Source organism: Cervus elaphus, chromosome 4 (assembly GCF_910594005.1).
Source record: "Cervus elaphus chromosome 4, mCerEla1.1, whole genome shotgun sequence".
NCBI classification, from domain to species: Eukaryota; Metazoa; Chordata; class Mammalia; order Artiodactyla; family Cervidae; genus Cervus; species Cervus elaphus.
This window is the reverse complement of record NC_057818.1, coordinates 10,043,304-10,285,466: the sequence shown is the minus strand read 5'-3', so window position 1 is coordinate 10,285,466 and position 242,163 is coordinate 10,043,304. Positions and strand designations below refer to the sequence as shown.

At 47.9% G+C, this 242,163-nt stretch overlaps 2 protein-coding genes, 1 long non-coding RNA gene, 1 other non-coding gene and 1 pseudogene across 13 annotated transcripts; 3 read left to right on the top strand and 2 right to left on the bottom strand.

Moving 5' to 3' along the window:
* Nucleotides 1-18,471: 18,471 nt before the first annotated feature.
* On the top strand, nt 18,472-41,951 carry SDR42E1 (short chain dehydrogenase/reductase family 42E, member 1). 7 transcript variants are annotated; one of them, XM_043898144.1, is made up of 4 exons: nt 22,779-22,828; nt 36,413-37,723; nt 38,832-38,924; nt 39,766-41,951. In XM_043898144.1, exons 3-4 carry the CDS (start codon nt 38,857-38,859, stop codon nt 40,877-40,879), a joined length of 1,182 nt encoding a protein of 393 aa, XP_043754079.1. In that variant the 5' UTR covers nt 22,779-22,828; nt 36,413-37,723; nt 38,832-38,856; the 3' UTR covers nt 40,880-41,951. The 7 variants fall into 7 exon arrangements, with proteins under 7 accessions (XP_043754083.1, XP_043754082.1, XP_043754078.1 ...); XM_043898148.1 differs by lacking the exons at nt 22,779-22,828; nt 36,413-37,723 and adding an exon at nt 18,472-18,654; XM_043898147.1 differs by lacking the exons at nt 22,779-22,828; nt 36,413-37,723 and adding an exon at nt 22,621-22,639.
* Nucleotides 41,952-71,278: 29,327 nt separating this feature from the next.
* Nucleotides 71,279-238,034, bottom strand: PLCG2 (phospholipase C gamma 2). 3 transcript variants are annotated; one of them, XM_043898141.1, is made up of 34 exons: nt 237,869-237,998; nt 230,576-230,820; nt 173,855-173,998; nt 171,816-171,909; nt 171,019-171,066; nt 163,220-163,304; nt 161,426-161,509; nt 154,465-154,508; nt 152,792-152,864; nt 142,693-142,794; nt 141,758-141,876; nt 139,695-139,780; nt 138,530-138,650; nt 137,364-137,532; nt 134,183-134,287; nt 132,827-132,916; nt 132,062-132,237; nt 130,581-130,781; nt 129,582-129,701; nt 128,263-128,443; nt 126,609-126,680; nt 122,172-122,281; nt 119,164-119,260; nt 117,811-117,877; nt 115,826-115,983; nt 111,416-111,518; nt 109,733-109,942; nt 107,687-107,832; nt 106,493-106,607; nt 105,407-105,574; nt 100,493-100,581; nt 89,035-89,219; nt 88,380-88,438; nt 84,140-86,557 (listed from the first exon to the last, which is right to left on the bottom strand). In XM_043898141.1, exons 2-33 carry the CDS (start codon nt 230,757-230,759, stop codon nt 88,396-88,398), a joined length of 3,789 nt encoding a protein of 1,262 aa, XP_043754076.1. In that variant the 5' UTR covers nt 230,760-230,820; nt 237,869-237,998; the 3' UTR covers nt 84,140-86,557; nt 88,380-88,395. The 3 variants fall into 3 exon arrangements, 2 of the variants coding, with proteins under 2 accessions (XP_043754077.1, XP_043754076.1); XM_043898142.1 differs by lacking the exons at nt 84,140-86,557; nt 88,380-88,438; nt 89,035-89,219 and adding exons at nt 71,279-71,550; nt 72,448-72,632 and having other exon boundaries at nt 237,869-238,034; XR_006340442.1 differs by lacking the exons at nt 88,380-88,438; nt 89,035-89,219; nt 100,493-100,581; nt 105,407-105,574 and adding exons at nt 73,526-73,605; nt 74,214-74,255 and having other exon boundaries at nt 84,479-84,488; nt 106,538-106,607.
* On the top strand, nt 73,471-114,979 carry LOC122691565. Of its 2 annotated transcripts, XR_006340444.1 has the most exons (5): nt 73,477-73,603; nt 105,717-105,860; nt 106,540-106,784; nt 107,480-107,621; nt 114,847-114,979. It is a non-coding gene; the product is annotated as an uncharacterized LOC122691565 (long non-coding RNA). The 2 variants fall into 2 exon arrangements; XR_006340443.1 differs by lacking the exon at nt 105,717-105,860 and having other exon boundaries at nt 73,471-73,603.
* On the bottom strand, nt 81,429-81,563 carry LOC122692958. The gene has a single exon (XR_006340768.1). It is a non-coding gene; the product is annotated as a small nucleolar RNA SNORA70 (small nucleolar RNA).
* On the top strand, nt 146,070-150,007 carry LOC122691394 (annotated as a pseudogene).
* Nucleotides 238,035-242,163: the final 4,129 nt, after the last annotated feature.

Genomic DNA, 242,163 nt, shown 5'->3' with positions numbered 1-242,163 from the left:
TAGTGACTTCCTTCCAAAATACACAACCTGGAAGCTAAGACAGGAACCTGCCATGGAGAAACATGAACAAACTCCGTCTCAGCCAGGTGATTGAGATCAACATGACCAGTGATAAGTCACATAATGAAAATGGCACAATTATCCTTGCAGAACATTCTGCAAAACACCTGGCCAACACTCTTCAAAGCCATCAAAGTCATCAAACACAAGGAACTGCTGAGAAACAGTCACAGCCTAGAGAAGCCTAAGGAAACATGACAAGTAGATGTAACGTGGGATCTTGGATGGGGTCCTGGAACAGAAACAGGACCAGGACATCGGGTAAAAAGTATAGACTTTAGTTAGTAATAATGTATCAGCATTGGCTCATTAGCTGTGACAGACACCCCGCAGTAATGGAAGATATAGGGGAGAATGGGTGGAAGTACAGAACTCCATAATAATCTTTGTCTCTTAATCAAACAGTTTAATTCATTTTGTTAAATGTGAGTGTTGATATATTTAGTTTAAACCCATCATTTTACTGTTTACCTTCTATTATTAGTCCCTTCTATTCTATATTACTTTTCTACTTTTTGACTTCTTTTGCATTAATTATTTTTCAGCCCATCTTCCACCCTCCCCCCTCCTTACATTCACAGTTACATACTTTCAAAAAATAGATTTATTTATTTGGCCACACCAGGTCTTAGTTGCATACCAGGTCTTTGATCATCCAACTCGATGCAGCATGCAAACCCTTAGTTGTGACATGTGGGATCTAGTTCACTGACCAGGGACTGAACTCATGCCTCCTGCATTGGGAGAGTCTTAGCCACCAGACCACCCGGGAAGTCCTTGACAGTTACACACTTTTTATGACTCTTTTAATAGTTATTTACGACACATATCAAAGTCAACATGACCTGGCATTTTGGCTCCCTACCTACACAATAGAGGACCTTTGAGCACCATAACACCATTCCACCCTTCCTGACTTGAATGCAATGTTGTCATTAATTTTTATTACCTAGATATGTCAAATCACATATGATACTTCTATATTTGTCTTATAAGTCAAATGTTTAGCTAATTTTCCCACAAAGTTGTTACCTTTTATGACTTCTCATTCTTTCTCATATCTTCATGCTTAATCCCAAGGTACTTTTTCTCTGGTGTTTCCTTTAGTGTGGGGGCCAGTGAGGAAATCTCTCAATTTTTGTTTTTCTAAAAATGTCTCCATCATTTTTTGAAGAATATTTTCACTGGGTATAGAATTGCTTGTTGGCAGTTGTTTTCTTTCAGCATTTTTATGCCTTTGGGGAGATATGTTTTCTGTTTTATCTAGGTCTACTGGATATGTTATGAAAGTGAAGTTGCTCAGTCATGTCTGACTCTTTGCAACCCCATGGGCTATAGCCTACCAGGTTCCTCTGTCCATGGAATTCTCCAGGCAAGAATCCTGGAGTGGGTTGGATTTCCATCTCCAGGGGATCTTCCCGACCCAGGGATCAAACCCAGGTCTCCTGCATTGCAGGCAGATGCTTTACCCTCTGAGCCACCAGGGAAGGCCAAACATTCAGAAAGCTCAACATTCATTAAAGCTCAACATTCAGAAAACTAATATCATGGCATCTGGTCCCATCACTTCATGGCAAATAGATGGAGAAACAGTGGAAACAGTGTCAGACTTTATTTTTTGGGGATCCAAAATCACCACAGATGGTGATTGCAGCCATGAAATTAAAAGATGCTTATTCCTTGGAAGGAAAGTTATGACCAACCTACATAGCATATTAAAAAGCAGAGACATTACTTTGCCAACAAAGGTCCATCTGGTCAAGGCTATGGTTTTTCCAGTGGCCATGTATGGATGTGAGTGTTGGACTGTGAAGAAAGCTGAGTGCCAAAAAGTTGATGCTTTTGAACTATGGTGTTGGAGAAGACTCTTGAGAGTCCCTTGGACTACAAGGAGATCCAACCAGTCCATCCTAAAGGAGATCAGTCCTGGATGTTCATTGGAAGGACTGATGCTGAAGCTGAAACTCCAATACTTTGACCACCTCATGTGAAGAGCTGACTCATTGGAAAAGACCCTGATGCTGGGAGGGATTGGGGGCAGGAGGAGAAGGAGACGCCAGAGGATGAGATGGCTGGATGGCATCACCGACTTGATGGGCATGAGTCTGAGTAAACTCTGGGAGTTGGTGATGGACAGGGAGGTCTGGCGTGCTGCTATTCATGGGGTCGCAAAGAGTCGGACACGACTGAGCAACTGAACTGAACTGATTGGATAAGTTCTCAGCAAAAGTGCTGATCCTAATTACCTTGTCTGCTGTTACTGAAAGCAAAGTTCCTGATTCTCTTTTTATACCACCTGGTAAGATTCACCTCTCCCTGTCCTTGTATGATATGTCATTTATATAAAAGTAGAAATCCTGTTAAAAACAGGTCCACTGTGCTAGCCTCCCAGCAACATGTCATGGGGAACATGTCTACAGGTATCTTCCATAGCTTTACCTAGGTGTTAAAGTAAGACATTTAATAAAATATTAATTCATTCATCACATATTTATAGAGTTCATACTATGTGCCGATGCTGTTCTAGGTACTGTGAATACAACAGTGGGGGGAAAAAATGACTTGGTTCACGCTCTCATAGAGTTTAAATTCTAGTCAGGGAAACAGACCATTAAATAGCTAATTACAACATAGCTATGAGAGATGTACCACTGGAAATCATTTTCTCAGGTTGATATTAATCATCTGACATGTCTTTATCTTGCCAACAGTGATATCAAAAGTGACCTTGTCAAATCCTTTGCTGAAATCCAAAGTCAACATGTTTATTCATTCCACCAACCAGCAGAGTACCTTTAATCTGACATATTTATTTACTGGTCATCCATGTTAATTCCTGGGAACTGTGGATTCTTCTTCTAAGATTACCCAAACCGTTTTTTAATAAAACCCATGATGAGAATCTAATTCCCTGCTCTGGTCTGTGGTTTTCAGAAGGCATTTTCTTTCCCTTTTTAGAAAAAAACAAAAACTGGGAGTGTAGGGCTTTCAGAACCCTGAAGCATTTCTCAGAATAATTAATTAATACACAAAACAAAAAGATGTGATATACTATGTCAGAAACAGTAAACATGTGGGGGAAGTGGTAAAAAGGCAAGATTGTTAAAATGTATTTAAACTTAGGAGATCAGCAACTTTAAATATATATATACATATACATATATATATATATATATATATATACACACACACAAATATGTGTGTTTGCATACATATATACACATACATACCTCACAGTAACCACAAACCAAAAATTTATGACACATACACACACAGAAAAAAGAAAGGACTCCAAACATAATACTAAAAATAGTCATCAAGTAACAAGGGAAGAGAAGAGAAGAAGAAAGGAACAAAAAAGAACTACAAAAACAACCCCAAAACAACAAAATGGCAATAAGTACATACCTATCAACAATTATTTTAAATGTAAATGAACTAAATACTTCAATCAAAAGACATAGAATGGCTGAATGGATACAAAAACAAGAGCCATATATATGCTGCCTGTAAGAGACTCACTTCAAATCCAAAGACACTGACAAACTGAAGATGAGGGAATGGAAAAAGATATTTCATGTAAGTGGAAATGAAAAGAAAGCTGGAATAGCAATACTTATATCAGACAAAATAACTCTAAAACAAAACTGCAACAAGAGACAATAAAAAAACATTGCTTAATAATTAAGGAATTGATCCAAGAAGAAGATTTAACAGTTATAAATACATATACATAGCTTCCCCAGTGGCTCAGTGGTAGAGAATCTGCCTGCAATGCAGGAGACCCAGGAGATGCAGGTTTGATCCTTGGGTCAGGAAGATCCTCCAGAGAAGGAAATGGCAACCCACTCTAGTATTCTTTCCAGCAAAATCCCGTAAACAGAGGAGTCTGGCAGGCTGCAGCCCATAGGATCACAAAGAGTTGGACAAGACTGAGTGACTGAGCATACACATAGACAGCAATGTTCATTGCAGAATTATTTACTATTGCCAAGATATGAAATCAATGCAAGTGCCCATAAATTAATGGATAAAGAAGATGATATACATAAACACACATATATATACACACCCACACATACATGCATACACACATAAACACAATGGAATATTACTCAGCTATAAAAAAAAGAACAAAATCTTCCTATTTGCAACAACATGGATGGATCTAGATAGTATTATGCTCACTGAAATGTCAGAGAAAGACAAGTACTGTATGATTTCACTTATATGTGGAAAGTAAAATAAATAAATAAATAAAAACCCAAACAAATGAATACACCTAACAAAGCAGAAACAGAGTCACAGATACACAGAAAAAATAGGCATTTGCCAGAGGGGAGGGCTGGGAGGGGAGGAAAGAAATAGGTGGGGGAGATTAAGTACAAACTTTTAGTTGCAAAATAAGTCACAGGTGTGAAATGTACAGTTTGAGTCAATAACTGTGATTCTTTGTGTGGTGACATATTGTAACTAGACTTATTGTGGTGATCCTTTTGAAATGTATAGAAATTCCAAATCAAGAAGTTTTGTAACAGGAACTAACACAATGTTATGGGTCAATTCTACTTCAAAGACAAACAAAGAAACTTACAGAAAAAGAGATCAGATTTGTGGTTACAAGAAATGGGTGGGGGTGGGGAGGACAAATTGAAGGAAGGCAGTCAAAAGGTAAAAACTCCCAGTTATAAGATAAATTAGTACTAGTACAACATGATAAATATATCAAAAATTAACACTGCTGTTATATGTGAAGATTGTTAAGGCAGTAAGTCCTAAGAGTTTTCATCATACATGAAAAAAAATTTTTTTTTATTTCTTTAATTTTGATCTGTACAAGATGATGGATATTCACTAAACTTACTGTGATGATTATTTCATGATGTATGTAAGTCAGATCATTACTTTTTAATTGAAGTACAGTTGATTGACAGTGTTGTATTAATTTCTGCTATACTGCACAGTGATTCAGTTATATGTATATATTCTCCTTACATTCTTTTCTACTATGATTTATCATGGAATATTGAATATAGTTCTCTGTGCTATCCAGCAGGACCCTGTTGTTTATCCAGTCTATATAGAACAGCTTCCATCTGCTGACCTTAGCTTCCCACTCCATTCTTCCTTCGCCCCACCCCCTTGCAACCACAAGTCTGTTCGCTATCGCTATGTCAATGAGTCTGTTTCTGTTTCATAGATAGGTTCATTTGTGTCATATTTTATATTCACACGTAAGTGATCTGGTGGCTCAGATGGTAAAGAATCCGCTTGCAGTGCAGGAGACCTGGGTTCAATCCTTCGGTCGGGAATATCCCCTGGAGAAAGGAATGGCTACCCACTCCAGTATTCTTGCCTGGAGAATCCCATGGACAGTCCATGGGGTTGCAAAGAGTCAAACACGACTGAGTGACTAACACTTTCATAAGTGATCTCATATGAATAGTTGTCTTTCTCTTTCTGTAAGTCAAATAAATCATTATGCTGTGCAGTAAAACCAGAAGAAAAAATTTAATCCATGACTATGCCCACTGCCTTTGCATACTGTTCTGGAGATAGTGAATGACAGAGGAGCTTGGCATGCTGCAGTCCATGGGGTCGCAAAGAGTCAGACACGACTTAGCAACCGAACAAAACAACAAAACAACAAAAATGCCCATTGCATCAAGGTTGCTTGTAGGTAAAATCCAAATCTGGGTCTCAGCTTCATAGAGGAAGGTATCATATCTTTAGGTTCAGTAACACTTTAAATTTTTAGTTTCTAGGCTGCACAACTCTTCCTGTATAATTTTCTTAGAAAATCTTCACTGTGGTTCATTCACTGGTTTTCCTGGAACTTTAACTAAATAATTAGACTGCAACTTAACAATAAAATTGCCTAAATCAGTAGTTTCCAAATTTTTTGCTTCATAGACCAGTAAATTATTTTTAAGATGCAAGAGATACACATGGAGTCACCAATAGTTAGTTTTGCCAAGTGGAAACGCATTAAGAAATCAACTACCAACAGTCTACACAAGAAAAGATATTGTAAGACTGAAAAGATGGGCATAGTCTCAGAATAAAATGTGATCTCATACTGATTGATTTTAACCTTTTAAGAAACTTTCTATGTTGTCCTCCTTTTTCAGGTGTCACCCAAAAAAAAAAGTTGTCACCAACTGGCAGTGATGAATTTCCACTTGGGAACCAAAATGTGAAGTCTAAGAATGGAAAAGGTCTTGCTCTTAAGACGATAGGATTTCATGCTTAAGAGACGTAGGGAATAAGTTATGGGTTCTGTGGATAGGAAACAGCATCCCAGTTGTTAAAAATGTTGGCTGCACTGAGTCTTCACTGCAGTTCCCAGGCTCAGTAGCTGTGGTACTTGGGATTTCCTAGTTGAGGCGAGTGGATTTACTTGCTCCACAGTATATGGGAACTTAGTTCCCCAACCAGGGACTGATCCGCGTCCGCTGCATTGGAAGGTGGATCCTTAACCTCTGGCCCACCAGGGAAGTCACAACCCCAGCGTATTTATCTCTGTTCTTGTTTGGGGGCCCATCCCCTTCTTGACTCTTAGTACTGACCACAGCAAGGGGTAATAAAGAACAAGCACCAAAAAATGGAAAGGCCAGATACACACACACACACACACACACACACACACACACACACATACACACACGCGCACACACACACCCACCCTCTAAGTTCCATAAGTATGTTTGAGCAGATCACGAGGCAGTTCTCCTCCTGCCAAGTGGGTTTGTAATCTCAACTAGAAAAAGATTTCAATATTCCTCTGCCACCTGATGGTAATTTTGGCTTTATGTTCACACAGATGTATAACTCGGATATTTCCAAGTCTGGCTTTCTGAGACCTTCTTTCTCTCTCGTAAGGCTGGAGTCCTAATGCCTCATCAGAACTCAATATTATCCCTGAGGATTTGGGAGGAGTTCCATTCCTCATAAAGCCTTTCGTGCCACCAGTTTTCAGGGAGGTCTGGCTCCTACAGGAAATCGGGTTCCCTTGGACCCCAGAGATTCCCTTCAGGCTACTGCATGTGACTCCGAGCTCGGAGCCTTCCCTTTACCCGACAGGAAGACGGCCCCGATTTTGGTCGCAGGAAGGTGAGTCGGGACAGGCTGCACGGTTCAACACCCTGGCCCACGGTCTCCTGCAGGAAGGCAAGGCTCCCGCCTAGGACGGACCTTCGCTGTGAGCTGCAGGGTGGGAGGCGGCCACAAGGGGGCGGCACAAGGACCACAGAGCCGCAGGGCTTCCACCCCTACTCTGAAATCCCTTGGCCCTGCTGGTCTGGAGCATTTTCTCAGGCTGGTCCTCTCCCCAGGACTCGATTCTGCTTGCTTCCGGTACTTTTGTGCTAATAAAATAATTGAGTGGAACAGCAACCAGTGACAAACACAAGTTTAGCCGTCCTGGTTGCAGCCCAGGTGAGGCGCGGACAACCTTCCTGCTGGGCTTTTCCATCACCCCTGGAGCAGCCCCAAGGCGGGACCCGAGGGCTCCTGGACCCGGGGCCAGATGACCATTGATTTAATCTAAACTTGCTGTGAGGAACCTGAGGAGCAGAGGGGAGATAACATGTTTTGCTAGAATCATACAGATAAGGGGGGCTTCCCAGGTGGTGCAGTTGGTAAAGAATCTGCCTGCTACTGCAGGAGATGCAAAAGACCTGGGTTTGATCCCTGGATAGGGAAGATCCCCTAGGGAAGATCCCCTGGAGGAGGAGATGGCAACCCACTCCAGTATTCTTGCCTGGAAAATTCCATTAACAGAGGAGCCTGGCGGGCTACAGTCCATGGGGTCTCAAAGAGTCAGACATGACTGGGCAATTGAGCACACACACACACACACACACACACACACACACACATATACACAGTGAGCATCAGAATTTGGTATATGACCAGGCCTCTTGCTGTGTGTATGTGTGTGTGTGTGTGTGTGTATGGGTGTATATATGTGTGTGTGCATATATGTATATGTATGTAGGTGTGAATATATATGACTCTGTGTATGTGTATGTGTGTGTGGGTATCTGTGGGAGTGTATATGTGTACGTGTGGGGGTGGGTGTGTCTCTGTATGTGTGTGAGTGTATGTATGTTTGCCTGCTTTGTGTGTGTGGAAGTCTGGTGTGAGTTCCATCCTTGTTCCATTACAACTCTCAAGCCCAGCTGCTAAGCATCTCCTTGAGCTCTGCAGACTGTAAACTGGAGATAATATTAATAACATCTCCTTCATTGTGTTCTTAGGGGGATTGTATGAGCTCAGTGCTTTAAGAAGTCTTTCTTATCTCTCTTTGCTATTCTCTGGAACTCTGCATTCAGTTGGGTATATCTTTCCCTTTCTTCTTTGCCTTTTGCTTCTCTTCTTTTCTCTTCTCTTCTCTATGTGTAAAACCTTCTTAGACAACCATTTACCTTCCTGCATTTCCTTTTCTCTGAGATGGTTTTGGTCATCACCTCCTGTATGATGTCATGTACAGGTTAAGTGTTTTGTACAATGTCAGGTCCAAAGCGCTCATTCAACAATGGTTAACTTTAATGGTTGACTTCAGGAATCTCAACCTTATTTGTGAGTCAGAAGATCATCCTGACCTTCATTTTCTTTACATTTTCAATGACATTTCTACCCATGGAGACCACAGCCAACTTTACCTTTAGGAACCACGTATGACTGTAAATCGAAGAGTGAAGCAATGAGGGTGTATGGGGTGGAGTGAGGTACTAAAGTCAAATGATAACAGGCTGATGTAATAATTGGTGTTTGTCTATTTCATGGTTCATCGATTATTTACTAAGTGTCCATTCAGCACCAATAATTGGAAATATGACCTTCCTTGTCCTTGAGGGACTCTGTGAGTAAAGGAGTAAGGTGTACTCATGAATCCATTGTCCTTTCCTCCCATACATTGTGTATCAGAGCAATAATATTAGTAAAGGGACATCTTGAAAGATCCATAAATCCATTTGGCTTTATCTACTTGGAGACTGACAAGGGTTCTCCATCTACATAGCTCCACTTCTGATGAATACATTAAGGAATCAACTCCAAAACTTTCTGTTTCCAAATATTCCTCTCTCTTCTCAATCTACCTCTTAAATGTCTTGATGTTAGTCTCCATCTCCTGCCTCCACTTCCCTTCCTCACTCTTAGAAAGGACTGGAGTGTGAGAATTCTACCCTGAATAGAGGGGGTAATGGCATGAATGCCCCACTCTCACCAGTCTGAATGTTTTCCCAGCTCCTTCCCACAAGCAGACTTCCCTGGTGGCTCAGACGGTAAAGCGTCTGCCTACAATGTGGTAGACCTGGGTTCAATCCCTGAGTCAGGAAGATCCTCTGGAGAAGGAAATGGCAACCCACTCCAGTACTCTTGCTTGGAAGATCTCATGGATGGAGGAGTGTGGTAGGCTACAGTCCATGGGGTCGGAAAGAGTCGGACACAACTGAGCGACTTTACTTTCACTCTCACTCTCCCACAGCAGAAGGGAGGCCATGCATCCCCTTCGGTGCTGATCAGCCAGGCCAGAGAAACATCCCTATCAAGCAGCGATGCAACAGGGCCTCTGGAAGCAATTCTTGAGTGTGGTCTAGAGATAGCAACTGCTTTTCACTGATCCACGATGAGATGATGATCATCAGCAAGGACAACGTACTGAACTTTCTTAAGACTGAATTCATTTCATTTAAAGTATTATCAGTGGAGAGTATACCCTTCCTCTCTTTTTGTCATTAAAATATCTATTTGTGTATGAAACAGTGGTGATAGGATATCACAGTTTTGTTGTTGTTTTTTTTTTTTTTAGTTTGGTTGTTTTCTTTAAAAATATATTTAATTTCCTTTCTTTTAAAAAAGTATTTGTATTTTTGGCTGTGCTGGGTCTTAGTTGCAGCATACGAACTCTTAGTTGCTGTGTGCGGGTTCTAGTTCTCTGATTGAACCTGGGTTCCCTGCCCTGGGAGCATGGAATCTTAGCCACTGGACCACCAGAGAAGCCCCTTGGTCGTTGTTTCTGTTTTGATTTCCTTGGCAAAATTAAAAGTTGGCAAACCAACACGTCTCCCCAGATTTTGATCTGAAATTTTAGCAGGGTTCAAAATTCAAAAATGTGACAGTCCCGCTAACACACCACATGGTGGATCTGAGTAAGACAAACCTTGGGTATAAATCCAACTCTGTTACTTCCTTGATTGCATGAACTGCCCTGTCTTGTCTGAGCCACAGACTGCTCACCAATTGTTCAGTTGCTCAGTCATGTCCAAATCTTTGCGACCCCATCGACTGCAGCAGGCCAGGCCTTCCTGTCCATCACCAACTCCCAGAGTTTACTCAAACTCATGTCCATTGAGTCAGTGATGCCATCCGACCATCTCTTCCTCTGTCATCCCCTTCTCCTCCCGCCTTCAGTCTTTCCCAGCATCAGGGTCTTTTCCAATGAGTTGGCTCTTCGTATCAGGTGGCCAAAGCATTGGAGTTTCAGCTTTAGCATCAGTCCTTCCAGTGAATATTCAGGGTTGATTTCCTTTAGGATTGACTGGTTGGATCTCCTTGCAGTTCAAGGGACTCTGAAGAATCTGATGCCTTCGAACTGTGGTGCTCACCAATAGTGGGATAATAATTTGTACCTCATATTGGTTATAATCTGTGTGTAAGTGACCTGACATATTAGAGTCTTTTATGGCAGCCATTAGACAAATATCTTTTTAGCCTCAGCAAAAACTCTTGCAATAGAATTTTTTCACTTCCTGTCCCTTCTTGGAATTTACAAATTGAAAAATAGGAGCCACAGGCAACCAATGCACTGCTTGGTGTGGGCTCTTTCCTACAGTCATGGCTCCCAGGCTGAAGATTCACAGAAGGAGACATGCTGACGTCTGTATCTCCAGAAGGGAGATTAAATCTCAGATGAATCTGTAAGAAAGAAGACATTTCAAAATTTGAGAGCACAGCTGAATGCCAAAAGTAAATTATACCATAAGCCAGATGTTCCAGGAACTTCTTTTCCTTTTTTTTTTTTTTTTTGCCTAAAGGAAAAGTTTTAGTTCATAAAGAAAACAATGAGCAGAAATAGTTATCACAGAAGTGTTCATGGTTATTTGAAATGAGAACATTTGAAAATAATCAAAGAGGTACACAATGATTTACAGAAAAGTTGTTCATTTAAGTGTTATTTATCATGTGTTAAATGCAGAAACATCCTAAATGGCTTACCATATAACCAGATATGTTATATAAATTACAACACTTTCATTTGATGGACTGCTATACAGCCATTAAAATTGTGTTGTTGGAGAATAATGTCTTGAGGAAAGGTTTGCAATATTTTTGAGCACAGAGAGCAGGTTACAAAGTAAAATGTATAATGTGATCATATTTTACGCCCTTATCATACAGATATCAGTTGGAACTTCTTAAACTTTGGGATCCAGATAAGACTGGCTCAAATTCCCAGTCCCACAGCCTGGGGAAGTAAAAGCCTCACCAAGATTTCTCCAAGGTCCTAAGGACCTACCTTCTCACTGTTCCTTCTGCTTCTTTAAGTCATTGCTTCTCTCTACCGTTTTGAATTCAATGTGAAACCCAACCTCTCTTTTCTATTTGCAAAACAAAACTGAAAGCAGTAAAGTCAACTGTATTGAACTTCCTTCTACCTTCAGTGGCTTTGGAGTTCAGGTAGGAGAGATGGACAGGATGGAGGAAAAATTCTACCACTGTAGTGGACTGAATCATTAGCATATGTTCAGGTCCTAAATCCATGAACCTGTGAAGGTGACACAGGGGCCTAGGTGTCCTCCCACCATCACCGCAGAGAGTGTCACCGACCTCGTGGATGCTCCTTTAAGCTTCTCTCACTCTCTTTAGCCCTCTCCTCTTCCTCCTTCCCTTCCTGTCCCATAGACTCACACTTCTCCTCCTTCCATCCTGTAGAACTCTCTGCTCACAGCTCACTCTAATGCCCCAATTCACATGTCCCAAACTTGCTTAACCACATCCTTCCCATCTCACTGAGAGCAAGGCCACCCTTCCAGTGGCACAGCGCTGGATTCCCCTTCACTCTGAGCTCTGACTCAGTCAGTTCAGTCGCTCCATCGTGTCTGATTCTCCGACCCTGTGGACTGCAGCACGCCAGGCTTCCCTGTCCATCACCAACTCCCAGAGCCTGCTCAAACTCGTGTCCGTTGAGTCGGTGATGCTATTCAACCATCTCATCCTCTGTTGTCCCCTTCTCCTCCTGCCTTCAATCTTTCCCAGCATCAGGGTCCTTTCCAAGGAATCAGTTCTTTGTATCAGATGGCCAAAGTATTGGAGCTTCAGCATCAGTCCTTCCAATGAATATTCAGGACTGATTTCCTTCAGGATTGACTGCTTGGATCTTCCTGTAGTCCAAGGGCTCTCAAGAGTCTTCTCCAACACCACAGTTCAAAAGCATCAACTCTTCGGTGCTCAGCTTTCCTTATAGTTCAACTCTCACATACATACATGACTACTGGAAAAACCATAGCTTTGACTAGATGGACCTTTGTCAGCAAAGTAATGTCTCTGCTTTTCAATATGCTGTCTAGGTTGGCCATACCTTTTCTTCCAAAGAGCAAGCGTCTTTTAATTTCATGGCTGCAGTCACCATCTGCAGTGATTTTGGAGCCCAAAAAAAACAAGTCTCTCACTGTTTCCACTGTTTTCCCATCTATTTGCCATGAAGTGATGGGACCAGGTGCCATGATCTTTGTTTTCTAAATGTTGAGTTTTAAGCCAACTTTTTCACTCTCCTGTTTCCCTTTCATCAAGAAGCTCTTTAGTTCTTCTTCACTTTCTGCCATAGGGGTGGTGTCACTGCGTATCTGAGGTTATGGATATTTCTCCTGGCAATCTTGATTGCAGCTTGAGCTTCATCCAGCCTGGCATTTCTCATGATGTACTCTGCATATAAGTTAAATAAGCAAAGTGACAATATTTACCCTCGACATACTCCTTTCCTGATTTGGAACCTGTCTGTTGTTCCATGTCCGGTTCTAACTGTTGCTTCTTGACCTGCATACAGGTTACTCAGGAGGCAGGTAATGTAGTCTGGTATTCCCAACTCTTTAAGAATTTTCCACAGTCTGTTGTGATCCACACAGTCAAAGGCTTTGGTATAGTCAATAAAGCAGAAATAGATGTTTTTCTGGAACTCTCTTGGTTTTTCAATGATCCAGCCAAAGTTGGAAATTTGATCTCTGGTTCCTCTGCCTTTCCTAAATCCAGCTTGAACATCTGGAAATTCACAGTTCACATACTATTGAAGCCTGGCTTGAGAATTTTGAGCATTACTTCACTAGCGTGTGAGATGAGTACAATTGTGTGGTAGTTTGAACATTCTTTGGCATTGCCTTTCTTTGGGATTGAAATGAAAATTGACCATTTCCAGTCCTGTGGCCACTGCTGACTTTTCCAAATTTGCTGGCATATTGAGTGCAGGCACTTTCACAGCATCATCTTTTAGGATTTTAAATAGCTCAACTGGAATTCCATCACCTCCATTAGCTTTGTTTGTAGTGATGCATCCTGACTCAACCCACAACCCATCCATCAACAATCTTGTGGGCGATGCCTGCAGAATTTACCCACTACCTGACAACTATGCTGCTACTCACCTGGTCCAATTGACCATCACCTCCTGCCTGTATAACAGCAACAGCTCCCTCATGGGTCCCTCTGATCCACCTTGTCTCCCTATAGTCTGTTCTCAACCCAGCCCTGCAGAAATCCTTTCATAACCTTAGTGCTATCATGTCACTCATCTGCTGAAAACCTGGGTCAGAGCCAAAATCTCTAAATGGCTCCAGGCTAGATGACCCAGCTCTTGGTGTTTCTGATCTCTGACTTCTGTCCCCTTATTCATTCCATTCAAGTCACAAGGGCCCCCTTGCCAACTCCTCAAACACACAGGCTGGATCTTGCCTTGGAGCCTCACTTCGGCTCTTCCCTCTACCAGGAATACTCTTGCCCATTTGCTTATTTCCCTCTCCTTCTATGATTCCTTCTTCAAAGTCCTGCTCAGTGGACCCTGCCCCCAGCTCTCTCCCCCTCAACAAGCTGTAAATTTTCTCATGAAAGCCTAAGTAACAAACTTGTAGCAACAACAAGGGCTACAATCTGTCTACTCTTTCTTTCTACCAAAAATGAAACAGTTGTCATGAGAATGTTGTTATGTTTATTCAAACCGAAATACAAACTCATTTTTTTTCTAACAGATGATCATTAAATGTAATTTGGGGCATATAACTCAGAAAGAATTCAAATACTTTGATCTGTCTGATTGATTTCATAATGTGGAATGGCTTTGCTTATGATACATTGAATATTTTCCATAAGTTAAATGAGGTAAATCTTCACATACAGAGTTGTTTTAAAAGATAGTTAAGACACATGGTAAGGGGGGGGAGAAAAAAAAAAAAAAAGACACATGGTAAGACTGTGTTCACAAGATTGCATTTGTGTTGAAATGAACACTCTTTTGATTTACCCAATTCTGAGAACACTTAGTTAAATACGATGCTTCTGAATGAACCAGTGACAGGTCATTCCACGGGGCAATCTCATGGATAGGCAGGAAGCCTTTCTCCTGGTATATTCTCTGAATCTTCCAGCTTCCCAACACCCTGTGGTCCATGTTGTGCCTTTTGTCCCCAACATCCTCCCCTGTATTGCTCCATTTCATGTCCTTCTCTCTTATCAAAGGCTCTCTCTCAGCTTCATCTAGTTTCACAGGACTTGGGGGAGTGATGCAGGGGCCAGGTGTCTTTGGATCCTGGGAATGAAGGAAGGGAGAAAGCAGGCAACTTCAGAATGGAGATGATCAGATCTTGCAGACCACCAAGGTTAGCTTGCTGACCCCCTGGAGTGTTCCTCTGATTAGGAAGCCATCAGGAAAACAGTGAACATAGAAGAAATGGAAAGAGAGAATAAGGCCAAGAGACTTGGCAAGGCAAAATAAAACTCAAATGAAAATGAAGGGAAGAAGTGAAGTATGAAAATGGTACGGCCAATGTCAGGTGTTGCTGGAGATGAGGGATTCACTTCTGGATATCGGGTTAAGATAAATGGACCATTCCCATAAATATATCCCAGTGCCTGTTCATATATATTTGGGAAATGTCAGCTCAGGGTTCAGAATTGAAACCAAGAGAAATGAAGTGTTCTTTTAAGTGAAGGATGTAGGCATGAAAGAAAAAAAAGACTCAAGATTCAGTCTTAGGTTTTAACCCAGTTAGGAGGTGGGAAGAAAATACAAAATTTCTGAAGAAAGAAAATGGAGAGGAAAGGATGAAGCGGGACAAGAAGACAGAGAAGAACATAAATACCGCATGTTAAGGAGAAAGGATTCTGTATGAAAAATTTAGGGTAAGCAATACTGTCTGTGACAGAGTAATTCAAATGAATGACAAGAATGCGAAGCTTCTTTACAAAAAGAAAAATCTAAACAAATGGTAAATTTTGATTTGTCTTATATAACTGAATCCCTAATGAAACATCTGTGTGAGAATTGCATTTAGTATCATGTAATGAACTCACAGCATTCACACTTGCCTTTGGTTTTATAGATGGATCTGAATAGCTTATATGTTGCTTTTCAAGAAACGCCACCTGAATGTTCCTTACAAACAAAGATGGAGAAATAAAGGAACTTCATCTCGGTCCTGTGTACCACCTATTCATATTACATCGTGCTGCCACGGTCTCTGAGGGAAGAGAACATTTGGGTATGCTGTGGGTTAGGTAAACACCCACTAAATATTGATGCAAGCATAATTAGAATGACTGAAATAATCCTGGCATAAAATTACCCTCGCAGTTAGAAGAGAGACAAAATGAAGTAATTTGATCATGAAAATTAATACAAGTCAACTCTCACTTTTCAATGCAGCTAATTGAAAACCATCTATTATTCAAACCTCTTTCCCTCCGGGTTTGTACTGAGAAAGAGGGCAGGGAGAGAAGTGCCCCGGGGAAAAACTCTCCTATTGAGATGGTGGAGCAAGAGAATCATTTTTATTTTTCTAAGGCAGTAGCTCCTAAACCTTTCCCTGTATTGATTTTGCCACCCATGGCACATTTTTGTGGGCATGTCCAGGGTGAAAGGACAGCTGGTCCTCTTTCACTCTATGTTGAAATGATGAAACTGGCATTTATTGTAGTTGAAATCCTTTTTGAGTAACAGTTTTATTGAGATATAATTCGCAGATCATACAATTCACCCATTTAAAGTACACAAATCAGTCGGTTTTAGTATTCACAGCAGTATGCAACTGCTACCATATTTTATCACCCCCCCCCCTCAAATGCCTACAGGTAGTTCCTGAGATCACTTTCCAAATGAACTACTTGCACTTGAATCCTTGCCTCAAAATCTGCTTCTGCGGAAACTCAAGCTAGAACATGGTGGTTCTCCCACAGTCCAATCACCGGAATTCCTAGCAAAGTCTATTTTGAGGCATGTCACCCGCTCCTAAGAGGACTCCCCACATAGAATAAGGAAATATTGATGGGGTTTGTGCTTTATTTCCTAAAGGGAATTCAAAAGAAGCAGGTCTAAGACTTCCCTGGTGGTGCAGTGGATAAGAATCTGCCTCCCAATGTAGGGGACACAGGTTCCATTCCTGGTCCAGGAAGATTCCACATGCCAGGAACAACTAAGCCTAAGCTCCATAGCTACTGAAGCCTGCACACTCTAGGACCCATGAGCTGCAACTACTGAAGCCTGTAAGCCTAGAGCCTGTCCTTCTGGAGGGGTGGGGAGATGCATCTGTCTTTCCTAGTTGGTATTGCCATAATAATCCTTTCTCTGTGGCCCTAAGAAGGAAGTCGACAAAGCTGGTTTGCACAGGTTGAGCATCTTATTCATAGTTCTTGTTGTTCAGTCGTTAAGTCACGACTGACTCTTTGCGACCCCATGGACTGCAGCACACTAGGCTTCCCTGTCCATTACCAATTCCCAGCGCTTGCTCAAACTCATGTCCATCAAGTCAGTGATACCATCCAACCATCTCATCTTCTGTCGTCCTCTTCTCCTTCCTTCAATCTTTCCCAGCATCAGGGTCTTTTCCAATGACTCAGTTCTTTGCATCAGGTGGCCAAAATATTGGAGCTTCAGCTTCAGCATCAGTCCTTCCAATGAATATTCAGGACTGATTTCCTTTAGGGTTGACTGGTTTCCTTTAGGGTTGACTGGTTTGATCTCCTTGCAGTCCAAGGGGTTCTCGAGAGTCTTCTCCAAAACCACAATTCAAAAGCATCAATTCTGTGGTGCTCAGCCTTCTTTATGGTCCAACTCTCACATCCATTCATGACTACTGGAAAAACTATAGCTTTGACTATATAGACCTTGTCAGCAAAGTAATGTCTCTGCTTTTTAACATGCTATCTAGGTTTGTCATAGCTTTCCTTCCAAGGAGCAAGTGTCTTTTAATTTCATGGCTGCTACCACTGTCCACAGTGATTTTGGAGCCCAAGAAAAGAAAATCTGTCACCACTTCCACTTTTTCCCCTTCTATTTGACATGAAGTGATGGAACCAGTTTCCATGATCTTAACTTTTAAACATTGAATTTTAAGCCAGCTTTCTCACTCTCCTCTTTCACCTTCATCAAGAGGCTCTTTAGTTCCTCTTCAATTTCTGCCATTAGGGTAGTATCATCTGCCTATATGAGATTGCTGATATTTCTCCTGGCAATCTTGATTCTAACCTGTGACTCATCTAGCCTGGCATTTCACATGATGTACTCTGCATGTAAGTTAAATAAGCCACAGGAAGAGAACTGGTCAAATGGGAGAAAGGGGAGCTGAGAGACAGGGAGATGGCACTCTGATGATGTTTAAGACTCTGAAGCTAGATCCAACTTTTGAGCTTCCAGCTACAGCAGCCAATCATTTATACCTTTGATCTACCCGTGTTGGGGTAGATTTCTATGATTTGCAACCTGATTAACATGGTTGGTATCTACATTCTTCAGTCTCTGAAAACAGTAAAGAACAAAAGTGGCAAAGGCAAGCGTCACTATCTCTGGGGGGTCTTTTGTGTTCTAATAAGAAAGCTTCAAATGCTTGAGCCCTGAGCAGAGAACCCTTGGCCAAGATACTCAAAATAACATGTAGTTTTAATCAGTGCTATGTAAACAGCTTAATCCAAGAAGGAAAAAGAAAAACCATTGACCCAAATAGGATATTGGTAATTCTGAATAAGTGCTACAAATGCTTATAAAAGAACGCGTAATTGCTGAATAAATGAAATACAAACATCCATTTTGTTACTTGGAGAGTTCTTTAATACATAATGGGGAAAACGGTGTATTGAATGCACTGTAAGCAATAAATGCCTGTTTCCTTTTCTAAAACAAATCAATTATTGAAACCATTAACCACCATGTAAATGTAACTCTATTTTTTTCCCATTTATTTCTCCCTTTTGAATCTTTCTCATTAGTGGAAGGAAATAGGTTTATCCAGGAGATGGAGCAGCATGGTGGAATGAGCATGGAGTGGAGTGGGATTTGGAAGCCTTGCCTGTTAACCCCAGCTCTGCCAATTACTAGTTCTGTGACCTTGGGTAAGTCACTAAATCTTACCTGGGTTCCAGGTGTAGCAAGAGACCACTGTCTGGAATCTCTTACCCACATCTGAGAGTCGTAGTGATAAAAACTTTTAGGGCATCGTCTCCCAGTCTTTATTGTTCATAGGAATTCCCTGGGGACTTCCAAATTTCACAAGACCTTTGCAGATTCTTGTTATGTTTGAAGTGGGATCCAAGATCTGCATTTTGAATAAGCTCCCAAGTGATGTTGATGTGGCTGCCTTCACACTTTGGGGTAACAAGGTAGAGGGTACCTTCCAGGCTCACAATGATTTTCCTTCTTCTAGAAAATGCCCTGGATTTTAGTGGTGGGCTATTAATAGTTGCTCTTATACCCGCTTGCCATAGCTGTATCCCCATAGCTTGTTCCCCCTTGCCACCTCTGCTACATTAGAGGTGATTTCTGACCCAACCAGGGTCAAAAGAAGGTCTCATCTGCAAATCTGGTTTTGAACAGACAACCAGAGTTGGGACATTCACTCACTTGCTCATTCATTCAGCAGTTCTTTTCAAATTCTCTCTATGCCAGATACTCTAACGAGCAGAGGAGATATACTAGTTCAATAAAGCAGGTCTCTGGCCTCACAGAGCATTCATGATAGTACTGTACAAGATAATTTCAGATAAGCTAAGTGCTTTGAAGCAATTGGAGGATTTCAAAGGTTGCAGGGGACCTACTTTAAGCAGAGGTGCTGGGGAAAGCCAAGGTCTCGCTTCCCTTTCTACAATGACCTTGGTGGACAAAAGTTGAATACAAATGAAAAAACATAACAATTGAAAGAAGGCTGGGTCCCTGGTGATTGTGTGCAGGGGAGCCACTCTCCCCTGCAGACTAATTGACCTATGATGAGAATGAAAAAGAAACTTTTATTGCATTAAACCACTGAGATTTCAGGATTTATCTATTACAGAAGCTAGCACTGCTTACCATACATACAGAAATTATTGAACTCTTTCTGAGATTCTAAAAGTTGCCATTTTTTTCACTTATATTTGCTGGAGCTATCCTCTACTGGGCTTCCCTGGTGGCTCAGTGGTAAAGACCCGCCTGCCAATGCAGGAGATGCAGGAGACGCAGATTTGATCCCTGGGGCAGGAAGATCCCCTGTAGAAGGAAATGGCAACCTGCTCCAGTATTCTTACCTGCAGAATACCAAGGACAGAGGAACCTGGCGGGCTACAGTCCATGGGGTCACAAAGGAGTCAGACATGACTTAGTTACTAAACAAGGACACCAAAATTCTCTACTACTTGAAAGAATCTTAACAGATACAATTTCTGTGGGAATCTGATGAGCTAATAGTACAAACTATTGGACATCTGTGAGGAATCATAACTGTAAACTGGTTTTTCTGAAATGTATCCACTTTCTGGATATATTATTAGGGGAAAATTTTTTTTTTTTAAGGTTTGACATGTAAATTAATACTGATGTCAACTTTTTTCCTGGTCATTTCTATCTTCAAATTCTTATTCAGATCTTTATAAAATCAACTCATTAAATTGCAGTGGGTAGAAATTAAGGAAGCAATTGTAAAGTTTATAATTTTCCCTTAAAACATAAGTGCTTAGATTTTAAAAGAGTCCTTGGTGGCACAATGATATTAACATTTAAATTTGCCACATTTCTTCTTATGGGCCATCAACAGGCAGTAAATCTGGGCATCTCTTAGAGATGAATTTCCCCAAAGGATGTCCGTCTTACATACTGCATCCTCAGAGGGATATTTTCTTCCTTGGCTGCTGGTCCCAAGAGCATATTGCCAGTCACCTCACTAGCCTTCCTCTTCCCCTCTTCTAATCTTTATGAATGCTGGGAAGGTGGAGAAAAGCTGTTCCTTAGGACTACTTGCTACAACCATATCTCAGTCTCCTAAGACTTATGGCTAGATCACACTTGAGGACAACACAGATAGGATCAGAGAGGAATGACTCAAGAGGTCAACGCTGGAGACTCGGCTTTCCTCCTGTGGCCTTCATCGATGTTTATATCCCCAGGCTTGAGGTTTTCTTTGTGATTTTGTGTTCTCACTGAAAATTTAGCAGTAAACGACTTATGTCATATGAGCTTACTGGAGTCTGCATGTGGCAACAGCAGTGTATGAAGTCAAAACTCCTATCCTTTGAGCCATCAAAATGAAGTCTTCCCCAGCCAGGGGTCAAGTCGTGTATGTGTGTGTGTGTGTGTGTGTGTGTGTGTACAGAGTCTGCAGGTTTCCATGGAACCAGACTTGTGATGAGGAGAAAAAGATGGGCCTCTCCAGGACACCTTTGAATAAGGATGTCAACATTCCCTTCTATGTGGTTACTGCAGCAACAAAGGTTCAGTTCAGTTCAGTCACTCAGTCGTGTCTGACTCTTTGCAACCCCATGGACTGCAGCACGACAGGCCTCCCTGTCCATCACCAACTCCCAGAGCTTGTTCAAACTCATGTCCACTGAGTCAGTGATGCCATTCAACCATCTCATCCTCTGTCATCCCCTTCTCTTCCCACCTTCAATCTTTTCCAGCATCAGGGTCTTTTCCAAGGAATCAGTTCTTTGCATCAGGTGGCCAAAGTATTGGAATTTCAGCTTTAGCATCAGTCCTTCCAATGAACATTCAGGACTGATTTCCTTTAGGATTGACTGGTTTGATCTCCTTGCAGTCTAAGGGATTCTCAAGAGTCTTCTCCAACACCACAGTTCAAAAGCATTAACTCTTCGACACTCAACTTTCTTCATAGTTCAACTCTCACATCCATACATGACTACTGGAAAAACCATAGCTTTAACTAGACAAACATAGCTTAACTAGACTTTGCAGGCAAAGTAATGTCTCTGCTTTTTAATGTGCTGTCTAGGTTGGTCATAGCTTTTCTTCCAAGGAGAAATTCTTTTAATTTCATGGCTGCAGTCACCACTGCAGTGATTTTGGAGCCCAAGAAAATAAAGTCTGTCACTGTTTCCATTGTTTCCCCATCTATTTGCCATGAAGTGATAGGTCTGGATGCCATGATCTTAGTTTTCTGAATGCTGAGCTTTAAGCCAACTTTTTCAATCTCCTCTTTCACTTTCATTAAGAGGCTCTTCAGTTCCTCTTCACTTTCTGCCATAAGGGTGGCGTCATCTGCATATCTGAGGTTTTTGACACTTCTTCCAGCAAACTTGATTCCAGCTTGTGCTTCAAGTGCGAAGTCAAGTGGGCCTTAGGAAGCACCACTAGGAACAAAGCTAGTGGAGGTTATGGAATTCCAGTTGAGCTGTTTCAAATCCTAAAAGATGATACTGTTAAAGTGCTGCACTGAATATGCCAGCAACAAAGGTTAGTCTTCACATCATTGCTCACTCATTGATCAGAAGTGGAACTGTAAAAATAGGGAAAATTGGGGACACAGGAAAATATACATAAATATGGAAACTCAGAGACAGAGATTTTAAAAGATACATGGGAAGTGAATACTCAGGAGCCTAGAGAGCCTCATCCATCCATCACCCACCCATCTACCCGTCCACCCGTCCATCTATCCATCCACATATCCATACACCCATTCATCCATCCACGCAATAACTGAGCTGAGCTCCTCCTATTTATCAAGCACTGCCTATGGTCAACACTGTGTGTGCGTTAGTCACTCAGTCGTGTCCGACTCTTTGCAATCTCACGGACTGTAGCCCGCCAGGCTTCTCTGTCCATGGAATTCTCCAGGCAAGAGTACTGGAGTGGATTGCCATTCCCTGCTCCATAGGAACTTCCCAACCCAGGGATCGAATCCTGATCTCCTGCATTGCAGACAGATTCTTTACCATTTACGCTACAGGGAAGTCCTGCTCAACGTTGGAGGTACACAAAGACGAAAACGGAAGTCTAAATTGGAGGTGGTTATAGCCGATGTGCTCTGAAAGGGCTCCCGCGAAGCTGGAACACACGGTTTGGTCACGTCGGGGAGATGCATGACGTGAACTCCACACCACCGCACAGGTATAAGGTGGGAGAAACCTGTACACCATAGAGATGCCGAGACCTCCGAGCATCCTAGAGAGGCCGGAAGTGGCTCCAGGAGGCTGGTCCCACGGCTCAGGCGCCGATTGGGGATGCCGGTGGCGAGAGGAAGGGGCCTGAGTCGCCCCACCTCCAGGAATCCCGGCGTCGCTATCGCCTTCTACCTCTGTGAGTGGGCCGGGTTAGGGAGGGTCGCCCCTCCGCCGGGACCCAGGCGCGGCTGGCGGGGGCGCCTGGGCTCGCAAGCGCGTCAGAGTCCCGCGGAGGGTGACCTCGCCGGCTGCTACCTGCGCGTCGTGGCCGCCCAGGTGGGACGAGCCCGGTGGCCGCTGGTACGGGGCGCGGTCGTGAGTGATGGCCGACCTGAGTATCCCCCACCCCAACCCCAACTTCCCCTCGGGTTCCAAGCAGCGGGCCTCACCGTCGCTTTCTAGGATCGTTGCACCGGCTAGCTTCTGGTTTTCGTCTTCTTTTTGAAAAAGATGGCAGACCCCAAGCTCAGAACTTTCAACAAGTGTCTGTGTCAAGCTAGACTTCATTCACATTTTTTTTTTTTTTAATTATAATCGCACTTTGTGGGGGAAAGATTACTTTCGTTTGATCACAGATGATTCTGGTTTTCCATTTAAGTAGCCGTATAAGGTTCCCATTTAAAATGAAGGTATTTATAGCTAAAAGATAAGGAGTTTTAAATAAAACACAGTAAGTAAGTACTAGTATCAGAGATAGGGCTTCTCTGGTGGCTCAGTGGTAAAGAATCTGCCTGCTATGCAGAAGACACGAGTTCGATCCCTGGGTCAGGAAGAGCCCCCAGAGTAGGAAATGGTAACCCGCACCAGTAATCTTGTCTGGAAAATCCCATGGACAGAGGAGCCTGGCCGGCTACAGTCCACAGGGTCGCAAAGAGCCATACACCATTTAGTGAGTAAGCAGCAACAAGGTATCAGAGATACCAGGTGTGACAGAAATTATGAAGGTGGTAAGTGAATGACACTGCGTTGTTCCCCACCTAGCTGGGTCCTCCTACTCTGACCTGTCTTCAGGTCCTTGCTCCAACTCAGCCTCTGTCACCTGCATAATTTGTGGGCCAGTTTTTTGCTTTGTTTTAGATTTTTTTCCTCTCAGCTTGACTAGGGTAAAAATAACGTGTGGCGTTGTGTGATTTTAGGGTGCACTACTTGATGACCTGATGCGCATATACATTGTGAAATGATAAGCGCAGTGAGGTCAGTTAACATCTCCATCACCTCACAGAATTACGATAGTTTTCTTTGTGTGTGGTGAACACTCGAAAGATCTACTCTCACCTGGCGCGCCGGAAGATGGCAGCGTCCAGGCGGAGGTCTTGAGATCAGATCTGCATGGAGTTGGCGTCTGGGTCAGCAAGGTGGACCCTGGTTCACCCTGGGTGGTTCGTCCTTGGGAGCTGCGGGGTCCCAAAGGGCGGGGTGGGGGGATGGAGATCTACTCTCCTAGCAGCTTCAAGCCTGTAATACGGTAATATTACATATGGCCCCCATGCAGTGTATTTGATCCCCAGAACTCAATTATGTCTTGTAACTAGAAGCTTATACCCTTTGACCAGAATCTCCTCATTTCCCCCATCCCCCACCCCCTGGCAACCACTGTCCTACTCTCTGTTTCTATGAGATCAGCTCCTTTAGAATCTCTGTGTAATCGGGATCACCCCAGTATTTGTCTATGACTTATTTCACTTAGCATAATGCCTTCAAGGTCAATTGGTACTGTTACTAATGGTAGGATTTCTTTCCCTTTTTGAGTGGCTGAATAGTATTCCATGTGTGTGTGTCTGTGTGTGTGTACATCACATTTTCCTTATCCATCCTTTAATGGGCACTTAGGTTGTTTCCATGATTCAGCAATTTTGAATAATGCTGCAGTGAATATGGGGGCGCAGATACCTTTTTGAGATAGTGATTTCCTTTACTTTGGATATATATATATAAACGGGTAGGCAAGGTTCTTGACCTCTGAGTCTTTTTCTCATATCTGAAAAGCTGAGGATAATAATTACCTCAGAAGATTGTTCTGAGGCTTCAGTGGTAAACCTTAAGCCCCTTGCCCATAATAAATAGTAAATGCCACCATATTGTTATTTTCATTTTAGCAAGGAGGAAGCAGGATCCGAGAGTTTCAGTGGCTTTCCCAAGGTCACACAGGGAACTGATGGGAGAACCAAGTCTAGGACTCAGATTTTCTGATTTATAACTTAAAAAGCTTAACCCTGCCTCCCCACTACCTCTGCCTCTTGGGAGGGGATGGGGCACCTCCTGCCTGCCCTTCTGGAAAATGGAAGGGCCCCTTTCACATTGCAGAATGTGTTAGCTGTGAAAGACCCCACGGGACTCAGGTCACCATAGACTTGGCTGCTTCAGGTCAGGACTCTGCACAGCCCTGAGTGCTTGATGTGGGTGAGGTGTAGCCTGTAGAGTCAGATGCATCTGGGTTCTAGTAGGTACAGCCACCTGCTGTCCCAACTACTGACCTGGCCGTAGTAAATGGGGTTTACCAATTAGTACTTACCTAGAGGGTTGTTAGTAGCATCAAGGGAAATGATTTGTGGAAAAGGTCTAGCAAGGTGCTCAGCACACAGTAGGTGATTAATGAATGACAGGTGACAGTACTTTGATATGTTTTAAGTGGCAGGCATGCTGACCTAGAAGGGAGGAAGTACAAGTGTAGTGCTTGCAGGTACAAAAGCAAGGGGCATGTGAAAGGTTGCAGAGTACATACTGTGTTTGGATTTACCAGGTCTAGGATCTGTCAGATACTCCTCGTTCCTGCTGACTTTCTTAGAGAAATGGCTTAGGTTTGCATGGAGTTAATATGATAGTTTGGGAAGCAGGTGGAAAATACTGATTATAAAACTATGTGATTAACTTCTATCATAAGCATCAGGAATAACTGCAAGACTGCAAGGATCTTTTGTGCAACAAATGTCAGGCAAGTGTATGCTCCTCAGTTCTGTCTCGTCACAACAAAGATTTGGAGTGACGGACATTAAAGCCCTCAGCGCGTCACAGCTGTCGGGTCTTGGATAGACCATGTTATAGCTCTTAGACAAATCAGTGTTACAGCTCTATTTTATTTAGAAAATTGCAGGAAAATCCATCCTCGAGGCGTGAGGGCATGCTGACCCAAAGATGCGAAGAGAAGAGAGTGGGGGAGTGTGACAGCATGTGGGGGAGAGAGAGCGAACGCGCTTTGGCTCCTTTTATGTTTTTTCCTCCCCCTGGGGCTGCCCTATGTAAATTGGGCTAGCCTAGGAGTGCTGTTTGTTCTACCTGAGGTCCTCACTCTGGTCCTTGGACCTTCCCTTGACCTTCTTTTGTTCTATTTTCGTGGGCTTTTCCCTTCCTTATCATTTAGCCACTGCCATTCTGGACTCCTGTTTCCTATTCTAACTAGCTAACATTCCCCCCTCAAGAGATGGGAGGCCCAATTCTTTGGGAATAGGGGCATCGAGGACTTTCTGGCTACTTCCTGCTGAACTGGGATGGCGAGGAGTATTGGGCCTCCCCCTCTTGCTAGTCTCAAGCCTCAGAGTCCTTATAGCAGTGTCCATCTAAGGGTGAGTGATATTTTCCATGGTCAGCTGTAGTTTTATATCTTTGTTGAACTGGCACTGCATGTTGTAGCTTGTTGACCTGGGCAGAGACAAAACAGGTTAGACAATTGATAATACATGGAGCAATCATAAGCAGCATCAATATGGCATAACAAGGACTAGTAGCGGCATTAGCCAATTCCAAATTCACATTGCCAGGATGGCTCAAGTCCCTCCCTGTTCAGGGATCAGAAGATCTATCTCCTGTCTGTTTTGGAGTACAATCCCTGCCAAGCTGTGTTGGCTCTTTAGAGCTATCCTGAGAAATCTTATCCCCAGAAACCAGATTTTGGGGGTGTTCATTAGAATGGCACCCATCTCTCAATTAGGAATATCCACTAGAAGAAGGTGTATGTTCCGTGCAGTTTCAGAGCAATAAGCACAGCCGGCACATGTGTAAAAGTTAAGACTTGGGTGCTGAACCTTTTGATAGCATCAGTGAATTTTTTTTTTTAATGATACATAGAAGAAAAAGGACTAAATTCTACTTAAAACACACACACACACAAACACAAAACACTAATTTCTCGTTTAAATCGATGACCTTCCCATATATTCAAAATGGAGCAAAAACCCCAAACTCATCATTTCTATTAACATTGCTTTTTTTAAAAAATTAGATCTTTCAAATGTTAGAAACAATGGTATGAAGTGCCCTTATCTGCTCAAACCTAAGGAAGAACATTTTTATAAAGTAGTGTTACACGGGAAATGATTAGGTTTCAGTTTTGTAGTAGTTTAAAAGTGCTACATACTACTTGAAATTATTGTTTACAGATTAGTGACACGGACTGGAGGGAGGATCCGGTCGGCATCTGATTTCCGGATGCCCTCATACATACAGTACTTCCAAACTCAAGTCCAGCCATAAGCTATTTTGCTAACACGTCAGAGTAATCTGTATTTTTGTATGTGATTTCTACTTTTATAGACTTGTTTTAAAATAAAACACATTTTTATAAAAATGGAAAAAAAAAAAAAAAAGAATGGCACCCATTTGTAGTTCTGAATAGGCATCTGAGATCTCCCAGGGGCTCACAGGTATACTGAGTGTTTTCTTCTGTTTTCTTCCACAGCTTGACTCATAAGTAGTGAATCCAGGAGTCATGTCCTGGTACCTTAACTGCTGTGGGGGTAGAAAGTATTACAGGGTAGGGGCCCTTCCATGTGGGCTAGAGTTGAGCCTTTGGGGGCCCATCTTTCCAGACTTTAATTAGGACTTGAGTCCCTGGAGCATATAGTGGTGACTCCTTAGAATCTTTTGGGTCCTGGTTCATACCCTACAAGCATATATCATGTTGAAATTGCCCAATGGCCATGGTATAAGACTGGAGGGCCTATACCTCTGGATTTAGGAAGAGGTCATTGACATAAACAAAAGGTCTTCCATATAAGACCAACCTGTTCCTTAGGGGCAGTAGGGGTGTGGAGGAGAGCTATTGGTAAAGCCTCCTTCCATCCCAGGGAGCTTTCCTGGGTTCTTTTTTATCGCTGATTTTAGGAATTGATTGGCTCTTTCTACTTTTTCTGAAGACTGAGGCCTCCAGGCACAATAGAGATAATAAGTAATGCCCAATGCTTTAGAGACCCATTGGGTGACCTTAGAAGTAAATGATGTCCCAGTGTCACTTTGTAATGACCTGGGCAGACCAAATCTTGGAATGATTTCATGGAGCAATTTTTTTTACCACCTTCTCAGCCTTCTCAGTCCAGGTGGGAAAAGCCTTCAGTCCATCCTGTGAATGTATCTATCATGACTAATAGGTATTTATACCCTTGAGAAGCTGGCATCTGGGTGAAGTCCATCTGCCAGTCCTCTCCTGGATAGGCCCCACGTCATTGGATAGGCTGGGCCAGCTGGGGTCTTCAAGCTCCTTAGGGGTTGTTTAACTGGCAAGTGGGACAAGAGAAGACCACTTGCCTTATAGTTGTTTGGAGGCCTGTTCCTCTGAAGGACCTTTCTAGTAATCTTTGGAGGGCCTTTTCTCCTAAATGAGTGGTGGCATGTAAAGAGTTAACCAACTTCCATCGGAGGTTTGCAGGCAGAAAAAGGAGTCCCTCCTTTTGCAACCACCCCATATGATCTTCTTGAAAGCCCTCAGTCTTAGCTTTAAGAGTCTCACCTTCAGTATATGAAGGAGTTTCTGGCAAATTAGTCTGTGAAACTAAGGTGGCAACCCCTACTAGGCCATTGTTCTGTAATGCTGCTCTCTTAGCTGTCTGATCAGCTGCTTGGTTCCCTCTTGCCACTTCTGTGCTCCCTTTTTGATGTCCTTTACAGTGCGAGACTGAAACCTCAGTGGGCAGATGGACTGCCTCCGAGAGTCTAAGAATTTGATCACCATATTTGATTGGGGACCCTCTGGTGGTCAAGTGGCCCCTTTCTTTCCAAATAGCAGCATGTGTATGTAGCACCAGAAAGGCATACTTGGAGTCGGTGTCAATAGCTATTTTTCTTCCTTTTCCCAGCTCTAAAGCTCGAGTCAGGGCTATGAGCTCAGCTAATTGGGCTGAAGTACTTGGTGGCAGAGGCTTAGCCTCTATGATCTCAAAATTGGAGACTACTGCATATCCGGCTCTTCTTTTTCCATCTAAAACAAAGCTGCTTCCATCAGTGTACCAGATATCCTCAGGATTGGTCAGAGGATCTTCCAACAATCCCTCTTGGGGTTTTGTCCAGTGGTCCAAGGTTTCTAGGCAAGAGTGAAAGGGGAGAGAGCCCTCGGGGGTAGGTAGGAGGGTGGCTGGATTAAGAACCTCACAAGGGGATATAGTGAGGCCTGAATTTTCCATCAGCATTACTTGATATCTGAGGATTCTTTGATCAGACATCCATAAATGGCCTTTACCATTTAGGGGTTGTTTTACTTGGTGGCTGGTAAAAATAGTTAGTTTGCCCCCAAAGGAGAGTTTTAAAGCATCTTCTATCATGATTGCAATAGCTGCAAGATTTCGAAGGCGGGGGTGGCCAGCCTCGGGTGGTTGGATCGAGCCTCTTGGATAAGTAAGCTACAGGCTGGGGCTCAGATTCCAACCTTTGAGTTAACACTCCCAAGGCTATTCCCTTTCTTTCATCGACATAAAGTTGGAATGCTTTTTCTGGGTCTGGCAACCTCAAGGCAGATGCCTGAGTTAAGGCCTGTCTTAGAAGGCCTGCCTTCTTTTGAGGAGTTCCCCACATCAATGGGATTGAATCATCCCATCCCTTTAAGCTTTCATATAAGGGCTGGGCAATTAGACCATAGTTGGGTATCCAGATTCTACAATACCTAGTTAGCCCCAGGAAAGCTCGCAATTGTTTTCAAGTCATGGGGGAGGGCATCTGGAGGATTCCTTGTACCCGATCAGAGGACAGCCTCCTGAACCCGTGTGTAATCTGAACTCCCAGGTAAGTGACCTTTGTCTTGACCATCTGTGCCTTAGCATGGGAGACTTTATATCCCATTTCTGTCAAAAAGTTTAGAACCTGAATTGCATGTTGTTGGACAATTTTCTCATCTGGAGAGCAGATTAGTAGGTCATCTACATATTGTAATATTTTCCTGTTAGGTCCAGATCTAGGAGATCCCGGCTAAGGGCCTGTCCAAACAGCTGGGGGCTATCTCTGAACCCCTGAGGTAATACTGTCCAAGTCATCTGTTGGTGTTTTTCTCCTGGGGCCTCCCACTCAAAGGCAAAAAGATATTGGGATTCTTTAGCCAGTGGTATGCAAAAAAAAAAAAAATGCATCTTTGAGATCCAAGACTGTAAACCACTTGGCACTGGGTGGGATTTCTCCCAAGATTACATAGGGATTGGGTACTGTGGGATGGAGGGGGACTACAGCTTCATTTATGATCCAGAGATCTTGAACCATTCACCAGATTCCATCCTTTTTCTTTACTGACAGGATTGGGGTGTTACACGGCAAACTCGTGGGGACCAATAGCCCACAAACAAGGAATTTATTTATTAAAGGCTGTAGTCCCTCCCAAGCCTTTCTTTTGAGGGGATATTGTTTCCAGTTAGGAAACCGAGTGGGATCTTGGAGGACAACGATGACCGGTTCAGCTTGGTGGGCTCATCCATGAATCCCCTGGTCCCACACCTGGGGGTTAATTTTGTCTTCCCATAGTTTTTGGTCCCTCCCTATTGAAGAAGGTGTAAAGGGTTCTTCAGTAGTAACCAGGAGCTGTAGGGCTCTAGGGGCTGAAAAGCTTCCCATCACAAGGGTGGTCCCCAGTTTAGTGACTATGTCTCTTCCCATTAAGGGAGTAGGACACTCAGGGACCACCAGAAACTGGTGGGAAAATATTTGTGCATCCCAGCAACAAAGAGATGCTCGGGTGAATCTTTTAGTAGTTGTTTTTCCTGTAGCACCCCAAATGGTACAGGTTTGGGAGGAGAAGGCTCCCGAGTAGGAGATCAAGACAGAGTAGGTAGCCCCTGTGTCAACCAAGAAATTCTCGGACCTACCTGCCACATCAGTTGCACCCTTGGCTCCAGCCCCGTGATGGTTATCTGTGACAGGTGGGCTGGCTGGAGCGGGCCACTTCAGTCCTGTTGAACCATCATGAGGGAAGGCTTGGCGCTTGACCTTGAGGCTCTTGGGTCCCATGGGCCCAATATCCCAGTTGATGGCATTTGTAGCAAGCCATTTTAGGACACTTGTCATGGTTTGGACACTCTTTGGCCCAATGTCCTGCCTGTCTACAGATTAGGCATTTGCCTCGTGCCTTGTCCTTCAAGGACTCGGGTGTGCCATAGGGCTTCCCTGGAAGGCGGCCAGCATCTGGGCATGCCTTGTCTCTTTCCTTCTCTCCCTCTCCTGGGCCTTGGCCTCTTTCTCCTGTTCTCTGTTATAAAAGGTATTGGTGGCTGTCTGGACCATCTCCTCTAAAGAGGAAGCAGGGTCCTGCTGCTGTAGCTATTGTAAGTTAATTTCTGATATCTGATGTACATTGGGACAGGAATTTGTCCTTTAAAATCACCTGTCCCTTGTAAGAGTCTAAGTCCAAATTGGTAAACTTTTGGAGGGCCTCTTTTAGCCTTTCCAGAAAGGCAGTGGGGTTCTCAATGGGCTCCTGAGTTATTGCTGAGACTGGACACAGTCCCACAAGTAATAGGCTTCCTTCTATTTCCATGGGTGGACTTCCTTAGGGGTGAGTCTTTCTGAAGCTTATCCTACCCAGAACTGTTGCAACCTGATAGCCAGGTGTCCCCGGGTCAGGGTGCAGATCCCCAGGCAGGCTGAGGCATAACAGCCTCCTAGAGATTGAATCCCTGGGCAGGTCGAGGCATGATGGCCTCCCAAGAATTGGGTCCCTGGGCAGGTCGAGGCATGATGGCCTCCCTAAAATTGGGTCTCTGGGCAGGTCGAGGCGTGACGACCTCCTGGGACCCCTGGACTGGCAGACCTCCAAGCAGGTTGAGGCGTGACAACCTTTCAAGGACCAGATCCCTAGGCAGGTCAAGGCAGGTTGACCTCTGGGACCCCCAGACTAGAGCTGGGCATCCCCAAGGTCTCCAGCATGACCAGTGCTGGGTAAGATTGCTGCTAAGTCACTTCAGTCGTGTCCGACTCTGTGTGATCTCGTAGGATTAGGGGTTGTAATTTTAACTCATTGCTGGTTCGTCCACTGTGGATGGGAGTAGATATGATGTAAAGCAATCCAAGCCTGTGCCCTGAGATTGGGAAACAGTGTAACAGTCATAAGCCTTATCTTCTTACTGCTCGAAGGGATTGTAAATCACTGATTTCTTTCCCTAGTCCTCCATAAGAGCAGGTTAGGGTGTCTCCAGTGGTAAACATTTTGTTGTCATAGACCCACTTTAGGTAATAACAGAAGTAGTGACAAAGGAGTGGGTTATCTGGCCCTGTTAGGGGCATTACGGTATTTTAATAGTAGGCTGGGTGGAGCAATGTTGCCTACAAGGGGGCAGGGTCCTGATTGTAGGAGTTAGTAATTGGCTTAAGAACAAATTTGTTTAGAGCAACAGACCAAATGTTCCATAAAAGTGGAGTGGAAATTTGATCCGGGGGTATGTTTGTAACTTTAGAAGAAGGGTGGTAAGGGTTTGGGCCCAAACGACTGTGGGGCTAACTCCCAAAGTGGCAAACATTATCCCTGGAAGCCCAGTTGCCTTTGAAGGGATGCCAGCTGATGGACTTCTAGCAGGTGTTGTGTGCCCGTCGCCTGCCCTAGCGGGTTCACTGGGAGATGCTGCTGTTGCACATGTTGTAGGAAACATGGAAGATGAAGGGCTGAATATCTAGAGGGGTTGGATATTATACAGTATTTCCCTCCCAAGGGCCAACTATTTTCTGGTTGTCCCTCCATAAGATTGTAGAGGCAACATTGTGGGCCCAGCAGTGGGGCTGAGGAAAAGAGCATGAAACAGGAAGGAAGGGGGCAGAGCACAACCTTTGAAAGAATGACATAGCACAAGGGCATAACGTGAACCAATTAAAATCAATTGGGTCCAAGGTGACAAGTCAAATTCAAGTAAACCTTAATCCCCAATCTGTAAGCCAAATGACCCACCCAGAGGTGGCAGGGCAGATCTAAAGCACTGTCAAAAGACAAAGGAGTGGGTGGTTCCCCAATGGTTGGGATGATCCTCCCACTCGTTAGCATATGAATTCACCCCGCTTTCAAAACCTAGCCAGGCCTCATTCCATGGCCCCTACCCTGTAGAGTGTGGCACTTCTCTCTGAATCTTAACAAATCCACCTCTCACCTATCGCTTTGTCTCTCACTGAATTTTTGCAATAAGACATCAGAGCCGGAGCTTCATGGGTTTTGGCTGGGCTTGAGTCCCGGGAGAGAGCTGAAGGACAGGAGGGAAAAATAGTGGGAAAAACGTGCCAAGGGATCCCCTTCATAGCCTGCCGGAAAATCTGCTAAATACCTGACCTGTGCTCAGTTTTCATTGGCCTGATCCTTGGCATAGAGAAGCTTAAGGACAGAGGAACCCCCACCGGCTTGGCTAACAGCTACTGGGGCTCAGCAGATAGTGCCTTTAGGACATACCAAAGAGTAGCCTCTCCGGAGTCCCTCAATTGAGCCCACTGCTGCCTGTCTTTTCACAGGGGGGTTCGAGGAAACAAGAAACAAGAGATTGTAAAGGAATTAAGATTTCTTTAGGCATATGTCCCTCCAGCCATAGGAGTGAGGACCTCCTACCTTAACCGGAGGTCTTCTGGAATCTGAGACTGAGCTGGGTGAGCTTTCTACAGAGTTCGATTTTCGGTGTCCTGGGTTCTAGCACGATGGGCCTCTTGTCACTTCCCTTGCTTTCGCTGAGTTGGGCTCCTGCTGTGCTTGCGCCTAGGTTGTTTCAGCCAGGTTAAACCCAAGTCACGGCACCATAGATGTCAGGCGAGTGTATGCTGCTCGGTTCTGTCTCGTCACAACAAAGGTTTGGAGTGACGGACGTTAAAGCCCTCGGCGTGTCACAGCTGTCGGGTCTTGGGCAGACCGTGTTATAGCTCTTAGACAAATCAGTGTTACAGCTCTATTTTATTTAGAAAATCACAGAAAAATTCATCCCCGAGGCATGAGGGCATGCTGACCCAAAGACGCGAAGAGAAGAGAGTTGGGGAGCGCGCTGGCACAAAAAAGAGAGAGCGCACGCTTTGGCTCCTCCTCCTATATGTTTTTCCTCCCCCGGGCCTCCCCTATGTAAATGGGGCTAGCCAGGAGTGCTGTTTGTTCTACCTGAGGTCTCACTCTGGCCCTGGGGCCTTCCTTTGACCTTCCTTTGTTCTATTTTCGCGGGCTTTTCCCTTCCTTGTCTTTTAGCCACGGCCATTCTGGACTCCTGTTTCCTGTTCTAACTACCTAACACAAATATCTAGGTAAACGGAGTTTGACCGGGTAGCTGGACAAGATCAGGTGATAGAATTAACTTCCCTGCCACTGCCAGTAAAACTCAAAACTGCAAATACCCCTGTTTGTTATGATTGTGTCAACTTTCCACTTAATGCTGTGCCGTTAATTTTCTTCACAGATGTGTTTGGCCTTTTAGGTTTTACACCTCACATCCTTTTTACCTCTATCAGGGTGACTCTCCTTATTGTCTCTAACTACTTGTTCATCCTTATGGCTCTGGCTGCTTTGTATTAAACGCAGTTAACTTTCAGATCATGTGTGGAATTTGAGCAGCACCATTTCTAAACCCTCTAGCTTCAATACACTTTCCTGATCTCAGTACGAACACAGTTAACTTTTGCCTCCATTCAGTACCTGGGCAGTAATTTAAAACATGCCATCATAGGATTAAGCTACTTGGATATATTTTTATCTTCCTTTAAAGTAAATACAGTAAATTTTTATCTTTATGAAAGCCATCTTCAGTTCTGCTCACCGTACACAGTAGTGCCTAGACTCGTATGTTGCATTTTAATACCAGAGGGTCAGTAGCATCGTCTTCTTGAACCCTGGGGATGAAGGAACTGTGTGCATAAGCTGAGGTTCTTATTACTGATCCTTCACATTTAATTAGGTCTTTGTAAATCTGAAGTACTCCTAGTCATTTTTATGAGTTTCTTCTCATGACTTCCCTGTGAGATGTCAACTTTATTACCCTCGTTCTATCTTAGTATTATCAAGGGGTCAGGCGGACTTTAAATTTCATTTTTTCTTGTTTATAATTAGGATTCCTTTTTTTTTGGATCGTGTACTTAACCATAACCTGTATCTGATAAAATTATTCCTCAGATTAAATGTGATCCTCCCCCCCCCCCAACCCAGAGGGAAGCAATTACTGAACAAAGCCACATTTTGGAAGAGCCTTAAAGCAATTGAGATTGTAAACAGTGGTCTGAGTGCCCAGCCCTGGAAGGAATCAGACACGGAAGCTAGTAAAGCAGCCACCATGAAATATAAAAAATCAGGCAGCCGTTTAAAGGAAAACCATGCAGACCCTCTTTTCTCCCTTCTGACTTAGTGTTCATGGGAATTTCTTTTGGTTTCCTGTGAAATGTGTTTGCTGGATTTTTCTGTGCTCGCTGATACAGACAGCTGGAAAAGGAGGAGGTGGCTTCTGGGTGGTAGCACTAATGGCTGGTCATCTATGAAGGTTTCACCAGCCAGGTGGGTAGGCCTCTTTCCTTGCCGTTTGTCTTGCTAAATTATTAATCTTTCCTTACTTCTTACCATTCCTCTGACCCTCCAGTACAGTCACATAGGTTCTTGCCCCAGATAATTCTGGAATTAGTTGGATGGTAATGAGGAGCAGCATGAATAGGCCTGACAGGTACTCAGAAGCGTTAATAATTTGAATTTGTTCATTCCTGGTGTGATTAATGAGCACATGAACCAGGACTGGCCTGTGGTCTTATGACTGGACGGGAATGTGCAGTTTTAAAAACAAAGGACATTGATACACACTGCTGTATTTGAAATGGATAACCAACAAGGACCTACCATATAGCACAGAGAACTCTGCTCAATGTTATGTGGCCGCCTGGATGGGAGCGGAGTTTGGAGGAGAACGTGTACATGTCTATAGATGGCTGACTGACTTTGCTGTGAGCATGAAACTATCACAGTGTTGTTAACTGGCTATACTCCAATATAAAATAAAAACTTTTTAAAAAAAGGACAATGAGAGATTTGGAAGAATTTCTTTTTTTCTTTTTCCTTTCCTAAAAAATACTTATTTATTCATTTACTTTCACTGCAGGATCTTGAGTTGCAGCATGCGAACTCTTAGTTGCAGCGTGTGGGATCTAGTTCCCTGACCAGGGGTAGAACCTGGGTCACCTGCAGTGGGAGCACGGAGTCTGAACTACTGAACCACCAGGGAAGTCCCTGTGAAGAATTTTCTGTTGGAAAATTCTTAGCTGGACTCTTTGAAGCCTTGTCCATTTTCTGATTTCCTTATCAGCAAATTCGTGTGAAGATAGAAAAATATCTTAACCTTCCCCCCACCACCCCCGGCATCCTCTTAATGAAAACCATGTAACCAAAGAGAACAGTTCTAAAACCTGTAAGTGCTGTTTTGCTTAATGGTGTCACCATCCATAGACTTCACCTGCTGCCCCTGCCTCATCGTGATCTCAGCTGAGCACACTGGCCCTGCCCCTTCATTACCCCTCACCTAGACTCCTGCAAACCTCCAATCTCTCCCTCTTCCAGGTAAAGCTTAATCTTTGACAAGGACTGAAGTGAGCCCGCCATCCTGGACACCTGCAGAGACTCTCTTGTCTGCAGAATAGAGTGCAGGCTCCCCCGAAGGAATCTTGGTTTCTCCGTTTTGCCTTCTACTTTAATTTGCAGAAGCCTGTCTCCTCTAGCATACGCTCCAGAATGCAGGAATTGTCACATTTTGCTTTATGTCATTTTCATGCCAGAACTTTTCTTTTTAGGAGCTAAGTTAAATGAAAATGGCAGCACTGATTGGCATACACAATGACGACTCTTGGACACAACCAGGCCCTGCATAATTTGTGCCCATTATCATTTTACTAAATTGGATGTATTTCACCATGTTCCAAATCATCCATGAATTCTGCAAATACTTGATGGCCATCCACTGCGTCCGAGGTTCTGGTGGGGACATGCCAGTGAGATAGGGTGAAGGTTTCAGTTCTCATGTCACCCACGTTCTGCTGGAAGGAGATCAGTCGTCAGAAAGGAAACAAATACATTTAGGTCATGAAATGTGCCACGAAGAAAACAAAGCAGCGTTCAGATAAGGGAGAGCTCTTCAGAAACTACCCCCTGCATCGAGCACCTGAGCAGACCTAAATATTGAGAAAGACGCAGCCTGGCAGGGATCTGGCTCGTCGGCGGTTCACACAGAGGTGAAGCAAGGAGTGTGCGTAGGCCTCAGGGCACAGATGAGCTTGGCATCATCAAGAAAAGGGAAAAGTTCAGGGGGGCGGAGCGTAGAGTCCCAACAGAAGAGTGAGAGGAAGTCAGAGAAGGAGGTTGCCACCGGGTCACGGTGGTGACAGTAAGAAGTCTGGGTTAAAGTGTCAGTGACAGACACCCTTCTGTGTCGGGAAGCAGCATCAGTGACAACAAAGTCATGTGATCACGCTGAGCGATTAATGGACTACAGCAAGTTTTATGGCTGGCTATTCCAAATCCAAATGGGAGCGTCCTGCACTCAGAAAATAATAGAAACATAAGGTCACATATTAAAAGGATGCTGGGGCATTCATTCTTGATGGATTTTCTTGTAAGCACAACAATGGCAACTGTTTAGTCAGACCTTGGAACTCCAGCTATCCTTCACATCATTTTGCTCAGTTTTCCTAATTTTCTCACCCTCAAACCATGGAGACAGTCACTGGCTGAATCTTGTCTTCAGCTGTCACACCAACTGATTTCCACACGAATGATCTGGTTAGCTTTACTGGCGATCAAAGCTTCTTAGTAGAGTTATCCAGAAGAATCTGACAAGCTTTGTGTAACCCTGTACTTCTGAGAGACCTAATCATGGTATGTGGGAATGTAAGAGAAAAATTGAATCCCTAGACTCTGGAAGTCAAAGAAAAGGAAATTCAAGAAGTGACATCGGTGGAGCACCTATACTACATCAGGCAATTTTTATACACGTTCCCATTCAGTCTCCAGAATCCTGTGAGCTTATTTTTAGCTCCGATTTTTAATGCAGCAACAACTCAGAGGGATGAACCTGTCCAAATGGTAGCACCCTTGGTTGCTTGCAGTCTCCCTAACTATCCACACTTTTCAGTTGTCTCCACTTACTTGACTGAATGAGCAAAAGTGTGTGTGTGTGTTTAAATGCATTTGAGGACCTGCGAGCCTCCTGTTCCATTTCTTCTTAAGTGGAAAGAGTTGAGTGGGCCACTTTTTGCTTGTTTTGTCTTGTTTTTGAAAGAAAGGTGTCTTGGAGCCTTGAAAAAATAATAATTATAATTTTAGCATAGATGCGGAGGGAGGGAGAAGCAAGGCATTGAGCACACACAGTACTTAGAAGATTTCCTGGGTGGGTGAATATGGTTTGCTACATAAAGGACCTTTTTGTCCTTCCCCGCTTTTTTTACTTTTTTTTTTCTTTTTTTTTACATAAAAGCCAGTATTAAACCATGCTGCAGTGTGCTGTCTTAAACAAAAGATGTTGGAAATTTGCTTCAGAGTTCTGTCGTTGATTTTTCTGGTGGGTGGGGGGGTGGTGCGGAAAATGACCCTCCCTACCAAATTCGAACAACTTCTTTTCAAAAAGCCTCTAGTGTTTTACACGGATTAAGAATAATTCTTTCTATTTGGAGAGTGCTTTGTGGTTTTTCAAAACACTTCCAGCTACATTATCTTATTTAACCTTCACACTGACCTTGCCAGGCAGTCAGAGCAGATTATTACTGTTCCCGCTGACACACGGGAAGAAATGTTGTGCAGCCCAAGAAGTGACAGGAGGGGGGTGGGCAGGAGTCAACTAATGTCACAAAGCCATGACGGGAACCCAGGTCTTGGCTTTTCTTTCTGCTGGAGCACACTGCCCTTTTTGTGTCTATTAACCCCAAGTAGGGGACCATGGCATCGGCAGTTGGGTCAGTAACAGTGGTGCATCTTCCTTTCTTCATAGGTCTAGTTATCTTTGACTGCCACATATGGATTTCCACAAATCTCCGAAGGAAACGGTCCTCATTACAGGAGGAGGTGGCTATTTTGGATTCCGGTCAGTGCCTCTGTAAAATATGTCCATGGAAGTATTTTACTGGTAGTTGCTGGGAAAAGTATAGCTTTCAACCCACATTAATGCAGTGTAGACTTTTACTTGTTGGTACAGTGTAGACCAGGAATGAACCATGCTGCCCACTGCCCAGATTAGGAAATTGAGAACTATAGATACATTCTACTTGAAGAAAAATCCTTTATAAAGCCACTGAATCGGGGTAGGGAGATAGTCATAGCACAAAAAAAAAAAAAAAAAATTAAAATAATAGCTATTCTTTCACAGTTACATTACCATTCATAAATATTCTGAAGAACAGATGGTGGGTGCTAGAACAGGGGGAGGAGGGGTTTTCTGGTAGCTCAGTGGTAAAGAATCCGCCTTCAATACAGGGAGCTGCAGGAGATGCAGGTTCGATCACTGGGTCAGGAAGATTCCTTGGAGGAGGACGTGCAACCCACTCCAATATTCTTGCCTGGAGAATCCCATGGACAGAGGAGCCTGGTGGGCTACATTCCATGGGGTCACAGAGTCAGGCATGACTGAAGTGGCCTAGCATGCATGCATGCCTGGAACAGGGGGCTGGGGGAATGTAATATGTGGACACCACCATCTTTGAAGATAAAGCCTCTCTCTCTTTTTTTTTTTTTTAAAGCCTCTCTCTTTGTAATTTAAATAAATGTGAAGATGCTCATTTTTGAATATTTGCATAAGCAAGACTTGTACCAATGAACGTGTAAAGTGAGGAACTCACAGGATAAGCCAAAGAGACTGGGAAAGTTATATACTTTTCCAAGGCATAGCTTAATAGTGATTTGATCTAACTTTTACTCTCGTCTTGCAGCCTTGGCTGTGCTCTGAACCAACAGGGAGTCCATGTGATTCTGTTTGACATCAGCCGCCCTGCTCAGACCATTCCAGAGGGCATCCAGTTTATACTGGGAGACATCCGCCATCTCTCTGACATAGAGAACGCCTTCCAGGGTGTCGACGTGGCTTGTGTGTTCCATATCGCGTCTTACGGTATGTCGGGGCGCGAGCAACTGAATCGAAGCCTGATTGAAGAAGTCAACGTGGGGGGCACAGACAACATCCTCCAGGCGTGCAGGAGGAGAGGGGTGCCGAGATTAGTGTACACGAGCACTTTCAACGTCATCTTTGGAGGGCAGGTCATCAGAAATGGAGACGAATCTCTGCCTTACCTGCCCCTTCACCTCCATCCTGATCACTACTCTCGGACCAAATCTATCGCTGAGAAGAAGGTGCTGTCAGCCAATGGTACAGCCCTGGAGAGGGGTGGTGGGGTCTTGAGCACCTGTGCCCTGAGGCCGGCTGGCATCTACGGGCCCGGAGAACAGAGGCACCTCCCCAGGATAGTGAGCTACATGGAGAAGGGCCTGTTCCGGTTTGTGTACGGAGACCCCAAGAGTCTGGTGGAATTTGTCCACGTAGACAACTTGGTGCAGGCTCACATCCTGGCCTCAGAGGCCCTGAAAGCCAACAAGGGCCACATTGCCGCCGGGCAGCCCTACTTCATCTCAGACGGCAGGCCCGTGAACAACTTTGAGTTCTTCCGGCCTCTGGTTGAGGGCCTGGGCTACAAGTTCCCGTCCATCCGCCTGCCCCTGACCCTCATCTATTGCTTCGCTTTCCTGACAGAGATGACCCACTTCATCTTGGGGCGACTCTACAACTTCCAGCCCTTCCTCACCCGCACCGAAGTTTACAAAACCGGCGTCACGCATTACTTTAGCCTGGAGAAAGCCAAGAAGGAGCTGGGGTATGAGGCTCAGCCATTTGACCTCCAGGAGGCAGTCGAGTGGTTTAAAGCCCACGGTCACGGCAGACTTCCCGGGAGTCGTGACTCCAAGTGTCTTGTTAGGGATGGGCTGGTGATCTTGCTCCTGGTCACAGTGGTTCTCGCATGGCTGCTGCCTTCTGTGATCCTGTCGGTGTGAAGGAGGAGCGGCACTGAGGTGGTTTTCAGGAAACACAAGTTTTAAAAGTAGATAATAGATACCTGATGTAAACATTTGGATCTTCAAGTTGCTACTTAGGAATAAATTCTTGGGGGACTTCACCCTGGCTGTCCAGTGGTTAAGACTGAGTTTTCAGGGCAGGAGGTGTGGGTTTGCTCTCTGGTTGGAGAATTAAGATCCCATGTGCTATGTGGCACAGCCAAAAAAAAGAAATTGATTCCTGGATTAAGTCTTCATTTCCTACCTCCCTGCACAAATCCTGAAGGGAGAAAATAGAAACCAGGATAAGTTTGAGATTCAGTTCCTTGGGTCCTCCTCCTTCAGACATGGACAGTAGACATCATTCTGAAGCCCACAGAGCTAAACTCCCTCAGATGGGAAAAGTCTTACTTGAATTTCTCAGAAGCCAAAAATGTACTTATTTTCATTCCATATGTTCTGCATTGACTTCACAGAGGTTGAAACACACACTGATATGGGAATGGCAAAATGCTAACAGGCTTGTACTTGTGTGAAAAACACCAAGTTGAACTATGTCCCGACAGCCCAAGCCTCTGAGAAGATGGTCGCTTTTGCAGGAGAGGTGGTTGCTAGTCACAGCATACGTTCTAGGAATGAGTTTTTGCCCTTCATGACATGAAGGTGTTATACCTGTGTGACCACATGGTAATGTTTGATGTTGAATAGACATTTATCTTACCTCACAGGATTTTTTGGAGGGTTAAATTAGACCAGGTTATAAAGTGCCACTCACCACACTTACAAGCCATTATTTTTATTAATATTGATTATTATACATTCCTTATGAGGGTTTTCTTCCTCCAGGTATTCTGTTTAGAGGGTGCTATTGCTAGTGACTTTTCTGGAATACCTTTGTGACGTGCCTTCAGAGTCTATAACAAGTGTTCCTAAATATATTCAGTGTTGATAAAGTTGTGGTCTCCAAGGAGAGATTGAAATCTGGGAACAGCTAAAAATCTGATGATTGATGAGAATATTCAAGCTAATGATACCATTTGCAATTAAAAAATAAAGCATAACTCTCAACTAATAGACTGGTTTTCTTACTGGGGAGAATTTCTGTTCTCTGAAGGCCTCATCCAATGAAGAATGTTCTGAACAATAGTGGCATTGTCCAAGTGCCCACGGGCACCGCTGTGGCAGACATTCAAGTTGTACTGTCACACGGGAACTGAAGTGTAAATAAGACAGTGTCTTCACCCATGTTGTGATTCCAACTACAGAAAGGACAGCATTCCTATGCTGTAAGGACAGATAGCTATGGAAAGTCATGTTAGATTTGGTTGGAGAGTATTTATAGGAGGAGGGTGCTGGATGAAGAGGCCCTGGTGCATCCTGCCTGGACATTTTGGAAAAAGTGCTCAACTTGATACCAGAGGATCTGCAACCATGAATATCTTGTGTGGTCTTAACCAAGTAACTGTAGCCTCTGTAGGGCCTCAGTTGCCTCCTTTGGAAAATAGGAATGTATTTACCCTTTCTATTAACCCACCTGTTGGCTTCCCAAGTAGCACAATGGTAAAGAATCTGCCTGCCAATACAGGAGACACGAGACAGAGGTTCGATCCCTGGGTCAGGAAGATCCCCTGGAGAAGGGAATGGCAACCCACTTCAGTATTCTTGCCTGAAGAATTCCATGGAGAGAGGAGCCTGGCAGGCTGCAGTCCATGGGGTCACAAAGAGTTGGACATGACTAAGTGACTAACACTTTCAGTTTTCAGATTGTCTGAGTACTTGCAGCATATCTAACACTCCAGGTGCTAAAGGACAGGTATCTATGCCCTTTACAGAGGTACAGCCCAGCAGTGACAAGGTGTGTCCATACAGGAAGATGACTGAGAGGCCAGGTAAGTGCAGTAAAACATTTTTATTTGTTGTCACTGAGAGGCCTCGCAGACTTTCAAAACATTTTTAATGAAGTCCTTCAAAAGAATGGTAGATAGTTCTACCATTATAGAACCAACTAACCCGAGCACAGTGGATTTTCCTCGTTTATGTTTTCTACAATGAAGGTATCTAAATGAAATTGATAAACGGGCTTCACTGTCATCTAAATATGAGACATTTGACCTTTTCACAACATTTGACACAGTTGTCCACTGTCGCTTTGAAACACAGTCCACTTACTTTTCCTAAACTCACCCTCTTCTGGCCTTTCTCCTTGTATTAATGATTTATTGTTACATAACAAATTACCCCCCAAGACATATCATCCTAAAATAACAAATATTACTTCTTAGTTGCTGTGGGCCAGGTATCTGGGTGTGGCCTACCTGGGTAAGCTCTAGTTTAGGGTCTCCTGACGTTGGCTGGCACTGCAGTCATCAGAAAGCTTGACTGAAGCTAGAGGATCCACTTTCAGGATCATCCACGTTACTGTGGGCAGGAGACCTCAGTTCCTCAGCATGTGAGCATCTCCATAGGACTCACTATGTGGCATCATCCTCATGACATGGCAACTGGCTTCCCCCTAGAGCAGGTGATTGAAGAAAGCAAAGTGGCAGCTGCAGTGTCTTTCATGACTTGTCCTCAGAAGTCACACAGTGCACTCCACACTGTACAGTTTGCACAGGGCAGTCCTTTTCAGTGTGGTATTCAGGACACATAACGAAGGAGGAGTGTGTGGGTCCCATCTTGGAGGCTGACCTTCACCATCTGACTCATCTTTCCTCTTCCATGAAAGGTAGCCTAAATTCACAGCTACATAATTTTCTCAGCCTGCTTCCCCTCAGTAGAATTTGAGGGGGTCCAAGCAAAGAACTGACTCCTTGAAAAAGACCCTGATGCTGGGAAAGATCAAAGGCAGGAGGAGAAGGGGACGACAGAGGATGAGATGAGTGGATGGCATCACCGACTCAATGGACATGAGTTTGAGCAAGCTCCAGGAGTTGGTGATGGAGAGGGAAGCCTGGTGTGCTGCAGTTCATGGGGTCTCAAAGAGTCAGACATGACTGGGCGACTGAACTGAACTGAAAGTCCTCTTTCCTTTTTGTAGTGTATCCCGTTCAATGCTAATTATTGTGAACACTTTATGTGTCTCCTAGGAATCACACTGCAGTTCACTCTATTAGGCAAAAGCCCCACCCACATATTTCTCTGAGATATATTCTATACTATGGGTTTCTGCTGAGACTGTTGAGGGACAAATGCCCTCAAGCTTCTTAGAAACCTTACTGTTTGAACCAGACCTGTTTAGGTTTGAACCAGAGGCAGCAGTTTAGATCTCTCTCGGGTCTTAGAAGATTTTAGCCACCACCTTGGTTGTGCACTGTCATTTCCACAATGTATGGGCTGCCCTGGCTAGCGGCCTCCAAGTGGGAGGAGCCTCTAGGATATGAAAACCAGGAGGTGGGGTCACTGGAGGCCACGCTGGAGCCTGCTCCCACACTTCCACATCTCACCAGTTTTCCTGTCTGCTCCAAACCAGTTTTTCATAATGGATTTCTTCCATGCTCAGCACTAGGCCCTTGTCTAATACCACAGTTTCTCCTGAAGTGCCCTTATCCAAGCTCCTGGCTTTAATTTCCATCTGTATTCCAAATACATTGATAAAATACTGAATTTATAGTTCTAGCCCCACCCATCCAACCACCTCTGCACCTCCGCTGGATATTTCACAAGCACTTTTCAGTCAACATATCCAACATGAAATTCACAATCCCTCCAAATTCTTACAGGGTTCCTCTCCTTAATAGATGTCACCAGTGTTGAATTTCTCATGCCAGAAATCTGGGATAATCTTTGCTCCTGGCTGCCCTTAACCTGACATCTGATCCACCTTTAGCCCTTGAGTTTACTTTCTGCCCATTCCCAGGGTACAGGTGTCACTGCTCTCCCCTCAGCTTCAGTAACACCCGCTTTTCTCTTCTGTCTGCCTCCACTTCTGTGTCCCTTTAACCCATTCTCCACATGCTAAGCAGAGTGGCCATATAAAGGTGGAAATCTGTGTCACTTCCCTGCTCCAAGCTGTCTGGGTTTGGATTGAGAATCCTTAATGCAATCCAAGAAACTTTGCCTGATCTGACTCTGCCTACCACTCCCTGGTCATCTCACACCATACTGCCTTCTCTGCCCACCTACACCAACTTCTTACAGGGTCCTGAGTTCTGAGCTTCTCACACCCCCTCCCCTACTTACTGACCTGTGTGTTTATTTCATATCTCAGCTTGATTTTCTTCCGGAGGCCTTCCATGATCCTAACAATTTAGGGTTGGCCCTCCAGCCACAAGCCCTCATAGCACCTGCTTCTCTTTTGTAGCCTTTCTCACAGCTGTCGTAGTTTGAGTCATCATGTGTCAAATGCCTGTAAGTTCCACGAGGGCAGAACTTTTCCTTGCTTACTCTTGTACCCCTAACACCTAACGCAATATGGGGATTCAATATTAAGTATTTGTTATAAAAATACTTAACTGAATTAATGCTGTTTTTCCTTCCAAGGGTGAATACCCATTTCTATCATGTACATCACTTACTGTTTGTAATCTCTTGAGAACTGGGAAAATATCCAACCTACAAGAATTGTGTGTCAACTCAGTCAAGAGTAGATGAAGTCTAGTAAATCAGTAAGCTCATTTTCCATATAATTTGGTAAGTGCTCCCTCCTCCACATTAGAGCCGAAAAACCAATCACTTAAAAGAACTCAATCTATTATCTGAAAGGCAGCTCCTTTCCTTTCCTAAGGTCAGGAGATACTGCAGTTAAGAAATTCCATTGTTTTAGGGTTCCCAACTTCCCTCTCCCTCCCTCAACCGGGTGGAGCCCCCAGACCTGCACAGGTGCACAGCACCCGCAGAGGGGAATCTTCTAGACCCCTGAGCATAAGCCACCCAGCACTGCCACCCAAACACTGCCTCCGAGGAACAGGTGAGCAGTTATCCGTAAGCCTGTTGGAGGATCACACCATGTGACAAAGAGCTCTGTCATGGAACCCAAAGGACATGCCAAAGCTGCCGGAGTCTACAGGAAGGAAAAGGGACCCAGCAGAACTGTTCACACCGTGGACTTGCTTAGTGCTGCTCCAGTCATAGGTGGCAGGGGATGCCTTGTTAAGAACTGTAGCAGTTACAGAAGGGCCAATTAACTAATTTTGGCACCAAATTACCTAGGTTATCATATTTCTCAAACTATAGAGTCGGCATAGGGATTCTTTTCAAGAGAAGGTTTTATTGTCCTAAATCATGTAATATGCTGATTGTAAGAAATCTGGTATTGCTGTGTCATAGATTTAATTTGTTTACTAACAATCATTGGGGCATCTTCTACCATGTATTCCTTCCAAATCCCTACCAATTCACTGAACCTTACGGACAGGTTAGAAGAAATAGCCTGCAGAATTCTACTCCCGGCCATGCACCCTAAAGTTAAGAACCCCCCCCCACACCCCGTTAGCTGGCATGGGGACCCAACACCAGCAGTACTTACTGAAATTGTCACTGTTGGCTACCATCATCTCTTGCTGTGGAAGGTGACACCCGCCCCTTCCCATTTCGAAACAAGAAATCCAGTCCCAGCCCTTCCTTAGGACTGACCTCCACATGCAAGACCTGGCCAATCAAAAAACTGCCCTCCTTCTGACTGCGGTCATTGGGCCAGAGTGGGCCAATCAGTGTCCTCTTCTCAACTTTTCCCATGAACGTTCAGCAGAAAAACAGCTTTTGTGGAGGTTGCTTCTTTGGGGGAGGTGGGGGCAGCGGTTGGGGGATTGTCGCTGGGCTTTGGGGCTGCCACGAACTGGCGTACTGCGGAGGAGAGACCGAATTCTGATAATGTTTGGGCTCCTGGTTCCAATTGTGAGTTGAGCACAATAGGGCCATGAAATGGAGAGAGAAAGGAGGTCCTCAAACCCGGCACAGCGTCTTTGCCTTCCGCCCAAGGCTCACCTCTTCCTGAACCGTGTTGTCATGTGAGTCTCAGTATATTTTGTTTTCTGCTTAGTCTTTTGAGTTGGGATTTTTTCCTCCGTGAATTGGAAAAGGTCTTGGTTTATAGTCTCCACTGTCCAGTCTTGGACACAGATGAACATCCTCTGTAGTTTCCAAAGGCACTCTCCTTTCTCCTGTGCGCCCTTTTCCCTAAAAAGAGGGCTTTTTTTTTTTTTTTAGCACCCCCATCCCCTCACCCCCAGGGAACTGAACATTTGCTGGAGTTCTTCCAGAACAGACTAATTTCCTTTTCTAGAATAGTGTGTGTTTGGACTGGGCACATATTTAAGAAGTGTTGTCCCAACTCTTTCTCCAGTGGACCACTGGAGAAAGAAATGGCAAACCACTTCAGTATTCTTGCCTTGAGAACACCATGAACAGTATGAAAAGGCAAAAAGTATGACACTGAAATATGAACTTCCCATGTTGGTAGGTGCCAAATATGCTACTAGAGAAGAGTGACGAAATAACTCCAGAAAGATTGAAGAGACAGAGTCAAAGTGAAAACAACACCCAGTTGTGGATGTGACTGGTGATGGAAGTAAAGTCTGATGCTGTAAAGAGCAATATTGCATAGGAACCTGGAATGTTAGGTCCATGAATCAAGGCAAATTAGAAATGGTCAAACAGGAGATGGCAAGAGTGAACACTGACATTTTAGGAAGCAGTGAACTAAAATGGACTGGAATGCTGCTGCAGCTGCTGCTGCTGCTAAGTCACTTCAGTCTAGTCTGACTCTGTGCAACCCCATAGATGGCAGCCCACCAGGCTCCTCTGTCCCCGGGATTCTCCAGGCAAGAATACTGGAGTGGGTTGCCATTTCCTTCTCCAGGACTGGAATGGGCAAATTTAATGCAGATGACTGTTATATCTACTACTGTGGGCAAGAATCCCTTAGAACAAATGGAGTAGCCATCATAGTCAACAAAAGAGTCTGAAATGCAGTACTTGGGTGCAGTCTCAAAAATGACAGAATGGTTTCTGTTCGTTTTCAAGGTAAACCATTCAGTATTATGGTTTCATCCAAGTCTATGCCCCAACCAGTAATGCTGAAGAAGCTAAATTTGAATGGCTCTATGAAGACCTACAAGATCTTCTAGAACTAACACCCCCCAAAAAAGATGCCCTTTTCATCATAGGGGACTGGACTGCAAAAGGAGGAAGTCAAGAGATACCTGGAGTAACAGGCAAATTTGGCCTTGGAGTACAAAACAAAGCAGGTAAAAGGCTAACACAGCTTTGCCAAGAGAATGCACTGGTCATATCAAACACCCTCTTCCAACAACACAAGAGAAGACTCTACACATGGACATCACCAGATGGTCAACACCGAAATCAGATTGACTATATTCTTTGCAGTCAAAGATGGAGAAGCTCTATACAGTCAGCAAAAACAAGACCAAGAGCCGACTGTGGCCCAGATCATGAACTCCTTATTGCAGAATTCAGACTTAAATTGAAGAGTGTAGGGAAAATTACTAGACCATTCAGGTATGACCTAAATCAAATCCCTTACAGTTATACAGTGGAAGTGAGAAATAGATTCAAGGGATTGGATCTGATAGAGTATCTGAAGAACTATGGATGGAGGTTCGTGACATTGTACAGGAAACAGTGATCAAGACTGTTCCCAGGAAAAAGAAATGCAAAAAGGCAAAATGTTGTCTGAGGAGGCCTTACAAATAGCTGAGAAAAGAAGAGAAGCAAAAGGTGAAGGAGAAAAGGAAAGATACACTCATTTGAATGCAGAGTTCCAAAGAATAGCAAGGAGAGATAAGAAAGCCTTCCTCAGTGATCAGTGCAAAGAAATAGAGGAAAACAATAGAATGGGAAAGACTAGAGATCTCTTTAAGAAAATTAGAGATACCAAGGGGACATTTCATGCAAAGATGGGCACAATAAAGGACAGATAAAGATGGGCACAATAAATGGTATGGACCTAACAGAAGCAAAAGATATTAAGAAGAGGTGGCAAGAATACACAGAAGAACTATACAAAAATGATCTTCATGGCCCAGATAACCACAATGGTGTGATCACTCACCTAGAGCCAGACATCCGGGAATGCAAAGTCAATTGGGCCTTAGGAAGCATCACTATGAACAAAGCTAGTGGAGATGATGGAACTCCAGTTGAGCTATTTCAAATCCTAGGAAATGATGCTGTGAAAGTGTTGCACTCAATATGCCAGCAAATTTGGAAAACTCAGCAGTGGCCACAGGACTGGAAAAGGTCAGATTTCATTCAAATCCTGAAGAAAAGCAATGCCAAAGAATGTTCAAACTACTGCTCAATTGCACTCCTCTGCACTCATCCCTAGAAAAGTAATGCTCAAAATTCTCCAAGTCAGACTTCAACAGTACATGAACCATGAACTTCCAGATGTTCAAGCCAGATTTAGAAAAGGCAGAGGAACCAGAGGTCAAATTGCCAACACCCATTGGATCATATAAAAAGCAAGAGAGTTCTAGAAAAATATCTACTTCTGCTTTATTGACTACGCCAAAGCATTTGACTGTGTGGGTCACAACAAACTGTGGAAAATTCTTCAAGACGTGGAAATACCAGACCACCTTACCTGCCTCCTGAGAAATCTGTATGCAGGTCAGGAAGCAACAGTTAGAACTGGACATGGAACAACAGACTGATTCCAAATAGGGAAAGGAGTACATCAAGGCTGTATATTGTCACCCTGCTTATTTAACTTATATGCAGAGTACATCATGAGAAACACTGGGCTGGATGAAGCACAAGCTGCAATCAAGATTGCCAGGAGGAATATCAATAACCTCAGATATGTAGATGACACCACCCTTACGGCAGAAAGTGAAGAGGAACTGAAGAGCCTCTTGATGAAAGTGAAAGAGGAGAGTGAAAAAGTTGGCTTAAAACTCAACATTCAAAAAATTAAGATCATGCCATCTGGTTCCATCATTTCATGGCAAATAGATAGGGACACAATGGCAACAGTGACAGACTTTATTTTCTTGGGCTCCAAAATCATTGCAGACAGTGACTGCAGCCATGAAATTAAAAGAAGCTTGCTCCTTGGAAGAAAAGCTATGACTAACCTAGACAGTGATTAAAAAGCAGAGCCATTACTTTTCTGACAAAAGTCTGTATAGTCAAAGCTATGGTTTTTCCAGTAGTCATGTATAGCTGTGAGAGTTGGACCATAAAGAAAGCTGAACACTGAAGAATTGATGCTTTTGAAGTGTGGTGCTGGAGAAAACTCTTGAGTCCCTTGGACTGCAAGGAGATCCAACCAGTCCATCCTAAAGGAAATTAGTCCTGAATATTTATTGGAAGGTCTGATGTTGAAGCTGAAACTCCAATATTTTGGCCACCTAATGTGAAGAACTGACTCATTGGAAAAGACCCTGATGCTGGGAAAGATTGAAGGCAGGAGGAGAAGGGGACGACAGAGGATGAAATGGTTGGATGTCATTACCAACTTGTTGGGCATGAGTTTGATTGAGTAAGTTCCAGGAGTTGGTGATGGACAGGGAGGCCCGTTGTGCTGCAGTCCATGGGGTCACAAAGAGTCAGACAAGACTGAGCAACTGAACTGTTCAAACTCTATTGTTACACGATAAAATTATTTTACAAAATGGTTTGTTCCTTAAAACAAACCATTGGCATCCTGTGGGAGCAGGGACTATGCCTGTTTTGCTGATTTCTTTATTCAGAAATCCCTTTCCTTCATCAACCCAATAAATGCTTATTGATTGGCTGGATGCACTTACCAGGTGACCTCACCTGAGATTATGATTTTGATATCCCAAGTATTCCTTTAAACCTGAAGTTCCCATCCCTACCTCAAAATAAGAACACTGGAAGCCCAAGGTAAAAACTACTGACAGTATTCCATACAGTATTATTAACCATGGTCATCATGCTGTATATTAAATATACATATCTAGATTTATTTCCGGGGCTATCACCACACACACAAAAAACTAACTATGCAAGGAGAAATGTTAATTAGCTTGATTGTAGTACTCATTTCACTTTGTATATGTATATCAAGTCATCATGATTTACACCTTAAATATATATAATTTTCATTAAAAATATATTTGTGTCTGGATATATATATAGAGAGAGAGAGACTATGTATGTATAGGCTCCAGAGGCATGTCAGGCAGAAGAATAGCAGAGCCAGAAGCTCTAGGGTCAACCCTTTCACCAAAACAACCAGTAAGCTGGGGGGAAATGTGCAGAACCAACAACTGCAGAACAGTTATGTATACTTTACCACAAATATAAATATGCAAAGTCTGAAAACTTTCCCTGGTGGTTGTGGTTCAGAAGCTCTGTGTGGGTTGGGAGTCTGCAATCCAGGTGTTCCTTATCTTCCAACAAGAAGGTGGAAAATGCTGTCAGATAACAAACGCGTGCTCCCTTTGCAAGATGCTAAGCACGCGGCTCCTGCATACTCGTTGCTTTTCCCCTTCCAGTGCTGTGCACTGCTCGCCTTTGCTGAACGACCGGAGGGGGAAATGGGGCTCCCAGAAGAACCTTAAACTGAGGTGACCTCCTGCCTCCTTTTTCACCCAGAGGCCCCGTGGTCTGTTGACTCACAAGCACGCTACTTCTCAGTGCTGACTCCTCCAGGCCACCTGGAACCCGCTTCCTTTAGCCCAAGGACTTCTTTTGCGATGCATCTCTTGGGCCTGGTTACCTGATCTTTTGGGCACAAACTAACTGTTTGCTATTGAGAATCTAACCAGAAATGGAGTCAACCAGACCCCAGCACCCCTAAACTCTGCAGATTCATACAATGTTACCCAACTCCACACACATGGGGAAGATACTTCTGTTACTGAACTCAAGTGTAACCATGACCAAGGCAAAATCTAGCTTACCCCAAGAAATCACATAAAACAGAGTGACCTGGGCAAGTGTCTTGCAGCCAACAAGGGGTAGATCTGCAGTAATTTGCAATGTTTATTTTTAACAGAGCTGGTTGAAGCATGCAAGTAATTAAAACATTCTTCATTACTAATATGTGATATTTTAATCCTGGCAAATATTCTAGATATGTTTTTCTCCAGTCCTCCAGGGGAGCCTTATTACAGATCTAAAAGTAAAATATTTTCTTACCGATACATATTTTTAGTTCGTGTTACGAGAATTGAGTTGCCATGTGCTATTCACCATCTCTAGGATCTAGTGTCCTGAATAGCTATTATGGCTCTGAAATGCTGCCCAGTTTTGAAGAGGAATTACTTGTTGTGTTGCTGGGGCAATTGCAACACCCACAGTTAAATTGTCATCATGCAACTTCTTCAGGGTTTTTTGCTTCCAGGTATGTTTATCACTGGGATAATGATGGATGTAGTCCATCACCCTCATTAACTAAGTTATTCAAAGATGGTCATTCTCACTAGTTAAATTTGTTGAACATTTACTGTGTGTAAATCTCTCTATATTTCCTAAACTCATGTAATTCTCTCTGTGCTTTAAAAAGTGGGGACTTTTATCATCCCCAGTGTACACATGAGGAATTGGTAGTGTTGGGAGGTGAAGCATCTGGCCCAGGTCACCCAAGTCACTCGACCAGGAAGTGGCAAAGCTTGGATTTGAGACACGTTCACTTGAATCCAGATACCAAACTCTTAAAAAAAAAAAAAATCACAGTTGATTTACAATGTGTTATATTCATATTCTTTCCATTATAGTTTATCACAGGCAGTTGAATATAGTGCTGTGTCCTCTAACAGTGAGACCCTGTTTATCCATTCTATAGATAATAGTTTACATTTGCTAATCCCAACCTCACAGTCCATCCCTTCTCCACCCCCCTTCTCCTTGTCAACCACAAGTCTGTCCTCTATGTCTGTGAGTCAGGTTCACAGATAAGTTCATTGTCATATTTTAAATTGCATAAATATTTGATATCATTTGCCTTACTCTTTCTGACTTCACTCAGTATGATAATCTCTAGTTGCATCCATGTTGCTGCAAATGGTGTGATTTTGAGGTTTTTTTTTTTATGATTGAGTGATAGTCCATTGTGTATATATATGTCCTACATCTTCATTATCCATTCTTCTGTTGATGGACAAGTTGTTTCCATGTCTTGGCTATTGTGAATAGTGCAGCTGTGGACATAGGGGTGCATGTATCTTTTTAAATTATAGTTTTGTCTGGATATATGCCCAGGAGTGGGATTGTTGGATCATGTGATAATTCTATTTTTAGTTTTTTGTGGAACCTCCAAACTGTTTTCCATAGTGGCTGCACCAATTTACATTGCCACCAACAGTGCAGGAGGGTTCTGCTTTCTCCATACCCTCTCCAGCATTCGTTATTTGTAAGTTTTTTAGTGATGGCCATTCTGACTGATGTGAGATGGTACCTCACTGTAGTTTTGATTTGTGTTTCTCTAATGATTAGCAATGTTAAGCATTTTTTCATGTGCCTGTTGACTATCTGTATGTCTCCCTTGGAGAGATATCTATTTAGTTGTTCTGCCTATTCTTCGAATGGGTTGCTTGGGGTTTTTTTCTGTTGTTGTTGGTGTAGAGTTATATGAGCTGTTTGTGTATTTTGGAAATTAAGTGCTTGTTGGTCCTATTGTTTGTGGATATTTTCTCCCATTCTCTAAGTTGTATTTTTGTTTATTTCTTTTTGTTGTTGTTTATTTCTTTGCTGTGTCAAAGTTTATAAGTTTAATTAGGTCCCATTTGTTTGGTTTTGCTTTTATTTCTATTGTCTTGGGAGACTGACCTAAGAAAATCTTGGTACAATTTATGTAAGAGAACATTTTGCCTATATTCTCTTCTAGGATGTTTTCTGGTGTCATGTCTTATGTTTAAGCCTTTAAACCATTTAGAGTTTACTTTTGTCAGACATCAAACCTCTTGATGACCATGTCTGAGGTGGCTGTATCATTTTAACATTACACTGCACAAGGCCAAACATCACCTAAACTCCTTTTGCGATTAAAATGAATGGTTGTATTTATTTGTGGCAAAAAAAAAATTACTGTGCATAGTGACTTTTGCTGCACAAACCCTTAATAAGTCATAAGCAAAGCATTATTTTATAGATGAATGTGCTATGTGGTGGGGCTGGTGTGTGTGTGTGTGTAGGCAGGTTAATCTATTGAGTCTCATTTATTTAGTAAAGAGTATGGCATGTTAGAGCCCTAATAACCCACAAGACATCCTCCAAGAATAAATGACTTGCTCTTGCATCTAATTACCAGCATTGGTCACATTATACATAACCTGATCTCCTCTCCACATCGGTATCTGAGAGCAGAGCCCACATATTACTCACTGTTGATTGATATCTGCCTTCCTTGCAATCTCTTACACCATTTTGGACACAGAGCACAGGCCTAATAAGTATCTGTCAGAATAATGAAAAAACAAAGTCCAAGTTTTAGACATGAGACAGGAGGAAAAGGGGCAGGATGCACATTCTAATCAATATTTTTTTACTGAAGTACAATTGATTTACAGTGTTGTTAATTTCTGTTGTACAGTAAATTTGACTCAGTTATACACATATATACATTCCTTTTAATATTCTTTTCCAGTATGGTTTATCCCAGGATATTGAATATACTTCCCTGTGCTGTATAATAGGACCTTGTTGTTTATCCATCCTATATGTAATAATTTGCATCTACTAACCCCAGACTCCCAGTCCATCCTTTTCCCACCCTGTCTTCCCTTTGACAACTGCAAGTCTGTTCTCTATGTCCATGATTGTTCCATAGATATGTTTATTTGTGTCATAATTTAGATTCCACAAATAAATGATATCATATGTTGTCTTTCTGACTTCACTTAGTATGATGATCTCTTGGTCCATCCATGTTGCTGCAAAAGGCATTCTTTGATTCATTTTTATGGCTGAGTAATTTTCCATTGTGGACTCCCCAGCTGGTTCAGTGGTAAAGAATCTGCTTGCCAGTGCAGGAGATGTGGGTTTGATCTTTGGGTTGTTAAGATTCCCTGGAGTAGGAAATGGCAACCTACTCCAGTATTCTTGCCTAGAAAATTCCATGGACAGAGGAGCCTAGTGGGCTGCAGTCCATAGGGTCACAAAAGAGTTGGACATGACTGAGCGACTGTGCACACATGCGCACAATATTCTATTGCATGTATGCACCACATCTTCTTTATCCCTTCATCTGCTGATGGACGTTTAGGCTTCCAAGTCTTGGCTGTTGTGAATAGTGCTGCTATGAACATAAGAGTGTGCGAATCTTTTTGAATTATAGTTTTGTCTGGATATATGCCTGGGAGTGGGATTGCTAGATGGTATGATAACACTACTTGTAGTTTTCTGAGGAACCTCCATACTATTTTCCACAGTGGCTTCACCAACTTATATTTCCACCAACAGTTTAGGAGGGTTCCCTTTTCTCCACACCCTCTACAGCATTTGTTATTTATTTTTTAATGATGGCTGTTTTTTATTTTTATTTTTTCAAGATTTTTAATGATGGCCATTCTGACTGGTGTAAGGTGGTACCTCATTGTGGTTTTCATTTGCATTTCTCTAATAATTATCAGTGTTGAGCATCTTTTCATGTGCCTCTTGGCCATCTGTATGTCTTGTTTGGAGAAATATTTCTTTAGTTCTTCTGCCCATTTTTTGATTGGGTTGTTTTCCTGTTGTTGAGTTGTATGAGCTGTTGGTATATTTTGAAAATTAAGCCTTTGTCTCATTGTTTGGAAATATTTTCTCCCAGTCCATACATTATTTTGTTTATGTTTTCCTTTGCTATGCAAAAGCTTGTAAGGTTAATTAGGTCCATTTGTTTATTTTTGTTGCTGTTGTTGTCTTGGGAGACTGACGACCTAAGCAAACCTAGACACAATTTATGTCAGAATATTTTGCCCATAATCTCTTCTAGGAGATTTATGGACGGACACACATTATAGATGATGAAAAAGACACAGCTGTTGGGGTGCAGTAAAGATTGGCTGGAGGGGACTGCCTGGCAGTTCAGTGGTTAAGAATCTGCTCTTCTACTTTAGGGGCACAGGTTCAATCCCTGATCAGGGAATTAAGATCCTGCATGCCTTGCAGTTCAGTAAAACAAATAAAAAAATAGACAGACTGAAACCAGGGTAGCTTTGAGAATACTCCGGTCATTGATCTTTAGCTAGTGATGTTGTTTTTGTTCAGTCGCTCAGTCGTGTTGAACTCTTTGCGACCCCATGGACTGCAGCATGCCAGGCCTCCCTATCCATCACTATCTCCTAGAGTTTACTCAAACTCATGTCCATTGAGTCAGTGATGCCATCCAACCATCTCATCTTCTGTCGTGCCCTTCTTCTCCTCCCTTCAATCTTTCCCAGCATCAGCGCCTTTTCCAATGAGTTGATTCTTTGCATCAGGTGGCCAAAGTATTGGAGCTTCAGCTTCAGTCCTTCCAATGAATATTGAGGACTGATTTCCTTTAGGATTGACTGGTTTGATCTCCTTGCAGTCCAAGGGACTCTCAAGAGTCTTCTTCAGCACCACAGTTCAAAACCATCAATTCTTTGGTACTCAGTTTTCTGAGTTCAGCTCTGGTTCAGCTTTCACATCCGTACATGACTACTGGAAAAACCATAGCTTTGACTAGATGGACCTTTGTTGGCAAAGTTATGTCTCTGCTTTTTAATATGCTGTCTAGATTGGTCATAGCTTTTCTTCCAAGGAGCAAGCATCTTTTCATTTCATGGCTGCAGCCACCATTTGCAGTGATTTTGGAACCCAAGAAAATAAAGTCTGTCACTGTTGCCATTGTTTCCCCATCTATTTGCCATGAAGTGATGGGACCAGATGCCATGATCTTAGTTTTTTGAATGTTGAGTTTTAAGCCAGCTTTTTCACTCTCCTCTTTTCCCCTTCATCAAGAGGCTCTTTAGTTCCTCTTCACTTTCTGCCATAAGGTTGGTGTCATCTGCATATCTGAGCCGATTATACCTTCCCTGTAATACTAAAATCCACTCCCCCTTACAACCTGACAGTTCCAAGGCCGACCATAAAAGGCCAAAAAGTGGGCAGTGGCCCAATACCTGGGAAATCCTCACCCTTCCCTGAAATAGCACAAATATGCCTCCCACTCCTTAGCCTGTGAAATTACTTAATGCATAAAAACATACAACACCCACGCCCCAGCCTCCTCTCACTCTGAGACGTCTGCCTTCTGCGGATGGAACATGTATCTCTCTAAGGAAACTTGCTTTCCCTTTACTGAGACTCACTCTTGAATTCTTTCCTGCACAAAGTCAAGAACCCTCTCTTGGCAGTCTGTCCTAAGGATTCCTGCAGGTCCCAGGATGTGACATTTTCCTCTGCTGCAACAGAGAACTTGAATATCTCTGCAACAGAGATATTTAAATTCTCCCATAGAAAGGTGAACTTTTTCCAAAGCCCCTCAGGACAGAAGTTTCTCTAAGCACTGGGATGACTTTAGACCTTTGGCCCAAGTGGAAAAGAGTTCTTTGGTGACAGGTGATCTTGGCCCCCTTCAGTGCACAAGGGACTCACACACTTGTTTGCACGTCCTAAGGCAGGATCCATCTCTAGTTTGCAATGTGACTTCCAGCAAATCCATCCCTCATCTGTAAGATGGAGATAAAACATTCCCTGCTCATCTCACAGGGCTTCCTAAGTGGTGCTAGTGGTAAAGAACCTGCTTGTGCAGGAGACATTAAGAGACACACTTTTGATCTCTCAGTTAGAAAGATTGCCTTGGAGGATGGCGTGGCAACTCACTTCAGTTACTCTTTCCTGGAGAATCCCGTGGACAGAGGAGCCTGGCGAACTGTGGTCCATAGGGTCACAAAGGGTCGGACATGACTGAAGCGACTTAGCACGCCCATCTCACAGGGATCCTTCAGTGGATGAAATGTCATGGAGGCCCTTTTGTAACCTGTAAAGCTCTATGCACATAGATCCTTAATTAATAGCGATCCTTCTGGGAGAGGCAGAAGAGTTTGGAGAGGGAGCTGGTGGTATACAGGAGTAGATATGAGACATGACAGTTGAATTTGAGTCAATCGAATAGAATGCTCAGTAAATGATTAGCGATGTCAGACTGGAGCTTCAGTGAGAAGAACTGTCTGATCAGGTGAGGATGGTAGTAGTGAAACTATGTCATTGATTCATTGCTACAAAATCGGTGCTCATCTGGTAACTATGGTTTTAAATACTTCAGTTCACTGATGTTTTACGTTCTAAACTGAAAATGAAGAGGAGATTTTTTTAAAGTTGCAAAGTCGATGGCACCATGCTAGAGGAAAAATGATAACCTATGCCTCTCTGCTTTAAATTTCGACGTGTTTAAATGCTCACAGTGGTGTTGAAGACACACAGCTCAAATTGGGGCTCGAACCCAGAGTATTCTAATGGCGCTCCTCTCGGACGGTACTCGAACACAGCCACTTTCAGTTGGGACTCGAACCCACAATCTCACAACAGAAACTGTTTATCTGGTCACAGAATTTAATGAAGCTCAGGTTCTTTATCGCTCAGCGCAGAAGGAATTCACCAAGAAGGAAGAAGTAGTTTTATTAACAACAACAACAACAAAAAAACTATCCTGTCCAGTCCCTATTAGTGTATCTTGGTTTTAAAGGTGAAAAGGTCATTCTTAATTCTGTGTGCAGAATGCTTCTTTTTAGTTTTAAAGGTAGCTATCTAAATAATCCACACATGGATTTTTCTTAGAAGTTACAACTCTGCAGATCTGGCCAAAGAACCCTTTTACCAGTGTATCCCCAGTTCTGTATATGTAGGTGTTGTATAGAAAATTGGCCTGTAGGGTTCTTTTCTCTCACCATACTATTGCATTCTACTTCACATTTGTTCCGCTAGTTGTTTCTCACTAAATTGTGCATTGTGGTGATCTACTGGTATTAGTATATATTCCTTATTGGCTGACGGAGGAGGCATGCCGGTGTATGAAATGGTGACTATATGGTCCCGTTTGTCCAGGACAGTTCTGAGTTTATGCTTGTCGTCCCATCTTAACTTTTAATTGTTCTCTTTTTTTTCACTCTCATATGTGTCCCATTTTGTATTGTGAATTGTATAGTCACTCTATGCAAGATGCTTAAGTTATAATAGAAAGGATGACATATTTTCCCATAATATCTGTGTTGTAAGTTGTGAAGTGGTTTTGAGGGGGAAATATCATTTTGAATGTGTGTAGTAGAATCTAGCAGGACATCCTAAATTCTGAGTATGCAGCAATATTCTGCCAACCCTGAAATAATTTTATGAGTACATGTTATTGGCCATCATTTTATGTAATGGGCAGCAAAACACATTTGCTAGTGGAAGAGAAGGTAATCCGACATCGGATGGTGTAAAAGCGGACGCTGGCACTCTATTTCACTGAATGCTGGTAACTAAAAAAAGAAAAGTCACAGTGTAAAATATATTTGAAGGAATTCCTCTAGTGTGCATTCAAAATAAAGCAAACAAAAATTGGTGTAGCAAGCCATAATACATTTGAATAAATTCCTATACCAATAGCCATTGTGCATATAGAAAAATACATATCTCAGCCCAATATTGGTACAAATTATGCAGCATGATGATACACTTGAAAGAATTCCAATATCAACCTTGTCATTGCTGTAAAATAAATTTTCGCAGAATACTACAGTATTCAAACAAAAAGAAAAGCATTTCAATTAACTCAAATGGAACTTGGTATTTCAGTAAACATAGCAACCTGAGTCCAGAAGTATTTGTAATGCTCTTTAAGTGTTTTACTCTTCATTTTCACAGAATGTTAAAAGCCATCTGTGCTGCCGGAGCGTAGGTAATTCTCTTTATAATTGACCATCACTGTGTTAGTAAGTTGAGTCAGTAATCGCCTCAGACAGTGCATTGCCATTCTCACCATTATGGTAGTTAAGTCTAGTGATCCCATCGCTGCATCAGATTTGCGAAAGCCTGGGCCAGCCCGATGCTGGGGCCCAGGTTCAGCCCCTCCCTGGGGCTCCCCAGGTGTCTGTGTGCACACCAGAACTTTCCTAACTCTCTGCTGCACTCCGTCTGCTCTCCCACCTCCCTGCTCACCTCCCAAGGCCGTCAGTGCGACTCACCCACCGCTGAGGGTGGAGTCTGTGAGCTGGGAGGTCTGACTCCTGGGGTGCCTTTCTGCTTCCCTCCCTGGGCACACATGCTGAGCAGCAGCGTGGCTTCAGGGGAGAATACTCAGAGTGTGAGCTTGGTAGCCCTCAGCCTCAATCTCGCCATGGTAATATGGGACCACTAGACACGTGACACTTTGTGAGATGACGATGTTATGGAACATGTCTTATTTATGACCCCGGTAAGGTAGTTGCACCTAACTCTCTTTAACAAAGCTGCTTCGTGTTCCGCACTGTAAACCCACCCCTGTTGACTTAGCCATTTCCTTATGGATGCTTGTTCAGATTGCTTCTGATTTGCTACTTTATCAAACAGCGCAGCCATCAGTTCTCTTGTACACATCTCCTTGGATACACTGGCAAGTGGGTCTCTATGGTAGATGCCTAAAAGTGAAATTGGAACTTTAATAGGTACTGTTGTATCAGACATGTATTCAGCTCCTCGTTTGTTAAAAAAGTGAACTCAGAGCAGCTTAAGGTTACAGGGGATTGTTTTTCTCATGTAACAGAGAGTCAGCAGGTCTGGGATGGTGATGTCAGGGACCGGGCCCCCGGTAGAAGTTGTCCATAAAAATTATATGGAGTTGATGACATCTGGAGGGGGTGCAAATCTTTGGCCGCTATTTTTTCTTTGATTATAACTGGAGTGGTCTAACTTCTAGATTCTTGGACATGTAATAATTTTTATTTTAATATAACATTGCCTAGTTTGTCTAGGCTCCCAGATGTTTATATTAATAGACTTGAGTGTAATCTTTTCTTTTTTAATCTCTACTTATGGATGCTCTTTTTTTCTTCTAGTACTGATAAAGTGCTTTCTTTCCTTTTTCCCTTTATATATTTTATTAGTCTTTTTTAAAGAACTGCTTTATCAATTTTATTTAAGTTCTCTGCATTCCGTATTTCTTCTATATTAATTTCATTTTTTACTTTGAAGTGGTTTTCCCTAGCTCTTAAGTTAAAAGTTTAACTCATTTATTTTCAGTTTTTCTTCTTTTGGGGTGAATGCACTTAATGGTTTCATTTTTTTGAGCAGAAATTTTGTCCTTTCCTGTTAACATAAAAATATTTCAGAAATAGATTATAGTTTTCATTTGTAAGGACTTTCGGGGGATATCTTTACTTTGTGACTTTGTGAAACAGTGAATTTGGACTTGTATTGAAGCAATTAAAATAGTTCTTCCTTCCCTGACCCACCACACACTGTGGCTCGGTGTCCAGTCAAACATTTGTGAACATGCTATGCTTGGGCAAAGCAAGTATCCTCTGTGTACAAAGTTTAGTGTGTTTGCAGGAGCATATCTGTGCACTTGATCAAACTTGTGACTTATACTATTTAGAGTCTCTGAGCTTATTTCTCTTCCTTTAATAAAAGATTTCTGAGAGAGGAGTCTGTCCCTCACTGTAATTAGAAACTTGTTTTCTTTCCCAGTCTGCTTTATGTTCTTCAGAGCTATGCCATGAAAAACACAAAAGTGTGTGTCTGTAATATTTTGGGGCAATGTTCTTGTTAGCAATATAAAATGTTGCCTTTAGTGATACCTACCTTGCATTGTAATTTGTCTCATTTAACAATGCTGCGCCAGCTTAATTTTTATTCATATTTTCCAGGTACATCTTTTTATATAGCTTTTATCTTCTTTCCTTTCTTTTATTTTTTAAGTTAAATTTTAAAATAGGAAACATGAAAAAGTAATATAATGGCATCTTCTCACTACCCAGAATTATTAACTGCTAATAATAATGGTTTCTTTTCGTCTCAGTCTCTCTCTGGCTCTCTCGTTCACTCTGATTCCCACCCCCACCCAAACCTTTACTTCTCCTGCCTTTATTTTCCATGGTTATATATTGTTCAGTTTAGGTGGTCTGCTATGGACCAGAAAGATTGAACATGCCTGCGTCTGCTTTTGGTAGAAAAACCCTGCTTTTTTTTTTTTTTTTTTAAAAAAAAAAAAGGCAATTTATTTAGTGTACTGTTTAGGTGCCAATTCTTTATTTTTTTAGTTTAAGTATAGTTGATTTATAATACTGTGTTAATTTCTTCTGTATAGCAAAGTGACTCAGTAATATATACTCATATAAATATACTCTTTTCCATTATGGTTTGTCATAGGATATTGATTGTAGTTCCCTATGCTAAACAGTAAGACATTGTTGTTTATCCATTCTATATGTAATTGTTTGCCTCTGCTAATCCCAAGCTACCATTCCTTCTTTCCTACCCCACATATCCCTTGGCAACCTCATATTTGTTCTTTTTATCTGTGAGTCTGTTTTTGTTTCCTACACATGTTGATTTACATTGTATTTTATATTCCACATATAAGTGATATCATGTGGCATTTGTCTTTGTCTGACTTACTTAGTATGATAATCTCTGGGTCCACCCATGTTACTGCAAATGGCATCATTTCCTTCTTTTTGATGGCTGAGTAGTATTTCATGGTATATATGTATCACATCTTCTTTATCCATTTATCTGTCGATGGGCATTTTGGTCATTTCCAAGTCATAGCTATTGTAAATAGTGCAGCTCTGAACATGGAGGTGCATGTATCTTGTTGAATTATAGCTTTGTCTGGATATATGCACAAGAATGGGACTTCTATATCAGATAGCAACTCTATTTTTAGTTTTTTGAGGAACCTCTGTACTGTTTTCAAAAGTGGCTGCACCAACTTACATTCCCATCAACAGTGTAGGAGAGTTCCCTTTTCTCATGCTCTCTCTAGCATTTATACCGTTTGTACACTTGTTCACAATGGACATCGTGACTGGTATGAGGTGATGCTTCATTATAGTTTTGATTTGCATTACTCTGATAACCAGTGTTGTCGAACATCTTTCCACATGGTTTTTGGCCATCTGTATGTCTTCTTTGGAGAAATGTTCATTTAGGTCTTCTGCCCCTTTTTCAATAGAGTTGTTTTTGTGTTGTTGAGTTGTATGAGCTGTTTATATAATTTGAAAATTAAGCCCTTGTTGATTGCATCATTTGCAAGTATCTTCTCCTGTTCTGTAGGGTTTTTTTTTAATTTTTTAATGGAAGTATAGCTGATTTACAGTGTTGTGCCAGTCTTGGCTATACAGAAAAGTAACTCAGTTATATACATATAAACATTCTTTTTTGCACATTCTTTTCCATTATGGTTTACACAGGATATCAAATATAGTTTCCTGTGCTATGCAGTAAGACCTTGTTTATCCATCCTATATAGAATAATTTGCATCTGCAGATCCCAAACTCCCAGTCCTTCCTTCCCCATCCCTCCTCCCTCTTGGCACACACAAGTCTGTTCTTTCTATCTGTGAGTCTGTTTCTGTTTTGCAGATAGGTTCATCTGTGCTATTAATATATTAGACTGCACATACAAGTGATATCATAGAGTATTTGTCTCTCCCTTTGTGACTTCATCTGGTATGATAATCTTTAGTTGCATCCATGTGCCTGCACATGACAGTATTTTGTTCTTTTTTATGGCTGAGTAATACCCCACTGTAGTATCCCAAAGAGCACTACATATTCTTTACCCCTTCATCTCTCAGGGGATATTTAGCTCGTTTCCCTGTCTTGGCTATTGTGGATAGCGCTGCTATCAACATAAGGGTGCATGTATCTGTGTGAATTATACATTTTTTCTGGGCATGTTCCCAGGAGTGGGATTGAATCATATGGTAATTCTATTTTTAGTGTTTTGAGGAACCTCCACATTGTTTTCAGGAGTAGCTGCAGCAACTTACATTTCCACCAACAATGTAGAAGGGTTTCCTTTCCTCCATACCCTCTCCAGGATTTGTTATTTGTAGTTTTTCATTGGAGTGTAGTTTATAATTTATAATGTAATTTATAATGTTGTTAGTTTCAGATGTACAGTAAAGTGAGCCTGTTGTATGAATAATATCCATTCTTTTTTGGATTATTTTCCCATACAGGCCATTACAGAGTATTAAGTAGGTTCCCTGTAGTATACGGTAGGTATTTAATACTTAACTATAAAATGGTGTCTATTTTATGTATCAGTCAGTTTCTCTCAGTCGTGTCCGACTCTTTGCGACCCCATGAACCACAGCACTCCAGGCCTCCCCGTCCGTCACCGACTCCCGGATCCCACCCAGACCCGAGTCCTAGTAGTGTGTCTACATCAGCCCCAGTCTCTCAGTTTATCCCACTCCCTCCCTTACTCCCTGCACTTTATTTTCTACATCTGTAACTCTATTTCTGTTTTGTAGATGAGTTCACTTGTACCCTTCTTTCCAGATTCCACATGTAAGCAATATCATATGATATTTGTCTTTGTCTGACTTACTTCACTCAGAATGACAATATCAAGTCCATCCATGTTGCTGCAAATGGCATTAATTCATTCTTTGTAACGGCTGAGTGAGGAGGGCATGGCAACCCACTCCAGTATTCTTGCCTGGAGAATTCCCATGGACAGAGGAGCCTGGTGGGCTACAGTCCATGGGGTCACCAAGAGTCGGACGAGACTGAGCGACTAAGCACAATGGCTGAGTAATATTCCAGGTATACATGTACCACATCTTCTTTATCCATTCATCTTTTGATGGACATTAAGGTTGCTTACATATTCTGACTATTGTAAATAGTGCTGTAGTCAACATTCGAGTCTATGTATCTTTTCAAATTATGGTTTTCTCCAGATATATGAGTGGGATTGCTGGATCATATGTTAGCTCTATTTTTAGTTTTATAAGGAACCTCCATACTGTCCTCCATTGTGCCTGTACCAGTTTGTATCCAACAGTGTAGGTGCCTTTTCTCTACACCCTCTCCAGCATATTGTTATCTGTAGGTTTTTAATGATGGCCCTTCTGACCAGTGTGAGGTGATGCCTCATTGTAGTTTTGATTTGCATCCTTCTAATAATTAGTGATGTTGAGCATCTTTTCATGTGCCCACTGGATATCTGTCCATCTTCTTTGGAGAAATATCTACTAAGGTCTTCATTTTTCAGTTGAGTTATTAGTTGTTTGTTTTTGTGTTGTTGAGTGGCATGAACTGTTTGTATATTTTGGAGATTAAGCCCTTGTCTGTCACCTCATTTGCAAATATTTTCTCCCATTATATAGGTTGTCTTTTTGTTTTTTTCATGGTTTCCTTTGCTGTGAAAAAGCCTGTAGTTTGATTAGTTCCCATTATTGATTTTAGTTTTTTTATTTTTATTGCTTTGGGAGACTAAAGAAATGCAACTGGTTTCTGAATGTTAATCTTATATCCTGCTACCTTGCTGAATTTTTTTTATCAGTCCTAGTGGTTTTCTGTATATATACTAATAGTATTGTGTCATCTGCATATAATGACAATTTTACCTCTTCCCTACCAGTTTGAATACTTTCTCTTGTCTGATTGCTTAGGTAGGGCTTACAATAGTGTGTTGAAGAGAAGTGATGAGAGTGGGCATCTTTGCTTGTTCCAGATTTTAGCAGGAAGCTTTCAGCGTTGAGTATTATATTGGCTGTGGGTTTGTCATAAATATCTTTTATTATGTTGAGATGCGTTCCCTCTATACCCACATTGGTAAGAGTTTTTTTTTTTTTTTTTTTTATCATAAACGGATATTGAGTCTTGTCAAATACTCTCTGTATGTGTTGAGATAATTATGCGGGTTTTGTCCTTTGTTCTGTCGTGTGGTGTAATCACATTGGTTGATTTGCATATGTTGAAACATCTCTGTGACCCTGGGATGAATCTAACCTGGTCACAGTGTATGACTTTTTGTGTGTGTTGTTGGATTTGGCTTCTTAATATTTGATTGAGAATTTGGGGGTCTATATTCATCAGAAATATTGGCCTGTAACTTGTTTTTTGATAGTGTCTGTGGTACTCTTGGTATCAGGGTGATGGTGGCTTCATAGAAAGTCTTTGGGAGTAATCCCTCCTCTTCAGTCTTTAGGAGGAGTTTGAGATGGATCAGTGTAAATTCTTCTTTGTAAACAGTCCTGCTTTTATATTTCTACCAAGCTGAGCACCACTGCCAACATTTTAAAAGTATAAAACAGCCACAGAGCTAAACCTACCTTTCCCTGTCTCAGTCGCTACCTTCCCCACTGACTCGATCTTTGAACTTTTAGATGTTCCTTTCAGTCCATTTTTATACTTTACCCATCTCGCTGTGTGTCTGTTAGAAGGAGTATATAGCACTGTTTTGCATGTAGTTTTAAAAATGTGTACAAATGGTATTACTGGGTGTGCATTTTTCTGCATTTCAGCTTTTCTCAATCATTATTGTTTAAATGTATCCATGTTGTATATGTATGCTATTCTCCATGTCATTTTGTCTCCTTACACTGTCCCATCTTACAAACACCCTGCAGTTCCCTGTATACCTTTCTCTTAGTCTGTTGTATTCCATTTTTTTCCCTTGCTATATTTGTGTGTATGTAGCTCCTTTCAGTCATAGTATCGTTGTGAGATTCACCTATGTTATTTCATGCAATAGCTCAGTCATTTGTAGTTGCTGTGTGTGTTCCATTGTATAAAGACACACAGTTTAACAATTGTGCAGTAGACGGACAGTAGAACTCTTTTCTGGTTTTGCCTAGTGTGGATAACAGTGCTGTAGTACTGTCTGTAGACAGTCTTGTACATGTCCTCAGGAGACACGGGTATGCATTTCTAGTAGGTATATAGTTGTCCTTCGGTATCTATGAAGATTACTTCCAGGAACTGCTGTGGATACAAAAATCTGAGGATGTTTAAGTCCCATAGCCAGCCCTCCGTATCCAAGGATTTGACATCTGTGGATTCAACCAGCTGTGGACTGCAAGCATAGTACATGATCTGAGGTTGGTTTAACCCTCGGATGAAGAACCTGCAGATACAGAGGGTCAACTGTATTTAGGGGTGGAATTGCAAATGGTTAACTTTAGAAGAGAGAATGAAACATCTTTACAATGCATTGATAGTTTGGTACCGGTTTACACAAGCACCGTAGTAGTGCCAAGTGCTCTACAGTCTTCTGAAAAACTGTTAGTGTTGTTAAGCTTTTTAATTTTTGCCATTCCGGCAAGTGTGTTAGTGATATATTGTGGTCTTAATTTGTATTTTCTCTTACAAATTATAAGTAAGCATCTTTTCATTTGTTTATCAGTCATTTGGATGTACTCTTGGGAGGTACTTATTCATGGAATACACCTTTTCCACTAATGGATTATCTTAGTGACTTGGAGGGGTGGAATCACATTTTCACTGAGGTTCTTTGTCAGATATGTGAATGTATGTATGTGAAGTCGCTCAGTTGTGTCTGACTCTTTGCAACCCCATGGACTGTAGCCCACCAGGCTCCTCCGTATATGGGATTTTCCAGGCAAGAGTACTGGAGTGGGTTGCCATTTAATATCTTCTTCTACCCTGTCTTGCCCTTTTATTCTCCTTATTATATCTTTTGACGAACAGCAGTTGTGAGCTCTAGCAGAGACTAGTTTTGCTGTCTTCTTGCCAGGTAGTGCTTTTGGTGTTCTGCTGAAACAACTTTTCCCTACTCTAAGGTTGTGAATGCATTCTCGAATTGGTACTGTTTTATTTTTTGTTTTACATTTTACATTTTGATGTGTAATCTAACTGGACACTTGATTTTTGTGTGTGGTGTAAGATAGAGGTCAGATTTCTTGTTCATCTTTGTTGTAAAATAAGTTTGCTGGATAAGTTTAAAATCAACTGGCAAAACATGTCAGTACTCACAGCTAATAATCAACTGAGTCTTCACTGAAGACTGATATGTCCAATGAGACCACATTTTTATTTTTAAAAAACATGATACAGTCATTTAATTTTCACATTAACAAGAGCCAGCATTTGTGTGACACATTCACATGTTTGTGTACACACAAGCACCCACTATTCATATAAAAGACAAATTAAACTTTAATAGTGAAACATGCATTTACAAATGTAGCTTTGTAAAGTCTATGGAAAATAAGAAATACGACACTTCTGAGACAGGGTCACTGTGGAATCTGACTCTTCAGGAAGGAAATATTTTGTGACTGAAGGGCCTGAGACAAATCAATGAGTCGTTTTCAAATGCCAGTTTTGTAATTCTGCACGTTTCCTAGATCTAATAATTTAACTTTCTTTTGGCAAGAATATAGCTTTTAGGGTTGTCTTCAAAAAGCTGGATGTCACCTAAGTTGAAAGTTCAGCTACATTCCTTCTGGGAATTAAAAGAACTAGAGCCCCTTTTCACCATCCCTCTTATTTCCAAACATAACTCGTTCTTAGTGGCCCTCGATCAGCCAGCTTAAAATTTTATGCTCAGAGACCGCATAAGTGAATTCTGAAAACCTGTCTGTCCCCTTACACATTTCTAAATCGACATCTAAAATTTTTCACCCTAAATAGTTGTAGAGGATCTATGTGCTGGCCTGTGGTAGATACAGCATGTTTGGATAAAATGGACATTTCCTTATAAATTAAGCCAAGAGGATCTAAATATAATAGGTGGTAAACTCTATCATCCTTTCAAAAAATGACACCAAAAAAGGCAATTTTTAATGGAAAGGAATGCTGCATTTTTTCTTTTTTACACATTGAATTTGTATTCTATTCCCCCCTCAAAATTTCAGTTGAATTATTTATGTCTTTTATATTATTCAGCTGCATATCTGTGACAAAATTACATAGCATCCTAAACTTATAAGGCTCTGCATATTTTAAATTTTTCTGACTGTGCTTGTTTAATAAACAGAGTTCACAGTTTAGTAAACCACTAAATACAGTTAAAATTTCAGTGGTAGCATGTCGCTTAATGAGTTGAAGAAGGCTTCTACCTTCAATTATTCCATCTCTGTGTAGATTACTATTATCTTTGTTAGAATGGCCATGGTACAGTATCAGTTATATTCTCCCTTTTCAACTTCATGTAGGGAAATGTTGAAGATTCTTGTCACACAGATAGATTGAAACAGAAGTACTTAGGGTAAAGCTATCTCCTTCGGAAGTACATGCTAAAATAAATAGTCAGAAATCTGGAGTGTTCCTTCAATCTTTTTGAAAGCAAAGAATTGGGAACCACCAGCATTGTGGGAGGATTTGTATCCTGTTAAGAGGCTTTCACTGTCCAAATTTGAAACAGTATCTTGAGTTCTGCTGTACTGTAAGACTGAACATGGGAAAAAAGACCTCTTTTTCTCAGGCTGGTGAATCTTTGGAATGAGTGCAAATAGGAAGGTGAGGATCTGAAAATTGATCCACTGAAACTATTTGAGTCTGTGACTCCTTGGAAAGCTCTGGTAGACTGCTTGGGGCTAAGTCTGGCCCAATTTAAAAACCACTGGCCTTGGTAGGATAAGTATAGATTTTACCTGTGTAATATAGCATATAAATTATTAGATTGTGTTGCTTTCTTAATAGAGTAGCAGGTCCTCAAATGTATTCCACAGTAACTAGTCCCATAAGATACTTCTTGGCAAAAGGGTGCTGAGATCAAATTTGGGAAATGTGACAGTCCACCCTCCTCTTCACTGTGCGTATTAGAATAACCAGGTTTTACAGCAGAGGAATTAACTTTCTCTAACCTAAATTTCCCAAACTCAAATTATCTAACCAGCCTCCTCCATTTCGTCTTCCACGTAATAACCAATGTTCACCATTTCCCTATTCAGTAGAATAGACCGCTGTGCACACAGGCAGTCGTGGCCTGAGTCCCTCAGAGCTGCTGCCCTCTTTCACAATGTTCCTGTCCCTCTTCTGCTTCATCTGAATTGGCTGTGCCCTTCACGTGGCTGTGAAAGCAGAGTCTCAGCTAGGTACTTTATACTCAGGTTACGTGGCATCTGGGCAGACTCAGGGAAGAGCAGCGATGTCATCTGTGCCCCTCTTTCTCTCTCTGTGCATCCTGATGGAGAGAATCCCACCACCACCCAGAACCCTAGGTAATTATGGGGAGACTGTGGTGCCAAAACAGATACTCTCTAGTGGCGCGTTGAAGTCACTGCAGCACCTAGGAGTAGCAGCCAGCTTTAGGGCTGAGGGTGTTTCCTAGCACTGTTTGGAGTATGGTCCCCTCATTGCCTGCTTTGTCTTGCAACGGGGTGGCTGAGTATTGATTCTACAACATAGCAGCTGAAAAGATGCTGAACTTCTGCCTTCTGTGCAGCAAATTCTTAAATTTTTTTGATACTGAAAATGCATTTCAAGCAGAAAGGGGATCTTGGTCTGAACCGTAAGACTTTAGAATGGGGTGAGGTAGGAAGGCTTAGGTCTTTGTTCTACCCGTCGCTAAAAACAGGTAATGTCATCAACACCTGAGCTTGCAGAGGTAATGATGGACCCAAAAGGGACTTATGGGTAGGGGTGCAATAATTAGGCTCCACTGGCTTCCTGTTCAACAGGTAATGAGGCACTGACTGTTGTTGTTGTTGTTCAGTTGCCAAGTCCTGTCTTGACTCTATGACCCATGGACTGCAGCTTCCCTGGAGTTTGCCCCAGTTCATGTCCACTGAATCGGTGATGCAATCCAACCATCTCATCGTCTGTCACTCTCTTCTGCTTCTGCCTTCAGTCTTTTCCAGCATCAGAGTCTTTTCCAGTGAGTTGGCTCTTCACATCAGGTGGCCAAAGTGTTGAAGCTTCAGCATCGGTCCTTCCAGTGAATATTCAGGGTTGATTTCCTTTAGGATTGATTGGTTTGATCTCCTTGCTGTCCAAGGGACTCTTAACAGCCTTCTCCAGCAGCATAGTTCAAAAACATGAATTCTTCACCAGTCTCCCTTCCTTATAGTCCAACTCTCAAACATCTGTCCATGACTCCTGGAAAGACCAGAGCTTTGACTATATGGAACTTTGTCAGCTACAGTGTCAGAATTCCCTCCCTACAGTGCTAACCTCAGTGCCTTTTTCACCTAACCTTTCTTGAAAGGTGCTTTGAATGTTTTTACCCTCAGGAATTTTCATCCCTCAGTTGCCCCCAGATTGCCACCCTTGACCCCACTCACCCAGCAGTCCCTGTCCTAATGAACGGCCCACCCCACCCTCATGTGCGGCAGCCGCGGGTCCAGCCGCCGGAGGGAGTTCAAGTGCTCTGAGCTGGGCAGGACCGGGGCTCCTCTCTGGGCCTGGTGAAGTCCGAGGCCTTCAGTGTGAGATCGTTTGCCTTTTAGTTCAGATCCTTTTCAGAATCGAATGAGTTAGTTCCTTACAGACCCAGCTCGTCTTCTGTAGAAGTCAGCTACCTGGGTCTTTAGAGGCCAGAGAAGGAATCCTGCTCACTCTCAGCTCGTGCACAGGTCACTGATCGAGTTTCACTGCATTTGTTTATGGGGTTTGGAACGTGAGAGGCCTCATGTGAGCACATTTTGGGATCCTCTGTAGAGACTGTAAGTTAAGAAAGTGTCCAAGATGAAAATTTAGCAGGAAACCATCCCAACTCATGCCACTTGGGTCTCCACATATGTCGTCTCGATGACAGGCTGGGGGAGTGACGACCTCACACGTGAGCATGTTCCCAGGGTCTGAACAGAGCACACGCTCCTCCATGCAAACACACACACGACACCCTTACACATGGACCCTGGCTTCTATGAGTAAACTTGCTGTTGCCGACTCTCTTTTCTCTTAACCTGAAATAAGACAGATTTCACCGTCATCCATTAGTCTAGGATTCGGGTCACGTGCTGAACGCTCACATTTCTGTCCACGTGTTTGTGGATATTCAGGGCTGGGTGTACAGGGCAGAGTTGGCGAAGTAGGTCCCTGACAGGATGCTTAACTTTTGTGATGCTGTCTCGTCACTGGTCGTTGTGCTGCGGTCATTGTTCCTGTGCAGGTGTTGTCAGGATGACGTGAGAAGAACGTGGGTAAGGAATCTCCATGCTGTGTCCTGGAGAAGTTGCTACTGGCATTTTCTTGGAGAATGTTCTTTGTGGAGCAGCACTCTGGCACACCTGGCTCTCCCTCCTTACATGTCTATTGTCGTGCACAGTCATGCCTGACTCTTTGCAACCTCGTGAACTGTAGCCCACCAAGATCCTTCTGTCTTTGGGGTTTTTTAGGCAAGAATGCTGGAGTGGGTTGCCAATTCCTCCTCCAGAGGATTTTCCCAACCCAGGAATCCAACCTGTATTTCCTATGTCTCCTGTACTGCAGGTGGATTCTTTACCACTGAGCCATCATCGACGCCCCCATACAAGTCTGTAGCACAGTTCAAAGCATCCTCCTCTGGAGAAGGGAGGTGGGGAGAGGGATTCCACTTGAGTTTAGGACCACTGGACGAGCCCAGGCTTGGGAAGGCGAGAAGGGCTCCTTAAACGGTAGTGGTCATTGCTTATTTTTACTCCTACCTGGGCGTGCTCAGGAGGACAGTGCAGCTCAGGGAAGGTGCAGATGCCTGAGCTCTTAGTGTAAGTAATTGACGGAGCCAAGAGAAGAGGGCTCAGGGCTCAGGCTTTCTGAAGGGGGAGCCTTGCCCTCCGCCCTGGCCCGGGCCTGACCTCACAGGGGCTGCAGGGCTGACCCACCTGCGGTTGCACTTCTCCTGGTACAGCTGCAGCTGGTTCTCGTTGACGTTGAATTCTCTGACCAGGGCATCGCGGTTGGCGCTGCGCAGGTTCTGGTGGGTGTCGTACAGAAAGAGCTGGTTGTTCAGTTCTTCTTGCCGCCTCCGCAGCTGGCGGCAGGAGGAATACAGCTCCTCTTCGCTCTCCTGGAGAACAGAGGGGCCAACAGCCATGGGGGGCAGGCTCGTCAAGGCAGATGTGGGACGTGCCACCTGGAGGGAGACTGCAGGGAGCACGGGGCAGACCCGACCGTCTGCTGGGATCTTCCCAGAAGAGCCAGGATCTGTTTTAACCAAAGATGAACTCTCAACCACTTACTCCATGAGAAGCAAGCAGTCTAGAAAGCTGTGGTTGCCAGTTAAGGGGAGCTTTATTGTGAAACACTGAAACAACAGATGCATTGCCCAGTGATCCTATTTCTTAATCCAGTCTGGTTTGTCATGGGCCTGTGTCACCTTCTAGTCTCATACAAATACAAATACGGAGGCTCTGTGCTTGCAGTAGACACAGCCAGTGAGGGAGAGGGTGGCCTGGACGGAAAGTAGATTGCTGGTGGCCTGGGGGTGGAATGAGTGGAGACAGATAAGGAGCAGGAGTGGCTCTTTGGGGTGATGGAAATGTTCCAGAATTGGTAATAGTGATGGTTACTCAACTCCGAGGGGACTAAACAACAGTGAATTGTACAAGTGGGTGAAATGTATGGTGTGAGAATCATCTCAAATAAATCTGTTACCCAGTTCCCCCTGCTCCTGCCAGAAGACCCAGGGAAACACAGGTTACACCCCCAGGGATGGGCGTGTGACTCTAGCTGGTAATGTTGACTTCCTCCCCTGCCACCACCACCTCCAGGCGCAAGACCGGGGTCAGGTTAATGGGAGGTGTCCGTGGGAGTTGGTTTGGTGCTCTTGGTAAAGAGAAAGTTTCTTTTGTGGGTCAGTGGAGAGAGTGATGAGTGTCTTCAGTTGCTAGTGGTCCTTCTGCCGCCGTGTGGAGACAGAGGGGAGCAGAGCCCCTGGGAGAGCAGCTGGGTCCCGCCTTGACTGAGACAAGCCCTGCCCCTACACCTTGCTGCTGTCTGGGCCAAAGCAGTACCCCCGTTGTGCTAAAACTCTTACAGGTGAGGACTGTGGATTTCAGCATGGGAGGATGAGCGTGTGTTAGCTCTCTGATGTTTTTAGAGGATCTCTATTGTGTAAAGGACAGCTCCTCGGGAGGTCAGCTCAGTGGCTGTTACTACGGTGCAGTGGTTCCAGTGAGAGACTCCAGTGCTGCAAAAACATCCATTGGTAATCACAAGTGTGCTTGTTTTGTCCTTTATTTTTACAAAAACTGGGCTCTGACTGTACTTTGGTCTGAAATGTTTTTCCCCAGCTTAACAACCTTAACAAACCATCATCGACGTGCCCTGGGATAATGGGTTGAATGAACTCTGACTTTGGATGTGGGGAGAGCAATGGTAAAGGTTATTCTGACCACTGGCCAAGGTGCAGAGAAGTAAAACAATGATTGTCTTGCACAAGGGGTAGAGGTAAATGGGCAGCCCTTGGTAGCCGATTCAATGCACTGAATGAGTCACAGAAGAGTCAGTGGTTACTTGCCTTAAATGTTTGTTTTTCCGCAAGGAGACCAGCTTCCTCTTCTGTTAAGACTAAAGCAAACAAAACAAAAGTACATAAAAGTCTTAACACTGCTATGAATCATCTCTTTTCATCTTCCCTCCTCCTAAAAGAAAACAACCTCTGTGGCTTTCATATATATAGAATGACTGTTTGTGATCTGGTTGAGGTAAAAAATTCACTGTTTCCACTAATGCTTCCATATAATTGGAGGCCTGTCCTCCTGTCCTTAATCCCAAATCATTTATAGCAGTTATATAATTCAGTCTGTAGTATTGCATATCTGTCTAGAAGAAACATTCAGATAAGTACATAAACATATATATAGTTTAGTGAATAACTATAATGCAAACAGCCATGGAATTGTCAGCAAGTCTAGAAATAAAGCATCGTTCATGCTGCATACCCCTCCCAGTCAAGATTCCCTCTTCCCTTTTAGAATTCTGTGGTATGTATTTCCTGGCTTTCTTTTGAGTCTGAATTGTTACAAAAATTTTTAGTTTTATTTTCTATTCCAAGTCCATGATTATTTCTGTTTTGTTTATATATATTATATATATATATATATATATATATATACACATATATATAACTAATTTTTCTTACCATTGCTTTTGTATTGCATTCTTTCTTGCTTACTATGGTCATTCTTAAAGCAAAGTTTATTAGTACTAAATTATCTGTCTTTGTATGTCTGAAAATACTTCCATTCTTCCCTCTGTCTTGAAAAGCAGCTATTAGGATATAAAATACCTAGACCTACAGCTGTGTGTTCAAGGCATTTTGAAGGCATCCCTTATTCTTTAGGCTGCTCTTGCTATACATAGAAGCACTTCTGTTGAGTGTCAGTCACCTGTAGATAATCTGTCGTCACTTACTTTACAATTTTCTCTTTACCCTGATATTCTTCCACTTCAGTAGAATATGCATGTATGTGGGTCTCTATACTGCTGTGTTTATAGTTGGAGGATGCTTCTCTGTGCATTGCTAGAAAATTCTCAGCCATGATTTCTTGTTGTTCAGTCAGTCGTGTATGACTTTTTGCAACCCCATGGACTGCAGCACACCAGACTCCCCTATCCTTCACCATCTCTCTGAGTTTGCTCAAACTCATGTCCATTGAGTTGATGATGCCATCCAATCATCTCATCCTCTTTCACCCCCTTCTCCCCCTGCCCTCAATCTTTCCCAGCATCAGGGTCTTTTTCAGTGAGTTGGCTCTTTATATAAAGTGGCCAAAGTATTGGAGCTCTAACTTCAGCATCAGTCCTTCCAATGAATATTGAGGGTTGATTTCCTTTAGGATTGAGAGGTTTGATCTCCTTGCAGTCCAAGGGACTTTCAAGAGTCTTCTGCAACACCACAGTTCAAAAGCATCAATTCTTTGGCATTCAGTCTTCTTTATGGTCCAACTTTCACATCCATACATGACTACTGGAAAAACTATAGCTTTGACTAGATGGACCTTTGTCTGCTTTTTAATACTCTGTCTATGTTTTCTTCCATAGCTTTTCTTCCAAAGAGCAAGCATCTTTTAATTTCATGGCTACAGTTACCATCCACAGTGATTTTGGAGCCCAAGAAAATAAAGTCTGTCACTGTTTCCATTTTTTCCCCATCTGTTTGCCATGAAGTGATGGAACCAGATGCCATGATCTTAGTTTTTGGAACGCTGAGTTTCAAGCCAGCTTTTTCACTCTCCTCTTTCACCTTCACCAAGAGGCTATTTAATTCCTCTTTGCTTTCTGCCATTAGAGTGGTGTCATTTGCATATCTGAGGTTGCTGATATTTCTCCCAGCAATCTTGATTCCAGCTTGTGCTTCTTCCAGCCTGGCATTTTGCATGATGTACTCTGCATATAAGTAAATCAGAAGGGTGACAATATACAAACTTGACATACTCTTTTCCCAATTTTCAACCAGTCTGTTGTTTCATGCCTGGTTCTAACTGTTGCTTTTTGACCTGCTTCTCATGAGGCAGGTAAGGTGGTCTGGTATTCCCATCTCTTTAAGAATTTTCCAGTTGTTGTGATCCACACAGTCAAAGGCTTTAGCATAGTCAATGAAGCAGAAGTAGATGTTTTTCTGGAATTCCCTTGCTTTTTCTATGATCCAACAGATGTTGCAATTTGATCTCTGTTCCTCTGCCTTTTCTAAATCCAGCTTGTATATCTGAAAGTTCTTAGTTCACGTACTGTTGAAGCCTAGCTTGAAGGATTTTGAGCATTACCTTGGTGGCATGTGAAATACGCACAATTGTGTGGTAGTTGGAACATTCTCTGGCATTGCCTTTCTTTGGGATTGGAATGAAAACTGACCTTTTTCAGTCCTGTGGCCACCACTTTTTCCAAGTTTGCTGGCATACTGAGTGCATCGCTTTAACAGCATCATCTTTTAGGATTTGAAATAGCTCAACTGGAATTCCATCACCTCCACGAGCTTTGTTCATAGTGATGCTTCCTAAGGCCCACTTAACTTTGCATTCCAGGATGTCTGATTCTAGGTGAGTGATCACACTATTGTGGTTATCTGGGTCATTAAGACCTTTTTTGTGCAATTTTTCCGTGTACTCTTGCCACCTCCTCTTAATATCTTCTGCTTCTGTAGGTCCATACTGTTTCTGTCCTTTATTGTGCCCATCTTTGCATGAAACATTCCCTTGGTATCTCTAATTTTCTTAAAGGGATCTCTAGTCTTTCCCATTCTATTGTTTTCCTCTATTTCTTTGCATTGTTCACTTAAGGCTTTCTTATCTCTCCAGATATTTTACATTGGAACTTCTCATTTTACTCTTTTTTTTTTTTTAACCATTTTAATATTTTATCTTGCTATATTAAAGCAAATTATCCAAACACAATCTTCACGTACATTAATCCTTTCCTTAACTGTACCCATTCAGGAACTTCCCAGTTACTAAGGTCTAAAAAAATTGTTTCAAGACTTTTCAACTCAGAGTTCCAAAGATTTCTTTCCTGGTCCTTTCATTCCTACATGTTCTTGATTAGGTTTAAGGAAGGTTGATCTTTTTAAAATGTGTTTATCCAGTTGGACTCTCTTTTTAAAAACTTTTTTGTAATTTCAATGTTATTTCATATGCACTGGAGTCAGTTCTCTTGCTTTTCTGCTCGCTAGCATTATATTCCTTGAGGGTTAAAATTTCTATGTGCAGCTCATCTGGAATGGAAGTGTCTTTCCACCTCTGTGTGTTCAGTGGCATCTGGTTGTCTGAAAGCTCTCGCCCTTGGAGACTCCCAAGGGCGAGGCCAGCAGTGTTACTGTGATGGACTGGGGCACTAGGTTCTCTGGATGCTACTAATCCTCTCTGTGTCCCAGCCATAGAGCTGTGTCCACTTTATCCCATCCCCTCAAGAAGCAACTGACCGCTGGCCTGAATCCTAGGTATCTGCCAGGTCCCTTTTCTTGATGGGTGTTTCAGAAGAGTGATGTCCACTAGCCCCAGGCCACCTGTCTGTGTACAGGTCCATGTGTGTTAGCACACAAAAATGAAATGCAGAAATCACCTAACCAAACATAAGCAATTATAAAAAAGAACAGGAGGCTAAGGAAAGACTGAGTCACTGGAGATAAATGATAAACACAGGAATGGCCAAATTGGTCAACCCAAATATCAAATAAATGCAAGAGTAGGTTATTTTGTGGGAAAAGCACAAACACAGAATCAGGGAAGTAGATAATCCATTATCTAAACTGAACTAGGACAGTGTGGAAAGTAAACTTGCCAAATAAAACCTAACAGGTATAAACTAAAGAATAGGAGATGTGGAAGGAGTGTATGAACTAGAAAACAATGATGACGGAGAGTAAATACATGCGTGTAATTATTTTAAGGCTCTTATATCTTCAATGTATATTTTAGATATACACATACATGGTAGCTATTATAGAAAAGTAGCCCAGAAGAGAAAATAAATTGTTTTATCTTAGGAGAAAACAAGAAAATCCTTAGGCCCAAAAAGCTTCACAAATGGTGTCTTTGTTGTATGTTGTAGGTAGGTAGCAGTTGCCTCCAGTTCTATTCAGAATGTCCCATCGCCCTGGGAAAGAAGGCTTCCAAGTAATTTTTATGAAACCAGCACAAAACCTGACACCCCCCGCCAAAAAAAAAATCAGTGAATACCAGTGAGAAAGTTCTAAAGAAAACATTAACATGTATGTTATAGAAACACGTCAAACCATACGATGCCACTGTATTTCACTAAGAAATTCTTTTCTCCTTAAGATGATTGTGTCACACCTTCATCCTCCCTGTGTGTGCATGCTAAGTCACTCAGTCGTGTCCGACTCCTTGTGACCCCATGGACTGTAGCCCACCAGGCTCCTCTGTCCTTGGGATTCTCCAGGCAGCAATACTGGACCGGGTTGCCATGTCCTCCTCCAGGGGATCTTCCCCACCCAGGGATCAAACCCACGTCTGTTAGGTCTTCTGCACTGACAGGCACGTTCTTCACCACTAGCGCCACCTGGGAAGCCCTAACCCTCCCCAAGGTCAGCCGATGGCCTTGCTTCGTGTTTTGCGTAGAAGAAATTACACGGGAAATATTCCCATCTCAGCCCCTTACCAGCACCCACGGCTTCCCTCCCGCACTCACCCTTTCTCTGCCCTGCTTCCCTTCTCCACTACGTCATCTCCATCAGCAGCACACGCACATCTTAAGAAGCTCTCCCTTCACCCCCACCCAGCTCCTGACCCACCCTCTCGTCACCTTCACAGCCAGTGTCCTCGAATAAGTCATATGTTCCTCATCAGTGTATCAAGTACTCACGTTCTGCATTTTCAGTTTTTAATAATTACATATACACAGAATTTAAAGAACCACTAAGAGCTACTAGGATTATTACCAAAAAAAAAACCTCTCTCTCCTGGGCACCACCCCCTGCCCCTTGATCCCTGCTCCCCAAGGTCAGCAGTTGTTTCTTTTGATTATTAACTCCACAGTTCTAACACAAAAGAAAAACCTGCATTTATACTACAAGGTCTTGCTTTTTTTGATGTTAGTGATTATCTTCAAAGAGAAAGATTTGACTATTTTCCCCACATACTCTCTTATCTTATTCCATGGAGGTAAATCCACTTAGGTTGTATCAATTCATGTTTACATTTTGATTTTATTATTATTACCAACTTTGAACTCGTGAATCTTCTTTGACAACTGGTTTTAGATCGATGTATGTGTGTGTGTAATCAAATAGAAAACAATGCTGTGTTCCTAGAAAACACCTGTGGTGAAATGTTTTCTCTGGCCTGTGACAAAATCTTCGTGGAGTTCTCCATCTTTGGTTTTTTCTCTTTGTTCTCTACCACCAATGCTTTTCCCTTTTAATTTTTTATGTTGACATTTAAAGCTTACAGAAAAGCTGCAATAAGAGTTCAGCACATTCCATACCCTGGACCACCCAGTGTCCCCAGGGCACAACCACAGTACAGCTCTCAAAACTAAGATGCTGGCACGGAAGCAATGCGAGTAATGTACAGATTTTATTCGGTTTTCACTGGCTTTTCCACCCGTGCCCTCTTTCTCATCCAAGATCCAGTCCAGGATCCCACACAACATGCAGTTGCTATGGCTTCCAGTTTCCTCCAATCTGTGGCTTTGCTTCAGTGCCACCGCCCTGCCCTCCCCCGCCCCACCCCGACCCCGGCCGTTTATGACCTGAACACTTTTGAAGACTCCTGGTCATTTGCTTTGTAGAACATCTTGCATTTCAAGGGTTTGTCTGATGATTAGTTTGAGGTTGGTGGCTCATACAGTAAAGAATCTGCCTGCAATGCAGGAGACCTGGGTTCCATACCCTGGAGAAGGGAGTGGCTATTTACTCCATTATTCTTGCCTGAAGAATTCCATGGACAGAGGAGCCTGGCAGGCTACAGTCCATGGGGTCACAAAGAGTCAGATGTGACTTGAGCGACTAACACTTTCACAGAAACGAGGTACCTCTCAGGTATATGATGTCACACATTAGTGGTGGTGACACTGATCATTTTTGGTATGATGATATCTGCTAAATTCATCCACTGTAAAGCTCTTGATTTTTTTACAATTATATTTCCTAGAAGAAGGTATTTTGAGACTGCAAATAGCCTGCGTCTCCTCAAACTTTCACTAATTTTAGCATTCATTTGTAGATCTTGACAGTGGTGTTCTGATGGTAATTTGTTTCTCTCACACCTGTATTTATGCTTTTCAAGGTTTATTTTTTATTGTAGTTTATTTTCATGAAAGTATAGTTGATTTATAATGTATTAATTCCTGCTATACAGTAAAGTGGCTCAAATATGCACACATATATATTCTTTTCAGTATGGTTTTATCCCATGATATTGAATATAGCTCCCTGTACTATACAGTAGGATCTGGTTGTCTATCCATCCCATACGTAATTATTCGCATCTACTAACCCCTAACGTCAACACCATCCCTCCTCACCCTCCCTCCTGCTTGGCAACCACAAGTCTGTTCTATATGTCTACAACTATTGTACTCTTTTCCTACCAATTTGAAGAACTTTTACTTCTTTTTTTTTTCTCTGATTACTGTGGGTAGGACTTCCAGTAGTGTGTTGACGAGAAGTGGTGGGAGTGGGCATCCATGTCTTGGTCCAGATTTTAGCCAGAAGGCTTTCAGCTTTTTAAGCTTGAGTCTATTGCATGTGGTTTTGTCATAAATAGCTGTTCTTGTGTCGAGATGTGTTCCCTCTATACCCACTGATGTAAGGGTTTTATTGTGAATGGATGAATTTTATCAAGTGCTTTTTCTGCATCTATGGAGAGAATCATGGGCTTTTCTCTTTCGTTGATGTAGTTTATCACATTGGTTTACATATGTTGAACCATCTTTGTGACCCTGGGATGAATCCAAGTTGGTCATAGTGTATGACTTTTTTTGACAGGAAAGTAGGATTTATATCAGTGGGCACAAGTAAGGAGGGGACAAGGCCAAGGTTCTCATGAGCATAGGGCCCACCATTTGTTTCGAGGGCCATGATGAGGAATAGATGTGACTTCACCACCATCTGGGATGAGCCGCTTTTCTGCCACCATGTTTTCAAACTCATTCACATTAAACTTGGTAAATCCCCAGTTCTTGGAGATGTAGCTCTTCTGGAGACCAGGGAACTTGAACTTGGCTCCCCATGGAGGACCTCAATCACAGGTACCTTGTTCTGTAGCTTGGTGCAGATGGACATGATGAATTGGGCAATGTGGACCCTGGCCAGTGTGCCCTGGGGCTTTCCAAAGGCACTGTGCACTCCTGTCTGGAGCCCAGATTGGGGACGGCATGCCAGTCATGCACGTCCACTGGAAAGGGCTGTCTCCAAGGCCCCTTAGGGCAACTGGAGCAGGCCATCGGGCTGCACACCCCACTGAGGACGCGGCCGTGTGCCGCCATTGCACACTGGGCCCCACGCGGAAAAGGGTAGAGTCGGCTCAGTTGGCTGCCATGGCTTATGATCTTTTCTATGTATTGTGGGATTCCGTTTGCTAATACTTGGTTGAGATTTGTTGGGTCTGTAGTCAACAAAAGGACTAGGCTGTAGTTTTCTCTTTTGGTGGAAGTCTTTGGTTTTGGTATCAAGGTGATAGTGGCTTCATAGAACGTCTTTGGGAGTGTTCCTTCCTCTTCAGTCTTTAGGAGGGGTTGGAGAAGGATCGGTATAAGTTCTTCTTTGTAAGCAGGCCTGCTTTTACGTTTGTACCAGGCAGACCAACACTTCCAGTGTTCAAAGAAGAAAGGAAACACACAACAGAGTTAACACTGCCTTCCCCACCGACTCAATCTTTACCTTGACTTTTCGATGTCCCTTTCAGTCCAGTTTTATACTTCCACTTATCTGTATGTCTGTTCCATGCAACATATAATAGTTTTGTTTGTAGTTTTTAAAATGTGTATAAATGGTATCACTGAGTGCATTTTTCTGCATTTCACTTTTCTCACACTGCAGTGTTTGAATGTATCCATGTTGTATATATGTGCTGAGCTCCATTCTGCATTGCCTTTTCATACTAGTCCATCTCTCAAATATCCTACATTTTCCTGTATATCATCCTAGTAATTTGTGGTTTTCCTTTTTTTTTTTCGTTGCTGTTTGTGTTGTTAGCTCCCTTCACTCAAATTACACTTGTGAGATCCATCCATGCTGCTTACAGCTCGGCCATTTGTAGTTGCTGTGTGCGCTCCACTGTGTGAAGACACACAGTTAACACACGCAGTAGAGGGACAACAGGACTCTTCTGGCTTTGTCTAGTGTGGAACAGTGCTACAGACTGTCCTGTACACGTCCTTAGGGGACACAGGCATGCACTTCTAGCAGGTATACTCTTGTCTCGCAGTATCCATAGGGGATTGCCTGCAGGGTCTGCTGTGGATACAAAACTCTCAGGATGCTTAAGTCTCTTAGCCCGCCCTCCGCACTCATGGATTCGGCACCTGCTGATTCAGCCAGTGTGGACTGCAAACACAGTACATGACCTGAGGTTGGTTGAATCCATGAGTGCGGAACTCACAGATATGGAGGGCCAACTGTATGTGGGAATAGAATGCTTGCTCATAGGCTATGCACGTGGTAAACATCAGTAGAGAGTCAAACATCTTTACAATGTAATTTGCTACCAAATTACACAATTACCAGTTGCTCTATGTTCTTGCTAAGAACTGACTGTACTGTTAACAGACTTTTCAATTTTTGCCAAGCAAGTAAGTGTGTTAGTGGTATCTTCTTGTGGTCTTTGCATTTCCTCTTGCAAATAATGAATAAGCACCTTTTCATTTGCCTATCAGCCATTTGGATGTACTCTAGTGAGGTGGTTATTCGTGGAATACACCTTTTACCCTAAAGGACTATCTTAGTAACTTGGAGGGGTCGAGTCACATTTTCAGTGAGATTGTCAGATAAGTTTATTGGAAAGTCTTCTTCCACCCTGTGGCTTGCCTTTTTGTTATCCTCACTGTATCTTTTGATGAACAGCAGCCGTGAACTCTAGCAGTCTAGTTTAGCTGCCTTCCGTGCCAGGTGAAGCGTTTGCTGTTTTGTTGAAACAACTTTTCCCTACTATAAGGTTGTGATACTGTTTGATCTTTTACCTCTTGATCTGTAATCTAACTTTGGTTGATATTTGTGTGTGGTATAAGGTCAGGGTCAGATTTCATGCCTGTTGGTGATGCTAACATAAATTTGCTCAACAGATTAAAAAAAAAAAAAAAAACTAGGAAAACTGGTCAATACTCAGAGCCAGTGACCATTCAGTCTTCACTGGACACAATCTGGGTTTCTAGGGATAAGAATCATCTGAACTTCTCACAATGAAAGGTGTAGAATCAGATAATCAGGACTACTGGGGAGCCTAATCGCGTGTTCTTCTTTGAATTCTCCTTTGAACCAGTTATTATATTTTATTCATTCCATGGTTAATGAAGGGGGTAGATAAAATTTCAGACAGGTGTTCACTTAGTATCTTTACGGGAGCTATGACTTTATCCATTTTTAAAAAGTGCTCTTTCAGCAGTTTTAATTCACTCTCTGTTTTTTACTACGCTCTATGTCTGTCCTACTGCAGGGGTTTGTCATGGACTGCTCTCAAGTCTTTGGGCCTGGGCGACTAGTCCAGTCGTCAGGTCTAGGGTGCAGTGTGGCTTCCTGCGCACAGGACCTGATGACAAGAAAATACAACGACTGATAGTCTGGCGGGCCCTGCTGCTTAGTTGAGAAATACAGGTGTCTTTACTAACATCATTGCATGACTAGCACAAAACATTCTTCCTAAGACCAACAAACTGCAGAGTGGTCACGTATTAATTTTAGAAACTTGGGTTTCTACACGGAGTGAGATTTTGCTTAAAGTAAGAAAGACTAGTAACCTAGGGAAAAAAGGAAAGGATAGAAAAACATTATTTTTAAAAAATGGTAACTGTGTTATCACTGGCAGACCTATATCCTAGTTTATAGAAGAACAAAAAAATGTGAATAGTTTTTAACAACAAACAACAAAAAATGATTCCAGATAGACTGCTAGTAATCTATTGAATGAGACAAAGATTTATTTTTTTAAAACGTGATATAGCCATTTAATTCTCACATTAACAACAGCCAACATCTGTGTGATACATTCACATGATTCTCTATGTACACACAAGCACACACTATTTATATAAAAAATAAATTAAGCTTTAATAATAAACACACGTTTACAAATGCAGCTTTTTAAAGCCTATTGAGAAATAAGTATGGACATTTCTGAGACAGGATCACCATGGAACTGGTTCTTCAGGAAGAAAATATTTTGAGAATGAAAATGACACAAAATCACTGAGTAGTTTTCAAATGCCAGTTTTATAATTCTGCGTATTTCTTTATCTAATGATCAGCTTTCTGTTGATAAGAATATAGCTTTTAGGGTTGTCTCCAAAAAGCTGGATATCACCTATATGGAAAGATCAGCTACACTTCTAGAAATTAAAAGAACTAGAGCCCCCTTCAACCATCCTTCTTAAGTCCAAATAAAACTCACCCTTAGTGACCCTGGATCAGTCTTCTTAAAATTTTATGCTCAGAGACCTCATAAGTGACTGTGGAAAATTCGTGGGTCCCCTTACGCATTTCTACATTGATGTCTAATAATTTCATCCTGAACAGTTGCAAAGGTGCATGCGGTATATGGTAGATACTGCATCTTCGGGTAAGATATTTCCATTTCCCTTTAAATATAGCCAAAGGTTCTAAATACAATTGGTGACAGACACTACCGTCCTTTCAAAAAATTCTACAAACAAGGGAATTTTTAACGGTAGGAAATGCCACATTTTTTTTTACTCATTGAATTTATATTTTTATTCTACTTTACAAAATTGTAACCTAATTATTCTTGGCTTATATATTGTTTAGTTGCATATCTGTAACAAAATTACACATCACCCTACCTACACCATCATTTAAAAAGGCTCCACCTATTTTAAATTTCTTCTGAATTCAGCTTGTTTAATAAACAGCGTACACATGTAATAAAGAACTAAACACAGTAAAATTCCACTGGCAATGTAATGAGTCAAAGAAGGCTTCTCCTCCATTCCTTGATCTCTGTGTGGATTACCGTTATCTCTGGTAGAACGGCCGTGGGACAGTATCAGTTCTGCTCTCCACTTTCAGTTGTACAAATGGGAATGCTAGTGATCCTTTTTCACAGACAAATGAGAACAGGAGGAGTTAGTGACAGCAGGGTAAAGCCATCTCCTTCAGAATTACATGCTATCTGGGTACTCCTTCAGTTTTGTTGAAAGCAAGGAACTGGAAACCATCAGCGCTGGAGAAGGATCGGTATCCTGTTAAGAGGCTTTCACTTTCCAAACACAGTGCTTTGAAACTGCATCTCGAGTCCTGCTCTACAGTAAGACTGAATGTGGGGAGAAGACCTACTTCCTTCTGTAAGGGGAGAAAAGCACATCTTCTCACGCTGATGAATCTTTGGATAGAGTGCAACAGGAAGTCGAGGATCTGAACATTGATCCCCTGAAAAAATGAGTCTGTGACTCCTTAGAAAGCTCTGGTAGACTGCTAGTGGTAAGGCTGGCCCAGTTTAAAAACCACTGGCCTTGGCTTAAGTTCAGATCTGATTTAACTACATCGTAAAGCATATAAATTATTAGGTCATGTCACTGTCTTTAATAGAGAAGCAGGTCCTCAAATGTGTTCCTATGTGACTAGTCCTGTAAGATGTTTCTTGGCAAAAGTGTTCTCAGATCAGACTTAGGAAATGTCACATTCTACCCCCTCTTCAGTGTGCACGTTAGAATAGCCAAGTTTACAGCAGAGAAATTAACTTTCTCCAACCTAAATTTCCCAAACTCAAATTATCTGACCAGCCTCCTCCATTTCGTCTTCCACGTAATAACCAATGTTCACCATTTCCCTATTCAGTAGAATAGACCGCTGTGCACACAGGCAGTCGTGGCCTGAGTCCCTCAGAGCTGCTGCCCTCTTTCAGAATGTTCCTGTCCCTCTTCTGCTTCGTCTGAGTTGGCTGTGCCCTTCACGTGGCTGTGAAAGCAGAGTCTCAGCTAGGTACTTTATACTCAGGTTACGCGGCATCCGGGCAGACTCAGGGAAGAGCAGCGATGTCATCGGTGCCCCTCTTTCTCTCTCTGTGCATCCTCATGGAGAGACTCCCACCACCAACATGACCAGATTCATGTGTTACCCTATTACGGGAGAATGGTGGGGCCAAGGCAAATACTCTGTGGTGCTGAATCGACATCACTGTAGCACGTGGGAGGAGAAGCCAATTTTTCAGGGCAAGGGTTCTTGTCAGCACCATTGAGAATGTCAGCACCTGCCCTCAGCTGCGCTGCTCTGCTCTGCGAGGACATGGCTGGGTGTGGATCCTACAGCACAGCAGCTGAACAGATGCTGGGCCTTCTGTCCTCTACGCTGCTACTTCATCATTCCTTTGACAGAGTAGCAGATAAATGCATTTTAAGCGGAAAGAGGGTCCAGATCTTAGCTTTTAAACTTTTAAATGGGGTGAAGTAGGAAAGTGTTATGTCCTTTACACACCCCAGGCTGCAAACAGGTAATGCCATCGACACTTGAACTTGTAGAGAAAATGATGGAGCCAAAAGCAGCTTGAGCTTAGCTTAGGCTCCACCAGCTGCCTGGCCAACAGCTAATCAGACACTGCCCACTGTGTCTGCCCTGCAGCACTCAGCTCGGTGCCTTTTTCATCTAAGCTTTCTTGAAAGTTGCTTTGAACATTTGTACCACAAGGAATATTCGTCCCTCATTGCTATGCCAAATAAACTGGCAACTTCGACTCGGGAATAACTAAGTGAATTAAGAGCCCCACCTTGGTCAGTGTGCTATCAGGTGTCCTGCGGGCTTCATGGGAGAGAAATGCATTTCTTTTAGAAGCACATGGAGAGGTTCCCTGAGACCAGGATAATGGCTATTTTTCCTTAACATTTTAAAGACAAGGTCTCCCCTGACTTTACTGCTTGTTGTGTGGAAGTTCTCAGTAAATTTGTGTGGAATGGAGGGAGGGGGTCTTCTGATCACACAGAGCGTGGCTGGCTTTAATGGACTCTTCCGCTGATACAGGCACACTAAGCCCAGAATCGCGTGGGGAGTGGGTTTTTAGGACCCAGCTCCATCCAAGTAAAGCCACCAGGCTGACTGCTAGTTGGTTCCTCCCCAGCACAGTCACTTCTTCCCCATAGTTAAACCTCTTTTCTCCTAAGTCAGTTCTCAGTTCATTCTGTGGTGTGCCTCTACTGACCACCCCCGCCCCCAGCCCACTACTATCCTCACCTTGAAGAAGCCTTACTAAAGCATCACACTGTACAAATCACTAAATAGCATCCCAGGATGTAGACGAGTATCATCTCGTCCTCGGTGGGTCTGCCCCTTCGGGAGTGGCCGCACCTGAGATTTTCTGTCGTTCCCTAAAGCTTAGCTCACTGCTCCAGGAAACTGGCTCATCCAGGGAGCTCACCCTGTCTCACCCCGTCTCACCCCGTGTGAGCAGTGAGCGAGCCCGCGGCTGTGGAAGCTACAGACCCGGAGCCTCCCCGTGGCTGTGCAGACCAGGGAGTGGACAGGCCAGGGGGAGTAAGAAGCTGGCCAAGCCTTCCCGGGGCTCTGCTCTCTGACAGGCTTGTAAGTCAGAGAGCCCCCAGATTGCCACCCTTGACCCCACTCACCCAGCAGTCCCTGTCCTAATGAACGGCCCACCCCACCCTCATGTGCGGCAGCCGCGGGTCCAGCCGCCGGAGGGAGTTCAAGTGCTCTGAGCTGGGGCAGGACCGGGGCTCCTCTCTGGGCCTGGTGAAGTCCGAGGCCTTCAGTGTGAGATCGCTTGCCTTTTAGTTCAGATCCTTTTCAGAATCGAATGAGTTAGTTCCTTACAGACCCGGCTCATCTTCTGTAGAAGTCAGTTACCTGGGTCTTTAGAGGCCAGAGAAGGAATCCTGCTCACTCTATAGCTCGTGCACAGAAGGTCACTGATTGAGTTTCACTGCATTTATTCAGGGATGTTTGGAACGTGAGAGGCCTCATGTGAGCACATTTTGGGATCCTCTTTAGAGACTTTAAGTTAAGAAAGTGTCCAAGATGAAAAGGTTACCCTGACTCATGCCAATTGGGTCATCTTCAGGTATGTCATCTCGGTGACAGGCTGGGGGAGTGACGACCTCAAATGTGAGCGTGTTCCCGGGGTCTGAACAGAGCACACGCTCCTCCATGCAAACTCACACGCATACATGGCATGCTTACACATGGACCCCAGCTTCTATGAGTAAAACTTGCTGTTGCTGACTCTCTTCTCTCTTAACCTGAAATAAAACAGATTTCACTGTCACCCATTGGTCTAGGACTCGGGGATACACAGCAGAGTTGGGGAAGTGGACCCCAGGCAAGAAACCTCTGCAAACCCGTCTCCTTCCTGGTCGTCGTCCTGGAGTCACTGCTACTGTGCAGGTGTCATCAAGATGAAATGAGAATAACATGGAGAAGGCATCTCCATGCTGTGTCCAGGGAGGTCACTACTGACATTTTCTTGGAGACAGTTTTGGTAGCGCAGGACTCTGGCATACCTGGCCGTCTGTCCTTACATGTCTGCAGCACAACTCGGGGCACCCCTTGTTGCAAGTGGGGGGATTCTGCTTTAATTTAGGACCCTGGACAAGCCCAGGCTTGGGAGGGCGAGAAGGGCTCCTTAAACGGTAGTGGTCATTGCTTATTTTTACTCCTACCTGGGCGTGCTCAGGAGGACAGTGCAGCTCAGGGAAGGTGCAGATGCCTGAGCTCTTAGTGTAAGTAATTGACGGAGCCAAGAGAAGAGGGCTCAGGGCTCAGCTTTCTGAAGGGGGAGCCTTGCCCTCCGCCCTGGCCCGGGCCTGACCTCACAGGGGCTGCAGGGCTGACCCACCTGCGGTTGCACTTCTCCTGGTACAGCTGCAGCTGGTTCTCGTTGACGTTGAATTCTCTGACCAGGGCATCGCGGTTGGCGCTGCGCAGGTTCTGGTGGGTGTCGTACAGAAAGAGCTGGTTGTTCAGTTCTTCCTGCCGCCTCCGCAGCTGGCGGCAGGAGGAATACAGCTCCTCTTCGCTCTCCTGGAGAACAGAGGGGACGACAGCCATGGGGGGCAGGCTCGTCAAGGCAGATGTGGGACGTGCCACCTGGAGGGAGACTGCAGGGAGCAGGGGGCAGACCCGACCGTCTGCTGGGATCTTCCCAGAAGAGCCAGGGCCTATCTTATTCAAACCAAAAAATGATGCTTTTAAAAGATCTCTAAGGGATGGCTACTCAGGAGGTCAGTCCAATGCTGTTACCACCAATACAGACCAAGTGGGAGACTCCACTGCCTCCAAGGCGCACACAGATATACACAATGGGCTTCTGCCGTCACTTACTTCTACAAGTGGACGGTGACCTTACATTGGCCTGAAATGTTTTTCCCAGGTTAACGACCTAACAGACTGTCGTGGTCATCCCCCAAGAAAACAGGCATAACTCTAACTTTGGAGGTGGGGAGAGAGAGAAGGCGAAAGTTATTCTGGCCACTGGCAAAGGTGCGGTGGAATAATACTTTGATTGTCTGCACACAGAGTGAAGATAAACGGACAGTCCTTACTAACTGACTCAACGTACTGAGCGAGGCACTGAGTAGTCAGTGATGACTTTGCTCAAATGTTCACTCTTCTTCAAAGAGACCAGTTTTCCTTCCTGTTAATACTAAAGCGAAACAAAGCAAGAGCCACGCTGAAGTCTTAACACTCAGCTACAAATGGTCCCCTTTCACCTTCTCACCACCTGATGGAAAACAACTTCTTTTGACTTCATATATGTAATGACTGTTTGTGATCTGTTTGTCAAAAATTCATCTTTTCTGCTAATGCTTATATAATTGGAGGCCTTCATCTCTGTTTCTGAATCCCAAAGGATTTATAGATGTTACATAATTTAGTCCTTAGTAACCCATATATACGTGATATAACAAACATCAAGGAAAGCAAATAAAACATATATACAGTTTAGTGAATAACTATAAAGCAAACAGCTGTGGAGCCACCAGCAAGTCAAAAAGTAGAGCGTCACCCACTCTGTGAAGCCCTCCCAATCAGGACTCCCTCCTTCCCTCTTAGAATTTTGTGACAGTTATTTCCTGGCTTTCTTTGGAGCCTGAGTTGTTTCCAAAAAACTTAGTTTTTATATTCTAAGTCGACTGTTATTTCTATTTTGCCATACATATATCTTTGTCACCGGTGTGTCTGCATTGCATTCCTTCTTCCTTACTATGGTCATTCCTTCAGCAGAGTTCATTAGTAGTAAATCAAGTCTTCGTTTATCTGAAGATACTTGCATTTTCCCCTCACTCTTGAACGCAGCTACGAGGATGTGGAGTCCCTGACCTACAGCCGTGTCTGAGGCCCTGTGAGGCCTCACCTCGTCTGCAGGCTGCCACTGCCTTACACGGAGGCACTGCTGCTGTGTGCGGTCCTCCACAGGTGATCTGTCTTTTCTCCTTTTGTAATTTTCTCTCTGCCCCGATATTCTGCCACTTCAGTAGAAAAATACCTGTATGTGGGTCTCTATACTGCTGTGTTTATATTGGAGGATGTTTTTCTCTTCAGTGCTAGAAAATTCTCCACCCTGAATATTTCAAGTATTTTATGTTGGGGCTTCTCATTTTACCCTATTTTTCCCCCTTTTAATATATTTTTCTTGTCTTGCTGTATTAAAGCAAATTCCCCAAACACAATCTTTACATTTATTGTTTCCCTTAACCGTACCCATTCTGGAATTTCCCACTTACTAAGCTTTAAAGATTTTTTTCCCCCCAGGATTTTTCAATTTGTATGTTCCAGGAATTTCTTTTTCCCCCCAAACTTCAACCTTTTTATTTTGTATGGGGGTATAGGTGATTAACAATGTTGTGGTCTCTGAGGTGAACAGCGAAGGGACTCAGCCGTACATATGTTAATACATGCATCCGCTCTCCCCCAAGCCCCCCTCCCATCCAGGCTGCCACGTAACATTGAGCAGAGTTCCCTGTGCTGTATATACAATAGTTTCCAGGGATTTCTTAACTGGTCATTTCATTCCTACATGTTTTTTATTAAGTTTGTAAAATGTATGTATCCACTGGGTTCTCTTTTTAAAAAGTATTTATTTTCAGTTATTTTCCGAGTCACTGGAGTCAGTTCTCCAGCTTCTGTGCTTGCTGGCTGTACTAGCGTTATTTTCCTTGAGTGCTAAAATGTTCACGTGCAGGTTCGCCTGGAATGGCAAGCTCCTCTCCTCCCTCAGTCTATACACTGGCTCTGCCCTCTACCAGGCCCAGAAAGCTTCTGTGTCTTAACGTGTGTTGTAGGTAGGCAGCAGTTGCCTCCAGTTCTATTCAGAATATGCCATCGCCCTGGGAAAGAAGGCTTCTGAGTAATTCCTGTGAAGCCAGCGCAACAAAACCTGACCCAAAACATCAGTGAATACCAGTGAGAAAGTCCTAAAGAAAATGTTAACATGTACATCACGGAAGTTCATTAAACAATACAAGCCTACTGTATTTCACTATGAAATTCTTTTCTCCTTCTCTTAACTAAGCAGACTCACCCTTTCTCTGCCCTGCTTCCCTTCTCCACTACGTCGTCTCCATCAGCAGCACACGCACATCTTCAGAAGCTCTCCCTTCACCCCTCAGCTCCCGACCCACCCCTCTCATCACCTTCACAGCCAGTGTCCTCGAATAAGTCATGTGTTCCCCATCGATGTGTCATCTACTCACACTTACATTCTGCATTTTCAGTTTTTATTAATTATATATACACAGAGTTTAAAGAGCTAGTAAGTGCTACTAGGATTATTACCAAAAAAAAAAAAAAAAACCCAGCTGACTCCTGGTCACCACTCCCTGCCCCTTGACCCCTGCTCCCCAAGGTCGGCAGTTGTTTTTTGGTTATTAACTCCACAGTTCTAACAAAAACAAAAACAACTTGCTTACACTGCAGGTTCTTGGTTCTCCAGGTTTTAGGGATTATCTTCAGAGAGAATGATTTAGCTATTTTCTGCACACATTCTCTTATCTTCCCCCATGGAGATAAATCCATTTTGGTCATACCAATTTATGTTTACATTGCAATTTTATTATTATTCCTACTTTGAACCCTTCCATCTTCTTTTATCCCTTGTTTTAGATAGATTGTGTGTGTGTGTGTATGTGTGTAATTTAGAGTTTAAAATCCTTGGAATCTTGTGGCAGTAAGTTTTATCTGACCTGTGACAAAACCTTCATGGAATTCTCTATCTCTAGTTTTTTTTCTGTTTGTTCCCCCCACCACCACCAGTGCGTTTACCTTTCACTTTTTTTATGTTGACACTGTAGATGTACAGAAAAGCTGCAGGAAGAGTTCAACAAGTTCCGTCCTCTGGACCACACAGGGTTCCCAGGGTTACCACCCCGCACAACCAGAGCAAGGGTCAAAACTAAGACACTAGCACTGGAGCATACTGTTAACTAAGTACAGAGTTTCTGGGGCTTCCACCGGCTCTCCCACCCTTGTCCTTTCTCTGGTCCAAGATCCAGTCCAGGACCCACAGCACACGCAGTTGCAGCGGCTTCCAGTCCTCCCATCTCTGACTTTTCCTCAGTGCCCCATCACCTTCTACTGTGTATGACCTTGACCCTTTTGAAGACTGCCAGTCACTCGCTTTGTAGAACATGCTGCATTTCAAGGGTTTGTCTGGGTTTTTCTCAAAATTTGTTTGAGGTTCTGCAGCTTTGGCCCAAATGCCGCAGAAGTGAGTACCTCCTCAGGAGGTATGTGATGTCAGACATTACTGGTGGTGACACTGATCATTTTTGGTTAAGATGGTGTCTACTGGGTTCATCCACTGTAAGCCTGTTTTTCTTTCCAAATAAATTTCTTAGGACAAGGCACTTTACATAAATAACCTGTTCCTCTCGAAGTTGAGCTTTAGCATCCATTGATAGATCTGGACAGTTGTGGTCCCTTGCTGATTTTCTATTTCCCTCATCTTGCATAAATTTTTTTTCAGTGTTTATTTTTTTATTTTTAATGGAAGTATAGTTGATTTACAATGTTCATTTCTTCTGTATAGCAAGAGACCCAGTTATATATACATTCTTTTTCGCATTCTTTTCCAGTATGGTTCATCCCAGGATATGGAATTTAGTTCCCTGTGCTGTACAGTAGGACCTTGCTGTTTATCCGTCCTGTGTGTAATAATTTGCGTCTACTACCCCAGACTTCCAGTCGATCCCTCCTCTGCACCTTGGCAACCACAAGTCTGTTCTTTTTCTGTTTCTTGGGATCACTTGTACCATATTTTAGATTATACATGTAAGTGATATCGTGCGGTATTTGTCTCTTTCTGATTGACTTCACTTAGTATGCTACTCTCCAGGTCTATCCATGTTGCTACAAATGGCATTATTTCATTTTTTTTTTTTATGGCCAAGTTATTGGAAGGACTGATGCTCAAGCTCCAACACTTTGGCCACCTGATGCAAAGAACTGACTCATTGAAAAAGACCCTGATGCTGGGAAAGATTGAAGGCAGGAGGATAAGGGGATAAGAGAGGATGAGATGGTTGGATGGCATCATGGACTCAATGGACAAGTGTGTTTGAGCAAGCTCCGGGAGTTGGTGATGGACAGGGAGGCCTGGCGTGCTGCCATCCACGGGTCACAAAGAGTCAGATATGACTGAGCGACTGAAATGAACTGAATATTCTTCTGCATGTATGTATGTGTGTATACCCACTAGATCTTCTTTATCCATCTGTCCATGGACATTTCATTTGCTTCCATGTCTTAACTATAGTAAACAGTGCTGCTATATGATCATAAGGGTGAATGCATCTTTTTGAATTAGAGTTTTGTCTGGATACATGGCTAGGAGTGGGACTGCAGGATCATATGGTAACTATTTTTAATGTTCTTGAGGAAGCCCCATACTGTTCTTTATAGTTGCTGCCCCAGTTTACACTCCCACCAACAACATAGGAGGGTTTCCTTTCCTTCACGTCCTCTCCAGCATTTACTATTTGTAGATGCTCTGACGCTGGCCATTCTGACCGGTGTGATTTGCATCTTTTTGGTTTTGATTTGCATTTCTCTAATTAGTGATGTTGAGCATCTTTTCATTTATCTTGGTCATCTGTATGTCTTTCCTGGAGAAATGTCTGTTTAGATCTTCTGCCCATTTTTTGGTTGGGTGCTTGCTTTTATTTTTAGCTCTATGTCTCTCATTATTAAACACTCACATGTCCATGGGTTATAATCCAGTATCATTATTTTGCTGCTCAAACTGTTCCAGCTTTGGCCTTTAAGAGATTTTGATGTGTCACCATCCTTTCTTGATCTCTTCTTAACTCACTGAAATTTCAGTATAACCCAGGCTCATATTTCATCTGTCCCAGCTTTCAGACTAACCATTTGTCTAGAGCTCTGACTTCTTTTACCGGAGAATGACATTTAGAAAGGAAGACGTGGGTGCTTGGATGTGCTCATTGCTCCGGGGTGTCAGTTGTTCTAGGCACTCTGAGTAGACAGAGCTTGGGTATGTATGCACATACGTACAGTTACTAATGCAAACGTGTTCATTTCTCTATACCTGTGTGTATGTATTTTGAGTTTACACTGATACTGCTGATTTCCATCAAACAAACATTAATTTTGGAAGGGTTGTATATATTTCTGCTTATTCAGGTTGGTTTTTGTCTTCCAGTAAGATTTCATACTTTTCCACCACAGGCCCTATTCTTTTCTTATTGAAATTCTTTCTACCATGTTACTGTTTTTGTCAGTATCATGAATGACATTTCCCATCTGTCCCTACCTCCCATCCCATTTTTCCAACTGTTATTTCTAGAATACAGTGACTTAATAAATATACAACAAATAAACAAGTCTCCTTAAAACTGGGATCCTTTTAAAAAACTATATAGCCATAATTTGTGAGCAGAAAATTTTATCTCTTTACCACACTTTATATTGTTTCTTTTAATTGGTTACATTTGCTAAATCTAAAGGTATTATTTTACTCACTATGTTGCTATCTATGCTAGTGATAAACCATCCTTGCATTATCATCCTTGCATTATTTACTTGTAATATATTGTTCTTCCAGTAAATAGCTGGAAACTACTTATTAATTTCTAAATTAAATTCTAAAAAAGAATTTTATTATTCTGAATACTAAATTCTAAATTCTAGAAATTTAGAATTCTGTATTCATAACTGACATTGATCTATGGGTGGAGAAGGAGGCATACTATTTCCAGTTTTGATATGAAAGTTATACAACTTCAAGACAAGCTAACGGCAGCATTTCTGGTTTTCTGTTGACTCCAGCAGATTAAATTTGGAATTGTGTTATTTAAACCCAGACTGAACACAGCTCTAACACCATCTACTACCTGATAGGTGCTTTATTACCCTTCAGGTGTTTTCTATAGGACTTTGTAGCCAAGGTTTCTATTGCTTCTTGACACAATTTTAGCCCATTCTTCAGGGCAGTCACCCATTTGCCCTAGGTTTTCAAACTTATTTATCTTACTCTTTGGGGTTCAGCCTCCTTTTCAATATTTACTGTTGTATGGTTTTGCCCTTACTTTGTTCCTTTCTGTTAAGCAGGCAAAGGGTTTATTTAATCAATCTTTTCAATGAATCAGCATTTGTTTCATTCAGTTGACTTATCTTTACTCTTTTTTTATTTTAAATAAATATTCAGTCCCTATGCAGTTTCAAGGCAAGGACTTTCCTATATATACTTATGGCATAAACTGTTTTACTTACTTTGGGGTAATCTACTTGATTTTCTTCATCTCAGAATTCCTTATTTTCAAATAGGGAATATTTTGACCCTCTTATTTCCATCTTATTATCTTTCCAACTTTATCAGGTTATAATTTATTCAGGTTTTGTGACCAAGAACTCAATCAAGTTTGAGAAACAGAAGAAAACAATGTACACTATCCAGGTGTAGGACCTAAGTGTGTATCTCTTAAAGCTAACTTGTTAGTCATTAGTTTGATCATCTGTCCTTGATGATTTTTTTTATATACTAGACATCCGGATTCTGAAAGATGTTTTCAGTCAGGTAAACTTTTATTGTATGAGCTTTTGTTTTCTATGTTTAACACAGTAATGATGGTTTCTAATGAAACATCTATGACTTCTGCCTCCTTTTTGTAAACGTTCTGTCCGTATATATTGTCCCTCTTCATGCTCTTTAGCACTTTCTCCCTTAAATTCTACTTTGGCATTAACTTTTTCTTCCCAGTTTTCCCCAGTAACTCCTCATTCCTGTTTGTTTGGTTTTGGGGGGGCAGGGGATGACCTTTTATTAGACTTACTTCCTCTAAACATCACACTGCTCCATTTCTTTGCTTCTTCTCTAATAGAATCCAGGCCATTCACCTAATTAAATATGTTATGTCCATTCCATATTAATTATTATATTTTTCTTTAATTTCTTTCATCCTTTTGTATAATTTTTACTCTCTTGGTCAAGTTTCTATTTTTTTTCTTCTCCTTTGCTTAAACAATTCTTATGATGGTTACTTTCAGTTTCTTAACATTTCCTTTGTACATCACAATATCAAAATTAACTGTCCCCGGCAGGATGCTTTCTCTGCCTCCTGACCTCACAGGCATAAATGCTAAAACCTTTTAGGATGCCTGTATTTTAATTCCTGGCTGTTGCTGATACATTTGATTATTTTTGGTTCTAGACTATCATGGAATCAAGCTCTCTCTCGAGTTGGGGACACACTGTGTCTGAAATCTTGCATGTCCACAGATCTGTCTCTATTGCCTTGATGTGTCCCAGAGTGTAGCACCCCCTGCTTATCCTCCAGGAGTATGCGCCCCGTTAGCCCTTCTCCAAAGGGTACGTGTGAATCCACAGGTCTGCTCTGGCTGGGCCCAGCAGGAAGCACAGATCCTGTCTTTCCCACCAGGCCACCCCACCCCTGTACCTTTGCCCCACCCAGCCCCGCCCACCCGGGGATCCGTCCGAAAGGTCCCGGGGCAGCCAGTTTTCTCAAACACACCCTCCAGCTGCGGCCGCCTGCCCATCGATGCGGATTAGGGCGACTCTCCCAGGTTCCGTACTGTCTCATGCCCGTGCTTCCGAATCTCACACGTTTAGCTCATTTGAGTGAAAGAGGTCCTTTGCAATTAACAGCAGGATTGGAGATCATACAACTGAAAAGAAACTATTCTAGAGAACAAATCGACATGGATCCAAAAATCTATGGTCTTTTCCCCGCCCCCCGTCTTTGAGCTGTTACTCCATTATAAAGAGCTAGCCTCAGGAAATAATTTTTAATCGATGATATACGAAGATCTTCATTATTTATAAAGTAAAAAAGAAAAGTACACAACAATGTACCTGTCCATCAGTGGGAGAAAGGCTACGTAAGTTAAGGCCTTCTACCCGATGAAATAGGGATTTAACGGCTTTGACAATCATAGTAACATGGAAAACTGCTTAGCATCACTTGTGAAGTGGAAGAAGGGCACATATTCATACATATTATATGAACCCAACTATGAAAATATCATGTGCAAAACAATGACCAGGCAAAGGGAAGACACCAGAATGCCAACAGAAATGGTGTGCAGGTGGTTTGTGGCTTTTCCAACCTCCCCCTGCTTCCTTTCCTACTTGTCAAATTAAATATCCGAGGTAATAAAATGGTGTTAGAAACACTGTTTGTAAACCACGCATACAGCTAAGAGAGTAACAGAATTGATAAGTGATTGTGACATTTAAATGGCTTCTTCAGAAAGGGCTCAATGTGCTTACTGACAGTTTTCTGGGGCTTTAAACTCTTTACCTCAGCCAATGTGTCATGAGTAAACTCCATCTCAGCTCTGCTGGATCAATCATTTGCTCAGATAAAGCTTTCTGCCAGTGCCCCCCTTGCAACACAGTGATAAATAAAACTCAGTTTGACCTTGGGCACCCAGAATGCCCAGGTCTCCCAAACACACCCCTCATCACAGTGTGGGCAGAGACACCCAATGGTGCCTGTGAGTGCCTTACAACCATGGAATTAAAAGCTCGGGAACCTGCAGCAGCGATGAAGCCTGCACCTTCTCAGACAGCTTTTTCCCTGGGAACCCCATGCAATGCCCCTTCTCCCCCCTGCTCCCCTCTCAGGGACCTCCCCAACAGAAGTTTCCCTCACCAAGGGTCAAGCCTGAATACACACGTTTTCTTTTAAATATACTAATTTTATCTGCTGCCAGCAATGCCTAATCATTTAAATTCTTTACAATGCTTCCAGATTGTTTATGACAGCTTCGCAGAGCAGGGTGCACACAAATGTTCAACAAGGACCACCAGGAAAGGAAGGACTTGAAAACCTTCCTGTCCAAGCATTTCTATCACTTAGAATCATGAAAGGTGACTTTTTTTTTTTGGATCCATAGTTTAAGGCTCAAGTGAAAACTATAATTTTCATATAAACATTACATTTATTTTGACAGAGTCTAAAACACTAACACTTAAAATTTGTTTCAAAATGGAAAAACCTTCCATTATCCATCCCTTTATCCTTTCAGACAATTTCATCATCATGAGCTTATTTTATACCAACAAACCATCACTGAGGTTCTCTGGCCCCTGCCTACTGTGCTTTGTATTTTTCATCCTCTCCCATCTTGATACTTCTAAAATGCTCTGAAGTGGAAAACTCAAGGTTGTAAAAACTGAACGCAAGGCATAGAGGTATGCAGAAAGCCTGGCATTCTCTCCAGGGTTCTGCTGTGCGGGCGGCGGCTATGGCTGTTCACAGGCCCCGGCCCTGCCGTCTCCCTCCCCACTGGATGCTCAGCTCCACAGGCACAGCTGAGACCCTGCAGGCTGGGCTCCAGACCACCACAATAAAGCGAGTCACGCAAATTTTCTGGTTTCCCAGTACAGAGAAGAGTCACCTTTCCACCATACTATATAGCCTGTTAATTATGTCTTTAAAAACACTTACCTTCACTGAAAAGACTACACTGCTAAAAAAATTTTAAAAAGCTAACCATCATCTGAACAAGGCACAGTATCAATAGTTAACAGCCAAGATCACAGATCACTGTAACAAATAGAACAGTAAAGGAAAAATGTGAAATAAGAGAATTATCAAAATGTGACCCAGACATGGAGAGAGCAAATGCTGTTGGAAAAATGGTGCCAACAGACTTGTCACAACCCTGCAATTTGTTTAAAAAAAAAAAAGGTGTGATAAAATGAGGCATGCAGCACTGACCAGGTCATCCCAGGAGAACTGGGGTGACCACAGACTCACCTGACCCATGCTGAGTTTTGCAGGAAGGGAACGGAAGGATCCTGTGAAACTAGTGGCCACACGTGGGCCCTTGTGGGTTTCATTTTATAGGGGTGGCCGTCGGGAAAATTCTGAGGCTCCAGAATCACCATGCATGTGTGTATGTGCTCAGTCGCTCAGGCGTGTCCAACTCTTTGTGACCCCATGGACTGTAGCCCACCAGGCTCCTCTCGCCATGAGATTCTCCAGGCAAGATTACTGGAGTGGGGTGCCATGCCCTCCTCCAGGGGATCTTCCCGACCCAAGGATCGAACCTGCGTCTGCTGCGCTGCAGGCAGGTTCTTTACTGCCGAGCCACCGGGAAAGCCCCCAGGATGGCAACACACACCATCAAGCCCAAAACCTGAGCTACCCACCGCTTGGTGGTGCGTTCTTAAGCTTTTGTCCGACCAGCCTTATCTCATCCTCTTTCATAGTTCAAACAGGCCAAGCCCTTTCCACCAAGCCAACCCAAACTGGTTCATCAGCGCAGAGACTGTGTATCTTCAAGGCCTCGACAAACCAAAAGAACCAAGAAGGCAGGCTCCACCAAGAGCAGAAAGAACCACAAGGGGAGTGCCGCTCCCTGTGGGAAGCTGACGTCTGTGAATTTCCTTCTGCAGGACAAGCCGTGACGAGACCCTATGGGACACTTGCGGAACTCTGGAAGGGAGTACCAGAATACCAGGTGGAAGAAAGCACGCCGGAAGGGCGAGTGTGCCCAGAAGGGCTTCGTCTTGCCTGGCTCTGAAATGAAAGCAGGGAACTTCCAAAGAGCTTCCCCCTTTCTAGCAACACAACCCTATTCATAGACCTGTCCAGCATCCTGCAAAAAGACAGGCCACTGGAAGGAAAACCCGAGGACCTCGGAGGACATGTGTAGCTAAAAGGAATCCTCCTTTTATGGTGTGGCGCGCTTGGCTAGATGGCTCTCAAATGTTTTCCAAGTCCTTCAGCCACACTCAGAGGTCGTCTCCACCTCCCCCCTGCCACAGACGTGGCTCAGTGAGCCCCCACTGGTGTTTCTCCACTCACCAGGACTGGCCGCATCTCACAGAAAACCAGGAGGGACGCCAGCTCAATGTCTTCACTGTAGCCGTTCTTCAGAGGAACAGATCTAAATCCTGCAGGTCGAAAACACAAACCAGTTCACGTCAGATCTCTGCTTTTCTTGGAGTACCCAGGGATCAGGCGCCCAGTGCACGGAGCGGAGAGGTGCAGGCCCCGTGCTGGGGGGCTGACTTCCCTTCTGGAAGCCAGAGGTCCCTCCCCACCCCACGCCTGATGGTTGGGGAGTGGGGCTGCAGAACACGCCGACTGCCAGGTCCAGCCAGAGAAATGAAGTTAAAAATGCCTGCCCTCTAGAAATGCAGATGGCTCGGAAGAATTAAAGCCCACAGAACACTGCACACTGAATTCAGACGCTCTACAGCTGTGGTTTCCGTCCCTTAAATATTCCTGAGCCCAAAAGAGGCAAAGGAGTAATGAATCCCCACATCCATCTTCTTCACTCAGCCCTGTCACAAAGCCTGGGACGAGCGAGTGTTTTCAAAGATGTCCACTGGGAAGAAATCTTTCCATCCCTTGGCAGTTTGCCCTGTTGATCATCCTCCCCTAAAAGGGGGATGCCATTTCCCTATTTGTAGTTTGCCATTCCCTATTTGTAGTGAGGACCTGTGTCTGCCAGTCATTTAAATGTTTCTTTTTATTGAGGGAGAGGGTTAAGATGGGGCTGCAGTCCCCCCACCCCTCCCCAGTGAGTAATGTTTAAGGCAACACATCTTAAAGGCTGGTTGTTTGGCTTGTTTTGATAGAGCAGTAGAACTGAATAGACAGCAGAAATTAACATCTCATTCCCACCCACTCGTACCTCTTATTACAGAAGGAACCATTGTTAACAGCTTTCCAAAATCATCTATGCAGTGTGTGTTTCCTTTAAAATCACAGCCTTTCCTTTCCTTTAAAACCAGCCATTCTGAATCTTACAGGTTCCACTGAACACTGTATCTTAGGGATTCACTATGTAGCCCTAGTTTGACTTCAAAGCTTTTTCTTAAATGGAAACATAGTTGATGTACAATATAACATTAGTTTCAAGCATATCGTATAGTGATTTGACATCTGCATGTACTATGAAATGATTATCACAATAACTCCAGTAACCATCTGTCCCGAAGTAAGTACAGTATTACTGACCACATTCTTTATGCTGTTATACAGTACATCCCTGTGGCTTATTAGTAAGTAGAGATTTTTACCTTGAGAGCTTTATATTTGCCTTGTATATACTGATTTTCTGGGACAAGCAACGCACAAAGTGCCTTCCGCCAGTCAGGTTTTGGCTTGTTTGATGATTATCCTTCTATCTAAGAACCTTTTAGTCTGTTAGTTGATTTATCATCTTTAACTAATATCTATTGAATCTCTCCCTCTGTGCCACTTATGATGAGGACACTGGCATGCTTACATAACTTCATAGCATCTCTCCCTTTCCCTTCCCTAATTAGGTAAACTGTATTATTATTTCCACATTGATGTAGTATGTAATATTTGCATTCCATTTTGTAACCATAATTTTCCCACAAAGGGAGGCTTAGTTTTCCTGATATTTAGCAAAGGCCAAAAGAATACAATAAGGAACGCTTGAACACCCACGACTTAAATCTTACGTTAACCTTTTACTTATGCTTATTCACCCACTAATCTATTGCGTGATATTTACTTCCTGTTTCAAAGAAAGATGAAGACATCTATACACTTCTTCTTCTGTCAGCATGAATCTCATGAACAAGAACTCAGTATTTGTCCAGTGTCCTTTTTGTGATGTAAAACTTACACACAATGATTTTTTTTCAATGTCCAATGCTCACCACCTCCTTACTGAACTGACCTTTTTCCATTAGATATTCTGGCTGGCTAAAATTGTCTTTTGTGATCTTCAGTACGAGCTCATGGGAACATATAATCCCCGGACTATGCCAGTTTGAACATATCCATCCTTTGATTTTACACTTGAGTGGGCACAAAACTCTCAGGTCACACTCTTCTCCTTGAAGGATTCTGGGGGACCCTGCTCTCCTTGATTTCTGCTGTACAGAAGTTTTCTGAAGTGTTTTCCCCTTATACGTGTTAGGAATTATGCTAAGATGTGAATCACCTCTGGGTCTTGTTAAAATGCAGATACTGACTCCAGAGGCCGGGGCTGAGGTTCCGCACCTCTACGGAGCTGGTCTCTGGAAGCTGTCAGTGTAGGTGCTCATCGACTGCCAGGACGTACTGCAGTGCAAAGCGCCCCCTGATGCTCAGGGAGGCTGCCCACCCACCCAGAGTGGGCCAGCCCAGTGCCCAGCGCAGGCCGCCCCGTTTGGGGCAGTGAGCTCCGCCCCTGCCCTCGGAGGGACGTCTCTAGGTCCACAGACGTCCTGCCACCGCCCAAGTCTCATTGTTACCAGCAGCCCTTCATGTGGATGGGGCTGAAAGGTGCTGGCCAGTTTCACTAGAAACTGATGCCATTTATATTCTGATTGACACAAGCAAGACCCGAGAGGAAAGGGAAACGGAGACACCGCTTGAAGCAGCATCAGTACTTGGCTGGTCAGGAGTTGCGGCGGCCCCGAGGGTGGCTGGCAGAGTAAGAAGAACATGGGGTTGAAGTCAAGGCATTCCCGGGTCTGAATCCCAGGCTCTGGTCGGACAGGTGCGTGACCCCTGAGCTAGTTAATTAACATCTCTCGGCCCCAGAGGGCTTATATTTAAAAACTGGAGATGATAAAACTCCTTTCACAGGACTGCTGCGAGGATTAAGAGAGAGAGAGTTTTGAGGCACGGAGCACAATAAATGCTGTTTTCCCTCTTTGCTGAGCTCCAGCTGGCTTAAAGGCTTAAATGCATTCCTGGTAACAATGGGCAGGGTTTATTTTCGAGCTCAGAAGGCCCCCCCGAAGCCTTATGCACAAAGGTATTGTTATTCTGTGGCATGCCCTCCATGAATATGGATGTCCCAGGCAGGAGCGGGAGAGAAGGTCTTCCTGGGAGCATCTCACAGCCGGTCACATTCTGTATCATCCTTGAGATGTTCTTTGTGCTCTAAATCCCCCCAAGCTCAGTCACAGCGTTTTCTAGAGAAGTCCACCCAGTTAAGGCGGCTGCGCATCAGCTGGCTGCTCTCTGGGTCCTGGGAGGGGCGCAGGGCTCCGTCAGGACCCCGTCTGGAGGGCGACACGGCAGGGCCCCTGCTCCGTGCGGGACGCGTCCGAGGGCTGCTGTGTCCAGAGGGGAGGGGCACAACTACCACAGAGAAATCCGCCGCCACCTGATGCGAAGAGCTGACTCACTGAAAAGACCCTGATGCTGGGAAAGATTGAGGGCAGGAGGAGAAGTTGAGGATGAGATGGTTGGATGGCATCACCGACTCAATGGAGATGAGTTTGAGTAAACTCTGAGAGTTGGTGATGGACAGGGAGGCCTGGCGTGCTGCAGTCCCTGAGGTCGCAAAGAGTTGAACATGAACGAGCAACTGAACTGGAACTGGAATCCCCTACAATGTGGATTTTCTGTTTGTTTGTTTGGCAGCTCTGCACTGAGTGTGTGATCTTAGTTCCCTGAACAGGGATCAAACCTGTGCCCCCCTGCAGTGGAAGCATGGAATCCTCACCACTGCACCACCAGGGAATGCCCCTTACAATGTTCTTGTCTATTTACCCTAGTACTCTTCTAATTTTTGATTTACGAGCATTATTGCCACATTATTTGTTGCAAAAATATACATTATTGTTTATGGAAAAAAAAAAAAAAGACATCCATCGTAAGCCTGACTTACTGATGTAAAGGAGGTGACTTGCAGAGTGCAGAAGTCCTGCAGCTAAATAGCCGAGTTTAATGTCGTTTACTGGGAAGTGGGGGTAAGTTAACCCAGAGGACTGGCAAAATCGGGCCTCTCGGACTTACAAACGAGTGTACACTGCTCTTAGCAAATCAGGAAAACGGTATGGTGTTTCTAATCAGGCAAGTATTTCTCAAGTGGGAATGTGTTTCCTCAAAAGGGGGCAGCCGAGGTCTCGCTCAGTTTTCTCCAAGTGTCAGCTGAGGAGCTGGCTGCACATGCAGTTCCTGGGCCCCACCCCGGAGGGCCTGAATGAGAACACCCTGGGACAGGTCCAGGAACCTGGATTTCCCCCCACCCCACACACACTCACCTAGTTGTAGAAATGATCAAAGGCAGAGACAAAGAAAGGTGTAGAAATTTAGGGAGTATCTAATATGTTTCCAAGTTGAGAAAGAATTTAAAAAAATAAATAAATAAGACCCAAGGTTTTCAAGCAACATCAAGAGAAAAGACTATCTGTGTATACAAATTACTAAAAGGAGAGTGGTCTTTTTCTCTTGAAAAAATGATCCTTGAAAAACAGGGACCAGTGAGGATCTGTGGCTGTTTTTTCCCAGAAATACAGGGCCCCTCTCCAGGCACGCAGGGGGTTGTTTTGCCCAGCATGGGAGAGCATCAGAAGTGAATCAGCCAACCTCAGAGAAGAGGAAGGTGATGCTCTGACAGCCCAGATGACTTGCCCAGGATGAGGCGGGGAGAAGGGACCTAAGGCCGTGGCTCTGGGCCTTGTCCTCCCCTATAAGCACCTAACCAGCCCCTGAGCCTGCCTGAGAGAGGCCAACAGAGTCTAAGTTTCCAAAACGAAACCCAATTACAGTGCCAAGTGGACCGTCAGGTAGTAATCCAATGCTGGATGCAGGAGCCCCCCGGAGCCGCCCAGCACCCCATCCTGCCTCCCTCCCTGTCTCTGTCCTGCTCACGGGACTCCCATGAGGATCCACTGCTCAACCTACCCACGACTGAATACAAACCAAGACAAAGGCTCCATTCTTCCCAAAAGCCGGCAATGCGAACCAAAAGATGAGGCCAAGAAAACTGAACGCTGTAATTAAAAGGGGCCTTACCTGACTTGATTCCTTTAATGGGGTACGTGGCATGGGCCAGAAAGTTGGGATCGCTGAACATATCTTCCTCATAAACCACAAAGCGCAGAAATGCAAGGTTGGGATCATAAATCTCAAACGTCACCTTCTCCTGCATTGGGGTCCAAACAGGGCTGAGGCCATTGTCATCTGGAAGAAGATCCAGGCTCTTTCAGGGGCCCCATTTGTCCTGCCCCTTCTCAGCTCACCATCTCTACACCCAGCAGCTTTGGATCTCCTTAGCAGCCATGTAGATACACATCTAGGCCAAGATCTGATCTTTTTTTTTTAGTGGCATCGCAGACCTGGCCCTCAGTAAGCAGAGCGGACGGGACCACCTCTCCTTAGAGCTCTCCCATCTCAACTCCCTGGTACGTGGGAGGGATGGGAGGTGGCCCACAGAGCAACAACACGTTTGTAAGAAAGAAAAGACAAGGTGGGGGCCACATCCCTCATCTGGTGGGGGAGGTGGGCCAGGCTCTGAACAGGTGGTGGGTTCTGGAGTCCCTGGGGAGAGCCAGCCTCAGGGGGCAGGGAAGAGAGGCGACCTTCACCCTCCACAGGGCCAGCTTCACCGGCCAGTCTGTGAGCTCTTATCCCTGCCTTTTACCAGGGGCCAGCGATCCCAAGCCCAGAAAGGCCCCTAGTTCAATTCTTCCCAGGCTTCAAGTGGCAGAACAAGCCATTTCTCTGGGCCTCCCCGCCCACTGTGGGCTCAGATCACCCAAGTTTGGCTGCAGCCTTGGGGGCGGGTCAGCCGCATCCTCTCTGAGCCCTGGACTTAGGTGGGGGCTGATCCATAGAGGGGACACTCCAGCGTGATGGGCACAGGGAGCCGCGGCCTCGCCCAGGCCTCCTGACGTGGGTGACGGGCTGAGAAACACCGCGGTGGGTCCAGCTCTTGAGTCCCATGCCCTCCGCTGCCCCTCCGAGCTGCCCACAGAGGGCAGGGGCACGACGGGAAAGACCCGGCCACCAGTGCGTTAGTGAAGCCCCGCCAACCAGCACCCCCAATGTGCGACTCAGCTCGCCTGAAGTCTCAGTGAGGGAAGGACCCAGGCAACTTACTCACAACTGTCGTCTTGAACTTGTTGTTGTCATACTCTGCTCCACAGATCTCCACCTCCACAAAGGGACACGCGATGCTTCGTCCGGGTTTGGGGAGATGACGGGCCCCCAGAACCTAGGACCCCAAGAGCCAAGTGTTAGAATTCTTCCGCCCCTCCCCCCTCGCACTCCACCCTGGGCAGAGCTGGAGAGTTCTACATGGGTGGGTTCTCGCTTCCTCATCACTGGTGAGGTGCTACACCCTCCGGGAGCAGACACCCCCACCGCTTCCCTGTTGTGGACGAGGAAACGGGTGAGTGGAGTCAGGGCAGAGTCCCAGGGCCCGCAAGGATGAGCCAGGATCAGAGCCCCGCACCAGACTCAACAGGGAGACCTCCCTGCACACAGAGTCACAACACCCGGGGGACACCTACAGAGACAGATTTCGCCCACTCAGTTTCCCAGCTCCTCCAGGGAAAGGATGGGGAGAATGTCCAATTCTTTTTGTAATGAGCCTTTTAAGACCTTTGGTCACATATGCCTCAGTGTCTCTTCCTTAATCTTGTGTGTGTGTGTGTGTGTGTGTGAATCACTTCCATCATGTCTGGCTCTCTGAGACCCCATGGACTATAGCCCACCAGCCTCCTCTGTCCATGGGATTCTCCAGGTAAGAACACTGGAGTGGGTAGCCATTCCCTTTCCCAAGGGATCTTCCCAACCCAGGGACTGAACCTAGATCTCCTGAATTACAGGCAGATTCTTTACCATCAGAGCCACCAGGGAAGCCCCCTTAATCTTATGAGAAACACAATTCATTTCCCTACCTTGCATAGTTTCCAAACAGGAGAAAACAGAAACTCTTCACTAAGAGACAACGCAATGTCTAAAAGTTGGCTCTGTTTTAAAAAGCTTCCATCCCTCAAAGTGGCCATTGCAGGGATAAGCCCTCTCCTCAGTAAAGAGCAGAGAGCCATGTCGCACCTGTTTTATTTCTCTCTCTCTGACCAGATGCTGACCCTGCTGATCCCAGCAAGAGATGGATCTGTAACTCACCCCACCAACAACAAGGGGAGGTGACCACGATGGACCTGGGGAGACGCCCTCCCGCCTCTCTGCCCCTGCAACGACCCTGGCGGGCACCACAGTGAAGGTCCTCAACCGTGTCTGGGTGTTGACGGTTCACACAAGGAGGCCAGGCAGAGGGCGGGGCCTTACCTTGACCGTCAGGGTCATCAGGATCTTCCTCTGGGACTCGGGTGGCATGGGGTCGTACTTCTCCGCCCTCATGCTCTCAGGCTGCAGGACGTAGCCCGTCCGCCCACTGAGGGAGAACAGGGCGTGGTTCATCTGCATGTACTTATCTGGGGAGGAGAGAGAGCTGCTGCCGAGAGCAGGGCAAGAAAGGGGGCCCCAAGGGGCTTCTCCAGAAGTAATCTCAGGCACACCGACAGATGACTGGATAAAGAAGATGTGACACATGTATACACCGGAATACTATTCAGCCATAAAACAGGAACAAAACTGGGTCATTTGTAGAGAGGTGGATGGACCCAGAGTCTATCACCCAGAGTGAAGTAAGTCCAAGAGAGAAAAACAGGTATCAAATACTGATGCATATATGTGGAATCTAGAAAAACGGCACTGATGACCCTAGGCCAGGAACAGAGACGCAGATGTAGGGAACGGACATGTGGACACAGCAGGAGACTAGGACTGAGGTGTGTTCACTGCCATCTATAAAACAGATAGCCAGCGGGAACCTGCCGTGTAGTCGGGGAGCTCTGCACGAAGCTCTGCGGTGACCGAGAGGGGTGGGGTGGGAAGTCCAAGAGGGAGGATGTATGTCCACAGACAGCTGATTCACTTCACTGTATAGCTGAAACTAACACAACACTACAAAAGCAACTATACCCCAATAAAAGGTAAAAATCATTTGAGGTGGCTGTTAAAATAGGTATCTGACTTAAAACTATGGGTTTAAAAATTTATTAAAAACTCATGTTATTGGAAGAAAATTGGATTAAAAAAAAAAGCTCACACTGGGGACAACTTTCCCAGTATGATACAAAGTCCAGAATGTACTCAAAGCTAAACATTTTTACACAGGAGAAAATTTCCATAGAATCTGACATGCTTTAGAAAAATCTGTTTCAGTCCACTGACAGGTAACTTTAACCTATTAAGAAATCTGATAACTGCTGTGAATACCTACACCCCCTTAGAAAAATAAGAAGCACAAATATAGTCTGCAGAAAAAAAAATGCCTATGTTTCTTATGGATATGAAAAACTGGTTAACTTCTCTGTTACTCAGAGAAGTTACCAGTAAGGGAAGCTCTGACCAGTGTGATACCAGTTTTCACTTTCAAAGACAGGCGTTTGCTAAAACTAAGGTGGTGAAGTTAAGCCAGAAAGAGTTTTCATTCCCGCCCACAGTCTCCGTGGAGGTGGTCTGCCAGAGTGTCTTTGCCCAGACACTCCTGGATACCAGCGTGCAGTGGTTTCGCTCGGGGCCAAGTTGCTCAAAGCTGTTGCATCCGCCCTGCACCACAGGTGCTCCCACGCGTGAAGGGAGGTTCACACAAGGTTACGGGGTCAGTGCCATCTGCAACAGCAGTGAAGGGAAGTCACCTCGGCCCGCCTCAGCAGGGCGCCAGTTGAGGACATGATGGTTCCACTCAGTGGTCTTTGACACAGGCACAAAAACAACACGAGAGAGACAGTACTGATGAACAGGTCCTCCAAAGAGGCTGGGAGAACCACCACAGTGCCTCTACACCATGCACGGTAATTAACGCTACCCTCTGCATGAAGAAGTTGGGCGTGTTGGCTTTTTCCAGCAGATGGTTATCTCCAGAAGAGAGCCCGAGCAGAAAGCCGCCACAGAGGGATGGCCCCAAAGAGGAGGGGGGCCAGGACATAGCCACGGGACACCTGGATCCAGCTGTGCCTGAAGCTCCACTCCTAGACTTTTAAATTACATGAGCAAACGCATTTCCTTTCCTCCCTGACACCAGACCGACCCCGTGTCTGTCACTTACTATCGAGAAGCCCGCCAAACACAAAGGCCTGGCATGGCCTGTGGTCCCCTTCACCGCTCCACGCAAGGGACGGGACCTCACGCAAGCACGCTGGGTGAACTCTGACGGCTCCTAAGAAAAGCTACGTGCTCCGGCCACCACATCGCACTGGCGGCCCCAGAAGAATGTACCTGGAATGATGCCCCGTCATAGATTTATTGGCCACAATCAGCCCCCGTTACCTGGAGTCTGGAAATTGAGCGCCACCATCTGGGAGCCACACAGCCAGAGGCGGAAGGGGTCGTAGTTGGACGAGTCCACCCGCTGTCCTTTGGGGTAAACACGGGTCAGACCCTTTTGATTATATTTCAGGAGATCGCCGGGCTTCTGTCTGACGATACTGTCAGCCTTTGTCTCCACGAAGGAGCGGATTTCTCGGAAGTCGGGGTTTTCTGCACAAAGAGAGGGAGTCAACATTTATCCTGTGTCTCGTGGGTTTTTCTTAATGCCACTGGCAGGATGTGCAGGTCATCAAATGCAACCCAGAACCTCTCTCGGAGACGTTCAAGTGGTTGTAACGATCCCCGTGTAACTGGTTCTGCAGCAGGCTCTTGCCCTCTGGAGAAGTCTCAGAGATGAAAAGGCAGCCCAGGGTTCCCACCGCCTCAGTCTAGGATTAATGTAATCTGCTTTTTTGTTTAAAACTACCAGCAGCCTTGTGCAGGAAACCACTAAAGCGATACAGAATACAGTTATAGAAAGGTGTGGTGCAGGAAGGGATCAGCAGGGAGGAGATCTGAGGAGTAGCAGACACAGACAGGGGCCTGGCTTCCCCAGCGAAGGTGTCGCAGACGTGAGATGAGTGAACCCAGCATCTTGATGGAGGGAGAACAGCCCTCCCGCAGGAAGGGGAGAGAGAGAGGAGATGGGGTGCCTGAGGAGGGACAATGAATGGGAAGCGGCGTAGAGGGAAACGTGAACAATCCTTGAGCTGTTTGGATAAAGCTCTGCTTTAGGTGGGAGAGCTCCTAAACATGCCGGGCCTGGCCGACTCCAGTTAAGAGCTCCAGCCTCTTGCCCTGGACATCGAGAGGTGCCCAGGGACCAGCCTCCAGGTGACCATGAACTCCGGGGTTTAGGACTGCCTCTCTCTCTGCCCTGGAATTACAGGTTCTCTGGTCTGCCCTGGAATTACAAGCAACTACAGGAATTGCTTGAAAGGGGAAAGAAAATACGACTAAGACCATTATTAGTGCAAAGAACCTGCTGCTTTGGAAAATGTGGTCAAAGATCCACTTTTGAATTTTCCTGCAGCAGGCCTCCAAAGATATCCAGGTCCTGATCTCTGGAACCTGACTATGTTCTTTCAAAGGGACTTGGCAGATGGAGGGCTTGAAGTGGGGCGATTACCTGGCCCTAAGTGAAACTTTGTACTTGAGAGGTTGAGGGAGATGTGACTACAGAGAAGAGAAGGCAACACGACCACAAAGGTGGGGACTGGAGGGACGTGGCCACAAGCCAAGGAATGCCAGCGGCCACCAGAAGCTGCCGGAGGCCAGGACCAGATCCTCCTCTGGAGGGAGCAGGGGCCCTGCTGACACCTTGATTTCATCTCAGTGATACTGACTTTGGATTTCTGTCCACGACTATGAGAGAATAAACATATGTTCTGCCACCAAATGTGTAGTAATTGGTTATGTCGGCAGGAAAAAAAACAACCAATCCAGCCCTTAAGAGGGTTTCTCCTTCTAAAGATACCCAGAAGGGCCTGCTTCACCAGCATCCTGGCCCCGAGGACACTCTGACGGGGACGTTCCCACTTGGCATGCAGAGTGAGCAGGTACCACGGTCACCATGCTGCGTGACAGCGCCAGGCTCAGAAAGGAACCCGTGCTCGCCAAGCTGGGGAGGCAGCGGCAGCGTACCGAGGTTGTCCTTGGTCTTGCTGGTTGGCTTGCAGTAGACGACGAGGTCCGAGAGCTCGATGGCAATGGACTGGTTCTTCTCCCAGTACTTCATGTTGTTCTCCTGTGTGGAGCCAACCGTCTTTAGTTTCAGCTCTCAAGCTGGCCCCTGGGAAGCCCCACTCTTCCAGCTCACCTGGCGGGCGCCCTCCTCCTCTGAGTCTCTCCCCTGCTTTCCGCTTGGCCCTCGCGCATGCGCAAATCACAGTGGCGGAGAGTTTTCCCTCCCCCAACCCCCACCCTGCTCCCCGCTTCCTCTGCCTGCAGAAATTCTCCACCACACTGCCCGACCCAGGAGCAGCGTGGAGCTCAGTCTCTGACCGCGGCTCTTGAGAACACAGAGGAGAGGGCTCTTTTTCATCACTGCCTCTCTGCTTAACCCTCTTGCTCTCACCCGCCGCCCTATCCGGCCCCCCAAAACCACTCTTAGAGCTCACCCAAAACCCTAGTTCTCCAATTCGGGATCTCCGTAGGCCACGGCAGCTTTGTGGCTCACTCACTCCCCTGAACCATGCACTGCTCTGTGCAAAGGGCCCCCGGGGACCAGACCACACGCCGTGGATTTGGGAGCCATTCGCCTCTGGAGGACCCCACAGTCAAGTCCATCCCCATGTCGTGGACAGGCCACTTACTCCACTCCAAACCAGGCCTCCCTCTCAAGCCCTGCCAGCCTCGGACTCATCCTCCCAGGGGCGACGGTGGGGACGGACCCCCTGGGAAGATTATCACATACAGGTGGCAACATTCAGCATCTGGGGGGGGGGGGGCGGCGCTGCCTGGCTCCAGGCATCACACACTGAGGGCTCGATGGATACTATCTAAGCCCCCCCATCCCTGAGAGGAAAACTGTCTCCATTCCTCAAAGAACCCGAAACACACAGACAGGGTGAGCGGCTGACCCCAGGCCCCGCAGCAGGCCCGGGCCAAGCCCAGAGGCCGAGCAGCAGCCTCACCCGTGTCCCCACTCTGGATCTGTCTCTTCCGTCCACACTCTTGGCTACCCAGTGCCGGAGGAGACCTCTCTGCAGCGCCCCCAGGTTCACACGCCGGGTCCCCCTGAACCACAGCACAGCCCGTCCTGGCCCCTCGCCCCCCTCCCTCTCCGGCAGGCCCATGGGTCCCTCTTCCTCTGGACCCCGCCGCCTTACTCCTTCTCCAGGACGCCTTCCTGGAGACCTCCATCCGGGACCAGGAAAGAGATGCTGCGTCCCCCACACCTTCCGGAATGCCCACAGCCTCACCCAGCCTTTCACCGTCCCTCACCCGACTGTCCCACGCTGGGGCCTCTCAGCACGAGTGTCCAGACCCGTGTCCACCCCCCCAACCCTGAGACAGGTCCCTGGGGAGCAGGACCCCTCACGGGTGGCGAGTCCTCAGGTGACAGGTGGTGACAGGAGTGTCCCTGCGGTTACCCGGCGGGGACTGGACTCGGGGGCGAGTCTGAAAGCTGGCCCGAGTTGCTGGCTTTGCCAAGTGGGCCAGCGATCGAGCCTCTCTGCCTCAGTTTCCTCATCTGTATGACAGGGCTAACGTGGGTCCCTCCCTGCTGCAGCTACCGTGCGAATTCAAGGAGGCAGCCTCTCCCCTCGCTGGGCATGTGAGAAACAAGGGTACCACACGGACTGCCCCAGCGACACCTTTCCAGGCCAAGGACAGGAGCGTCCACTGTTTAAATAAGCGGGGGAGGACAGCCGAAGTCTGCTGTGAGAATGCCTTTACCCAGGACCGCCGACGAAAGTCCCGAGGCCCCGGTGAACCCCAGCAGTGACCGGCAAACAAGCCCGTCACCTGAGCCCGGGCAGCAACCACCTCACCAGGGCAGATCGGAACGTGGTATCTGCCAACTTCATCTAAGCACACCCAGCTTCCACCAGCCGCTCCCATACGCCCTGAAGCCCCGAGGCACAGAACAAGCTGCACCGGTGAGGCTCAGAGGGCTGGTGCGGCGGGGCAGGCATGGAGCAGAGACGGCGTCAGTCAGTCCATGGCCAAGGCTTCAGGGAGACTGAAGCCTTGGCTCAGCTCAAACCTCAGGCGTGCTCTCCTCGTCCCTACGTCAACCTGGCGTGGTCTTCTTGGTACACAATCTTCACCACAGGCTGTTTGGGGAGAGGAAACCCCGGTAATGACACAGTTCGCTTCTAGTGATGATACAACCGCTTTAAAGTCAGGTTAGGGCGAGGCAAGCCACACCGGTGTCAGGGCAGGGACCCCTGGCCTCACAGAACACAAAGCAATGAAAGATTATAGAGCATCACTTTTTCTCTCAACTTCAGCAGAAAGCAGTATCAATTCAAGTTAAAACACCGGCTGCTACTTCAAAACTGTGCAACAGTTCCTTTCCAGGCCCATAGAGTTTTGCCCAGAGGCTGTCCCAGAGTTTGGCATCACAGCACCCTTCATTGGTCAGGCTTTGGAAACTAACTAGACAGACCTCAGTGACTGATCTTTTGCCGTCGACCGAAAGAAGCCAGAGATGATGTAAAGTTACAGGGCCCTGGGCAGGTTCTCAGGGCCTCGGTGAGGAGCTCCCAGGAGTGAGTTGAGGGCACAGCTCATGCTTGTTTCCCAGTGGCAGGATGGATCCACCTTACTTGTTCCCAGACCAGCCCCTCCTACAGCTGGCTGTGCCGAGCACAGAACCTTGGTCACTTCTGCTGCCTGATTTTGTTTTGTTTTTTGAACATTCATAACCAATATGAGAAGGCTCCTCTGTCCATGGACTTCTCCGGGCAAGAATACTGGAGTGGGATGCCATTTCCTTCTCCAGGGGCTCTTCCTGACCCAGGGATCAAACCCGGGTCTCCCGCATTGCAGGCAGACTCTTTACTGACTGAGCCACCAGGGAAATCACCACGAGAAGACTTAGCAGATGTAAACGCTACTTTAAAAGGAATGTAGACCAAAGGCAGAGAACAGCAGCCTTGAAGAGCTAGGCTTAGCTTCAAAAGCCTTCCTGTGGTGGGGAATGAGGGAGACAATCTTCCAGCAAAGTCGCGTTTTCCTCCAGAAGAAACGGAGAGAGCCAGGGCTCCCCAGGTGGTGCCAGTGGTAAAGAACCTGCCTGCCAATTCAGGAGACCTGAGAGACACGGGTTCGAGCCCTACGTTGGGAAGATCCTCTGGTGGAAGGTGTGGCAACGCACTCCAGAATTCTTAGGCCTGGAGAATCCCCGTGGACAGAGGAGCATGGAGGGCTACAGCCCATGGGGTTGCGAAGAGTCGGACACGACTGAAGCGACTTAGCAGGCAGGAAGCACCAGGCCAGAGGGTGTCACAGCCATGCCCTCTCCCCTCCCAGCCCCACACTCGGAGGAGGCTTGAGTGCCTGAGAATAGGTCCACAGGAACGGTGGCTAAACGCTTTCTCATTAGCCCATTTCTCTATTTGCAGCCAGAGCGGCCCAGAACGTCACACACTAGAACACGCTCAGAGGACCACCGGCTGGCAAACAGTGCCATTCAGATCACGATGACAACCACTCAACCGACAGTGAAAAACACACCTGGAAGAAGACGGGGGAAACCATCTTTCAGATGAACCCCAGGACAGTGGCGCCCCACCCCTGTGCTCGGAGAGGTACTGCACTGGAGGCGCGAGAGCAGAGATGCGACGGCCCCGGAAGGGTGGGAGCAGCCTTGCTGGCCACAAGCTTGTGGTTCATCCCAAGTGACTGACGTGACGGCGTGACAAGCCTTGCCAAGAGCAAGGACCCGTACGTAAGGCCTCTTGACGAGGACCTGGGATGGGAGGAAGATGGGAGGCATGCCAGGGAAGGTGCCCGTCCGGACAGCCCTCAACACAGAGTCTTATAAAGAGGTCTTTACTCCAGGGTGTTGAAAAGATGAGTCCCGGGGCCTCTAGTGACCAGAGACTGTCCAACTGTGAAGTCGCCCCCAGCAGGGAGAAGAAAAGACCAGGCCAAGTACACTGGAGGAGGGAGACTCGTCGACTGTAAGCAGAGGCCAGAGGGGTCCAGGAGATCCTGAGAAAAGTTCTGGAGTCAGTCCTTTGAGTCAGGATCTGCCTGAGAAGCAGCTGGGCACACAGGGACCCTAAAGCTTCTTCCCAGCTCCGTGGCCACAAGAAAGAGCAGACAGCCCCTTGCTCCATCATCCCAGAGATGGCAGCACGTCCCCAGGTCCTCCAGGCACGACGGCAGTGTGATGATGAAACACCACCACGAGACGCAGCCCCCCAGGAAGACCCACCGCCCCCTTCCAATCCACAATGCTCCTGCTGTCTGAGCTCCCCTCCCTGCCACTCCCCCCCAAATTCTCTGTGGCTGCGGGGCCTGCTCCTCCTGTGGCCTGGACCCACCCGCACCTCGGCAGAGGACCAGGCCCAGCGGAGCCCGGGTGCCCAGGCTTACCTTGGTGTCCATCTTCCAGGTGATCTCACGGATGCTCTGGAACCACTCAAACAGCTCCTCCACGCTGTCCGTGGCAAACTCTACCGGAGGGTCGCCCTGCTTCTTGGGCTCCAAGATAAAGACGAAAGGCTTCTGGTTCTTCCCGTGTGGGGCTTTTACTTTGGGAAAAGGATAACAGAAGTCCTGATCAGCCTGACAGAAGGCCAAGATGACCAAACTTCTAGTTCCCAGGTCACTTCTCTTACGACCCCAAGCTGACCATCACTGTGGATGTCGGGGCTGACTGGGACGTCTACCTTGGATCAGGTAGTGGTGTGGGTCTTAACGCGTGTCTTAAATGTGAATGTGACCCTATCTCGGAATGGGGGTCTGCACAGACGTACAGAAGGATCTCAGGAGAGCATCCCTGTCTTCCAGGGGGACCCTAAATCTGAGAACCAGTATCCTCATCACAGGAAGGAGAGGAAAAGGGAGCCCGAGACACCGAGGAGTCAGCTGGCCATCGAAGATGGAGACAGAGACTGCAGTAACGGGTGTAGGGCACGCATGGCCAGCAGCCCCGAGAAGCTAGGCATGGAATTGGTTCTCTCTGCAGAGAAATTATGTTCTAGAAAGAGAAAATGATGGCTACAAGAGGAAAAACTAAAATCTCTGGGCTCATCTGCCAGGCAGTGCTCTAAGCAGAACACATCCCATTGTATCTTATTTCATCCTCGTCACAGCTTTTTGGGGTGCTACTTCCGTTCTGCTCATCTCACGGGGGAGACAACAGAGACTTGTTGAGGCAGAGGAGCCCCCGGAAGTTCACAGAGCTGGCAGCAGCCAAAGCTGAGGCTCCACTCAGACCTGACTCCCCTCCCCTGAGCCACAGGCCTGCGCTCTGAAGATGCAGCCCACGGTGATACGAAGGGCGACAGAGGGGAGAACAGCACTCCAAATGCCCTAGATCCAGTGGGGCTGCTCAGTCCTGTCCGGCTCTTTGTGACCCCGTGGACTGTAGCCCACCGGGCGCCTCTGTCCATGGAATTCTCCAGGCAAGAATACTGGAGTGGGTTGCCGTTTCCTTCTCCAGGGGATCTTCCCGAGCCAGGAATCAAACCCGGGTCTCCCACATTGCAAGCAGACAACCATCTAAGCCACCAGGGAAGCCCTGAATCCAGTCCATCCCATAATTCGCAGCGGAACCCCAGGCAGCTCCTGTGGTCACTACGGGGCTTGCTTTTCTCATCCGTTAACAGGAGTAAGAGTCCTTCTCCCACTTGCTGAGGCTAATGGACTGAAGGGCTGCGGTGGGCTGGTGTCGGGGTGGGAGGAGCAGAGGACACGGAAGCCGGCCCTGGAAACCTAGGCAGCCCCAGAGAAGCAAGCTGCTGTGGCTTCTTGCCCAGAAAGCCTCTCCTCACTGCTCCCTTCCATCTTAAAAGGCCCTAGAAGCAGCGCAGATCATACCCCTGCCACCACGGGCCCATTGAGGCTGTGGGCTCCCTCCTGCCCCAGGCTCCGAGGGTGGAGGCCAGGCTTCCTGACACCCAGCTAAGCTGAAGGAAGCTTTAGCCTTGGGGGCGGGGGAGTTATGACAGGCACAGGGTCTCACAGGGCCTGAGAGGTGGAGCTGGGCTGAGAGCCAGACACCCCCAACTCCACACTCCACTGCACGGATGTCTCAGCTCCTCCAAGAGAAGCCCAGGGAACCCAGGCGGGTCCCTGAAATAAGGAAGACGGTGTTGGGAATAACAGCAGCCCACACCCGTCTGGCACTTGTTACGTATGCACCAGAATGTTTTCACACTTTACAGATGTTAATAGCGTAACAATCTATGAGACATAAGATGAAGTCATTGACCAGCCTGGCCCAGTACTCAGCTTCAGTACCCCAGCTGAGGCTAGAAAGCCCCACCCCCTGCCCGGGACAGTCCAAAGGGGAGGCTGGGGGGCGGGGCGGGGACCTGGGTGGGAATCCAGGCTGAGACCACATGTGCACATACCAACATTATAGATGTTGAGATTCAGGATTCCTCTGCAAAGGGACCCTAAGGGATTGTCTTCAATAATCTGTGAAGAAACAAGACATAACTCACGTTCGTCTTAACGGGAATAATAAAAAGATAACCAGTTTCCAAAGCACACCGTTTAGCAGAGACACTGCCTGTGGAACTGTTTAAAATGCATTTTCATTACAGGCTACGTCCATGGGGAGAGAGCTAAATAATGAAGCCTGTTGCTGACGGGGACCCAGCGGCGAGTAGGTGCCGGCAGGTTCAGCATTTCATTTCCCAACCTGTAAAAACGTGCCTTGTGCAGTCTAGAGCAGGTTTCGAAGTGTTTCCACAGATCTGGTGTCAAACAAAACACCGTAGACCCTTCTGACATTACTATGAAATGGGACTGGCCTCCTTTTCCAGCCCAGCTCAAGAACCTTCTGTGGCTCCCTGTGTCCTACAGAACCATCACCTAAGCTCTGCAATCTGGCCTCCAGGCTTTCTGCTCCATCTGCCAGCTCTTCCTTCCACTGCACATTTTCCATCCTGGAGGCCAGATGAGATGGGAGTATCTTGGTCTCTGGAAAGTTGGTAGAACTGTGTATCTGCCCATTGCATGGACCATCCCCACCCTCCACGGGGCTAATGCTGACTGTGGGTAAAGGGCAACGTGGTTCAGAGACAGCTGGGAGGATCATGTCTCTGCCTCAGGCCGAGCACAGTTTCCACCACCACCCCTTGGCTCAGGCCATACCTCCCACCTGGAATTCCCTCCTGCCGGTCTCTCACTGATGAACTCTAACTTGACTTTTAACGCTCAAAGGTCCCTTCCTCCATGCAGCCTTCCCTGACTGCCCCAACTCTCTCAGAAGAAAGTCTAAGATTTCAGCCTCGGTGTACTGCTGTCACCTTGAAAGTACCTGCTCTTCAAGCTTTCTGAGCAAGAGGCAGTGAGGAGTAGAAACCAGGTTTGCAACGTCACCAGGAGAGCTTCCCCTCACCCCGCACGTGGGCCAGCTTGCTTACTCACACCGAACACGTTCTGAACGTCTGGCTGGCCAAGCTAAAAGTGTTTCATCTGCAAGTCGGTTTAAGCAAAGGACAAATTCCCTGTCTGGCCGTTTTCACTCTGGAGGGAATCCTCCTGCATATGCAAAGCCTTCCAGCCCAGCACAACCTGATTTAAACCTGACTATCTGTTCAAGTGACTTTCACCCACAACTCGGGGACAGTCCTGATTTCCCCATCACTCTGCTGTCCCTGGTCCGGAGCTCAGGGCAAAGCGTGCAAAAATGTGTCCATGGAGCCCCCAGAACAGGATCGGTGGGTCCCTCCCTGCTACGAACGATGGAGACTCACTTGCTTATCCGCCTCCTCCCCTTCCATTGGTGAAATGTCCTCGACGTAATTGGACGGGAAGTACTGCTGGATTCTGGTTCCATAGTCTCCTTTCCACCTATGGAAACAGAAGGCATTGTCAGGAAGCCTGGGCCGAGCAGTGTTAACCCTCGTTACTGCTCGCTAGCTCCCTGCTGCTGGGGGCGGGAGGGAGGCGGCCAGTGACCGGGTGACCAGGGGAGGGGGTCATCAGCTGTGGTCCTCTGCTGTTCCCACCAGCAGTGACTGCTGGGGCTCACCCTTCCCTGACCGTGATCCTAGTGTTTGGTCAGACTACCGAGTCCAAAGTTTCAGTGCTTTAAGTGGGCATCAGATACTGTACAAGACAAAAGCTTGGCTCTGGCGGAGGCCCAACCCCTTCAGGGATGGCTGTCAATTTAGAGACAGGGGTGGGGGTAAGGAAGGGTTTGCCGTCAGATGGTCTGGACTTGAGTCCCAGCTCTACCACCAACTGCACCAGTGCCCTGAGCCTCAGACCCTCCATCTGGTGCAGGGGTGGTCCCCGCGTACCCCTCTGAGGACCTTACTGGGACCACAGGAGTTAACATCGTCTTGCGTTTACATGTGAAGCACTCCATAGTGCTAATTCTTGTTATTCAGCTAAAACTGGGCCCCCACCCCTGACCTTCCCACCTTGGTAGCAACACTAATAACATGAGACATTATCGACCCTTGTACGTGTCTTGACTCAAGCAAACTGGCCGCACCTCCAAGATGCCCGCAAGTCTGATGCCTGGACTGGATCCTCCTCCAAGCCCTCCCATGGCCCACTTTCTGCAGTCAGGGGGCTCCTTCCAGAATGCACCTCTGACCCACCACACCGAGGCCTTCAAAATCAAGCCTAGACTGTGTAGCTTGGCCATCATAATGCTCTGAACCAGGGACCTCAACTCCTGCCTGTCTCTGCCTTGAACCTGATATTCATTCCAGACCGTCTGTGGCCCACTCCCCACATGGCCCTGCCATGCTCTCTACCTTCTATGCCATAGTCCACGCCCTCTAAAGCCACCTAACAATGTAAGACTCAGCCGCGGTCTTCCTCTTCCAGGGAGCCTTCCCTGACTGCCACCAGGCTGAGAGCTCTTCCTCTGTGCTCCCTGGGATCTTTCCCCCAGCTGTCAAAGCAGTCCACACCTTACATTAACCTACAGTTACCCATCAGTTTCCCTTCTACATGCGAACTTCCTCAGTCTTAATCAAATCTACACTTGGGGGCACTTCACACATTACTGACTGGAAACATATTAACTCCACAGGCATGAGTTTCTGCAAAAATCCCCTGGTCAATAATGTGTTAACAAGTGTTTGCTGACCTGAATAAGCAGAGAGGACTGACTGTCCCACGGCCTGGTGGAGACAGAATTGCCAGCTGTGAGGCCGTTTCACATTCTCTTTTCAACCTTCATTTCTCCAGACCCATCTCCAGCAAAGTCTGGCCGAATGGGCAACGGTATGGACCATGTGCCCAGAACTGGGTAGTTTACACCTGCAGTCCAGGTGTAATTATTAACTATGCATTCCCTTCACTCTCAAATGCATCCCGGTTTAAACAAAAATGATTTGGTCCTCTAATCTGGAAGGATGCAAAAAAAATGTGGTCCGAGGCAGGCATCCCACTAGGTGGCAATCTTGACAGCAGGGAGAGAATAAGCAATGAGGGCACTTCAGAAGGGCCTATGGCTTACCCTCAGTCCCTCGCTAACAGCACTTACTCCAGTCTCTTAACCCATCTTGAGACAAAATCCTCTGCAGATCCAGGTAAGCAATGGGTTTGGAAAGAGGGTATTCTCCAAATTTAAAAAAAAAAAAAAAAACTTGGTAAACCTCTGGATCTAGCACATGAGTGCGTAGAGTGTGGCCTCTTGAGTCAGAAGGCCTAGCTTCAAATCTCAGGCTGCTAGGTGACCCTGGACAAGTTCCTGCTTCACTGTGCCTCAAGTGTCCTCATCTGTAAAATGCAGGGAAGAAGAGAAGCAACCTTACAGGGTCACTGTGTCGATCCCATGAATGATTTCAAATGAAGTCCTTAAGACGGTGCTGACACTGCTCCTTTTGAGTTGCTATTTCTAGTCAGGACCGGCTATCTTCCGAGAGGAAGAAGCACCAATTTTGTGAGGTGCCTGAGTGTCTGCAAGGGCTCGTAGTTATGAACAATCCTTACTGCTCTAAGATAGGAACCATCCCATGAAACCACCTGCTGAGGGAACCTATGGGTGGGCAGAGAATTCTTCTCCCTGGGTGAAAAAAAAAGGGGGAAGAGAGAACTCAACTGTCACACACCCCGGTGCCTTTGGCCTGAAAATGCACCTCTTTAATCCACGATGGGGCCACTGCGCAGGGCACGGGACTATGCAATAGCACAAGAATTTGAATTTAAAATGCACAGGCTTGCATAATGGGAACAGCCTGTGGTGTTCAGTAGCTGAACTTTGGAAAGCCTCATTCACTGCATCTATTCATTGCCCATGGGATTCTCCAGGCATGAGTACTGGAGTGGGTTGCCATGCCCTCCTTCACAGTATCTTCCCAATCCAGGGATGGAACCCACCACATCTTTTATGACTCCTGTGTTGGAGGCAGGTTCTTTACCACTAGCACCACCTGGGAAGCCCACATAAAGCAGAGATAATCACAGTCATAACCCTGCAGGGCTGTAACAAGAATTTGCTTAATGTATGAAAGCAATTAGCATAGTGCTTGCCACACAGTAAGACCTCAATAAATGGTAGCTGCTATTATAATTAAGATAATACGTAGTATGACATATATTAATAAATGACATCATCATAATTGCTATTGCTGTTTACCCGCTTTTGCAAATAGAGCATGTATTGGTCACCTCCCCAGAGAAAGTATGACACGTCAAAGCCAGGCCAGAACAGGAGATACGGGGGTCAGGGTTCAGCCAGCGCTTGAGTCTCACTGCTAGAAAGGGACAGGTCGAGGGGCCCAGCTTCCCTCAGCCTTACCAGCCCCCAGGCTCCTTGGAGACGTTGTGGATGAGGGCACCACGGCAAAAGCTCAGCTCATCGCTCTGCTTGGCTCTGTAATCATACAGAGCTTTCACGGTTCTCTGAGGCTTTCAGGGAAAACAAGAAGGTAAAGGGTCAGGCCAGGCAACAGAACAGGGAGGCAGCTGCACTTTCTGGCACATTTGGTTCTTCTCAAAACAGAGGGCGGCTTTAGTCCAGGGTTATGGTGCCATCTGGTGGCAAAGGGCTTGCATTGCCAGGGAGCCACAAGTTCAGTTCAGTTCAGTCAGCCTCAGGATCAGTCCTTCCAATGAACACCCAGGGCTGATCTCCTTTAGGATGGATCCAACCAGGATCTCCTTGCAGTCCAAGGGACTCTCAAGAGTCTTCTCCAACACCACAGTTCAAAAGTATCAATTTTTCGGCACTCAGCTATCTTCACAGTCCAACTCTCACATCCATACATGACCACTGGAAAAACTATAGCCTTGACTGGACAGACCTTTGTTGGCAAAGTAATGTCTCTGCTTTTTAATATGCTATCTAGGTTGGTCATAACTTTCCTTCAGGAACACCTAAATCAGAACCTAGGTTTTTCCAGTAGTCGTGTACAGATGTCAGAGTTGGCCCACAAAGAAGGCTGAGCACCGAAGAATTGATGCTTTCAAACTGTGGTGCCGGATAAGACTCTTGAGAGTCCCCTGGACTGCAAGGACATCAAACCAGTCCATCCTAAAGGAAATCAACCCTGAATAATCATTGGAAGGACTGATGCTGAAGCTGAAGCTCCAATACTTTGGCCACCTGATGCAAAAAGCAGACTCTATTGGAAAAGACCCTGATGCTGGGAAAGATCGAAGGTGGGAGGAGAAGGGGACGACAGAGGATGAGATGGTTGGATGGCATCACTGACTCAATGGACATGAGTTTGAGCAAACTCCGGGAGATGGTGAAGGACAGGGAAGCCTGGGATGATGCAGTCCATGGGTCGCAAAAAGTTGGCCACAACTGAGCATCTGAATAGCAAAGGGCACCTCAGCATAAGCCGGTATTTCCTCAACAAAGGAAGGACATGCCTTTGAGGAACCACACCCACCACCTCTGAAGTTCTCACTACCCATGTTCACCAGCCCACTCAGCAGTTCAAGCTCAACACCATTTCTGGCGGCCCCCGAGCCTCACCAGCATTTTTACCGGGGACGCCCTGACATTTGGGATGCTGGCATTCTGCAGTGCCCGAGGTGCTCCTCCATGAAAGCACCAAGTGAGGCCTCGCACGGGCAGAAACAGGACAGAACCGAGTGCAGAGCACCTCCTCCGCGATTTGCTGCTGGGCAAGCACAACCCACGGCAAAATGAGCACCCACACAGCAAGCAGACGCTTAACAGGAAAACCTCTGAAACGGCCAACCTGCTTACATCAGCAGCGTCCCCTCCTCTGACACAAGGAAGTGGGAATGGGGGTTTTCACAAGGAATCCATAAAACTGCTCCTCAAGAGCACGGGGCTCTGAAGTCAGACATGTGGTTCAAATCCTCAGTTTGCCCCTTCTGTCTGTTTCCCCATCTATGAAATAGGGATTGAAACACTGCATACTTCACAGGGTCATTGAGACTATTAAGTGAGATAATACACGTGAGGATAAAAATGACAACAGTGAGCATTTCTTAAGTTCTTACTACAGTCAAAGCCCTGTTTTGGACCTTTTATCTACAGTATCTCCTCTAATCCTCATAATCCTAACAGGCAGGGAGTAGTGACGGTATCCCATTTTACAGACGAGGAAATAGAGGTCCAGAGAGATGAAGCATCCTTGGCCAAAGTCAACCACCTGGCAAGTGGCTGAGCAGAGAAAGACTCCATTAAAGTGAGTTACCACCATAGTCTGTGATGCTTACAGTGTGGGTTCTGTAAGCTTTGCCATGGGAACTCCAACCAGAGCTTTTGAACTTGACTCCTCAACCTTCACACAGAGCCAGCTCTTCTGTGCATCCTGCTCCAAGGGCAGGCCGGACAAGTTGTATCTTTCCCCAGGAAACTCTACAGGTCGCTGCCAGACTCCAAGGCCACGAGGAAGGTACAGCCAGGGGCAGAGGGGGTGCCACATGATGGCGTCTACGAGGAGTACGCTCCAAGGGCAGGCCGGACAAGTTGTATCTTTCCCCAGGAAACTCTACAGGTCGCTGCCAGACTCCAAGGCCACGAGGAAGGTACAGCCAGGGGCAGAGGGGGTGCCACATGATGGCGTCTACGAGGAGTACGTCTCCAGCCTGAGGGATGGCAGGAGAGGTCCTCATGTCAGGTCCCTCGTGAGCTAGAGAAATGAGCCACCCATCGCGTGACCAAGCAGGCATGCGGCACCGCAGTGGCTACAAGCCCATGTCTGGGAGTATCCAAATCCCAGCTCCACACTCACATCAACCATTCAACTACTGTGCACCTCAGTTGTCTCACCTGTACAATGGGCACAAAAATGGCACCTACTGCCTGGGGCTGTCAGAGGTAATGAGCCATCAGGTGCTTAGCTCAATGCTCGCTGTGCGGTCATCAATATGTGCCACCTGTCAATACTGACCTCATCACTCCAGTTCTAAGAACTCATCCAAAGGACATAAAGAGAAAGACACAAACCTCACAGGTGAAGAAATCATTTTAGTGTTAACGAGAAGAGCTCAGCCTAGAGACAACCCAAATGGCCACTGATGGAGACACAGCTAAAGGGCCCAGTTACCTAGAATATTGTACAGCATAAACAATATTCTCTTTTTAAGTTACAATTCTACTCCGGGTTCAGTTCAGTTGCTCAGTCATGTCCGACTCTTTGCGACCCCATGGACTGCAACACGCTAGGCTTCCCTGTCCAGGTAGCGCATCAAAAGTGCGTGGCCTACCAGGCTCAACAAAAAATGGTCATTATGTAGATCAGCAGTGAAGAAACTCACTCGTGGCCGAGCGGCAGCTGAATGAAGAATAGAAATGGCAGGTGCTGCGGTGGGGCTGTAAAACATATCTCCCCGCGGACAAGGACCAGCGGGGACGCAACACCCACAGGTGCAGACGGCTACCGCATCAGGATGGTGAGACCAGGCCGGACGGTTTTCCCTGCTTTTAAAGTGTTTCCCTTTTCATTGTTACATCATTTTTCAATCACAAGAAGAATAACTGTATTTTGAGGCACTCACCACAGTCTAGCAGCTTGTACTCAAACTCCGCATATGATCGTGTTTTACTAGGCTCACTGGGTATAGGGAGACTTCCTCTACATACCTTGGTATAGTTACCAGGGTTTAATAATGGGGAGATTTCACATCAAACATCCAGATTACTGGCTTGTCTTGAGAAATCAGAAGACCCCGCCTGGTCTCTGAAATGGCAGCTGCTGACGGGGGTGGCTGCTCTCGAGATGGGTGCGTCCTCCGTTTACCATGATCTCCACCATCCCCCAACATCTGCCTGACGTGAGGCCATGTCATTCTCATAACCAAAGCATCTGTCAGTTCTAATAAATGCTTTTTTTTCTATTTGGCTAAGTCCCCTAATGCACTTCACACCCGGTGCCATGCACCCACAATTTTTCAAGACTTCACTGCTTGCTGAAAGGGATTTGCATTGGACAAGGAGTTTTAAGTTTAAAAGAAAATCTCCGGATTGCTACAGAGCCCACCAGCAGGGTGTTCCTTCCAAAGCGAGAACTGTACACTAATCACAGACAGGACGGCCCCACCAAATGGAAAACTCGGCAGCATTGCTCCTCTGCAGGCTCCAGCTGAATTTAAGATGAAACCAGGAGCTTCAGGCTAACAGTAAAATCCAGCCCTGCCTGCGTGAAATGACTCAGCAGCCAGGGTGGGAATACGAGATAGCGTGCGCACGGCAGAGGGGTCGCTGAACCAAATGGAATTTATAAACACCACAGGCTCAGTCAGTGAGCAAGGAACATCTGAAAAGACTTTTAATTAGAAGCTGTTGGGCCCAAAGGTGGTTCATCAAACTTCAGAATTTTAGCAAGGCTCAGTCACATTTGGATGGAATTCTATTAACCTCTTCCCTGAAACTAGATGTCACATTGTCAATCGTCATTTCTTCTCCCCTCCAAAAATTTTTTGGCAGAGTTTTCCAAAACGTTCCCTTGCCCTGTTTTAACTGGGGGATAGACCCTACGTCAATCTGTTTGTTGTTATTTAATCACTAAGTCGTGTCCAGCTCTTCTGCAACCCCATGGCTGTGGCCTGACAGGCTCCTCTGTCTATGGTACTGTCCAGGCCAGAATACTGGACTGGTTGCCATTTCCTTCTCCAGGGGATCTTCCTGATCCAGAGACTGAACCCACATCTCCTGCATTGGCAGGCGATTTCTTTACCAATGAACCACCTGAGAAGACCCATGTCAGTCTAGTGAGTAGGTAATAGTGTGAATCAGAAGTTTGCACTATACCATTGAAGGATTGATTTCACTGGGATCCACATACATTCTGCTGACGTCATAGAGGGAGTTTATATCTCTTTCCTGAAAAAGAAGAGAGAAAAATAAATGGAATCACTCAAGCTCCCGGAACAGCCCTAACTTAGAACAAGGATTCTAGGCATCCTCATGGTTTCCTGCCCTCTAACAGAAGAGCTGAAACCTCAGTTTGTTCACCTTGTGGGTAGAACCAGTAAGAAGCTACTAAGAAGTTCCCCAAAACTTGGAAATCTTACCCCAGAATCAGAGAGACCCCTATGCAGGCCTACCCCATGCCAGGCGCCATCCTCCTTTTTCAAAACACAAGATCTGAGATGCTCTGGTGTCCTGGAGCAAGCTCACCACTCTTCCTGACCCACGTTCAATGTCGGCAGCTTGAAACTGGCCACCGCAGGAGTACTCACAGCGCAGAAACCGGCAAATGCCACAAAGCAGGGCTTCTCTCCGCAGAGCGGGCGGTAAACCTTCACCAGCACACACTGGAGACCCCTCCTGCCCTTCCCCAGCCCCCACTGGGTGGCACCCCCACCCCACACTGCAGTCCTGTGCCTACCTGCCCCCCACCTGGAACCCGCCTCCTTCACAGCTCCCAGCCGCCCCGCCCCCGGCTGCCTTCCCACCCTCTGCAGGAGGCCCGCTCCCAACTCCCTGGCCCCAGTCTGATGCAGTGCCCACCCCACAGCGCCCCATCCTGTTCTCGTCTTCACTGTAACTCACCCTGCCCAGGAGCATCATAGTTACGTGACTGTGTCACCCGCTCCCCTTTCTAGGACCTGAATGTCCCAAGGGCTCACGGTGTTCCACCGTGCTCTCCCCGCATCCAGACACACGGTTCCTGATGCGTGGCTGGTGCACAATCTCTTTTCAATGAAGTACTGAATCTATCTGATAGGAACTGGGACACGGTAATCAGACTGCCTCCCTTCACCGCTCAGAACCCCCCAGTGGGGACTTCCCTGGTGGTCCGGATATCACTTCCACTGCACGGGCTGCAGGTTCAATCCCTGGTCAGGGAACTAAGATACTGTGTGCTTGCATGGCATGGACCAAAAAAAGAAAAGAACAACTCTCTGACAGCTCAGAATAAAAGCCCCTGTGTATGGCCCCACTCCACACAGTTCTGTCCTTATTTAGTTCTGCCCCAACCCTGGACCACTTAGGCCCAGCCATGCCAGCTTCTCCTCTTTGCCCCCACGCATTCTCTCACCTCAGGACCTTTGCACTGACTGTTCTTTCCTCCTCCTCACAGCTCAGGCTGTCTCCTCCACCTCCCAGCATGTCTGCCCACGTCTCCTCATCAGCAAGCCCCTCCTGAGCACCCCCGAGAACTGCGGCCCCTTCCCCATCATCTACCCACTTAGCCACCTGTCTCAGCGTGTTGTTCTCTGGAGCACTTATCATCCTACCAGCTGACACGTGCTCTGATAGTTCTTCATCTCGTGTGTCGTCTGTCTCCCCCACACTGGACTGTAAGACCACGGGGCACTGTCTGCGTCCACTCTGCAGCTTTGGACCCAGAGCCGTGCGGGGTGCACGTACGTGCTGGATCAAGGTTTGCTGAATGAACCAGCAGGTGAACCGTAACCTCAGGATATCCCACCGCGTCCCGGGAAGGTCAGCCACCCACCATGTTGTAGCGCTCCAGGAGCTCGGGGGTCACGGGGTAGCGCAGTTTCATCTTCCGGTAGAGCGCGTGCTTCTCGTAGTAGCTGACCAGCTCCACGAGGCTCTCGAAGTAGGCGGAGGTGCCCAGCACGAAGTGCCGGCCGTCTCGGTTGATGCGACAGTGCTTCACCTTGCCCCTGGCCCTGGGGGGAGACCACGGGGCTGACATCCCGCAGCCGGGTGACGGCCACACAAGCCCACCAACGGCCAACAGCCCGGTCACCCATCCTGGGGCACCAGACAGACCGACGTGGTGGGACTTCCCTGGGGCCCCGGTGGGTTATCTCCACACTTCCAACGCGAGGGGCACAGGTTTGATCCCTGGTCAGGCAACCAGGATCACACATGCCATGTGGTGAGGTCAAAAGAGTATCTGAAGGGCCTTCCCTGGTGGCTCAGCGGCTAAGACTCTGCACTCCCAGTGCAGATACCCTGAGTTCAATCCCTGGTCCAGGAACTAGATCCCACATGCTGCAACTAAGACTTGGCAAAGCTAAATAAATGAATAAATATTTTTTTAAGTATTTGAAAAAATATTAATTAATTTAAAAATAAATAAATAAAAATAAATAGGTGAGGCCTTGAAGGCAGCCCAATGTCCGGAACATCACTTGGGAGCTCAACCTTTGGAACCCAGTGTTCTACTACCATCACCAAGAACACGCAGGGAAACCCTGCAAATGGGGAGATGGAGGGACCATTTGATGAACGGGGTGTGACCCTCCCTCATACCGCTTTTGGTGGAAATTGGAGGACGCAGGTGTCTCGGGGCTGCATTAACACCGAGAACCACGGCCCTGAGACGGCTGGTCCACACGGCCTCCCCACTGGCAGGCAGCGGCAGCAGCAGCTGGGAGGAGACCAGGGCTGCATCGCCACCCATCTGGGTTGCCAGTGCTGCTGGGGTGCAAACTCCAGCTCCACCGCTAACGGGCTGCCGGTTTTCAGCAGGTCGTTCCTTGCCCTGTGCCTCAGTTTCCTCCTCCAAAAAGTAGGGGTGTGGGTCACGCTCACCCCACAGAGTTGTGGGAAGATTAAATGAATCAATGTAAAACACGTTACTCTCGGGAACACAGAACAGTGGCTGGCATGCTGAAAGTACACAGTATTAGCGCAGCCTGCTTCTGCTCTCCTTATCACTGTGACTGTCCCCATCGTAGCTGACACTCTGGACAGAGGACTCTGGGCTCAGCGTCCACCTGCAGTTCCCCCTTTCTCCTCCCACCTGCCCTTCCCAGGCGCCTCTGCAGAGTGAGAAGTGGCTGCAGCCCAGGGACTTACCTGAAGGTGATGGCGTAGGAGTCGGTACCTTCCCGCTTCCGGATCAGGAAGGCCCCGTCCCGGGGCACCCGCATCAGCATGTCCTCCGCCTCTCCGCGGCTCAGCCCGTCATAGTACCACCTGCAGCACAGGCCGGGGAAATGGCCAGGGGAGAGGCCGCTGAGACGCAGCGGAGGAGGACGTGGTGGGTCCCCGGGAGGCCTGAAGTACGAGCCTGGAGCCCACCACGGAAATTACATAGCGGGCCTCCCCATCCGAAATCCCTTCTAGAGACGGCGACTGTGAAAACCATCACCCAGACACAGCTCAGGTGAAGTATTCCTGTGGGAAGTCTGCTTGGAGCACGAGAGAATAAATCAACTTAAATCTATAACCCCTCCCCGACCACTGACCCAAGCATCAGAGAGTGACACAGCCACTGCAGTGTCTCAGAAACTCAGAGGCAGAAAACACACACAGTGGGGTTTTAGAGGGGTTGGAGGTTAATTTCAAAGATGCAAAATAGCAAATTTTAAGGCCATCCACTTGAATACAGACAAGGAAAGTAAAACTCAAAGTTGTCACAGCTCTATGGCTTCCTCAGAAAGGTGCACTTGAGCAGGTTTCTGATTAAAAATTACTCTTTTCTTTTCAGAACTAGTTAACCCTTTGCAAGGCCTAACCGATATTCTCTTTACAATTATTATTATTATTTTTTTGCTTTCAGACCAACAGGAATGAGCTCTGACAAGTAGAACGGTAACACCAGGTCAGAATTAGTCTCTGAAAAATCAAAGCCCAAGAACTCGGGACTCTGAAGACAAAGCAGAAGAAAGGATGAGAGGGGCGGAGGGAGAGGAAGGAGGAACAGGCAGCAGGTATCTGGACAGCGGCCGCCCGGAGGGGGGACTTAAAGAGACCCTGGTGGGCCCAGGCGAGGAGCCTCGCGGGAGCGCGGGCCCCAGCCCACCGCAAGGCTGGCATTTCCGACCCGCGCCCCCAGCGCAGGGGCGCACGTACGGCCTGGACTCGTGCGGGTTGGGGTTGGGCACGGGGTCGGTCAGCCGGAGCTCAAACTCGGCGCAGCGCAGGTGTGTCTCGCGGTAGTGCTGGATGAGGGCGAAGATGCTGCTGAACATGAGGTTGTCAGTCAGATAGTACTTCATGGTCCCGCCCTCCATGGTGGAGCGGATCCGGCAGTGCTGCACGCGGCCCGACCGCCTGCGGGGAGGGGGACCACGTCAAAGCCAGCCCGGCGGGCTCCTCTTGCAGCCGGGCCAGAGCTGCAGCCGCGGCCCCCGGGGCGGACGCTGTGTGTGACCGCACAGGCCTCCCTCTGCTCTTTGAACCCACCAGGGCTTCCATACGAGCTACTCCTTGAGCCTGGATTCCAGAACATTCTACCTACTTCCTCTGCCTGCTGTCCCCTTTACCTACATAACTGGTCCTCTGGAGCCAGACAGCCTGGGTTCCAATCCTGACTCTGCCACTGATGAGCTAAGTGACCCTGAACAAGTGACTTGTCCCCTCTGAGCCTCCCTATTACGATCCTAGTGGTCCAACAAGGACAATGGCAGTATTCGCCTCACAGAGATCTCCTGAGGGTGAAACAAGATCACACACACACAGAACATGCCTGGAATGCTGCCTGGCACGTGGTAAACATCTTATAGGTGTTAGCTCTCACTATTATTTGTCTGTTGTTAATATTAGAACTTTTATCCTTCAGGTCTCAATTTAAACACCACTTCTTTCAGGAAGTCTTCCCTGATCTTTCTCCCAACATCACACCAGATCCCACTCTGACATTCATAACATCCTGCATTTTTTCCACTGCACTTGTCACAACTAGAATTATGTATTATTTGCGTGATTCCTTTTTCACTGTCCATCTCCATTCTCAGACTCTAATTTCCAAGAGGACAGGGACTGTGTCTGCCTGGTCACTGCTAAGTCACTGTGCCTAGCACTGAGCAAGTACCCCAAAATGAATAGGTGTAGATAAGCTCACTATAGCCTCACCACAGTTCTGTAAGTTTACTTTACAATATTTAATACTGCACTGAAATATCACTAATGTTGATGACTATGTTTTGGGGGCCTCACTCAACCCAAGTCCTGCCCCCCAAAACTCACTAAATGAAGTCTGCGTTTCTAGCCCATGCGTGCATGCTAAGCCACTTCAGTCATGTCCAACTCTTTGCGACCCTATGGGCTGCAGCCTGCCAGGCTCCTCTGTCCATGGAATTTCCCAGGCAAGAGTACTAGAGTGGGTAGCCATTCCCTTCTCCAGGAGATCTTCCCAGCCCAGGGATCAAACCCGTGTCTCCTGTGGCGCCTGCATTGCAGGCGGATTCTTTACCGCTGAGTAACCAGGGAAGCCTCAGTTTCCAGCCCAGCCCCACCCAAGTCCAGCCTACGCTGGCACCACTTGCCATGTGGCCCCTTGGTCCCACCAGCTGTGGGGAGAAGGTGGGCATGGCCAGACAGGGGGGCATTACCAGAAGGACAGGGTGTAGTCGTTGGGGAAGGTCTCGCTCTCTCGCACCAAGAAGGTCCCGTCCTTGCCCCCTGTCTCAGCGCAGTATTCCTGCAGCAGCTTCTCAGCACTTGTCCTCTTCTCCACCTTCTTGTGGAACCACTTCTCCCCAAAATGCAGCTCCGTGGGGGGTATATCCTGGGCCACAAAGAGAGGAGAGGCTTCTGAAAACCAGGGCCAGCATCACCAGACCGGCCCATCTGTGCACGCCGCTTCAGGGGACTGGATAACAGAGCAAGGATGGCCTCAGCTGGCCTTCACCCCAGGAGGTCTGGGAAGCCAGCCTCCACTGCCCTCCCCCCGCCAGACACCTACTCCTGACAGCCCCCATTCACAGTGGCCTCCTGAGTCATGGCCCAGGACAGCCTCAACTCTATTGTGCAGGAAGCCTGAAAGCTACAATACCCTGGGGACTGCACTCAAGAACAGCACCAAGGATGGTCAGCAGCCCAGGGGCAGAGGGCAGGAAAGCCAGGAACTAAGTTAGTGGGTGGGGCTGAACAGAGCATCCAATTGTCCTCATCCTCTCCTATCAAGGCCAATCAAGCCTTTCAGAGAGCAGGAAAGACTCTTAAGCCTCATTGGCTAAGCACATGGGCCAGTCAACCAATCAGAGAAGAGCCAGGCAAGCCTTGGTACCCAAAGAGGCAGCTCCATGGATGGGCTGAGCATGTCCAGGCCTGCTGGCCACAGGATAAGAAGAGCAGTATAGGAGGTCTCCACCTACCAGCGGCAGCTCCTCTTCCACAGTCTGTTCAATGTCATCGCTGAAGGACAGCTTGGCATCAGCAATGGCACAGTAGTGCCGAGTCCATTTCTACAAAGTAAGATCAGCATTAGGTCTCCCCCGAAATCTCTGCTGCATCAACTCTGAGGCCCAAGGCTCCTGCCTGGCATCACCCCCGGGACTTTCCTTTCCCATTTTTGTAGCTGTTTGTGGTGGTTTCACTGAACTCAAGCCCCTGTGAGATGTTTCCTTTAAAACACCTATTACTCTGGGGTTCTTTTAGCATTCTGAGGGCTTCTTTATTCAGTATGCCTAAAAGCAGACACAACACAGCATCATGTTCATCTGATTTGAAGCCTTTTATGAATAATGGGATTGTTTTCTCTGTGTGTGTGCCTCCATGGCTGTCTTTTTCTATTTCATCTACCTTATAAAACTTTCACAATTTCTCAGCCAGTCTGTCTAGAGACCCTTTCTTCAACATTTAAATATGACTTAATTCTTTATTTAACCATTTTTAAGGTTTATTTCTAGGCTATAAGAACAGACATGTAAAAGATACTCAAAATATTTGCAGAAAAACAAATATTACATAGATATGCAAAATCTGTAATAATCACTTTGCTTTACACCTGAAACTAACATAACACTGTACATCAATTATATACTTCAATCAATCATTTTGATCAATACCTACTCAAATGGATTGCCATGTTAGGTTAAGGGATATGAGAAGTGGCATTAACATTCAGAATGCCTCATTCTTGTCAAAATACAATGTTTCTTTGGGAATTCCCAGGCAGTCCAGTGGTTAGGACTCTGTGCTTCCACGCAGGGGACCTGGGTTCAAACCCTGGTGGGGGAACTGAGATCCTGCAAGCCATGTGGCACGGAAAATAATAATAATAATGTTCCCCAGGGAACTGTCTCAGGTTGGAGGATACTAAGGAGTTAGGACAACTAATTCCATTATTGCATCCTTTGGACCAGAAAAAGGACATCAGTGGACAGACTGGAATAAGGCCCATAAATTAGTCCGTAGTAATATAGCTAGGGTTCCACTTCCTGGTTATGACAATTACACTCTGGTTACAAAGGATGTTTCTATTTGGGGAAACTGGGTGAAGGATGTATGAGGAGTATGTGTGTGTGTCTTCATTTCTGCGTGAGAATCTATAGTATGTTACACTGAATATAAAATTATTTCAAAATAAAAACATAAGGCAAGAGAAAAACACGGTTTGCTAACAGTGAGCCGTTCGCTTAGAACGAGCTGAGCGTAGGACGGGAATGGCCTCAGCGCTGCCGGCGGGCGGCGGCGCGCTCCGGGCTCTGGGCGGGCGCGAGAAGCCGCACCTGGTCGATGGGGTCCCACATGTGCAGCTCGCCCTGCTGCTTGTGCTCGTCCTTCCTGTCCTCCATGTTCACGTCCACGTCGCCTCGGGGGCCCAGCTTCTTATGCTGAGGGGAGAACACACAGAGCCGTCTCCCTGAGACCCAGAGTGAGGATCGCGGAGCCAGCAAGCCCTCCTCCCCGTCGGCCCAGCACCCACTCGCACCGTTCCGCCTCGGCCTTTGCACCGCTGGTTCTCTCTGCCTGGCTTCTCTCTCACCACCTTCAGCTCTGCACGCGGCATCACCTCCCCAGAGGAGCTTCCCTTGTCTGTGTGACATGAAATTGCCCACAGGCCCCTTTCCCGTCCCTGTCACTCTCAAGCCCCTGGATGTAATTAATCTTCATACTCTTTGGCCCTGTGTGTAGCTACGTATCTGTCTTCTGTCCTCCCTGCTGGAATATAAGCCCCATGAGGGCAGGGACTTTGTTTTGTTCCCTGCTGAATCTCCTGAGCTAGCTGAGCAGATAGTGACTGCTCATTAAATATTCAGGGAATCAACGACGCGCCCACGTTCCCAGCACCAGAGGGAGAGGCAAGGCCACAGTGCGTCTGTGGGCACACTGGGGACGTAGGCTGAGAAGACCTGGGTGCAAACAGCCCTGCTGCTGCTTTATCAGCTGTGTGACCCGGGGCAGGTGGCTCCTCTGAAACCTTTGTGTCCATCGGCAAGACCAAGAGGACGACTTTGAAGACATCCCCCCAGGCGAGTGCTGACCAGCCACATCACACGCACCAGCCTTGGGCAGCGGTGGCCTGGTGGAGGGGACTCAGGATGGGGAGTCAGACCCGGGCGTGAATTCAGGGCCCATCGCCTTCCTCACTGGGGGGCCTTGGCCGCATGACAAGCTGCCTCAGTAACTTCCGTTGTGAAATGGGGGTGACAGGGCCCCTGCCGGGTCCCGGAAGGCAGTGGGCAAGCAGGACACATGGCGTGGCACGACATAAATCTCCATTTGAACAGCCCTGAGTGACATCTTTGGCAGGAACTGTGTAGCCTCCGCTTGGTCAACCTCTGCACCTGTGTCCTCCCCTGTCAAGGGGGCTGGGGACCCGGGTGACCCGTCCTGGGGGGCTGTCATGAGGCTGAAGACCATTTCTGAGTGTGAACCCAGCCCCACGTGCAGCACTCACTGACGGGGTCACAGATGCTATTTCCACCCCCTTTCCCTGAAGTTGACAGCGGTGAGCCACGAAGGGGCACCGCTGGGCCCAGGGCTGCTCCTGAAGGGGTGCGTGCTACCCCACACCGTGAAATGGGAGCCGAGAAGTCCCTGGGGACACGCAGAGAGCTGTCCTAATGGACACAGAGGGACGTCACGGAGAAAGGCAACCAGGCCCCCCGAAGAATCACCGACCAAACCTGAGAAGCTGTGGACCCTCCTCGGCCAAGCCCCCTCTGCCCCTCATCCTACTGGAATGCTAGAAGCTTCCCCGGACGTCTTAGGGAAATCTACCCCAAAATCTCAGCCAATTCCTCCGAATACACTGCTGCTCTGACCCAAGGGCACACCGGGGTCCCCCCCTCCGGATGGGCCTCGGCAAAGCCCGCTCACTGCTCTGCTCTCCTCCGCTTAGAGGCTGGTCTCCCCCCGAGACCATGACCTCCCGACACATGGGGAATGTCCCCGGTGCGTCTCCGTGGTCCAGTGACAATCCAGGGCACACACCACGTGTTTGCGCCACCCACCTTCAAGGATGTTACTCCCCGAACCTGAAGGGCCTTCCCCCTTCTCTGCCTGGTAAACCCGTGTTCGTCCTTCCCACGGACCCGCTGGCTGTCACCAAAATCCACGTCGCTTCTTCCACTGATGCTGCCCTGCCAGCATCAGCACCCCTGCAGGCAGGGTGGTCACATGACTAGGTTCTCAGGCCAGGACAGGCGAGGCCGGGCCTGTCCCACTGACGACCCCGTTGCCTACCAGGCATCCCTCGCCCTGGACCCACCGTGTTCCCCTTTCTGCGAGCCGGATCTCCATGTGCCTGCAACCCAGCATTGACCACACAAGGACGGTGCCCTAAGGCAGCCTGGGCCAGTTCTGTGCCATGGACCCCACCTCTGACGTCTGGGGAAGAGTACAGAGCCTTTCCTCAGAACAACATTCATGATGCATAAAATTACAAGAGAAATCAATGATACTGAAATACAACTATTAAGACAGTAAATAAAAATCCTTGTAACATACTAATAGATATGCCTCTTTATTGACACCTCACATAAGATCTAGAGGCAGATCTAATAACCATCATAATTTCAAAGTTGTGATGAGCACACATTAGTTTGAGATATTTGCAACAACTGCAAATGTGATGTGAAAACATCCATGACTGCTGCTGGTGATGAAGCCCCAGGTGGCTTGTTGCCAATATTCATGACGAAGGAGGTGTTACGTTTTGCTTACATGTTAACAAAGAGGCAACATTTTTGCCCCAAGTTCACATGCCACCATCGCCTCCCCCCGAATTCTACCTGTGGACTCTTGGGGGCTCTGCAGGACCTCACCTGAAAACCCCTTCCCTGGGAGAGCACAGAACAAGGGGAGCGGGTCCGGGTCCCTGGACAACCTCGTGGACCAGAGTCCACTCTCCTGCACACGGGGCTTGAACCGACATGCTTTAAGCCGCTGTCCATCTGGTCTCTTGACCCAAATGTCACCCTCTCCACGGTGCTCCTGGCTGCCACTCATCCCCCCCAACAGCACCCAGCTTGCCACCCCCACCACCCCCGGTGCACAGAGTCCTTTGGGGCAGCTGTCCATCTCCAGTCCACCTCCTGAGCTACCCTGGGCGCTCCCGAGGGCAAGAACGGAGCCTGGGTCTCACCGGGACAGCCCCAGCACATCGCGAGGGCCTGACAGAGAGGAACATGGTGAAGAGCGGCCAAGAAACAGACGAGAGACACTGAGTGAATGCGTCCAGGGCACTGCTGCGGGACAGGGTAGTTCCGCGCACTCTGCACACACTCTTTCGCACTTATACTCGTGGCACACGGACAGTGTGGGTTTTATCGTGAGCCCCCAGACAGTGAGCACAGAGAGGCACTGGGAGGTTAAGCGACCTTGCCCGGGTCAGGAGCGGAGTGAGCGAGGAGAACGGCGAGCCAGGACCCCCGCCCCCACGCGCGTGACACCCTGAGCCGCTACCTTGATGATGATCTTCCCTCGCAGCTGGCTGGGCGACGGCAGCTGGTCGGCACTGGCCTCCTTGGGTTTGGTCAGCAGCAGGTCTCCAAGCACCTCCTTGAACACCCGGGCCATGTAGCGCTGCTGCTCCACACAGCAGTGCTCCTCGATGGACAGGATCACGGGGAAGCTGCAGGCGGGCGGGTGGCAGGGGTCAGCGGGGCAGGCGCTGGCCACCCGCACGGGGCTCCCCAGCCTCCTCCGGGCTCTGCAAGCAGGACCTGACCTGCACTCTCGGCGTGGAGGGGTGCCAACACTCAGCCGAGGCTTGTCGGCGGTGCCTTTGGTCAAGATGGAGCCCAGCAGGTGAGATGGGGGTGTGTGTTGGGGGAAGGGGTGTCTGTGTGTGTGTGTCTATGTGGGGTGTGTGGGGGTGGGGAGTATGTGTGTCCATGTAGAGTGTCTAGGGAGTGGGGGGTCTGTGTGTGTCTATGTGGGTGTCTGGGGGGTGGGGAGTATGTGTGTGTGTCTTTGGGGGTGTCAGGGGGGTGGGGAGTATGTATATGTGGGGGGGGCATGTCTGGGAGGTGGGGAGTGTGTGTATGTCTGTGTGCGTGTGTCTGTCTGTGTGGGGTAACTGGGAGGTGGGGAATGTATGTGTGTGTGTGTGTCTATGTGGGGTGTGTCAGGGGGTAGGGAATGTGTGTGTGTCCATGCGAGGTGTGCACGGGGGTGGGGAATATGTGTATCTATGTGGGGCGTGTCTGGGGCGTGTCTGGGACGTGGGGAGTGTGTGAGAGTGTGTGTGTGTGTGTGTGTGTCTATGTGGGGTGTCTGGGGGATGGGGAGTATGTGTATGTATGTGTGTCTATGTGGGGCGTGTCTGGGAGGTGAGGAGTGTGTGTGTGAGTATGTGAGTGTATGTGTGTGTATGTGTCTATGTGGGGTGTGACTGGGAGGTGGGGAGGGTGTGTATGTCTGTGTGTGTGTGTGTGTGTCTGTGTGGGGTAACTGGGAGGTGGGGAATGTATGTTGTGTGTGTGTCTATGTGGGATGTGTCAGGGGGTAGGGAATGTGTGTGTGTCCATGCAGGGTGTGCAGAGGGGTGGGGAGTATGTCTGTGTCTGTCCACCCAACCCCAGCGCCCTTCCCCTTGAAGGCGAACCACCAGGAGACCAGCCGCCGACCTGGAGGTGACAAAGGCGTGGTCTTTGATGGCCTGCACGACGTCGTCGAACTTGATCTTTGTGGTCCGCGTCCAGCCGTGGTAGATGATGGGCTTGCCGTCGGGCCCGTCCCAGCAGTCCACTGCAGGCAGAAGCGGGCGCCCTGAGCTCCCGCCCGTCCCCCTCCACGGCCACACTGCCCGGGTGACGGCCATGCCCCGGCCCCCGCCCCAGTGCCGGCTCCACCACCCGGACACCAGGCCAGACCCGGCCAGCCCGGGGCCACCAGCCTGAGGACACGCGTTAGCTGCATGCACGTTATAGGAAGACTGGGTGGTCTAATTAAAGGTCCCTTTGTGATGCCACACGTCCGTCCCAAAGACACTAGTTCAAACTTTTTTAACAGAGATTTATCGTGCGTTTTATCTTCTGATATGACTTGTCTAAACTCTGGCTTGCTTTCTCTGCCAGAGTGAACATTACAGAGCAGTGAGAGATTTATTTTTCGAGATTCATGGTTACATAGAAGGTGAACAGCCTCTATATTTTTAACCCCCAGAGGAGACAGGAGCTGACAGTTTCGAACTAAATTTTTTTCACATTTGCTTTTTCCCTAAGACAGAAAAAGGCATAAACGAGGCAGCACTCTGTAGGAGGAACTGCCATTAAGGTCTGATACCTGATGACTGTTTCTGACTGAGCTGGGGCCTACATCAGCGCCTTGTGCCTTTCCCAGCCTGGCACACCCAGGAGCCCCTGGCAGGGGTCAGGCTGGGGCGTCAGGAGGAAGCACCCGCTCCCAGCCACGTCCAGGGGCCTGGAGTCGCCTGTGTGGGGCAGCTACGGGCACCCGGGCACAGGCGCTCAGGGACCCCTGCTGAACCGCGCAGGGCGCCCTCCTGCCTCTAACTACAGCCCCGAGGGGCCGCAGGACAGGAAGGCCATCTTTACGACGGGCTTCCCAGCCTCTCAGCTGTATCTGGACGCTTTCCGAACAAGAAGACCACTGCCCAAGAAGACCACTGTCCGACCTGGCCAGGCCCAACGTCCCTCCTTGTTGTGGGGGACCCCGTCTTTGGGGGAAAGCCCCGGCCTGGCGGGGGCCGCCTGGCTCCGCCCCCAGGCTGCCCCGCCCACCCCCACCCCTCGGGCCCCCACCCAAGGCATCCGGCGGGCGGGTACTCACGCTCGATGCAGCGGCAGCCCATCCGCAGGCAGCGGATGTAGGCCTCCGGGGACGACTCGCTCCGCAGCTGGTCCCCCGTGAGGTACCTGCGGGAGCGGGGGCCATGTGGGGGCAGGCCTGCACCTCGGGGCGCCCCTGGGGAACTTCTCAGCCTGAGCCCCCAATGCCCTGAGTTCTTCCTGTCTAGAATGATTCCCCCCACCTCACCCCTCATTAGGATCTGGGCCAGACACAGGCAATCACATGCCGAGACAGGAGCCTCAGACTCAGGCTATGGCCATGGGAGGTGAAGGGGAACCATCCTGGAAACCCAAGGGTGGGGTGGAGAACGTGTGTTCTTTCAAGGAAAACGTGGTCGAAGGGAATCAGGAGTGAGACTGATGGACAATGATAAACGGACAACTCCTGACAGCTGCCCCCCAGGCTACACAAGGCAGAGGTGGGCCATCATTCTGACCTCAGGGCCCCAGGCCCGGCACAGGATAAATGGAACTGCTACCCCGTGAACTACGTCCACCAAAGCTGATGCAGAAAGACCAATTTTTATCACTCTCCTCCCTACCATCTACATTGCCCTCCTTTAAGAGTCTGTGTTGCTCAGCCGTCTTCTGGGTTTGGCAGAATCCGCCATTCTCCAACACGTATTCAAACCAAAGGTAGGAATGAGAACTATGAAGTCCCTTCGCCCCTGAATAGGAAGGTGTCTTCCAAAATGCCTGGAGACAAACCTCAGGGCCTGCTCTCCACCTCCTGTCTGGACGACACTTGGGAAAGTGCCAGTCAACAGCCCAGGACCGAAGGCCTCCACCCTCACCTTATAAAGCAGACCGAGGATCAGAGCTTGAGTGCACACCCATTTCTCCCTTCCTGTCTGCCCTTTTTTTCAATCAGGGCACACTCCCAAAGATACACATTTGAGTGTGCTGGTCTCCGTCCTAAAATCCATCGGCGGGGGCTCCCACTGCCTTCACAGATCCCACTCAAGCTGACCTGCTGGCCTCGTCGCCGGCCACTCGCCGTCCCAGGGTCTGTGCTCTCGTCTTACTAGACTCCTCTCAGTTCCTCCTGCCCCCGGACATTTGCATGTGCTGTTCCTGTGTCTGAAGCCCTCCTCCTCACCTCGCCACCTGTTCTCTCACCAACTCCTGCTCATCGCTGAGACTCAGGGAGGCCCTTTCCCCATCCAAACACAGGAGGACAGGGGCTGATCCTGCCCACTCCCCCGTGTTTTTCTATTTTTTGGCCCCACTGTGCGGTATGCGGGATCTTTGTTTCTCAACCAGGGACTGAACCCAAGCCCCCTGCAGTGGAAATGCAAGCCCAGGGCCTGGCGCAAGGCGAACTCTCAGTAAAAGTCAGTTCAGTGACTAATTCAACTGCTTTCCTAAGAGCTGGACCATAAAGAAGGCTGAGCACCGAAGAACTGACGCTTTCGAACTGTGGTGCTGGAGAAGACTCTTGAGAGTCCCTTGGACTGCAAGGAGATCCAACCAGTCCATCCTAAAGGAAATCAACCCTGAATATTCACTGGAAGGAGTGATGCTGAAGCTGAAGCTCCAATACTTTGGCCACCTGATGCGAAGAGCTGACTCATTGGAAAAGACCCTGAGGCTGGGAAAGATTGAGGGCGGGAGGAGAAGGGGACTACAGAGGATGAGCTGGTTGGATGGCATCGCTGACTCAATGGATGTGAGTTTGAGCAAAGTCAGGGAGATAGTGAAGGACAGGGGAGCCTAGCGTGTTGCAGTCCTTGGGGTCACAAAGAGTCAGACATGACTGAGGGACTCAACAACAGCAACAGCTATGAATGAGACGCCCAAACTGGGCAAACTGGCTTTATCAACCTGCCTCTTAGGGCCACAGAAAAAGGATTACTAAGGCAATACCAACTAGGAAAGACAGATGCATCTCCCCTCCCCTCCAGCAGCTTCCATATAGCCCAGCGTGAGCAGCGAGGGCCTGCACTCTGCCCACTGCCCACACGCTCTGCCGGAGCAGCGCACCGGAGTGCCCTCTGTACCACCCTTTTGCCTGACGGGCCGCAGGCTGGCGGGGAGACTCACGTGTTGTGAGACGAGGAGATCCAGTAATGAGACAAGGGGTTGTTCATGTCCTGCATGTCCACCACGTCATACTTCTCGTCCCAGATGCTGTTCTCCCGGGAAAACAGGAACGTGAGGAACTAGGGGAGTCACAGACATGCGGGGTCACCACGCGAGGCACGGGTGGCGACTGGCTCCTGCGGGCCTGTGTCAGCTCAGGGGGACGGCATGCGAAGATTCAACACACGGCCCCCTGGCCTCAGCCACCCGTTTCCAAAGCAGAAAACTCGGCTTGCAACAGGCTGTATGAACACACGCTTCGCTGACCTATACAGTTAATTTCCTTTTCAATACGTTTCCTCAAGTATATGAGGCTACAAGAGTACACGCTGCCCATATACAAGGGCTTGGAGACAATAACACCATGAACATTTGTGAACGCACCATCCGATATGAGAAGCAGAACACCGCCAGTATCGTGATATCTAAAAGGCAAGAAACTCCATCTACCAGTTCCTGACCCCTTAGAAAAGAACACAGAAGCCTGAGTGACACTACTTCCTGGGGACAACCTTGCGTGGGGCGAAGGGAGCTCCCCAGTTCCCCTCAGCCCCTGCGGCCTCACGCGGGGCCAAGGGCACCCATTTCCACATCCTGCAAAAAGCCACACAAACCCTGCAATTCTAGTGCTGTCCTTGTGATGGTTTAAGGCTCGCTGGCAGCAACTCCCTCTAGCGGCAAAAGAAAAGATTTCACCTATGTGATCAGAGGAGGAGGAGAAAGATCAAAGACTATGATGGTTTAGGACCAAGGAAAAAAACAGCTCTTGACTGAGAGAGGCAGTCTAGGGACATCTAGCAGCAAAGCCCTCCAAGGGAAGAGACCTAGAAGATACACTTTGGAGGACAGCGATGTGAATCCAGAAGCCATGCCCACAGGACAGGGAGCTCACTCACCTCATCCACAAACAAGAAGGGTTCAGCAGTTTCCCTCATGGTGTCGTCAATAAACTTCGTCATCCGCTCACGGACTTTGCTCAGATCCTGAGCCCAAAGCTCCTTAGAATGATAAAAAGAACGTGAAATCATCAGAAAGAGGACTTTGCAAAATTCTTTACCTCCCAGACGGAGAAGGCAATGGTGACCCACTCCAGTACTCTTGCCTGGAAAATCCCATGGACGGAGGAGCCTGGTAGGCTGCAGTCCATGGGGTCGCTAAGAGTCAGACACGACTGAGCGACTTCACTTTCACTTTTCACTTTCCTGCATTGGAGAAGGAAATGGCAACCCACTCCAGTGTTCTTGCCTGGAGAATCCCAAGGACGGGGGAGCCAGGTGGGCTGCCATCTACGGGGTCACACAGAGTCGGACACGACTGAAGTGACTTAGCAGCAGCAGCAGCAGTTACCTCCCAGGATCCAGTTTTAGTCAATCACTGAAACATGGATGTATTCTGGACATGCATACCATCAAGGCCTCACCCTACACACAGCACACATTTTCCCTAACGGACCAGAGAGTAAAGATTTTAGGCTTTTGGCCGCAACCACTCAATTCTTCCATAATAGTGCAGAAAGAACCACAGACAACAGGCACACAAATGGCCATGGTTGTGTTTATAAATAAAACTTTATTTATAAAGAACAAGCTGTGGGCCAGATGCGGTCTGTGGCTATAGTCTGCCGACTCCTGCTCTAAGCTAATTCTTCACACTTGCTAGCCTGAAGAGGAGGGGAGCACAGTTATGTCAGACAACTAGGGTTATTCCCCTGGCTGATGGTGGGCAAGTTAAAGACCCTCTCTGAGCTCCTCGTCCATTACCTGGGAATAATGATACCTAAGCACAGAGGCTGTGAAGGACTGGATGAAATAAAAGTTCTGTGCTTAAAACAACTCCTGCAGCTCAATTCCAGAAAAATAAATGACCCAATCAAAAAATGGGCCAGAGAACTAAACAGATATTTCTCCAAAGAAGACATACAGATGGCTAACAAACACATGAAAAGATGCTCAACATCACTCATCATCAGAGAAATGCAAATCAAAACCACAATGAGGTACCACTACACACCAGTCAGAATGGCTGCTATCCAAAAGTCTACAAGCAATAAATGCTGGAGAGGGTGTGGAGAAAAGGGAACCCTCTTACACTGTTGGTGGGAATGCAAACTAGTACAGCCACTATGGAAAACAGTGTGGAGATTCCTTAAAAAACTGGAAATAGAACTGCCATATGACCCAGCAATCCCACTTCTGGGCATACACACTGAGGAAACCAGATCTGAAAGAGACACGTGCACCCCAATGTTCATCGCAGCACTGTTTATAATATCCAGGACATGGAAGCAACCTAGATGCCCATCAGCAGACGAATGGATAAGGAAGCTGTGGTACATATACACCATGGAATATTACTCAGCCATTAAAAAGAATACATTTGAATCAGTTCTAATGAGATGGATGAAACTGGAGCCCATTATACAGAGTGAAGTAAGCCAGAAAGATAAAGACCAATACAGTATACTAACACATATATATGGAATTTATAAAGATGGTAATGATAACCCTATATGCAAAACAGAAAAAGAGACACAGATGTACAGAACAGACTTTTGGACTCTGGGAGAAGGCAAGGCTGGGATGTTTCGAGAGAACAGCATCGAAACATGTATATTATCTAGTGTGAAACAGATCACCAGCCCAGGCTGGATGCATGAGACAAGTGCTCAGAGCTGGTGCACTGGGAAGACCCAGAGGGATGGGATGGGGAGGGAGGTGGGAGGGGGGATCGGGATGGGGAACACATGTAAATCCATGGCTGATTCATGTCAATGTATGACAAAAACCACTACAATAATGTAAAGTAATTAGCCTCCAACTAATAAAAATAAATGGGAAAAAAAAAGTTCTGTGCTTAAAACAGCACCTGGTACACAGAAGGTGCTCAAATCACAGCAACATGAATGGTCGGTTGTCATCCTCCTGTGACATCTGGTTCCATCCAGACAATTCTGCAAGTCACATACTGTCACTGTCATTTTAGAGATAAGGACGCAGAAGCTCAGAACATCACATGATCCCAACTTCACACAGCTAGTAATTCGGACAGCAAGGCTTCCAAATAACCAAACTTCGGAAAACCGACACAGAATCGGTCAAGATCAGCAAAGTATTGCTACTCAGACACCAATAAGGTCTGAAAGATACATGACCAGTTCAAAAACAGCTTCTGCCCAGTCTCAGAAATTCGGAAGCCCTTAGAAAAAAGAACATATAACGGAAAGAACTTCACTGTTTTCTCTTCAAACCCTAAATCCCCAAATATTCCTAGACAAAACGATAAAATATGACCCAAGGATTCAATTTTGGCTCATGTTTTCTGAATTCCTAATATTCTAAAACCTCTATCTGTAAGAAAAATAAAACCAGATGTGCTACCAGCTACGTGTGGTTGGATGGGAAGGTCAGAACAGGAAGTTTGAAAGAAGAGCATACGGGCAGACACAAATGAGGTAGGTGTAAGTCAACAACAAGCCTCACTGTTGATTCTTGCAAATTGACTTGGATGAAGGACACCCAACAGCCAGGAGCCAGGGGAGCAGCTGGTTCATTTGTGTCCAGGGTGTTACAATCTTTGAATACCAGAGTAGGAGACTCAAATTGTAGGATACTTAATGCAAACACCTTGCCAGGCCTAGATGCCCTGCAAAGGCCAGAAGCTTCCTACTTCCTTCTCCTATAGAGCTTTTGCATAAAAAATCATGGGTACCGAGCCGACATAACCTGGAACTGAAATGGCTGTGAAAAAGAAATCTTCTGCCTAAAGGAGTTTAAAATATGAATATCCTAGGGGGTTAGTAAATGTTTCTACTTGGTGGGACTTCCCTGGTGGTCCAGTGGTTAAAACTCTACCATTTCAATGCAGGGGGCACCGGCTTGTTCCCCAGTCAGAGTACTAAGACCCCACATGCCACATGGCTGAAAATGAAAAAAAAAAATGTGTCTCTGTGGTGTGGGGTATTGTGCTGGCAACTGCAATAATGGCAATGATGAGAATATGAGGAGAGAATTAACTGCGGTGAGGTGGTCCGCGCTGGGCAGGGCGGCACGCCAGGCTTTGCCCTCAACCTTGTCATGTGTGGCTCATTTTGAACTCACACAAGCCCAGGAGCTACGTATAATATTATTCTCTGGTTAAATAAATAAGATAGCTGAGGCTTCAGGTCATTAAATAAACTGACCCAACAGTGAGTCCCAGACACATCAGATTCAGGTCAGTTCACGTCACCTGTCCCTCCCAGGGCTGGACTGCAGCCCACTTGACCAGTCCCCAGATGGAAATTCAGACGGGTTCTCTGAAATTCTCACATCTATTAAAATGCCACCATCACACCAGCTTGTTAGAAAAGATGGAGGTGGTGGATTTCCATGTGAAAACTGCCAGGAACAGAAGTACCAGGGCACAAAACCTGGGTTGGGAGTAAATCTGGAAGAGTCTTCCCTGTCCTTCATCTAAAGAATGAACATAAACGTAAAATCCCGAAGTATGATCCCTCAAAATACTGCCACAACTTAAAGAAGATAGGGGAGGATTTCACAAATGCTGTCCCTATATCCAACCTCACTTGGGAACTGGAAGGAGGGAATGATCCTATGAGTAAGAAACGGCAAGGAGAATTCTCTGACTTTCACAGCCCTGCCAAGAAGACAATAAAAGTGCAGAAGAATGAGGGTCCCGCTGCATCTCTAACCATCAGATCAAAACCTCGCGGCGTAACAGAGTCCACATTTAAAACAACAGGTTGCACAAGAAACACCCCATAATTCCATTACTCCTAAATCACCCTCTACAACTGATGATGATGATGGTCAGAAATTTTAAAATGTATTTTTTCAGACTTCTGGTTTAGAAACTACCAAAAACAGAAATAGCCTATCTGATGATGATACTGATTCTGAAGATGAATTAAGACTAATCATTGCAAGAGAGGAAAACTTAGAGAAAAACGACATGGTCCTCAAATGAAATTGAAAATGATTCCTTTGAAGTTGTAAGGGATGATTTTTAAATCTGATTTTCACAAATTTCATACTTCAGCAGGTTTAGGCCTCAAAAACAGTGTCTCTTGTCTCAACAGTGAAAATAATGTTATAGAAAGTGGCTGTGATTCTGCTTCAGGAGACACAGATGAAATCACTGCAAGGAAAAAAGTTCTGGCAAGATCAAAAACAGTGTAGATTTTTCACAGACAGAAAAGTCTATGTACAAGAAAACTTATTTGAAAAACATTAAAAAAGCATGCTCTTTCTGATGGCTGTAATAAAGTACAAAAAAGAAAAAATAGAGATAGCCCTCAGTCACAGAGTTAAGGCTCTTGGTTGCAAATCTCTGATTGAGTCCAGTGAAGATGCTAATTCCATATCAGAATCAACTGAGTCTGAAGGAGATAAGGAGTATAACACCTTGATGGAAAACTGTCTCCGTGTGGATCTGACTTTGGCTGATTTGGAACAGTTGGCTGGCAGTAACCAGGAGGCTCCAAAAGACTGAGAGCAATGGCCAGGAAACCACGGCCAAGCGTGACAGGGCCTCCAAGAGCCACAGGACTCCAGGTGACCTCCGCAGAGGCCAGCAGCATAGTCGTCCCGAGGAGATTGTGGCTTCTCTTTTAGAAGGAAAAGAGAACCCACATGGAAAACAGAAACCAAAGGAAAATACCTTAAAGTCAAAATTTCAGGCTTTCAAAGGAGTGGGCTGTCTCCACGGAAAGGAATCAATGAAAAAATCCTTGCAAGAGAGTGTCGCCTCTAACAATATTAATAAAGATCAAATTTCCTTGAAACTTGAGGAACCCAAGAACATGTCCATGGAAAAATGGTCCCTGTGTGCTAATGGCCCATCAAGTGAACAGACTCCTTTCCAACATGCAAAGGAGTCAAATGACTCAAACCAAATTCAGCCTCAAAAGACACAGTCTTCCTTTGAGAGCCAGGGTCACAAAGCAGGTGTCCCCTAACAGTTCAGAAAAGACAAACAGGAATCCTATTTCTAGTCTGCTGCCACTGAAAGATAAGAAATCTTTAAGTGCTGGTGCTAAGACTCGCAGCAGAGGCCTTGATGAAGACTGTTGCCACAGGACTAGAAACTCAGGAGAGGACTCTGATCGGAGGCCACATCTGTGCAGCTCCAAGGCCCCTAAGAAACCACCAGAGGTTTTCTCAAGGAGACTCCCAGGGAAGCAAAACTGACTTCCCACTTTCTGTTAACAGTTCATCAGATGTTAGTGCTAAGGATAAGCATGCTGAAGATAATCAGAAACATTTGGCAGCCTTAGAGGCAAGGCAGAAAGCAAAAGAAGTCCAAAAGAAGTTGGTGCACAATGCTCTGGCAAATTTGGACAGTCATGCAGAGGACAAGCCGACGCACATCATCTTTGGTTCCAATAGTGAAAGTGAAACAGGAGATATCCACTCAGAAGCAAAGCCATCCAGGAGAGGAACTGGTAAGAGTCCATGGGTAGAGCCTCTGGGAAGCTCTTTGACAGCAGTGATGATGAGGAATCTTGTTCTGAAGATGACAATAACAGGTTCAGAATTAAACCTCAGTTTGAGGGCAGAGCTGGACAGAAGCTCATGAATTTGCAGTCTCACTTTGGCACTGGCTCCCGATTTCTAGAAAGTGATAGTAAAGAGGAACAGGAAGAAATAAATGAAAAGAAAACTGCTGAGGAGGAAGAGCTTGCTGCAGAAAAGTTTTTTTGAAAGCCCTGAATGTTGTGCAGAGCATTTTGCAGATCAGCTTAAGCAATTCTACAAGCAAAGGATCAGTAGCTGCAAAGAAATTTAAGGACATCAGACATTATGATTCAATGAGGCATGACCATGCCGCTTATGAAAGAAGGCAAGATGATAAACTCAAAGAAAGTAAAGCAAAACAAAAGAAGAAAAGGGAGGAAGCTGAGAAACTACCTGAGGTGTCTAAAGAAATGTGTTATAACATTCAGTTCAGTTCAGCTCAGTCTCTGGCGTGTCTGACTCTCTGCGACCCCATGAACCACAGCATGCCAGGCCTCCCTGTCCATCCCAACTCCTGGAGCTTGCTCCAACTCATGTCCATCGCGTTGGTGATGCCATCCAACCATCTCATCCTCTGTCGTCCCCTTCTCCTCCCACCTTCAATCTTTCCCAGCATCAGGGTCTTTTCAAATTAGTCAGCTCTTCGCCTCAGGTGGCCAAAGTATCGGAGTTTCAGCTTCAGCATCAGTCCTTCCAGTGAATATTCAGGACTAATTTCCTTTAGGATTGACTGGTTGGATCTTTTTGCGGACTCTCAAGAGTCTTCTCCAACACCAGAGTTCAAAATCCATGGCTGATTCATGTCAATGTATGGCAAAAACCACTACAATATTGTAAAGTAATTAGCCTCCAACTAATAAAAATAAATGGGAAAAAAAACAAACAAACATGAATTCTCCGGCACTCAGCTTTCTTTATAGTCCAACTCTCACATCCATACATGACCACTGGAAAAACCACAGCTTTGACTAGATGGACCTTTGTTGGTAAAGTAATGTCTCTGCTTTTTAATATGCTGTCTAGGTTGGTCATAGCTTTTCTTCCAAGGAGCAAGCGTCTTTTAATTTCATGGCTGCAGTCACCATCTGCAGTGATTTTGGAACCCAAAAAATAAAATCTGTCACTGTTTCCATTGTTTCCCCATCTATTTGCCATGAAGTGATAGGATTATAACATTGCTACAGATTTAAAACAAATATTCCAGACTGTAAAAGATACCAGTGGAAAGGAAGATGACACATCTTGGAATTTGGACTCTGATGGAGAGAAAGCTGAGGTAGTCCAGGACCCTACAGCTCTGATGATTTGGGATGAACAAACCAGCAGATTCACATTTTCCTTTGAGTCTGATGCCAAAGATGAAAAGGAAGAGACCTATAGAGTTGAAGCAGTAAAACCTGGGAAGATCACCTGGCAGGGAGACCCTGGTTTCCAAGACAGCAGTTCAGAAGAGGAAGACGTTACTGAAGAAGATGACAAAAAGCACAGCCCTGAAGAAGTATCATTACCTGAGAAAGAGACTACTAGATTTTTCCTCTTCTCTAAGAATGATGACAGACTTCATGGCTCAGACTTTTTCTGGAGAGGAGTGGGAAGTAATATTAGCAGGAATTCTTGGGAAATCAGAACAAACAACTTAAGTATGGACTGTCCAAAGAAACATAAAGACGCCAAAAGGAAAGTGAAACCAAAATAATAAATGTCATCATTAGTTTTGATACCAAATGTAAACAAGTCTCACCGTGGAAATTGGAGTGATCTAGAAAATATTTTAGCTGGCAAAGAATTCAGAGTGAAGGAATATTCAAAATCTTATCTGGTGGATATCATTCTGATTGCTTTCTTTTTCTGTAGCTTTCCTATCTGCTCTTACCTAATTACTTCAAACAACCTAAACCTTTGTTTTAATGAAGCATAAGATAGTCCCTCAAAATACTTTTGTATAATAATCTCCTTGCCCTCCATCTTCAATAACTAATGGGCATTTCCTGACATGAGGTTTACATAAAGCTTTTTAAAATATATGCATCGGAGCACATGTATTTTCCAAGTTATGTTTCACGTAAATTATACTTGAAATATTTGATTGTATTAAGTACACCCTACCTCCAAAAAAAAAATATGCTGCTGTCATTTCTTTAGGATAAGTTCCTAGGAGAGCAGTTATTAAAGTGCAGAAGGCTGTTTTCAAAGTTTCCATATTAACTGCATTTTTCCCAAAGTGTTTTCTGAGAAACTTGCACTAACTCGCACACCAAGTGTGGCAGCGGTTATTTCACATGAGCCTCCAGGCCCCGGGTCACCGGCTCAGCGACCCACAGAGACATTTAGGGTCCATGTGACTGATGGCCCCAGGCCCCAGCCCTTGCTCCCACCACGCACACGCACACGGAGGCACGCAGTCTGCCCGCGTCCTGGCCCCCGGATGTGGGATCCGAACTCTCTGCACTCTGCAGCCGGCCCGTGACCCTGACCTCTGAGGGCAGCCCAGTGATGGGGCCAGTGTGGGGCAAGCGGACTCTCCCAGGAATGTCACTGCCCTGCACGAGGCGGTGGATCCAGGAATGGACCCTGCCGGGAATATCACTGCCCTGCACGAGGTGGTGGATCCAGGAACGGACTCTCCCGGGAATATCACTACCCTGCACAAGGCGGTGGATCCAGGATACATGGTAAGTTGTCCCCAGGGGTTTCACCATTTAACTCCAACACCTCCCTACAAAACTGAGTAATTCAGTGCAAGCAAGAGCATGGAGAAAAAGCAGACAGCATGGGTGCCTCTCTCTCTGCTTCAATCTCCGGGCAGTTCAGCACCTTACATGTAATTGGGTCCAAGAGACTTCATCTATCCCCCTCATTTCACCTGCCCTGTGTCATAGTCCCAGGCGGGCAAGTAAGACTTCCCTTGGTCACTCCCATGCACCCCAGCATCCTGATCACCATTCATCATGAACCACCGCAGCTACCCGCTCCGCCTGGACCTTCCTGCGGCCGGCCTCGTCCAAGTGTGTGTCTCTGTTCATCAATCTCCCTACAACCAATGGCATCTGAACACGGGATGGGTGCTGACACTAAGAAGTTAGCGCTGGTTGCGAAAGGTGTTAACAGGAGTGCTATTGTCCTGTTTTGTTAAAAAAAAAACCTCCAATTCACGAGAGAGACATATTGGAGTATTTACAAATGGAATGATACAGAGTCTGGGGTTTCCATTAGAATTTGCCAACAAAGAAATGAAGGAGGAGGGAAGGGAAGGGAGACACGTGCATGTGGGGATGGAAGAGGGATGAAATGAAAGTAGCAAAACATTCATAATTCTGTAATCTGAATGACGGGTCCACAGTAGTTTATGATGCCAGCCTGTCTACTTTTGTGTTTGTTTGAGATGCTGTACATACAAAGTATTTTTTAAAGTAAATGAGCTGGATATCATCATGAATCTAAAGCTGCTCTTAAAAAGTCTATTAAAACAGAAATAAAGAACGTCCTTCACAGTCCAGTGGTTAAGACTGTGCCTTCCAATGCACAGGTGAGGGTTCGATCCCTCATCAAGGAGTTAAGAATCCCACGTGCTTCAGGGCCAAAAAATACAAAATCCAAAACAGTCGCGGTATTGTAAAAATTCAATAAAGGCTTTTAAAATCTTTAAAAACAACTAAAGGGAATAAAATACGTGAAACTCCAGTGGTAGAAATAACATTTTTGAACAGACAATGTGACTATGTGTGTACACACATACCCACACATGCACGCAAAGGTCAGCACCATCTTCTCCGAACCCCACAATTCTGAGAGGCAGGGCTCTCAGCCCCATTCAAAGAGGAGGAAAGCGGGGCACAGACAGGTCGAACCACCTGCCCAAGGTCACACGGCTCGTGACAGGATGCCAGGTTTCTCTCAGTCTAGCTTGGCTTCTCCCTGAGGCACTCCTGACACGCGGGGCTGGGGGATTCCTTCCTGCGGGAGTGGGGCGAAGGTGGGGTGCAGTTGCCTCACAGCAGCCCTGGGCTCCCCCCACTAGACGCCAATAGCCCTGACCTGACTCTGCAGCCCCTGCCCGGATGGCACCATAAAAAACCACTGCCCGACACAAACACCGACTCAGCCACCAGCACGGGACCCACCCGCAAGCACCCCGAGAGACACCCACAGGTCACCTAAGGACAGCATGCTGCCTTATCCCTCGCAGGACCCGCAGGCTCGTCCACCTGAGTCTCATCCTCCCCGAGCCAGGGATGGCTTCCCGGGGAAGGGCCCCCCAAGACAAGCCGGAGGCGGGGGAGCAGAGGCCAGCAGGTGAGGGTCCCCATCGCCCCCTCCTCCATCTGCGCCCAGGGAAGGGGCTGCTGCGAGGCCAGCCTCATTCCAGAGCCACAGCCCTCAGGTGCCACTGGGCAAGGAGACGATTCCTGTTTCCTGACGGCAGATGCCGACAAGGTGACAAACTGTGGGCACAGCGCCCCCCACCCTGCTCTCCCCTCACCTGCTGTTCATGCAAGAGAAACCGCTGGAAGTCGTGCAGGTGGACAGCAGAGGCGTCCGGCCGGTCGGTGTTGCTGCCCTCGGGGAAAGAGATGGTGTTTAGACAGGGGAGGTCAGCAGTTGGGAGGCGGTCCCAGCCCGCAGCCACCCGGGCGCCCAGCCGAGCCCCCCACTGCTGCCCCACGGGGTCAGGTGTGGGCTGGCTGATGGGAAGACAAAGGTCACTCAGATGACAGCCTTGACCCAGGAGGATGCAAAGAGGGGCGCTGACACCAGAACCCCGGAGAATCAGGCCCTGGAATCCACACCCAGCTGCTCCCAGCCGGTCCCGCAGGGGCAGGCAGGGCAGGCAGGACAGTGGAGGCCAGGGTGGGGCTGGCCGTGGAGTGCATTTAGGGGGTGGCAATGCTGGAGAAGTGACCCCAGAGTCTGCTCTGAGGCAGGAGAGGGGCCTGGATGAAGCCCCGACTCTGGGCGGGTGGGGAGAACCCGCTGGAATATGCGAGACCAGGGCCAGGGAGCCAGTGGAGGGCCTCTAATGGGAGAATCTTCCGCCTGAGACAGGGACTCCTTCAGCCTGACCGCTGGCCTCCTGGAGAGGGTGATCAGCTGGACAAAGAACCTCACTGGACCAGCAGAAGCGGCCAGGAGGGCTACGAGCTACGTCCTGTAAAACAGGGCTCTCCAGGGAAACGCATACCTCTCCCTGAGCATCTGCAGTGGGGGTGGGAGGGTTTGTTTTAAATACAGGAGCTAAAACACGCTTTAAGTTTTATCCCTTTACTAAACACTCAGGGTCCAAAGTCTACTGTCTCTGAGTGTATTTCTAGCCTTTTTTCTTAACAGCCTCATGGTTCAACACTAATCTTTTCAGTAAAACCCTGCAAACAAATCAGATTCATTGAGATGAATGAATACTTTGGAGTTTTCAGGTTTCTGGTTTAGAACTCAACAGAGGAACAGTTGCCAGGGCATCTTCATCAATGAGGGCTGGTTCCTAAAGGCAGGCCGGGGTCGGCAGACCACAAATCACATTCTAGGTGCTGTTAACTCCACAGTAAACCTTTCTCCCAGGTGGAGAGGCTTGGGAGACACAGCACACTACAGATCTCCCACCTGGGGAATCAGTAAGCTCAGTAAAGGGCCTCACAGGTCCTGCAGACTTGTTTTAGCCATCATATCATCACCACTATTTATGAGCCTTGGCATGCACCACACAAAGCACTTTATGTGCTTCGACTCATTTTAATTCGATTCAACCTGCTTAACCAGGACGTCCTGAAGCAAGCAGGCTTCTCTACAGAACCTTCTGGGCCATCCTCCCAACACTCCACAAGTCCTGCTGCTGTGCACATTTATTCATGGCACTGGATTGATTAGAGTCCATGACTCAATGGACATGAGTTTGAGCAAGCTCCAGGAACTGGTGATGGACACGGAAGCCTGGCATGCTGCAGTCCGTGGGGTCGCAAAGAGTCGGACGCGACTGAGCAACTGAACTGAACTGAGTGTCAGGATAGTCAGTTCCCCAGCAAGGGGACCCCGTCTGTGTGGAGACCAGTGCCTGCCAGAGAGGTGACCTCCTGGAGGTCAGGTGGCTGGGCTGGGAAGACCCACAAGGGCGCCACTGCCTGGCACAGCCACCCAGAACTACAACCCAGTAGGGTGCCTCACCCCAAGAGGAACACGGAAGAATCCTTTTTGAATTCGTCAAGGATCTGAAACAGAAAATAGAACACACACACACAAAACAAGAAAATTAGACGTGTCAGGACAATGAAAATAAACAGAGTTTTTGTTAAAAAATTACCATGGTCGTTTATGTGACTTGTAAACATTCAAATATTTACATCTTGACACAAAAGGTGGAAGTCTTCCTCACCTCTTTCACAGCCTGATTCCTGAGGAGCAATCACTCATAATAATTTGGTAGTTCTCCATCTTGAGTTCATTTTATAGATATTCAATTAATTATATCTTATCAAATTATATCTTATCATCTTATGTTACGTCTATGTCTTCCAACATTTTTGCTGTTGTTTCACACTTTGGACATTATTTAGCAACTTCAAATTGCTCTGCCTCACTACTTTGAAAACCCACTCTGTATTCCATGTCTGTCCTTCAATTTTCTGCTAACACATCCAGTATCACACTGAATGTGCCCACATATCTACCTTCACCCACTTGTGCCAGCACTTCCGTGGGGTGGATTCCTGGGTGGGAAAGAACCTGGACACCAGGTGTGCACATTGCCTTTCAAAGATTCACCAAAGTACTCTCTAAACCGCTGTCCTGCCTGGCACGCCCAGCAGAAAATACACACCCCTTTCTGCACCCTCACAACTACATTTCAAATCCTTAATATTTCAATGGGCTCACTTCTCATCCTTGAATTCAAGAGAAAAAAAAAATATCGGGAGCTCTAGTCCAAGGCTTCAGGGCCTGCTCGTACTCCAGCTGTTGATGAAGGGCGGTAAGCTCCTCCACAAGGAGGACCGGGGACACCCCTGTCCCCAGCCACCACCACACCAGCTCCCTAGCAGGCATCTCACACACACATGTGCAAGGATGCACACACACCCACATACCACACACACATACATGCACACCCATGCTGCATCCATTTCCAGTTAGGCAGTATGATTGCAACAGTCTCTACTGAGACTGTTGGATCAACACTGGAGTAATTCAGGACACAGACGGAAACGCAGCTCCTGGCAGGCTATAAATGCTAACAATCTAAAACAACTCCTGCCCTCGATGCCCCAGTCCTCTTGCCAAACAGCCTGCGCTCCAGGATGACATGTGGAAAATCAATGTTCTAGAAAAGGTAGCCACTGGCCCCTAGGAAGCCTCAGGCGGTCTGCAGGAGTCTGTGCATGTACTTTTTTTTTCCTTTTCCTGGAAAGATGGTCTGTAGCTTTAATCAGCATCTCAAAGAAGTAGGTCACCAAAAAAGGTTAGGAGTCACTCTTTTAGAAAGACTTAGAAGGACTTCCTTTCACGTACATGTCATTTACAGCAGCGGTCCCCAACCTTTTTGGCACCAGGGAAAGGTTTTGTGAAAGACGATTCTTCCAAGGACTGGGGAGGGGGGATGGTTTCAGGATGATTCAAGCACGTTACGTTCACTGTGCACTCTACTTCTGTTATTATTGTACCAGCTCCACCTCAGATCATCAGGCATTAGATCCCAGAGGCTGGGGAATCCCTGATTTATAGCATGGCTATTTTTTTTTTTTAAGGAGGTAGGATTTTAGGGAGGGCATGCTGTTTGCTCTCTGGACTCATTTGGCCCTTACATCGCTGGGTCAACTGGGGCATAAGAACAGATCCTCTCAAAAAACCCCGAGACTGGTTCCCCACACCTGGAGAAAGGCCACCTGTGACTCCCCTCCCAAGTGTTTCCACTCCATGTGGTTCTTACTTAAAGCCAGCCCCTTCCTCTCCACGCAATGAAGCAGAGAAAAAGCTCCACTCCATTCCAGCCACACGGGGAGCCAGGATGAAGGAGGGGGGTGCCTCTACTTCAGAGGTGACTCCAGAGCCAGGAAAGACCTGGAGGTACACTCCAGCTTCCCGGTCACATCACCCCACTTTCTGAACCCCCAGAAGCCTGTGTGCAGAGGCAGAACATGTTTGTAGGAACCAGCCCCTTGGGGTACAGAGCAGGGACCAGACTGAAAGCAAAGGGGTTTGTCACACTATTGTCTCTGCCTGTCTATGTCTGAAATTTCCCTTAACACAAAAGTTTAAAAAATTAAAAAGTATCAACGGGAGGGGCTTCCCCAGGGGCTCAAAAGACAAAGAATCTGCCTGCAATAACCCAAATCCATCTCTGGGTTGGATCAGGAAGATCCCCTGGAGGAGGGAATGGCTACCCACTCCAGTATTCCTGCCTGGAGAATTCCGTGGACAGAGGAGCCTGGCGGGCTACAGTCCATGGGGTCACAAAGAGTTGGACACAACTGAACAACTACATACACACACACCCCCCCCAATAGGGACCCCTGGTGGTCCAGTGGTAAGACTCCACTGCAGGGGGCCCAGGTTCCATCCCTTGTCAAGGAACTAGATCCTGCATGTTGCAACTAAGACCCAGCAGAGCTAAATAAACAGTATTTTTAAAGTAATAAAAAATAAAAAGAAGTATCAGTGGGTGGGCAGTGAAGCTGAGCAAAGGAGAACTGAAGCTCTAGCTCTGTAGTAGCCACCTGACCTCCAGCAAGTGACCTCTCTGCGTGTCAGCATCTTTGGTCCATAAAATGAGGATAATAAGAGTTCCTATCCTACAGGGTCTTGAGGAGAATTAAATGCATGTAAGACATAGCACAGTGCCCGACATAGAGTTTACACTTAGCAAATGTTAGTTGTGATCTTTTATTTATAACACCATTATTACAACCTAGTCAGAGATATACCCCTCTCCCGAGGGTGGACACACATGAAATTTTAAGTTCTTATCCTCCTTCTACTGCCAAAGTTTTAGAAGCTTTGAGGCTTCAGTGCAGCAATGTAAGGAGGTAGATAGACAGGAAGAGGAACTGGCAACTTCAAGTTGGAAATCTACAGCTACTGATAAGCAGGACTCCACTCCCTGGACTTAAGTCTGGGGATCACCAACCATCATGAACAGCTCTATCACCCCAAGGAGCCCAAGAAAACCAGCTGAACCCCTAAGAGCACCAAGGTAATGCTTTTCTCTGCCCTGAGCTTCCAGCGAGGCACTCGGGAAGTAAATGATATGCTGACAGTTGGAAAGTGAAAGTGAAATTCTTTGCGACCCCGTGGACTATATAGTCCATGGGATTCTCCATTTCCCTTCTCCAGGGGATCTTCCCAACCCAGGGATCAAACCCAGGTCTCCCACACTGCAGGCAGATTCTTTATCAGCTGAGTCACAAGGGAAGCCCGCTGACAGTTGGGGGAGAGGCATTTACATACACAAGAGCAGTGAGGCTTCTCAAGTGGACCAGCAACTATCTATAGAGCCTGGGGCTTTGTTAATCAAATTTCAAGTTCACTGAATTAAAACATGCAGTTGCCAGACAGGACAGTTATACCTGCCAATGAAACAGAGAAGAGGCTGTTGACCCAAAAAGTCTTAGGGACCAGGGAGGGTGACCCTGGCCCCTAAATTAGTAAAGAGAGCTGCATGGGGGTGGCAGGCAGGGCTGGGACAAACCAGAAAGCATTCTTCCCTCCACTCAGAGGTTGCCAAAGATAGCCAGAACATGATAGTTTTTTCCCAAGAGAAGCAAAAAATCTGGATCTTAATAAGAAACCTTCCAAGTTTTAAACACAGACAATTCATTTAAAAAACACTTAGCCATACCACCCTGAACATGCCTGATCGCATCTGATCTCAGAAACTAAGCAGGGTCGGGCCTGGTTAGTACTTGGATGGGAAAAAAATATTTCAACCACTAGGCTAAGTACCAACCAAATGCCGGCTGAATGTGGCATTCTGACCATCAGGGGTAACTTCTGATAGGTACAGACATTTCCCCCAAAAAACTGGCCATCTAGGACTCATGGATTATGCAGAAATTTGACTTAAATTTCTCTCTCCCTCCTCCCTCTCAAACATACAAACATTCGCTTTAGAAAGAACCACAATGAAAAGTTCTCTTATGTGGGATTTGATCATGGTGGAGATTATCAGTGGGTAACCTGTACTGGCACGTACAAAGCTTTTATGCAAAACGTATTCCCAAGCGTTGCCTGCCCTCCATCTGATGAGACAGCAGCTTGAAATGTCACGGCAAATGATAAGTACTGGTTTTTTTGCAACTGCTTATCTTGAGTGAATCAACTTTTTCTCAGTCCTGGTCAACTGCCTAAGACAGCAATTGGCATTATTCTGGACTTCGTTTACACACTATTATCACAACATTTTCATTGCTCTCAAAATCTGATTATAAATGAAAGCTGTAGATTTAAATCTAAAAAGTGTTTTGATCAGCTTTTATGCAGCAGAATTGTCTTAAAGTTTCATATAAAAAAGAAGAGGGGGTTGGATAGTTTAAAAAGTTGTATAACCAAAGACCTGATTTAATACTTTCATTTTATAGAGGAGGTTGAGTGATGGAGCAAGATGGCTTCCCCCAAAACCCCTGGGGGCTGGAATTTAACTCTTTCAACTCCCAAAGTCTACCATTTCTTTCTACTCTACTTGGCAAACCAAGCACTAATTATTACATGGGTAAAAAAGTGAACACACTGCAACTCAATCTTTTACTCTATACAATCATGTATTTTTCCCCAATCTAGGCAGACAAGAAATGCTTCTCCCATTTCTCTGCCTCAGATACATCCAAAGACCCACAGTCAGTGGTCACTATCAAGAGGTGTGGCCCTGCGGCCAGTCTGCTGGAAGAAGGTGACTGGTAACTGTCTCCCATGCTCATCGCTTTAAAACGTCTGCACTCCTGACCTCCAAACCCTCGTTCCGTCTTCCCCAGAGCCCGGTGGGGTGAGACTCATCACGCCCACTGCACGGATGGGAAGACTGAGGCCGGGAGGGGTCAGTGGCTGGCCCAAGATCACACAGAGCCCTGCCCATTCCCTGCTCCAGACCCACCTCGGCCGCCTGCAGGGCCCTGTCCCGACAGCAACAGCAGCGGCGACCACCAGGCACACTGCCCCGTGCACTGCACCCGGCACCTCCCTTTTTACGCCTTATGCTTAATGGGACTTCTTTTTTTTTTTTTTCACTGCAAAAGTAGTGTGCTACTTGGAACAAGCTGAAGAAAACTGAGGGATGCAAAGAAAAATTTAATTATCTTGCCGGCATATTTTCCCAAATCCCTCCAGGACATGCAGAAAATCAACATTAAATGTGAGGTGTGCGTACTCTTCTCCTTGTTCATAGAAACACATGCAGACGTATACAGAAGGATTACTGTTTGTTACCAAGAAGTCAGACCTGGCTCCTCATTTCTGCTGCTGGTTTTCCTCATAAAATACCATCAACAGCTCTCAGGAAGGACAGAAACCCAATGAACTCAGGCTTCTAAATCAGCTGCAGGGTCCCACAGTACGGCTGGACCATAACTTACCAGGCTATTACACTCCTGAGAGGCATTCAGATGGCTCCCAGGTATTCGGCCAGCATAAGTAATGCTGCAGTAAACAGCCTGGTAATACATTCCTAGGTCTCAGTGCTTTCATTTCTCTAAAACAGAGCCCCCAGTGCCACTGGCAGGTCAAAATGCATGCCCATCTCAATTTTAAAATAGCATATTATCATAATCAAAAAACATTCTCATTATAGGAACACAACTGTAAAAGGAACAACACACACACATAATCCCTCAACCCAGAGGTAGTTAACTATTAATACTTCGGTAAATTTCCTTCCAGAACAAGCTGACACAGTAGAGTTAGCTGGACCTTTTTACTTTAATAGTCTCAGACTAAATTCCAATCAGACTAACAGGCACTCACATTCCCACCAAGAAGGTAGGAGACGGTCATTTCCCCACCCTGTCCCCTCAACTCTATCCCATTCAAGACCTTTGCCTATCTAACAGATGAAAACAGGACATTCCCACTGTCTATGTCCTGGACTAGAAGGGAGACAGAACACTTCTCATGGGTCTCTTAGGAATGGGCCAGACTTCAAAACCCAGGGGAAAGAGAAGCATCGTTTCATCATTGGCTTAGGAATCGTCTTACCCATGCCGATGGCTGACAAGCACAAGAAAAGACGCTCAACATCGCTAATCATCAGGGAAATGTCAATCAAAAGCACAATGAGTTATCACCTCAAACTTGTCAGAATGGCCATCGTCAAAGAGAACATGAATAACAAACACTGGCGAGGATGTGGAGAAAAGGAAACGCTCAGACACTGTTGGTGGGAATATAAACCGATGCAGCCACTGTGGAAAACAGTATGGAGGTTTCTCAAAAAAACTTACCACAGAGTTACCATATGACCCAGCATATCCACTCCTCCAAAAGGAACAATAGCCTAATTCAAAGAGATACATGAACCCAATGTTCATAGCAGCATTATTAATAACTGTCAAGATACAGGAGCAACCTAAATGTCCATCAACTGATGAATGGATAAAGATGTCACACACACACACACACAATGGAATACTACTTAGCCATAAAAAGAATGAAACATTGCATTATTTCTATGAAATATTGAAATACTGCCATACCCAACATGGATGAACTTAGAGAGTATCATGCTAAGTAAAATAAGTCAGAGAAAGACAAACACTGTACGATATCACTTACACATGGAATCTAAAAAATAAAACAGACCAGCGACTATAACAAAAAAGAAAAAGAAAAAAACAGATTCACAGATACACAGAACAAATTAGTGGTTATCAGTAGGGAGGGAAGGGAGGAGAGACAAGACAGGGGTAGGGGATTAAGAGGTACAAACTGTAATATTATGTACAAAATAAACTACAAGGATATGTGGTACAACACAGGAAATACAACCATATTTCCATAATAACTATAAATGGAGTATAACCTTTAAAAAGTGTACACCTATAATTTATATAACATTATACATCAACTATACTTCAATTTTAAAAAATAAGGTCAAACAAAACTATCAAAACCTTCAAAAACTGAATGGGGAAAAAAAGAATCATCTTACCGATTTTTGCTGTTCAAACATAAGTTTTTTATAGAAGAGATGGAACTGTTCAAAGCTGAGTTCATCTTTGTGTGCGCCTATTTCCTGTAAATATAAAAAAAAAAAAAAGTGACCACACAATTTTTGGTGTCCACCACAAGAATGCCTCCTCCCTGTTCACAGACTTGGCCAGCTCTGCTTCAACACTGGCTAAAAGCAAACTTGCATTCCTCTGAACCCAATCTCCCTGCTTGGAGAACATACCCACCGGGGACCCCAGGTAAGACCCTTCAGCTCCCCAAAAGGGAAGGGTCTCAGCCAGAACTCCAACAGGCATAATGCAGAAGCCCTCCTTTTGGGGCAGGAGAATCTTTCAAATCTAGACATACTTATAGGGTATGTACACACACAGGTCATTTTTAAAAGCACAGCTTCCTAGGTGGCTCAGATTCTTTACCATCTGAGAATGGTAAAGAATCTGCCTGCAATACAGGAGACCCAGGTTTGATCCCTGGGTCGGGAAGATCTGCTGGAGAAGGAATAGGCTACCCACTCCAGTATTCTTGGGCTTCCATTGTGGCTCAGCTGGTAAAGAATCCACCAGCAACGTGGGAGACCTGGGTTCAATCTCTGGGTTGGGAAGATCCCCTGGAGAAGGGAAAGGCTACTCCCTCCAGTATTCTGGCCTGGAGAATTCCATGGACTGTATAGTCCATGGGGTTGCAAAGAGTCGGACACGACTGAGTGACTTTCACTTTACTTTGTCCAACTCACTTAGCCCCCTCAGACCCTCAGCTCCTTCCTCTGTAAAACGGGAGAACTGCCACTACCCCACTAGGACTTTCCTGAAATCAAACCAGGTAACATTCACGTAGCACCTGCTTGGTAAAGGCAGGATAAGGGACAAAATCCCAATTACGGGATGGCCAGTGGTAAATGCTTCTCCCATCTCTCTTCTCTCAATCCCCACCCTTCTCTGGTTTTGCCTTCTTGGACTACTTGGAAATGATGGGGGTGGGCCAAAAGATGGCCAAAAAAAAATGGGTTAACTCTTCTGGGAACTCATGGGTACAAAATGAATGAGCTTTTTTCAGCTGAGGAATCCTGTGACATGGTCCCAAGACCCTCCAACTGGGACTCTTGGGATGGAGTCCTGCTGGGGGTCCTTGACAAGAGTCCGGACCTCTGTGAAGGCCAGAAAGGATGCCCAGGGGTCATCTCCATCCTTAAACCCTTCAGAAGAACCCCACCCAACCTATGCTCTCTCCTCACTCATGGAACAACCTGCCCCAGATCTACCAGCAGCTTAACTACACAGGAACAGAAATGAAATGATGGTGGAAGAAGGGATGGAAGGAAGGATGGGTAGGTGGAGGGGGCGCTGGGAGGAGGGGAAGGGCAGAGAAGAGCCAACTCCGACAGCTCCACTATCAGGGCTTGCATACAAAATGCCACCTCCCTGGCAACCTCCATAAGGAATCGTTCATAATATTTTCCAAATGAAACACATGTGTTCATATTATTAAAAGAAAAACAGGCTGTGGGTTGGTGAGGGCAAGGGAAAGTTAGACTGATGGAAACATCCTGAGCCAAGCAGCTCGGTAAACATGGTCTTCCTGGATGACACCCTCTGTCAGGATGGAGAACGCAGGCCTGAGAGCTTCACATGCTCCCCTGGTCTGGACTAAGACGGATGAGTCTGGAGGCGGAGGGCTTTCCTGGGCACACCACGCAACAGCGCCTGAAGGCGTGCGGTGGCTTCGTGGGAGAGGCGCACATAACCCCGGGATCGCCAGGCTGAGCCGCGAAACTTACCACGAACTTATCTTTGAGGAACTTGGCACTGCTCACTTTGAAGTTGACCAGGGGCAAGATGGTCTTCAACTCCCGGAGGCTGATGCTGCAAAAGAGGGGAACCCCAGCTCTGTCAGACTTGAGGGCTTTCAACAGTGGAAGGTCTGGCTACTCCCGCCAGCTCCCACCTCAACGAGAAGACCTGCCACCAGCTCTGAGTGACCGCTGACTAGGGACAGAGGGCCCGAGGTCAAGGTGGGGGTGACACCCCATGTGCAAGGGTGGTCCCCACCGTCAGGGGACTGGCCGTGGACGCGGGTCACGGTGGAGATGCAAGGAGTGGGCAGAAACACTGTCAGATGACCTTGGTAGATAGGAAATGTCACTGGGGTTCAAACCAAAAGGAGGTCCCTGAAGGCCAGAGATGAGGAAGGGGAAAAGCCAACCTTTTCTGAACACCTACTATGTGCCAGGCTGCCCTGGACACCTCCAAGCAATGATGTCACCTCGCCTCTCACTGCACTCAACCCTCAGGGTTCAGAACAGGCAGTGAGGGCGGGGGCCAGGACACTCAAGATCAGAGATGCCCTAAAGACCTTAGAAGGCGGATATCATTATCACCATTATCACAAGTCCATCCTAAAGGAAATCAACCCTGAATATTCACTGGAAGGACTGAAGCAGAAGCTCCAATACTTTGGCCACCTGATGCAAAAAGCCGACTCATTAGAAAAGACCCTCATGCTGGGAAAGACTGAAGGCAGGACAAGGAAGGGGGCAACAGAGGATGAGATGGTTGATTGGTATCACCGACTCGATGGACACGAGTTGGAGCAAACTCCGGAAGATAGTGAAGGACCAGGAAGCCTGGCGTGCCGCTGTCCATGGGGTTGCAGAGACTCGGACATGATTTAAGAGATTGAACAAGGACAACCATGATTCCTCCGCATTCCAGGTGAAGAAACGGGGGCTCAGAGAGGTTCAGTGTGGCATGTGGGAGATAAGACTGCAGAGGAGCTGGCCTCTGGGTCTGCCTGTAAGCGCTGCATTTAGCTGTCTCCCAGGGAACGGCAGGAACAGAGTCCGGGGAGGAGGTGGTCAAGGGCACGCGTTCCAGACCCTTGTGGCTGCAGAGCCAAATGCTCAGCAGAGCGAGCAAGGGTGGTCCTGGGGAGCCTCTGGCTGTGGCCAAAGAAAACTGCGCCGTGTTCTCAGAGACGTCAGACCAGACAGGGGCTGTGCGCAGCCAGGAAGGAAGTCTGCCCAGGCTGTGGGCAGACGGCAGCCCCGCTTCCCCCACCCCGTCTACTCGCCCAGAAGGAAGCGGCACGTCCCAGCCAGCAGCCACCCCGGGAGACGGCCAAGCAGCCTCCTGGCCGCCTCGTGGCCCCACCCCCAGCATCCTTGCCTCTCGTCTAACGGCCTCCCTGACGCCAGAGACCGTCATGGGCCTGGTGCCCCCTGTGCCCCCTGCTCCTGGGGCTGGCATCCAGGGCTTCCCCCGAGAGACGGTGGGAGCCACACAAAGTCCCCAGCGCGCCAGGCGGGGCTGGCCGGGCAGAGCAGCGAGCAGACTGGCTGAGGCCCCTTTCCCACCCTGCCCTGGGGTGTCCACGAAGAGCCTGCCAGAGTGGGGTGAAGGGAGGGGAGTTGGGGGGCGGGGGCTGGCGCTGCAAAGCAAGGCAGGGTGAGGGTCTGGCCAAGACGGTGGCCCCAGGGGCTCATCCAAGACCAGAGGAGAGGAGAGAGTGCCCTGCGAAACCCAGAACTTCCAGGCAGAAGCAGGGCCAAGAGACTCTCCCACAACCAGGAACAGACAGAGTGGGGAGCCGGGAGCCAGGGCAGCTGCTGGGGGCCAGGGGAGCAAACACAGCCTCCTGGGGTGTGAGAATCTGAGCGCTGGGACGACCGAGCCCGCCTGCTCCAATGGACCCCCCTCAGAGCAGAGCAGCTGAGCCTCCAGGTAAAGGCGGGGGCTGAAGAGCTCCTCCGGGCTCCGGTGCAGGGACCTCTCCCTCCCTCCCCGCCCTGGGCGTGTGGTCAGGCCCCACCTGACCCCCAGCCAGGACTGGCACTCGGATTCTCAGCCACTGGAGGGCAGGAAGCTAGCAGCTCCCAACTTCACCCCTCTCCCTGTCCAGGACTTGTCCTCAAAGAAAGAGAGGGCCTTGGCCACGGTCACGCCCTGCCCTCTGGCCTCGATTCGGGGCAGTTCTGCAGGGCCATCCTGGAGGTCCACCAGGGAGCTGAGACCGTGGTTGCGACGGCATCCGAGCCCAACAATTCTCCTGGCCTTCACTTCCATGGGTGCGGGTCCCCTACGCATTCCATAAGCTTCCCACACACAAACCCACAGCTCACGTTGTTCCCTGCAGGCTCGGCCTGTGAAGTGGGCTAGGAACTGGGGCGATTCCTTTGGGGAGAGATGGCAAAAAAATGATTCCTTGCCCTAGAGGCAATAAACAACCAGGGCCCCTCCCCTCCTCAGGCTGGCCTGGTCCCAGATCCCACCACACTGCACCCCGGGGGGTTGATGGCCCCAGAAAACTTCCCTGCCACGCTGAAGCTGATTACCAACAGGCCCACCATCCCTGGCTTATTGTAACAATGGTGGCTCAGATGGTGAAGAATCTGCCTGCCATGCAGGAGACCGGGTGTGGATCCCTGGGTCAGGAAGATCCCTGGAGAAGGAAATGGCAACACACTGCAGCGTTCTTGCCTGGAAAACTCCATGGACAGAGGAGCCTGGCGGACTCCATGGGACCGCGGGAGTGGGACACGACTGAGCGACTAAACCACCACCACACCCACCACCGCAGGCCGGGCGCTGGCCAAGCACTTCTCACACACTAACCCACTAAATCCTCACACCAATCCCAGGAGGTAGGAACCGGGATCTCTTTTACAAATTAGGAAACCAAGGCACAGGGAATTTGAGCAATTTACCCAAACTCATCCAACCAGTGAGTGTGAAGAGCTGAGAGCAAACCTTAGTGCTGCCGGACAGAATGTTCTACAGTGTTGCAAATGTTCTAGATCGGAGCAGTCTAAGGCAGCTAGGGCGACCAAGGAACCGAATTTTTTAAATTTTATTTAACTGTAATTAATTTAGATTTAAATAGTCACATGTGGACAGCACAGCTCTAGAAGCTTGCTCCTCTAAGTAGGGTCCCTGGACCGGCAGTATCAGCATCAGCTGGGAATCTGCTGGAAATGAAAATCTGTGATCCCCACCCAAACAGACAGAAGCAGAGTTTCTGTGGGGCAGGAACAGCCACCACCCGCCCCCCGCCAGGCTGTCCTGGAGCCAGGACTGCTGACCACGGGGAACCGATTTGCCTTCCTGTTGAAGAGAGAATCGGACTACACACCTGTAAGCCTGCCCCTTCTGCATCCTGAAGGCCCCGCTGAGCAAGAACAGGAAGTGCAGGCTCGGCTTATGCAAAGTCAGGGTTATGGGCCAAGGGGCAAGGGCAAGGTAGGAAAGAAACATCCACAACCCTGAGGGCTGGTCCACAACCCTGAGGGCTGCAGGCCCCTCCACAGGACCCACTCGTGAGCCCCACCCTGAGGAATGCAGTTCCAGGGGCCGTCCAGAAGGTCCAGGGGCTTTCTCAAGGGGTATTTTGACAGGAGAAGTTTTCACCTAATGCACTGACCTTAGAAACCTAATTCCCAGATAAGAGGCAACTAAACTCTACAGATTCAAAAAGAGGGGGTTTCTGGAAATCTGGCCAGGGTAAATGTTAAAACATTCCTGCCTTAGACCCAGTGTCCCCAGGCCTGGAGATGTCATAAGGAAAGCTTCCAAAGGGGGAACGATCTAGTTGTCTGATGCTACACAAAGGAATGAAAAGGGAGGACCTTTTGTTTCATCTGACCAACCAGCCAGATCCCTGACCTCAAGGAGCCCCTTCAACGTGAACAGCAACAACGAGGACGAAATTCTAAGAAAGCAGACGGAACTGCGGAGCCTGGCACTAAGGCCAGAATCCTACAGTGACCCCAGAAGTGGTTCTTGTGAGGGGCACTTCCTACCACTTCGTACATCCACTTTGAAACACGAGACACAAACCAAATGACAAACAAAAGGCAACTTTTCAAGCTAGATATCAAATCCCACTGGTTGAATTATGTAGGCATTGATACCCGTCCCAAAAGAGTTACAAGGAAATGTAAACATGTTTACGATTTAAGGGGAGGTGAAAAAAACAGTTTGCCCTCCTTTCACATGGGCTGGACTTAGTGACTGATTCCCAGAAAATAGAGTGGGGATGGCCGGGGTGGGTTGGCGGGCGGGTCATTACAAAGGAGAGATCTGGAAAACACCACTTTGGCCAGATGGTCAAGATTTCCATCACCCTCGACAGGCCACGTGAGAACAGACAGCCCTTGACTGAGGTGAAGGAAAAGCCTTCACCTCCACAATGTTCGCCTCCATGTGTTCTTCCCAAACACAACCTCGGGTTACCCTTAACTCCAGTCTAACTGTGACAAAGTGCCAGACCCACACAAATGGAGGGGCAGGCTACAGAATGCCCAAGACCTACTCCTCCACACTGTCACGGTCGGGACTTCTCCAGTGGGCCAGGGGCTAAGACTCCACACTCGCAATGCAGGGGGCCTGGGCTGGATCCCTGGGTGGGGAACTAGATCCCACATGCTGCAACTAAGAGACCACATGCTGCAACTAAGAGGAAAAAAAAAGATTCTGCACACAGCAATGAAGATCATGTTATGTGCATCTCGTGGAGTACCATTCAGCCTTAAACAGGAAGGAAGTTCTGACACCTGCTATAGTAACATACATGATTCATGAAGACATCACACTAAGTAAAATAAGGCAGTCACAAACACAGCATCCTTCCACTCAGGCAGTACCCATAGGAGGCAAATTCAGAGACAGAAGAAAGAATAGAGGTTACCAGCGGCTGCAGGAGGGAAAATGGGCTAATGGTTTGATGGGTAGAGAGTTTCAGTTTTGCAAGATGAGAAGAGCTCTGGAGATGGACATTGAAGGCAGAGTGGCAACATGAATGCACAGAAATGTACCCTGAAAATGGTAAGTTTCATGCTATGGATAGTTCATCACAATGAATGAGTAACTTCCAGTCACAGGAAGTCACGGCGGGAAGAGATTTCTGCCTTTTAGCAGCTTAGTGATCAATAAGCCACGGCTGACTGGCTGGGGTGCTCTGTTCAAATGACAACCGCTCGTGGCCTCAGCATCCTCATAAAATGGCCCAGGGGATGCCTAGCTGCTCAGTCTGCCAGCATCCGTTCCATAACCTCTCCCCAACTCACTAAGTCCAGAGAGCGCTCAGAACAGCGGCTGCCGCAAAGCCACTTCTCAACAGACGCCAAGGGTGAAAAGTGAAACACACGTTCAGGCCAAGGAAAACCTGGGAGCAGGCCCTGCCCAAGCCCGCCCTCCCTGCCCAGAGGACGCTTTACTCCCCTGCTGCGCCTTTGTTCTCCTCCAGGAAATGTCACATGGGCGACAGGAAAGGAGGGGAAACTGGCCGGAGTCAAGAGCCCTTTCATGGGCACCTTGGGCAAAGCTCCTTTAGAAGAGCTCTCTCAGGGCCTCACAGAGCCACGTGAAAGGCGGGATTTTCCACATGCTGACAGAGCAGCAGGGCTCGGCCCACCGGGAGGGAAGGAGGGATGTCGGGGGGCAGGGATGGGGAACAGCGAACAAGGCGTCAAGGACACAGACAGACTCGCTCTCTGCGGAAGGTTGTGAAAAGCACTTCTCAGTGAAGGAATTGCAAGAATTGTTCTGAGCAGAGAAAGCCGGGCTTCCGTTTCTCGACAACATAAGACGGAGAGCAGACCCTGCAACCAGACCGATGACGCCGTGTACCCCACGTCGTGGAGACAGGGCCCTGGCGGGCTCCCTCCGTCCGCTCTGTGCCAACCTCAGCTGTGAATCTCCGGGCAGCCAGAGAAGGGAAACGGTCATGCGAGGCTCCGCCCTGAGGCTGAACGAGCCCAGTGTGTACCAAGGCCCCCAGTGCAGGGATCTCGTTTGATCCGCCTCTGAACGCCAGGCCCAAGCCCAGGGTGTGGGGCCACAGAGGATGCTGGCCGGAGAGGAGGAGGAGGAAGAGGGAGGGAGGGAAAGGCAGACGGAAAGAGACAGGGAGATGCTGGCTGACCTAACAGCATCAGTTAACTCTCCACAGCTTCCTGGTTATACCATTTGCAAATCACCCCTCGGGGCATGTGAGGACCACGGAGGCTCTGAAATTGACAAGTGATGGGTGACACCGGCCTGACACCAAAATGCCTTAAAGATGGAAAGACTTTCAGGAGCAAGCTGGGTAGGGACTTCCCTGGTGGTCCAGTGGTTAAAACTCTGCCCTTTCAATGTTGGGGGCGTGGGTTCAATCACTGGTGGGGAATTAGCTCCCACGGGCTGTGCAATACACGAGGAGAGCGTTACAGAGGTTACTTGTTGCCTCGTGTATGAAGCTGACATCTCTTAATGGAGAACGGAAGGAAGGAAAGATATTTAAAAATGCTGAAAGAGGTCTGATGTGAGGCTAAAATGATACAGTGATTGTCAAGTGCTAAGGACAGCGCCTGGCATGGGAGGTGCTCCATAAATGGTGGTTTTTATCATTACACTATTAATGGGAACTGGATCATAACCCCCTCAAAAAAAATTGATGAGAGGATATTCAACCTCTCCCATAAAGAAAGAAATGCAAATTTAAGCCAAATATCCACTGCTGCTTTTCACCCATCAGGTTAATGAAGGTCAAAGTCTGGTGACACATGGAAAAGAGGACTCCTCTGAACTGCTAGTAGAAACATAAACTGCCATCACCTCTCCCAAACTGTCAGACCCGGTGATGCCTGGCTTCTGGACTTCCTCTTAGGAATTTATCCTGTTCATATCTGTGTCACACACATTTACAAAAAGGAGACCCAGGGATTTCTCTGGTGGTCCAGTGGCTAAGACTCCACGGTCCCAGTGAAGGGGGCCCAGGTTTGATCCCTGGTCAGGGAATTAGATCCAACACGCTGTAAGTAAGAGCTTGCAGGCTACAACTACAGATCCCACCTGCACAATGAAGATGGAAGATCCTGCAGACCTCAACTGAGACCCGGCCCCGCCAAACAAACAAATAATAATAAATGATAATATTTTTTAAAAGGGAGACCTAAAAGTTTTCACAGCTTTATAACAAAGAAACCACCTGATGTTCATCGGGAAGGAACTGGTTTCCCATCAATATGGCAATGACACCACATCTATCCAGGGACAAATCACATTTGTTCCAAAAATGTGTGGCACAGAGCCTTGTATGTGCCAAGAGGGAACCACTCCAAGACGTGCTATTAAGTGAACCAGTCAGGGACGCTGAATTACAGGCTGTCACATCGCCTGTCTCGTGTTCACCCAGCTCTTAGAAGCATCGCCCCCGAACTGGGTTTACTTCTGATGGTCAATCTCCACCACAAAGGATGGGCGGGCACCGTGGGGATCCTGTTTCTCCCCAGGACACAGAAGACGCTCAAACGTGAAGGCCTAAGTGACGTGGTCCGAGTGCTTCACGTAGCAGAGAAGTCCTCCCCGCAGATGGAGTGGCATTTTCCACTGCAATGAGACCCCACATGGGTGGAGATTTTTTATCACCATGACCCACACCATTGAGCACTGCGTCTACCGCCTTGTTAAGTCAAATCTGACTTCAAGAGGACCTTTCCACAGCACAGAACTCACTCCAACCCCTTCAGAATATTTCAAGAAAGAATGAGATGATCCAAAATGATCGGGAGGAAACCACAAAAATGCGAGCGAAGCTTACCTGTTTCTCCTGGTTTGGTCCACAGAATAAATCTGCTTTCTCAGCCAGCTGGGAAGAGAGATGAGACAGAGAGAGAGAGAGTTAGAAAATCAGAAAGCTACACTCACAAGTCCAAGGAAGTTCTGTAGGATGGGACACGGAGCCTGGAAATGAAAACGAAGGTCTTTCCACTTTCTAAACAGTGACCTGGGAAGCAGCAGCTTCTCCGTGTGGGTGAAATGTCGCCCTGCCAAGCCAAGCAGCCCCGTGGACTCACAGAGGCTGGATTCTTTAAACTGACAGTTCCCTCTGATGCTCTCTGTTAATCTCCCAAAAAGCTGTTAAGAGAAACGGTCGAGATCAGAGGGCTCCCATTCGCTGGATGGACAGCAATTCATACACAAGTCCCTCCGGACACCCAAGACACTGATGGACTGTCCTGAGAAGGCCCTCGTCAAGCCAGGAGGAAAACCCCAGACCCCGAGCCAGAGGTCCTTCGATCAGTCAGCTTAACCTCTTCTTAAATCCTCTGAGAAATAAGCCTGGGGCGCTCCCCTCAGACCCAACACCAGGACGAGTTTCTGTCTCAATCCCAGTGCCCTTCTCACCCCGGCAGAACAAGGCCCAGGGAGATGGGAGGCTCTTCTGGGAGATGCTGGAGTGTCCACAGCCACGACTGGACACCTACTGCATACAGGGCACTCCAGGAGCCTCTAAGACGAAATGTCTCCTCTTCCTTTCTTTCGCCATACTGGCTAGAGGGAGCAGAACAGACGCCCAAGTGAGCGAATACAGAGAGAAACAGGCAAAGCCATTACCTCTCGATGATGGTGGGGGTGGACGCGCTCATCACTTCCTGGTGTAAGATCTTCAAGCCAGACAGCCACTTAGCGGCATCTTCCTTCGAGTCGGCTGGAGAGGGGAAGGGCCAGAAATGCAGTGTTACTCCCTGGGAAGATCTCTGCTTGAACACTCCCACCCCACACAGACCACGAGGATGTGAGGAGCCTGTGTTGGTCCTTGGGACCTGCTTTTTGCCCATGGTGAGCCTCCTATGGCAGGAGTGACAAGTTACTAGAGCTTTAGCTTTAGTCCTAGTCCTATACTAACGAACAAGAGGCAGAACTCAGGACAACTTGGACCATGATCCTGAGAGCCCTCAGCACCTCCCCTGTTTCCCATCAAGCCGAGAGAGAGGGCCGCCAAGTAGGCGAGGCTGATGCCTGGAAGGGAAGCAGCAACAAGTGGTGGGTAAGAGCGTGGCATCATCCCCAAGTCCCACTGTAGCAATTCAGGGCTGTGTGATGTTCAGCTGGTTACTTAACCTCTCTGTGCCTCATTTCCTCATCATAAAATGGAGCTGGCAATGCAAACACGTGGTCCTGCTATTAAACATCTTTTCACACCACCACGGGCTTTGTTCGCCTGGACAGAGCATGCCGAGGTCTCTGGTCTCATTCTTCCCAGGTGGAGGAAGAGAAAGGTGTGGCTAGGAAGGGTGAAGGGAAGAAGCAGGGATCCAGCCATCAAGCTGGCATCCTGGGCTCCACATCTTGCTTGGGCTTTCACGGCCTCCCTACCAAGAACAGCAACCAGGCCTCAGCCTGCAGCCGGGCTAAGTGGACAAAGCTCTGAAGGTTCAGGGTCACGGGCCCCTCTTTCCTGTCCCGTCCCCACCTCCTGCCACACCCCCTCCATCAGACATTCACCCATCACCTCCCACATCCGGCTTACCATTTCCCTCCTCCAAGCCTGGCACATGCAATGCTCTCTCCCTGGACCATCCTCCCTCTTTCCTCACAACTCCTACTGATGCCTCAAAATCCAGTTTAAAAAAGTCACCTCCCCAGCAAAGCCTTCCAGGGAATTAGGCACCGTGTATTCCTCCAGCACACTGTATTACGTTTAGACTACGGCTCTTATCAGAGAGGACTCTAAGTTCCTGTCCACACATCTGTCTCCGCAAGTAGACCGTGAGCTCCTTAAAGGTGGTAACGGGGTCTAAGTCTCATCAGAGCCCCAGCGACATCTAGCACAACCCGAACAGAGCATATGCTCAAAAGATGCCTGATGAAAGCATGAATGAGAAATTAAACCAGTGAGAGTCATCGGACCTGAAATTAAAAGTCCCTAATGCTACTTAGCTTCCACAGTTCCCCACCACTTTGGTTTATTTTTAATGCTACTTATTCTCTCTCTTGTCCACCATGATTTTATATCAAGTTCTAAGTCAAGAAATTCTGGGGTTAGACCTGAAGGTAGCTATAAGCTTCCGCCCCTGAGCCAAGTGCCTGAGCTTTTTCAGTTCCTCTCCCACTCAAAGGCCTCTTTGACTTTCTGGTGGATTCACAAGGATGACCAGACGTCACACCTCCAGATTGTGTCTATGAGTGTGTACTGTGTGTGTGCGTGTATACATGTATGAGATAGATTTCAGGATCGTGCCTTTAGATCAGTTAAGCTGAATAAATGGTGCGGGCCACACTCGGCTGGACAAAAAAATGTAACCTGCCTTCGGCTCTCAGCACAGCATGAGCCAAACAGGCCCTTAACATAATCCTTTCAACACCCCCACGAGGTCAGCATGAGGACCAACTGGGTCCTGTCTTACAACTGAGTAAACTGTAGCTCAGAGAGGCGGAGTCACTTACTCAAAGCCACACAGCTACAAAGGGGCAGGATCAGGATTCAGAACCGTGATGCAAACACGCATTAGCCGGGGGATGGGCTGAGCATCCCGCTGGAGAACTCTCTCTCGCATTAGCGGGGGGACGGGCTGAGCATCCCGCTGGAGAACACTCTCTCGGAAGGAGGAAAGCCAGGCCCAGGGAGGGACGCGCACACGGCGGGCACCCACCTGCCAGGCTGAGCGTGCTGAGCACAAACTGGGTGCCGTAGAGGATGGTGAAGCAGCACTCGTCCTTCTGGCGGACCGCTTTCGCGCGCTCGAAATCCTTGGAGTTCTTCCCCGGCCGGATCTCCTTTATCTCCATGATGTCCACTGAAGGAAAAGTAACAGCAGCCGGTCAGAAGCCGGACGTCACTCCCTCTGAGGCGGCCGCCACGTGCCTGCACCCCAGACACCCCGCCCAGCTCTTCACTGCGCAGGGTGAAGACAAGCTCGACCAGCCCCAGGCCCTGCCCGTCCACAGCTGTGTGTGCAAATAATAAAACGCGTGCGGTTCTCAGGTGCTCAGGGCTGGGAGAGCTTTGTACAGCCACGCTGCGAGTCACTCATCGTGTCTGACTCGTCACGACCCTACGGACTGTACTGTAGTCCGCCAAGCTCCTCCGTCCATGGGATTCTCCAGGCAAGAATACTGGAGTGGGTTGCCATTCCCTTCTCCAGGGGATCTCCCAATCCCAGGGATTGAACCCAGGTCTCCCACACTGCAGGCAGATTCTTTACCATCTGAGTCACCGGGGAAGCCCTAGATGACAGAAAAAGAGGAAATTCATCCTCCCCAGAACCCCGGCCACAGGACTCTGACTTTCTCCTGGGCAAAGGTCAGGACGGCCCCTGACTCAAAGGTGAGCCCTTCCCCTCACAGGATGGCCATTTGTTGCAAGATGGACCCCCCCCTTCTATCTCAGGATGTCCAGTGAACTAAGGAGTGTCACAAAGAGACAAGTCTTTCCATCGTTTCCTCCTTTTCTTCTGTCAGCAAAGTACCTTTTCCTGGGATGGACCCACTTCCCACGCCTGAGATGAAGGTGCTCCACTCCCCTCCCACCACAACAGGCCAAAGGAGGGGCCCAGGGTCCCAGAAATGACCACGGCATCCCACCTCTTGGTCAGGATTCAGAGAGGAGCACGCGGCCTAAGCTGGGCCCGCCAGCATCCTCCTGGGACTTACTTGGCCAAAGCCACTTATCACATTTCTCCTGCTGCTGCTGCTGCAGGCTGACAAAACATGAGTCGAGGGGTGGCAGGGTCCACGCTGCTGGGCACGTGGAAAGCAAAATGACTCAGTCCCAATGCACTATCGAACTCCTGGGTCCGTTTGGGCCTGAAGCCTCATCTGCATTGGAACACGCTATCTATGTGACCTAATCGATTCTCTTTTTTGCTTTGGTGAGTGGGAAATTTCTGTCGCATGCAACCATAAGAATCCTGAGACATACACCTCCAGTATTGCACTGAACAGAGAAACAGTAAAGAGAGGTATTCCTGGATATGAGAGGGTAGGAAGGAGACCTCAGCTTTGACCTGGAGTCCAAGAAGCAAACAGACCCATGTGAACCAGGGCATCTCAGAGTCAGAGTTGAAGCAGCAGGAAAGGTTCACAGCTGTTCACACGTAACCGCAGAATGAGGTATGTGCGTGCTCAGTCATGTCCAAGTCTTTGCGACCCCATGGACTATAGCCCACCAGGCTCCTCTGTCCATGGGATTCTCCACGCAAGAACACTAAAGTGGGTTGCCATTTCCTCCTCCAGGGGATCATCCCGACCCAGGGATTGAACCTGAATCCCTTGCATCTCCTGCATTGGAAGGTGGATTCTCCACCACCAGCACTACCTGAAACGGTATAATTTCGTTCTTTTTTTATGGCTGAGTTGTCAGGCCATCATAAATTTTCATCATTTTTTATATGGACTCAATTTTGGTTTCTTTTGTTTCAGTGTATAGTTTTAGGGAATTTTATCAAAAGTACAGACTCATGTAGCCACCACCACACACAGGGAGCAGAAGAGGGGAGACACTTAAATTAGGGGAGGAAGCGGGTGGAACGAACTAAAGGCTTCCACTGTCTTACCATGGATCTAGCCAGACTGGAAACAGTTTGGGGGACAAGAGTCCTGAAGTGAAGAGAAACAACTTTAAATAAACAGCATTTGTTCTGCACTCTGTGTGTGGTGGTGGTTACACAAGTCTATACATGTGATAAAATTCCTTAAAACTATCCACCGAAACAAAAACAAACCAAAACTGAGTCCACATAAAAAAAATGTTGAAAACTCATTATGGCCTGACCACTCAGCCATAAAATAGAACGAAATTATACCATTTGCAGCAACTTGGATGCAACCCGAGATTACCACAGTAAGGGGAGTAAATCACAGAGAGAAAGATAAACACTTCATGGTATCACTTACATGGGCTTTCTCGGTAACTCAGTGGTAAAGAATCCACCATCTACGCAGGAGACACTGCACAGTTTGATCCCTGGGCTGGGAAGATCCCCTCGAGTTGGAAATGGCAACCCACTCCAGGATTCTTGCCTGGGAAATCCCACGGACAGAGGAACCTGGTGGGCTACAGTCCAGGAGGGTTGCAAAGAGTCAGACACGACTGAGCGACGGGGCACACACACATCACAAATTTGTGCAATCAAAAATATGACACAAGCGAACCTATCTATGAGCCAGAAACAGAATCAGGGGCATAAGAGGACAGCCTGGGTTGCCAACAGAGGCGGGTGTGAGAGGGAGCTGCACTGGGAGCTTGGGATTAGCAGATGCAAGCTGGTATATACAGAATGAATAAATGACGAGGCCCAACTGCAGAGAATCCTGTGATAAGTCATAATGAAAAAGAATGTATATATGTGTGTAAGTGAGTCACTCTGCTGTACAGTGTAACTGACATAACAGTGTAACTCAATTATACTTCAATAAAAAAAATTTTAAAAAAACTAATTATGGTCTGCAGTTTAATAACATTTTACCAGCGTCAATTTCCTGGGTTTGATAACTATGGTTATGAAAAATGTTATCATGGGGGGAAATTACATGAATGGCACACAGAAACTTCGTATTATTTGAATCTATACTTGTTTCAAGCCGAAAAAAAGTTTTTGAGACACTTAGCAATTATGAATGGTCCTATTACTGGATGGGGGTCTCTAAACCTTGCAGGGTAGGGAGGTATAATCCCACCCTTCATCCAACCCTGAAACCGGGGAATCTTATCTTTTCTTCTTATCCTCATTCCTCAAAAGCCAACAACAAAACACAAGGAGCCTTTGTGTGCGCTCAGACGCACCGCCTTCTGAGAGGTCAGACCAGCGGTGCTGATCTACCTGCTTTAGCAGTTATCTGGGAACATCTAAGGTATTAAGGTCTGTTCTCAGAAACCACTCACCCACCCAGCCAGTCAAGAGTCTAGCAACTTTAAGTAAATACTCTTTTCTTCCCCCCTAGTTAGTCTGGCAATGATTATCTAACCATTCTCTTTCCCCATAAAATATTGCTAAGAGGGAATTTCTGAATTGGCCTACTGGGAGCTTTTTTCCTTACAGCAAAATTATAATAAACATATGACTGTTAAAAGGGGAAGGGGCCAGGGACTTCCCTGGAGGTCCAGTGGTTAAGAATCAGCCTTCCAATGCAGAGGGCACTGGTTCGATCCCCGGTCAGGGAACGAAGATCCCACACATCACGGAGCAACTAAGCCCATGCCCTCCAGAGCTCGCGCACCACAACCACGGAGTTTACGGGGCTGCAGCAAAGAGCCCACGTGCCGCAACTGAGACCCAGACAGATAAACGTGTTTTTAGAAGACAGAGAAAACAGGAAATGGGAAGAGAATGAAATACAGCAGCTACTCTGACGACATAAACAGCCCCGATGACCCCTACACCACCGCCCCTCACTTCAGTGCAAGCGAGCACCCTTTGGAGGCCAGCCCTGTCCCAGGAGAGGGCTGCAGGTGTCCACCCTCGTCAGCAGGACTGGACACCTCCATGACGTCACCCTGACCGCTCCCCTCTTTCTTTGCCCAGATGAATCCTGGCCTATTCATCATACTTCCAGTAAGACCATGCTCTCTCCACTGGAGCCTCCCTTCCACTATCCAAAGTCAGCTGACTATTGGTGTGAGTGTATTTCTGGTCTCTCTCTTCTGTCCCGTGGATCTGTTGTTTCCCTGATTGTCCTCATAACTATGACTTTACTGTCAGTCTCAGAGTGAGGCTGCAACCCCCTCTGACTTTGTCCTTCAACACTGCATTGGCTGTCCCAGGTGTCTTGCCTCTCTATATGAACTTGAGGATCAGACTGTCAATATCTACAGAAGAACCTGTTAGGATACTGATGGAGACTGTGTTGACTACACTCGGTTGCAGAGAACTGACATATCGAGTCTTTCTATCCACAAAGGTAGAGTATTGATTCATCACGCCTTGTCAGCCAGACAATCCCCTGACTGTACACAGTCCTGGCCGCCAACGGTCTTACAGACACACTGATTTCAACCATGAGAAAACAAATCCAACCAATGATAATCATGTGCAACTCACACACAGCACACACCATAATGCCAAGCACGCTGCCAGTGCTTTGCCCGAGTCATTGGCTGGTTCCCTGGAAAGCTCCGCACCAGCACCACCTGCAATTCAGGCGCATCTGTTTACTGCCCATCCGCTCTCTCCTCCAAGCCCCAGCAGGAAAAGGGTCGTGTCCGTCCTGCGCACACCTGGAGCCTCACAGCCTGGCTTGGAGCAGAGACTCAGACTGCCGCGCAACAAACGAGGTTTCCCAGGTGGCTTGGCTTGGCTTCCCCCAGAAGCAGATTCTGAGACCGTGATTTCAGCACATGCAGTTCACCCAGGAGTGGATGCCAGGAAACACCAGCAGAGGCACAGGGAAGCAAGACAGTTGCTATGTTATCAAGCTGGTACCCCAGGGGCACTGGGGGCTGTCCCCACGGGGATTAGGAGCCCCTTAAAGGCTGCCCCATGGAGGAGGGAGGGAGCTGGGGTATTTATCCCCCAACTTCCACCTGCTATTGGTCGAGGACTGCTTCTGGAGGCCCTAACCCCCCTCCCAGGCCTTGGGAAGAGGGCTGCAGCGTTCACAGCAAAGTGCCTTCAACGAGCAGCAGTGACCATCTAGCATGAGGGTCAGCCCACAGCATCCTCTGCTGTATCAGCTTTTCAATCCGGTAGTTTCTGCGCTGTGTGTGCTCAGCCGCTAAATCATGTCCGATTCCTCGCAACCGCATGGACTGTAGCCCGCCAGGCTCCTCTGTCCGTGGAATTCTCCAGGCAAGAATACTGGAGCGAGTTGCCATTTCCTTCTCCTGGGGATCTTCCCGACCCAGGGACTGACCCTGACTCTTCTAAGTCCCCTGTAGATTCTTTACCACTGAGCCTCCTGGGAAGCCCCGTAGTTCTGTGCTACCCTCGCGGAACTCGGGGATCAGACGGCATCAAAGTTGCAGCATCCTCAGTTCAGGCAGAACACTGGGGGATGTGGACAGGCCCCAGTTATTGACAAGAACAGCGTCTCTGGGCCCCCCGAGTGGAGCTGCTGCATGGAGACAGGATGAGAGGTTACTACTTCCATACATTCTGCAGCCCTGAAGGTGTCCTGGAACTACAGAAAGCAGTGCACTCTCCCACTCAATCTCTTCAAAAATAACAGCTTTATTAAGATATAGCTCAGGACTTCCCGGGCGGTGGAGCGGTTAAGAATCCTGCCGACGCAGGGCACAGCAGTTGGACCCCTGGTCTGGGAAGGTTCCCCACGCCGCAGGGCAACTAGGACCGAGCGCCGGAACCACCGAGCCCGTGTGCTGCAGCTACTGAGGACCGCACACCCAGAGCCCGCGCGCGGCCAGAGAAGCCCGCACACGGAGAAGCCCGCGCACCACACGGGAGGGGACCCGCTCACCGCGAGGAAGACCCAGCACAAACAGAAACAAACGAGTTTTTTAAAGGAATATAGTTCCCATGCCATAGCTACAGTGCCCATGCCATCCACTTGGAGCAAACACTTCAGTGGCTTCTAGCAGATTCTCAGACTCGTGCAGCCACCGGAGTCAATGCTAGAACGTTTTCATCTCCATGAAAAGCGGCCCGTACCCTTCTGTCTCCACATTCCCGCTCAGCCCCACCAGCCCCTGGAAACCACTCATCCACTTTCAGTCTACACACAGTTGCCCATTCTGGACGTTTCATATAAACGGAATCACAGGATACACGGTCTTCTTTCCGGGCCTGGCTCTTCCATTCACTTGGCAGGACATCTCCGTGGTCCTTCTGTGTTGCCGCACGTGTCGTTTTTATGAGTGAATGACATTCCATCATATGAATCTGATCTAACCATTTATCCACTGTAGGATATTAGGGTTGTTTCCATGTTTGGGCTATTGTAAATACTACAGTTCTGAACATTCTCATGCAGGTTTCTGTTTGAACACCTGTTTTCAGTTATCTTGGGTTTCTGGTAGGAGCGGAAACTGGTCCCCTATTGTTTACACTCTCAGTCCGCAAGTGTGATGGTGACATGCCCCCTACACACCACAAGGCTGACCAGCCGCCCACCCGGGGCAGCAGTGGTTCATACCTAGGTGGACAGTCACCTGTTTGCGTGGGCTTGTGGCCGAGACTCCGCGAACCACCACCACCTCCTTCAAAACAGTCACCACCACTTCCAGGCATTCTGGGCGAGCAGGGGCCGCCTCCAGAGACACAGGGGTGCCCACTGTCTGGCCACCCCTTGAATACCAGGAGCCCCAGGAAGGAAATCCCTGACCAGTGGGAGTGGCTGTCTATTGGTAATCTGCAAAGGCTGATTCTTAAAGAGAAAGAAATACCAGGCCACCTGACCTGCCTCCTGAGAAATCTGTATGCAGGTCAGGAAGCAACCAGTTAGAACTGGACGTGGAACAACAGACTGGTTCCAAATAGAGAAAGGAGTATGTCAAGGCTGTATATTTGTCACCCTGCTTATTTAACTTACATGCAGAGTACATCATGAGAAATGCTGGGCTGGATGAAGCACAAGCTGGAATCAAGATTGCCAGGAGAAATATCAATAACCTCAGATATGCAGATGACACCACCTTTATGGCAGAAAGCAAAGAACTAAAGAGCCTCTTGATGAAAGTGAAAGAGGAGAGTGAAAAAGTTGGCTTAAAACTCAACATTCAGAAAGCTAAGATTATGGCATCTGGTCCCATCACTTCATGGGGAAATAGATGGGGAAACAGTAGAAACAGTGTCAGACTTTATTTTTCTGGGCTCCAAAATCACTGCAGATGGTGACTGCAGCCATGAAATTAGGAGACGCTTACTCCTTGGAAGGAAAGTTATGACCAACCTAGACAGCATATTAAAAAGCAGAGACAAAAAAAAAAAAAGCAGAGACATTACTTTGTCAACAAAATCCATCTCGTCAAGGCTATGGTTTTTCCAGTAGTCATGTATGATGTGAGAGTTGGACTATAAAGAAAGCTGAGCGCTGAAGAATTGATGCTTTTGAACTGTGGTGTTGGAGGAGACCCTTGAGAGCCCCTTGGACTGCAAGGAGATTCAACCAGTCCATCCTAAAGGAGATCAGTCCTGGATGTTCATTGGAAGGACTGATTCTGAAGCTGAAACTCCAATACTTTGGCCACCTGCGAAGAACTGACTCATCAGAAAAGACCCTGATGCTGGGAAGATTGAAGGCAGAAGGAGAAGGGGATGACATAGGATGAGACGGTTGGATGGCACCACCGACTCAATGGACATGAGCTTGAGTAAACTCCGTGAACTGGTGATGGACAGGGAGGCCTGGCGTGCTAAGGTCCATGGGGTCGCAAAGAGTCAGACATGACTGAGCGACTGAACTGAACTGACTGAAGAGGCTGCAGGAGCCCTTTGGGCATTTTTGTTGACATGCCCAGCACTTGATCTTACATCACACAGGGCAGCAGGACACCTTCCTTGTTGAAGGGTTGTCCCACTGACTTAGGGGTACAAGACTTAGGTGGGTAACGCTGGCTACACTCGGCTAGGTTAACCCCAAAGCGCCTTTCTGACCGACCTGCCAGTGGGAATAAAACCCCAGTGCTGGGGATGCAAACCCACATGTTCCCGAGGGTCTCCCAGGTGTGGGAGACTTGTGTGTGGATCCACATGTATGTATACACATGGGCATGCACATACTGTATATAGGTGCCTATTGCTATTCCAATGCTCACATATGAGTGTCTACTCTAAGACTCAAATGCTGGGAAAGACTGAGGGTAAGAGAAGAAGGGGGCGAGAGACAATGAGGTGGATGGATGGCATCACTGACTCAATGGACATGCATTTGAGCAAACTCCAGGAGATGGTGAAGGACAGGGAAGCATGCTGTAGTCCGTGGGGTCGCAAAGACTTAAAAATGACCTAGACACTGAACAACAAGAAGTTACCATTTTTCACCTGAAATTCACCACCTGGACCACACACAGCTGCTCTAGGAAGGTCACAAGCAGGCACCTGTGGAAATATCACTGCGTATCAGTCTGCCTTGGAGAGGAACACGTCCAGTGCTGTTGGTGGTAAAAATCGTCATGCAGCAAAGCTAGTGTCCTGCCACCCTAGTCCATCTCAGGTGTTTACTTCTGGCAAGCCAACTACCAACCAGAGTGCAATTTAGATACTCTCTTTAGTATTTTTAACAGGCGATTTCACTGTCTGTTTCTATTAAGTTACAAAGCAGTTACACGACAGAAACAAAAAATCAAAATTCAGGACCAATACTGTACAGCATCATATACATGGGTAATAACGTCATCAAAGCATCAAACCATTAGTTGTTTGTTGCTGTCAATGCTCTATATTCTTGCAGAAATATTTGATGGGCTGGTTCCTAGCTGCTTAAGGGTGTTAAGCAATACTGTGGAAATGGGTTGGGTTTTTCCCAAGCTGTTGGTGATGCACCACCACTTGTATTCATGTAATAGGACATAACACAAGACTCTCCATTGCGTCTTCAGGGATGCGCGAGGCTCAGCTAAGGATGTGTGTGCATGTGTGTGTAAAAGTGTGAGAAGAGGTTCAAAAAGAAAGAGGTTCCCACCAAGTTGCTGACAGTAGGGGTGACTCACGGGAAGGGTGATGGGCGGCGGCCGGGGGACCTTGACCTGTGTGGGCGGGAGTTTTGGCCAAGGGCTAAGGCAGAGCACAGACTCGACTACCGAGTGGGCTCCGGGGGCCGGGGCCCGGGCCGGCGGGGCTCGTGTGGTCAGGCTCCGCAGCCGCGCTTCCGGCTTGAAGAAGCGAGACGACACAGCCACAGGGGCGAGGTCTGCACAGCCCCCTTCCCGGCATCACCCCGGGTCTCCCCACGTCCAGCCACCACTACTCACCCATCACCTGCAGGCGCGCGCTTGGGGTTTCTGTGCCCCGCGTCGGTTGCCCCATGACCCTGTTTCTCGGCTCCTGTTTCCTTCCTCCTCTCACTCTTGACTCTGGGCCGCTCTCAGGCTGCCCCCATGCCTGGCACCTCCTCCTGCGCTCGCCTGGCCTCCTCCCCATCTCCTTGCCCAACCTCAGGTGGCACCACCTGCCAACAAGCTTAACAAAACACCTTCAGGGAAGCTCCAGGTATAACCGAGGGGAAGGAGACAGACCAGGCTCGGGCACCTCCCTGCACATGCCCACCGTCCCCTTTTCCATCTTTCAGTCATTCAACCAACTGGGTGGGGAGCAAGCAGTCTGCTGAGTGCCAGGGAAGGAGCTGACAGGCACGGTCCCCGTCCCCGGAAGCTCTGAGGCTGGAAGTGGGGACAGACCCTGAGCAGATTTGCACATAAACCTCCCACCGAGCTAAACATCGCAAAGCAACAAGATCAAGTCTACACAGGGGCTTCGGCCCAGCAAGGGGAAGGAAGGCTACTCGAGGCTGTGTGCATCCCGGCTGGGTTCTGCAAGCTGCAGTTATCCTGTGAGTGGGTTAAGGGGGAAGCCCTGGGAGGAGTCTGCACTGCAGAGACCCCGGTTCCAAGCCCAGCTCTGCTCCCCAACGACACCTGGGAGCCTGGGCAAGTTCCCTTCTCCCTCCAGCTGCACGCACAGTGCTAAGAGCAGCGCCCTTCCTGAGCTGCTCTGCAAACGAGATGAAACGGCAGTCAGTGAACACTGCGGTGGCCCCCGGGAGGTCTCAGAGTCAGGGTTAGCTGAGCTGTCGGGATGAACGCTCCTCCACAGCATCTCTCAGCAACACCTTCACCACCGCTGGTGGTTTCGCTCTGTCTCAGTGAAGGACCCTGCTTTAAAAAGGCAAAGGGCACGGGGTTACTTTGATAAATAACTGAGATGCACCACGGAACACACAGTTACAGGAGGTGCACGTGGGGGCACAGAAGAGTCCAACTCCACAAAAATCGAGGAGACACAGCTTCAAGTTGCATGCTGTCATCCCCAGCTATGCACAAGTTCCTTTATTCTGACTTGACGTCTACTTTCTCATAGGTGCAATGGGGAAATAACATCCATCCCATAGGTAGATATGCCTGAAAGAACTTGGTAAAATGCCAAAAAGGTGAGTTTTTGATATTAAAAATTATTTTAGGATCTTCCCTGGTACAGTCCAGTGGCTAAGACTCTGTACTCCCAATGTCAGGGAGCCCAGGTTCAATCCCTGGTCGAGGAACTAGAGTCCACGTGCTGCAACTAAGACCCATCACAGCCAAATAAATAAATATTCAAAAAATTATTTTAAAGGCTAGAGATGGGGAGTGAGGGGGGCTGCTCTCACCTTCCTTTTTGAGGAAAGCAACACGAAATGGATGAGACTGTGCTGACACCCAGCTGAGGACATCCGCCTCCTGCTTCCACGCAGAGACTTTTCCAGAAAAACGACAAACATTGAGCTGCTCCTGGAAAGCTCTGCATCGATGCAGGAATGTTTGAAGAGCCAATTTAGGGGTGTGTAAGAGTCTGAAGTGATCCTGGAGAAACTGACCAGCCTTCTCTTACCCTCGGGGACTCCCTCTCCCCCAGAGAGGAGGGAACGCTCTCCGACAGGAGAGTCTGGGTTAAGGAACCTGGCTTGCCCGGCTCAGGCTGCTTATCCAGCTCTGGTCCAACCTACCCCCCAGGAACCACACGCCCGGCCCCACTCCCTGTGGCTCGGAGTGGGCATCCAACCGTGCCCAGGGTGAGCAGGTCAGGGGTCAGAGAGCAGCGCTAAACCAGACTCTCGGGGCAGCTCAAACACAGAGCAAATCTTCTCATAGCCCGTGATGAGCGACCTGGGTCTCAGTTCTGCATCGTGTTCAAACTCAGGAGAAGATGACAGAAAGAGAAGCCTTGTGAACTGGCCAGCCAAAACATCAAACACAGTTCTTTAAGTATTCATTGTTTTAGAGTCACTTAAATTTGATGTTTCCTCCCTCCTGCTGAAAACAAAACGAGAATGATCCTACGCGTCTGATGTGGAAGATGACTTTAACAGGACCTACATTCTTTTCATGTCTTAATTGTGATGTGTATTTCTCCAATTCATACTGAAACACATCTAGCAGCCTCTAAACTGTGAGCTCAAAGTTCCTTCTATACAAATTTAAGTTTAAAAAAGTTGATTTTAAAATATGCATTAGGTATAGAAAACAGGTGGTATGCAGATACAACAAAAATCATTAAGGCATTAAAAGAAAGGACTCACTCCTTTATGCGTGCGTGGCCTAATAAAATTTTAATTTGCTTTGCTTTATACCCAGTACTGGGGCTTCCTTGGTGGTCCAGTGGTTAAATATTTGCCTTCCAATGCAGGGAGTGGGGATTCATCCCTGGCCAAGAAGCGAAGATCCCACATGGCCAAAAAAGCCACATCAAACAACAGAAGCAATACTGTAACAAACTCAATGAGGACTTTAAAAGTGGTCCACATCAAAAAGAATCCTAAATAAACCCAGTACTGTGAATCAAAATTGCATAGAAGGCCCTCATTGGACTGACCAATTGGGGTCTGGAGTTTTTTGGAACCCTGTGTGTTTCTGACACTATTTCTCAAATGCCATCTGATTATCAGCTCAGTAAAGTCTGCCATATGGCATGGTGCTGGTACCGTTTGTCTAATATTTATCTTTAAATCAACTTGCCTTTTCATCTGAGTATCCTGAGTCTATGTCTTAGTGAAGTCGCTCAGTTATGTCCAACTCTTTGTGACCCCATGGACTGTAGCCTACCAGGCTCCTCTGTCCATGGGATTTTCCAGGCAAGAGTGCTGGAGTGGATTGCCATTTCCCTCTCCAGGGGATCTTCCTGACCCAGGGATTAAATCCAAGTCTCCTGTATTGGCAGGCAGATTCTTTACCACTGAGCCACCTGGGAAGTCCTTGTATATCATAGGAATTGTGAAATAATGCAGTCAGTAGAAATGGGACAATATTATTAAAATTCAGCCTACAAACAGTTGATGCCAAAGCAAATCCTTGGGTGCTTCTGAGTTACAAGAGGACAGAGCAGTTATTAGAGGGCGTGAGGCCAAGTCCATCGCACTCAGGCTCACAGAAGGACACAGAAGCACAGCAGCGGTCACTTCCCGGGGACAGTGGCCAGAGCTGGACACGTGTGAATCTGAGCTCACGCTCACCTCGCTTGCATTTCTCCCATAGCTAAGTTATAGCTTACTGAAGAAAACTTTGCCTTTCAAAGTGAGATGTGTCAAAATTTTAGAAATGGAGGTGGGTGTGGTTATTAAGAGGGATGCTGATGGTAATGAACTTCGGGATCTTGACTGTGGTGGGGGATGCAGGATCTATCCATGGGATAAAACTGCACAGAATGAACAGATAAATGCACACAGAGCATAAGGAAAACTGGGGGACTTCTCTGGTGGTCCTGTGGCTAAGACTCTGTGCTCCCGATGCAGGGGGCCCAGGTTTGATCCCTGGTCCGAGAACTAGATCCCACATGCCACAACTAAGACCCAGCACAGCCAAATAAATAAATATTAAAAGTAAAAGGGAAACTGGGGACATCTGAGTAAGACAGGCTGAGGACTGATCGGGGCCAGCGAACTGGCTGTGATGTCACATTACAACCTTGCAAGATGTTATTAGTACTGGGGAAAACAGCACAGTCCACATACAGACGATCCTTCGAAGACCTCAATAAAATTTTCAGTTAAAAATACAGAGTAATAAGAAAGAAACAAACCAACCGTCCTAGTACCACACAGATGTTCTCCTTGATGTGCTCAGAAAGGCCAGAAAAGAGCTCTGGAGGGAATGGTGTTTCCAGCACCGGCTCCCGCCCCCGGGGCTGAGTCAGTCTCCGGGGGGCACTGGGGACAGCGTCCCTTACCCCTCCCTGTGGACCATTCCTCCCTCCACCAGGATCCATACTATTTCTAGCCGGACCACAAATAGACGCACATGGGGCTGCCTGATAACCAGTCACAAACCCAGAGGAAGTGGCCTGCAGGGGGCCCGTGACGGGGCCCAGCCTGGGGGCCCGCTCATTCTGCAGAGGTCGAGGACGGCTGCCAAGAACACAATTTCAATGAACGTCCGGGAGGAGCCCGAGCACTCAGCACCGAGCACTCAGCGTGAACTCCCCTGTGACAACAGCCTCTCATCACATCACCCCTCCCTGACTTCAGTCCAACCAGCGTGCGTGCATGCTCAGTTGCTCCGTCATGTCCGACCCTTTGCGACCCCGTGGGCTGTAGCCCTTCAGGCTCCTCTGTCCAGGGGCTCAGGCAGGCAGCATGACACATAAACACATGCTCATCCTTTGTGTCAGATGGTTCTTTTCTTATCGTTTTTTTTTTAAACAGAAAAAGAAAGGTTCTGAGAATACACAACTATCTCGACTTTGACCACTGTGTGTAGAGAAAATTCACTAGGTGGATTGATGTTGAAGCCTTCGATGGAAAATGCTGGCCCTCATCTTTCTACCAGGGACCTCTTGGCTTCAGTGGAAATCCAACAGGCACAAAAGGACAGGAAAGCCACATTCATAGAAACGCCAAGTACGGCTGGCCAGGCACCACACCAGAGACTCTGACATGCACGTGAGACCAGAGATCGTCATCTGGGTTCCAAAGATGGGGAAACTAAGGCAGAGATTCATGACTTTCTAAGGCTACCACCAGGCTTCCCAGGTGGCCCAGTGGTAAAGAACCCACTTGCCGAGCAGGAGACGCAGGTTTGATCCCTGGGTTGGGAAGATCCCCCGTAGGAGGGCATGGCAACCCACTCCAGTATTCTTGCCTGGAGAATCCCATGGACAGAGGAGCCTGGCGGGCTACAGTCCGTGGGGTCGCACAGAGTCAGACAAGACTGAGCGACCAAACGGCAGCAAATGAGGTCACCACCACCCTGGTGCGGCCAGGACTTGAACCCTGGCAGTCCGGCTCCCAGCAGGTGCTCTTAACCACGCCTCAGGGAAGGCCAGCTCCTCTTCTGGGAAGACCCCTTGCCTGCTCAGATCTCCCCGGCCCAGTCGTGTCCCTCGGGGTCCTTCGTCTCAGAAACACCCTTGCTCGGATCCTGGCCCCAAAACCCCTACACACAGGCAGCAGCACTCTGACAGGTCACCGTCCACCAAACACCAGCCAAGAATAAGACTCGGTATCCATCACCTCAGAGGTGCCTCCTGCAGCCCTGAGGGGTGAGTGGCCACTGTTACCAGCACCCGTTTTGCAGAGGAGGAAGCAGACTCTGGCAGGTTGGGTGACCCGGGTCCAAGCCCTGCCAGTCCAACTCCAGCACCACCCAGGCAGGCTCCCCAATTCCACCAGCAGAAAAGGGGAGCCCTGCCAAGGTCAAGACCCAAGGTCAAAACACCTGAGCTGGACAGTTAACAGACAGGACCCTTCTTACGGAATATTTATTAGCTGCCAGAGCTGAGCTCACTGGCTCCTTAATCCTCCACCAACCTCAGGAACAACCCCCCATCTTCCAGACTCAACTCGAGAAGGTGAGGTCAGCCCCTCACGGCCACCTGGCCGGCCAGACCGTGATGCCAAAGGCAGCAGGGCAGTGACATGGAGGTGTCACACAGAGACAGCCCGCCGCCCAGGGGAGCCTGCCGCCCAGGGAAGCCTGCCTCTCTCCTCTCCCCACTTCTGTTTCGGGGGGCGGGCTGCTCCCAGGACGGTCTCCAGGAAAACCTTTGGGGTGAACAGGACAGACACTGACTCAAGGGACCTCTTTGAAGGCAAGTCTTGACAGGCTTTGGAGAGAGATGCCAGAAGCATTCAGGGCTCCCAATGCCAAGCTCAGTCCCCGGAAGAGATGGCAGAGGAACCCCTTTTCACCCTGCTGTTGATCAGGACAGGCCAGGGGTCGTCAGCAGAACACCCTCCCAGCCTCCAGCAGGGCCTGGGCCATGTTGGCGAGAAAAGGGGCTCAGGTGCCTAGGGACCTGACCGACGGAGCCACGGTCAGAGGGAAGGGCCCCGAGGGACGTGGGCAGCCTGCAAGGGAAGGCCCGGCTCTTTCCGGAGCCGACCCGGGGCCCCGGAGGGTGAACGCAGCCGGGGAGCAGGAAACAGTGTTCATCTGGCTGGGCCCCGAGTCGATGCCCCCTCCTCTGGGAGGCCTTCCCTTCCTCTTCTCAACTTCCCCTTTCCTGGTTCTCACCACACTTTCGGTAATGACTCGCTGCTCTGCTTTACTGCTACGGCCTTGACCCGGCCCCGGCCTCGGGAGAGCTGGGCCCCCTGGGAGCCTCCAGAGAGTTACTGGTGGGGACGCCGAACCTCTGGGCATGGGATGTGGGGGTGCTCACTGGGCACCCGCGGGCTCCCCTGCTGGTCCCAAGGCGGGAGGTCCAGCTTGGCCTCCTTGTTCAGCTTTGCAGGCATGAGGTCTGACCCTCACAACGCCCTCCGTTGAATCAATGTCAGACTGCCCCATGGGAGCTTGACTAAACTGGCCAGGTCTGCTCAAACAGGAAAAGGGAAGCATGCATCAGGAAATATCCCTTTCCCCCCTGGTTGCTCCACCTGAGGATTATTCCTAAAAAGCAGCTACCGCCTGGAGCACAGGCCAGGAGAGGGGTGCCCACTGTCTGTTAGCACCCCAGGAATGATGCCAAGAACCCCCCAGGAGGAACAGGGTGTCAGGTGCTGCGTGCATCTCCTCCTCCGAGCAGCCATCGGACCACCATGATATTATCATGATTACTCCCATTTAACAGAGGGGAAGACTGAGGCTGAAAGATGACAAAGCCCACAATCCATTAGCTATCTCAAGGCTCTCAGGCCCCATGGTGGGGCATGAGCCGCCCCAGCAAGACAGCTGCCTACAGATGTGGGTCCCTTCTGCCAGGGCAGAGAAGGGCCCTGCGGCCCCTGCTTTGCCTTTGCAAATGAGTTTTCACTGTGGTTAGCGAGCCAGCCCTTCATTTCCCCACCAGGCTCAGAGTTTTGCAAACCAAGGCTGGGGGGGTGGGAGGTGGCAGTTCCTGTTACAACGAGCTAGAAGGTGAGAGTCTTCCTTCCCCTTCGGAGAGGGCAGGATGGGGGCCAGAGGGTCCCCCCAGCACTCCAGGCCAGGCAGGTCCACCCGTGTCCTCCCGGCACAAGGATCCCATGTCCCGCCCAGGGCTACAAGCTCTTGTCTGCCTTCACAGCCCAGAGCGGAAACCCGCAGCCTGCCTCCTCTTTGCAGCATCTGCCAGGGAGTCAGCCCGGGCTCCCAGCCGGAGCTCGGGTCAGCGGATGGCCAAGTCCCTGCCCCACAGTCACACCACCCACAGCCCCACCAGCTCCCACCCCCTCTGCAGAGAAGAGACACCATAAGTTGGGCCGGGCTCACAGAGGGGATGGGGGGATTGAAGGAGAAGACAGCTCACAACACAGCTGCATCTGACCAGTGCTAAACGCTCAATGCTGTCATCTCAGGTCACCCCAGCGAGGGGAACACCCAGCCACCCAGCCACTCATCCCGTCGGCAGGGGTGCCGAGGGTCCAGGGCCCGGCACCCTGGGGTCCGGGGTGGGGGCTGGAGATCCAAACAGACCAAATCCCTGCCCTCAAGGAAGCACACTCTAAGGAGGCTGACAGATAAATCCACATGTATTATATCTGCCATCCAGGATGGCATCAACAGATCAATGGACATGAGTCTGACCAAACTCCAGGAGATAGTGGAGGACAGGGAAGCCTGGAGTGCTACCATCCATGGGATTTCAAAGAGTCGGACATGACTGAATGACTGAACAACAACAGTATGCCTGCCAGCTAGAAGGGCTACAAGAATTAAACCAAAACAGAGTGAGGCCCGGGGCTTCTCAGGTGCCGCGGCGGTTAAGAACCCACCTACCAATGCAGGAGATGCAAGAGACGTGGGTTTGATCCCTGGGTCGGGAAGATCCCCTGGAGGAGGGCACGGCAACCTTTTCTACCCGGGACTCCTGCCTGGAGAATCTCACGGACAGAGGAGGCTGGGGTCGCCAAGAGTCAGGCCCGACTGAGCACAGAAGCACAGGGTGAGGCCTGGTGGGTGACGGGCAGCGGAGAAGCTCCAAGGAGATGCCCTCTAGACTGCGGCCCGAAGGAAGCGAGGCCAGAGCCACACGGACATCTAGATCAAACAACAGGGGGAGGATGGGGGGAAGGGATGGTTAGGGAGTTCGGGGGATGGACATGTACACACTGCTGTATTTAAAATGGGACACCAACAAGGCCCACTGTGTAGCACAGGGAACTCTGCTCAATGCTACGTGGCAGCCTGGATGGGAGGGGAGTTTGGGGGAGAATGGATGCACGGCTGAGTTCCCTTTGCTATTCACCTGAAACTATCACAGCACTGTAAATTGGCTATACTCCAATATAAAATAAAATTTTAAATTAAAAAAAGAAGCAAACAGCAAGTACAAAGGAACCAAGGGGGGCCTGGGTGCATTTTGTCCTGCACTCCACCCAGCTCCTGGCGTGAGGAGCAGGAGGGCGCTATGGACGCACGGCATGCGCCCCCGGAGCGCCGTGGCCCCCCGTGCCTGCTCACCTCCCCTCCCCCGCCTGGACAGTCCGATCACACCACCCCGCCTCGGTCCAGTCGGTCAGCCCACTTGCCTGGAGCCCCATCCCAACACCTTTCTCAGCCCTCTCCACCGTCCACCCAGCTCTTCTAGGGTCCTCTGGGGTCAGCTGCGACCCACACTGGATGGCCTTGCCATGATTTATGGACATCTACTAAAAAGCTGTCTCCCTCATTTCTGTGTCCACAGCATTCAGCGCCTGGCACCAAAGAGGGAACTCAGCCAAGAGGCAGAACAAGGACCCTGGAGAGTGACCTGGCAACCAGCAATCACACTACAAACAGTCTCCCTCCCACCTGGCGAATCCACCTCCCAGTGTCCATCCACCCACAAGAAACCCCACCTGTGCTGAGGGCAGTGCGACCCACAACTGCAGAAGGGAAACAGAATCAACGTCCGAGTTCAACACTGGAAATGCGAGCAAACGGGCTCTCATCATCAATGGATCCCTCTCCATCAATTAAAAAAACAGACCTATACATAACAACATGGATAAATCAAAACAACTCAATGCAAGGGGCTGCTCCAGATGGATCCTGGAACAGAATAAGAACATTTGTGGAAAAGCTGCTAAGCTCCAAATAAAGTCTGGAATTTAGGTAATAGTCATTCACCAATGTTAGTTTCTTGGTTTGGGCAAATTCATCACACAACAGAAGGTGGCAGCCTGGGAGAAAGGCACATGGGAACTCGGTGTATCTTTGCAACACCTCTGTAAATCAAAAAAAATATTCCAGGACTTCCCCGGTGGTCCAGTGGTTAGGGGTCGGCCTGCCAACACAAGGCACATGGGTTCGGTCCCCGTGCCAGGAAGAGCCAACATTCCACAGGGCAACTGAGCCCATGTGCCCAACTATGGAGCCCGAGCTCCACACCGAGAAGCCCCTGCAGTGAGAAGCCGGAGCTGCACCAGAGCGGCCCTGCTCACCACAGCTACAGAGAACCCACAGGCAGCAACGAAGACCTGCACAGCCATAAGTGAACGAAAACACAGCCTCAAAAACACTTAGCTTCAAGAAACGCTGAGCAGGGAAAAGGCTGCAAAAGTTTGAAAAGTTATACAAATGGTAATGACTTATTTAAAAGACACAAGTCAATTGTCACGGGTTCCTGTGATTCCAGTTACCCCAGGGTATAGAAATTTTAAGACATAAAAGGGTACATACCATCACAAAATGGTTATTTCTGGGAGAACTGACAGAGGGATTTATAGCCCTTTGACATTTGACAAAAAAGAATCTTGGGACATCCCCAGTGGCTAAGACTCCACATTGCCAATGCGGGGGGCCAGGATTCGATCCTTGGTCAGGGAACCAGATCCCACACACCACAACTAGAGATCCTGCATGCCACAACTAAGACCCAATGTTGTCAAATAAATAAACAAATTAAAAAAAAAAAACCTCAAACATGTATTTATTAAAATAATTAAATCAAAGCTCATGAATGAATAAGAAGCACAGAAGCAGGAAAAAGGGCAGAGCTAAGGCACGTGCCCTCAGCATCACTAAAACCCAGATTCTGTGACAATCTATTCCTGAGTCTAGACACCATTAAGAGAGTCAATATTCATAGCAGAGAATTCATTCAATGATTCCTCTAAAACCAGGCTGCAGCTGGTGAGAAAATATGACACAATCTATGAAAATGTTCAATGTGCACGCCCAGGAATTCCACCTCCAAGAACCCATCCTGCAGAAATAGCAGCACAGGTGCATGCAGATGCTGGTACAGGGGGTCTCTATTCTGAATGGTGCCCTCCTGTCCACCAGTGGGGCACGTGAGTTAAAGAACAACAGCACAGCCACTGTCTGGAATACCAGGCAGCTGTGAAAAAAGAATGGAACAGACCCGCGTGTCCTGATGCAAAAGCTGCCCAGAGCACGGTTAAGGGAAACGGCAAGCCGCAGAACAACAGGCATCGTGTGGTCCTGCTTCTGCTTAGAAAACTGTATCTAAACCTAGGTACAGGGGCCTCCCTGGTGGTCCAGTGGTTGAGAATCCGCCTTGAAATGCAGGGGACGTGGGTTCAATCCCTGGCTGGGGAATTAGGATCCCACATGCCGTGGATCAATCAGCCCATGTGCTGCAACTGCTGCGCCCATGCATTCCGCAGCCGCTCGCCACAACTAGAGAGCCCATGCGCTGCTATGGAAGATCCCGCATGCCGCAACTAGGAACTGACACAGCCAAATAAATAACTTAAAAAACTTATGCACGTCAGTGTGTGTATGGACACATACACACACAGGAAAGACGTAAAAAATTTACACTAAATGGTTAATACTGGTTACCTCCAAGATGCGGGAGAAGGACAGAACAGTTTTTCCTTCACTTGCATTGTTTGAGCTTGGCACAGTAAGCAGGTAATGCTTTTGTACCAATACGGCCCCTTTATCTCAACATTTACAGCGGCTAGCACAAAAAACAAAAACCTGACCACACAGTGAAGGTGGAGGAATAGGTGATCTACCTGTGGTTCCGCCACACCATGGGTTATTATGCAACCAGCAAAAAGGGCAGATTAGACTGCCTGTGTCAACTGAATTGGAGATTTCCTGAGTGACAAAAGCAAAAAAAAAAAAAAAAATTAAATGGAAAACCCCACTGTGTACATAGCTGGTCAAACTATACAGAAAAGTGAAGAGCTAGTTGGCAAGGGAGGACCGGTGATCGGGACAATACACAGGAAACTTCTGGGAATTGCAATGTTCTTGGTCTCAATTTGATGGTGACATGGTAGTTCATCTTGTAATCATTCATTATACTGAATATTTAACGTGTGTTATTTCAAATTGGAGAAGGAAATGGCAACCCATTCCACTCTTCTTGCCTGGAAAATCTCATGGACAGAGAGGCCTGGCCGGCTACAGTCCATGGGGCTGCAAAGAGTCGGACATGACTGAGAAACTAAACAACGACAACAATTTCAAATATAAAAAATTTAAAAAGCCTACAGGACTTCCCCAGCAGTACAGTGCATAAGAATCTGTCTGCCAATGCAAGGGATACAGGTTTGATCCCTGGTCTGGGAAGATTCTACATGCCGCCCATCCCAACTAAGCCCATTCGCCACAACTACCGAGCCTGCACTCCTCAACAAGAGAAGCCACTGCAAGGAGAAGTCTGTGCACCACGATGAAGAGTAGCTCCCACTCACTGCAACCAGAGAAAGACGACTCTCAGCAGCAAAGACCCAGCGTAGCCCAAAATAAAAAAAATTTTTTAAAAGCTTACAAACACATAGTCGACACAGAAGAGTCTCTATAAAGGCCACATGCCCATAGTTCACTGACCTCCCTTCCAGCCACTCTGGTCCTCATCAACACCCTGCCTCCTTGCCCTTTTTTTATTTAAACACATCCAATTCATGTTAAAAACACAGCTCTCTGGCACGTGCCAGGATTCAGAATCCCTTCTCTTGCAGCGATCACTCTTCCCTTTAGACCACCCTGCCAAGTGCATCTCCAGACCTGGAGTCAAGTCTGAACAAGAGCAACACACACAACGTGAAGCCCACACAGAGATCCCGGGCGACTTGCAATGTCTCCCTAAAAACAGGTCTCTAGTGATGAACCAAAAGGGCACTGGGCCGTTGTGGGCTCCTTGTTTCAAAAATTTTAATCCAAACGTGGAAAAGAAAAGGAATGCAAACAGATGGGAAAGAACTCCACCTTATAAAAAAAAAAGAACTCCACCTTACTCAAACCTTGTATGTAACACACCTTTCATGCTCGAGAAACATGCAAGTTGAGCTGTCACAGCAGCTCTGGAAGGCTGGTGTTGTACAGGCCAGCCGAGTCTCGGAGATCTGTAACTTGCTTAAGGTCACACCAGCATGTCTTCCCAGGCTCCTCTGTGGACCCCAAGAACACACTGATCAAAATTGTGGCTGAAATAAAGGAGGAGGCACCACCTGCCACAGAACAGTAAAAACGGCGAAAAAGCTGGCTTAAAACTCAACATTATAAAAACTAAGATTGTGGCATCTGGTCCCATCACTTCATGGCAAATAGATGGGGAAACAGTGGAAAGTGAGAGCCTTTATTCTCTTGGGCTCCAAAATCACTGCAGATGGTGACTGCAGCCATGAAATTAAAAGACACTTGTTCCTTGGAAGAAAAGCTATGACTAACCTAGACAGAATATTAAAAAGCAAAGACATTACTTTGCCAGCAAAGGTCTGTATAGTCAAAGCCATGATTTTTCCAGTAGTCATGTATGGATGTGAGTTAAACCATAAAGAAAGCTGAGCACCAAAGAATTGATGCTTTTGAACTATGGTGTTGGAGAAGACTCTTGAGAATCCCTTGGACTGCAAGGAGATCAAACCAGTCCATCCTAAAGGAAATCAGTCCTGAATATTCATTGGAAGGACTGATGCTGAAGCTCCAATACTTTGGCCACCTGATGTGAAGAACTGACTCACTGGAAAAGATCCTGATGCTGAGAAAGATTGAAGGCAGGAGGAGAAGGGGATGACAGAGGATGAGCTGGTTGGATGGCATCACCGACTCGATGGACATGAATCTGAGCAAGCTCCGGGAACTGGTGATGGACAGGGAAGCCTGGCGTGCTGCAGTCCATGGGGTCGCAAAGAGTTGGACGCAACTGAGCAACTAGACTGAACTGAACTGATCCTCAATAGTCTAAAACAGAGTTTACATTCATTGGCTGGGGGCTGCATCTGGCTGCAGACATGTTTAGGTAGGACAAGGCCATGTTGCTTATTTATTTGTTTAAATGAGTCAGCACTTTTTAAAACTGAGCTGATTTCACAGTGATGACCAGCGTTTTCAGCCGCAGGTCTGTTGACCCTGAGCCTGCAGCACTGGGCATGATCTGCCCATCTCGCACGCCGGGCACCACGGTTCCCACCCGCCCTCACGTCTCTGCAGCCCAGGTATGCCGTCACTCATCCCCTAGACCCTGTCCGGTTCTCTTAGGTAGGTCACCTGCCCAGCCTCCTACAAGCAGACGAGTTTCTGGTTCCCCCATCTGGAATGGAGGAGGTGGAATTTTAAAAGAATAAATGCAAAGTTCTATTTTGGGGTCTGAAAACTTAATTGACACAGAAGTACAGAAGTAGCCAGAGTTCCCAAACAACACAGACCCTTTCTAACTGCAGTAGACGTGAATTCACCAGGCTCCTTCCCACACATCTCATCTATGAGGTCCCGGAAAACGTCCAGTGAGTCTGATTTCAGCACAAGGTCACAGCGAAAGGCATCTAGAGACCTCACAAACATGGTGACAGAGAGTCTGTAGATTACGAGGCAATTCCTTAGCCCAGCGGTCCCCACTGCGATGAGAAGCCCATGCACTGCAATGAGAGAGTAGCGCCTGCTCTCCGCACAGCTGTGAAGACCCAGCACAGCCCCTTCCCCACCAAAACAATAAATAAATTAACAAAAGGTTGGGGACTGCTATCTTCGGGGACTGAGGAGGTAGCATCTAGAGAGGAGTTCAGGGCCAAGTTCCCTGGTGTCAGTCAACTAATCCACAGGAAGCAGGAGCCTGGTTTTGCTCTTCTCCAGTAGTAAGATCCAGACTTCCAAGTGGTTACAGGAAGAAACCTTCAAAACACCCAAGAGGTGCTGAAAATGGTCCCAGGCCGCACTGAGACATACTGGAAGAAATCACAGCAGTTTTACCAGCTAAGTGGCTTCAGGAAGGTCAGGGTACTCTGTGAGACTCAGTTTCCCCATCTGTAAAATGGGGAGGCTTTATAAAGGCACAGTGAGGACTGATAAAGGCACCAAGGATAGCGGTCGTAAGACCCCTCAGAAGACACAGTTAGAAAGTGGCCACTGCTGTGAGGATCTTCAGTGCTTCTCCACCATTTACGGAGGGTGTCATTCTAAGTGCTTTCTGCACTTTAACACGTTTAATTCCATGACATCCCTGGGACATCAGTACTACTTCTATTACCATTTTATCAGTGAGGAGGCTGGGCCACTCGAAATGAAGTGATGTGACCTCAGGAGCACGCTGCTGGGCTGCCCAGGTGGAGCAGTGGTGAAGAGTCCCCAGGAGACGTGGGTTCAATCCCTGGGTCGGGAAGATCCCCTGGGGAAGGAAGTGGCAACCCACTCCAGTGTTCTTGCCGGAAGAACCCCATGGACAGAGGAGCCTGGAGGGCCACAGTCCACGGGGTCACAAAGAGTCGGACACGACAGAGTGACTGTCCACGAGCACATTAAGTGCAGAGCTGGGGCCTCAACCCGGGAAGTCCGTCCTCGGGCCCGCCCTCTGGCCGTGACCCCTGGGGCCTCCGCTACCTGTATGAGGGAGGCAGTCATACAGGTTTTTCTCCATTTCCTGCATCTCTGACCCTGGATCTCAGTGCCGGGAACCTGGCAGGCAGGGAAAGGACCTCCAGACGGGGACAAACCCACAGCCCTCGGGGGTGGCTTTGGTATCGGAAGCGGAGGAGCCAGCGGAGTCAGTTTGTCTGGTGTGGGCTGGGTGTCTGGTGTGGGCTGCTGGGTGGGTGTGGACAGCCTCTCACCGAGGTGGGGAAGCGCGGAGTAGGCTTTAAAGAAGGAGGCCCTGGGACTCCGCCGTGGGATAGGAATCCACCTGCCAATGCTGGGGACGTGGGATCCATCCCTGGTCCGGGAAGACCCCACAGGCCACAGAGCAGCTAAGCCGCTGGGCCATAGTTACTGAGCCTATCCGTGCTCCAACACCTGAGAGCCACCATGACTGAGCCCACACACCACAACCCCTGAAGCCTGAGTGCCTAGGCGGGTGCTCTGCAGCAACCAAAGTCACTGCAACGAGAGGTTCACCCACAGCAACAAAGCGCGGCCCCCACTCGCCACAACTGGAGAAAGCCCGTGTGCAGCGACCAAGACCCAGTGCAGCCGAACAGAAATAAATAAACGAAGGCAGCCTCAAGTTTGGTTTTTTGCTTTTTTTTTTTTTTGGTGACAAATTCCATCTTGAACAGTTTCAGCTTAAAAGACTTAACTATTCGTCCAAGTAGGGATAACCAAGAGATGACGGGCCATTTCTAGAATTCCTACTCCGAGTTCAGGGATTCTCCCAATGACTCTCACCACAACCCTCCCATGCCCTCCCCCGGGTGTGGTTCCATGTCTTCCCCGACAATATTCCAGGGCACCCTGCACTCAGGCGTCATCACCCCTTGCCCATCTCCCCCGCAGATTGTGAACCCCTGAGAGACAGGATCCTGCTGTATTCAACCTGCTCACCTCGATGCCCAGCAGAGTGTCTCGATCATGGTTGATAAATCTCTACCAAGTGGACCCGTCTGAAAGAGCTTGAAAGGAGATGCGTATTTGGGAGTGTATTCACTTCCTGTTACTGCTCTAACAACTGACCACAAACTTAGAGGCTTAAAACAATACAGACCAGAATTCCAAAGCAGGTGTGGCCAGGGCTGCCCTTCCTGGAGGCTCTGGGCAGAACACTCGCCTTTTTGAGCTTCTGGGGCCGCCTCATCCCTTGGCTGTGGACCCTTCCTCGATCAAGGCCAGAATCTCTCAGCCTCTCTCTGACTCTGACCTTCTACCTCCCTTTTCCACCTTTTACAGATCCTGGTGATGACACGGGCCCACGGGGATCGTCCAGCATCATCTCCCATCTCAAGCGCTTTAACTTAATCACACCTGCAAAGTCCCTTTTACCACATCAGTCACGTATCCACAGGTTCCGGGGATTAGAACCTGGACATCACTGAGGACCACTATTCTGCCCACTCGGTGGCGGGGGCAGGGGTATCCTGGAAAGGACCAAAAGGGCAAAGGTCACACGATGTCCATCTCACAACCAGTGAGATGACCCAGCCATGGCACGCGCCTCATTTCTCAGCCTTGGGGCTGCTCCTTCATTAGAACAATGATTACTACATTGGAATGCCCACCACGGCCTAGCACCTCACACAAGCGGGACATGAGGAAAACCACCAAGACTGCCCAAGACGGACCCGAACAGGGTTCTCGCAGAGAGCGGCGGCCAGCTCTGCAGCCCCACTCTTGCGCCTCCACGGAGGCTGGCCTTGACACTCACACCTCCAGGGGCCGGGTGGTGCCACATCACAATAAAACAATCATTTAAAAGACTACCCACAGACCCACACCGGGCAGAGAGAGGCGCCCGCGTCAGAGGACACCGGACATCAGAGTGCCCTCCCACCCCACCTGGACCCCGGCGCGCCGGCGGGCGGAGGCAGCACACAGCAAGCTGGCCCCCGACGCCGCTCGGCTCGTTTCTCTTCCTGCTGGAGAGAGGAAGCCCGTCTGCAGCAGCGCCCCCAGCTCGGGGGGAGGCTCGTGGCCGCCTGACCACAGGGGCCGAGGCCGGGCCCCAGAGAGGCCAGAGCATCTCAAGTCCCACAGGCCTGACCAAAGCAGTCCATCCGAGTCAGAAAGGGAGACGCTTACACACGGGCACAGGGGCCACCACCTCGGAGGCCACCTTCCTACGGAGACATCACAGCACGGACCTGGCGGGCTGTGCGAGTCTCCCATGGCTGCTGTGACAAACGGCTGCAGCTGGAGCGGCTGGCAGCGACAGACACTGACGCTCCTTCTGTCCCAAGGTCGCGAGCAGTCTCACTGGGCTGAGGGCTGGTCTTGTCTGGGGGCCTGCGGGGAGAATCCATCTACCCACACTGTTCTCAGCATCCAGGGGCCTGGCCATCTGCACGCCTTGGCTCGTGGCCCCTTCCTCCAGGACATCTCTGCAACCCCTGCTCCTCCCACATCTCTGTGAACTCTGACCTCGCACTTAGAAGGACCCTTGTGATGACACTGGACCCCCATCCCCACCGCCCCGTAGACAGATCATCTAGAATGACCTTCCCATGGCAAGATGCTTAACTCAACCCCATCAGCAAAGGCGCTGCTACCACAGAAAGGAACACGTCCACAAGTTCTGGGACATCTGGGCCACTGTTAAAGCTCTGCCTTTCAACTCTCCCTATCAGCGACCTGCAGAGGAGGAGGGCATTACTTCAAAGGCACCCTTGCAAGTACTTTCCTAGGAAAGCCGAAGCTTACCCCTCCCCCTCATGCCTACCACATTTACAGACACCAAGGCCCAAGTGCTGGGACAAGAAAAGAGGGTAAAAAAAAAAAAAAGGATACTTCCTACTTGCAGCAGCCCACCACGTGTCAAACGCAGGGCAAGGTGCTCTGCATGCACGCTTGAGAGCCTGGTCTCATCACTGCCAGTGAGCACAGAGGAAAAGTGAGGCCCAGACAGGTTAAGGAACCTGCCCAAGAACCCACAGCCTGGTGATGGTGCATCTGGGATTACGATTCAGGCCTCTTACTCTGGGCTCCTCAGAAAAAAACTGGGATCTTCCTGAGATTTTTTTTTCCCCTTTTGGTCCCCAAAAGTTGTTCACAGTAAAAACCTTTCCTTTCGGGTAGGAAATTATGCAAAGCATTCACCACTGCCTCCACTGGCTTGGAGACTCAGCAGAGAAAGATCTATTTTGGGGCTTTGCGCTCCAGTGATCTGCTTTCTTGGCCTAAAGCTCACCACCACCCGCTGCTTATACATTTTTTTTTTTTTTCTACAGAGGCCACTTCCTGAGGCCCAAATGAGGCAAGTTGGTGGGTCGTCTCAGCAGGGCCAGAGCCAGGCACAGGGCAGGACGCAGGGTGAGAAGCAGGGCCGGTACTGAGCAGATCAGAGCCCCCAGGACCCACCTCCAAACAAAACCCGCCCGTGTTCAAAGCGGCAGCATCTGCCTGTTAGCCTGTTGCCAAGATGCATGCCGACTTTATTCAATCGTTCATATTATTCAAAAGCTCCTCACGCTGAAAACGCCCCCTATGTTTACCACTCAGTTTCTGGGGTAGTTTGTTACAAGCAACAGGTAACTGAACCCATTATTACTCTCAGGAACAACCCCTGTCATTTAGCACTTGCCATGGGCCAAGCAGTCTTCGCATCACCCACAGCAATCATTAAATCCTCACAGTGACCCAGCAGAGTGAACCTATTTCCCCCCATTTTACAGAAGGGGAAACTGAGGTGCCCTAGGTCATCCATCAGAAGGGTGGGTGGAATACCATTCACCAGTAGGAAAGAACAGGCTACTAGGGCCTGCGACGACACGCATGAACCTCAAGAACATCATGCTGAGTGGAAGCAGCTGACCACCAAAGAGCACAGACTGTAGGGTTCCATTTACGTGAAATTCTCACACACACAAAACAAGCTAAGGATGGAAAGAAGGCAGATGAGGAGCTCCCTGGGGCAGGAGTGGGGCGGGGCGGGGGTACTGACGGCAGAGGAACAAGAGGGAGCTCTCTGGGGTGATCGGGGGTGGTGATTACACGTGTGCACGTGTGTCAGAGTGCACCAAACCACATACTTAAAATGGGAGTACTGCACTGCATGCAGATTACCCCTCAATAAAGCCCATGTTTTAAATACCAGGCACAGCTATCTCCCAGGAGATCATAACCCTTAGACATGAAACATCATATCTTCACAGAGAAGCAACCAAATACTAGCTTGGTTCCTGAGCGGATGCCTAGATCACAGGCAATGGGAGATATTTTTCTTTTATCTGGGTTTTTCTGTACCTGCCAAAGGTTCTACAATGAAAATTTCTTCACTTGTAAAGTGGAAAATAAAGCTACCCTCAGTGTAATTTTTTAAACTCAAGTGGGAGGTCATCCAGCCTTCCTGAGATGACTCGGATGACCGCCTTCCCCAAGGAAGCGTGGAGAGGAGTCAGGAGGTGTCCTGGGTTCAGTCTGGAGCTTCCTGGACGTCTTGGGCCTGATCCTTAACTTCTGTGAGCCTGGCAGTATAAGGGGGCTCATGTGAGACCCTCCTGACAATTCTGCCAGACCATCTGCTCTAAAAGGGACACAGGTCACCCTCCACGTGTCCCCAGAAGCAGCCATGCACCCAGATAGGTCTTTGTGCTCCACTCGGAAGCCCTGCCGTCCCCCTGCTAAACCCCAGGGGCAGGCCGGCCAGGAACTGGATCCCACCGCTGCCATCCCCTTGCTGTGTGGTCTCGAACAAGTCACTGGACCTGAGCCTCAGTTTCCTCATCTGCAAATCAGAGGAGGTATTCCTGCTTATGAAAGGGCTGGAAAAATAAAATGAAACAATGATGGGGTATACCCTAAATTCCCACTAAAAACCTGTACTTCTTTTTACTTTTCTTTCTTTATTTATTTGGCTGCGCTGGGTCTTACTCACAGCATGCAGGATCTTTAGCTGCAGCATGTGAACTCTTAACTGCAGCATGTGGGATCTAGTACCCCAACCAGGGATCGAACCTGGGCCCCCTGCATTGGGAGCTCGGAGTCTTAGCCACTGGACCACCACCAGGTAAGTCCCTGTTTTCACTTTTGATTCAAAGATTCCCCCACCAAAAAAAATTCAATGAGTCCCCACTAGTTTATGGAAAAGGAAGCAAATCTCCCCCATTCATGCTTTAGCTAAACACCAGCTCCATCCTCCTCCCTTATGCCAAGCTGACGAGGTAGGCAGCCTTCGGTTTCCATAGAAACTCATGACAAGGGGCACCCTCATGGAAGCCACTTCCTTCTGCCTGTGAGTGCCAACCAGGCTGACGGAGGCTGGGTCCGGATGGGTGGCTCTGGCCTGGCTCTCATCCAGACCACAGAGGTCTGCAGATACAGTGCCCTTGCTGGACAGATGGTTCCTGAAGCTCAGGCCTCCAGAGCTGCATTTCACTGCAGCGGAAGGGTATCCCCAGGCTGGGCAGGGAAAGGATGGCATTCACCCACTCAGACGATGTCTACGGTGTAGCTGGTGTATGTTAGTCATCATGGAGCACGCTGAAGCAGTGAAGAGAACAAACACGCCCCCTCCACACCACGGGCTAACACAAATGGAGCGGGCACAGAAATGAGGAGTGACTGTCAACAACGCTGACAAAGCTCCCCGGCAGAAGGCCACGGTGCAATGAGAAAGGACTATGATGAGCTGGACGGAGGAACGGGAGACCAGACGGGGAGGCAGGAGGTGAGGATTCAACTCAACTCAGGTCCTCTGAGTCAGAAAGGCCCTCACCAATGAGGAAACCAAGGCGCTGCAGGTGGAAGTGGTCAGAACAACTCAAAGGTTTTCAGACACCAGCTCGCTGAATCCTCACCACCGCCCGGCCAAGGACGGCAAGCGTCGCTTGACAGATCAAGGGCTTGGGCTCGCAGAGAGGAAGTGACTGGGCCCAGTCACGTGGCGGGAAGGGGCAGCGGGGGGATGACACCCAGCACTCCACATCTCACCCCTCCCTCCCAGAGCCTGACTTCTCCTTTCAGGCTCGCTCTCAACCCCAAAGGCTCACTGAATCTCTTTCCCTCCCTCCCCTGAAGAGTAAGGGACACTAGACTCAGCGCTCCACAAGAGCAGGGAGCTTGGCGCGACTGGGAACGCCCTGGCCCGGCCTGGGCTGTCAGAAGCACTCAGGGAGCGCGTCGTGGGAGAGAAGTACCCCGTACCCTCTGAAACAGTGCACTCACGTCTAGAGTGTTCTAGAAGAGCAGGTGCAGCGTGAGAACTGTGACCAGCTGTATTAACTGAAGCTGTGGTCACGCAACACACGAACGGATAAAGTGCCTTGAGGAGGGAGTGACCAACTGTGTCAACTGAAGCTGTGGTCACACAGCATGCAACTGAGGAAGCACCAGGACGAGGGATCAGACGGTGACACTCAGGGTGGCGATCGTGGCCGGAGAGCATACCATGAAGCACGGCCCGCCTCACGGCTCCTCCCGCCAAGGAGGATATCCCTCTCCTCGAATCTGGGCCTCATGACCTGCTCTGATCAACAGGACGAGACTGAAGTGACACCGTGCAAGGCCCAGGGTCGAAATCTCAGGAAACCTTGCTGCTTCTGCCTCTCAAAACACTTCTCTGAGACCGCCATGTGAGGACCCAGGCTGGGCCTGCTGGAGGATGAGAGGCCACACAGAGAGCAGAGGCCAAGAGCCAGGACCACCTGTCCGCCACGTGAGCAAGGCCCCAGCAACCAGAGAGGAACAGCCTCAGAACCAACAAAACGACAAGTCGTCGCAGGCTTAAGCCACTGAGCTTTGGGGCAGTTTGTTATAGACCCACAGCTGACTGAAACCACTGTGACCACTACCAACAAAAACCATGGACCGTGCAGTAGTTACTACCTGCCGGGCAGTCTTCTAATCACTCGTACATTAACTCATTTAATCAGCGCAACATTCTGATAAGGTGGGTGATGTTTTCCCCTACTACACATAAAGGGGAAGCCAGGGTGTCAAGAGGTGAAGTGACTTACCCCAGGTCACCCAGGGTGACCATTTGAACTCAGCTCCTCTGATTCAAGCTCAGGATCTTAATTCCTTACAACTAGTAACAGCTTACATTTCTTCAGCCCCCTCTGGATGCCAGCAATTCAACAAAACACTTCGTGTGCATTAACTCACTAAAAATTCATCACAATCGGCAAGGTAGTTGTGATTATCCTCACTTTACAGATGAGGGGAAAGCCCGGAGAGGTGACCCTACATGCCCCCGGTCACCCAGCAGAAGGGAGAGCGTGCCAGGATCTGGACAGGCTGTGTGGTTCCAGGGTCCTGCTTCTGAACCACTCCCGGCAACGGCAACCGAAAAGCCACAGCACCATCCGTCTTTTCATCAACACCGCCCACTTCTCTGTCAGATATGCTGAGGGCACGCACCACATACCAGTCTGACACGGCTCACGCCCAAGCTTCACAAACAGGCCAGAACACATTCCTGGTCTTTGGGCATCACATGCACACACACTCACACACTCACTCACATTCACACACACACACTCATACACACACACACTCACACTCACACACTAAGTCACACACACACTCACTCACACTCACATTCACACACACACACTAATACACACACTCACTCACACACTCAGTCACACACACACACATTCACACACACTCACACACTCTCACACTCATACACACACACTCACACTCATACACTCATACACACACGCACACACTCATATACACACTCACACACACACACACTCACACATACACACACACACACTCACACACACACACACACACACACACACTCTCTCTCTCACACTCAGGTTTCCCAGGAGAAAGAGTATAAGACTCCTCTTTAGCATAATAATAAAATAAAAATAATGATACCCATAAAAGCCTTTTGTGCTTACTTAGCGGGTAGATGCTTAGGCCATAATCATTCTATCTTTACAGCTGCCAAGGACATGGATGCTAACACTCCCATTTTACATGTGGGTTGGCTGAGACCTCAATGTCCTCAGAGAGGGGTCTTCATTGACCACCCCCACTGCGGGTGGTCTCACACCCCTTGAGCTGACTTCATTAGTAAGGACGGGTCTTGGTCTTCAATTCATTACCCATCTCTTCCCACCAGCCTATAAGAGTCGTGAGAAGGACCTTCTCACTGTTATTTACCCATTTACGCAGCATCCAATACATTAAGTGCCTGTCACCTCCCAGGCTCTAAGCGGGTAGCAGAGCAACGGATACAGAAGCAAAGAACCCGACTCGGAGGAGACCCACAGCCCAGCTAAGGAACCAGCACACGGCCCCGGGCGTCTGAGTCCCGCCCTACACATGGTCACCACGCGTCCACAGCTCTCGGCTCTCCGTTCTGGAGCCCCGTCGTCTTGGGAGTGAGTGGTCGTCTCTAATGGGGGACAGGGTCCTTTTCTCAGGCCTGTCAGGTGGCCCTTTCATAGCCCCAAACTGGGTTTTGCCCAGCAACTCGGAACACAGGGATGCCCCCGAGGAGGCGGGATCCCCCCAAGGAGACAGGATCCTCAGGGGCTCAGAGCCGCAGCTTCTGGAAGGGGACCTGTGTTTCAGGTGGTTCCAGAGCACCCTTCACCTTTGAAAGAGCCAGGAGGACCCCCAAGCAACAGGGTGAGTGGGCAGCCCCCATGCAGGGGTTAGCAGGAGGCAAAGTAGCCCCCGACCATGGCAATTCTAAAGAAACAAATCAGACAGCCCTGGGGGGTGGCTTCACAGTCCCCAGGCTTCCTCCCAGAGGGACAGGTCACCCTGGGGCTGCACCTTCTGATCCTGGGATTCCCAGAGCCCAGCCAAGCACGAGCAGCTCGCTGTCCTAGGTGGCCCCCAGCTGCTCAGGCTGAGACCCCTTGGGGAGGGCTGGGAGGCTCGCAGGCTAACCTGGGCAGCCCCCCAAGAGAGGGCCGAGACCCTCCAGCCAAAGGGCCGCTCCCCTCTCCCATCAGAAAGCCTCCCTTCACTCACTCTCAGCATGACTAGCCATTGCCAGTCCTCACCACTCCTTTGGTAACGGGGGGAAAAAGAAAACTTAAAAGTTAACCTCAGCAACAAATCACCTGGGAGGCCATTTGTTAGGCTGGCATGACTCCGAAACAAGCAGTCCCGGCCACAGCAGAGGTAACTCTGTGCTGGCAGGATCCTCAGGACGAGCGTTCACGGAGCACCTTCTCTGGGCCAAACCCTAGGCTGCACACCCAGCACGTGAGCTCACGTGATCTCACCCCAACCCTGTGGGTGGGAGCCGTGATGATCCCCACGGAATACAGAGAATCTGAGTTCAGAGAGGGTAAGTCTACGGCCCATGGCCACACAGCAAGGCAGCACGTGGCCCCGACAGGAGCCGGGGTCTCTGCTCTCCAGCCTCCCTGCGCTTCACCTCCCACTGGGCGGCCTTCAGTCCGGTCCCCGCTACACCCCACCTCGCTGACCTCCCCAGGCAGGTCCTCCACTCCCGAACGCACTGACCTAAAACTATACCTGTGCCCCCTTTCCAGGTAACAGGCAGATCCCCGCCTAAGACTTTATACCCACCCAGGGGAGCAGGGCCATAAACAGTGGACAGAAAACAAACAGCAAAGAGACAGCCCACCCTCCACCTCCCACCCTCTCTCGCTGGGGAGGAGACCCTCTAAATACCCCCTTATCAGAGATGCCCCTGGGACACCCAGGTGCATCCAGGGTCAAGGCCCAGAAAGGCAGAGAGACTCCCTGGCTACCAGGGTCGTTCTCTCTGGGGGTTAAAGACGGCCACAAATTCTGTGCCACTCACCCCATGAGGGGGTAGGGTCTACTTCCTTCCCCTCGACTCTGGGCTGACCCTGTGACTTGCTTTGACCAGGAGAATGCAGCTGAAGTGACACTGGGCCACCCTTCGCCCCGAACCCTGAAGGTGAGCCCCAGGTCCCTCTCCACAGGAGCCTGTCCGGTGCAAGAAGCTCAGCTACTGCGAGACCACCAAGCTGTTAGGGAGCCCAAGCTAGCCATGTGGAAGGAGAGAGGCAGGCAGACGGACGGACTGCAGGGAGGAGTGTGGAGAACAGACACCGGGAGAGAGCCCCCTGGGGGCTTCCAGCCCAGCCACCAGCTGACTACACCCCGGTGAGTCCAGTCAACCCCCAGGAGCAGACCCACGCCCAGCTGAGCCCTGCCCAAATTCCTGACCCACGGAATTCAGGCCCAGTGTTCGGTAAGGCTTGTTATGCAGCAATAGAGAAATGAAGCAGGATTCTCAAACCAGTCTCCAGGCTGGGGGGCGGGGGGTGGGGAGGAGCAGGGCAGAGGCCACATCACCTTCCCAAGAGACTGACACCAGGGAAGACCGTCCTCCCTGTGAGTCCTGGACCCTGGGTAAGCAAAGCCATGCCCTACTGATGACACGACCAACAAAAGCACTCAATTAACACCGAGCAAAAAGCTCCAGGAAGCAACCTCCGGTCTGCACACCAACCCACAAGGCAGGTGCCACGGCTGTGCCCATTTCACAGATGCAGACCCTGAGGCAGGAAGTCACAGGACAGAGCGGCAGAGCTGGGACTCAAGCCCAGGCTTGAGCACTCCAGTCCTGCTCGCACACGTGATGTCACGCGCCCTCCGGCAGCCCAGCAACCACCCCAGCGGCACCCCTGGATGCGCACGCTCACAGCCCCCTGGGACACAGGGCAGACTTGGGCTGCCGCCACAGAGCGCAGCCAGTGGGACCGACAGGCCACAGGGGGCTCAGCTCGGCTGCTGTCTCCTGGGCCCCAACCAGATATAAAACCTCCCGGGGTCCCTCCAAGAAAGGGCCAGAACTTATCTCCGTTTTCATCACAAATGTGTTCATGTGTGTGTTCCACCAACGCTTGCCCATCCTCCAAAACAGTAATGTCCGTGTCATTAAAGGCCGTGTTTATTTCAATCAGAAGGCAGTTTCCTCACCCTTGGTAGATGATCAGTATCTGCTGCGCCGGGCTTAGTCACTCAGTCATGTCTGACTCTTTGCAACCGGATGGACTGTGGCCCACCAGGCTCCTCTGTCCATGGGATTCTCCAGGCAAGAGTACTGGAGTGGGCTGCCATGCCCTTCTCCGGGGATCTTCCCCATCCAGGGATCGAACCCACAACTCCTGTGTCTCCCGCATTGCAGGCAGATTCTTAACCTGCTGAGTCATCGGGAAAGCCCAACAATCAGTAAGTAGTTACTAAATGAATTAATGGTGGGAGGAATGAATTCAGCAATGATGAATAAAAGAGGTGACCACTTGGCTGGTGGCCCTTCTCCCTGACCAGCCTTTGAGAGCCATGGTCTAGACATGTCCTTGAGACCAAAAAGCCTTCACAACCTTGCAGTAGAAAAGGCTAACTCTAAAGCAGCAGAACTTCTTCCCTCTCAGACCTCCTGGGGCTGTGGGAAGAGCAGGCAGAAGGTACTAGAAAGCAGGATGGGGGGCTGAGTTTCACGTTGAGACTCCCAGTAGGTGGCTTTCGTGGCAGGAGATACGCTCTCAAGCCCAGGGAAGCGGCCAGGCACACACTCCCACTCGCCCTCTGGCCTCTAGTGACCCTCTTCTGGAGTTCACGTCAGGTGAGGAGCCCAAGACAAAAGCAGAACCAGTCTTACTCCTGTGTTGACATATAGGAGCAAGTCTCATCTTCCACAACCATCACATTCTGTAAAGTCACTGTAAACACTGCATTGGCAAATAATGAACCATCACCCCAGGGAGGAATACAAGGTTGGGTTCCTGAGAGCCTCTGGTCACAACATTTTTCTCAATCAACACAAAACCTTGGTTTTGGGGGAGGGAAGTGAATTGGGAGATTGGGATTGATACATATACACTACTGATGTGTGAGTATGCTAAGTCACTTCGGTCATGTCTGAGTCTTTGCGATGCTATGGACTATAACCCGTCAGGTTCCTCTGTCCACGGGGATTCTCCAGGCAAGAATACTGGAGTGGGTTGCCATGTCCTCCTCCACGGGATCTTCCCAACCCAGGGACTGAACCCATGTCTCTTGAGTCTCCTGAGTTGGCAGGCAAGTTCTTTACCACTAGCACTGCCGAGGAAGCCCTACACACTATTGATTTGTTGTTACTGTTTAGTCACTCAGTCATGTCCAATCCTTTGTGACCCCATGGACTGCAGCACGCCAGGCTTCCCTGTCCTTCACCGTCTCCCAAAGTTTGTCCAAGTTCATGTCCACTGAGTCAGTGATACCATCCAACCATCTCATCCTCTGTCGTCCCCCTCTCCTCCTGCCCTCAATCTTTCCCAGCACCAGGGTCTTTTCTAATGAGTCAACTCTTCGCATCAGGTCGCCAAAATACTGGAGTTTCACCTTCAGCATCAGTCCTTCCAATAAATATTCAGGGTTGATTTCCCTTAAGATTGACTGGTTTGATCTCCCTGCAGTCCAAGGGACTCTCAAGAGTCTTCTCCAACACCACATTTCGAAGGCATCAATTCTTCCGTACTCTGCCTTCTTTACAGTCCAGCTCTCCCAACCATATATGATCAATGGGAGGACCATAGCCTTGACTAGACGGACCTTTGTCAGCAAAGTAACATCTCTGCTTTTCAACACACTATCTAGGTTTATCATAGCTTTTTTTCCAAGGAGCAAACGTCCTTTAATTTCATAGCTGCAGTCACCATCCACAATGATTTTGGGGCCCAAGGAAATAAAGTCTCTCACTGTTTCCACTGTTTCCCCAACTATTTGCCATGAAGTGATGGGACTGGATGCCATGATCTTTGTTTTCTGAATGCTGAGTTTTAAGCCAGCTTTTTCACTCTCCTCTTTCACCCTCATCAAGAGGCTCTTTAGTCCTGCTTCACTTTCTGCCACAAGTGTGGTGTCATCCGCATACCCCTTAGGGGTAGCTGGCAGCCAAATGGCAAGCAGAGGGGCTCAAGCAGACAGTTCAGAAGGGAGGAGGCACCTCCAGGGTTCTGTGAAGAGATTCACTATGTATCTCTTTTCCACTGGGTACTGGGGCCAAGGCATTAAACCTTGAAGTGAGAGTAAATCTGTGCTGACTCTGAACATTTACTAAGAAAACTAAGATGAGCTACCCCCATGAAAAACTGGTCCTTTGTCCCCCAAAAACAGAAGTAAAGGTTAAAATGTATGGCTCTAGACTGAAGGCAGGAATAGCACCCCTGATGACCAGTGTTCACCCACGGGTGCTCCACGCTAGCCTTTTCAGGGATTCTTTGTTCATTTGCCCTGTAGTAATAAGCACCCAGATGGGAATGCCAGACCCCAGGCAAGTGAAAGTAAGACTGGATGCTGCTGTGGAAAGCAAGCATTTGATGGGAAAGCACTGCATCAGCTCAAAAGTACACTGTACAATCAGCTCCATTTAAAATAGAACAATGAGCCATCAGAGAAATGCAAATCAGAACCACCAGGAGATATGACTTTACCTCCACCGAGAACAGAAGGCTAAGATCAAGAAGACAGACAGCAGGGACTTTCCTGGCGGTCCAGTGGCTAAGAGCTCCCGATGCAGGGGACCCAGGTTCAATCTCTGGTCAGGGAACTAGATCCCACGTACCACAACTAAGTGATCCTGCATGCTGCAACTAAGAGCCGGTGCAGCCAAATACACAAAGTGTCAGTCCCTCAGTCGCGTCTGACTCTGCGACCCCACGGACCGCAGCCTGCCAGGCCCCTCTGCCCATGGAGTTCTCCTGGCAAGAATACTGGAGTGGGTTGCCATTCCTTTTCCAGGGGATCTTCCCGACCCAGGGATTGAACCTGGGTATCCCACACTGCAGGCAGATTCTTAACCGTCTGAGCCACCAGGGAAGCCCAAATAAATAAACGTTTTAAAAAACAACAAAAAAGGAAGACACAGCAACAAGTGATGGTGAGGTTGCAGAGAAATCAGAACCCTCATCCACTGCTGGCAGGAACGTAAAACGGCATAGCCACTTCAGAAAACAGCCTGGCAACTCCTCAAACGACTGAAGGGCTACGTGTGACCTGGAAAATCCACTCTGAGGGACACATCCAAGAGAATGAAAGTACATCCACACAAAAGCTTGTACACAAATATTCACAGCAACACTATCCATGATGGCCAAAAAGTGGGAAAAACTCCAGTGTCCATGAAGCAATGAGCAAATACTGTCTATCCTTACAGGTGAGTATCACTCAGCCATAAAAAGGAGTGATACTGCCACGCCACGGCACGGGTGAATCTTGACAACATCACATTAAATGAAAGCAATCAGGTGCAGAGGGTAACGTCTCATCTTTAGTTGCTAAGTTGTGTCCTTCTCATGTGCAACCCCATGGACTGTAGCCGACCAGGCTATGGAATTTCCCAGGCAAGAATACTGTAGTTGTATTTAAAAAAAAATGTCCAAACTGGGCAAGACTATAGAAGAGAAAGTGGTTCCTCCAAAAAAAAAAAAAAAAAAAGGACTTCCTTGACGGTCCAGTGGCTCAGACTCCACATTCCAAATGCAGGGGGCTCGGGTTCGATCCCTGGTCGGGGAACTAGATTCCACATGCTGCAGCGAAGAAGCTCGCATGCCACAGTTAAGATGCCCCCATGCCTCAACTAAAGACTGAAGATCCTGGCGCAGCCAGACAACTAAACAAATAAAAACTTTTTAAGTGGTAGCTCATAGTGGAAAATACTCACTCAGGGGCACACATTTATCGAGCGCCTCCTGATGGAACTGGTGCCACAAGCTGGAATTACCGAGACCAACAAGACACACCCCACCCCAAGGAACTGGGGTCCAATCTTTGCATTCCAGACTCAACTCTGGTCAGCAACTCTGCACAGCCATACATTTTTGGAACCAACTTCAAAAGGGGAGGTCATCTGAAGCCTTACTCTCAAGACAGGAAAATGATACCCAGCTCACATCCCAGAATAGAGCCCACCCTGCTAGTAAAGCGAGTGAGCTGAGCAGTGACAGTAACTGGAACTAAATCCCTGCTGTCAACCTTGGAAAGTTCCTCAGCTTCCCTCAAGGTCACATTTCTCTTACCAACTTCACGGGGCTATAGTGAGGGCCCGTCAGCAGCTCTGGCCCCCCAGGACGGGCTCCTAAGTTTTCTACCACCATCTGAAGTGGTCCTGCTGACGTCATGATGAGACCCACAGCCGTCAGCCAACAGGGAATCAAGCTGCTGGTGTCACGTCCTGGGACAGAACAAATGCAAACCAGGAGCAGAAGGATGGGCAACCGACACTCAGGATAACACTTCATCTTCCTGTGAATTTCACAAAAGACGTGAGAGCCCACGATGTCCACAGCCTGGCAAGGGTGGTGGGTGGACATACAAGTCGGTGCAGCTTTCCTGGGGCCAAGAGAACTCTGTGCCCAGAGACTGGGACGCAGCCTGTCCTTCCTCCCAGAAATTCTTTTAGAAATTTATCCTAGGAAATTACCAGGGATATGCTTAGCAGCTAGGAATGAAACTGTCCCTGGGATTACTGTTTGATGTGGCAAAATAATAAACTACAAGATGTCCAAAAATAGAAGACTGATTTTAAAAATTAAAAAAACATTAAGAAATCAGGTAGAAAACCACAGCTATTTAAAACAAAATGGGGGATTCCCTGGTGGTCCAGTGGTCAGGACTCCAAGCTTCCACTGAAGGGGGCACAGATTAGATCCCTGATTGGTAAATGAAGATCCCATAAACCTGCAGTGACAAAAAATAAATGAAACAAGATGGAAGGCATACACTTGGAATGGAAAGATTTTTGCAACTGGAAACAACCTAAACATCCATAAATGAAAGGACTGGGGAATGTATCAAGGTGCGCTCACTGAGTGGCCAGCTCGGGGCAGTTCAGATAGAGCTACTGATGCAATGTGGATGCCTCGCACACAATACGCTGTATCAACTGCAGGCTAAAATTTTTTAAATAAGGGTAAAACACATGCACAGGAATGACAGTTATCAAAGCATGCTACTGGTTTCTCTAGGGAAGGAGGGGTACACATGAGGACTTAAATGTAAAACCTTATTTCTTAAAAACAAAAGAAAAAGACCCAAACCAAATACTACGATGTATCTAACTTGGTGAGAAGGGTACACTCATTTCCTATTGCTGCTGTGATGATTTACCACAAACTCAATGCTGCCAATTATTATCTGAGTTCTGGAGGTCAGAAGTCAAAAATGGGTCTCACTGGACTAAAATCAAGGTGTCAGCAAGGCTCCCTTCCTTCTGGGGGCTCCAGGGGAGAATTCACCTCCCCGCCTTTTTCAGTTTCTGGGGGCCACCTGCATCCCTTGGCTCATGGACCCCTTCCACCTTGAAAGCACGGACGTCATCACTCTGACCTCTGCTTCCGTCATCCTATCTCCTCTGAATCTGACCCTCCTCCCTCCCTTTCACTCATAAGCACCCGTGGGATGACATCAGGCCCCCCAGACAATCCAGAATAATCTTATCTCAAGATGCTCAATTTTATTACCCCTACCAAGAGCCTTTGGCCACATAGGATAACAGAGTCACAGGTTCTAAGGCTTAGAACCTATCTGGGGGCGGGGAGTATTCTGCTGTCCACAAAGTACATAGAAATAATAACAGTATAGTAGCAGCAGCTATCTGTTACTGAGTGATCTGGGCTATCTGTGAGGTCCTATCCCAAGAGTGCTACAGAGGTAGTTCTCCTAACCCCCATGAGAATGTGGTGAGGGAGGCATTACTATGGTCCCATTCCATAGATGGGAAAATGAGAGGCTAAAAAATTTGTCCATGGTCACAAAACTTTAAGTGGCAGAGCCAAGACCTGCACCCTGCAGTCGGACCCTAGAGGACATGCTCTTAAGTACAAAGGCATCTCTCTGCCAATCACTACATTTTAAATAACTCAAAAAAGATGGTGGTCACGATACAGCACAAAATAAAAAGGCATGTAACTAAAGAGTATTATAAGAGGGTCACGTTTTGTAAAAATATATCTATATCTTGAAAGAAAAGAAATGTTGAAGGGTTATACCAGGTGTGAACACACATCAGTTCTGGGGGTAGGTGGGTAATCCTCACTGTAGAGTTTAAAATCTTTCTACTCATGAACACATGTTACTGCTTCAAGGAAACCCACTTAATTAGGGGAAATAAAACCAGGTCAGACAGAAAAGCCTGGCTCAGGGCTGTCTTCAACAGGAAACCGGTGTAGCTTTTACCATCAGCCACCCCAGCTCAGGCCTCCCCAGGGACACTGGCCCTTCCCCGACCAGGTCTCTGCTAACCACCAGCAGACGCTGGCCAGGCATGGTGGGCACGTGACACCTGGCTGGTAAAATCCAACCAGAGAAGCTGAAGCAGGAAGATGCCAGCGGGCCTCTCGGTCCTGAGGCGGCCTGTCCCCCCGCCACATGCTCTTGGCCCTGTTGTGCTGACTTCGCTAGTTTCCACTCTATGGATCAGCAAGTTCCCAGACTTTTCTTTCTCAGAAAAGAGTCCTTCGCACGCAGACAATTCACCCCCGAATATTCACTCCCACCGTGGCCACCAGCACACCATGCAAGACGAAGGCATCGTCCCGCTTCTTCCCGCTGTGCGGGGAGCATGGAAGAGGGCCCCCTGCTCTCAGCTGGCATCCGCACTGACTCTGTTTACAAAACGACGTCACCGCTGCCCCGCAGACGCTCTTCCTCCAAGGCCAGGCCTCCCCAGGCTTGCAGAAGGACAAAGGCAAGGAGGGGGGCTGCCCAGTGACACTCGGGCTCAAACTGAGGACCTTAACCTCGTAGGGACCCTCCCCACACGCACCAGAAGGGACCAGCTTCTACACGGGGGGGCGACACCACAGCCCCCCCAGTGCCCCCAATCAGACAAAGATGCACCACAGACGAGCTATGTGAGGTACACACCATGGGCGTGAGATGCACTGACAAATGTAATCCTCACCACCATCCTGCAAGGCAGCCCGGCCGCTACCCACCTCACAGAGGAGAAAACAGGCCAGCACAGGCCTGGGCCAGAAACACCGTGTGTGGTTAAAGCAGCGGTCGTGAGAGGAAAGCATAGGCAGTCCCCTCCTCGACACGCATCACAGCAAGAGCCTCTGTGACCCACCTTCTAGAGTAATGGAAATAAAAGCAAAAATAAATGAAGGGGACTTCATCAATTAAACGCTTTTGCACAGCAAAGGAAACAAGGAATAAGATTAAAAGACAGCCCTGAGAATGAGAAAACAATTGCAAATAAAATAGTTGACAAAGGACTGATCTCCGGAATACATAAGCGGCTCATATAGCTCAATACCAGGAAAACAAACAGCCCAATCAAAAAGTGGGCACAAGATCTACACAGACATTTCCCCAAGGAAGACATCCAGATGGCTGGGACACACATGAAAAGATGCTCAACATCGCTCACTATTAGAGAAATGCAAACCAAAACTACAGTGAGGTATCACTTCACACCGGTCAGAAAGTCCATCATCAAAAAGTCCACAAACAATAAATGCTGAAGAGGATGCACAGAAAAGGGAGCCCTCTTGCACTGTTGGTGGGAATGTAAATTGATACAGCCACTGTAAAGAACAGTAAGATTCTGTCAGAGATTCTAGAGAGATGCCCTTAAAAAACTAGGAATAGAACTACCATATGATCCAACGATCCCACTACTGGGAGGTACCCTGAGGAAACCATAAACTGAAAGAGACACATGCACCCCAGTGTTCACTGCAGCGCTATTTACAATACCTAGAACACGGAAGCAACATACGTCCATCAACAGATGAATGGGTAAAGAAGCTGTGGTACACATACACGATGGAATATTACTCAGCCATAAAAAAGAACACATGTGAGTCAGTCCTAATGAGGTGGATGCATCTACAGCTCACTATACAGAGTGAAGTACTCTGTAAAGAGAAAAGCAAATATCATGCATTAATATATATAGTTGGAATCTAGAAAGATGGTACTGATGAGCCTATCTGCAGGACAGGAATAGAGACACAATGGAAGATCCCCTGGAGGAGGGCATGGCAACCCACCCCAGTATTCTTGCCTGGAGAACCCCACAGACAGAGGAGCCTGGCAGGTGAGGGTCCATGGGGTCACCAAGAGTTGGACACGACTGAAACGACCGCACAGTGGAGACGCAGACATAAAAGAACAGACGGTGGACACAGCGCGGGAAGGAGAGGGTGGGACGAACTGAAAGAGCAGCATGGAAACAGAAATCACCACATGGAGAACAGCCAGCCAGGGGGATTTGCTTCATGATGCAGGGAGCTCAGATCAAGGGCTCTGTGACACCCGAGGCGGGTGGGGTGGGTGGGAGGTGGGAGGGAGGTTCAAAAGGGACATATGTGCACCTATGGCTGATTCATGTTGATGTATGGCAGAAACCAACGCAATCCTGTAAAGCAATTATTCTCCAACTAAAAATTAAAAACAAGAAGAAATATACAAGCAAGAAGGAGAAGTCACAGAGCCGCCCTACCTTAACCACAGACACTGCCATCTCTGCAGAGAGAGCAGGGTACAGAGGCTGAGAGGGCGGTAGCCAGGTCCTTCCCCTGGCTCGTCGGCTGACCGCTCTCTGGGAAGCGCCAGCGACAGGTCAGGTGTGGGCCAGGAGCTGGGACTCCTCCCGGTGAGCAGAACCGATGGGTCCCTGCCTCTGGGAGCTCACCGCCTGGGGTGACAGCCACCAGGGGGCCTGGCTCCGGGACCAGGCATTGCCGGGGGGCAGGGAGAGTCGATACCAAGATTTCTGGCTTCAACTTCAATGCACACAGTGCTTAGGTCTCTCCCAAGATGAAAAAAAGACATGTCACTTCACCAGCCCAACATGCAAAAATGTTCACTTACAGCTAAGCTAGAACGTGGTGTGGCGGCAGGAGGGCCTGTCCTGAAGGATTCAGCAGAGGATGCCTCTAACAGCTCCCCCCCACAATCAGACATGCATAAGAGATAAGAGATCTGGGATCTGCCTTCCCAGGGCTTGGCCCTGCCCTCAGATGCTCCAGGTGCGGCCTTGGGCTTCTCAGGGCAGATGTGTCCACAGCCCAGCTGCCCCTCTCCTTCTGTCCTCTCCTCTCCAACACCCAGACGGACTTCTGGTGGGGACACTGAGATCCCCAAAAACCCAGAGGGAAATAGAATCGCGTGCACACATTCCCAGAGTATGTGTGGGAGAACTGGATGGACCACAGCTAACAGACAAGCACAGCGTCCTCTGGGGTGGGGGTGGGGGCTGGTGACTTGCAGAACAGACTTCAAGGGACGTGCCCCCAAGAGATGAGGAAGATGCTTGAGCCACTGACAAGAGCAAACCACACAGGGCACTCCCCCTCCCGACCTTTCAGGAGCTCATCTGATCCTCCTGAAGACCATCGAAGCTGGGTACTCTCATTCTTCCCATTTTACAGGTGAGGAAGCTGAGGCACAGAGGGGGCAGTCTCCGGCCCAAGCCACAGGGTCAGGATTCAAGCCCACGGATGCTGGCTCCAGTCCCCGCGGTTAACCAGGATACAATGCTGCCTCTCACACCCTCACAGCCAAGACCAATGCATCTGGGAAACAAGATGACGCTTGGAATAGAAACAGGGCTCTTAAATTTCTTTACAACAAAGTCCAGCTCGTCCATGGTATCTGCGGCCATGTGGACACATCAATTGCCAAGCTCACCACTCTCCCCATCCCTCAGGCCCCTTTTAAAGGGCAGTGTGTTGGTATGCTATGGCTGCTGCAGCAAAATGGCCCCAACCAAAAACGTACTGTGTTCTACAACAGAAACGGACTGTCTCACAGCTCAGATCAAGGAGTTAGCAGGGGAGGCTCCTTCTGTGGCTATCATGGGGAAACAACTCCCCAATTCCCTCCTGGCTTCTGGTGATGCCAGAAATCCTCAATGGACTCATGTCCATTGAGTCAGTGATGCCATCCAACCATCTCATCCTCTGTCATCCCTTCTCCTGCCTGCCTGCCATCTTTCACAGTAGCAGGGTCTTTTCCAGTGAGTCAGCTCTTCATATCAGGTGGCCAAAGTATTAGAGCTTCAGCATCAGTCCTTCCAATGAACATTCAGGGTTGATTTCCTTTACGATTTACTGGATTGATCTCCTTGCAGCAAGGGATTCTCGAGTCTTCTCCAACACCACAGTTTAAAAGCATCAATTCTTCGGCGCTCAGCCTTCTTTACGATCCAACTCTCACATTCATTGGAGAAGGAAATGGCAACCTACTCCAGTATTCTTGCCTGGAAAATCCCATGGACGGAGGAGCCTGGTAGGCTACAGTCCATGGGGTCGCAAAGAGTCAGACAAGACTGAGCGACTTCACTCACTCACTCACTCTCACATTCATACATGGCAACTGGAAAAACCATAGCTTTGACTATACGGACCTTTGTTGGCAAAGTGATATCTCTCTGCTTTTTAATACGCTGTCTAGGTTTGTCATAACTTTTCTTCCAAGGAGCAAGTATCTTTTAATTTCATGGCTGCAGCCATCATCCGCAGTGATTTTAGAGCCTAAGAAAACAAAGTCTCTCACTGTTTCCACTGTTTCCCCTTCTATTTGCCATCAAGTGATTGGACTGGATGCCATGATCTTAATTTTTTTTTAATATTGTGTGTACATCTTCTTATTTATTTACTTACGCCTGTGCTGGGTCTTCATTGCTACACGCTGTCTTTCTCTAGTTTCGGGGAGTGGGGGCTACTCTTTGATGTGATGGGTGGGCTTCTCACTGCGGTGGCTTCTCTTGACGAGAAGCACAGGCTCCAGAGCTTCAGGAGTTTCGGCTCGTGGGCTCCAGAGTGCGGGCTCAGCCGTTGAGGCGCACGAGCTCAGTAGCCCCGCAGTGTGCGGCTTTTCCTGGACCAGGGATCAGACCGTGTCTCCTGGACTGGCGGGCGGATCCTCAACCACTGGACCACCAGGGAAGTACTGTCCTCTTCGTACAAGGATACCAGTCGCAAGGGATCAGCGGCCCACTCTATGACAGTATGACCTCATCTTGGCTAATCACCTCTGCACTGACCGGATCTCCAAATAAGGCCACATTCAGAGGGCCTGGGAGTTAGGGCTTCACCACATGAATTTGGAAGGGAGACACAGTCCACCCATAACAGGGATCCACCTCCACCCAGAAGCCCTGAAGAAGCCAGGCCGTGTTCTCGATCAGAAGACCCATCTAACCCAGCTTCCACATCAAAGCTGACCGGAGCAGACACTGTTCTCAGAGGCAGCCAAGCCTCGTGCGCTGGCTCAGAAGAGCATCGGCGGCCTCTCTTGGGCATCCGTCACTGGGAGGCTGGGAAACCTGAGCCTTTGCTAATGGGGCGACAGAGTCAAGGTGGAGAGCTTTGCTGGGGACAGTCTAACCATTGCTCCAAGGAAACCTAAGAGGGCTAACGAGGCCGGTCTGTATGGGTAGACGTCATCACCACAGCAGTTTCCATCACAAACAGGATGGGAGAGACCTCAATGCCACCACCTCCCGTTCCCAGGAGGCCCAGGGTAAAGGCTCTGCACCCTCCCTGAATTCCTGCAGGAGTCCCTAAGTTCCTACAATCATTCTACGTCTGCATCCTCCAAAATGAGGGGCCGCGAAGAGCCTGGGGGACGCCCACCACGCCCACACGCCATTCTGCCGGCACACAACAGGACCACACTTCCCAGCCGCCTTTGCAGCCAGTCCCGTGCCGAGCTCTGGTCAACGGAAGGCAGGGGGAAGAGGCACGCTGGTTCCAGGCCTGACCCCCTAGCACCTCCTAAGCCATCCTCCACTCGTCCTCTTACTCCACATGCTGGCCGCACCAGGGTCCTGCAGTGGCCTCAGACGCCTTAGGGGATGGCGGTGTCACCAGACAGCAGAGTGGCCCAGTCCAAACCCACTAGGTCATGACTTGAGTGAAACATTTATATCAGGAAGGCATTTGTCTACACAAGTGGCTCATGGAACTCAATACCAGAAAAACAAACAACCCAATCAAAAAGTGGGCAGAAGACCTAAACAGACGTTTCCCCAAAGAAGGCATACAGGTGGCTAAGACACACAGGAAAAGATGCTCACCACTGCTCATTATTAGAGAAATGCAAATCAAACCAATGAAGTACCACTTCACACCCGTCAGAACGGCCATCAGCAAAAGGTCTACAAATAATAATGTCGGAGAGGGTGTGGGGAACAGGGAACGCTCTTGCACAGTTGGTGGGAATGCAAGTTGATACAGCCTCTACGGGTAACAGTATGGAGATTACTTTAAAAAATGAGGACTAAAAAAAAAAAAAAAAAAATTGAGGACTAAAGCTACCATACGACCCAGCAGTTCCACTACTGGGCACATGGCCTGAGGAAACCACAACTGAAAAAGACACGTGTACCCCCGTGTTCGCTGCAGTGCTATTTACAATAGCTAGGACATGGAAGCAACATATGTCCATGTGCAGATGAGAGGGTAAAGAAGTTGTGGGACATGTACACAGTGGAATATTACTCAGCTAGAAAAATGAATGCATTTGAGTCGGTTCCAATGAGGTGGACAGACCTAGAGCCTATTATACAAAGTGAAGCAAGTCAGAGAGAGAAAGACAAATATCATATATTAACACATATAAGCAGAATCTAGGGAGATGGTGCTGACGAACCTATCTGTAGGACAGCAATGGAGCCACAGACAAGGAGAACAGACTCGTGGACATAAAGCGGAAGGAGAGGGTGGGACGGATGGAGAGAGCAGCAGGGACACACACACACCGCCACATGTGAGACGGACAGACAGCGGGGATGTGCCGGATGACTCATGGAGCTGAAACCAGGGTTCTGTGACAACCGAGGGGGGGTGGGGCGGGAGGCTCAGGAGGGAGGGGACATGTGTGTACCTGTGGCTGACTCATGCTGACGTATGGCAGTACCCAACACAACATTGTAAAGCAATTATCCTGCCATTAAAAATAAATTTAAAAAGTAATTTTAAAGAGGAAGACATTTGTTACTGCCATTCGTCTACACAGACTCATATGGAAGCCTCATTGCTGTGTCCTCAGCGAGGAATGCTCCCCCCCGCCCCCGGCCAGAGCTTCCCATGGCTCCCTTATCACCCTTCAAGTCTCAGCTCAAACGTCACCTCCGTGGACACACTCCCCTGAGAACTGCCCTCCCAACACTACGCTCTTCACTGGTCACTCTGTCATGGGCTCTGCTTCTTCCTTCCCTGGCGTCCGGCACAGCCCTGAATGCTTAGTCTGGCCTTGTCTTTCCTGTGACACCATAAGCTCCTCTGGGGTCCCCGCCGTCCCACTCACCAGGCGTCCCCAGTGACAATGCTCATATCCGACACACACCGGTCCTCTGAGTATTTGCTAAGTCAAAGAAGGGACGAGGGACTTCCCTGGTGGTCCAATGGTTAAGACTCCGAGCTTCTGATGCAACGGGCACAGGTTCAACTTCTGGTTAAGGAACTAAGATACCATACGCCACGCAGCATGGCCAAATACATTTTAAAAAATAATGACAAAGAGATGAATTCTAAGGATGTCAAGTGACTGTCACCCAGGATAAAAGACAATCCTTGAACGGCCACAGAAACCAACTCCTCAGCTGAATGGCGGACAGGCAGGTCTGTATCAGGGTCAGGGATAAAAACACCAGCTCTATTTCTCACACCAGCAGGCTCCACGTGGAGAATTCGTACTGGGGAAGGGGAGCAGGATGACCCACATGGATGCAGCAAGCAAAGTGATTTCATTATATACACAGGCACTCTCACAGTCACCTCAGCCTTTCCACGATGCCATTTCCCTTTATGTCTGATGCTGACAAGAGCAGTGAATACTTGAGCACCTGTCTCCTCTGTGTGACTGAGAACAGATTATAGGGATTATTTTGTTTAATTTTTTAATTACTTCATTTAATCTTTTAATTCCCCTCCACTCACTCACTCACACACTCACACAGACACACACACAGGAATACTACTCAGCCATAAAAAAGAGAATGGAATAATGCCATTTGCAAATAGATGGTAAAACAATGGAAACAGTGAGCAACTATTTTCTTGGGCTCCAAAATCACTGCAGATGGTGACTGCCGCCATGAAATTAAAAGACGCTTGCTCCTTGGAAGAAAAACTATGACCAACCTAGACAACATATTATAAAGAAGAGACATTACTTTGCCGACAAAGGTCCGTCTAGTCAAAGCTATGGTTTTTCCAGTAGTCATGTGTGGATATGAGAGTTGGACCATAAAGAAAGCTGAGCACTGAAGAACTGATGCTTTTAAACTGTGGTGTTGGAGCAGACTCTTGAGAATCTCTTGGACTGCAAGGAGATCAAACCAGTCAATCCTAAAGGAAATCAATCCTGAATATTCACTGGAAGAACTGATGCTGAAGCTGAAACTTCAATACTTTGGCCACCTGATGCGAAGAACTGACTCAATGGAAAAGATCCTGATGCTGGGAAAGACTGAAGGCAGGACGAAAAGGGGACTACAGAGGATGAGATGGTTGGATGGCATCACCAACGCGAAGGACGTGACTTTGAGCAAGCTCCGGGAGTTTCAGCAAGCTCAGGGAAGCCTGGCGTGCTGCGGGTCATGGGGTTGCAAAGAGTCGGACACGACTGAGCGACTGAACTGAACTGAATGGCATCTGCAGCAACATGGATGGACCAAGAGATTATCACACTGAGCAAAGTGAGGCAGAGAGAGACGGATCATACGATAGCCCTTATATGTGGAATCAAAACATGATACAAATGAACTTATGTATAAAGCAGAATCACTGACACAGAAGACAAGCCATGGCTACCAAAGGGGAAAAAAGACAGGAATAAATCAGGAGGTTGAGATTAATACTATACTGTACCAACAAGGACCTATGGTATAGCACAGGGAACTATAATCACTATTTTGTAATACACTGGGAGCACTGGCTGAATCTTATTTCTGATGGGACACTTGACTAATGCAGCTTGGGAACCACTTTCAGACAATGGATTTTGTAGACAGAAGATGCCGGTGAAAAAACACCTGCTCCACTGTTTCAAAAACGCATTGTTAAAATAAGAACTTTGCAAAATACTCATTTTTTTTAATGGATAAGTAGCTCAAAGATGGATCTCAGAAGCAGCCAAGATAGAGTACAAGCCCATTTCAGCGCCCCTGGTTGGGTCCACACTTGTCCCCACTGTGGGGGCTCCAGCAAGCACGTCTGGCTTCCAGCTAACCAGACACCTCTCAAGTCTCCTGCCCTTGGCATCTCAGCGCCGGGCAGGGCGTGTCCTCTGTGGGAAGGGGGAATCAGTGCCTTCCCTCTTGCTGTAACAAAGGCTGAGCAAGGCCGTCCTTCTCCGGTCCCCAGCAGGGCTCTCCGCTATCCCATACAGAACTCAGACGTCCCTGAGATCACACAGGAGGAGAAGGCAACCCAGACAGAAGACATGAGACTCCAAAAGGTAGGTAGAAGGAAAGCAAATCAGGGTGCTGCCCCTTCCTGGCTGTGTGGCCTTGGGCATGTCCCCGAGTCTCCCCAGGACTTGGTTTCCTCATAAATAAGGTGGGCATGATTCCTGCTCACAGGGTCACCGTGAGGCTTTAAAGAGCAGCGATGCGTGATGCATTCACACAGGGACTAGGCCACGGAGAGCACTCAGGCGGCTCTCATCACCAACACCATCATCACCATCACTACCGTTCACTTATTGTTGTGAGGCAGGCAAGCCAAGAGCCTAATACTGGGGAAACAGAGCAGCTCCTGTTTGTGAGCACCCCTCGTTCGCAGACAGCCCCCACTCGCCAAAAACAAGCAGATGGAGAAAATGTGCAGGAGCAGAAGAGAAAACCTGAGAGCAAAGCCCAGCCAGCCAGATGGACGCGGCCCACGCCCTCGCAGGTGGTTCATCGCACAACCAGCCCGTCCACACCCCACGGGCAGGTGGACCACTGGGGCTCCCAGGACACGTCCCAGGCCACCCCCCCAAACAGACAACGTGCCAGGTGACCCCAAAGTTCAACTCAGAAAGATGCTCCGGCGGACTCCCTTCTAGTCGGAGTCTGTCCCACTAGCGCCCGGAGGGAAAGAAAAACCAGAGAGGCAGGACTTCCTAGCACAAGCTCCCGTCCCACACCCAGAGGCTCTCAGGAGGCCCACACAGAAGGGAATCCAGTGCACCATCTTGCCCAGCGGCCTTGGAAAAGTCAACAGGAGAATGATGGCCAAGACGTCAGTGTCTGGCTGAAGTTCATCTTCTTTGTCAGAAGCCAGGCCTTGGGACTCCTACTGTTTAAAATATGCACCTTTTATATACAGATAAAATACGTAAATACATACAAAAAAGTACTTAAATAAAATCCACTTGCTTCTCACCCTTATCTCATTGATAGAAACTATTGTCATCTCACTTGACCAACAGAGAAACTGAGGCACAGACAGGTCAAGCAAACCTGCCTCAGATCACACAGCTCCTAGGAGGTGGTGGCGCGGGGATCTGAACTATGAGTCTGGACCCAGAGTCCACGTGTCCTTGTGGTCGTTTAGCACCAAGGTGGCTGCTGTCAACTTCCTCCCCACCTGGGACAGTCTCACCTTCTCCAAGAGGAGATTCCCCATTCTTTGAACCTGAGTTGGCCCTGCAGACCTGAACAGGTGACTTCCTCGGGCTAGGTCACAAGAAGCCCTGTGACTCTTGGAACACACATACCGGGGGAACGCCAGGCACCGCGTAAGGAGCCCGATGATCCCGCACCGCGTAAGGAGCCCGATGATCCTGGGACCGCCACGCAGTAGGTGCTCAGCCAACATTTTCAGCTGAGCCCGGGCTACTGGCCATCATCACCACAGCACCAGACACAGGAGGAAAGACTCTGGAAACTTCCAGGCCAAGGGACACGCCAGCCAAGTACCACCTCGGTCCAGGCCGCAGAGAGAAGAACCACCCAGCTGCTGTTGCTTAGTCACTGAGTCGTGTCTGACTCTTTTGCCACCCCATGAACTAAAGCCCACCAGGCTCCTCTATCTGTGGGATTTCACCTGCTCCCTCCAGGACAGGGACCCCGTCCTTCCTCCTCTCTCTTAGCAAAGCTGGGGGCCCGGTGTGATGGCAAACAGGGGCATGGCACTACACACAGAACAGCTCCGTCATGACACAGTCCAACGGGGAAGTCTAATATATCCAGTGACATTTTACGGTTCTAAGCAAAGCAAACACATGACCTCACACCAAGGTTTCTTAATTTTTTTTAAGGAAGAAATACACTTTTTCTTCTTCCATTTTAATATTTTTTTTTTAATTTTACATGGCTGTGCCAGGTCTCAGTTGTGGCATGCGGGATATAGTTCCCTGACCAGGAACTGTGCTTCCCAAGTAGCTTAGTGGTAAGGAACCTGCCTGCCAATGCAGGAGACTCAAGAGATGTGGGTCCGATCCCTCGGTTGGGGAGACCCCCTGGAGAAATGGCAACCCACTCCAGTATTCTTGCCTGGAAAAATCCCAAGGACAGAGGAGCCTGGTAGGCTACAGTCCATAGGTTTGCAAAGGAGTTGGACACAGCTTAGCAACTAAACAACAACCCCTGCATCGAAGTGCAGAGTCTCAGCCACCGGACCACCAGGGAAGTTCCTAGGCCAGGGTTTCTAAGCTTGGCACCACTGATATCTTATAATTTTATACCGGATAATTATTTGGGGTGGGGGCTGTCCTGTGCATTGTAAGATGTTTAGCAGTATCCCTGGGCTCAACCTGATAGATGCCAGAAGCTACCCCCTCCAAATAACCAGGACTAAAAGTATCTCCAGGCATTGCCGAATGCCCCTGCATGGGTGGGACGGGATCGCCCTGGCTGAGAACCATTCACTGCTGTGCACAGGGAGACCCGTGGGTGTCTACCTTCACCCAGGCCCACACAGGAGGCCGTGACACCTGTCCAGAGGTCAGAGGCCACCTGCCAATGACCCCAGAACCACACACGGGTGCTGTCTTCTGCAGACCCCAGAGTAACCTGCAGGGTCCTGCTAACTCAGACCCCTAAGGCAACACCACAGCTGCAGCCCCCCAGGACACCACCCCTATATCAAGAGGCTGGAAATGAGGTGCTGAGTGGCCCCGTCCAGGGCTCAAGGCCTGTTCCCTCTAGGTGGTCAGGGGAGCACCCTTTTAAAGCACTTTACCCCAACGTCGGCTTCTGTGTCACTTTACAAACACCACGACACAGCCCTCTCACACAGGCTCGCCAGTGCAGGTTCAAAAACACAAAGGCGTTCACACCACCCCTCGTCTGAAGACCCTTCGGCGGAGCCCTACTGCTCTCCAGAGAAAGTCCAAACACCTAAGCAAGACTCTGCTGCCCCAGACAGGCTGGCTGCCGCTCGTCGCCCACAACAACGGCAAAAGCAAAAGCAGCAGTTTGCACCGGTCCAGGGCTGCACGCCATGCTCAGCCTTCTGATCCAGCGACTCATCTGTCCATTCGCAGCTGTGACACTGTGCGTGGACGCCAATACCGCCCCCGTTCTGCAGACAGGAGAACCGGATCTCAGCAAGGGGATGGAACGTGCCTATGCTCACGTGGCCAAGATCATCAGACCCTGCTGGAGTCAGGCTCCACGCTGCTTGTACCTAATCCAACAATGCAGGCTCTGTGAGGACAGGAGTCTTATTCAATTACTGTCATATCTCCAGTACCTAGAATAGTGCCCGGCAGAGCAGGCATTCAAATATGGATAGATGAAAGGAGGGAGGGAAGCTCCCAGTGGAAGGAAAGAAGGAAGGCTGGAAGGAGGGGAGGGTGGAGGGGTGGGAGGACGGGGTTGGGGGGGAGGACAGGGTGGGTTGCGGTGGGAGGAGGGAGTCGCTAGCACAGTAGCTACCAAACCTGGCTAGCTACCAGGATCACCTGGGGAGTTCATTAAAATACTGAATCCCAACCAACCTGATGAATGACAGTCGCCCTCAGCCACCCCAAAGAGGAGGAGGAACTGCTCTTACCTAGTGACTGGGGAGAACCATAGGGTGTGGGTTTCAGGAGGCAAAATCCTGTCTCACGCTATCAGAACCATCAGGAGAAAGCGCCAGAGGCCTGCACCTTCAAATGCCCCCTCACCAGGTATTTCTGGCGCTCAGCCAGCTGGCCGGCAAGGGCCAGGCCGTCCACAGTCAGTGGGCGGGACACCTGTGTTTACCGCTGGGCCCGCCCTGCCCCTGCAGGCCCCCGCCCCCGCCCCAGCTGCCACAGGTCTGGGCCACCGGGGAGGTCGTGAGGCCAATGTAAACAAAGTCAGGGGGAAGGCCGGCGGCCTCCAGACACGGGCACTTTCAAAGCAGGCCCTCTGGCTCAGGGCCGCTGGAGGCTGGCTTGGCTCCAGAGTCAGGAGAAACCTTTTGGAAAGCTACTTAGTCTCACTCATGATAAAAAAACCAAACGAAGAGCCACGTTGCGCTATCAGAGTCCACCTGTGAACCGCCAAGTTCAGAACCCCATGGCAGCGTGGGAGGAGATGGGGGGAACTAGAGGGGCCCCCAACACCTCAGGAGCTTCTGCGGGATGTGATCCAACCGTCCTCCAAAGTTAAAAACACCCCGTGCCCTCTAACTCAGAAATTACACATGGAGGACACTGTCCTTCAGATAAACCCAACATGCGTGCATGAAAGAATAATGCAAAGGTGACCCCCACACACAGCTGGTGGAAATGTAAAATAGTGCGGCCACTTGGGAAACAGCCTGGGGGGGGTTCCTAAAATGATCAAACAAAGTTACTGCATTGGCTGAGGAGCAGCCCTACCCCTGGGCATACACCCAGGAGAAATGAAAACACACAGCCACACAAAAAATCATTCACGAAAGCTCACAGCGGCAGGATTCACACCAGCCAAAAAGAGCAAACAACCCAAATTTCCATCAACAGATGAATGGGTCAACAAACTGTGGAATATTTGTAGAAAGGAATATTAGCCGGCCACATAAAGGAATGAAGTCCTGAGACACACACAGCACGGACGGATCGTGAAAATGTGGGAAACATTCTGTTAAGTGAAAGAAGCCAGTGGCAAAAGACCACATAGTATGTGATTTCTTTTATAGGAAGTGTCCAGAACAGGGAAATGGAAAGGAGATGAAAGGTTGCTTAGGCAGGAGAGGTGGAGGAGGACCAGATGGATGGCTGGAGGGTACAGGGTTTCTTCTAGGGGTGATGAAACATTCTAAAACTGTGGTGGCTGCACATATCTGGGAATACACCGAACCGTGAATGGATGAATTATAAGGTATGTGAATTGTGTCTCCATAAATCTGTTAGCAAAAAAAAAAAAAAACCGAAGAAGAATCCATGTATAGTCGCTACAGCTAATAGCAAAAGACTGGAAAAACCCAAAGTGTCCATCTCTAGGGGTTAAACTATCACACTGTAGCCAGAATGCTATGTGGTGATGAAAGCAAAAGGCAGATCAATATGCTGATAAGAAAACACCTCAATGGTTAACTATTAGGGGGCTTCCCCTGGCAGCTCAGTGGTAAAGAATCTGCCTGCCGGTGCAGGAGACACAGATTTAATCTCTGATCCAGGAAGATCCCACATGCCTCGGAGCAACTAAGCACATGCACCATAACTATACAGCCTCTGCTCTAGAGCCGCGGGGACCACAACTACTGAAGCCCGCGCCCCAGAGCCTGTGATCCACAGCAAGAGAAGCCACTGCAAGGAGAAGCCTGCACGCCACGGCTAGAGAGCGACCCCAGCTCGCCACAGCTAGAGAAAGGTCCATGCAGCAACGAAGACCCAGCACAGCGAAAAACAAAGAAGTAAATAAAAATTTTTTAAAAGAAAACTATTAAATTCAAAAAAGAAATCGCAGTGCGGAAGTATATATGCAGTAGGTACTCATTTGTGTAAAAAAACAACAGACATATCACACAAGCAGAGAATACATCCGGAAGACCACAGAGCTGGGCGGGAGCGGGCCTCTGGAGCCTGGGGTGGGACTGGGGAAGACAGACATTTGCTTATAAATTGTCTGATTTTCCCCCCAAGCGTACGCTCTAATTTCTCAATTTAAAAGGAGTCAACAAAAAGTTATTAAAGCAAGTCTCTGCAACTGTACATTGCTTAAGTCTCCGGACTCTGAGTGAAAAGGGGCCTTAGAAACTTGAGGATCTGAACCCACTGCCCAATGTAAGGGGGAAGGAAAAAAGAAGTTGCCCCCACTTGGAGCAGAGCTTCACCGGAGGGCTACACACACTCAGCAAACTGCCCACGTGGAGTAGAGCTCTCGCTCTGCTGTCTGCACTAAACCCAACATCTGACCACCAAGCGATGACTTTCCACAAGCTCTGGCCAGTGAGCCCTCAAGAGGGCAGACGGCTTGACCATCAACACAGACCAAACGGTCCTTGACGCCGTGACGTGGGGCGCTCAGCCGCCAGCAGCCCAGGTGAGCTGTCTGGAGGTCATTTCCCAGCTGGCCCACGCACGCCTCCGCTCCCTCGCCAGGGCTTTGCTGGCCGACGTCCCCACCTGCTCCAAACCCCAGTCAGAGACCCAGACAGAGCAACGCCACTTCTCCTTTTCAGAAGAAGGTGTCAAACCAATGAGAGCTGCCGAGCCTGCTGCCCAGGGCGGGGAGGTGAGAGGTACTCACGGAAGCCCTCGATCTTGTCGGCCGTCTTGCTCCAGGCCACCTGCCGCGTCTCCATGATCACCTGGACGGTCCTCCGCTCCGGGGTGGACTTGCGGAAGCTGAACACGGTCATGACGGTGCCCAGCTCCAGGGCCCGCTTGATCTGACTCTTCTCATACTCCGGGAGGGTGTCCACGTTGGCCATGGTGCTCGTGGTCGTCTGCTCCCCAGGGGGGAGGTGAGGAGGAAGGGGGTGAACAAGGAGGCTGGAGGAAGGAAGCAAGGGGGAACTCGTTTCAGTTAACTTAGCCGGCTTCGGTTAGCAGGAGGGAGCTTCAGAAGCCAAAATCCTGTCTCATGCCCACCAGGATGAGCTTGGGGAGAAGGTGCAGGTGGCAGGGGGGCTCACCAGCTGCTCAGATGTTTAAATGGAAGCAAGGTGTGGGTGGAGCCCTTGACCTCAGTGACCCAACCGTTATCCCGGCTTTGAATAACCAAATCACCCCAACCTGGGCCGCCATCTCTCCCTCCCCACGCACTTTTATGCTGTAGAATATTTGAATAGCCAAAGGACCCCAGGCTGGCTCCTGTCCCCACCCCTGACACCCTGCCCAGAGACTTCTAACCATTCCTTTACTTCCCAAGTGGAGCTGGGAATAGAAGAAAAAACCTCCCAAATGGGTCCGTGGAGACCTCCGTGTGGAAATGGAGCAGAAAGAGCAGAAAACAGCAGGGCCCGGCAGCCCCACGTGGAGGCTCCCGCTGACTGTGTGGCCCTGAGCAGGCCGCGTGACCCCTGGGAGCCCCACTCTGACTGGGACAGTCAAGAAGCCACTAGCGAAGCACCTGGTGTGCGGCTCAGCTTCCCGGGGTGTCCCTGGTCATCCCTCATCCTCCTGAACACTCAGAGCTTCCCAGAGAGGAGCCTGGGCCCCAGATCCCAGAGCCTCCCTTGTCTGGCTCCTCTCACGCCCGCATCTAGCCCACCAGCAAACCCAGAAAGCAGGGGGTCTCCTTCCCCACTTCCTCCAGGGATCTTATATTCATGGGTCACTCTGGTCGCCTGCTCCCCCCCCCCGACCCTGGAGTGAATTCTCAGACCAGGAACCAAAAGGATGCTTTAAGAAGAAGAGTGGAAGGGGACATAGGCATACCTATGGCTTATTCATATTGATGTATGGCAGAAACCAACACAATATTATAAAGCAATTATCCTCCGATTAAAAATAAATGAATTTAAAAAAAATTAAAGATTGGGACTTCCCCAGTGGTGCAGTGGATAAGACTCCACCTGCCAACGGAGGGGACACAGGTTCATCCCTGGTCCGGGAAGACTCCACACGCCGTAGAGCAACTGAGCCTGCACATCACAACTACTGAAGCCTGCGTGCCTACAGCCCGCGCTCCGCACCAAGAGACGCCACCGCGGTGAGGAGCCCAGAGCAGTGTAATCAAGAGTGGCCCCCACTGGCCACAACTAGAGGAACCCTAGCAAAGCAATGAAGACCCGCACAGCCCCAAAATAACACACACAAACAAAAAGAATGAGTGGATTCAGGCCGCTCCGAGCTACGCTCTGCACGACCCCACCCCCACAACATCCTGCCTCCCCAGTGTCCGAAGGTTCAGTGCCCCTCGCTCCGAGGGGACTTGACCACAGCCCCTACCCCAAGTCACTACACCCCCAGGGCTGGATTCCACCCTTGTAAAGGGGAAGAAAACAGATGCAGGATTCTCCTTCAAGGAAGGCTGAAGGTTCTTCTGCAGATTAAACCAGATATCTCGGCCCTTAAAACAAAGATTCATAGTCAGCGATGCTCAGGTTTAGCTCCTGTTACCATCCACTGTTTCCTGTATCTTTTTTTCCCCCTTTTCCACTCAGGCTTTATATATATATATATAATATGAGTATAATTGCTTTACAATGTTGTGTAAGCTTCTGCTGTGTACAACAAAGTGAATCAGCTCTCTGCGTACCACACACTGGAGAAGGAAGTGGCACCCCACCCCAGTATTCTTGCCTGGGAAACCCCATGGACAGAGGAGCCTGGCGGGCTGCAGTCCGTGGGGTCTCAGAGAGTCAGACACGACTGAGCACGCACACAGGTGTGTACACTGTATGCCCGTTCCCGTTAGGACTTCCTGCCCACCCCCCGCCCCATCCCACCCCCCTCCGTCATCACAGAGCACGGAGCTAAGCCCCCCATGCCCTACAGCAGCTTCCCATGAGCCATTTATCTCACATGTGGCAGGGTGTGTACACGTCACCCCCTCAGTGCGTCCCACCCTGCCCTTCCTCCCCGAGTGCATCTCTATCCCTGTATCTTTATTATCTCGTCCCCACCTGCAAACCCCTTTAGGCTCCTGCAGTTCTTACCTTGCAGAGAAGCCGGGTGTTCAGCCAGGGCTCCTGGGCCACCCCAGAGCCGCTGTGCCAAGCTGCTCAAAATCAGGGCCTCGGCTGTCCCAGCTGTATAATGGGAATAACACCACCCTCCAGGGGCTCTGGATGGACTAGACCCCACAGTGTTTGTACAGCCCCCAGTCAACCCTACAGGAAATCAATCCTGAATATTCACTGGAAGGACTGATGCTGAAGCTGAAGCTCCCAATACTTTGACCACCACGTGATGCAAAGAGCCAAGTCACTGGAAAAGACCCTGATGCTGGGAAAGACTGAGGACAGGAGAAGGGGACGACAGAGGATGAGAACGTTGGACAGCATCACCAACTCAAAGGACGTGAGTTTGAGCAAACTCCAGAAGATGGTGAAGGACAGGGTAGCCTGGCGTGCTCCAGTCCACGGGGTCACAGAGAGCTGGACACGACTCAGTGACTGAACAACAACAAAACCAGCGTCTAGCAGGGCCTCCGATGATATTAATCAGCCAGCTGATCAAAGCACTAGCCAAGAGTCAGCTCTATGACAGGCAGGGACGGTGGACTCGCACGCAAATGAGGGGTGAGGCCCGGACCCTGTCCTTTGCCCCCGTCCCCCTCCACCTCACACCCACAGTCAGGGCACCTCCCCGGGGTGCTGACAGTCCAGCAATAAAGTCATGAGTTACACCCGCTCTCCACCCACTAGGAAACAGTCAGCTCCATGATTCTGCAGAAGCAGAGACATGGGGTCTCGAGGGAGCAGCAGGAAGGGGTTCCCAACTGAGTCTAAGGTGAGGCTGGGAACTTAACAGTGTTCAGAGGAAGCTTCTAGGGGAAGACGGCATCTGAATCCAATGTTTAAAAGAGATGAAGCGGGGTGGGGGGGGGACGGTGCTCTAGTCCGAGGAACTCGATGAAACAAAAGCCCAGGGACCAAGGGTGTGCAGGAACCCTGCCTGATGGGAGCCTCCTGCCTCACCACCCCCTATTCCAGGTCAGGGGACAAGCAAGGGGCCTGAGGCCAGTCTCCACCCTGGAAAACCTGCTGTTTATTGGCCCTCCCGGGTGCCTGCACCTGGTATCAGGTTCATCTCATTCATCTCAGTGAGAAATACTTGGGCTGCAAACTCAAGGCCTGGGAGGTGAAATCACGTGATCAAGGTCACGGAGACATGTGGTAACATCAGGATGGGAGCCCCGGTCTGAATCCCATGCCCCTGCTCCTTCTGCAACCCCCTTCTGGAATTCACAATCTGGTCAGATAGTAACTAACAGCGCAGAGAGGTCAACCGACTCGTCCATGGTCACACAGCTGCAGTGTCAGGAGCAGGACACACCTCTCAAGTTCCCCACTCCCAGGGGCAGCAGGGTGCAAACAGGGAACACGCCCCGCCTCACAACACTGCCCCTTAAACCAGCCGACCTGGGAGCACCAGGGCTCTCAGTTCTTTCTGACTCTGGGAGGGCCCTGGACTCATCTTCTCAGGATTCTGGTCACTCCCCATGCAGAAGCCCAGTGGACTGGCTCAACTATAAACATCAAGTGTCTCATGTCCTTCTCTAAGAACCAGGAAAGCATCCTCCTGGCCACAAGATCCCTGGAGTCAACCACTAAAACCCACCAGCTCCCAACTCGGGCTTTCAGGGTTCAACACTTCAGCAACTAAGACAAGGTCTCCAAGGCCTTGACCCCGGAGGAGGGCACTGGCCATCACAGGCAATTTCTATTTTGCTTCTGCTTTCAAAAAAAAAAAAAAAAATGACATAGGCTTGAAATCCCTTTCTTGTTCCTGTTTCTCATCCTCCCTGGGTAATTTTATAAAATGACTTATGGTGTTAAACACAAATGAGGCTGAGATTTAATAAGATCCTACTTTTCATGTTCTTCTCTTTGAAATAAACTTCTGGGAAAGACAAATTATCATATGACATCGTTCATATGTGGAATAAGGTACAAATGAAGTCATCTACAAAACAAATAAGACTCACAGATGTAGAAAACAAACTTATGGTTCCTGGGTGAATGGGGGGCATAGACTGAGAGCCTGGTATTGACATATACACACTACTATACATAGAGGAGGTAACTAATAAGGTCCTACCGTATAGCTCAAGGAACTCTACTCAATACTCTGTAACGACCTGTATGGGAAAGAATCTAAAAAAGAGTAAATATATGCATATACATGGACTTCCTCAGTGGCTCAACTGTAAAGAATCCGCCTGCAATGCTGGAGACATGGCTTCGATCCCTGGGTTGGGGAGATCCCCTGGAGGAGGGCATGGCAACCCATTCCAGTATTCTTGCCATGGAAAATCCCACGGACAGAGGAGCCTGGAGGGCTACAGTCCATAGGGTGGCAAAGAGTCAGAGACAAGAGAAGCGACTGAGCACACGTAACACATGTGTGTATATATAATTGCTTCATTTTGCTGTACAACAGAAACTAACACAACATTTTAAGTCAACTATAGTCCAATAAAGATTAAAAAAAAAAATAATGCAAGGACCCAAAACCAGGAAACAGGAGAGCTTTCTTCTCTTCAAGGCTCTCTGCACACGTCAGAGCAGGGCAGGATTTCATACAAAATCCTACAAGACAATTCTCTTGGACTCCCGGCACAGTGGCACCCTGAGAGGTGACAGCCCCTCTGAGGGCAGGAGGGGTGTTATCGCTGCATGTCACACCTACCTGCAGAAACAGGGTGATTCATATTCTCACTGGAGGAGCTCGGCAGGGTCAGCCATGGCAGGTACGGGTGTGCATTAGTTCCACTTTTTTTTTTTTTTAGGGCAACCTGCGAGTATCTATTAAAATGTAAAACATGCATCTGCTTTGATCCAGCGTTGTGCAGAAAAATGCACAAAAATATTTGTAAGAGGAAAGAACAGGAAACAATTCAGCTGCTCATGAATGGGTTGGGGGGGGGTAGGAATCCCTTACATGAAGGGATACACACGTTAAAGAATTGTTTAGCTGCTCAGTCGCATCCAACTCTTTTACGACCCCACAGGCTGTAGCCGGCCAGGCTCCTCTGTCCATGGGATTTCACAGACAGTAATACCAGAGTGGGTTGCCATTTCCATCTCCTGAGGAGCCTCCTGATCCAGGGATCAAACTCATGTCTCCTGAATTGGCAGGCAGATTCTTTACCACTGAGCCACCAGGGAAGCCCACATTAAAGAATGTTCACTAGCTACTGAAAAGGAGGAGGAAGATTTACAAGTACTGTGATCTGGAAAGATTTGTGAGGCAGATGAAAAAGAGTTGCAAACTAATAAATATTATTACATGTTTAAAAAGACTGTCTGTTGCCATATGTGAAACAGATCAGCAGTCCAGGTTCAATGCATGAGACAGGGCGCTCAGGGCCAATGCACTGGGATGACCCTGAGGGATGGGCTGGGGAGGGAGGTGGGAGGGGGGTTCAGGATGGGGGACACATGTACACCCATGGCTGATTCATGTCAATGTATGGCAAAAACCACTAGAATATTGGAAAGTAATTAGCCTCCAATTAAATTAATTTTTTTAAATGATTTTTTTAAAAAGGCTGTCTGCTTATAAACCTAGGAGGAATGGTTATTTTTGGAGAGTGGGAGCAGGTAAAGGGTCTGACCATCCGCTCGTGACTGATTTAAATGCTAATATAATGGATGAGCTTTTCTGCTTTGAGTTTTTAGAGTTTTCTAAATGAAGACACGGTTTCAAAAGTTTTCTCAGTTTCAATTTTCCACCAACTCCACTCAGCCCAAGGGCTATTTATGGGGGTCCTGGCTTTGCCTCCTCCAGAGGAGTTTCACAAGCTGGGGGGAAGCGGGGCGGGTATCATTAGGCAATTTGAGCATCAGGGAACCCTGCAGTGGTACACACGTCGCATTCGTCGCTCTAATAAGAACTGCCTGGGACAGCCAGGGACTCAAGACTGCCTGCAAGGCTGTAGCATACGGATGCTGGCCCGGGCCCCCACGCAGGGCTCTTAACCAGAGGGTCAAGAAGTGGCAGATAAGCCCCAACTTTGCACATAGCCCTGCGATGTAGTAGGCTTCGGTGGCCCAAGTATCCAGGGGAAGAAACTGGGGCTCAGAGAGTCTTCGACGTGCCCAAGGTTACACAGCTGGAACCGAAATTCGAATTACGTTGACTAACAAGGCCACCTGTTTCCCGTGCGCGTCACCTCCCCCCCCCCCCCCCCCACTTTCTTACTCTAAGTTCAAGATCAGGGTGCTAGAAGAGCCATCCCAGGCCGCCTCTGGAATCCAGCTGCCAACCGCCCCCGCCCCGACCCCAGGGTCCACACCGGACTAGTCTTTTCCTCGAATTCTTCCGCTGTGGGGGGAACCACCTCTCCGCGATTCCACAACATAACCAGGAAAACGCACAGTCGCACAAACGTAATTCTGCACACCACTGTGGGGCGGGACAGGGAACCTTGGATCCCCCGAAAACTCTCCAATCTCTCAGGGCGAGGGGCTGCGCCTTCCTTGGTACCGCTTGCCACCCGCAACCACCTGTGTAGTGCGAGGAAGTGCCAGGGGCCGGCCTGCGCCTGGAGTCCACAGCCCTGGGCACAGTGGTGGCCAGGAAACACGCCCGGCCCCCCACGCGGGACCCCCAGGGCCACCGGAGCCTAGAACGCCGGCGCTCGCGCGAACCCCAGACCGCAAGCCGCGCCGCTTCCTCCGGTTCCCATTCAAAGCCGGGCTGCCCCGGGGCATCAACCGACGGAGTGGCGCCGGTCCGGGGTGAGGAAGTGGCCGTCCCCGCCCGGACGCTGGGCACAGCGAGCCGGGGGCCGGGCAGCGCGCCCCACCCCTGCCCGCGCCAGCTGCGCCCCGCGCAGGACCCCCGCCCTGGACGCGGCTTCCCCCGGGCGCGCGTCCCCGGGGCGCGCGTCCCCCGGGCGCCCCCGCCCGACCCGGCCACTCACCTGGCTGCGCCCCTGCCGCGGGTCCCGGCTCCGGGGTCCCGCGCGCAGCCGCCCGCCGTCCGGGCTCCCGGGACTCCCTGCCGCGCACGCCCTCCGACGCGGGCGCTGCTACTTCTCCTTCGGCCGCGGCCGCGCGCCACGTGACTCCTCCGGGGCCGCCCCCCGCGCCCCGGCCCGCCCCACCCCCGGCCCCGAGGCGGGCCCAGCGCCGCCCGCTGCTGGGAGCACCCTGGGCGCCGCGTGCTCCCTCCCCGGGGGCGGGCCAGCCTCGGGACCGCGCCTCTGCGGGTGGAGGAAGAAACTGAGGCAGCGGGAAGGGTTCGACCTGCCTGCCCCAGGTCCCTTGCAAGGTGGAGCGAGAACTTCCAGAAGGACCAGCATTTATGGAGCGCTTACTGCACACGTGTATTTTACATGCATTTAATATGCTCCCCTGTAATCCCCGTGAATTGGCCATTCATGGTCCTACTGTGAGATCGTCACTGAGTCTGCGCAGGTGTCTGACCGCCTCTTGCTACGTGGGGCAAACCACATAAATACCCTAAGCTCAGCTTCCTCATCTGTCAGACAGGATCAAAGTCCCAAAAGTTTGTTCTAGGGAACATGGAATACCATGAGAACTGATTTCTTGTTTTCCCAATGAGAGATTATTTTATGGCTCACTCTATAAACTTCTAAGCATATATAGATGACACCGTCAAGTGCCTAGTGATGGGATTTAGTTGATTATTGAGCTACACCAAGCCTATTTCAAGTCGCATATTGTATGATGTAACATATTCTTTGAGAAATATTGCTCTTTTCCTCTTTCCTGTTTCATGAAGCTGTTATTCAGACCTTTCATATGCATCTTGGACGTGTCCATTGTGACTAGAGTCAGCCTTTCTATCACCTGTGGAGCAGTCAGGACACGTCAGTTCTACTCCTGAGCCACTTGACTTACAGCATTTTTTAAAATCTTGCTAAAGATTTTTTAAATCTTTTTAAATGTTGCTCTGGCTGAAAATATGACATCTAAAGCCACAGGGCTCATGTGCTGACTTTAGGCAAGCTGGACTCATTTTTCACTGCTCCTAGCCCAGGGGTGTACACTTGCTATTTCCTATAGATCACTTATTGCACCGCTTTTTAAAGAAATCCTTGAAACCACTTGAAACCATGGGGCCACCTCCCCAGGAATGGTAAATCTGGGTTAAATTTCTTTGCTTTTTTTTTTTTTTTTTTAAGAACTTCAATTTATATTTCCATCAATCCTTTTTATCATTTCTATTTTGGTACATGTTATCTAATGTACATGATCTAGTGGTACAACCGTGTATGTGTAGAATTTATTATTACAAAGTCCACATGTATAATGGACCATGTTAAATTTCTTGCTGACCAGATGAAACTAAAGGCAACTGGCTTTGGAAACCACTGTGGGAAGCCCTGGCTCCTCTTCTCGGTCCGGACAGGTGCTGATTCTGATTGGAGATCTCCCTGGTCCCCAGGAATCAAGCAAGCAAGAAGAGCACGGAGCACCTACTTCAGCTTACTGTGCTTGTGAGCCTACGGCAGTTTTGGAGTTGAAATGTCTGTTGTGTTTGAGATGGCAGTTTGATTTTTTTCATATTTTTAATTGCTTTTCCTCTTTTTCACGGTTTTCACTTTTTCAGGTGAACAGCTAAAGGAATCCAGTGTGATGAATGGGAGTGTTTGGGGCTCCACATTACCTCTTTTTCTGCAACTCGTTTGTTCAAAATAAAGTCACTGAGATAGTAGCCCTGGTTCTGGGAGGGCTCGAATACAAAATGACATTTCTTCTCCAAGGCATAAGGGGTGGGGGGAGAAGCCACCCTGTATATTCAGATATACATGTGGTGGAAAGTCCCCATCACAAGTTAGCTATTCTAGGGCTCAAGGGCATTAAATGGGGGCGGGGTGGGGGGGCGGCGGTGGAAGCAGAATTTGAACCCGAGTCTGTCTGGTGCTAGAGCCCATGGGCGCACAGGCCCGTGGCCCATCCCCGGCATTACTAGGGGGAATGCAGGCAGGGAGAAGTGCGCGTGTAACCACTCCACATAGATTCACAAACGGGTCAGGAAGTGACCTCAAAGGGTGGAGGGAACTTTCTTTTCCTTTTCATATAAAAAGAAAGAAGAAGAGGGAGGGAGGGAATAATCGGAAAGAAAACTGTGTTTTAATCAGCATTGTCTGGGCTTTCTATTCTGCCTCCCTCACCAGTCTTCAAGGATGATTGTGTTTTTCCTCATAACCCTCTTCCATTTGCTAGCACCCATGGTGTATTGGACCATTAGCACCCTCCACCCTGTGCCTCCGTTTCCCTCTCTGCAAAAATGGGTATAATAACTGTACCTGCCTCCCAGGGGTGATTATAAGGATTAAATGAGACAACGGAGCGATAAAACAGGCAAAACAGTTCAGCCATCAGGGTTGACTATTTTCAGTATTGTTATTGGCAGGAAGAAGAAAAAGGCCCATGCTGCAGTGAGAAAGTGTGGATTTGGAGGACAGGGAGATCTGGGTTCAAATTCCAAGGCCACTTCCTGAGCTGTGTGACCTGAAGCTGGTCAGTTACCCTCTCTGAACCTTCAATTTCCCCATCATTCAATCTACTTTTGGGATACCGAAAACAGGCAAGCTGTAGGGATGGAAAGTAGATTAGTAGTTGCCTGGGACCTAGGAGAACGTGGGGGGTCTTGGAAGGGGTACAGGGTGTCTCTGTGGAGGGATGAAAATATTCTAAAATTGACTGTGATAATGGCTGAACAGCTCTGTGAAGATGCTAAAGGCCACTGAACTGTAGGCTTTAAATGGGTGAACTGTATGTGATGTGAATTATGTCTTTATAAAGCTATTGAAAAAAAAAAACAAAACCTTCCTTAGAAGGCTGTTTAAAGAATTAATGGCTAACACGGCTTAGCACAATACAGACTTCAATAAAGTAGCAGTTGCTCACATAATAATAATTATTAGAGAGTAGGTCTTCTGAACCTAGCCGTCCTCACCCCACCCGTCTCTGCAGCAGCCAGGCCAAGGCCCACTGCCCTGCCCCAGGGCCTTGCCAGCCTCCTCCCTCTACCCCCACAGCCAAAAACAGCCAGAAAACCCCTGAGAGGCTTTGCGTTTGGCTTCCTTTCCCGATATTGTTCAGAGAAGTGCATGTCCCCCGGGGACAAGCCGAGTCTCAGCTGCTGGGTGGCAGGACTCTGAGAGGAAGTACCACCCAGAACTGGCTTCCAGACCTGGCCAGGGTCAGGCCCGACATAGAAGCTTTTGCATGGGAGTGGTCAGACCCCCACACCCCATTTTTTCCCAGCTTTACTGAGGTATAATTAGTATACCAAAAAAAAAAAAACCCTGCACACAATCAAAGTACACAATCTGATGAATTTGGACTTCTGCAAACACCCATGAAACCATCACCGCATTCAAAGCAATAAATACCCATCACCTTCAAAAATTTCTTAGGGATTTATTATTGCTGTCTTGTTTTGCCCATTTTTAAAAGCAGCTTATTTGGGTTTTGATTGCTTGTTTTTTGCTATTGAGTTGTAGGAGTCTGCTATTCAAATTGAGGGATGCTTGGAAAAGCCTCTGTTACTGTAGTTTTAATTTGGGCTTCTCAAAAAATAGGCAGAAGAGACCTAAATAGACATCTCTCCAAAGAAGACATACAGATGGCCGACAGGCACATGAAAATATGCTCAACACCTCATTATCAGAGAAACGCAAATCAAAACTACAATGAGGTACCACCTCACACCAGTCAGAATGGCCATAATTTAAAAGTCAACAAATAACAAATGCTGGAGAGGGCATGGAGAAACAGGAACCCTCCTACACTGTTGGTGGGAATGTAAGTTGGTGCAGCTACTGTGGAAAACAATATGGAGGTTCCTCAAAAAACTAAAAATAGAATTATCATATGATCTAGCAATCCCACTCCTGAGCATATATCCAGACAAAACTAATCCAAAAAGATACATGCACCCCTGTGTTCATAGCAGCACTAGTCACAATAACCAAGATATGGAAACAACCATCGACAGACAGATGAATGGATAAAGAAGATGTGGTACATATATACAATGGAATATTACTCAACCATAAAAAAGAATTAAATAATTCCATAGTCAGCAATATGGTTGGACCTAGAGATTATCATACTAAGTGAAGTTAAGTCAGACAGACAAAGACAAATATCATATGATGTCACTTACATTGTGGAATCTAAAATATGGTACAAACTGGGGACTTCCTCGGTGGTCCAGTGGCTAAGACTCCACGTTCCC

Coding starts and splice junctions, on each gene's coding strand:
- SDR42E1 (XM_043898148.1), top strand. CDS start 38,857: ATGGATTTCCACAAATCTCCGAAGGAAACGGTCCTCATTACAGGAGGA. Junction 38,925..39,765: donor GGTGGCTATTTTGGATTCCG/GTCAGTGCCTCT, acceptor CTCGTCTTGCAG/CCTTGGCTGTGCTCTGAACC.
- PLCG2 (XM_043898142.1), bottom strand. CDS start 230,759: ATGGCCAACGTGGACACCCTCCCGGAGTATGAGAAGAGTCAGATCAAG. Junction 132,917..134,182: donor TGTGGGACCCCATCGACCAG/GTGCGGCTTCTC, acceptor CTTACTTTGTAG/AAATGGACTCGGCACTACTG. Junction 100,582..105,406: donor CATTAAAGGAATCAAGTCAG/GTAAGGCCCCTT, acceptor TTCGACCTGCAG/GATTTAGATCTGTTCCTCTG.